This window comes from Xiphophorus hellerii, chromosome 2 (genome assembly GCF_003331165.1).
Source record: "Xiphophorus hellerii strain 12219 chromosome 2, Xiphophorus_hellerii-4.1, whole genome shotgun sequence".
In the NCBI taxonomy this organism is placed as follows: Eukaryota; Metazoa; Chordata; class Actinopteri; order Cyprinodontiformes; family Poeciliidae; genus Xiphophorus; species Xiphophorus hellerii.
In genome coordinates, this window is record NC_045673.1 from 6,190,879 (window position 1) to 6,446,764 (window position 255,886).

The 255,886-nt window shown below is 38.0% G+C and overlaps 14 protein-coding genes across 20 annotated transcripts; 3 read left to right on the forward strand and 11 right to left on the reverse strand.

The window, feature by feature from the left end:
• Window positions 1–22,408: 22,408 nt before the first annotated feature.
• lmo2 (LIM domain only 2 (rhombotin-like 1)) lies at window positions 22,409–26,512 on the reverse strand. Its single transcript, XM_032550919.1, is given in 5 exon segments — window positions 22,409–23,035; window positions 23,037–23,052; window positions 23,942–24,045; window positions 24,047–24,158; window positions 25,619–26,512. Coding segments are annotated over 5 exon segments (483 nt in total). The 5' UTR covers window positions 25,660–26,512; the 3' UTR covers window positions 22,409–22,825.
• Window positions 26,513–30,836: 4,324 nt separating this feature from the next.
• Window positions 30,837–47,347, forward strand: caprin1b (cell cycle associated protein 1b). Of its 3 annotated transcripts, none has more exons than XM_032584001.1 (18): window positions 30,837–30,994; window positions 32,784–32,939; window positions 33,456–33,518; window positions 33,613–33,699; window positions 33,780–34,018; window positions 34,105–34,187; window positions 36,821–36,997; window positions 37,080–37,132; window positions 37,222–37,305; window positions 40,007–40,180; window positions 41,184–41,292; window positions 41,375–41,436; window positions 41,510–41,602; window positions 42,792–42,938; window positions 45,196–45,349; window positions 45,440–45,619; window positions 46,579–46,685; window positions 46,783–47,347. In XM_032584001.1, the coding sequence occupies exons 2-18, from the start codon at window positions 32,784–32,786 to the stop codon at window positions 46,867–46,869; spliced, it is 2,055 nt and encodes a 684-aa protein (XP_032439892.1). In that variant the 5' UTR covers window positions 30,837–30,994; the 3' UTR covers window positions 46,870–47,347. The 3 variants fall into 3 exon arrangements, with proteins under 3 accessions (XP_032439892.1, XP_032439898.1, XP_032439907.1); XM_032584007.1 differs by having other exon boundaries at window positions 45,443–45,619; XM_032584016.1 differs by lacking the exon at window positions 42,792–42,938.
• A 798-nt stretch (window positions 47,348–48,145) lies between these two features.
• Window positions 48,146–64,786, forward strand: nat10 (N-acetyltransferase 10). The gene is given in 31 exon segments (XM_032545790.1): window positions 48,146–48,247; window positions 48,360–48,480; window positions 48,560–48,651; window positions 48,730–48,901; window positions 51,194–51,316; window positions 51,390–51,428; window positions 51,430–51,452; window positions 51,529–51,643; window positions 52,808–52,915; window positions 54,206–54,339; window positions 54,415–54,508; window positions 54,592–54,694; window positions 54,769–54,901; window positions 56,198–56,322; window positions 56,416–56,566; window positions 57,417–57,513; window positions 57,601–57,717; window positions 58,699–58,800; window positions 58,885–58,959; window positions 59,632–59,748; window positions 59,834–59,967; window positions 60,402–60,450; window positions 60,532–60,628; window positions 62,341–62,448; window positions 62,533–62,651; window positions 62,653–62,706; window positions 62,783–62,902; window positions 62,985–63,083; window positions 64,162–64,235; window positions 64,314–64,394; window positions 64,470–64,786. Coding segments are annotated over 30 exon segments (3,099 nt in total). The 5' UTR covers window positions 48,146–48,247; window positions 48,360–48,366; the 3' UTR covers window positions 64,600–64,786.
• Window positions 64,787–65,150: 364 nt separating this feature from the next.
• Window positions 65,151–71,517, reverse strand: mapda (N6-Methyl-AMP deaminase). 2 transcript variants are annotated; one of them, XM_032545772.1, is made up of 10 exons: window positions 71,382–71,517; window positions 71,117–71,247; window positions 69,973–70,033; window positions 69,787–69,883; window positions 69,623–69,704; window positions 67,918–68,044; window positions 66,644–66,724; window positions 66,431–66,569; window positions 66,246–66,346; window positions 65,151–65,723 (listed from the first exon to the last, which is right to left on the reverse strand). In XM_032545772.1, exons 1-10 carry the CDS (start codon window positions 71,421–71,423, stop codon window positions 65,514–65,516), a joined length of 1,071 nt encoding a protein of 356 aa, XP_032401663.1. In that variant the 5' UTR covers window positions 71,424–71,517; the 3' UTR covers window positions 65,151–65,513. The 2 variants fall into 2 exon arrangements, with proteins under 2 accessions (XP_032401663.1, XP_032401671.1); XM_032545780.1 differs by having other exon boundaries at window positions 65,152–65,723; window positions 69,796–69,883.
• A 2,966-nt stretch (window positions 71,518–74,483) lies between these two features.
• LOC116707657 (tyrosine-protein kinase CSK-like) lies at window positions 74,484–102,213 on the reverse strand. 2 transcript variants are annotated; one of them, XM_032545068.1, is made up of 13 exons: window positions 101,774–102,213; window positions 91,704–91,780; window positions 89,848–89,961; window positions 89,652–89,764; window positions 84,464–84,683; window positions 81,543–81,636; window positions 81,399–81,464; window positions 80,425–80,524; window positions 80,251–80,341; window positions 80,085–80,158; window positions 76,895–77,090; window positions 75,446–75,532; window positions 74,484–75,348 (listed from the first exon to the last, which is right to left on the reverse strand). In XM_032545068.1, exons 2-13 carry the CDS (start codon window positions 91,716–91,718, stop codon window positions 75,175–75,177), a joined length of 1,344 nt encoding a protein of 447 aa, XP_032400959.1. In that variant the 5' UTR covers window positions 91,719–91,780; window positions 101,774–102,213; the 3' UTR covers window positions 74,484–75,174. The 2 variants fall into 2 exon arrangements, with proteins under 2 accessions (XP_032400959.1, XP_032400967.1); XM_032545076.1 differs by having other exon boundaries at window positions 101,769–102,213.
• A 140-nt stretch (window positions 102,214–102,353) lies between these two features.
• Window positions 102,354–108,531, reverse strand: edc3 (enhancer of mRNA decapping 3 homolog (S. cerevisiae)). Its single transcript, XM_032548730.1, is given in 8 exon segments — window positions 102,354–104,521; window positions 105,351–105,568; window positions 106,411–106,564; window positions 106,647–106,926; window positions 106,928–106,986; window positions 107,072–107,298; window positions 107,980–108,146; window positions 108,383–108,531. Coding segments are annotated over 7 exon segments (1,437 nt in total). The 5' UTR covers window positions 108,144–108,146; window positions 108,383–108,531; the 3' UTR covers window positions 102,354–104,186.
• A 14,253-nt stretch (window positions 108,532–122,784) lies between these two features.
• syt18b (synaptotagmin XVIIIb) lies at window positions 122,785–125,789 on the reverse strand. The gene is made up of 2 exons (XM_032579234.1): window positions 124,832–125,789; window positions 122,785–123,790 (listed from the first exon to the last, which is right to left on the reverse strand). Exons 1-2 carry the CDS (start codon window positions 124,974–124,976, stop codon window positions 122,838–122,840), a joined length of 1,098 nt encoding a protein of 365 aa, XP_032435125.1. The 5' UTR covers window positions 124,977–125,789; the 3' UTR covers window positions 122,785–122,837.
• Window positions 125,790–128,668: 2,879 nt separating this feature from the next.
• Window positions 128,669–157,187, reverse strand: LOC116729108 (AT-rich interactive domain-containing protein 3B-like). Of its 2 annotated transcripts, none has more exons than XM_032577453.1 (9): window positions 156,864–157,187; window positions 151,872–152,417; window positions 141,219–141,293; window positions 141,030–141,102; window positions 135,503–135,686; window positions 133,792–134,048; window positions 132,832–133,107; window positions 132,011–132,100; window positions 128,669–130,235 (listed from the first exon to the last, which is right to left on the reverse strand). In XM_032577453.1, exons 1-9 carry the CDS (start codon window positions 156,885–156,887, stop codon window positions 130,096–130,098), a joined length of 1,665 nt encoding a protein of 554 aa, XP_032433344.1. In that variant the 5' UTR covers window positions 156,888–157,187; the 3' UTR covers window positions 128,669–130,095. The 2 variants fall into 2 exon arrangements, with proteins under 2 accessions (XP_032433344.1, XP_032433353.1); XM_032577462.1 differs by lacking the exon at window positions 156,864–157,187 and adding an exon at window positions 156,688–156,846.
• Window positions 157,188–159,745: 2,558 nt separating this feature from the next.
• Window positions 159,746–165,241, reverse strand: cox5aa (cytochrome c oxidase subunit 5Aa). Its single transcript, XM_032550138.1, has 5 exons — window positions 165,063–165,241; window positions 164,233–164,349; window positions 160,420–160,541; window positions 160,220–160,329; window positions 159,746–160,150 (listed from the first exon to the last, which is right to left on the reverse strand). Exons 1-5 carry the CDS (start codon window positions 165,133–165,135, stop codon window positions 160,147–160,149), a joined length of 426 nt encoding a protein of 141 aa, XP_032406029.1. The 5' UTR covers window positions 165,136–165,241; the 3' UTR covers window positions 159,746–160,146.
• Window positions 165,242–167,028: 1,787 nt separating this feature from the next.
• rpp25a (ribonuclease P/MRP subunit p25, a) lies at window positions 167,029–169,711 on the reverse strand. The gene is given in 2 exon segments (XM_032579038.1): window positions 167,029–167,577; window positions 167,579–169,711. Coding segments are annotated over 2 exon segments (633 nt in total). The 5' UTR covers window positions 167,960–169,711; the 3' UTR covers window positions 167,029–167,325.
• Window positions 169,712–169,860: 149 nt separating this feature from the next.
• On the reverse strand, window positions 169,861–180,482 carry LOC116710460 (protein mono-ADP-ribosyltransferase PARP6-like). Its single transcript, XM_032549506.1, has 22 exons — window positions 180,465–180,482; window positions 179,739–179,816; window positions 179,012–179,103; window positions 178,864–178,924; window positions 177,747–177,837; window positions 177,611–177,677; window positions 176,803–176,952; window positions 176,575–176,707; window positions 173,817–173,948; window positions 173,226–173,321; window positions 173,036–173,128; window positions 172,839–172,964; window positions 172,695–172,760; window positions 172,532–172,599; window positions 172,379–172,427; window positions 171,769–171,881; window positions 171,618–171,690; window positions 171,467–171,536; window positions 171,296–171,375; window positions 171,143–171,206; window positions 170,218–170,302; window positions 169,861–170,125 (listed from the first exon to the last, which is right to left on the reverse strand). Exons 1-22 carry the CDS (start codon window positions 180,480–180,482, stop codon window positions 170,029–170,031), a joined length of 1,902 nt encoding a protein of 633 aa, XP_032405397.1. The 3' UTR covers window positions 169,861–170,028.
• Window positions 180,483–190,725: 10,243 nt separating this feature from the next.
• Window positions 190,726–201,273, forward strand: LOC116709970 (pyruvate kinase PKM-like). Its single transcript, XM_032548737.1, is given in 12 exon segments — window positions 190,726–190,847; window positions 192,008–192,185; window positions 192,259–192,350; window positions 194,791–194,922; window positions 195,004–195,190; window positions 197,070–197,340; window positions 197,428–197,548; window positions 197,550–197,579; window positions 197,864–198,016; window positions 198,710–198,876; window positions 200,659–200,840; window positions 200,929–201,273. Coding segments are annotated over 11 exon segments (1,689 nt in total). The 5' UTR covers window positions 190,726–190,847; window positions 192,008–192,034; the 3' UTR covers window positions 201,132–201,273.
• A 3,907-nt stretch (window positions 201,274–205,180) lies between these two features.
• Window positions 205,181–232,198, reverse strand: LOC116733955 (potassium/sodium hyperpolarization-activated cyclic nucleotide-gated channel 3-like). Its single transcript, XM_032584997.1, is given in 12 exon segments — window positions 205,181–206,719; window positions 206,721–206,774; window positions 206,776–206,850; window positions 206,852–207,780; window positions 210,081–210,245; window positions 212,109–212,349; window positions 214,222–214,368; window positions 215,739–215,957; window positions 217,277–217,411; window positions 217,413–217,439; window positions 220,398–220,821; window positions 230,782–232,198. Coding segments are annotated over 12 exon segments (3,435 nt in total). The 5' UTR covers window positions 231,441–232,198; the 3' UTR covers window positions 205,181–206,359.
• Window positions 232,199–234,466: 2,268 nt separating this feature from the next.
• On the reverse strand, window positions 234,467–255,435 carry LOC116733942 (neuroplastin-like). 2 transcript variants are annotated; one of them, XM_032584979.1, is made up of 8 exons: window positions 255,074–255,435; window positions 247,689–247,857; window positions 247,510–247,604; window positions 245,425–245,558; window positions 241,584–241,857; window positions 238,542–238,563; window positions 237,000–237,076; window positions 234,467–235,470 (listed from the first exon to the last, which is right to left on the reverse strand). In XM_032584979.1, exons 1-7 carry the CDS (start codon window positions 255,162–255,164, stop codon window positions 237,016–237,018), a joined length of 846 nt encoding a protein of 281 aa, XP_032440870.1. In that variant the 5' UTR covers window positions 255,165–255,435; the 3' UTR covers window positions 234,467–235,470; window positions 237,000–237,015. The 2 variants fall into 2 exon arrangements, with proteins under 2 accessions (XP_032440870.1, XP_032440879.1); XM_032584988.1 differs by lacking the exon at window positions 255,074–255,435 and adding an exon at window positions 248,897–249,302.
• Window positions 255,436–255,886: the final 451 nt, after the last annotated feature.

The window sequence follows — 255,886 nt, forward strand, 5'->3', positions numbered from 1 at the left end:
ATTTATTTTAACTTGATATTGTGAGTAAAATAATATAGAAATGTGGCTCTTTAACTCAGTGAGGGCAGATTTTTAGTTGAAACTTACAATTCAAGATTAATGAAGTTAAAAACAATGTTTAGACAACTTGTCTCTTGTTTTTAAATCAACTTCATGAACTTTAATTTCTGAGTTAAAACAACAACAATTTTCTTGTTGACTTAAATTGTATTTTCAAGACAGCAGGTGGACTTTCATTATCAAATTAAACCACCTTCAAATGTTTTACAGTGTAGTTTCCAGATAGCAATGCAGAAACAAAGACCTTATGTTTTTAAAGATATGTTCTATGGTTTTGTCAAAAATGCCATTCTTATATTTGAAAGATAAATTTAGAAGCAATACCTAACAGAGTAAGCTATTAAATACATATTTGAGAATGTAGAAAACAAATATTTTTTGCTAAGAAAATTTAATAACAGATTTGTAGCAGGTCAGCAATAATAATCACTAGGTAGATGATAATTTTTGAGAAGTATGAAGATGTAGAGTTGTGTTGACTCTGGTGGTGACTCAACCTGGGGAGAAGAGAGAAAATGGAAACAGACCCAGGAAAAGGGGGAAGGTGGTGTCAGGAAACAAGAGGGAAAATAATAGGTTCCAAGAAGGTAAGTCAAGAATTTATCTGTTTCAGTCCAAACCAGCGTGAAGGACAAATGCCTTGTTAATGACACAGGAATCATAAAACCTGCACGTCTCAGCGGGTGACTTGCCTTTTTGTGACAAAGTAGACATGCAAAGCAAAGTCCTGTTTGGCTACTTAAAAGAGCTTCTCGAAAAAAGTAGTTTTTCCCATTGTTTTCCAGTGTAAATTACCAGTAACGTCCTGTGGTGGAAATAAACCTTATGGAAGACATTTCATTGTTCATATTCTCTGGTTTTCTTTCTGGTGTGTTTGGAAAGCTGAGCATCCTGGGAGACTTTATCCGGAATTGGCTTTTGTGGTTGTACCATGAAAGAGATTACTGAAGCGATGTTCCTTTCTGCTCAGTTGGCGCCCCTGCTGAGCCAAAGGCTTCCCGCTCCTCTCATATTTTAAGCAGAATTTCCCCAGTAAACATTTTTTCCATGGAAAAGTTTTATTTTTTTTCCATTACAAAACACTTTTATTTTTCTACTTGCTGTTTCTTAGCAACTGTAATAAAAAAAGGTAACACTTAAAATTGACATTATGGTGACCTATAGTTTTTGCATGCACTGCAAAAACACAAACTTTACAGGTAATTTTAGTTTTGTTTCTAGTGCAAATCAGGGGCAGGAGTTTTACAGGGGCCCCCTGCCCGGGACCCGGATGGGAGGCAGAATATGACTACGGGGATCCAAGTTTTTATCACGTCTGGTAAGAGCTGGAGAAAATGGACATTACCAGGCTCCGCCCACAACCGACCCACATGATCGCAAGTCTCACAAGCAAAGCCTCGCAGCGCGTTGTTTCTATGTAAACATGACTCCATTAGTGCATCATTTCTCCCGGATTATCACAATATATCAGCTACTAAATGGACAGAGGAACTAACAAGTTCATGTCATCATCTGGGAGGAGGTTACTGGTTTCTCAGTCACAAGCTGGTTGCAAACCTGAGGCCAGCAGGTGTCAGTCAGTTATGGTAGATCTGAAATTTGGTTTGGTGACGTCAATATGAGAAGCTACAGACTGATAGGAGGAACCAAAGAGCTCTGTAAAGGTAAAGGCAAATCTTCTGAAGCTTGGGATATAATTCATTTAATTTCACATAATTACCACGGTAGAGGCCATTTGTTTGTTAAAATTTTATGAAATGTATTTGTTCTATTTGATGTTTGTTGTGAATGACGTAAACTCACAAATGAACGAGCTAATCAGTCCAACCATTAGAAACTACAGCGGCTGTAATGCGCCACAGCAAAGGTAAACAAAGGTAAAATAACCCGAACAGGTGATCAACTCAAAACCACTCCTACCTTTTTACTCTCTCTCTCTCTTTGTAGTTTAAGCACATCTGTTACCGTGGCAACCGCCTGCGCCCCGAAAGACGAGCAAAGACGTTAAAAACATAACATTCAGTCCGTTACGATATCAAGTTTCCAGGCTTGATATTTATTTAACACAGCGATGGTTGATTGTACTTTTCTGCTAAAATAAAATCTTTAGTGTATGTCAGATACAGACACATTGATCTGCTTAGCTAACGTAAGACTGTGTAGCAGACAGGCTTCAAGGTGTACAAGTTGTATCAGTTCTGCCATTATGCTGTACTTAGCTAACGGGAAGCTAAGTGTGTTTGTGAGACGGCCAAGCACGTGACCACGTAGAACGGGCATCAGCCAATGAAAAGCGGCCCCTCTGGTAAGGTCCATTAGACTGTTGAGTATGATGTATCTATGATTATATGATCACCCCAGTAGATTATATAGTAGGCTGCCCCATATAGTAGGCTGCCCCAGTCATTGTTCACTTTACAAGACCGACTAATTTTAGTGACATCATAGTGGGTGTAAAATATTGAATAAACTGCTACATGACTGGCTTTATTTTCACTCTTACATTTAACTTTATGACACACAAAATTACAAGTGGAACGTCCATATTGTCTCCAAGTGTATTCTGGGTAAAGCTCGTCACCAGCCGTCTAGCAACGTCATCATCAGTCACTTGGCAACAGATGGCAAACTAGCTAGAGCATTTCTACGGTTAACATGAGTGGATCTCCATGGAGCGGCAAAGTGAAAAGGATGGAAAAAAGAGAGCAAGGAAAAGCCAAAAACTGGACGCATATTTTGTTCCTCGTCTTGGAGATGAGCCGGACTTTTTTGTTGGCAGCGATTCAGACCCGCCAAAACTGCCAGCCCAGCGAAGGAGCCGGACTAGTTACAGGTAGCAACTCTGACATTATTCACAAAGTGTGAGTTAACTGTAGACTGATTGTAAACTGTATCAGCCCCCCTTTTCTCTCTGTCGGTGGTACAGCGGTGATGTCAGGGACTGACGGCTGAGTTATAGTCGCTTTTTGAGCCAAGACAGCAGTATGGCGTTTATAGTTAAGGTTTACATTGGAGAGCATCTTCCAGATCGTCCCGTTTGTGTGATCCGCGCCGAGCTACAAACGTCCAGAGGTGCGCGAGGTGCTGCGACAGACTGCGCATGCGCCGCGTGCCTCTGCGTGTTCGGTTCAACGCGTCAACCAGGCTTCAGGTTCTGAGTTGAAATTGATAAAGTGTCAAAATGATCCGATCGCTATCTGCGGTTCTGAACTGATTTGAATTTGTGTTGTTTCATCATTAGTGACCAGAACCTGATGTTTCTGTGGTTCTCTTGGTTTGTTGTACTTCATGTCTGTCTGATGGATTTCAGAATGACAGTCGCTCTCTGTGGTGGTGAAACTTGTAAGCTCCGCTGTTGCGGGCATGTCTGTGTTGTAAAGTTAAATTATCATGAGCTTTATTATTTGGGTATAAAGGGCCCGGTCATTAGCCCCGCCCCCGGCCCCGGCCCGACTCTGACTTGTTCCTCCAGTGGTGCAAATATCGTAGTAAACTTGAAATAAAACAAAGTTTGCTTGTGTTACTTCAATGGTGCTAAGATATATAAACTATATTAAACCAATAATACTTGGTAAGATTTTGTGTTTTTTGCAGTGCATGTACTCTAAAACATTTACAGGTGGTTTAACTTGAAAATGAAAGTCCACCTGCTGCCTTGAAAATGCAATTTAAGTCAACAAGAAAATTGTTTTGGTTTTAACTCAGAAATTAAAATTTATAAAGTTGATTTAACAAGAGACAAGTTGTCTAAACATTGTTTTTTAACTTCATTAATCTTGAATTGAGTTTTAACTTAATGCTGCAATTTAAACCAAATAATTATTTCACAATATTCAAGAAAAAAAATCTGCCCTCACCGAGTTAAAGAGCCACATTAACTATTATTTTACTCTCGATATCAAGTTAAAATAAATACTTATTTTACTTTAGAATAATTTAAATTCTTGTTTCAAACTGGAGGAACAAAATTTCTGATCTGATAATGAATTTTATTAAACATCCCAATGAATTCAGCTCAGAAACATTTAGTGTGAACAGGACATTATCCTCAAGCTTTGCTAACTGAGAATTGCATTAAAATGAACATTTGCCTTAATAAAACACAAGAGTCAGATCAATGTAACGCACTTCCATCTCAGGAGACAAAAACACGCCGCTAAGCATTCTGGGAAATAGTTCCCACTCCTGTCTTTTTCCTCTTTCGGTTTTTTTAAGTGCTAACCTAAAAACTAGTTTATTAAACTCTTGGAGGTTTGACTAAATTAGTAAAATGTTAACACAACTTAATGCTGTAAGTTTATCTTTCACAAACTCACATTTAGGTTCAAAGTTTAAAACTGGATAAATTTATTTGACTTAGAGAGTAGAGGATAGTAGACACAACTAAATGCGGCTCAAATGTTTTACAGTGTGGTTGTTGTTCATCTCAAACTCCCAGGTAGTCAGACAAGGTCGCCTGCAGGAGACAAACAGAGCGCTACACATCCTCTTAATTGTGGGGAATGTTCTTATTGAGATAAGAAAGAGTCTCTTTCACATGGCAGCTAATCGGAGTCATGCTCCACGCTCTTAATTCCAGAGGACACTTGCTGAACAGCTGCCTTGTCCTCTTTTTAAACAGCTGCAGAGACTTGGAGTCCCTGTAACCCTGCAGAACCACCACAGCTCAGTGTTAGTCCACAGCCCGGCCCGTGTCACCATCTCTGTAATGATGCATCCGGTCGCTGCCACCTCAAACAACGCCTGAGTGTTGTCTGTCATGCTTCTTTGATTATTTGCTCCTGGCTTAGAGGCCTGTGAAGTTAAAGAGAAATTATAGATCTGCAGGAATAGTTAATCAGGTTTGTGTCAGAGTTGAAACTAAGGGCGCACACTGAGAAAAGACGGGGTAAAGCTACAGCAGGAAGCGAAAAAAAAGCACAGGACCAATCTTTAAAGAAGTAGACCGTCATACGTACCAGGACTTTTCCAAAAGTATTTTTTATTCAATCATCTTTGGATTGTTTATGTTGCAGCACAAAGGAAATTCTGTTTCACCAACCGTCCAACATTAAAAGATAATAGTTAGGTATCATATGTATTATCTCAGTTCAGTTTTTCTTTATTATAACAATTTAAAATCGATTTCTTACAAACAATAACCTTTTTTAAAGGGGGAAGTATTATGTAAAATATTTTTTTGTAGTTTTATGTTATGCTATAATGTTATTCCTTCATCAAAAACATAACTGGAGTGTTGCTTTGATTCTTTTCGTGAATGATTAAGAAATCATTCACGAATTAGGAGAAAAAAGCCCTGGTCTGTTTAAAACGGATCAAATGTGTCAGGTGTGAAGATGTTCGTAGACACGTGTGTGTGTATAGGCTCCTCTATACACACACACACGCACACCCACCCCTACATAATCCAAATGATGAAAGTTCATGCACACACAGATTAATATTCTCTCATTACTTTTATTCCAAATGCAGTTTTCATTTAATAAAGTCAATTTGGTTTCAGTCTTGAGATGCTTTAGCTGAGATGGGACATGTAGGGAAACAGCTTCTCTATACGGGATGCCTGAAATGTCGAGAAAAGAAATGAACAAATAGCTCTTTTCCTAAATACCAAATGAGTCAGCATTAAAAATAATACAGCAGTTCACATTTGCAAAAGTTGATTCACCTTTAAAAGTTAATTAAAGTACAGGTGTCCAACCTTTAAAATGTGTTTTTTTTTTCTTCTTCACCTTCTCAGCAAACTAAAGACGTATTTTTATTGAAATACAGCTTATTTAACGCAACAAGAAGAAAGGAGCCTCCCTCCGAAGATGCTCTATTTAACCAAATCCTATTAACTATGACATTAAAAGAAAGGCAAAAAAGAAAAATACTTTTTGTTGTGCACCTAACATTTTCTGTTTGAATTTCTTAAAGTTGATGTTTAGACGGTACCAAAGAAAGCTGCAGAAGTTGTTGGTGCTTAGTGTTTTACAAATACAATAACAAGTTTTACTGACCAGAAGGGACCAGTGTGTGCCACTTTGCAATGCAGCGGTTTCTTCTTGTAAATCTGTGGGCTTTTTTCCCCAAGAGCCAAAACTTTGCAATATGGAATCAGCATGTGATGAAGACACACGTTTCAAACTCTTTTCTCCAAACACTGTCAGTTCTTTTACTGTAAAGTGCATATAAATCTCTGATAATCTCTGTCTTTTTTATTTGAGATTAGCATTTATTACGTGTGTCAAAACAAACACTTTGCATTCTTATCTGTTTGAAAGCTTTTCTCTGGGGAATTTTGTAAGTGCCTAAATACACTTGAGTTCCTCTGAACACTTTGATTAGTTCAAAATTCTTCAATTTGTTAAAAAATGTTTTGTTTAAAACAGAAACATTTTGGAAGATGGGACTTTGTTCAGTTGTTTACAGACGTATTTTGTTGAGCTCAGTGTCAGTAACATGCAAAAGCAATGGCAATAATCTAATCTGGAAAAGGCTGAGCAGCGTTTAGATCTGACATATTGACATTATGGTACGAATATCTGAACATTCAAAGCTTCCTTTATTTGTGGAGAAACCACTGAGATTGGACGGTAACTGTACGCTGTAAAACATTTGGTTTAAGTTGAAAATGAAAGTTCACTCTGCTGCCTTGAAAATGCAATTTAAGTCAACAAAAAAATGTTTTGGTTTTAACTCAGAAATTTAAGTTCATCAAGTTGATTTAACAATAAGAGACAAGTTGTCTAAACATTGTTTTTTAACGTCATTAATCTTGAATTGTGAGTTTTAACTTAATGCTGCAATTTAAACTAAATAATTATTTCACAATATGCAATAAAAAAAATCTGCCCTCACCGAGTTAAAGAGCCACATTTCTCTGTTATTTTACTCACAATATCAAGTTAAAAATAAATACTTATTTTACTTTAGAATAATTTAAATTCTTGTTTCAAACTGCAGGAACAAAATTTCTGATCTGATAATGAATTTTATTAAACATCCCAATGAATTCAGCTCAGAAACATTTAGTGTGAACAGGACATTATCCTCAAGCTTTGCTAACTGAGAATTGCATTAAAATGAACATTTGCCTTAATAAAACACAAGAGTCAGATCAATGTAACGCACTTCCATCTCAGGAGACAAAAACATGCCGCTAAGCATTCTGGGAAATAGTTCCCACTCCTGTCTTTATTATTTCAGTTTTTTAAGTGCTAACCTAAAAACTCTAGTTTATTCAACTCTTGGAGGTTTGACTAAATTAATAAAAAGTTAACACAACTTACTGCTGTAAGTTTATCTTTCACAAACTCACATTTAGGTTCAAAATCTAAAACTGGATAAATTTATTTGACTTAAAGAGTAGAAGATAGTAGACACAACTAAATGCGGCTCTAATTCATTCAAACTTCTGCACTCAATTCTAGTTTTTAAACATGTTTAAAGAGTTTTATTACCATTCAACTCCTGGGAAAACATTATTAAAATTACAGTGATATTTGTTGTAAGTGGACGTAAAGCTCCGTCAGAACCAGAACTTCACAGCACAATTATAAATATTTCTGTCTTGACTTGATAATGTGAGCTGATTGAAGATGCTCCTTAAACTCGGTGAGTTTTAACGGGTTTGAAGTTGTTCGGCTCTCAGACGATGAACACCGGAATGTTTTGTGTGGTTGATTCCCGTCTAAAGATAGCGACTCACATGGCAAACACAAGACATGGCAAGGCCATAAACCTGTAAAGTGCGTGGTTCTGGAAATTGGTGGCCAAGAAAATTAGAGCAGAGGGGTCCAGATAGAGGGGCTGGCTGGAGGCCGATCAGGCCGTGTGATTGAGGCTGAAAGGCAGCAGCAATGATGGCGGGTCACAGACAAAAGGTCCACTCACCAGTGCTCTTTTGCTTTACGCCTCATACTCACGCGCACTGCCCTTCGATTGCTTATTGAATTACAACTAATCACTCAATTAAAGTCACATGGAGGAGGAACGCACATTGTCTGAACCGGCCCGCTGGATGCCGGATAACGGGCGCTGTGTTGGTCCTTGTGGGAAGTTTCAAAACAAGATGTCTGAAGCGTTTGCACTGTGACAGACGCCGGAGTCGTCAGCCGCAGCTTGGGAAAGCACCGTCATGAAACTGGATCAAATGCCATCTTTTCTTTTTCCTATTCAGGCAAGATAATGCTGATGAGTGATGCATTCGGGGAACTGCCACCATTTTAACAAACCAAGGGTTTTCTCAAAAAACATAGGAAAACACAGGAAAAGGGGCAAAGGTCGTGTGAAATGACCCAACTGCTGTTTGAACACTGGGTAACACTTTTTTTGAAGGTGTGTGGATCAGACTGACAGGATGCTGTCATACACATAACATTTGTTATGTTTATGACAGGTGTTATAAACATAAGCAGTCATAAAGGAGTTTGTGACTGCTGTGATGAAGTGTCATTCCGTAAATAGTGCAACGTTTGATGTAAAGTTGCACTAAAAGTTGCTTTAAAAGTCCATTAAAAGTGTAAATATTTACCAAATGCCACTTCATGAGAACAGTCACAACAATTCAAGAAGACCCCTTCATGCTTTCGACTGTTATGTCAGGTTTATGCACTTCAAAAAAGTGTTACCAAAAACATCTTGAGATTTTCCGTATAACATTTGAGCTGCATTTAGTTGTGTCTACTATCTTCTATTCTTTAAGTCAAATAAATTTATCCAGTTTTAGATTTTGGCAGTAAGTTGTGTTAACTTTTTATTAATTTAGTCAAACCTCCAAGAGTTGAATAAACTAGAGGTTTTAGGTTAGCACTTAAAAAACTGAAAGAGGAGAAAGACGGGAGTGGGAACTATTTCCCAGAATGCTTAGCGGCATGTTTTTGTCTCCTGAGATGGAAGTGCGTTACATTGATCTGACTCTTGTGTTTTATTAAGGCAAATGTTCATTTTAATGCAATTCTCAGTTAGCAAAGCTTGAGGATAATGTCCTGTTCACACTAAATGTTTCTGAGCTGAATTCATTGGGATGTTTAATAAAATTCATTATCAGATCAGAAATTTTGTTCCTGCAATTTGAAACAAGAATTTAAATTATTCTAAAGTAAAATAAGTATTTATTTTTAATTTGATATTGTGAGTAAAATAATAGAGAAATGTGGCTCTTTAACTGGGTGAGGGCAGTTTTTTAATGCATATTGTGAAATAATTATTTAGTTTAAATTGCAGCATTAAGTTAAAACTCACAATTCAAGATAAATGAAGTTAAAAAACAAAGTTTAGACAACTTGTCTCTTGTTAAATCAACTTGATGAACTTAAATTTCTGAGTTAAAACCAAAACAGTTTTCTTGTTAAATTACATTTTCAAGGCAGCAGGTGGGCTTTCATTTTAATGTTAAACGGCCTTGAAATGTATTAGTGTATATATCTTCCCATCATGTGCCTTTTTCGTTCAATAACTTGGTTTCAAACGGACATTTACTGGCGCAGTTCCCCAAGTGTAGCCAGCACATTATGCAGGGTCACTTCCAGGATTTTCTCAATCTACACAAGTTTCATCCAGTGTTTCTGCAGTTGCTATCGGGTGTTGTGCGAGGCAGCTGTGAGTGAGGAGGAAATGGGTTCTGGCATGTTGACTCAGGAGTAAATCCCGCTGGGCTTCTCAAAAAGGCAGCTATTACAGTTTAATAACCCTGTGATCCCAAACACATTCTGAGGCTGCGAAGGACGAGTGATGAGCAGACTGTCAGCTTCAGCTCATCCAGGAGCCGTGATCAACATTCGTGATGGACGAGGGCAATGCTAAAACAAAGAAAGGACCACACAAATAAAAAAACAGCAACTGTTTTAATGTTTATGTCTTCAAAATCAACAAAAGCAGCAATCCTCCTCTAAACTTGAATAACGAGTCCAAGTTATTTTGGTCGTTACTCAAACTTTTTCACTTTAAATTACCAAGGCTCTACGCATCAGCTTCACAACAAATAAAGTTCCCGGTATTTGTTTTTTCCTGTCTTGCCCAACATTTTAAACAAAGGCTCCATTGTGTTGTCTGCAAAAGCAAGAAAAGCAGAACACAAGCAAATTGTTTCAAGGAGATTTGCATAATCATTAGTGACTGAGGCTCTATTTTCAGCAGAGTATTTTCCAGACATGGCTGTTGGTGCAACCAAGGATAAATAGTCAAATGGACTATTGTGATGGAGACCAGGGATTCCATCCCTAACGAATGATTATTAATATTATTTTGTTTAGTTTATTTACAGATCAAATGCTTTTTGTTTCAGTTCTTTATTTCAGTTACATTGACATTTAGTTAAACATTATTTCAGGCAGAGGGACTGGCCATCCTTCCTGAACAAGGAGATTGTGGGTAAAATGTCATTTTGTTTCTGATTTCTATTGGTTTAATTTGAATTTTCTAATTGTTTAAGTACTTTTCAGGGTGTGTCTCCTCGGCAGGGTGGAGCAGCAGAGGGGTACCATTTTCAATTAAGAGGGAATTTAATTATGAATTAAATTGTGCTCTGAAGAGTTATATTAACTCTTCAATCTTTGATTGAGCTTAGATTAGTTTAGTTCTAATGATTTACGTGCATGTAAATATTTATTGGTGCCATTTATTTTGTGTTAGGTTTGTGTAAATAATTATTTCTTTTGTTTTGTCACCTTTACCTGGTATGAGTGTTGGACTTGCCCAAAGTATAAACGCCAGCTTCTTTGTCTCACTCTAGAAATGGATGTCGGTGTAACTGTGACCTGCAAGTGACAACTATAAAAGAAAGAAAAATCAGGCTTTCAAGTTGTAGAATTTTTTTTTTTTACCCCTCCAGGGGGTCTTTTGTGGGCTCTAGTGTCCCTTATATCAGCGGTCCCCAACCTTTTTAGTCGCGCGGACCAGTCAGCCCTTCGCAATTTTGCTGCGGACACGGGCGCGCGTCGTAAGTATAGAGTCGGGGGCGGGGGGGGTTAGGGTTAACCCCCTCGTTTTTCGTGGGGGCTACGTTCCAAAAATAACCCGCGATAGGCGAAATCCGCCAGGTAGGAACCTTTATTTTTTTACAATTATTATACAATAAAATATTCCATAATACATTGAAACCAAAGAACAAAACCTTTTTACAGGCCCAAACATTTGTTTAACAAATAAAAAGTACTGTATAAACATTTTTTTTTTTTTTTTTACAAATAACTACTGTACTGTAAAATAATAATTTTAATATGAACTGAAAGTGGATTCCCGTGCCCGAATTGCGGAGATCAGCGCCGCCCCACCGCCTCCTGAGTCATTGGATTAGAACGGGAGAAAATAAAAAATGATTATGAAAAAAAAACAAGAAAACAAAGTACAGTAGGACAAATAGTGACTCACGTGTATTTCACTGCTCTTCTGACTGAGCCGCTGCAGCCTGACTCCGCTCTGTAACGTTTTTTTTTTTTTTTCTTCTAAAGCCCGCGGTGCAGGTGTGTTTTTTCGAGAGAACATAGTTATTGGTAGCTGTTGTCGCTCTTTTTTCTTCTGGGCAAAAAGATTCTTATAAACCGACATGCCACCATCGATTATGTTAAATTTGGCAAGCTGTTTTACGTATGTGTACATATTAAACCGCAACGTTGTTGACACACAGGTAGAGAAGAAGCGGAGAGACTGTTTAGCCAATCAGAATGCAGAGATAGTAGGCTGACAGGAAACGGGGAACGACATGCGGCAAATGTCGTCGGGTCCGGGAGTCGAACCCGTGACGGCCGCGTTGAGGACTCAAGGCCTCCAAATATGGGTCGCGCTAACCGCTACGCCACCACGGCACGCCCCCAAGTTGTAGAATTTTGATTGTATTATAGTTTAGTACCAGGTGAGAAAATTCAACCAGGATGGTGATCAGATAGAGCAGCAGGTGCAGCATAATGATCAATAGTTGGTAATGATCTGTTCAGTAAAGAAACAATCAAGTACTGATGTGAGTAAATATCCTGTTTAGACCTTAAAAATTTACAGAATTGTAGAATATTTGTAAATAAAGACAAAAATACAGAACAGCTTACAAAGTCACAGAGTGCTGCTCCTTTTTACTGCTCCACCATTTTGCAGATTTGATGTTTTGGTTATGTCATACCAAAACGTCAAGTGTTTTCATACCAAAACATTTAATGTTTGTTTAAAATACTGTATTTTTTAAAATATCCATCTTTAAAAACTGGATTTTTCTAGGTCCAGTTTGAAGAACGTCCTCCTTTCGGGATCCAAATGGTGCTGTATACTGCAGGACGATTTGTACCAGCTGTGTTTTCTATTTGCAGAATATGAGCCTGTGGTATTTTTTTATTAACTTAGAATTTGGAAGTTCTTCAATCCAGTAACATTTAAAAAGGTCAGAGATGTTTTTAAAATCCAATTTGAAGTGTGTTTTTGAAAAGATTGAAACAATACATACCAGAGAAAGGAAAATGTGTTAATTTGAGCACAGAGGGGTAAGTGTAGCTTAAAAAAAATCCACTGTTTGTGATAACAAAGATTTTTCAAGATGGACCCCAAATAAATTTACTGTCATTTTTTATTACCTAATATTGCTGTTTGAAAATCAGCAGTTACTCAGAAGTTGAGATTTATTAGCAGTTTAATACTTCATTAAAAGTGATTCCATGTGTACACTTGAGAACTCTGCAGCTTTAAAGTCAACACATTGTACTTAATCCGTTTTACATCCAATTACCAAACTCACGAATGACATTTCAGGTGCTACAGCATGTTTTTCTGTTTTCTGAACACATACATCTGGGTAATCATGCGCAGACAATACCGAGAAACTTATCTTCTTGCTTCCCAAACGTTAAACTGTTCACTGTTTGAACATAATCAGTTTTAATCAGCAACATTTTGCTCTTTAAGTAATTTTCCTTAAACACACGCCATATTCTGGACACAATCTGCAGAGCAGATCACGTGACCGAGACTGACAGGAAGTGAGTGTCCGTGTAAAGGGTTAAAACGAAATAATAAGAGGAAATGGAGATTTGTTAGATCAACAACTGTGTACAGCTTAAAATCTAGCTTTACATCCTTTGCATTGACCGTTTGCACATGACGTCACGCTCGTCAGAAGTCTGCCCACTGCGCTGTGACGGACGTCAAAACAACCAACGCGCTCCTGTAAAAACAGAAATCTGTAGCCTAATATCACTTTTATTTAGTTGATTTCGCAGTAAAAATTGTCACAGGATGCTGCGCGGTCGGCTGCTCAAACACACAAGGATAGAAACCAAACGTGTCATTTTATTTTATAACTTTTAATGAGGAAAGATTCGGCGGCGATTGTTAGCAGCAGCTAATCATAATGACTGTCAGCCCTCGGTGTAATTACAGATGTGCAGCGAACACTTTTTACAAGGTAAGAAGATTAACATTCATATACTTTATAAGTAAGTATTATTAGAAATATATTATGGATAAGGTAGGCGCCTAACCATTGGTAACCGTGGAGACAATGCCTCCCGTCATGTAACCTGGCATGTATGGAAAAAACTGGTGAGCATCTCATCTTTTGTACGTTTTTAATGCTGATCCGGGGTAAAGGGGAAACGCTGTTTATAACATAGTAATATAAATGATAGGTGATATAAATATGAATTTAGGCAAAGTCGGTCATTTGATCAACACGTCAGGAGGTACGGGTCGGTTTCTAAGCTAGCTGTTTCCAACTTTTATAAATACCGCCGTCAAAGAGCCCCAACCAGGTGTGTTACGGTCAGAGACAAATTAGCTCGACGCTAACAAGTAGATGCCATGAATAAACTGGTAACAAGAACTTTGGAAAACATCCCGAATTTATTTGTCCAGGACTAATTCACATCAAAGGTCATTCTAAAGCTCTTTACAACACAAATTGGTCCAATTCATGCATCCAATTAGATAAAGCCAATTCAGGCTAAATTCAAATCAGAATTAGATCTAATTTCTTCTGGTAAAAACCAACAAAGTAATCACATTCAGACCTAATGTTTTTCAGTTCAATAGGCCTGTCACAATAAACAATAAATCAATTAATTGCATGAGCTTGGTAATTTCTATTTGCATAGTTTATCGTTTTCTCTTTCTACCAAAAACTGGATGACAGAATTATTCAGTTTGGTGTTTTGGTCTCATCTAACCCTGTTTTTAAGGAGAATTTTGTTTACAGAGACTTCATAATTAATTATTCCTGTTGTTTATTTTGTAAATTGAAAATGTCTTCCTGTTCCAGTGTTAAATGTTTGATGCTCATTAGAATTTAAGGTTTATTGATCTTTAAGAATATGTTCTTGCATTATGTCATTCCCATTATATTACTTGAAAACGGTCTCAAAACAACAATATTATCGTTTATCGCAACAGTTTCTGGGACAATTATTGTTATACCTACAGGATAACTGTAAGTCTGTTATCCTGACAGACCTACAGTTCAATGCATCATGTACCTGACAAAAATAATTAAAGCATGGCCAAATTAAGTTTTATTTTGTAACTGCCTTACTAATCATTGTACCTAAAATCATCTTGGACAATGTTAGCATAACTGTCAAATCTTGATTGGCTGCAGAATAAAAACCTGAAAAATATAAGTAATTGCACACAGATACATCTTAAATTGATGGCAATTCCTGTTTATTTGAATAAACCACAAACTACAGATTCATGCTCAGTCAATTTTTCCATTAAGACCCAGAGTTTACACACCAACTGCGCTCTGCCATTCTACCAGTGTGTCTCACTGTGCTGGCTCCTTGTCGTGATTGGAAGCAGGCACTGCGTGGGAAGTCAAATTAGAAATGGAAATTGCACTGAGGCAGTCATAGTGTAGCCAAGGTTTACCACATGGTCACTCACCTGCACATCTGCACTGATGTTTTTAAAGCAGTAGCTGCCTTTTTCCACCACCTTAATTGGAGTTTCTATTGCTCATTGCTTGAAAATATGAAAACACTGCCACGGTCTGCTTCCTGGTAATGGTCTGGCTTTTGTTTAGCTATTTCTCAGATGTGTCTGATGTGAACGGGGTATGTGTCGGATTTAGATTCGTACCAGAAGGTCTTTTTTTGTTGCACTAATCTAAAAAATGTCGATCTGAACTTAACGTATGCTGCAAGAGGAGACCAAATGTGACATGAGTAAAGTGTTTATAACGCACATGTTATGTGTGCTGCTGCTATGTTTAATCAGAAAGTAGAAGCAGTTGACTGATTGAGAAGAGATCACAGATATATCAGTCACTAAATGTTAATAACAGTGAGATTACTGAAGTAAAACTCAATAACTCTAAAGATTTCTCAGTTATGAAAATCATTTTTCTGCTTTTTTTCGACAGCTTTACGTTTTGTAACCATCAGCTCTCTAGACCTGCATCCCAGAAAAAAAAGTTGACCTTTGACCTGTAACACCATACCCTCTAAATCATGGTTGCACTGAACCCTCGAAGGTTTTCGGTGTGTCATTCGTTCATTTCCTTGACCATCCATCCATGTAAACATAAGTTCGTGGTTTTGGAGTTATAAAGGGAATAATTCCTATGATTGCAGTTTCTAATCTGAAGTATGTGGTTTCATTGTGAAGCTGCATTTATTATTCTGCAGTGCTGCTCCCATCACAGAGCCGCTTGTGCACTGTGTGGTTGGTTCAGCATAAGCCAGGGACACTGTTATACATATGGGGATCATTTTAGAAGGAAAAAAAGAGTTATAACCAAAGAAACCATAAAAACACACAATTGATTGCCTGGAAACATTTACTGTCACAGCATCTTAGATCTAAAAAATTTCCAGAACTTACGTAACATAAATTTTTGTTTGACTCTGGAGGATATCTTAATTAGTCAATAAAAATATGCTACCTTGAACCTTGAGGTTTAAAAAAAGGCAAAAGAAAAGGAAATAAAAAAAAGTTGGACAGAATTTTTGAATTGCATGCCGTACATGAGGATGAAGACACAATATGTTGTAATAAAATCAGTAAGAAGTTGTATGGTAAGAGGTCTTCAGAGGCATCTAATCAATTAAGTGGTTGCAAAATTATAAAGTGTGATACAAAAGGTTCTGAGCTTGTATAAAACTTCTGTAGAGAGGATTAAGTGGATCATTACTGTAGTTGCAACACAATCATGACTCGATGTACTGGCCTGGCGTGGTTGTTGAGAACTTTAGCCAGTAGCTCACCTATTGACATGATGACCTCATGGCATTGTTGTCGATAACCTAGTTTGGTCATCTACCTACCCCGCTAGCAGGGGGAAAATGTATTGAGCAAGTTCTAAAGTTTGGTAAATTGATTCATGCTGAAGAAAGTTTTTTAGATTTTCTGCAATCCAGACATATTTAAATTGGTTGAGGGTAACTGCATGAGATTTTAAACCATCGTGAAGGGATGAGAGATGACAGAAACTACCTATAACCTCTATGCTTAAGTGGTAAAATTATAAGGTTTGGCCCAAGAATCATGGTAACCTGTTTTCAATTGCTTGATATTTTGAATTTACCCAACAAATCTGGTCCAAACCGAAAATATTTGTTTGTTAGATGTGATGAGCAAACTGCATTTTGAAGTTTAATTATATAAAAAATTGTGTATATGTATATTTCTTACTTAACCAGTTTTGCTCACTCAAGTTAGCCAGCATCTAGTTAGCTTAAGAAGACTCCAACAAAAATACAAGATAACATTATAAAGCTAACTGAGTCATTAGGGATAGCTATTTTTTTTTAAACAAAACTGTTAAAATATTAAAGTTTAATGAAAAGTAATAAAAACAACTCAAAGTGTTGGAAGGGAACAGCCGGCTAGACACACGTACCGTCAAGCTTTTAGCTTTATTATTAATGTTTTTAATGGTCAAAATCATCTTGAATTAGGATTAACTGTTAGCGGCTAGTTTTATTATAACATCTTATTGTTGACACTTTTTGATCAACCCATTCAGTTTTACATCTAACAACTAATCCATCTGTTTATGCTAAGTGATATTTATGCTAAGCTAACCAAGTGGCAATAACTGTAGTGCTTAAAACTGAAGATAAAATCATTTTTAGACATTTACATCTCATCCACCAAAGGTAACAGAAGAAAATAAAATGCTATTTGTATCCAGATGTCACATGCTTTGACTTTTTTTAGTTTTTCTTGCCACTCAATAGAAAAGTCTGGAAACTTCCCTTTGTTACTTCATAAAAATGAAATAACTTGTTGTGACTCTTCTTTGCACACATATTGAGGACAATGAAGAAGAGAAAATAATTTTCCACACAGACTCTCTACAAAAAACAGGCAGAAATGTAAAGTGGCAAGAAGATCAAGAGGAAGGAAAGTCAGCCCTGAACTCTCTAAGCAGAATTTTTTTGCCAAATTGGTTCTTAATGCAGTAAATCCATCTGCTCAGCTGCAGTCACAGGATGCCGACTTGTTCACCAATCAAGATGTGAACATCCTGCCCGTTCCAAACACCAAGACCCCCAAACCTTACTCCCCCATCCTGTCCTCCATCCAGACTCCAGGCGCTGTGGGCTATCAGGGAATCGGAGCAGGAATGTGACTCCTGACAGACACATCTCTCAGGGCCTCAGACTGAATATGTTCCCAATTAACTCCATCTGATAAAGTGTGGGTGCAAGTGAAACCCAAGGCGGTCATGATCAATAGCATTTGACTCATTTTTTTCTCAGATGGGCTTGACATTGACAGGCTGCTGGGTGATAAATCGCCGTGGTGTTGTAGATAATTGTCCGACCACTTCTTCCTTCGGAGGTGTCACTGAAGTCCGTCGTGTCTGAAAGGCTTTGAATTTAGCTCGTCGCTTTCTGTTCACTTCTAATTAATCTTGTGAACTGGCACACGAAAACCGGTTTCCTTGCAGTTCGCCTGTCGCTTATTTCCCCACAAAGACATTCATAGAGTTCCTCATGCATCAACTTTGTCAAGAACTGCCACCTACTGCTCACTCTGCACACTGCAGAGGGAGGATGCAGATGTGTGTCGGTCGTGTCAGACAGGCGAGCTGTTTGATAAAAACAAGCTGCAAGCCACTGCGGTTACATCCTCACAGAGTCTTCTTGGTTTCCATGCTCACACAGCTGGATGTTTTTAGGTTTACCCAAACGGGGTTGCTGTGACTCGGGCACTGGAGATGAAACAGGCCTCCTTTGGCGCACAAACACAGCACTACACTCTTGGCGTTGTGTACCGCTTGTGGGGATGACACAAGAGGCGCAGGGCTTTATTGAGTCCCGCTGAGGGTGGTGTTCAAATCAGCACAGGGATCTGGCAAAGCTCAGCCTGCAAGGCAGCAGAGAGGAGACCGGGCCGATGAAAGACAGGCCGCTCAGCGACGCTCAGGGTCTGTCTAGTTCAGTGTGTTGTGTGTGACTGTTGTCAGACCGAAACTTCCCTCCTCTCAGATTTATTCTTACTAAACTCGGTGAACTCCCGGTAGAACGGAGCATAAACAGCACAACATCTTTATCTAAGGCTAATATTGACTTATCAGGTCTATAGTTTCTTTAAATCAAAAACTTAAGTAAAGTCAAGTCTAGTTTATTTGTGTAGCACATTTCAGCAACAGGGCAGTTCAAAGTACTTTACATCATAAAAACATAGTTCAGTCAACAAGTATGAAACCGGCAACAAACATTACATTTTGTCAAATGCCATCATCAAAGTCAACTTTGGTCAATATTCCAGTTACTACTAATCAAAGGCAACTCTTAGCAGGTGGGTTTGATTTAAAGAAAATGTTTCAGCTGTTTTGCAGTTTTCTGGAAGTTTACTCCAGATTTGTGGTGCATAGAAGCTGAATGCTGCTTCTCCATGTTTGGTTCTGGTTCTGGATGCAGAGCAGAACCAGAAGACCTGAGAGGTCTGGAAGGTTGCTATGACAACAGCAGATCTTTAATGTGTTGTGGTGCTGAGCCGTTCAGTAATTTATAAACTAACAACAGAATTTTAAAGTCTATCCTCTGAGCTACAGGGATCCAGTGGAAGGACTTTAGGACTGGGTGATGTGCTCTAACTTCCTGGTTTTAGTCAGAACTCCAGCAGCAGCGTTCTGGATCTGATTGATTTTTTTAGGCAGACTTGTGAAGACGCTGTTTCAGTAATCAATGTGACTAAAGAGAAACGCTTGGATGAGTCTCTCTAGATCTTATAAGCACATTAATCCTTTAATCTTAGAAATGTTCTTCGTGTGATAGAAACCCGACTTTGTAACCGTCTTTATGTGGCTCTGAATGTTCAGGCCTGAATCCATCACCACGCCCAGATTTGGGCCTGATCGCTGGTTTATAACTGTAATAACTGAAGTTATGCGCTGACTGTGGATTGTTCCTCCCTCAACCCAAGTAATTTAATGAAAACGGCCAAACCCGCACTATAACAAGAGAACCTCTAGTCCTTGCAGTCTTTGCTACTTTTCAAAATGGGAAAGACAAGTGAAGATGCCATTCAAGTAAGGCAGATTTATGTTGATCTTCACAAGTAAAGAAATGGCTACAGGAAAACAGTTCCATCCTTAAATGTTCTACAAATAGTCAGAACAATAATTAAAAGGGCAAAATACAAAATATTTGCATTGGTGGAGTATTGGCACTGGCTGATGTTGAGTTGGTGCAAATAATAATATCAACCTAATATCTTCACTGCAAAAACACCAAATCTTGCCAAGTATTTTTAGTCTCTTTTCAAGTGCAACTATGTTATTACACTTTAAATAAGACAAAATAACTTACAAGTATTTCTTCAGCAAGACATGCGAGCTGGTTTTAAGTAAATAATTATTTAATATTGATGCAAAAGTACGTGTTCCATTATAACAAGACAATTTCCCCATGTTGTGAAATTATCTGCCAAAGGAACTAGTAGTTTTTCACTAATATTAAGGAATTATTTAAAACAAGCTGCTATATTTAGCTGATAAGTTAACTTTTACATTAGTTTTGTCCTAATTAATGTTTACTAAGATATTTGCACTAGAAACTAGACAATAAATACTTGGTAAGATTGTGTGTTTTTGCAGAGGCAGATATTTATTAAATGAAACAACATAAATGTTTTACTTACTAATTTGAACATTTCATTTGAGCTGAAATACTTCAAAGCAGTTTAAATAGTCTTAAAATACATCTCTCCCTGCACAGTACATTTATTTTTGTTGCCTGCTATCAGCTAATGTCTAAATATTTCTCAAATGGTGCATTCCTAACAAGTATCTGTGTTGAAATGTATCTGCATTTCAACACTTTGCCAAATTCTAGTCGTGAAGTTTCAGCCAAATTCGATTTGTTTCTGCTGTTTGCCATAACCTTCCACACATATTCATGTCGTTTAATGTTGAGCTGTTTGTTTTTGTTTTTATGAGACCACCACATACTAGTCTGCACTACTCCAGCATTCCTCACGCATTGCTTAACACCAAGATGACAGTTGTTCAGACCTCCAAATGAGCAATGGCACATTATCCCTCTGTAAGGCTGCACAGTATATTCCCATCTCTAATGTGGGAAGACTCATTAGTTTCACCACAAGTATCTTTTTTTCTCAAAAAACATAATCTCAGGCCTGGGTGGGTTTCGTCTACTGCTGCTTCACTCCTCCTTTGTGTGTGAATAAACTCATGACTGAAGCAGTTAATGATCCGGGGCTTCTGTGCCTCTCCTCCTTTATGTGTTTCCCTTCTTGGTCACAAATTATTTCTTTTTTAGAAACACTTTTTAATGTTTCTTGTGACCGACCTGCCTTAAAGAGGCATTTATCGGAGAATGTGCAATTTGGAGGTGTGTGTGTCACTTTTTTGCATAGATAAGTGGAGGAAGGAGATTATTTAATGGCTCTGACAGATGATGATCCTGAAGAAAAGAGCTAAAACATAAAAATTATGTTTTATTTCTTTGTCTGTGATTCTTTGATGGTCTTGCTTATTGTATTTGATGCATAAACTGTATAGTACTTTTTATTATGAAGGAAAATCTGCAGAAATCATCCCACCAGCAGCTTCCCTGCTTTTTTAAAATCACTTAGTGACCTCTTGTGGTGAAAACTAGTTTTAGCTTTTTTCAGTTTTGAAGCTGGAGTTTCTGCCCTTTCAGTGAGGGAGGTGAGCAGGTAGATCATTTGATTTTACTTTTAAAATAGAGAATAAAAAGTAGGAGTAGACTTTTTAAATGCTGAAATAGTCAAACTCTGCGAGCCTAAATCTAAGCTGAGACAACTGAAAGTTTTGATTTGCAGTCACTTTTTACATGAAGATTTAGTTTTACTGTCAGTCATTTACAAAATGTGATTAGATATAAATCACGTTTTCTAAAAGTTAATCTTTCAGCCCAGTAGAGAATGAAAGTTAAAGTCTTATTTCTATGTCTGACTTGGTTCAATCATTGTACACAATAAATACAATTGATTAAAAAAAAAAACTACTGGATTTTTTCCATTTAAAATTTCTTATATTAAATTTTGTCTGTTTACTGTGAACTCAATTAACCACTCTAATAATCTCACAAATTTACTGTAAAATGATGCAAAAATATTCATGAAATGTTTTTTAAATTCCCTAAATACTCAATTTAACTTTAATTTAAGCTACTTAACTTTTTTCTCTTCCTTTTAATTAGATCCTATGATCATTTTAAACTTATTCTTTTTTTTTTGGTAAAACAATAATTGTGTTTTCACTAAATTAGCAGTTTGTTGAAGAGATACTGTAAGTTTCCTGGGTTTAGGCTGTTTTGTTACCAAATCCTGTTTGTGTTGTTATTAGCATTTTTCATGTTAAACTCAGATGTTCCTGCATAAAATACCAGTTCCTGTTAAATGTCTGGAAATCCTGCTTTTATAAAATAACACTTATCTAGACCTCCAATAAATGTTTTTGTTTTCTTACAAATGTAAGAATTTGATTATTATACTCTACTTTTGACTCTAAATAAGCAGTGATAATAATTCTTAGGAAAAATTATTATTTTTCCTAAGAATAAAAAATATTTTATTTTTCCTGGGTTTGTTTTCAGATAGGTTAAGATATAGTTTTGTTTTTAACTATAATTGCATTGTAGGGACCTCCATATTTTTCCGTTTCTTTAAAACACTCCAGACACAAATTTAAATTAAAGAAATGTTTTGTTTTGTTTTTTACTTCAAATTGTCATTTATTAAACATACTGATCAGTTAATATCGAAAGTTCAGGATTTTAGCGAAATTACAAAAGTTTCTTAAAAGACTTCATATGAACAAGCTGTAAAATAAGTGTTGCCACAAGAGGGCGCCACAGTTCAACCTTTAAACATAAACATCCTTGATTGTTTTCCAGTTAGAAAATAAGAATTTCACAGTGTCAACTTAAATAACATTTTAACTCTGATTAGTTATTGCAGTATATTTATAGGATTTTTTTTCACAGACAAAAGAATTAAGATCATATGACTAAGGCTTAAAAATATAAAATCAGTAAAAGGAAGCTTACCAATGTTCTTACTCAGCAGGATGTCTAAACATACCCAAGACATTTAACTTTTTTGTTCATTTATATCATTAGAAATTCCAGTGTATAACAAATTTAAACATGTTCAGTTTTTAAGGTTTTTTTTGTTTTGCTTTCAGGAAGGAAGCTTTGGATTATAAACCATTTGATCATAAGTGCAGGTTTGCATGCAGAAACACTGAGATGCAGCTTCTCTCCTCCTCTGATTCCAAGCTTATTGCATGAACATGCCTCTCCTTCTTCAGGTTTGAACACGTTTGTTCATCAACAGCCAGAAAAGTCCCACAGAAATTGCCCTAGACCATGCTGCTGTTGTTGAGCTTGGTCCACTCAAAGATGTCCTGCTCACACACAATGTCTGAGTTGATGAGAAGGTAGCGATCCCCGACGCAGAAGTGCTTCTGGCAGGCGGCGCACTTGAAGCACTCGAGGTGGTAAACCTTGTCCCTCACGCGCATCGTCATCTCAAACGCCCGGATCCTCTTTTCGCAGGAGGCGCAGAGACCAGTCCTGACCGAAGAGCCTGGGAGGTGGAGACAGAATCAGGACGTTAGTGAAGAAAGAAGACGACTTTCATTCAGTCGTCGTTCGGATCGGTCACATCTTTCAGTTCTTTCAGTGATTGTTTGTGGCCGTTCAAGAATTATACAAATTTGTTTATTAAACCAGTTTTCTTGCATTAGAAATCATTTATTACAACACATATTATTCATCTTTCTATAATCAAACTTTAAGCAGAACCATGTTTGTCCAGAAACCTTTACTGAAAGTGCAGTAATGGACTTTTCTGCACCCAAATAAACTTTAATTTCATTCATTAAATTTGGCTAAACATATCAAGCATTTCGAAAGTAAATGATCCAAATGCTGTTCTTATAACTGAGAATAAATGTGTTCAGTCAATCCTAAAAGAATTTTTAAAAAATGGTTCCTTTCATTTAATACAACAAAAGTGAAAAATCCTTGCTATGTTTTGTAATTATGATTCGATAGACTGTGGCCCACGTGACAAAAAGTTTGGGTCTGGTGATTCGATTTGATTCAGAAATTATTTTTGATTTGGAAACCAATTTTTCTATTCTGTTTAAATTATGACTGACAAGAGGAAAACAATTTATTTAAAACAATTCTGTATGCAATCACTTTAGTTTATGTTTAAGCATAAGTAGGTTTGTGCATAAAATCTTGTTACTAAAATTGTTAGGTTAGCTTAGCTGCTAAACTTTAAAAAAAATCAAAGATTTATTCAAAATAAATAAATCACTGTGCCAGTGTGGACAGTAAAATGTGATTTTTGAATCAATTCAGAGTTCTCAGGACAAAGAATTGTGATTCTGTATATCAATGTTTTTCTGCAACACTATTTCAACACGTTCTCCATAGAAACGAGCAACACGTCACGCCGTCGTCACCTGAGATAATCCCGCCGACATAATTTTCTTCCCAGCTTGTAGTAGAGCCTGCGGCCGACCTCTCCCAGCCGACAGCCGCACAGGTCGCAGCTCAGGCAGTCTTCAGTGCCAGTACTGCTCGATGGCCTTCAGGAAGAACCGGTCGCCGATGCTCTGCTGGCAGCCGCCACATGTCAGCAGCGACGGCGGCATCTGGAGGACCTCGTCCACCGGCTCCCTGAACCCGAAGTTAACAACCAGTTAGAAAATGATTGGGGGTTTTTTTTTCATACAGAGGTGAGCAGATCGATTCAAAATATCGATAATATCGGTACCAAGTCAGTATCGGAGCAATACTAGCATGGTAAGATTGATTGTTTAATTTCAGATTTTATTTTTGTGCTGTAGTTTCTCAACTCGACTTCAAAAAAGATTTTGTTTTGATTTTCTCTGAAGTGCTAATTTTTTTTACACAAATTAGTTTTGTTGTGTTTTTGTTTCTTTTTATCTTAACATGTTATTAAAGTATTTTATGGCTTAAATCATTTTTGCTATAAGAAAAAGATGGGCTTTTCTTTTTGCTAAAATAGCCACTTTTGGCAATAAATGACTTGCGCCATTATTGTAGGACGGTGATAATATGCAAATTAAGCAGCTGCGAAGGGCCACCCACACCACTAGAGGGCCCTCAAGAGCACCAAACCAGCATGATAAAAATACATATTTTTTCAAAGTAACATTTAACATTTACTAACTAAATGCTATCACATATGGAAAATTGATTTCTAAATCATTTTTATTAACGCCACTGCTGGGGAAATATAAAATATTGAATTTGTTAACCTGTTTACTGTAAATTCAGTGCCTGTTACATTCAAATAGCTAAAATAATATGGCACAACTCCTGCATTTCAAAATCCAAATTAATTAATGTTAGTTTGCTACTCCTGTAAGGTTAGCATCAGTAGCTATAATAAAATCAGTATGATATATGCTAATTACAAATTTCGCTAATGATAGTAGGCATGTTACACACATAAAGTAGATTAAATGAGGGAGATAAATTAAAATCTTCTTAGGGTCCCAAAAAGGCTTGCACCGGCCCTGACTGTAAATGTTTTGAGAGGAATACAAGAGTAATAGATTTGTTGATCTAAATGTGCTTATTACGATTGGTTTATTTTTGAACTCACAAAATAATATTCTTCTATATTCTTTATTTAAGATTGTAACTTTTTCTGTTATTAATGTTGCTGCTGCAGGTCATGTGGGACTACTTTAACAAAAAAATATTGTGTTAAATGCCAGGAAAAAAAAATTCCTGATTAAAAACCGACCTGTTTAGAAGTGCTTTTGGAACATAAATGAAACAATAATTAACATTATGATGTGTAACTGACGGCACTTGACCAAATGTGATGCTTCAGCTGTTGATTTTTTGTGTTGTAACTTTGAACTGGCATGTTACTGAAATGTACTATGCAGTTAAACTTTATTGATTGAAAACTGTAGTCTTTAATTAAAAATAATATTGATCCTTAAACTCCTTGACATCGACATGATTATTACTGTGTAATAGAGAGCCGTTCTCTTGCCTAAAGCCGTGTTTAGTTGTTCGGGTAGTTTTGATGTTATTTTTGAATATCTACACAATGAGTCGCAGATAGTGTGATATTAAATCATAAAGCATGTACTCACTCATTGGCCTCCAGTGTTTTCCTCTCTATAGTAGATGCCATTCTTGCAGAAGCTTCAGATCTGAGCGGATCTGAGTCCACAGCCTGCAGGCGGGCGCACTGCACCTGCTCCTGCTCTCTAATGTGTAGGTTTGTTTTTTCTCTTCTTCGTCTCAAATAAACAAAAATTTAAATCCCACACGAATCGGTCGCAGATGATATTTTCCTTCAAGCAGCTCAGCGCTGATGGAGGACGCTGTCACCGTTTCCTGAGGCGACAACCTGCGGTGACACCTCCATGCCTTTCCTGTCCTGCGGCGGCTTCACTGACGGCCAACACGCCGAGAATCTGATCCGATCAGCGGGCAACTCCTGCGGATCGACCGCAGATCTGCTCTCCGCATGTAGCCCCTGGCATGCCTCCTTGCACGGCGTGTTTAAATAACATCGGACCCGCTCCCTCCCCCGCCCCCTCTCGCCTCTTCCTGTTCACGACCGCTTTGACAATGGGGGGAAATGGGTCTTAAAGCGACAGCTGCAAAACGGCGCGCAGGGCAGGCGGCGGCCGCGCAGCTGCGTCGTGACTGAAACTAACGAGTCCATTGGAAAGTTCGCCTCCAGAAGAGCTGATGGCTCACAAGATAAAGACTGGGCTGGTATCATTAGCTCAACACCACTGTGTTACCCCCCTGATAATTAGCAGACTCAAGATGAAACGAAAAGAGTCAATAGAGGAGCTTGGACTTAACCGAATTGCGACGTTTGCAAGGTTAATTGTGTAATTATTAGCTTACAATAAATTTCCTGTCAGACTTATTTTTTAAATTTAAAGTAATATGGTTACTTACCTTCCTTGATTATAAGGAATTTCTACATTTACAGAATCCAAAGTTATAGATTACTTAATCTTAGGGATTCAATGATAATTTGGGCCAATATCGATATCTAATATTAATATTGCTGTTAGGGCCGATAGGAAATATTTACCAATATATTTCACCATTTCGACATCCAACCAGAAACAGAATAAAAATAAATATTGATTGTTTCATATCGGCCCAGTTTTAGTTATTGGACTGGTACCGATGTGAAAAATGACTAATATCGTCCGATACCGATGTTGGTGCCGATATATCGTGCATCCCTACTTAATATTTTAAATACCAAATATAGTTACATATGTTTTCTGCTGGATGACTTTTTTATCCACATTGATTACTTGATTGATATTACAATATCAATCAATCAAGCTGCAGAGAAACCTTTAAAAGTTTCTCTGCAGCTTTAAGAAAGTTCTCCAGGTTCCAGATTCTGGATCCTGGTTCTGAGTTATCTTTTAGTTTTATCACATCTACCTCTAAGGTGTGACATTAGTGCCAAATTTAAGACTATTCACATAAATGTGAGTGAGGGACTGATCTCTTCTCATTCACTGGAGTTCAGTGGCATCAGAAAACTATTTAAAATACCAGAACATTTTACATTAAAAAAACAACCAGGCTAACAGAAAATGGATTGTCATTGGGTCGTTCAACATGCCAATGATCCAAAATGCATTAAAGTGTCAATTCACTATTATAGATTCAAAATCTTTCCAAGTATTTCTGCTCTAGTTTCTGGTGCAAATATCTTAGTTCACTTGAAATGAGACAAAACTAACATACACATAACCTTTAAGCAAGGATATGAGCTTGTTTTAACTCAATAATTTCTTAACATTGATGAAAAATTACTTGGTCCATTGATAGATTATTTCACTTATAATATGGGTAAAATGTCTTGATATAAGTGAAATAATCTCCCAATGGAGCAAGTACTTTCATCAATATTAACAAGCTCCTATATCTTGTTTAAAGTTATTTGCAAGTTAGTTTTGTCTTATTTCAGGAGAACTTGAACAGAAACTAGACCAAAAATACTTGGCAAGATTTTGTGATTTGGCAGCTGCTGTCTTCCATGTTCATCAGAGACCAAAGAAATGGTGGGATAACCAGGAGGGAAGTGAAGCGTTTTAATGTGTCTTTCCTTTTCCCGGGGTTTAAACTTGTAATATAAGGCAGCATTATGTTGTAACATATTCTGAAAAATGATCTCCTAGAATTTTTCCTTAACAAATCTATATTTTTGGCTGTGTTCTTCCACACTTTCCTTTTCAAACCGGAGCTCCAGTGGGCCTTTGTCTTATCTGCTGCCAGCGCTTCAGGCCTGCCTGCAGGAGGGGCAGCAGTTGGGCTGGGGAGAGAGATAAAGCAACTCGGCTCCAGCGGCCAGTAGCAGAGCAGGGAGAAATTGAAGGTATAAACTCTAGATGTAGGCTGAAAGCTTCTCCAGGCTGCCCTGCTGCTGGATATTGTAGGGCTGACTGGACACACACCAAAACCCAGAAGCAAGGTGAGCGTGGCGGGGCTGGGTGCCAGGTCCAGGCAGCACAGCGGCTTGACGAGGATAAAACTCCAGACTACAAATCCCTCAAATGGAGAAACGGTTTTCGCAGATTCATCCGTTGTGTTTGTATAACACAGCAGCTCAGCGGATGGGTCATAGAGGAGTTTGTTGTACAAACGTTGTCCTTTTAAGGATTTTAAATATGACTGATAAATCATCTCAGCAAACTGAACAGGCTGACTAAATTAAAAATGACGACATAAGCCAATAATTAAGTGAAAGAAATATTATACATCACTTTACCAATTTTATAAATAACATTTTGAAAATTGTGACATGCCTTTCGAATCTGATACCTCTAAATAAAATCCAGTGACGACTTCTTTCCTTTTTTTAATATGTCTTGTCAGAAATTAAGGTGAAGCCCAACAGATTTACATTACAGTGATGTTCCACCATTATATATATATATATGTATATATATCAGAGACCTATATGTTTGTCAGTATTTGACAAATTCAGTTGTCATTTGGTCCGTAGGTTACAACTTTTCTTTTACTTTCATCATCTGGGTTTACATTTCTTCTGCTTTCTGTCTTGCTCAAGCTTGCTTTTTGATTTTATCTGTTGGATTTAACACATTATAGCATTTAATTTTCATCCCACTCCCTGTGTCCTTCACCTTCCTGTGTAAAGTTTGATTTTGTTTTTGTTTTTTCACTCTTGTGATGTGACACTGACACACATTTTTATGTTTTCTGTGAGACAATACACTTATATTCCAGACCAAATTATACGTTTTTTCAACTGTTTTAGTGATTCACCATTGGAGAGCTGGAAGACAAAAAAAAAAAAAAAAACAGAGTGAAAGTGAGATCAGGCAAGACACAAATCATCCAGTACTTCCTGTAGAGTTGACTGTGAAAAGGATGTGCATATGCAGAGAGGATGCTTTCCTGGGGGGTGGCGGCTCTATTGCAATCACTTCCTACCTCCCAACATGCACGATGGCACCGTGTCACCATTTCACAGTTGGACAGGCGAAGTCCAGATGTGCCTGCATGATAGAACGGCCTTAAAACTCCAACTGGATGTCTTTCAGCGATAAAACCCTTATCTTCAGCAAAAAGCTACCAAAAGGTCACCAGTAAGAAACTTTACTTTACCAGAGGCTCGACATTCACCTCGTAATTTGTTCTAATAGGAGATGTATTTTTTAAAGTGTTACTTTAAAACGAATGATCATGTTGGAAGTGACGTCATCAGGTCCAGCTTCCTGTTAACTAAACTTACATAAATTATTTTAGATTTCCACAATTTGAAATCTAAAATAAAACTTATATTTACATTTTTGGAGAATTCACAGTATATGTCCATCTTCATAAAAGTTCTCATTCACAACAGGGTTGATTAGGACGTTGTTTTTATTCCTTTCTTTGACAGCATGAACTCTGTTACAGCATTAACAAAGCCAACCGCTTCCTGTCTGGACTGAAGTGTGAAAATAACTGGCTGCTCTTTCAGTGCTCTTCTTGAACCGACTAAATTGTAAAAATGTTTTCTTGTTCATCAAAACGTGCAGACTGGAGAGCTTTGTTTTTTGTCCTGACAAAGTTGGCTTTAAAGGTCAGTGGCCTGAGGAAGGAGCCACCCTGGGGTGTTTTACTGAGCTGTTGCTCGACTGAAATGCTGCAGCCTGGCAGGAAATGAGTCACTCGCTGAAAGGGAGCTTCTCTTGGCCTTGGGTGCCTCCCCTAATCAGTATTATCCCTGAAAGAAAACACTTTCCATGGAACAATGCAATCAAATAGCTGTGCAGCCATGTTAACTGCTTCCTGCATTTGGCAAAACAACATTCTTTCAAAAAATGCCTCAGGTACATTCATTTCTCTTTAGAAATGGATATAATAAAAGTATAGATTCATAAAAATGATGAAAGAGGACCTCACAAAAACATTTAACATTAGTATTAATTCTTTTCTTAACATTGATGAGTATTCTTTATCTGCTTTGTAAACTCAGTCCAATAAAATTGTAAATAAAACTAAAACAAGCAAAAAAATATTGGTGGATATATCTACAAGCCAAGTTTCAATTTGAACTTCCCCTTCATGTCTCTTTTCTTATTGATGTGCTTCACTGCCACCTACTGTCATATCGAGGCTTTATGTGAACGTAGATGTCAAAGTTAAAAATGAAATGAAATACAATATAAAAATAATTTGTAGATATTTACATGAGAAATTATTATCGAATCTACTCGCAGAAATGAAAAATTTTACCCAATAAGCAAATAAACAAAGCAAATGTTATTAATATTCACGTGAACTTTGACTAGTTTTGTGGAACTATGCACTGTTTTTTGAAAAAATATACACAAGTTAAATAGTGCACTTAATACTGTCATCAGTATTATATAGTTTTATACCAAAATAACAATGTAATAAAACATAATTATATAACATAATATAAACCTAATCAGATAAACATCTGTAAAATATAACACATTAAAAAAATCTACATTGTAAATATGAGTAAGAAATATTTAATAGGTATATGAAATGCCTACTCCTACAGGAAACTACACAGCCTAATCAAAGCTAATGATTGTGCAGATTTTTTGACGAGTATGTTGAAAGTTGTGCCTGTCCACAAATAAAATGTACCTGTCCTTTAGATGGTAACTGGTTACTTTGTTTTAAACAATAAATAGATTGTTTTCCATCAGTGAGTATGTGAAGTATTGTGATTCATTAATATTTTTTTCGTACCTTGTTTTAATTTTGGTGTATTTATGCAGGCATATCTTGGGAGCGCTAAAGAGGAACCTCGGTCTTTATAAAGAGTTTCTCCTCCTTTCTAACCGTCTCAGTTGTCGGTGAGGCCGGCCGGGCGGATCCCACATTAGAGTGAAACAGAAAATTAAAAAGCAACACAACAACAACAATAACAACAACTTGGCCTTTTACCTAAATTAAGCTATCAAGCTTCCCCGAGGATATATAACAACAAGGTGGGTGAATCAGGAGTGGGGCTGTCGAGGAAAAGAGGTTCCCGACCAGCTGGTGGTCAACACGCGTTGGTGTTAACATCAGCCAGGCGAGCTAATGCTAAGTCTTCGGTGTGTGCTAACGGTGGTGCGGCCAGGGCCATTTTTACCGAAACGAGGCAAAAGCAGACGGCTTGACCGCGCTGCTGAGAGGAATTACGGCGCTCTTTGACGGAATTATCCGTTTATACCATGTTATTGTGTAATTTCCAGACGTCTGTACATACCAAACCGTTGAAACGAAAGTTACCGAGGTTTCTACAGATATCGTCTGATTAACAGGAACAGTTCCTGTGTTACGAAACTATATATTCCATACATCTAAGCTAATGCTTAACACATATCAGCTTGTGTATGGTCGTTTTTCCTTGATTGAATCGTCAAGTCCTATAACAGTTACTTTCGGAAGCAATGTTCCTCTTAAGGTGCTGCTTTGAAAAGCATAGTTTAGCACCATCTACTGAAACGTACAATCTGGACAAATCAATTTCCTTTAAAATGTTCGAACAGAATCGTGTTATCGGGGTACAATACAAATAGAGAAGCGACAGATGGTTAGTAAATAGTGTATTATGTTGATTTGAATTTTATTTATTTATTTTTTTACATTATTGACACTTCAAATCAAGTGGAAAACGTGCATTATGTTCTCATTGTTAAGTATCTGCTTGATCTCTTGTTTATGTCAGAAGGACTCAGGGTTCAGGCTAACGTTTGAAATGTCATCCAGTCATGAAACTATTCTGGTATTTAAACCTGAGTCACCAACCTGCCTGATCTGTACAGTACTGATGTCACAACTGAAAAATCACCTGCACCGACAATAAGCTAAAGTTTCTTTTTGTCCCCATGTTTTTATTAGAAAATGCAGATCAGTTAGTTTCTTTGTCAATTATTGGCAAACTGGAGTTTACAATAAAAGCTTAGCAGCCAAATCCCTCAGTTTATACTGTAAACTGAATTCATGCCCGTTTCTGGTATTTAAAATGTAAGATTTAAAATATTACATTAACAAAACCTACACTGTTATACAGCTTCTGTAGTTTAATGCAATTTTAATGAAATGTTCGACATGCTTTCTCTGTCCTTTAGAAAATTAGTCTGAGAAATAGTAGCAGTAATACATAGAAGGTAAAGCACGTTTTAAAATGATGCTGCTTTCATAGAAGAGGTTAACAATGAGGCATTTTCTAGCTGTCAAAGTTGACTTATAGAGCACATTAAAAACATCTCTAATTGTCCTAATTTATGCCTCAAATCTTTTTTCTCTGACATTGATCTGATCTTTCTTTTTACCCCTGAAAGTGAACAAAATTATTTGTTACCATGAGAATTGAAGACAATGGTTGGGAACTCACAAGCTCTGTGGCTGCTACCTGAGCAGATAGCTCCACTAATTGGCTAATATTAGCTTATTCTACTTAGTAGCTCTATAAAATAGTAAAAGGTTATAAAATTCTCCACAATAAGAACATTTATTTTCATTTATTCTATATTTAGTTTACAGGACCAGTAAAACTAATCAATATTCTATTGTATTTTGGTAGTGGTAGAAAACATAGTTTTACTTTTGTGCCTTTTTTATGTAAATTCAGTGAATATTTATATTGTACTTATTATTCTGTGAGAATCTCACAACAGCTCAAGTTGATTTTGTCTCCCCAGACATTTGCTGATACAGATGAGACACATTTTGTGAGTGAAATGTTTTGTTATCATTGTCACATGTTGTATTTTCTCTTCGTATTTCTAGATGCCCTCAGCAATGAATGCAAACAGGACCGTGCAATCCGCCAGTCCAGAGGTGGGATCCGCTCCAGGGTCGATGGGCGGCTGTGGCCAGTCCGAGGTCTTGAAGCAAGTGCTGGGCGTCATCGACAAGAAGGTCCGCAACATGGAGAAGAAGAAGGTAAGAAGAAGACATTTTATTTATATAGCTCTTTTTCAGCGGCAAGGCAGTTCAGAGTGCTTTATATGAATTAGAAGAAAAACAACAACAACAATAGTAAAAGAAAAACTGCAGCTTAAAATGTTCCATTTGTCATGAAGTAGAAAACTAAATGTTGGTTCTCAGTGTTTAGTTCTTGTTCTGGGTTGATGAGTAGAGTTGAAACAGGAGGCCTGAGTGGTTGGAAGGTTGATGCAACAATAACAACAAGTCTTTATTGTGTTTTGATGCTAAAATCCTCCACAATTTATAAACTAATAGGAGTTGCTCTAGATCTTGCTCTGAAGAGTGAAAACTCTTGGTCTGAAGAGTTTTCAGAGCAAGAAATTAGATTTAGAAGTATAAAACTAAATGTTTCTAAGGGCTTTAAACAGTTTAGAATCCTTTTTAAATTCTGAATGATCCAGAACAAAAAGCATCATTTGCATTAAGTTTATAACTACTTCATCTGCTTGTGTTGTTGGTTTGTCATTGCAGAGCAAACTGGATGACTATAAAGTCAGGAAGAACAAAGGAGAAGGTCTCAACCAGGACCAGCTGGTATGTACACAGAAGGGTAACATTCTCTAATTGTTTTAGTATTTGTACAATCATTTCTCATTTTTAACCTTTTGTTTCTCTTTGACGTTCTTAGGAGGCTCTCTCCAAGTACCAAGAAGTCATGCACAACTTGGAATTTGCCAGGGAGTTACACAAGACATTTATTACATTGGGACAAGATGTAAGAATGTTTTTTATCTTTTCTTCTGTGAGAGTTGTGTCCATTCCAGTTTTTTCCTAACTGATCCTCCTCATCCTCAGCTCCAGAAGGTGGTGAAGAAGTCTGCACGGCGGGAGCAGCTGCAGCGAGAGGAGGCAGAGCAACGGCGGCTCAAGAACGTCCTTGAGCTGCAGTTTGTCCTTGACCGGCTGGGAGACGAAGCGGTGCGGCAGGACCTGAAGCAGGGCGTGGGAGGCTCGCCGCTCCTCACCGACGGAGACCTTTCCACGTTTGATGAGTTCTATAAGTTGGTGGGACCAGAACGGGATCAGAGCGTGAGGTTGGTGGAAGACACCGAGATTCAAAAAGATTTTTATTTTTTATATTTAACATAGAGATTCTGACTGTTAGTTTTGATGCTCGTAGGTTGATTGACCAGTACGAAGAAGCATCTGTGCACCTTTGGGACCTGCTTGAAGGGAGGGACAAGGCTGTGGTTGGAACTACATGTAAGTTTGGATCAGATTTGCTTTTCTTGACAAAATAACAAATTGCTGTGATAAACATTAACATTGTTTTGAGATTATTTTCAAGTAATATATTGATAATGGCATAATAAAGTAAGTTTGCGCACTCAAAATCTTGTATAGGGACTGGGAAAAATTTTAAATATCCAAAATAAAACAGTAAATCAAAAAGAAATAAAAACCACACGCAAATTAAATTATCAAGCTCATTTTAATTTATCTGCCAATAATTGCTTATTCCGACAGACTTGGTTTTGTAATCTTTATATAAATTGTGCCTTTCGTTACCGTCTCCTGACTAAATATGTAAAATAATTTTTACAGTACAAATTGGGGCTGTAAATTTAAAGATGTCCCTTTGTGCGTCTGGGATTATGCTGATGGAATATTAACATGTTCTAGATTTACGTTTTAATTGTCTTTGAATAATACAAAAAGTACATTGCAGAAAAATATTTACAGATAAGCTTTGTGTTGGAAATGCAGCTGAAAAATCCCAACTGTACATTCAACTTTATGCATTTATTATTATAATGAAGTAAAGCTGACCAAATATCGTGTTTTTATTAATTAAATTTTTTGGCATTTATTTTAGAAAACATGGACAAAATTGCTTTTGTTAATGAATGTAGATGCAATTCGATGTCCAGCTGGTGTTAATAGTTGGCAGGACATTTTATTTCCTCAGATGGCTGCTGATTCAATCGTCGTCATGACAGTTTTCACTATGTTGTGGCCGACTGTAAGTGAGCAGTTTCAGACGTCTGAAAGTAGCTGGTTTAAAAGTTTCTGCATCCATGAGCGAGTTTTTGGTTAAAACACTTTGTGTGCAGTGACTGGACTGAAGTGATCAGGTTTAGCGGATGTGTGCGCGTCCTGCGCGCTCAGCGGTTTGGTCCCGGGTTTGGTGCTGCTGCATTCTGCTCCGGGGGCTGCAGGCTGATCCTGACTCAGCAGCAGGGCATGGTGCCAGGGGCCCTGTCGCCTGCGGTTCCCCTGGTCCGGTCTCTGGAGTTCTGCTGGGACGACGGTGACCCAGTTCACTGCAGGCAATCCCTTTCGCCTCATTGAGGGGTCATTTGGAGACGTAGGGGTCAAATTACAGAGGCGATTGCTTTGCATGAAGAGCCACAAAGCAAAGGAAATAACTCGTTAAAGTGTAAAAATGTCACAGGGTTAGGGTAAGTCTTTGGTCAAGGTTTTACATTTGAAATTATTCTGTTTGTTTTTAAGGCTGTGATTTGTCCCAAGACTCGCTGTTACGCTTGGTAGCCAAATGATTCTCCTTTTTATTTGCTTAGTTTTCTTTTATGGTGGTAAGTAATAAAGTTTTTTTTAAAAGGGGCAGTAGCATTTAAAATATACTTTTTGAGCTGTACGTCATGCTACAATGTTATTCGCTGTGACTCCCACACTCAACTCCTTCAGACTAGCCAGCATCAATTAGCAAACATCTGGTGGAACTGTGCATCTCTGAGCTCATTGTAGGAGCTACTTCTCAGTGCAACACTGGTAAAAATGTTGTTAAAGGGTTAATAGAGGAGCCATGTTGTGATGACGCGGTTTCGGAGAAAGCAGGAGTTTCTTAAAGAGACAGAGGCCCAAATTTCAGGGTGCTAAATTACAACTGTTAATTTTTTTTAAGTCACATTTGATATACATCACATTTTTATAACAACTGAAGGTAAAGTAGTTACTTGGTTGTTGTATAACATGACACTATATGGTTGGAAAATACATAATACTACCTCTTTAAATTAGTTTAGTAAGTAATATAAAGTTAAGACCAAATATAATCACATTCTTGGCATACTTAGGTTTAAGTTGGTCTTTGTTTTCTTTGGTCCAGAAGTAATGTTAGTGATTTTGAAGTGACTGAATCCCCCCAGAGTTGAATATTTTAGAGAATCTGTGGAGGCAGCTAAGATTAGGGTGATGGCTCGGAGTTTTTCTGACCGCAGATATTTGGAGCGTCTCACCAAAGATAAATCATCAAAGTAGGAGAGGAAATGCTCAGCTGTAAATGTGTAATTTTCTCCCTAGAAGCATTTTTATGAAGTCATGTTTATAAACATGTAACACTAATTCAGAGGGAAATGAACCAATCGATCATCAGCTCATCAGTTGTTCCTGTACTTTCTCTCTAGAAGCTAATGCATGGCGCTTGTGCTGCTGTGGTTTGCAGCAAAACCTTTCAGAGTCTAAGTTCATGCTCATCATTGACAAACTGGGCATTTTAAAAACTCCATAAAAATCAACCAACCAGTGACAGGAGTTGAACTCCAGTAATGGAAGAAAACCTCTGTAACTTTTTAAAGTTTTAGAAAACATATCGATTAGTAGCTGGTCATGCCTACTTTCTTCACAAGGTTTAAAATATATTATCGAATTGTGTACATATGCATTAAAGTTGCATTAAAATTGTCATCTTGCCAAGATGACAATTAAAAATTTAATATTTTTGATATTTACAGCAGTAAAATATAAAAAATATACACAGCTTACATTTAAAACTTCAGTCAAAATTCAGATTTATATGTAAATGAAATCATTTTTGCAACTTTGTTTGCTACTAATCTTAATTCTAATTGCTGACCCTGCTAATCCTGTCCTAGACAAGGCACTGAAAGACATATTGGACCAGGTTCTGCTGAGCGGATACTTTGACCGGATTGCATCTCACCAAAACGGAGTGTGTGAGGAAGAGGAGGAGGAAGAGCCGGCAGCTGTGGCGGCAGCAGTGGCACCAGTCGCCGAGTCATCAGAGGCAGAAGAGCAGACAGTTGATCCAGGTAGCGAGTTCTTAAAAATTATTTTTCAGAATTAAGTCATCCAGTAGTTAAATCTGCTCACCGTTCTCCGTTAACTTGACAGAAACTGAAGTCGCGGAGGAATTCACGGAGGTACTCACAGTGGAAACCACAGAAGTGAGATTAGTGAAAAAAAAAAATCTTTACTGGGTTTTTATTTTATTTATGCTTTTCAAACATTTTTATTTGTTGTTTTTTTGTTTCAGTTCATAAACAGACAGTTCATTCCAGACAGTTCGTACAGTGGCAGTGAAAAGGAGCAGGCGGATGAGTGGACCAGGGAACCCGAGGTGTGTAGCAGACCCGCTTTATTTTTTACAGCTGATGTTTAGTAAAACATAATTTGTGGAAAATTGATTAAAATGATAGATGTGAAGCAAAGTGTGTTTTGTAGATGAGCATTAACAAGTTATATTTAGGTCTGTCACAAAAACTAATTTTGCTGGACGACAAATTGTCCCAGAAGTTATTGTGATAAACGATAATATTGTTTTCAATTAATATAATAGTAATAATGGCAGTGTCAAGAATCAATTATTTTTACATTTTAATGAACATTTAAACATTGGAACTGGAATACATTTTAAATATCCAACATAAATAAAAACAACAACAGAGAACGACAAATAAAATGAATTATGAAGTGCCTGTAAAAATTTTCTTTCAAAAAAAGGTCTGGTTGAGACCAAAGCAGCAGAATGACGACTTTTATCATTCAGTTTTTGGTAAAAAGAGCAAAACGATAAATTATGCAAATGAAAATTATTGAGTTTCTTTTAATTTATCATGCAATTAATTGATCTATTGTTCACTTTAACAGACCTAGTTATATTATGCTAATACTGAATGCTAGGGATGCTCCGATCAGGTCTTTGCTGCCGATTCCAATACCGATCACCCATGAGGCCGATCTCTGCCGATTACCTGGATTGGGTGTTAATTTTTCGCTTTAGGTATAAATGCTGCTATGTGATCTGACAAAATGGGGAAAATGATCTGTCAATAAATTCACCTAATTTAGACATAAATTACTAAATATTTGCAGGCACAATACAGCTATTCAGTCAAAAGGACAACTGAAAAACCTTCAATCAGTACAATTTTTAACAGTAAGGATCGTTTTAATGCATATGTAAAATATTTTTTTGTTTAAGTCACACGCTGCAGCTTTAAGCAGACGTTCGGTGTGAGAGCTCACTGTGGGTGTAGCAGAAGCGAAGCTACGTCTGTGAAATATTACTACCAGTAGCGCGTAGCGAAGGTCCAACAGCGAGAGCAGAACCAGCGTCTTACACCACCAGCTGGAAGACTTAAATTATTTTTCAGGTTATTTGTTTAGTTTTCTGACCGTGATGCTCTTCCAGGTGAGTATTGGTAGCTGTGCTCTGCTTTACCTGCTATCTAGCTGCTCCGGATGTCCTTTTTTTTTTTTTTGCCTGCAGTGAGCCTCGATGTAGCCAAACTTCGTCAAGTGTCTGTTTTTTTTAAACGTCAGATTAGATTCGTTGCGTTGATGCATTTTGACGTGCTTCACCCCCGAGGTATTTCTTCGGCAGAACACGCAAACTTCCCCATTCGCTCTCAGAGCGTTATAGTTCCTCACCACATCGCTTAGGATTTGTTGCTGCACGCCTGCGCATTGTGAAGGAAAGAGGAGATTGACTCACACGCAGGCTGCGTAGTGACAGGCAGGTGATTGGTTTTGGTGATTGGCAACGAGAGACAGTGATCGGCGATCACCGATCATACACTTTTTCACGGAAATCGTCCGATTATGATCGGTGGCCGATGGATTGGCACACCTCTACTGAATGCAGGTGTCTTTTAAATACAACCTCATTGCGATTTATATAAAGATTTGAACCATTAAAATTTTATTGTTTGTTTTTTAAAAACTACTGAAGTATTTCCAGGTGTTTATTTTCTCCCACATCTTCTTCCCTCCCTCATGCAGTAACAAGTCGCGACAGCGAGGCTAGAAGACATTTTTTAGATGTTTTATCACCATTGATGGCGGCAGAAAGCTGCTCTGGTAGAAATATCTGCTGTTGCTTGTTTTCAGGTGAACACAGCAGGAAGAGGTGACTTTATTTATTATAATGTTGTTTTTCGTAATATCTGTAGCCCAAAGTTGAATCATTTGGACATGAAAAACACTCTTCAGTAAGTAGATGCAACTTAACAAATTAAAATAGAGATTTAGTAAGTCTATTAAAAAAGTGAATCCAATACAGAGACTTTGTTTTTTTTTATAGTTTTGCCTCTCACCTAATGAAAACAGAAAATTCAGTTAACCAGAAAATTAATTACACTGGCGCAATTAAAAGATTAGTTTTAATACAAAAGTCTGTTATAAACCGGTTATGGTCTACAAAGATTGGTGAAGAGAAATATATGAATTTGAGTCAAGGCTGGGCGAAAATAAATAAAATCTCACATTTTTTCAGACCAAATTTTTATTTCTTGCTTGCTTTTCTCAAAAAGAAATTACAAATAACATAAAATATTTTTCAAAAACTGGTTTTTATTTCAACCATCCTTTTTGTGAGCTCACCTGAATTTTAAAGCCCAGATAATTAAAAGTTTTAAAACTTAAACAAGATGGTGGGCTTTCAGCAGGTTGATGAATCGGTAAAATTGATATTGCCCGTTGAAATATATTTCTCTGTTTGAATTATTTTAATGCAATAAACTCAGTAAAGTTTATTTACTAAGAAAAAGAAGTTCAGAACTTGTGTTACAGTGTGAGAATTAAACAACCTGGATGAAAAATAACACATTTTTATACTGTTGTGTTGTGCAACACATATTTAGGGATGTTCATTTATAATCTTACAGGCTATTGAGGACAGATTATTTTTTTAATCACTGCTGTTTTCTTTTACACCAACTAAGCTGCGAGTCTGGAGTAAAATCCCTCGGCTATGAAACAATCAAAGGACTTGAATTCAGAACGGCTTTTGCTAATGAAACTTTTAATCACTCTTTCAGGCTGTCAGTGCCTTGCAGCAGCAGCAACCCGTACAGCCGACAGCTCCACCTGTTGCTCTGGAGACCCATCCCATGAACCTCGCATCTCCCGTTCCCCCGACTGACCCCATGGTCCGCAAGCAGGTGGTGCAGGACCTGATGGCACAGATGCAGGGAACGTACAACTTCATGCAGGTGAGGTCGGGTCGCTGTGCAACAGTAGCTGCGTTTCCATTAAACACACACAAAACGTCACAATTTATTCTAGAATTGCACCACTCAGGGTGGCAGGATATTGGAGTAGCTCTACTTTCATTGAGATTTTTTTCTCACTGCCTTTGTAGGGAAATAGCTTTTCCTTGAATTACTGTTCATGATTATTTTCATGACTGTTTTGGGGCAGGCTGGAGAAGCCTCTGCAGTCAGAGGCTTCTCCAGATTCCCTGTAACACTGTCCGCTACAAGAGATCTTAACAGCCAACAGCCATCACTACCTGTAATAACTCTTTGCAGAATTAGAATTAATGAGTAATTAATTCAAATTAATTACTGGTTTACATTCAAAGTCTATGTGGAGGCATGTCGAGGGCTTGTTGAGGCTTGTTTTGCATGTCTAGCGCGCCGCGATATGGAGCATTTGACGCGTCCAACAAATAGGCCAGCAATGGAAAACAACAGCTTGAGTGATTCTGATGCGCCCTCGACAATTTATTATCAAGTAAAATTTGGAGCGTTGGAAACGTTTTTGACACGCATAACGCAAGAAAACGCGCCATTACAACATTTAATTTCCCTTTGGGATCAAAGAATGTTTTAATTTGATTCCATTACATAACAAACTAAATTGAAGTCACACGTGAATACGTGTGTTCAATTATAGAAAACGTCCTGTGTCGTCATCCTCTAACTACTTCCTGTTGTTCTTCATGGTTTGTGTCAGTGGTAACATCCAGTTGTTGATCATGTGACTCGAGTTTCCATTGCAGTTTTGAGAAATAAACCAATTTCAATACGGCCAGAAAAACCCACCTCATCCTTTTGGTGAAAGCGATTTTTTTTAATTTTATTTTTTAAATTGCCGTTTCTCCATTAATAAAATTTATTTTCTAAATGTGAAATTGCTCAGTTAAGTGGTCGATGGAAACGCTGCTGCTGTGTGATCTCGTTGTCGTATGTTATTAAGTTTTTCTGCTCTCAGGACTCCATGTTGGAGTTTGACGGACAGCCCATCGATCCCGCCATCGTGTCGGCACAGCCGATGAAACCTGCTCAGCCTTTGGACGTACCGCAGATGATTTGTCCTCCGAGTACGTTTGACCCGATTAAATGCCGTGTTGTGGTTTAACGGGGGAAATCCGGTTGCGTCTGATTAAAGTGCGACTGTTGCAGGTCACCCTGAGTCCCGGCCAACGCAACCCACTTCTGTTTCTGTACAGCCTGAGCCCACACAAGTGAGTATTTACCCATGAGCACCATGCAGGTTGCCATAGTGACGGCAATATCAAACGGCTGTGTTGTCTTCAGGTCCCCATCGTCTCACCGACACCGCCGCCGTTGTACCAGACCTCTCACACACCAGATTCTCGACCCTCAACAGAACCAATCGACCCAATCCAGGTGAAGCAGCTTTTCTCTGGCGTCTATCAGTCCCACGGAAATTATCAAGTTATTTATTAATTTTTAAGATTGGTAAAGGATTCAGGACCCTTTGAACTTCTAGTAACAAATGTGGGGGTATTTTATTTGGGTGGAGTAAAAAAAAAACACAAACCAGTGCATGTGGTAGAGCAGTGAAGTGACAACAATGCTTGGCTTCAAGATTTTTCTTATCAAATTCAGTGTGCATGAACATTTAAGCCCATTTTATTCTGATACCCTTAAAAAAAATCTACTGAAATCTAACAAGATTGCATTGTTTGTTGGATGCAAACGTTAGATTGCATCTAACAGGAATGCAGTCCAACGTTTGATTAAAAGCCTATACTTTGGAAAAACATTTTTTTGGTTCTCACATTTTTTCTCGCTGTCTGAAGTTAAATCAGATAAAATTTCTGTTGTTTTAGGTCAGTTAGAAATACCAGAATTATTTTTGTTGAACGGCAGGAAACTTGATGAGATTTTTTGTACCTTTTTCAGACCAGTTGGTTGTATAGGGAGTGTGTAAGAGAAACATTTCCAAACATAAAATTTTGTCTTATTTTAGTTTACCTTGTCAGTACTGTAGAATACTATCAAAAGATGCTATTAACAATAGTCATAAATGATTTAATAAAACGGTGAATTGAAGCTCTTCTTCAGAGCTTCTTTAGTTCGTATTGTTTCATCTCCAGAGTCTGGTGCTGGAATAGTTTGAAAACTTTCCTGAATTTTTGAATTTTACTGTGGGGGAAAAGTGAACGAACCTTGTAACCATTTCTAGCAAACCATTGTCAGGAAAGTGTCTTAAGATGCAGATAATGGACTAATATATCAATAATCAATAAATGGTCATGGCGGAGCTTGTGGTTAGAATAGCTTTGTCCTTATCTGATGACCCTGACGAGCAGAAAGTGTTGAAACGAATTTTCTGCCTTCAAGAGAACATCTGACCACTCTGGTATCCATTTTCACTTGTTGCTTTTTAGCAAAAACAATTTACAGAAGGAAAATACCTGTGTCTTACTAATAATTCATGAAGTGAAAATCTAATTTGCAGCAACAACAAAAAAGTCTAATCTGCCCTAAAACTCCAGCCTCAGCCTTTCAGCAGCATACATATCCATCCCAACCCTAAATGTAATGTGTGTTGTGTCTCCCTCTGCAACAGACCTCCATGTCATTGTCGTCAGAACAGCCTCTCCCCTCCACAGCTCTCCCTCCTGCCTCTCAGACGCAGGTCTTTCAGCCTGTTTCCAAAGCTCCTCACAGCAGTGGCATCAATGTCAATGCAGCTCCATTCCAGTCAATGCAAACAGTAAGGCCGTGATGATACTTCCTGTTTCTCTGTCTTAACGTCAAACCAGTCTCATACTGCCTGTAGCCACTGAATGCAAACTCATGCTTCTCTTGTGTGTCTGTCTGCATTGTTCTGCATGACATAATGTCAGTAAGCTGCTGAGGCTCATATTAGCTTTTCACCAGAGGCCTGAGTGCAGCCAAAGATTCGACTTTAAGAAAAAACCAGAGTGCACATTTGATGAGAAAACATGGATGCCTGTTTTTTTTTTTTTTTTCTTTTTTTCTGCAGCGTTATCTTTATTTTCCCATTATGTTACAGCAGTTTTGTTTTACAAATCCAGGTGCTGCAAGGAGAGCAGTATTCCTTATCAGTCTAAAAGGTGTTCATGTCTGTAGCTCAAGATAATTTCTGGTCATTCTCTTAAAAATGTTTGAGAGAAAAATAAAAGTGAGCAAAAGGCAGCTTGGAAATGAGTGGAAAGTCTCCAAAAGTGACGACTGTATGTTTCCAACTAGTTCACCTTAGTCAAAAGTAGTGACAGTAAGATTTGATTCATAAAGAACGATTTTTAGAAGAAGACATCGGAAGAACACAGCAGTTTGGAAACCTAAAAAACCAGCACTCTACTAAGGGATTTAAAAGCTAATTGTCTCAAGTCCAGGTCGTTTGATTCACTAAAACTCGTAGCATTCAGATAGAGGTCATTGTTTCTGCTCTAGTTCTGTTCCTCCATTGTTAATCTGATATCCAAAGGCATTTTCCTCCCAACAATTGTTTGCTGTAAGGAACCATGGAGTAATTACATAAGTCCATTCTCTTTTGTAGAGAAAAGATTTGTAGGTCTTCAACCTGTGGCTCTTTGGAGCTTCCATAATGGCTCTGAAAAATTAATTTCAAAAGAGAGGAATTAAACAATTAAAAAAAGAAATTAGATATAACAAATGTAGAATTTAAGTATTTGCTAAACATCTAATTTCCATGCACAAAAATAGCTTTTTTGCATTTAATTTCTACTATAGAATGGCATAGCTATCAGCAATATTTATTAGTTTTTCCTCCTCATTTTTTTGGAAACTAAGTGCTCTTTTCATTTACATCATTTTCCACAAATATCACATAGAAGAAAATGTATCAATCCTCTTTTGTAAATGTTTGATGTTTTTTTTTTTACTTTTAAACCTAAAAACAGAAATGTAAAAAATGACCACAAATTTCCTATAGCAAATATTCACTCAAAGGTTTTCAGGGTGTAACTGCACTACAGTAATGTAAATGTCAAAGTATTAAGTCGTGTAACTTAAATGCTTTAACACCACAAACATCAAACGTATAAAACGTAAAAACCACTGAGAAATAATTTTCTTTCCTGAAGAACTTTATGCTCACAAACAGCTCTTGTTGCCTTGGCAACAGACATAAGATTACTGGTGTGTGGATTGCATTCACTTCTTTCTTTGACAGTATTTCATCCTTTTTCTGTCGCCAATAAGTTTAACACATTAGCTTAATATCAGAGCAAAATGTGGAGAAACTTCTTTTAGTCTATTACTTAGGCAACCCAGAACAAGAATCAAACATGGAGAATCAACATTTAACTTTATACAAACCAGAACTCAACCCAGAACAACTGGAACCAACATCTAGTTTTTATACTTCACCAATATTTAGTTTTATACTTTTCGCCTTTTTGTCTTTCTCCTTGTTGTGTTTTGTTTGTATTACCTTCTGATTCATGTAAAGCACTTTGAACTGCCTTGTTGCTGAAAATGTGGTATATAAATAAAATTACCTTACATAGTCAGCTTGACCTTTTTCTATTGGCAGGAAACAGCGTAATGAACTGTTTCCTGTTTCTCAAGATGTAGCCATAAAGTTCTTTTGTTGTCAGAAAATGCTTTTGAAATATTTTGCTTCCAGAAGTCGAGCCCTGGATTACGATTTATGAAGATTTTAAATTTTAAGTGTTAGTTGATTGTTGTTTGATTCTAAAATGTATCTGCCAGTTTTCTGAGTGTTTGCATTGGAGCATTAACTGTTCTCATGCCATGATTTTCTCCATCCAGGAATGTGATCAGAGATTACATATAATCTGGATTAATGTCCCTCTTATGTACATGAAGCTTCTGCTGGCTCTGTGTATCTCTCTGCTGTATTTGTGGGTTTCTTACACATCCAGTAAATGAAGAACGTGGTTTACATCACAGCTAATGAACCCGTGAGCTTTCCTCTGGTTTTGGCTTCACCTCAATGTGGCCTTTGTTTGTCCCGTTAGGTGTTCAACCTTAATGCCCCAGTCCCGCCAGCCAATGAGCCCGAGGGCCTGAACCAGGCCAACCAGTACCAGAACAGCTACAATCCGGCTTTCAGCAGCCAGTCGCAGCATTCTGTGGAGCAGACAGACATTCAGTCTGAGCAGCTACAGGCTGGTGGGTAATTACTTTAGTAGTTTTAGTTTTACATTCTTTATGTTGTCGACTGGCCGCGTGACTTTTGTTTCTGTCGATGCCCGTCTCCAGTAGTCGGTGCCTTCCACGCCCAGGACCAGAGCGGGGGCCACCAGCAGCCTCCTCAGCAGGGCCCGGGCTTCGGCAGGCAGGCTCAGTCCTTCTACAACAGCAGAGGCATGAGCCGCGGCGGGCCCAGAAACGCCCGCGGCTTGATCAACGGCTACAGAGGCGCCTCCAACGGGTTCAGAGGTCAGCGCTCACCTGCACCAGGGCTGAAACGATTAATTGTGATTAATCAGCTACTGAAATAATCGTCAACTAATTTAGTAATCAGTTGATTAACTGAAGTATACAGACTCTGGAAGAAAAAAAAACATTTGCTGAAAGAACAGCACACTCAGAGCTGTGATTAAACTGAAATTATACAAAAATATATACATTTTGCATTTAAGATATAAATAACCTTTGTCTATAAATATGTACTACCCAGAACTCCTCAGGTGGCATTTTAGTTTCACCTGCTTCAAATTTTGTTCTATTGGTAGATAATTTAACTTATAAAATGGAAAAAATGTCTTTCTATAAGTTAATCTTCCAATGGAACAAGCACATTTTCATCAATATTAAGGAGTTAATTACTTAAAACCAAGCTCCTATTTCTTGTTAAAAGAGTTGATCGTAAGTTAGTTTTGTCTTATTTCAAGTTTACTAAGATATTTGCACTAGAAACTAGACCAAAAATACTTGGTAAGATTTAGCTTTTTTTGCAAATGGACATTGTTTGAGTCTGTATACTCCAGTTAACGATTAATCAATGTCTAAATTAGTTGATTATTTCAATAATGAATCACTATTAATTCAAATCATTGCTTCAGCCCTACTAAAAATATAATTATTTCCCCCCAACAGATTCATACGAATTAATAGATAGATTAATAGGCAAGAGATTATACCTTGAGGATATTTTTAATCAAATCATTCGAGGTATTATTGCAGGCCTGCTTTCAGCTTGTTCAATGATGGGAAGGTTGAAAACTCAGATGAAAAATGCAGTCCCCCTTTAGCTGCTGAGCTCTCTCTTGAAACCTAAATATCTCGACAGATAGTGAGAAATACTTCCCTGACTGGAGAAATGTTCCAAACAGATTCACGTCTTATGTTTTTCCATCAGTGATCTGGAGCTAAATGGAAATCTTTATTTTTTTCAGGTGGTTATGACGCTTATCGCCCTCCCTTCGCCAGCGCTCCCAACTCCGGATATGGACAGCCCCAGTTCAACACACCTCGCGATTACCCAAATGGGAGTTTTCAGAGGGTATGAAAGAAGCTTTAAGTCTCCGCTGACTTTGTGAAAACAAAATGTGCTGTCAGAAAAGTTCCTAAAATGTCTCTATTCTTTGCCGCCGATCAAGGACGGTTACCAACAGAACTACAAGCGAGGAGCTGGCCAAGGACCCAGAGGAGTTTCGAGAAGCAGCACTCAAGCAATTCGATCCTGAAATGGCCTTTTAAAATGACTGTGACTGAAAAATTTGCACCACACTGAAACATTTAAAATTCATGAATGCATTTCCCCATCTCATGTTTGCTCTGATTTCTTTGTTCCTTATCAGTGGTATTTTTACTTTCTGTCTCTTCCATCAAAGTGATGCGAGCTTTGATATCTGGAAATTTAAAAAATCATTTAAAGCTCAAAACACAAGGTAAGCTGTGAACCCAATCACTGGTTCACACGAGCCGTGTGTACCAACAGTCCTGTAAACTTGAAAGATCCCATAAGTTATATATAAATATATATTTTTTATTAACAAATGCACCTGCCACTGCTGGTCCAAATTATGGGAGTTTCTTTCCCTTCTTCGGTTCTTTTCTGTCATTTTGGTTCAAAGAAAGAAGACTTTTTGTTTAACAAGCTCCCGTATTCTTGTTTGTAAATTGATGTTGCTTCAAAAGTTTCAATAAAGTTGTGTTGCATAATCATGTTTCAGCTTTGAGTTTTTACATAAAAAATATCTTGGTTGTGTATAATTGCAAAAAGTATTTTGATATCCAAAAATTGGTCAAACTGGTTGGGCTTTGTTAGCTTCTTAGAGGTGCTGAAAAATATTTACATAGTGTCAAAATTAAAACTAGAATATATTTTAAATTTATTTAAACTGTACTCAAGAAAATTGGTTAGTCATTCAACTCGAGATTAGGAATCATGAAAGTTTTTCACATTGATAAAACTGAAGGATTCTTGGGTTAAAATCTTGTTGAAGATGGTTTGTAAGAGGAAATACGTTACATTTTTATTCTGCACTGCTAAAATAACCAAATTTCTCATAAACTGCCTTACACTCAAAACATGAACGAAAATGGTTTACTATGATGTTTGGGTTCATCTGTAAGTTTACTTAGTTTTACTTTAAAAAATAATGTTTCTAGCATTTTATCCAAATTAACAGAAAATGACATTTTGCTTTAGTCTTTAGTGTGATAATTACCTTGATTAAATAAGTTAGTAGATAAGCAACTAAATACTGCTTGTTTTAAAAAGCCAACCTCTGTTTCCCTTCCCAATATGGCGGCTCGCTGACGTATCCCAGCAACAGGCTGCGGCTTGAGGTTTGTGGTAGCTTTTTATTTCTTGAAGCCTCAGGATAATATGTCCGTAATAATGACTAAAATATACTAAATGAAAACATTTTATACTGTACCCAGCGTGGTGAAAACAAAAATGAAACTTTAGAATACGTCGCACTATTTTGACGTCACACAGGGGTCCTTCATGAACTACTGTACCCACGTGAGTTTATCAACATGGTCGGCATGTAGCTCCATGCAGCTGTAAACCACAAGAAGTCAAAAAAAATATATCCAAGAGCTTTATTTAAGGTAATTTAAAATTTGCTGGTTTAATTTTATAATAGTTTATGTTCGTCTGCTGACAGAATAACTGCAGCCACTGATTTTTATCATTGTTATTTTTAACGTCTCTCCTCGGCAGAAGTACGATGGCGACTGTCCGCAAGAAAGTAGACAATCGGATTCGGGTCCAGATCGAGAATGGAGTCGCGCTCCAACACCGAACCATGTTTGTGATGGTGGGAGACCGAGGGAGAGATCAGGTATGAACCCGTCACACCTGTAGAAACCACAGAGTTTATTTCACAGGCTTTAACACAAACCAACCTGCCTCTGATCCAGGTGGTGATCCTTCATCACATGCTGTCCAAAGCCGCCGTCAGAGCCCGGCCGTCGGTCCTCTGGTGCTACAAGAAAGACCTTGGATTCAGCAGGTGTGTGTAAAACAACACACACATTCAGCTGCCATCGGTGCTGAGCAGGTGGAGATTTGATTTGTCTTTCTGAAACAGCAACCGGAAGAAACGGATGAGACAGCTGCAGAAGAAGATCAAAACTGGAACGTTGAATCTGAATCAGGACGATCCGTTTGAGCTCTTCGTCGCTGCAACCAACATCCGCTACTGTTACTACAACGAGACGCACAAGATCCTGGGAAACACGTACGGCATGTGTGTCCTACAGGTGAGTCTGCTTCTGCTCACAAGGGAACGATTTCTGGCTACTCTACACATCCACTCACTGAAAAACAATCAATCAATCAAGTTTATTTGTACTTTCAGCAACATGGCGGATCAAAGTGCTTTACATTGTAAAAACATACCAAAAAAACATAAATACATCATATAGTCAACAGCTTTGAAAACCAATAACACACCATTGTTAAAATTATCAATACACATCAGATTGTTGATTAATTGATTATCAGAAACTTTTTTTCCCAAACTTTTGGGGTCATCAGTTTTTACTGTTCTTGACTTGTGGTCAATGCGGCCAATCAAAAATCATTTCAGAGGCCACAAAAGGCCCTCGGACCACACTTTTAACACCAAAGCTTTAAATCAAGACTAAAAACTCATGAGTTGCCTTCGATTCGTACTTTCTGGAACATTGAGATGTATTTGGTATATATTTGCTTGATGAAATTTGACCAAATCTATTGTTTATTTGTTGGTTACTTTATTTGTTTTTATGTTGTAAAGCACTTAAAACTGCGTTGTTGCTGCACAAATAAACTTGACAGCAAAAGTAGATTTGCTGCTGGAATTTGTTTTTTTATATGATTTTTATTTTATTGTTTAAAATACCAACAATTTCACATTATTTAAAGTTTTTCTCTGTTGGATTTTCCTTTATTGATCTGCTTCCTCTGCACTTTGTAGTTAAGATCCAGTGTAGATTCTTTGACTTACTGATTAAATCAAATGTTTTCCCCATAAAACTTGCTAAGATGGTTGGTGTTAGGGCAGCCATTCATCTCGTGGCCCGCCAGGTTTTTGTGTTAAATATTTTTAAAGTTGACAAGATATTTGAAAATATTACCTGGTAATTATGTGTTATTTTAAGATTGAAAGATTAATACCTGAACACCAACAATAAAATCTTTAAAAGATGCAAACATTTAAAAAAGACTTAAAAGCAATGCTCATCTGGGTGAGGGCACAATTAAAGCCTGGTGGCCCGCCAGGCTTATAATACACTGGGGTAAACCCTGAAATCAATATAAAAAACTTTAATCCAAAGCAACATTCAATTAAAATTCAATTTAACCCTCTGAGCCCTAAGTTTCAAATCTCCGCCTTGATATCTTAACTTATTTTAATTGTACAAAGTTCTTTAAATGTCCTGTGAGTTAATATTTTTGCCCATTTCTTCTTAATAACTGGAAGTTTTAATATCTAGCAGTGATTTTCACTACTTACTGTCTATTGAAAGAGTGTTTCATCAGATTAAGCTAAAGTAAAACTAACCCTAACCCTGCATCAACGGGAGTGAAATTACCGTAATATCTAGCAGTGACCTAGGAGTAGTGATGGACTCTGACCTGAACCTCCAGACCACATAAAGACAGTTACAAAGTCGGCCTTCTATCACCTGAAGAACATTTCCAGGATTAAAGGACTAATGTCTCAGCCAGATCTAGAGAAACTCATCCATGCATTCATCTTCAGTCGTATTGATTATTGCAACAGCGTCTTCACAGGTCTGTCCAACAAATCAATCAAACAGCTGCAGCTGATCCAGAATGCTGCTGCTCAGGTTCTCACTAAAACCAGGAAGATAGAGCACATAACACCAGTTTTAAAGTCCCTCCACTGGCTCCCTGTAGCTCAAAGAATAGACTTTAAAATACTGTTGTTAGTTTATAAATCACTGAACGGCTTAGCACCACAATACATTAAAGATCTGCTTTTATTGTATCAACCTTCCAGACCTCTCAGGTCTTCCGGTTCTGGTCTGCTCTGCATCCCCAGAACCAGAACCAAACGAGGAGAAGCAGCTTTCAGCATCTATGCACCACAAATTTGGAACAAACTTCCAGAAAACTGTAAAACAGCTGAAACACTGACTTCCTTTAAATCTCAACTAAAAACCCACCTGTTTAGGATTGTATTTGAAACGTAATCAATTACAAATTTATTGATGGAACTTGACTTAATGTCGTGTTTTGATTATTGATTCTATGTTGCATTGTGTCTCTGTGTTTGTAATAATGTGAAGCACTTTGAAATGCCTTGCTGCTGAAATGTGCTATACAAATAAAACTTGATTTGATTTTTGATTTTAATAACTTGATATTGGGTATTACAGTAATTACGGTACCTCAAATTTGGCTTTCCAAAATGTGTCGTCGCCGACACCTAGCTGCCGATAAGAGCTAAAGTACTTTATTGATCGCAAAGAGGAAATTAATAACTTAGTTGAATATGTTTTAATTTTCCATGTTTAATTTTTGTGTTTGTATTCGTCACCCAGGATTTTGAAGCGCTCACTCCCAACCTGTTGGCACGAACCATTGAGACGGTGGAAGGAGGCGGCATAGTGGTGATCCTCCTCAGGACGATGAGCTCTCTGAAGCAGCTCTACACTATGACCATGGTAAGCCTCCAGCTTCTTCTGCTGTCACTTCATCAGTTCAGTTCAGAGAAGAACAGTTCCTTTCTCCCTGCAGGACGTTCACTCCCGATACAGAACCGAGGCTCATCAGGACTGTCGTTGGCAGATTTAATGAGAGGTCAGTGTTACTGTTTTTTGTGAAATTTATTCAGTGGAACAAAACTGGAATATAAATCCCTTTGTTTTTCTTTTAGATTCATCCTGTCGCTTTCCTCTTGTAAAAACTGTGTCGTTATCGACGACCAGCTCAACATCCTGCCGATTTCCAGCCACATGGCGAACATCAAGCCAGTCCCTCCCAAGACTCAGGTACCAAAACTGTTTGGAATCAACTTTGTTTGTTTTTCTTTTCGTTTTTGCAAAACTAAAATAAGTTGGGAAGTGAGTACTGACAATTAAAGTAAACCACATAAATATCCTGATGCAGATGTATTTAGATTTTAAATGATCTCAGAAGTTATTGTGATAAATTATATTATTGTTTTTTTGAGACCATAATGCAAGAAAACATTTTCAAAAGTCAATGAACTTTAAATTTTGCTGAACATTTTAACACTGGAACTGGAAGACATTTTAATATACAAAATAAATCAACAAAACAGCAAATAAAACAAATTATGAAGCTTCTGTAAACAAAATTATCCTTTATAAAAAGGCCTAGTGGAGACCAAAAGCGCCAAACTGAAGACCAGTAGAAAGAGAGAGAGAAAAGAAAAAACGATAAAATCGTCCAAATGGGAATTATTGCGATTGTTTTAATTTATTATGCGATTATTTGATTTATTTTTTTATTGTGGCAGGTCAAGACATATTTATTTGCTGCCCCAGTAAATGTGTAAAAAGCTTTGAAATAAATTCATTCACACTGAAAAAAAAAAGAAGTAAAAATCCAACTTAAGTTTCCTGTAGAAAAGAAAAGGCCCACAGCATCACAGATTCTCCACCGTACATAACAGTGAGTTGGGGAGATTATTTTTTGTCATATTTATCCTTTTTTTGACAGTAGACTCTCCTGGACTGTTTTCCCAACAGTCTCATTTAACTAAAGCTCACATTTCAGGTAAAGTTTGAAACCTAAAGCATTTATAAACTGGGATGTTTTTTTTTAGTGAGCCAAACGTGCAAAACCCTTAAATTTCTGCACGATAATTTAAACAAACCTTTGTGAGTAAGAAAAATCTGTATTTTCACAATTTTTCGTCTTTCATTTGTTCCATTTTTTTCCTTGTTTTTTTCCTTATTCCTTTATTTTTTCCTTTTTAGTTAATTGTGGTCCAAGTTGCAAAAAGTTTGGACACCCATTCTGTTGGATCAATCATAGTAACTCAGCCAGTGGTTGATCTTTTTTTGTTGAAATCTGACCTCTAGATTCCATTATCAAAGTATTCAGAAACACCATAAATTTCACTCACACTGAAACATAAAAAAAGGGTAAGTTTCTGGTTAAATCTGTCCTCGTTGTCTCCTGTCCAGGAGGACGGTTTGTCTCCTCGAGAGCAGGAGCTGAAGGACCTGAAGGAGTCTCTGCAGGACACGCAGCCCGTTGGCGTGTTGGTGGATTGCTGCAGGACCATGGATCAGGTCAGCATCGATCAGACGCTGCTTCCACATTTACTGCTGAATGTTGTTGACACCCGCTGGAAAATTCAGAGATGATAAATGCTGACTTGCAAATTTGACATCTTATGGAAAGAGAAGAAGCTTAGAAAGTCGGCGCTTTCAAGCTTTCACTTCACACTTCTGAACCACAACTAACCAATTATTGTTGGATCCGCTAGTGGCTTTTCCGAGGCTGGGCGACACGGCTTAAAAATAAAACTGCAGGTACACAAAATATTACCAAGTATTTTTGATTTAGTTTCTAGTGAAAATATCTGTAGCACACCTGAAATAAGAGAAACCAACTTAAAAGTAACTTTCCTGTGCAAAGTAGAGGCTTGGCTTAAGTCAATAACTCCTCAATATGGATGAAAAAGTGCCTGTTCAATTGGCAAATTATTTAACTTATAACATGACATTTTTCCCATGTTACAAGTTAATTATCTGCCAACAAAACAGAACCTTTTCATCAATATTAAGTATCAATATTGACTTAAAACAAGCCTCTATATCTTGTCAAAAAGTTACTTTTAAGTTGGTTTCTCTTATTTCAAGTGTGCTAGGATATTTTCACTAGAAACTAGACACAATTACTTTGTAAGATTTTCTATTTTTGCAGTGAAAGTATGAGATTTTTTTCATGACAGATCTGATTTCCGATTTTAATCCATTTAAAAAATATATTTTGTCCTTTTTTTGCTTTGTTTTCTAAAAAAAAAAAGATGACAGAAAATGTTAGGGCCAGCCTTGAGAACATTGTCATAATAAAAATAAAAAGATGCAGTTTTAACTAAAAAAGAAGTCTCAAAGTTACAAGAAAAAAATTTGTTTCAATAAGAAGAAAACTTAGTCATCAGAATATAATATGACCAGCCCAGTTTGTGTGGTTCTTTCTTCAAAGTAGTCAGTATTTTGCTTGATAGCTTCAAAGTCCTGCTAATGATAATTATCTGGAATATGCTAAAGTATTACTTCACAAGATGCTCAACATTCCTCATTTTCATTGTTTGCATTGGACTTCTCATGAAATATGACTTTATTCTAATATTACGACTTTATTCTGGTATTTTTATTACTTTTTTTCCCTTGTAGTTAAAAAATATATATCCCAGCCTGGAGCTAATATTCCGTCGTAGAGTTAATCTAAATTATAAGTCAAAAAATTGAGACTAAATATTTGATTAATTGATCAAATGTAGTCTATTTTATTAGTACATTAGAAAACTCTGCAGCCTTCCAGTCCTCAGGTAATAAATGTTCTGGTTTCTGTAGGCTAAGGCCGTGCTGAAGTTTATCGAAGCCGTTTCAGAGAAGACCCTGAGGAGCACCGTGGCTCTGACCGCCGCCCGAGGCCGAGGAAAGTCCGCCGCCATGGGGCTGGCGGTCGCAGGAGCCGTGGCGTTTGGGTACAGATCAAAATCACCCCAAATATCAAACATTTTGCTGTTCATCGTCGCTGACTCCTGCTTCCTTTAATTCAGCTACTCCAACATCTTCGTAACGTCGCCGAGTCCCGACAACCTTCACACCATGTTCGAATTCATCTTTAAAGGCTTCGATGCGCTGCAGTATCAGGTAGACGGCGCCCGCATCGTCCTGCCTGTAATTAGTCAAATATTAAGGCAGAGAAGGTTAAAATGCTCAGCTTTAATCTGCAGGAGCATCTGGACTACGAAATCATCCAGTCGTTAAATCCTGAATTCAACAAAGCAGTGGTGCGAGTGAACATCTTCAAAGAGCATCGACAGACCATTCAGGTAACTTTAAACCGCTTTAAACGACTTAACGACCTGATATTATGATATAAAACTAAAATATTCTCACTGTCAGTACATTCCATCCCGGAGACGCGGTGAAACTGGGCCAAGCTGAGCTGCTGGTCATCGACGAGGCTGCGGCCATCCCGCTTCCTCTGGTTAAAAACCTTCTGGGGCCTTACCTGGTTTTCATGGCCTCCACCATCAACGGGTCAGAAAGAACGCCGCCACTCGTATAGAAATGAGGCTAACGCATAAAAAGACAGAGAAACTGATGTTTATTTGCAAAAAAACAAATGTTGCAACAATTAATTCTCCTGAAACTTTAACACATTTTTTAACTTTACAGCCTCAACTTTACAGCATAGTTTTCAAAAGTGTGGCATTCACTGGAAAAACACAAAATCTTACCAAGTATTTTTGCTCTAGTTTTTAGTGCAAATATCTTAATTTATCTGAAATGAGACAAAACTAACTTATAGGGAACCTTTCAGTAAGATATGTGAGCTTGTTTTAAGTAAATAATTCCTTTATATTGTTGAAAAAGTTTTAGATTCTATTTACAGATTATTTCACTTATAATAATAGTAACTTAATATTGATGAAAAACTTCAACTTTCACTGGCGGATTATTTCACTAATAACATGTGAAAATGTCTTGTTAGAAGTTAATTTATCCACCAATGGAATTAGAACGTTTTCAACAGTACTAAGGAATTATTGAATTACTTATAAGTTAGTTGTGTCTTATTTTAAGCGTACTAAAATATTTGTTGTCTACTAGCTTATATTATATTACAATATTATACATTTACATTTTTGTTCATTGTTTTTTTGTGAAATGTCTCAAGTTTAGTCGGTTTGGGTTAAAAGGATTTTCAAGTCTCGTCACAGGTTCTCAACTGGATTTGGATCTGGACTTTGACTAGGCCGTTCTAACACATGGATTTCATTTTCATTTGAACCATTTCATGAAAGCTCCAGCTGTACGTTTAGCGTTTCCTCCCGGGTTTTCAGTCTTTTACCACAGTTTTATAGGACAGGCGCATGTTGTTATTATTAGGGTGCACCGATTGATCGGCCCCCACATCTTTGATTTTGGGTGATCGGCCGATACTTACATGTGAAACAATTCTCAGTCTGCTAATGTCTTACAGCCTAAAGGACAGAAAGTCGTGCCTTTATAAAAGACATGACGATGGACTAAATTCATAAGAATTACATATTTTATATTTATTACATAAGTTCCATAAATTTTGCCATGAAGGGATTATAAGACGGTATCAATCTTTTTTAAAGATTGGTGATCGGTAAAAAAGCTGCAATCGGTGCATCTGTAGGTTTTATTCTTCATCCCTTTTCTCATCATCTCTGAACAGCTTCCTGCATTCTACTGGTTCTCCCATTCCACAGCAGTTTGTGTTGAGCTAACAGTCTTAATGAAATGCACTGAAACTTCTGGTTGTAATCAACGTTCCACTCAGAAGTGTTTCTGCTTCCTCTGCAGCTATGAAGGCACGGGCCGCTCGCTTTCTCTCAAACTCATCCAGCAGCTGAGGCAGCAGAGCGCCGACAGTCAGCTGAATCTTTCTGCAGAGAACAGGAACACCAACACAGCAAGGCTAGCAGCAGGTTCCCATCACCTTCGTCCTCTTATTTCTCCCCTCCCTCTTCAAGCAGAGTTTAGTTCGACCGTCTCATGTTGTCGTCTCCTGCTGTGCGCAGCTCGGACTCTACACGAGGTTTCTCTGCATGAGTCCATTCGGTACGGTGCGGGCGACGCGGTGGAGAAGTGGCTGAATGAGCTGCTCTGTCTGGACTGCCTCAACATTCCCAGACTCATTTCTGGCTGCCCACTTCCACAGGCCTGCGACCTGTATCCTTCATTTCCAACCAATTCGCCTTAAATGATAAAATATTCAAATAAAAGTGCAACACCTTTTACATTTGCTAACACTCCTCGGAAATAAAACGTATTGCTAACAATTTTCCACTGCGAAATGTTGAACAGCAAATGGTAAAAAATTGCAAATATCAGAAATAATAGACAGTCCTGCCTGATTTATAAAGCACATGGGCAGAACATTACGATGGCCTAAAATACCTCATCAAAACACCCATTTATATTCAGGCAGTGATCAGAGGTGAATTATTGTTGTTTGCTGCTGCAGAAGCCACTTAAGTCGGGTTCTGGGTCATAATAACTTTGGGTTTTTCTTTACAGTTGAGTTTTTTTTCGTCCTGACTTTTTGTTTGTCTGATTCGGTTTTGGTTTTTAGAGCGTTTGTTAGTTTTTCAGGTCACGTCAAGTTCAAAAGGCTGATAAATAGTTTCAACACAAAAACTCAAAAGAGTATTATATCTATAATTTTAGTGTTTTAGTTTTAATAAAGCCCATGTAGTTTCAGTTAGTTATAGTTTTTCACCACTAATTACCCTTTTTATTCACTTTCGGCTAACGAAAATGTTTTATCAGCTTTTAATTGTTGTTATTTTGTTAGTTTTAAGTAAATAGTAACAACTTTGATCGGGTGTGTAGCAACAGCAGTGAAACGCCTAAAGCATGCAGGACGGTGGATCCAAAAGATCAGGGTAGAACAACAGTGACCAAAAAATAAAAAGTCATAATTTAAACCTTTGCATGTCTTTATGTGTTCTTTGGATTCTTTTACTTTGTGAATTTAGTGAAATGTTTCCAGCGTTTCTCCTTAGCGAACGCCGTTCAGGTATTATGTGAACAGAGACACGCTGTTCTGCTTTCACAAGGCATCCGAGGCGTTTCTGCAAAGGCTGATGGCTCTCTACGTGGCGTCGCACTATAAGGTGACATTTCGCTCTGCAGCTGAAAATCACACGTCGTCATTTGTGTCCTTTTATTTTCGCTGACCTGCTTTTTTTCTGCCGCTCCAGAATTCCCCCAACGACCTGCAGCTGCTGTCGGACGCTCCGGCCCATCACCTCTTCTGCCTCCTGCCGCCCGTTCCGCCCACCCAGAACTCTCTGCCCGAAGTCCTCGCCGTCGTTCAGGTAGTACAGAGCAGCAAAATCCTTCACATGCCGATACAAGAACCCAAATTGGCACAGATACACCCAGGAACTTGCTTGGGGTGGGGGAGAAGTGTTAGCCACAAAACAATTCAAAATGGCTGCCTGTGGTCATTAAGTAAATGTTTATTTCTGCACCAAATTTGGCTATAATTATCACAGATAATACTTTTGGTGCGAAAATCACACATGATTGGACCAATAGAAATCATATTTATTGACTTTTTTAAAGATGGCTGACATGGAAAGTTAATCTTTGCACTAAAATAAGCAATTAGGAAAATGTTTTTGGTGTCAAATCATAGCCTACATATGTTGAACCACAGAAATGAGATACAGCTTCCTTTTTCTGGTGGACATATTTCAAAATGGCTGCCATGGTTGTAATGGAGGATATATGTTTGCATTAAAAATGAGAATAGTTATTGTCAGTGGTGGGCACCAAAAAGTTAGGTTCACTGTTAACTTTGCTAACAATAAACTGCAAAATACATTTAAAAAGTTAGCAGAGGCTAAGGCGCTAAATGCATTAAAAACAGTGGAGGCTAACCATGAACTGCTGAACACATTAAAAATGCAGCACAAGGTATCGCTATGTTGCTAAACACATTTAGCTAATAATAAGCTGCCTTATGACATTAAGAAATACAGCAGAAGCTAACGCTAAACTACTAATCACCAAGAATCGGCAGAAGATTATTTTAAACTGCATTAAAAAAATAACGCTAACCATGAAGATGACTTCAGAATCAAAGTGTGACCCAAAAGTCTGTCACATCTTCATCTCCTTCCAGTTGACAGCTGGTGTGAGACTCACAAACTGCAAAGTCCTCAGTTTTAGTTTCGGCGTCTATTATTACTTTAGAGTCGTATGAATATGATGTGACTTAAAATCAGTCTAAGTCATTATGAAAATGGGTAACATTGTAGAGAAAACAGATTCTTGTTTGTCTGGTTCTTAAGGTTTGTCTTGAAGGAGAAATTTCCAGGCAATCCATCCTCAACAGTCTGTCCAGAGGGAAGAAGGCCTCAGGAGATCTCATCCCCTGGACTGTGTCAGAACAGGTACACACACACCCACACACACACACCCACACCCACACACACACGCATTGTCAGCTGATGACTTGTTCCTTCATCCCAACACAGTTTCAAGACGCAGACTTTGGCAGCCTGTCCGGAGGCAGAGTGGTGCGCATCGCGGTCAATCCAGACTACCAAGGGGTGAGAGCCGCTGCAGACCTGCTCTGACTGTGTGTTCATAATTTATGGTGTGTTGGTGGTGAAAAGCTGCAGCTATATCTGTGAGGCGCCTGAATTTTTTATAGCTTTTTTTTTGTTGTTTCTGGAAATCAAAGTGAAGAGCAACCATCTACGTTCACACAGCCGGCAAATGCCACCCAAATCAGCTTCTTTTTTCTTTTTACACTGCAAAATCCTAAGATTTTACCAATTGTTTTTGGTCTAGTTTTAGTGCAAATATCTTACCACACTTGAAACAAGACAAAACTAAGTTACAAGTAATTTTTCAGCAAGAAATTGAGCTTGTTTTTTAAGTCAATAATTCCTTAATATTGATGAAAAAGGTCTAAACACACAGATTGTTTCACTTATAACATGGGAAAGATGTCTTTGTGAAACATTTGTGTTTCCGTTATCTAAACACTGAGGCCTTCCTTTTTTAAACAAACTCTGAATGGGTTGCTAGGTAACAGGACGGGCTGGGCTGCAGGTTGCTAGGCAACGGTTTTAGGTAATTCTGACTGATAGTATATATTTTTTTCAAGCTCTAGTTTTTAGAAGTAGTAGATCCAAATGCAGGTTTAAAAAAATGTCCAAAACGTGATTTTTAAATTTCTTTTGAATAATAATTACTAAGCTGCCCCTCTCCAACAGATGGGCTACGGCTCCAGAGCTCTGCAGCAGCTGCAGATGTACTACGAGGGGAAGTTTCCCACCATGGACGAGAGCGTCCAACCGGCTCACACACAGATCGCCTCCGTCAGCAGCGAAGTAAGTAAATCGATTTCAGCCACAATCTGACGGTTTCCCTTCAGACTTGGGAAGGGAAAAAAGCAAAATGTGTTTTGTTTTTCAGGCGGTCAGTCTGCTGGAGGAGGTGGTGACTCCTCGGAAGGAGCTTCCTCCTCTGCTGCTGAAGCTCAGCGAGAGAAGAGCCGAGAGGCTGGACTATTTAGGAGTTTCCTACGGACTCACGGCACAGCTGCTCAAGTGAGGGGAAATACAGTGGAGTATCAGGGTCACAGGTTTAAAGAACTTATGAATAAATTTATGAGTAATACTCAGAGATTTAGAGATAAATCTCAGAAATATAGAAAAACAAGGAAGTTTCTTAGTTTGAAATGTTGAAAATTTTCCAGGAAAAAAATCTGAAATTTTGAGCTCAATTTCAAATTTTCTAGGAAAAAAATATTCTAGAAAATTAGAAAATATTCGACTTTCGGAAATTTTCTTAACTTCAAAAATATAAAATTTTTATACTTAGAGATTTTTTCTAGATTATTTTTGAGAGTCATCCAGGCATTTTTTGGCATAAGTTTACTCCATCTTTTTTTCTGTCTACAGTGGCTTCATCGTTGAAAAACAAACAAACCCTGAAACATATTTTCAGACTTAAATGTGTTGAACTGTTTGGTATCTTGCAGGTTCTGGAAGAAAGCAGGTTACACTCCGGTGTATTTAAGGCAAACACCTGTAAGTGCTGACATTAGGTGAATGTTTTGTAGTTTGTGTATTATTCCTGGACTGATTACTGACATGTTCTGTTTGGCTCAGAATGAGCTGACAGGAGAGCATTCCTGCGTGATGCTGAAGGAGCTGAACACGGACGAGGCTTCGCAGCAAAGCTTGTGGCTCGCCGCCTTCTGGAAAGGTGGAAATGGATTTATTTGGTTTTGATGCACAGTTTTTTGTTTTATTCATGATCGTTTATACGACTAATTAAAGCCGATCGAATCAGACTTAAATGGTTTACGTCCCACAGAGGATTGTTTACAGAAATAATAACGGACGCCACCATGTATGGATCCAATTTAAAGTTTATTCAGCAATAGAAGTTGAAGGAAGTGAATAAAAAGAAAGCATGAAAAATATAGCAACTTAGCAACTTCCTTTTGTGGAGCACTGATTGCAACTTCTTTAGGAAAGTCTGTTTGGATGCGGAGTTAGGATAAGAGAGGTGGGATTGTGATGCACTTTAGTGACACAGATTTCTTTCATAAGTTCATAATTTCCAGCCATTTACATCCTGATTCATCACATCTGGCTTCTTCTGGTGCAGAATTATGACGCGTTTCAAATAAATGACATAAAAGGCAACATGTCCGTTCAGACAGAAGACGCTTTGAAAACAATCTGATATTTATCTGCATTAGTTTCACATGTGCAAAAACACAAAATCTTACCAAGTATTTTTGGTCTAGTTTTTTGTGCAAATATCTTAGTAAGCTTGAAATAAGACAAAGTAACTTATTACCAACTCCTACAAAGTTAAAACTAACTTTGTAGGAGCTGGTTGTTTTTGTAATTAATTCCTTAATATAGATGAAAAAGTTTTAGTTCCATTGGCAGATGAATTTACTTACAACATGAGGAAATGTCTTTGTATGCGTTAAATAATTTTTCATCAATATTAAGGACTTATTAACTTAAAACAAGCTCATGTCTTGCTGAAAAGTTACTTGTAAGTTAGTTTGTCTTCAAGTTTACTAGGATATTTGCAAAAGAAACTTGGACATAAATTCTTGATAAGGTTTTGTGTTTTTGCAGTTTGGCACAAATCAGATTTTTTCTTTTGGGTGAACAGACTGTAATTGTGCCGTTCAGATTGCTGTGAAAAAAGTCGACTGAGTCGCATTTGGGTATTTTTCTGCTGAGAGAACGTTGCCCTAAGCGATGCGACCCGAACAGCTCCTGGTTGGTTTGATTCCCTCTGCGCTCCACCTGACCGTTCCCTCCACCTGATCGTTCCCTCCACCTGACCGTTCCCTCCACCTGATCGTTCCCTCCACCTGACCGTTCCCTCCACCTGATCGCTCCCTCCACCTGATCGTTCCCTCCACCTGACCGTTCCCTCCACCTGATCGCTCCCTCCACCTGATCGCTCCCTCCACCTGATCGCTCCCTCCACCTGATCGTTCCCTCCACCTGATCGTTCCCTCCACCTGACCGTTCCCTCCACCTGATCGCTCCTCCACCTATCGTTCCCTCCCCTGATAGCTGCTCCCTCATCCTGATGTTCCCTCCACCTGTCGCTCCCTTTCCTCCTGATCGTTCCCTCCACCTGATCGCTCCCTCCACCTGATCGTTCCCTCCACCTGACCGTTCCCTCCACCTGACCGTTCCCTCCACTGATCGTTTCCCTCCTCCGATAGTTCCCTCACCTGATATTCTCCCTCCTCCTGATCGTTCCCTCCACCTGATCGATCCCTCCTCCTGTCGCTCCCCTCCTCCTGATCGTCTCCCATCCCCCTATCGTTTCCCTCCACCTGATCGCTCCCTCCACCTGATCGTTCCCTCCACCTAATTGTTCCCTCCACCTGATCGTTCCCTCCATCTGATCGTTCCCTCCTCTTCCCTCCTCAGATTTCCGCCGGCGCTTCCTGTCGCTGCTCTCCTACCAGTTCAGCAGCTTCCACCCGAGCTTGGCGCTCAGCATCCTGCAGAATAAGAAGCTGAAGGAGGAGGCCGCCTGTAAGATGTTTCTAAAAATAAAAAGTAAAATCTCGGGTTTCCGCTCTTGATCGCCTCGTACTGATTTGTCTAAATCTCCACCAGCTCTCAGCAGCGCCGAGCTGGCGGCCCACTTCACGCCGTACGACCTCAAACGCCTGGAGCTGTACTCCAGGAGCATGGTGGACTACCACCTGGTCATGGACCTGATCCCCACCGTGGCAGCGCATCTTCTTCCTCAAGCAGCTGGGTGACGTCTCCCTCTCGGCAGCGCAGTGTGTAGGTTCATCCTCACTTCAACACATCCTGTTTGCGATAAAGCCAGATGCTGATTGGCTGACCTCTTCCTGTCCAGGCGTTGCTGCTGGGAATTGGTCTGCAGCACAAACCTGTGGATCAGCTGGAGAAAGAAATCGAACTGCCGAGCTCGCAGCTCATGGGGCTCTTCAACCGTCTCATCCGGAAATTCGTACAGGTGAGTTTCTCCTGATTATTTTGTCAGATTTAAATAAGGAATGTTGCACTAAACAACATGTTAACCTTTGACCCTGCTGCAGGTTTTCACCAGCATCCAGGAAAAAGCAATCGAAGCCGAAATGGTGGCAACTAAAGACGTCAGCATGGAGCCGACTGTCAGAAGCCTTAATGAGGATCTGGTATGAGGACTCAGTGATGCAAGCACGGGGCAAATGTTTGGGTTTTATAACTCACCAATTAGTTTTTATACAACAAACACTGCAGATGGGAATAACAGCAACAAAGATAAAATAACCAAACAAACAAGGTTTACATTAATCTGGATACAACAAAAACAATGAACAACATGTGGTTTAGGATATACTTTTACCTTTTTTACACTTTCTTCTTTTTATCTCTGCAGTTATTTTCCAATTTGAATTATTAAGTGAAAAAGAGCGAAAGAAAGTAAATAAATAAATGTATATGCGACAACAAAAAACGTGATCTTATCATAAGGTTCTCCCATTTCCAATATTTAGAAATGAAATTAATATTTTATTAGTTGCCTAATTTTATATTTATATTATTATATTACTTATAATATTGCCTACGCGCATACAATATGCTTATTCATGTCATGATAACAAAGTTTGCTGAGCGATTAATTGTCCTTGTAATTACTGCGATAAACAATTATTAATGTATTGCTAATTGCATAATAATACAAATTAGCTCTTACAGTCCAGTGAACTTTCTTTTTGTAAAAAACGCTTAAAACTAAAACTGGAAGACATTTTAAATATCCAAAATAAAACACAAACAAATACAATAAATGAAACAGATTATGATGTTTCTGTAAACAAAATTGTTCATCAAAAATATAATATTAAAATGATCAGGTTTATGTTAATTATGTGGATAATTGATCATTGCGACAGGCTTAAATATGCTTATTGCCTTTTTTGTAATTTTTTTATTTACTTTTGTATGTCTTTTTTAAGATTTTATAATCGGTGTTTAGATATAGTCAACATACCTCAATTTTTTCACATTTCTTGTGAATTTTTAGCTTTTTTTTTTTTTTTTACAAAGCCAGTGGGATTATCAGGTTTTCTGGAAGGAACCCTGGTATTAAGATGCTCCTTTATCATAAAACATTTTATTGGTTTTTTAAGAAAATTCCTCATTTTAAACAGGAGCTCATATTACACTTGTACCTATTAGTTTGTGTCTGGAATCAGAAACTGAATGTAGGTTTGTTTTCCTGATTCATAGACTGAAGCTGCCAAAGAGTTTGAGGAGCGACACAAGAAAGATCTGGAGAAAGTGAAGGAAATGGAGCTGGAAGAGTGAGCATTTGGGTCGACGCGTCACTGGAATGAAAACACGGTTTGCTGTGTTGGTAACGACGTCCTTTGTGTTTCCAGGTACAAGATCCGTGGAGACGATGAGGAGTGGGACCAGGTGCTGAAGAAAGCGGGGAGCACGGCTGTCGTCAGCATCAAAAGGTGCAGCGTCGGCAGGAAAACGCGCCGCTGTCTGCTTGTTTTAGCTTGTTTTAATCATGTTTCTTTTACCGACAGCGACAAGAAGAGGAAATGGGAAGGAGAAAATGTAACGAGCAACGGGGCCGAGAAGCAGAGGAAGGAAATGAAACATGGAAAATTTAAGAAAAACAAAGACAAACATGGAAAATTTGGAAAGAAGGCATAAAAAAAACCTGCAAAGTGATCGGACTGCACATGATTTGTCTTTGGACTCATAGATGCGTAAATTTTTTTTTTAATTATTTCTGCTCCTTGTTGAGTTCATTTCTACACTTTGCATAAGGAACCCGTACAACGCTGTAAAACAGCAAAAATAACACTTTGCCTCAATGTATTAAACATTTTATATTTTACAGTTTTGTTTTGTATTTTAGCACACTGCAAAAAACTCAATCTTACCAAGTATTTTTGTTCTAGTTTCTAGTGCAAACAGCTTAGTTCACTTGAAATAAGACAAAACTAACTTACAAGGAACTTTACAGCAACTATAGGAGCTTGTTTTAAGTCAATTTTTTTAAGTTGCAGTATTATGTATTTTCTAGGCCACATAGTACCATTTTGTATCAGAATTAACTTCAGTAATAAGACTGCAATATATATTTAAAATGACATTAAAAAAATGTAATTTAACGCCTTGAGGTTGAACTTCTGTCTCCTTAAAAACTCCTGCTCTTCCTGAAGCTCCGCCTTCATAAAGTCGTCACATCAAGGCTCCTCTATTAACCTTTTAGCAAAATGTTTACCAGCGTTTCACTGAGAAGTAGCTGCTATGAGCTCAGCAGTTCTACAAGGTGTTTACTAATTGCTGCTAGCTAGTCTGAAGGAGCCAAGTTGATTTTACATAATCCTGCCCCGTTAGTATCTAGTGCCACTGGCAGATTATGTCACTTATTGGAACAATGTATTGTTATAAGTGAAATAATCTACCAGTGGAACTAATACTTGATCTTGTTGAAAAGTTACTTGTAAGTTAGTTTTGTCTTATTTCAAGTTAACTAAGACATTTGCACTTTAAACTAAACTAAAAATACTTGGTAAGATTTAGTTTTTACAGTGTAAAATCAAACCCAGAGATGATCTCTAAGCCTGCAGCTCGGCTCCCTTCAGCAGCCCAGGCTTTAATTCAGTCCACTTCTGTCTGAGCTGCTGCTTCACTTCGTCTCCTGCGAAGATGCAGTCCACGGCGCGCTCCGACAGCGTCCACACCGCCTCGGGACGCAGACCGAAGGCGGACGCAGCCAGCTGATATTCCTGAGACGAGTCCGTACAGAAGACTCCCTTATCGTCCGTCTGGAACGCCACAAAGAACAATCTTTTTTTTTTTTTTTTAGCTGCGTCACAATTTAAAGCCATAACAATGAATTTACTCAGATGGTTGAAATTAGGACTATTAAAATTTCACAATTTTAATAGAATCACTTTTTTCCCCACCAACAGTTTTGTTTTTTTTTATCATTCTGATAAGTAGGATAACAGTGGACCTTTTATTTAAAAAGGTGAGACCCTTTTTGTGTTTTGGATCTACAATGGTCTATAAATTCATAATTCAACATAAACCTGACTACAATACTGCAATAAAACATGTTTGTTTTTTTTAATTCAGAATTATTTTATGCATTTTAAACATGATTTTATGGCCAAATGTGTTTTTAAGACATTTTGGCTCAACAGCAAAACATTTGGACACTACTGCTCTAAAATTTCTAAACAAGGAGGAAGTGGATATAAAAGGCATCTATCTATGAAATAGTGCCACTAAATTAAAAATATATAGTTTTATTGTTTCTAGTTACTTCAAGAGGGGAAACTTACACAAATGACACATGGGTGACCCAGCTGGTACCAGTATCTGAAGTGGTGCTGGGAGTAACTCGGCACCGTTTGTCCTTTGACGTTTGACGTCAGGCAAATTTCTACAAGCAAACGAGGAAGAATGAAATCAGAATATCATCAGCCGAGAGTCGTTCTCTTGAGTCTGGATCTCGGTTGAGTGTTACCCAGAGGAATCCTGCCTTTCACGGCTCGGTCTACGAGGGACTGAGAACCGCCCATCTCCGGATGCAGGAAGGTTCCGTGACCGATCCGGTCAGGAGGAAGGTTCAGCAGCAACTCGGACTCCTCCAGCTGGGAGGGAACCTGCAACCAGTTTGGTTCCAGTAACGGCCGTGTTGCACAGCTAAGTCCAAATAAATGATGGAGAGGAGACCTACTTCTGCCATGTGCAGCGACAGCTTCAGCCCGCAGTTCCTGGCTCGCTCCAGAGCAGGAAGGAGACAGCGGCCGTGTCCCACCTGTAGATGAAAGCTTCATTAGCATGTGGATGCTGACAGAATCCAAAACACACACATGATGAAAACAAAGTAAGTAGGAAGGTTTATTATCTGACTAGGGATTGGGGTGCACATAAGTTTCTTTTTTACAAAATATCCAACTTAGGATATTATGTTTGTCTATTAAACACTGTCGTATTTTTCTTAGCCAAGGTTAGATGTAAAAATTTTAATAACCAAAAGTTACATTTTCTTCTTAACAACAAATTGTTATTTCCAAACAGCCATGGGAAAATAATACATTTTCCCATGGCTGTTGTTTCTGAAGCTTAGCACAAAAATAATACATCGATTTTCTCATTGAACATTTGTTCTCACTCTGCAAACACACAAAATCTTACCAAGTATTTTTATCTTGTTTCTGGTGTTAAATATAAATATCTTAGAACACATGAATTAAGATAGAAGTAACTTACAAGTAATTTTTCTGTACTTTTAGCTCATTTTAAGTAAATAATTCCTTAAAACTATATATAAAATACTACTTATTCTGGTAGATTATTTAACTTATAATAATACATTTTCCCATGTTATGTGTGAAATTATTTGCCAGTACTTTTGTAAATCAATACTGAGGAATTAACTTAAAACAAGCTCATATGTTCGACTTAGTTCTAGTATATTAAGATATTTGCACCACAAACTAAACCTAAAATACTTGGTAAGATTTTGTGTTTTTGCAGTGTAGATTAGAGCTGGTCTTACTGCAGCACTGTAAAAACATAAAATCTTAAGTATTTAACTAACTTTAAATTTGCACAAGTTTCTAGTGCAAGTGTTCTAACAACACTTGCAATAAGGCAAAAGTAACTTTTAAACAAGACCATATGAGCTTGTTTTATGTGAATAATAACTTAATATTGATGAAAAACTTCTACATTCCACTGGCAGATTATTTCACTTAAAACAAGGGAAAATATTTTGCTATAAGTAAAATAATCTGCCAGTGGGACTAGTACTATTAATACATTGTTTACATAAAACAACCTCATACATTTTGCTGAAATGCTTCTTATAAGTTAGTTTTGTCTCATTCAAAGTGTGTCAAGACATTTTTACTAGAAACTTGATCAGTAATACTTGGTGAGATTTTGTGTGTTTTTTGCAAAGTTAACGTTACACTGCAAAAACACAAAACCTAGTGCGTCACTAACCGTTGGGTCTCCGCTGAGGTCAATTCCCACCACCAAACCTCCAGACGACAACATGAACTCTTCAGCCAGCTTCACTGTCTCCATAGCAACCTCCGCGCCATTTCTGCGATCGATGGCCACCAAAAACCTGACAGATAAATGACGTTTAGTGTCAAAGTTCAGCTGCTGTTAACAATTAGGGCTGTAACCAGAGGTCGCGCTAGACTTTTTTGTTCTCCTGTCATTTTGACCGACAGCATTAAAACAAAATTGGTCATGTTCTATTTTTACCCGTCAAATTACAATCATATTAACATTAGGCTATTTAGCCGCATTTTTGTGCGGTTTAGTTAATATTCACCGAGTTGAACAGTGAATCCAGATCCAGTCACACATTAAAGCAGATGAACGCATTCAACGGTAACTTTTTCTCAGTGACAAAAACCATTGACTGTGGCCCAAATAACTTAGAATAAATTAAATTAAATGACTCCACTTAAATTACCAGCAGTTCACCCGCTGGGGTCTGAACGCACAAACACCTCCTGGTCGCATCTGCAGAGAAATCTGCGCGGCTTCATCGGTCAGTTGGATCTGTCTGATCCAAACCGATCAATTGAACTATTTTTTTTTACACTGTGCACGGTCCAGGCCTGCGCTTTTACAAGGATTTCCTTCTGGGCCGGAGGAGGGTAACGTCTTCCAGCTCCACTTGTTAAAACCGCATGGATGAGTTCAGTTCAGTTCTTCGCAGTAGCGGAGCCGCGTCCGCATTGGTTGTGCGCATGTTACGGTCTAATTAATCTCTGCACCGTTATTTATTTCCTCAAGATAAACTCCAAGCTCCGCTGTTTAGACTATAAATGGATTAACACAACATTGCATTCTCGTTAGTTTTCTCTGTTTTGTATTTTATGAGACTAGAATTAAACGCGCCATTTCTACCAAAGCTTTGGGATGCGCTTCCTAACCAGACGCTCCAAAGCGTCCGGTCCAGAACTCAACCCGCTGTCAGCTCCCGGTCAGAAAGACGCCTTTAGTTCAGTGTCCATGAGATGATATTCAGAAAGGGGTTTTTATTGATTGATTTTACTCACCTTTGCGATGAAATCTTTGGTTAAAGTCTATAATGTCTGCCTATGCGCACCAATCAGCGGTGTTAATTATAACCTGTCAAATCACCAATGGGCTTCAAATTTTCCGGTCGTTTAAAAAAATAACCGGTCAAATACGGAAAATATTCCGTTAACGCGACCTTTCGCTGTAACTAACAATTATTTTAGTAATCAATTATTCTGGTGATTAACCAGATTTTAAAAATTGCCACATTTTACATCAACAACTTAAGCCTTTTTATACAATATTATTCATATGTTAAAAGACTCAAATAAATAATTTAAAATAAATTTTTTAAAAATTATTTATTGGCTAAAAAGCCACAACATAACACTCATTTAGCGAACGCTTAATTATTTGCACAATTATTTGCGGAAACTTATTTACAAAGTGTTTTGTCTTAAATGCAAAATGTTTATTTTTTGTATAGATTTGGTTTAACTACTGCTCTGACTGTTGATCTTTCCATAAATGACATTTTTTGAGTCTGTATGCTCAGATTAACGATTAACCGCTTACTAGATTAATTGACAATTACTTCAATAATCGATTTATTACAACTAATTGTTTCAGCCCTATTAATAATAACATGAAGGCGATGAACATCTACCTGACGTCTATGTCCACTCCCTCGTTTTTACACTGCTGAATGGCTTTAATCACTGTCTCAATGTAACTCTTTTTTGTTAGTCCTGGAATAAAAAAAGCATCATAAACCAAAGTTAGATTCTAAGCAGTGAAACATTATGCCAAAGTATCTGAATCCATCTTTACGATTCGTACTGGTGTGATTCTCTTCCCTCGGTGTGCTTCTGAGCTCAAGATATTTGACATTATCAGCTGCAAACTCTTTGATAACATCCGTCGCCACCTTGATTAGAAATAAAAAAAAAATCTGTGAGTGGAAATCTGGAAAATGTATTTTAAATAAAAGTTGTTTTACTAAAGATCCGCGCTCACCATCAGAATATCCTCCTCCGTGTCCACCAGTTTGTGGATTACCTTGAAGACCTCAAAACATCTGCAAACATGGAAGTAAAAGGTAGATATCTGATGTTGTAGAATGAGATAATGAATAACAATTTAACACGACTTTAAATTATCAACGTCACAAAAAACTGGTGTCATAGCAGCTGCGTCTCCATGATCAAACCACAAAACTAACCTTGTTCATCACGGTTATAATCAGCACCCTTTACATATAGATGTATTAAAAGAGCTTATGATAAGTTAATCTTTTATTGCAGGATCGTAATATAAGTCTGAAAAATCCAGTAAGTTTACCTCACTAAGCAGTGCAGCCTCTTTTATCAGAGGTAAAATAATTTTTTTAATCAATTTTTCTAAGTGTGAGATTTGTTATATTAACCTCCTGTGGTGATAAGTGTGTATTTGTACAATGCAGTATGAGGGCCATTGTAGATAAAACAAAAGGAGGAGTAAATTTCCACCAAAAAACTCTTAAAGATTTTAATTAATCTCAGAGATTTTCTAGAAAAAACATGGAAATTCATGAGCTCCAAAAGTCAAAAATGTCAAGTAAGAAGAATTAGAAATTTTGAGATTAATCTCAGAAATTTTCCAGAAAAAAACTTGAAACTATTTAATCTCAAATCTTATGAATTTTGAGATTAGAATACTTTTTTTTTAGAAAAGAACTTGGACGTTTCCTGGGCTTGTAAAATCGAATATTTTCGACTTTTGGAAATTTTCTGTGTTTCAAAAAATAAAAATGTTGGACTTTTGGATTTCAGAAATGTCCAAGATTTTTCTAGAAGCTTTCTTAGAATAATTTCGAGATTTCAGATTACTTTTTTCACGCAAATGTTTTGACTTTTCGAGTCCGATGTTTTCTAGCAAAAAAAAAAAATCTGAGATTAAACTAAAAATGTCTGAGTTTTTCTCGCAAATTTTTGACTTTCTGAGCCTAGAAAATTTCAGAAATAAATCTCAACATATCTCCCTTTTGATATGGGGAGATATGGGCGAATATATATATAATTTTTTATTTTATTTATTTATTTTTTTTCTATCTACAATGGCCCTAACACGCCGCCGTATATTTGCGCTATAATCTAGGCTAATGTATAATTTACATCCTTACTCGTCCAGTGTCCTCCGCTGGCCTTTGCCGATGGCCGTCATGCTGTGTTCAATGTTAAGCTGCGGTTTCCGCCGGATGAGCTTCTCCATAGTCTGGACGCTCACCGATCCGTTCAGGTGAGCATGAAGCTCCTGTTCACAGATCAAAACGCTGACGTTAGCGTTGTAAAGCAAACAACACACTCCTGCTGTTTTTCCTCATCAGCTTCTCCCAAAACATTTTTCTTCTTCTCGTAAAACACAACAGCATTGCAGAGTTCCCTTACCACCTTCGGTAGATCCTTATAAAACTCAGCATTATCGTCCATCTCACTGTAAAATCACAGCCGGAGTCTCGGTCTCCAACTATTCCTGTCGATATTTTCAGTGCACGTTTTCCCGATGCACCTCGTGCAACAAAGAAATCCTTCCCTCATTCCGCAGCTCAGTTCCGGGTCCCTCAGCGAATCCCCTCCTTTTTTATTCGTCCTTTCGGAAATCTTTAATTCGGTTCAAGAAAACTATGTTAAAGAAAACGTAATGTAATAATGTTCTACATAGTTGCGGTAAATAAAATCTCACGATTAAATGCTTATAGCTTAACAGAAGTAGAGAAAATGTAGTTCATGTTTCTGGTTTGTAATACTTCACTTTTTAAGACTTTATTTCATTCATCTTGTTTTACCCTTAAACTACAGATTATAACTTGTGGTTCCTACATTAGTATGTCAGCTTTAGGTGATACGGTGTCTTCTTTGCTTTCATCATATATTAGGGAAATATATTTGTACTCTGAAAAACTCAGTTGAAGTTTCTATTTTAATCATTTAACATAAACAATATTGATATTTACTGCAGTAGCACTACGTGTCTTTCTCTTTTTACTTCCCTTTTTATTTTTGATGTTTGTGTTCACCATTATTGTGTGTAAATTTAGTTTCCTCTTTAATTTTGGTAGGTGTTCACTGCCGACAGCGTCAGTGTTTGTGTCTCTTTTGTGCCCTGTCGATTCCTGGTGGGATGAGGCAGATGGCTTCTCATATTAACCCTCTTCCTGGATGTTTCTTCCTGTTAAATATGAATTGTTCCTCTTCACTGTCCCCCTGTGCTTGCTCAGAATCAGGGAGATTGCGCTGAAGTGAGAATAAAATGTAATCTGCTAGATTTCTTATGATTTATAAAACGTTTTACTTATTGTCTTTGTCTTATCTGCTGACTTTGCTGTTTATATGAATACACCTGACTTTCTCTAAGTTGGAAGCAAGTTTGTCCTTTATTTTTGTATCAAAGTTTTGCGCTCATGATCAATTATTTTACCCCAGCTGACTTTCCCATAGGAGGCTTCATTCTTGGGGCTAAATGTCTGTCGAAAGACAGAACAGCCAGAGTTGGGTAGTAATTAATTACATTTACTTGAGTAACTGCTTTTGAAAACAATGAACCTTTAGAAGTATTTTTACTACTTTTACTTGAGTAATATTATTACGAAGTATCTCTACTCTTACTTGAGTAAAATTTCTACCCACTGAATGAAAAACAAACATGTTTTAACCAAAAATACTAGTTAAGTTGGGAGATTATTTCACTTATAAAAATTTGCAAATATTTTTCCCTGGTTATAAATTAATTTATCTGCCAATGGAAGTAGAACTTTTTCATCAATATTAAGAATTTGTTTTACTTAAAACAAGTCTCTAAATTTAGCTAAAAAGTACTTTTAAGTTAGTTTGTCTTATTTCAAGTGTACTAAGATATTTGCACTAGAAACTAGTCCAAGATTACAGACACCAACAGGAACGCCTGTATCGACGTTTCCTCTCTGACTTCTGACGGGTGTGAAATTAATATTTCTCTTAAACTCAAAAGTCACATTGATACTGTAGAAAAATTTTGTTCTCTTCCAGTGAAGAGACTCGTCAAACATGAAGCCTTTTCTGTAAAAGAAACCTTGTAGCAGTAATCCATACATTTATAACCTCTTGTTTTGGTTACTGTTCTTTTTCCAACGAGTTGATCCTCGGTTTCTTTCTTACAACTGTTACAAAAATACCCCAAGCTTGATGAATGTCAGATAAACGCAAACAAAGGGACATTTCTCCACCTCTGGCATCATTTTACTGACTTTCTGTTATTCTCTGAATTCATTTGAAGAATCTTTAGTGTTTACATCTCCATTTTATTTATCCTAATTCCTCACTATTTACATCTTTTTTTAAAATAAACCTTTATATCAGTCACGTACCTTTTATACTGTGATTGTCTTTTATCTTTAGCTTTATTGTCCAGTAAGTTATTAAATCTCCTTGATTTAAAAGCGCTTCAATTAATTTCAAAGTGGCATGTTTTCTTAAAACTGTTTTTTTATTGTGGAAAATGGCAGCATGGTACATTTATTCCGATTCAAAATGCAAATAGTTTGAGTTCCCCCAAATATTCACACAATAACATGTTTTTCTGTCAGATTTAGATTTTTGAAGTGAACTTTTTACAGCGGCACAGAAACGTCTTTTTAGAGCTGCTTTTTTTTTTGACTCGCAAATAAACCGAGAAGCATTAAACATTATCAGACAAATGAAGCTGTCGTTTCATTTCAGCTAATTTAAACAAAATAATTCAACATTCAAACAATAAGCTGTACCTGGAGACATAAAAAAAAAATAATAATATTAATACATCAAGTAATGAGAAGCAAAATCCTACTCAAGAGTGTATTTCCCCTTGTGTCTGTTGACAAGTTAAAGGTTGGCACCAATATGATGAGGGATATAAAATGGAAAATAATGTGAAAACAGGTTAAGGCAACTGTTCAAAAGAAGGACTTGATGCTATTAAAGTTATTTATTTACTCCAGATAAAGTGTGGAAAGACACAAACAGCTCAGCCGCTGAGACCTGCTGCGTTTGAACCAATCTGACAAGAGGCACGGCAATAAGAAGCAAATGTTTGCACTGCAAAAAAATTAAAGTCTTACCACGGCCTAGTTTCTAGTGCAAATATCTTAGCACACTTGAAATAAGACCAACGTAAAAGTAACTTTTCAGTAAGATGTCGACGCTTGTTTTAATTCCTTAACATTGATGAAAATGTACTTGTTCCATTGGCAGATAAATTAACTTATAACATGGGAAAATGTCTTGTTATAAGTTAAATAATCTGCCAGTGGAACTGGTACTTTTCATCAATATTAAGGAATTATTTACTTAAAAGAAGCCTCTATATCACATGCGTCAAACTCAAGGCCCGGGGGCCAAATCCAGCTCGCCACAGCTTCTGATAGAGAGACACATAATAGAACCATCCAGATAACAATGCTCCTTAAATATTATTTTATCAGTCAAATAAATTTAATTTTATCTGTTTACTGTCAAATTATATCAAGCAGCCCCTCCACTTTCCTGAGGATTATTGTGAAAATTTACGCAAAATAAACAAATTGTGCACTTTTTTGAGTTTATCGCAGATTTTTGGCCAAAATGATAAAAAATATTGGATTCAAGTGACTTTTTACTCCTGCTTGCGGTGTTTCTTACTTCTACGAAACAGCTGCTTCACCCTAACATGATGTCAAGTTATAATCCATAGTAACTACTAATAAAAAGATGCATATCCCTGTCATACATAAGTGCAAATATTTCTAAATTAGTACCACAAACACTTTGATTTCTATTGCAAAAATCCCAGAAATAATCGCAGAATCCTGGAGGGACTGAAAAGATGTTCAATATTATTTAATTTTAAGAATTTATTTATATACTTTAACAGTTTGTTAATGGGTTTTAGCAATAGATTCTGCCACAACCGGCCCTTTAAAAAGCATCCATGGCCTTGATTGGGACCAAAACCAAATTGAGTTTGACACCCCTGCTCTATATGTTGCTAAATAAGTTACTTTTAAGTTAGCTTGTCTTATTTCACATCTACTAAGGTATTTAGTAGAAACTAGACCGAAAATGGTTGGTAAGATTTTACGTTTTTGCAGTGTGGACAGTTGTACTTTACAGTGAAATACAAAGAAAATGCTTTGATGTTTTATCAGAGTAGCAGTCCTTGCTTTGAGGAGACAAAACGGACAGCGGGCGATCATTTTTTCTGAATAATATGTTGTAGCCATTCCTTCAGCATCTGGAAGCTCGGCCGCGCTGCTGGATCCAGGTTCCAGCACTGCTTCATGATGTTATACACGACTTCGGGACAGCCATCAGGACAGTCCATTTTGTAGCCCTTCTCCACTCGCGGCACAACGTCTTTTAATGGCTGGAGAAAAAATAAAAAACAGCAAAGTTGATAACAGAGAAAATGTATTTAATAAAAAAATAATTATTATTTGTCCTACGTTGAGATTAATACTTACAATTCTTGGATAGGGGACTCGGCCAAAAGAGTAAATCTCCCAAAGTAAAATGCCGTAGCTCCATACGTCTGACTTAGTGGAAAATTTCTGTTAATACAAGAAAAAGCAGAAGATTTTTTTTAACCCGGCTTATTTATATTCAATGTTTTTGCGTCATTTTAAATGTTTCAGATCATCAAAGTGGTAATATCAGAAAGAGATAACTGGAGTAAATAAAAAAGACTGTTTTCAAATTACATTTTTCAATTTTTATGGAAAAAAAGTTCTCCAAACAAACCTGCCCGTTTGAAAATATAATTTCCACAAGCTACAGCTTTAACTGATTGCTGCCTGACATGAAGAACTAAAAAAAAGGGTAAGTAGAATCTGTCTGACAACATGAAGTAGACTAAAAGACCTAAAAAAGCAAAGCTGCTGACATTTATCTGCTTGACATTGTAATTCACTTGTCCTGTCTGTTTAAATTTGTGTTTTTATCTGTGGTTTTATGAATACAGTATATTGAAACTGACACGGACATATAAAGCATTAAAAACGACAAACCATCAAACCACATTAACATTCTGACCGTCAAACACAGTGATGGTCGTTAAAGCCGCACCGATCTTTAACAAACCTGACCCACCTGTTCTGATTTCTGCTGATACCGATATTTCTGATAACTGATAATCTCAGGTGGTAAACGGTCACAATACATCTTCACTGTTCTAATCTTGTTCGACTGAAATACACTAAACAAAACCCGTAAAAATAATACAAACTTGTTTTAGTTGCACATGAGATAGTTCTCTCAAATAAAATAAATCATGCAAATAGAAATTATTAAGCACGCTTTAATTTATCATGCGATTAATTGATTTATCGTTTATTGTGACAGGTCTAATTGAGACGGCGATTCATGCTCAGAATCTCTCTGAACAATGGCAACATACTGTAGAGATGCCATTGTAGGCAGAAAACAGGAAGAAGAAATGATTGACAAAAAACTCAGAAATTTTAAAGAAAAAAAAACAAGGACATTTCTGAATGTGAAAAGTTGACAATTGGCTTGAAAAAATTTTAATTTTGAGATTAATCTGAGAAATTTTCTTGGAAATAATATGAAAAGTCTAAAATTTTTGACTTTTGAAACTCATAAATTTCCATTTTCTTCCTAAACAATTTATGAAATTAATTGCATTTATTATCTGAGTTTATTTCTCGCAAAGTTTCAACTTGTGGAGCTCAGAAATTTCCTTGTATTTTTCTAGAAAATGTCCAAGTGTTTTTTTGGCAGAAATTTCTCTGTTGGCCCTAGTACACCAGCAGAGGTTTGGATAGCTTTTTTCCAGGACTTTGCTTAATATAAAAAATATTAACTTTATGAACTAAAATGTTCATCCAACAAAAAAAACCAAAGTGCGAATAAAAGTTTCTAGCAGCTGGAAGCTCTGCTGTGTCTGACTGTACCTTTTCTCTGAGGGCTTCTGGTGCCGTCCATTTAACAGGCAACTTGGCCGTATCCTGAGTAGACGACGCCTCTTTGGTCAAACCAAAGTCGCTGACTTTGGCGATGTTGTCCTCCGACACGAGAACGTTTCTGGCTGCTAGGTCTCGGTGCACGAAGTTGTTGGCCTCCAGGTAAGCCATGGCTTCACAGACGTCTCTGCAGAAGTAAAGCACAGGTGATAAAAACGAGGCTCAGGAAGCGCTAACCGAAAGTTTAACACTACGACACACAGATTTCTTCATATTCAGATACTCATCTTTAGTTTAACAAAGCTTAAAATCAGAAACATTTTATTACATGTGGAAAAAAAACCTAACCATGCACATCACTCTGAACATACCACACTGTGGTAACACATGGTGGTGGCAGCATTATACTATGGGAACGTGTTTCATCAGCAGGGACCAAAATCTAACTTTTTAATCTACATTCAAACTATTAATGGAGCTTAAAAAATCTAATACTGCGCCCTAGTGGCAGCATCATGATGTGGAGATGCTTTTCTACTTTCTCTACTTTATGATGGTCTGTCACATTAATGTGTCACAAAATATATTCAAGTTTGTTATTTTACATTAATAACATTTTAAAAGTGCCATATGTTTGAGGATGCTGTATATGTTAACACTGTAAAACTGTATTTTTACCCCTGGTTATCTTAAACTAACAATTGTGTTAATATTTTAGTAAAATTAAACCAGCACTGCAAATAATGAAAATGAGCAGCACAAACTGTTTTCTACATGTCTATTGTCTAAAATCTTTTTCTTTGATCAAACGGGAGTATTTACATGTTCAGGTGAAATTTAAGGCTCAACTTGCTTTTGTTGCAAGAATTACAACAAAAGCAATAAAATTACAATAAAAATTTACAGGAATTATGCTTCCTGTAAATAAATAAATCTCTGAACCTGATATCATTTAAGCTTTTTATTCATTTATAAAATTAATTTAATTCAGTAAAATCAGAACAATCCTAAGGAGAAGGTAAATGTCAAATATTTATTATTTCAGTGTTTCACACTTTTCCGTACTGCAAACTTCATCTTTCAGCTAAATTAACTCCTAAATATTGTTCTATTATAGTGAATTAGAAACATAATTTAGGCAAAGGATCCCACTCTGGTCTTTTATACTGGTTTCATCAACGCCTCCTGTACGTGAACTGGGGGAAGGTGGGGAGCGAACAGGCACAGGATGTCTAATCTGAAACTCCCACCACGTCGCTTTTCCTGACGGTTGACTCAAAGGTCATGAGCAATAACATTAAAGAAATCTACTGTACATAGAAGTACATACACTTTATTTAGAGACAATTCTCACTGACATTACAGCAAACTAAACTTCTTTCTGTTTTAGATCACTCAGGATAACCAAAATTATGTTTATTTGCTAAATGCCAGATATATGAGAGACTTTTAGAGGATTTCTGTTACTTTCTAACTTCGTTACTTTTTAACTTCCCAGCTGATTGAGTTGTTGCTTCATATTTCCGCACAATGTGGTTTTCTCTCGATGCCCTATTGTCAATTGCACAAGTTCCTCCTACAGCTAAACAGACCCACATGATGCTGCCACCCCTGTACTAACTTCACAGTTAGAGTTATGTTCCCTTTCTGTACTATGAATGTTATTAAAGTCAGTTTTCAGTTTCATTAGACAACGGGAAAGGCTTCAGGAAGTGAAGGTTTCTGTCACAGAGTGCATTTGCAAACTGCAAATCTGGGTTTTTATGTCGCTTTTGGTAAAATGGCTTCTTCCTCACCGAGTTGTCTTTGTATGTTTTTATTTATTTTTTAGGGCTAAAATGGGTAGAGTACCCAAAAACTGTACTCAAGTAAGAGTAGTAATATTTCATAATATAATTACTCAAGTAAAAGTAAAAATTATGGTCTAGTAAAAAATTACTGCTACATGAAAATTTTTTCCCAAAAAGTAACTTACTACCCAACTCTGCACAAGCTTGTTTGAGCTGTTACCTTAAAATAAAACCACGAGATAATGCTAATTAAATCAAATCTTATGAATTAACCTATTGACCTTTTGCAACTAATCATTTGAGGCGCCATGACACCGGAAGTATTGAACAGAGCGACTGTTCAATACCTCCAAACAAATTTGGAAATTGATTTCCAAAGTTGTTTTTACCAGTTATTCATGGCTCCTACTTGTTAGCATCGAGCTAATTTGTCTGAACGTAACACACCTGGTTGGGGCTCTTTGACGGCGGTATTTATAAAAGTTGGAAACAGCTAGCTTAGAAACCGACCCGTACCTCCTCCCTCCTGACATGTTGATCAAATTACCGACTTTGCCTGAATTCACACGACATGATTTAAGTCACTATGTCATAAATAGCGTTTCCCTTTACACCGGAGGAGCGTTAAAAACGTACAAAAGACGAGATGCTAACCAGTTTTTCCCCCCCATACATGCTAGGCTACATGACGGCGCGGCATTGTCTCCATGGTTACGGTTAGACGCCTACCTTCTCCATAATGCCATATTTGACATAATCTTTCTGATCATACTTACTTATAAAGTTTATGAACGTTAATCTTCTTACCTTGTAAAAGTGTTTCGCTGTAAACCCGTGATTTGATCACACCGAGAGCTGCCAGTCAATATATATGATTAACGGCTGATATCGATCACCGCCTGTCTTTCCTCATTAAGTCATAAAATAAAATGACGAGCTTGGTTTATATCCTTCTCTGTTTGTGCAGCCGACCTCGCAGCACCCTATGACAATTTTTTAAGTGAAATCAACCAAATAAAAGTGATATTAAGTTACAGATGTTTTGACGTCCGTCATGACGGAGTGGGCGGAGTTCTGGGTAGCGTTACGTCACGTGAAAGTTGTCAGTAAGGAGCTGGGATTTCACAAATTGTGAATCGCTTTCACAATTTCACAAATTGTGAAATCCCAGATGGCAAGTAGCCTGAGTGTATGTAAACATCTGAATTTGATTAATGCAATAAAATCTGTAAGATTTGCTCTGTTGTTATCCTGACATTTGGCTAAAAGAGCTGCTTTGTGTAATCCTAACGGACCTAAAACTGGAAAAGTATAGTCTGGTTTCATGTCAGACAGTGATAAAAATGATTTTTTAAAACAGCATATGTAGACATCTGATTTCAAATACTCACAAAGCAAAATTAAGGAGCGCTTCTCCACCAAGTACTGTTCGACCCCTGGACCGTAGGTAGTCTACTAAACAGCCCTGAAAAATCAAAACAAACATGTCATTTTTTTAATGTTTTAAGTTAAAAACTCTCCCAGCTGGGATAAATAATCCAGTATGTGTCCACCTACCTTGGCCATATATTCAGTAACTATAAAAAGACTCCCATTCTCTTCTACAATAACACCAAGCAGCTGTACCAGATTATTGTGCCGTAGTTGCCTAAGGAAAAGGAAGAGCATGAGGATGTCACAATGGGCTTTTTTGTTTCTGAGACGCAGTATTTCTGTATTTTAGGGCCTTACGTCATGACAGAGGCTTCTGCAATGAAAGCCTGAGCCGTAGCATCGTTTTTTATGCACTTCACAGCTACTTTTGTTCCTCTGTAGTCTCCCACCATGACATCTGGAGAAAAAACAAACAGTTGAGCATAAAATGGGAAAATATGCAACAGTAACAGCAACCTTTTGTAATGGATATACTACCATTCTAGTTGATAGCCCAACACAAAGTAGCAACAACTGAGAAGCAGGAAGAAAAAGATTTATGGCTCATCTATTTTAGAGCAAATAAGATATGAAAAGAGTTGCTTTTACATGTTTCCTACCCCTTTTTATTACACCCTCAAATAAAATCAGCCAATTGCCTTCACACTGCAAATACACAAAATCTGACCAGGTATTTTTGTCAAGTTTCTAGTGCAAATATCAGTATATTTGAATTAAGACAAAACTAACTTTGAAGTATTTACTTTTGGGAAAAATAAAGGAAATTTTGGCAAGCCTTGAAAACTCGACTGAATGAGGAATTTTCTAAAAATGGAAATAAATAAATATTTCTAATGATCTGAAGTGAATAATATGGAAGAAGATTAGGGCCACCGAAAAAAATTCTGATTCTGATTAAAGTCAAAATCCTGACTTTAATCTCAGAATTCTTTTTTTTTTTTGGTGGCCCTAATCCTCTTCCGTAGAATAAAATGCACAACATACTTTTTAGTTTGTTATTTGAAGAAAAAAATTAAAACAGTCCCTCATTTTCCTTCCACCTTTGAAATCTTTTGTTTTGGTTAACCAGATAAAATCTTTAAAAAATGCCTTAAATTGTGTTTGTACATATATACTTATACAGTATATATATATGTGTGTGGTGTGTGTGTGTGTAAATGAATGTGAATACTTTCTAAATGCAGTGTAGATTTTTAGACTCACTCATAATGAATTCTCCTATGAACATTAAAACAGGAAATGCTCATGCATGGAGAGGTAAAGCTACTTACCTCCAAATTCTCCTTTTCCAATAACCTGATGAAGCTTCAAGTCTTTTCTGTTCATCGACCATCCACCTGTTGGAAAAAACATATTGGTGACAACATGTTATGATAAAGAAAAGGTCCATGCATCATTAATAAACTTTGTCTTACTCCTGGAGAATTCATCCTGCGCGGCCACAGTTCCTTCCTCCAGCTTTGGTTTTATGAGCTTGGTGCACAAACCGTCTGCATCTTTGGTGTAGTGCTGGTCACAGAAAATGAACCAAAACAAGGTCAAATGAAGATGATTTAAAGTCACAATGATACACTGAAACAAAGAAAACTGTAATTATTTCAATAAGGAACTAAAACTTTCTGCAAAAACCCAAAATCTCACCAAGATATTTTGGTTTAGTTTCTGGTGCAAATATCTCCGTACACGTGAAGTAAGACAAAAGTGGCTTACACGTTTTCAGCAATATGAAGGAGCTTTTTTTCAGTAAATAATTCCTTAACATTGATGAAAAGTCCAGCTGCTCCCCTCAGGCAGGAGGCTGAGGAGCATCCGGAGCAAAACCACCAGGAGGAGAAACAGCTTCTTCACTTCAGCCGTCAAACTCCTGAACTCAAGCTGCACCTAACAGCTTCATCTCATAGACTATCTACACACACACACACACGTCTATCTATCACATGAATGACCTGAGTCCTAATTTCGTACCACAAACACGTGAAGGCGGTCTGACAATAAAAAATCCTTGAATCCAGATTATTTCACCTGTAACACAGGGAAAATGTTTTATGAGGAAAATAATTTAAAGTAAAATAATCCGCTAGTCGAACTAGAACGTTTTCATCCATTAAACTCATTGACTTGTTTTAAGTCAATAAAACTAAAAGAATGATTGACTTAAAACAAGCTCCTATATGTTGCTGAAAAATTACTTGCAAGTTAATTTAGTTTTATTTCAGTTGTAGTAGAAACGAGACAAAAACACTTGGTAAGATTTTGTGTTATGAAGCCTAGGCGCAAATTCAAACTGGAAGACTCTTTTATCCCCACCGGGACCCATTAATTGAAGCGACCTGCCCACAATCGTCGACCTATCAACGCCGGACCAAGCCACGTCACGTCCAATCACCGACCAAGTCCCAGCTGATAAGGACCTTCATCCATGGTGTCCTTCGCTCTCCAGCCGAGCTCAACCCACCACCACCCCTTCTCCTCCATTCGCCCGGTCCTGAGGCCCGCACCCTTCTTCAACCTCCACCACCAGTGCCGGGCCCCGGGGGATGACGTTCCTAACAGCATCGGGGATGCTCATCTGAAGCCTATCGCTAACGCTGCGATAACCGTTATCCCCAGCCGGGGCCCGAGCGCCAAAGACTTTAAATTCTGTTTGTCTATAAACTCTTCTAATTGTCTTCTCATCTCCGTCTTAGTCTCTCCAGATTGAATTCACAGTGTAGATCATTTTGTTTCTCTTCATATGTTCTGTACAGATTAATACAAATAAAAGGTCATATTTTTGTTCTAAATAAAAAGCTGAGAGTTCGAAGGCTGTCTGCCTCATTTGCATCAGCCCTAAAAAACTATCATCCACAGACTGCAAATGAGTCAGAAGGAGGAAGAGAGGCAGAAAGCATGCCATGCAGAAACAAAAAAATTTACTTTTTATGCTTACTACCAAACTAAAAAAGTTTTGAAAACAGATCAACTCAGAAAGTTCCTCAATCTTTACAATTTAAAGGACTTTATTTTGTCTTGCTCCAAAAATTTACATTCGTCTTAAGCCAGAAAACTACTGAAATCTTTACATTTTTACTTTGTATTTATAAAAACCTTCAGCTTGTTTTGTGGTGAAGCTATTTAATTTTTCAAAAAAGTCTTATAAGAAGGCAAAAAAATCCAATATTTTGAACAGAACATGATTTATTCGGGTTTATGTTTTTAGGGGTGTAGTTTTTAGGAAAACAGGATCAGCATCAACTGAGGGCGGCCTTGTTTGGGATCAATGTCCAGTTTCCTGTCAGGGTCTCAGCTGCCAGATAGGCTGCAATGACTGCAAAAAAGTTCAGAAAATGGAAATCTAAGATAACTGGTTTTTGCAGGTCTTTTTGGGTAAAGTTTCTGCCAGTTTTGCACATCTACTGTACCAACGAAAGTTTCAGTTTTTAAGTTCACCGGTGAGATTTATAGTGAGATTAAAATACACACAGGTGGCTCTATTTACTAAATAACAGGCAGTTGTTTGCACTGGAATTTTATTTTAGAGTATCAGAGTACAAGGGTCTACATATAAATGTAAACCACATGTTTCTTTCTCTTTTTTTGTCGTCAAAAACTATGTCAATACGATTTTATGTTGATTTATTGCAGAAAATTCCCCCCAAAACACATGTCTGTGGTTATACCAAGATAAGTTGTGGAAAAAGTTCAAGTATAAATATGGTTGTGTGTATATCTGTGAACATTTTGGACATGCATGACTGAGGCTAAAACTGTCTGCTTGTGCTTTAAGATTGTATCTGTGACATAATCAGTACAGCGTTTAGTGTTTTCAGTGTTTTTTTTATGGTGGTTCTATTGTTATCATTGCATTTCTTGGTCCCTGTGTTGTTTGGTTTTGCAGAAAATGTAAATAAAAAACTTAAGCCACACTAACAGAGCTGCTGCAACAAGAAACCGGCGCTCTGGAGTTCACAGCTCACTGTGCAGTGTGACCTACTGGCCTGCAGAGGACTCTCTAAGCAAATCTGAATGCTTCATTTATACAGAGAATATTCAGGAACTCTACTTTTACTTAGTAACAGTTTAAAAAATGCAGTTCAAAATAAGAACTTTACACAGGAAAAGCAGCCAGTTTGACAGTAAGAGCGTCTTGCCTTTTTGAGGTTATGACTCTGAGCCTCAGCATAGCGTTCACTTCCTCTTTGACACTTCCTGTTCACCACTTGTTCCAGGAACTACATGGTGTCTGTGAAGTTGTACAGTTGTGTCTGCACATTTAATCCCCACCTACCATCACTTCCAAACCGTATGTAAAAATAATGCATATAACCGTATTTGTGGCGTCTAAACCGAGTCTCACCTCAACCAGCTGCATGAGGTTCTCGAAATAGGCTTCCTCGTCAATAGTGAGCTTTCCGTTTTTGTAGATGATGCGATAGTGCTCCACCTTCCCGTCGCAGCTCACACACAGAGTGTAGTCGCCGGGGAAGTTGGTGCTCTCGCGCACCAAGAACAGGCCTGTCTCAGGCGGGTCAAGCAGCAGCTCGGCCTGGTCTCGCGTTATCTTCCCGTGGAACCACCTGGAAGAATCAGCGAGGAATTATCACACTCGAGAAAAACAAAAACGGGCCGCATCAATGCAGATCCATTTACAAGAGAAACAGTAATACAAAACATGTAATTACATCAGTGTTCATTACAGGAGACTCTAGATGTATAGGTCAGTAACTTTGAAAGTTTAGCTTAATTTTATCTTGAATTTTATTTCAACACCTTCCTTCTTTGTTTTCATCGTGTCATGGACTGTTCCTCTCATTTCCATGTTTAGCGTTAATGTTCAACTTTGCATAGTATTTTACATGGGATTCCGTCCTTCTGCATGAAATACGTACATATCATGGCTTCATTGCTCTCTTTTTGCACACAGAAACAGTTGCTCTTATATTTGGCTGCACGGCATCAGGAAAACATGCAGTTTTATAAATATAGCCAAATACTGCGATGACTGCTATTAACATATTTTGCTCAGTTTTCAGCTGACTTTTCCACTGTTATTATTTCAATACTACTTTATATAAAAGTTAAGGTTTGGGTAACTGATTTTCTGTTACTTTATATCCATAAATTCATCCAACCATCAAATATATTATTGACTTGCAGCGTGCAAATGCACGGCATTTGAAAAAAAGTCCAGGAAATATTCCATCCAAACAGTCCTGTGTGATTTTGATGTTGCACAGTGATTCTGCCTTTAACATTGATATATGCTGTGCAGCTCAACTGTTTATTAAATAGAAGAATTTATGACAGGAAAAAGAGAAGGTTGGCATTTCTTTGTCATGGAAGCAGGACGAACATTCGAATAGTTTAAATGGTTCTTAATAACTCAGAATGAAAAATCTAAACCAAACTGAAACTACAATAATGATAACTGCAGTTATTCTTTTTTATGATCTTGCTGTTTCTGTGAAAAATACTTGCGTTGATTAGCTAAAACATTCTTACTTCTCAAGGAACAGGCAAAAACTGCTGTTCATAATTAGTGCTGCAAACATGGTAAATATGCTGATCATACTAAATGCTAATAATAGATGCTCAAGCATAAACTAAATAAGTAATAACTGTAAAAATAAAAGGGAAATTGTTTAATTGCAAAGCTGTTACCAATATAAGTATTGGTTCTTCAGAAGAAGATTTGTTTATAGTTGCAATGAAACAATATAATAATGAAAAAAATCTGATATATGTGTATTTAAACAGCTGTTTTTCTGAAATTATCATGTCAAAGAAGGCAAAGTTTTTTGTAACTTTGTGTTTTTATCAGGACTCTGTGATCTGGATATATTCTTATCTCTATATCTTTAAATAGATATAAACAAAAAAAAAACAAAAACAAAAGAAAGACAAAATTTGCGACTGAAAAGGGTCATTTAAACCTTCAGTTACTTCACGTCTATAAACTAAAAATCACTGATATTTTCATGAAGTGATAAAAACAAGAACAATTCATGAAAGAAGATCAAATCAGACTAGAACAGCTAGCAGTTACCAACGGTTCCGAGCCCGACCCAGCAGGCCCGCTCCTGTCCCCGTCGCCCCTTTTGCTCTCTGTTAGGTCATTTGGAAACTCCCAACTACTTCTTAGTAAAACTTAGCATGCCAATGTCATAAAAAAATCAAATTATTGCTCAATGTTTTTAAAGAACTTCCACTCTGTCTGTGTTATGCATTTATCCCTATTAGTCTCAGAGAAAAGTTCCTCCTCTCCTGTGATCCTCCACCGATCCCTCAGTGACCCTACATGAACCTTTGATGCAAATAATTTAAATGAAGTTTGCAGCCGTCAGATGTATAGATTGTGGTACTTTGCATAGTCCCTGTGACCAGTTATATTACATAGGCAGTCAAATATTCAAATGCAGCTTTCTGAGGGTACAGTAACTGCATTTGCATGTTTCCATAGGAAATTTAAATATCATACAGAACTTGTTGGAAAGCTCAGGACAAAAGCATTTCATCACAGAAGTAGAATCCTCCTCCGTCTCAACCATTGACGAAGGCATTTTCCTGCAACTGATTTTTGTATTAGAGGATAATTATAAACTTTAATAGCTTTACCTTATCTTAGACTCTATAACAAGAACTTTTAACACCAAGGGTGGTAGCAGCTTTCATGACTTCCTATTAGAGATTTGGTATCAAATCATTTTTTCATATCATTACTATTTGCGTGTTGGTGCATGCGCAGCTTTATCTTCATGAAAATATTCAAGACAATTCTGTGATCAGGAGCCCTAAAAATAAACCAGTTATCCATGCAAAGATGCACACACATGGAAATCCGTCACGCGGGCGAAACCGGGGAAGATTTTTGAGATTACTTCCGTCTAAAATAGAAGAGGAGACAACAGGAAACTGTGTCGAGTTCATGCAAAGCTGAGGTGGAGGCAGACACACGAGCTCTGCAATTACAACACAGGCCGAACAAACGGAGGCCTCCATTCACACAAGCACAGCAGCACTGCTACGGCTAAACAGGCCACTGGCTTCTGCAACCACGCAGTCATAGGAAGAGGCTTGTTTGGGCCATTTCAGTAAACACCAGGCTATGAGATGCTGTGGTTGCAAGAGGTTTGAGCAACAGAAGCCTTAACCTAATCCTGATCATTGTAAAAGTTAAAGATTAGATTGCGGTCAGGGAGCTAGTAAAAGCTAAAATTATGCTAGCATGAACTAAAAAAGTCACATTTGGCGTTTCTATTGTTATCAAAGACTCATTAGTAACTTCCAAAATAGCTTTTTTACACTAAAAGGGCCTCCTGGGTCGCAGCCACACACAGATATGTGCTTCTGCGAGTGTATCCGCATTCATTTAGGAGTGTTAATGAAGAACTGCTGGTGCTTTGGTGAAAGGATAATTCCTCGTTGCAATATTTACATCCAAACGTCCTTCACGATGTTTTTTAAAGCGCACCAGTTTGGCTCTCTCTGTTCATCTTTTCTCTCTGCGTTGTGGACCGCAGTACAAGACCGTGAAATGTGCTGATTTGAACCAAGTAATCCTCCATGAGAGAGAGGCTTTTAGGTCTAAATAGGTCATGCAATTGATGTATAATATGTGAAATTGAGCTTTTTAGATGAATCACATCCGTTAACTTTGACAGCTCAGAGTTCCCTGCAAATAATCACTCTACTTTTCCTCACTTGGCCAAAAGAGTCTCACCATTCAAACTGTTTCTACTCCAGGACTAAAACAATTTTAATTTTGAGTTTTATTAAAGGAGCAGATCAAAACTAAGAGTAAAGAATAAATCACCGACTAGCAGGAAGCCAGCAGCCAGACCTCTGAGGTGACCGCAGCTTTTGTTTGGTTGCATGAAATTCTCTAACCAAACGCTGATGATAATAACTTTCACTTTTTTATGTGTCCACTGACAGTTTTCCAATGTCCACAGATTGCTTTAAACCTATAACGGCAATTTCAAAACATCAATCTGGTGTGTTTTCCCATGTAGTTATAAAAGTTGTAACATCGATGTGATTCTGATAGGAACCGTATCATGTTCTGAGGTCATGAAAAGATAATTTCATGATCTGGAAATATAATAAAATAATGAAAACATCTTCACAGCAATGAAACCCTTTGAATTGTTGACCAGCTTTTTGCATGTTTTGATTTATCTTTGGATCACTGCAAAACATGCTGGTAAAATTAAAACATTACTTTAACCAAAACCTTCCAGGGTTTGGACAGTAGCTTCAAATATTATCTGAATCTGACATTAATTAGAATACTTGACTGCATATCAGTATTTTAATGTCCTCTCCATCAACTCCATCTATGACATTAGCTTGAAAACAAACTGCAGAAGGATTTAGAGGATCTGCAACTCAAAGCCAACAAAAAGTAAACTATTCTAGTGACCAACTCCTGCAAATACTTTTAACAATGCTGGTCAGAACTGGAGCAGAAATGCCTACTGCTACAATTTATGTTCTTTTAATTAGTTAAGTAGGTAATCATCACTGTGGCAAGTTATAAGTGGCACTTTTAAATTTCTGAGTAGTGTTTCAGTTTGTTGTTCTCGTCGTCTGGATAAATCACAATCTGCACTTTATTTAATGGCTCATTCCTGCTTGGTTGGACATTGTGCTTTACACATTCTGTGTTTCCATTAGCAATGAATGTGTGCAAATTGAAACTGGTATGTTTTCATGCATTTTCGCTACGTGACTCGTGTGACATCAAAAAAGTGTCTCCACTGCAGTTTTGCGGAATACGTCTAATTTGATACGCAACAAATGGGCTCATTCTAGCGTAAAAAGTTTTGGTAGCGTGTTTCCTTTGAGTGAATTTATTTTCACTTAATGTAAATAAATTAACAGGAAGATGTTACTACTGTCAAAAGCAACAAAGAACACAACAGGAAGTAGCAGGAGGATGATGGTTTGTTTTTGTGCAGCTGGCTCCGCTAGAGCTCTCACAGCGTCGCACAGTTCATAGAAATGTACGAGTCATTTAGACGTGTTCTGTAAAATCGCAAACAATTTCCCCAAAACGCCGCATACGTAGCTGCTCCAGAGTATTAGGAGGCTTTTTACTCCAACGCCTGAATAAAACTCCGATTTCTCCTCTGATTGACTGATAGATGATGATTGACGGCTGAATTATGAATATATCTCATGTAACTATTTACATCTGTCGCCACCAGGATTTCATGGCACATCACCCGCTTATTTACGTGTGATTTTAATTTAATTTCTCATTTAATGAAAACACAGCAATTGCGAAACTGTGTTTTTTCGACATCAGCAGAACAGCGACAAAGATTGGAGCACATTTGACATTTAGGTGCAGATTTTGATGTCCAAGTCACTTTCGACTTCACTCTTGGCTCCTCTGATTTGTGTTAATTTTCTTTTGTGTCACACATGGATATGATGAAAATAAACCCGGTGCGCTACAAGCCCAAACACAACTAAAAAGTGAAAGTCGTAAAAACGACGACGCAAGTCCCTCCAGAAGCTTGAGTAATCTGTTCACTTACGGCATTAGACTCAGCTTGCCTCCGGATTTCACACCTTCTCTTTTCTGGACGTAGTTCGCTGGGATCGTTCCCTCTTGGCCCGCAGCATTTTTAGCATGGTACCAGTTTGGATCCTGGAAACACAAAAATGTAAGCAGTGGAAAACATCATCCGAAGGAGGAATGTTTTGCCCTGACAGTTAGGAATAAAGGCTTACTTTTGTGACCACGATGATGGACAACACGTCTCCTTTGTTGAACGGCAGGTCCTGCTCCGATGTGCCTTTGAAGTTGTACCTCGCCACGCACTCTGTGCCCTGCGGCCACGGACTCTGAAGCATCAGGGCGGATACGGCGGGTCAGAAACTCAGAATAAATTCATAACACTTTATTTGAAACCTGACATAATGGCTGTTGTGAACATGGAGGAGGTCTTAACGGATGTTTATGACTGTTGTCATTAAGTGTCGTTCTGTAAATAATCAAGTTTATTTTTACCACACATTTCAGCAATAAGACAGCTCAAAGTGCTTTACATCATAAAACACAAAATCAACAACTGAACATTACATTTTGCCATCGCTACACATCAGATTGTTGATTAATGTTTAATTTATTATGTTTCAAAAGCAACTCTAACCAGCTGGGGTTTTAGTCTACATTCAAAGGAACTCAGTGTTTCGGCTGTTTTGCAGTTTTCTGGAAGTTTGTTCCAGATTTGTGGTGCATAGATGCTGAATGCTGCTTCTCCAAGTTTGGTTCTGGTTCTGGGGATGGAGAGCAGAACCAGCAGACCTGAGAGGTCTGGAAGGTTGCTATGACAACAGCAGATCTTTAATGTGTTGTGGTGCTGAACCGTTCAGTGATTTATAAACTAACAACAAGATTTTAAAGTCTATCCTCTGAGCTACAGGGAGCCAGTGGAAGGGACTTTACATCTGGGTGATGTTCTCTAACTTCCTGGTTTATCAGCTGCACTGTAAAACAGTTAAGCTGTATTAAGTTGTGTCTGCTATCTTCTACTCTTTAAGTCAAATAAATTGATCCAGTTTTAGATTTTGAACCTAAATGTGAGTTTGTGAAAGATAAACTTACAGCAGTAAGTTGTGTTCACTTTTTATTAATTTAGTCAAACCTCCAAGAGTTGAATAAACTAGATTTTAGATTAGCACTTAAAAAACTGAAATAATAAAGACAGGAGTGGGAACTATTTCCCAGAATGCTTAGCGGCATGTGAAGTGCGTTACATTGATCTGACTCTTGTGTTTTATTAAGGCAAATGTTCATTTTAATGCAATTCTCAGTTAGCAAAGCTTGAGGATAATGTCCTGTTCACACTAAATGTTTCTGAGCTGAATTCATTGGGATGTTTAATTAAATTCATTATCAGATCAGAAATTTTGTTCCTGCAGTTTGAAACAAGAATTTAAATTATTCTAAAGTAAAGTAAGTATTTAGTTTAACTTGATATTGTGAGTAAAATAAGAGAGAAATGTGGCTCTTTAACTGGGTGAGGGCAGATTTTTAGTTAAAACTCAAAATTCAAGATTAATGAAGTTAAAAAACAATGTTTAGACAACTTGTCTCTTGTTTTTAAATCAACTTCATGAACTTTAATTTCTGAGTTAAAACCAAAACAATTTTCTTGTTGACTTAAATTGCATTTTCAAGGCAGCAGGTGGACTTTCATTTTCAACTAAAACCACCTTCAAATGTTTTACATCTTTCTGATTGATGTTTTATTCAGATCTGTGAAGATGTTGTCTGAATAAAAACAGTGTCATCAATGCGGCTAAAGATAAACGCATGGATGAGTTTCTCTAATCGTGGAAATTTTCTTCAGGTGATGGAAGGCCGACTTTGTAACTGTCTATGTGTTTTTAAATGAAAAGTCGAATTAAAACTTGCATTAAATTGCATTAAAAGTGTCATTATTTACCAAATGACACTACATAACATGAAGACTCCTTCATGTTTATGGCAGCTGTTATGTCAGTCTTATGCAAATAAAGTGTTACCAATAAGTTTTAATTTTGACAAACGCCAGTGTTTGAGGTCAAGGTTTCTAAATTACCTGGACCTCTGTCATGGTGAGGTTCTTGGATCCTCTCACAGGTGAGGTGTTCTCCCTGCTACCATCAGAGCTGGTACCTGCAGAGAAGAAGAGAAAAATGAGCAAAACAGGCTCTGCTTGAAAAACCTACAAACCACAAGCAAATTTCAGAAAGACATTGAATTTGTCCGGCATTATTTTTTCTTTTTAGTCAGCTCAGAGACAATTCAAATCGTCCACCGAGTTATCATTTGAATACACTGTAAAGACGGATCTGACAATGCTGGTAAAAATAACCTGCTCGTATGAAAAGCAGAACCAACAGGCCTTTTTTTACAATCACACTTTCACAACTAGTGCGCAAGTTTCCATGACGTAAGCCATGTAAATATAGATTCCATGATTCCAGAGAGACTACAAGCACACAGAAATTGATTTTCAGGATTTTGAAAAAATGGGAGAAATGTTGATTTTTGAACATGTTTAGAGAGATAAAAACCAAGGCTCAGGTCTCCACCAGCGCTGGACTCCAGACTTGTGATGACCAGACCTTAGGGACTCCATTCCCTTCAGACTCTGTGCTCCTATCATGCACAAACCACCAGTCAGACTAGAGGCGTCGTAGTTAAATGTCATGCAAAATACGACCCCCTCCCCTCTCACAGAGCCCCACTTCCTCTCTTCCTCTTTCAGTTCCCATGAGGAGGTGAAGTAGCTCAACCGTCCGTGCTAAAGGGAAAATTCAGCTCCTAATAATCCGTCACTTTTACACGAGGTCACATCCCTCAGCATGTCAGCTTCCTGCATGATATCACAGAGTCAGAGTCCTGGCTGCTTAGAAACCAAAAAGAAAACATCACAAGTTCCCGTCTTCATAGCCTGCACTCCCTTCCCTGAAACGTGAATAATTCTGAGAGTTTACTGGTTTTTACTGGTGCAGAACGTAATTCTCACGACGGCTGTCTCTCACCATAGTTTCTCTGTAACGGATGTTGACCTCTTGATGCAAAACTGCAGCTGTCTTCTGAGGATCTGGATGCATTTCCTGCCCTCAACTCCCCCTCCCTCCTCATTCTGACTCATCTATAAACCACTACGGCATTTCAGTAACACTAGCTGCTATAATTAAACAGCATTTAAATTTTACACCATAATAATAAGAATTTTTCTGCCAATAATAGATGGTGTTTTTGGCAACGCTTAATTTGAAGGGGTGTGCATAAGACTGACTACCTGCCATGAAGATGGAGGAGTCTTCATGAATGTTTACGACTGTTGTCATTAAGTGTCATTGGGTAAAAAAAAAAAAATGTTACTTTTAATGCAATGTTTCATTAAAACTTGCATTAAAAGTCAATTAAAAGCTTTAGCTTTGCATTTTTCGGAAAATAATGACACTTTTAATGAAAAGATGCACAAAAAATTGCATTAAAATTCCTTTAAAATCTTAAACTTTGCATTATTTAGTAAATAATAAACATAAACTCGTCCTCAGACACTGTTTGAAAAATTCAACCAAAGTGGGCGGGGCCATGAGACGCTGAGGGGCGTGGCCAATGGAGAGGGTTAAGCTGGGTTGTGGTCATGACGAGGGAAACGCCGTTACTAACTTAGCAACTTGTTGTTGTATTTAGTGACATTTCAGAGCCTTCTAGTCACAAATCTAGTGACTCTTTTGTACGTTATTGCTGACAACATGAGGGCCGGGAAAAATTAAACTGCAACAACCATGTTCAACCCAAAAAGGGCAGCACTGAGATGGATTTAGGCCAAATATTGCACTTTTAAATTTTAAAATTTGTACAGAAACATGAAGATAACACCCTTAAGAACCAATTTATAAAATTTTTCAGCAAAAAAAGAAGGTAATTTGTGGTTTTGTTACTCTTTAAGTAGCGCTACATACCACTCTTATTATGAAAGTAGAGCTGAAAGTTTGCTAAGACGCTAACTGTAAGCTCTACCCTAGCGGCTAATTAACCAGGAAGTATTAGCTTCACATATTCTTGTGATCAGAGTGCCAGTAATAACAATCACTACTATCAAAATAGCAACATACAACATATTACTAAATGTATTACTGGAATACTGCAGGAATTCTTGAAAAACTCAATAATGTACTTTTTTTTTTTTCCTTTATCGCTGCAAATCAGTTGTATTTTTATTCACAGTCATTATCTTAAATCACAAAGTCACATAAAACTTTAATGACTAATTTAAAACAAATTATAATACTTCACTTAACTGGAAATGAATCATCTTCTTTGGTGCTTAAAGCGCCCTGGAATGACTCCTGCAGTCAGTTGCACAATATAAACTAAAGTTAATTGAACGCAGATGGCTCCAGCACACCGTCATGACCAGAAAGTGTAAAACCTTCAAGGTTCACATGTTCAACAGACACAGCAAGGTTTCAAATCTTCAGGTTGTTATCACTGATGAGACGGGAATCACAAGATGATCATCTGGAGAGTTGCAGAATAATTAGTGTTTGGGCTTTTTGCTTCAGTACATTTAGTCTGAAATGGTTGGATAATGGAGGCTGCAGCCACACGCCAAGTTCAAACGCTAACGTGAGTCAGTTTACACACTTCCATGATTAAGGGCCCTCTACAGCTCAACTGCATTGTGTTTTATGACATATGAGCTTGAGTTAGTTAAATTAAATAAGAGTTTACCATCATTTTATACACACTAACAAGATATTCTGTCGAATTTCACATCATGATCATCAGCTGAAGAACTGAATCAGGGCTTGAAATCCTTGAAAAAGCTTGAATTTGTGTTTTAAAGGTTTGGAAAGTGCTTGATTTCTGTTTAAAGTCCTTGATATTGAAACTATCGTTTTATCATAAAATGCAATCTAACGCTTGATTATAAATTTGGTAAAAAAGGTATTTACAGCTGAAACCACATATTTTTTTATACACCTTTTAAAAAGACATACACACGTTTTTTTATTTTCTCTCAGTGTCTGAAGTTAAATCAGATTAAACTTTTCTTGTTGTAGGTAAGTTCTAAATATTTTTATTTGTTAAATGTCAGAAAACTTAGTAAGAATATTTTTAGATTTTTTTTTGTAACTTTCTTTGCATATTGTGTCTAAGCATTTAATTTTATCACGTAATTTACTTTATCAAGATTTAGTTGGATCTTTCAATGTAATGAATATTTACTATTCTTAACGGCTCCATGACTTATTGATCGTATTTATATTTTACCAACATTGCAGATTTGAGACACCGTGCTAAAAACATTTCCGTAAATGTCACAGAAAATACATTTACATGCATTTTTTTAAAATGGAAGAAATTTCATCCAAACTTAAAAGGACGACTTTTCCTCAGTAATGTAACTTATTCTGATGTTACTCTGTTCAGATCCTCTCTAAAGTGGTGATGATTCACTCACCTCAGAATGCTGAATGCTTCGAGTGGCTACAACAGCAGGGCAGCCCAACCTATTTGTTAATAAATTAACGCTAATACTTGTTCTTTACCAATTGGAGACAGTTCATGAACTTCCAGCTAAAGATAGTTGGGTAGTAAAAATAATTTTAAGCACGCTTTTACCCTTTTACACCAAGTATTATGCAACACACAAACAGGTTGACACCATTAGCAGCACACACACCGCAGGAGCAGGTGACAGGGATTTATAGTGCACAAAACGCACGTCGTTTATATTTAGACCCATGTGAAACCTGCTGATGCTGAAACACGTCGTAATATAAGTGTTTAAAAGTTAACAGAAATGTTGCTACCAACATTTAGGAAAGAATCAAAGTGGTCAATATTCAAGAAAACTACAAAGAACATTTTTTTTGTTTAATTTTCAGTCCTAATTTCTTAGACAATTCACTTAAAATAACACAAAACTAACGAGTAGCTTTTAAATCAATAATTCCTGAATATTGATTTAAAAAGTTCTATTTTTGACAGAAAATTTTTCACTTATAAGATGGGAAAAATGTCTTGTAATAAGTGAAATAATCTGTTGACTTTTTTGTCAATATTAAAGAATTATTGGCTTAAAACAAGCTTCTATGTCTTGCTGTAAATTTAGTCTTATTTCAAGTGTATTAAGATGTTTTCACAAGAAAATAGACAGAAATACTTTGTAAGATTTTGTATTTTTGCAGTGTGGCAAATTATTATAGATGGACAGACAAGGATAATTTTGGAAAAAAATCCAGATAAATTAAACATTTATTTAAAAATGTAATGGAAACTTTGCCCCCAAAATAATGTTGATTTCTGTCGCTCTGGATGTTTTCTCCAGAGAAAAGTTTACATTTTGGAACATGAGTGGATTTGAACTCCATGGAATCACAAGGACGAAATAAATCATCGAGGCTAAAGCTGCCACACTGTCTTAGATTTAATTTTCAGGAAACTGAATAGATTATTCCAGCAAAAGCTTTTGGCAGCTGAGTGAATCTCCCTTCAGGGAAACTCACAAGGCGATCATTGTGAGTGGGTCCAGTTTCCACAGACTTGTGTCTCGCTGGGCGTCCATCACCATCAGCCTGGACAGCGAGAAGCTTTAAGGACTGGAGTGAAAATATGACATATTCTTCTCAAGATGGAGTCCAACTGGGGTGAAATGCTGCCATATTTCATGCTTTAATGCCAGAGGTGTCAAACTCATTTTCATTTGGGCAGTACTGAAAATCTGAATATTCTTAAAGAGCCGCTTGTCGCATAATATATTGAATTAAAACCATTTAATTTGTTAAAATATCAATAAATATCAGTTCCCAAAGGATTCTGCACTTTTTAAAATCAAAATTGCAGATTTTGTGGTTCCAATTTAGACATGTTTGTAAGGAATTTTTTACAATATTTGTGCTAATGGATTATGTAAAACGTGTCAAACTCGAGGCCCAGGGGCCAAATGTGGCCCGCCGTAGCTTTTTATGTGGCCCTCTAGGCTCCAAATTAAATCAATAAGTTCCTCCAGTTTCTCACAAATCTGTAAAATTCACACAAAATCAACAGATTCCCACATTTTCTTTGGATTTTAGAAACTTAAAACATTGCAGTCACTTAAACGCTGAGTTTAACCGACACATTTAACATCACACGTTAGTGTAGATATCGTAAAAATTCCTTACAAATATTTCTAAATTAGCACCACAAAATCTGCAATTTTGCTTGCAAAAAAATCACAAAAACGATGACAAAAGGAAAAGCTATTTATTGAGATTTTAACTGTTTAATGGGTTTTTATCAACACATTCTGGCACAACCAGCCCTTTAAGAACAGTCAGATTTTTGATACGGCCCAAAATTAAAATGAGTTTCACATCCCTGATGTTAAATGTGACTTTTTATCACTCACCGTATTAATTACGGACTATAACTTGATATCAAGTAAGGCTGAGGCAGCAGTCACTTGTTTGATTTGTGAAAAACTGGAGGGACTTGTTGATGTAATTTAGAGCCTATAGGGCCACATGAAACACTACGACGGGCCACATTTGGCCCCTGGGCCTCGAGTTTGACACATGAGTTTTAATGGAACAAAATGATAAAATAAACTTCACAATAATACTATAGGATTCCGAACGTATTTATACTCCACACTATAAAGGTAATAATGCAGTTACACATTGAAACGCTGCATTATGGTTTGTGTTATGCAAGTCAGTGAATGTCTGATCTGCTCAGATCAGAGGGAAACTGACTGCATGAAGCAAGACGGGACAGGAATGCAGAACTGACTTCTCTGGACTTTTTTTGTTTTTGGGATCTGCCACTCCCTCAGGTATCCGCAGACAAAATCTGAACTGAAGAATCATGACTCTGCTTTGGGCAGGAAGGGATATTTTAATATATTTTAATACTAAATGAGAGCAAAAGCAACATTAGAAATTATAAACAAAGTGCTGAGAAGTGCATAAGATGATGAACTTACAAACCAAATTCAAAGTTCATTCAAAAATGTATTTTCTAAGATAAAATCCAGGGACGGCTGGTATAAGTGGGCCCTCCCTCACATCTCACAGAAGATTGTGTTTTTAAAAATAACTAGTGCTTTTTAAAATACCCTCTCATCAATTAATGGCAACAGTGGTATTTTTATTTAAAGTTTATTTTATTTTTCTTTTTTTAAGAAAAATTCAACCTCTAATTTGCGCACATTTATTCAGCAGCAGAAAATTAATGATTGCTTACAACCAAATGTTTTTCTCACAACCATAAAACAATCATTTTACCCTTTCTGTGCAACAAATGTCACTGAAACATTTTTATAATTTCATTTTCAAACTGAATTTAGTTTGAAAGCCCCTGCAGTATTTAATGCTTTTTCCTCTGTGGAATAAAGAAAGCGCATTTCTGTCAGCCACTGCAAATAGGAAAGACGTGAGAACATTCAAATTCAATTAAATTCAAAAATACTTGAATTTTTTAATTCAAGTATTTAAAATACTTGAATTAAATAATTCAAGTTGTTTAACATCTAATTGTTTAAATTTAACTCGTCAAATTAAAGAGTTATTGTAGACGTCGATGACAGGAAAGATCTCCTGTAGCAGTCTGTATTACAGTGAATTTGAAGAAGCCTCTGACTGAAGAAACTGTCAATGAGTGATTAAAGCAGGGAGCATTTTGCTGACGTTGCTGCTTTCCTAACATCACCCATATTTACATTGAGGGCAATAAATTAAAAGCTTAAAACTATGAAAAAACAAACTGAACGAAGGCCGATGTCTGTCTGACAGGAAGGTTAAAATGTCTTCTGAGTCACCGAGCCTTAAAACACAACCGCTTATTTTAAGGTTTTCTGAACATCTTTTGGTGCCATTTCTTGTGAAAGTCATTTAATACACCAAACAATTAAATTACTTAATTATCATTTGAAAGATGATTAAAAACGAACAGAAAATCATGAACCATAAACAGGCAACCGTTAAAAAACAAGGTAAGTAAATATAGCAAATATAGCGTAATTTATTAATCAAGACAATAATATTAAACGTCTACAGCTGTTTTCTTTTTGATTTTATCAAACCAAAAGTCAGCAAATGTTGTTGCTTTTATTTATTTACTTTTTTTTAAAGTTTTGCTTGTTTTTGTTTTTTTTACTGGATGTCAACAAACAGGGCCTGTCGAGAAAACTAATTTTGCTGGACGATAAATTGTCCCAGAAGTTATCGAGATAAACGATAATATTGTTGTTTTGAGACCATTTTTAAGTAACATAATTGCATAATAATGCATTCTCAATACATTTTACATTTTAACAAACATTTAACACTGGAACTGGAAGACATTTTAAATATCCAAAATACATAAACAAAACAACAAAACAACAAATAAAATGAATAATAAAGTCTTAAGTGGTCCTAAATGATTAACATTTAAGTCAAATTGAGACAAATGACCTATTAGCTTAATAACATACATAATTATTAAATAACTTTTAACATTAGAGAGCATTAAAAAATGTATTTTTCAGTTTTATTTACACTAAAAACCAGTTTCAGGAGCAGCAAAGGGTGAAAATGTGGGTGAAAGTTTCAGTTTGAACAACAAAAAATAAAATGAATTAAAGCCAATGTAGAAATTTACAAGTTTAATTTTTAACATGAAAATCCCTAATGTATTTAAGACTTTTTAAGGCCCATATTGAGACGTTACGCTTATATAAAGTCCAATGTGATATTTAAATGGTGGTTTCACTCCATAGCTTTCGTGCTTTTACCTGATTTTGTCATATTTACAGCTCTGGGGAAAATGGAGTAGCCACTTAAAATAATCAGTTTCTCTGATTTTACTTTTATAGGTTTGGCTAAAATGAACATTGTTATTTTATTCTATGAACTGACAACATGTCTGAAATTACAAGCAAAAATATTGTATTTATTTGCAGAAAATGAGAACTAGACAAAATAACAAAAAAGATGCAGTGCTTTCAGAGCTCAAATAATGCAAAGAAAACAAGTTCGTGTTAATTTAGAAGCAACAATACTAATGTTTTAACTGAGGAAGAGTTCAGAAACCAGTCATTGGTGGAATAACCAGGAGGTTTTCATGGGGTTCAGTGCAGTGGGCTCTTAGTTTTTTCCAGAGCTGAATGAAAAGGAGAGTGCAGCGGTTCCCAGATGTTTTCCTCAGGAAATCATCTCTGCGTTTACTGCTGGATCACACCTCACTGAACAAATTGTTCATCAGGTCACAGAGAGGAAGTATTTTTTCTAGCAACAGTCTTTCATTGTATCATCTTCATAGCCCTCGCTAATTTATTTTTCTATGATGCTCAAATTCAGATTAGAATGTAAATTATTACGGTGTGTAAACTTAAAACATTTCCCTTTTTAAACATAAATGGAGCCAAACTCAGAGTAGCAGGAAAAGAAAAATCAATGGCTGTCATTCAACTTTGCATTTTACAAGCTGTGCCACAGCTTAACCGGCACATTTGGTCATGAAGATTTACCAAGTTGCTAACGCAAAAAACGCCATATAAGTCGTGGATGCACGCCTGAGCAGCAGACGGACTCTTCCTTGCTCTGCAGAGCTGCATGTGCAGATCTTGCACTGCTGATGCTTTGCTGCGGTTTCATCTAGTTTCACCCGCTTGATCTGCCTCTGCAGCTATGAACAGTCTGAAACAAAAGGGCCTAGTTAAAGAAGCCCAGTGGCAGCATCAGCAGATCTATGACTATATTAAAAAAAGAAAAAAATCTGTTTATTTCAGAGACTCACCAGTTTCCTACTGTGTTTTTGCTTTCTATAAATGCTTTTGCTGTGGTTGTTTTTCTATTTAAAGCTACTGGCCAGATTTGTTTTTCTTTAACATCAACTTAACTCACTTTAAATGAAGCCGAACATGTCAGCTTGTCTGTTTTATTGTAAATTTGTATTTAATCCATTTAAGAACACACCTTTCCACAAACAAACTTCCACACTGGCATGCATCTGATGAGTATTTTTCTTCTTTTTAGCCCTTTTATTTGCATGTTTTTATTGAAATGTATGTGTTTTTCTTGTATATCTGTGCAGCTGCAGCAAAACATGGATCAGATTTGTTTGCACAATCTGCAGAAATCGTTTGGAAATAAATTTTGAGCCGTGACACACATGGATCTGCAAAACAGCAACCAGTAAATACCAGAAGAAATAAAAAAATAGGTAAAAACTAAAAAGAAATCCTACAGTTCATTCATCGCAAAGACAGAAGATGTTCAGTTTAGCTGAAGTAGTACAAGTTCAACTATTTAAGATGATACAAGCAGATTACAGCGTTTATCTATTTTTGAAATGACTTTATAAGCACAAAAAAAAAAACAATTAGAAGGGAAAAACTCATAAAAGAATATAAAAGGTTAAAATTCTGGAGTGATTGGAGTCAAACTGACTGTTGCAACTCAAATTCTTCTGAATCTGTGTTGAAATGTAAGTCACTCATCCCTCACATTATTCACCAAATCTAGTTAAATCAGATCGATTCTTGTGCCGCTTGTGACGTCATCGACTCAAATGAACGCAAAGCAGACCGATCAGTTTTTTTTCCCCCCCATCAGTTTCTTTAAAACAAATAAAAATAAAAACACTTCGTAGTTCGAGAAAAGCTGCACAGCTCATCATTTCCCAGCGGTTCGCATCGCCACTAAAAGAAAAAAAATAAATCCCAGGATTAGATCATCTTTAAAGCCAGCATCCCCTCCGGCCTGGAGCTGATCCATGGATGAACGCTGATAAATGCTGACCAAGCAGACGATCAGTTAGTAACAAAACCTACAGCAACATGTTGTGACACAGTAAAAAAAAAAAAAAAAAAGAAAGGAAAGAAAGGAAAAGAGTTGGGCTGCGTGAAGCGGCCTCTTAACGGCAGGAAGTCAGTGAAAGTGGCAGAAGTTTGAAGGAGGATGTTAACAAAAGCCACGTCAGATCAGAAATAAGCACAAAAACTTCTGATTTCTATTTGCTGTGGGGGCAATTTAAGCACAACTGCAGCGTGAAAACAACTTTAACGAAAGTTTAAATGATGCGTTTCCACCGCACACTGATTAATACGGTGATGTTAGAGGAACTGTTGCGCACGTATCAGTACATTTTTAGCTTTATAAGGACTTACCTCACCTGTTTGCAGGTAAAACCAAGTGTTTTGAAGTCGTGTCAGCTATTTTTCGGCGTCCTTGTTCATTGGAGAACAGCCTATAAAGTCCTTCTCACACCCGGTTGAAGCTTCCCACAAACAGCACTTCAGCTGTCTGATAAGGAAGGAGTGAAATACTGCTGAAAGTGATCGGAAAGTTCAGCAGCCCGGAGTAAAAGCGAAACAGATTGTCGATGGTGCGACTTCTGTCAACATTATTTTCCCCAAATTAAAGGTTTTCTGCAGCTCTACGCTGCTCCGGTTCTCCTGCTTTAAAATTACAAAGCAATAAATAAATAAAAAGTAAAATTGCGCAGGCAGAAGTAACTAAGCAGGCAGTGGTTAGGTACAAGAGAAGCAGACTAAATTTAGTGCACTTTCAGGCGGTCCTGCTCATTTTCCCCGTCACAAACATTCAAGTTTTTTTGCCCCACCTTGGTTTTACTGTGCACATGCGCGTTGTGGCAGTCCTGCTAAAAATAAGACCCAAACCGAGCGAAGTAGGAACTTGATCAATGAGGCAATGTTTACAAAAAAAAAAAAAAAGTACAGACATGCAAACAGTGAGTGGTTATCGGTTTTTATTGGACATGAAAAATGCAAAGTTTCTGCACAAGACGATCAGTGACAATGAAGTTTTCATTTCACAGCAGCCTCCTGTGCAGAACCAACGCAACTCAGCCACCACTGACATTTTCTAATGCGGCTTCTTCTGAACGGAGAAAATAAAACTCAGTTCCCATTTCTCTGTGGAAAAAAAAAACAAAACAAAAAAAGGCTATCAGTCGTCATAATCATCCAAAAGCTGCGGGGTTTTAAAAGAGGAAGCGTGGAAATGTTTCCTTTTATCGCCTCCTGCTGGCCAATAAACAACCGTCACATTCAGCAACGCTGGCTTCACTTTCCAAGCCAGGCTTGTCTCAACAGATGTGAAATAATTACACATCAGGCAAGAGGAATGTTGGAGAAAAAGAGAACTATTGTGCATGGCTGTAGCCGTCATCGAACACGTACATCAATCCTGTGAAAGCTGCTTCTGAGATGTTGGAAATTTTATCTTTAAATAATAAAAAAAATAATAAAGTACTAGGATTAGTAATCTCAACTTTACCCAGATCTTTAAAAACCTGATAGTGAGAGTGTTAAATAATGCTAACAACAAGGTAGTAACTTTATTTCTGGACTCATTACAAATGAAAATGATACATAAATTAAAAAAAAGAATAAGTTTTCATTGTCAAGCAGTACATGGAAAGATGTGTCGCCCTCAGAAGATGGCACAACAGCAGCTCTTGTTCACAGTTTCATGATGTTTTTTCTAAATATTTTCTGGTATATATCACTTACCAATTTTTTTTTTTGTTTTTTGGGAATTGCTGTTATTGGTTCACAAAAGCTACTCTGTACAGGACGTCACAGCTCAGAGCAGAAATAATCGAATCGTGGCCAAATAAAAATGTGCATTTTTTGCTAAATGTCAGTGTCAGATATTTTCCATGAATCAGAAATATTAACCTTGTTGTATTTTAGAGCCTGCTCTTTCTGGACCTTATTTTATGCAGAAACTTTCAAACACGCCATTATAATCTTCTTTCAAAACATTGGTTGACAAAGTATTTCTCCCCACTTGAGCAGCAGGGTTTTTTTGTGCTGCTCCACTTTACCAGAACCTAAATCTAACGACTGTTTATCAACCGGGCAGCCGGCCCAATCACAGGAATGAGTACAAAAATACAAAATCACCTCGGCTCGTATTTGAGCTACGAATATGCCAAATTAGATTTTTATAAACCGAGGACCCGATTCTAATACTGGTGCATGCAGAGTGGCGTATAAAACAGTAACTTTAATTGAATTCTGCTCTCTTAGCTAATCTGCTCAAAACGCTACTGAAGTTACATCTACAAACTCCCTGCTTTCATGGCTCAAAAGCATTCAGTGCGTTTTCTATCTGTGCCGTCAAAAGGTATGAAAAAAAAAGAATATAAATCAGCACATCGAAAGACAAAGGAGGCTTCCTGCAGAGACTCCCTGCTGCAGATTAACGTCATGTAAACCTGAAAACACAAACTGAGCACCGAAAGTCTAAGTTTGGAGCCAGTTGGGTTTCCGCAGTGAAAATTAAGTGTATTGTACAATGGATTTAGACCAAACTGTTCAAAGTTAAGTGATTGTCCTTCTTTAAGCTGCGTTACAATCCCATAGCTTAATCACCAAGATGACCAATAAAGACTTGAAAGCTTCCACATTTGTAAAAAAACAAAACGAAGTATGCATCAGTGGTCCTTGAGCGTGAGGAAACAGTTCAAACAATGACTTAGAGATGAAACTCATGGAATATAAGGCGCCAAAACCTAAATGGTCAAGGAAGGTGAATGGTTTAATCAATCAGTCTCGTTAAGCGGAGTGCAGGGGGATGACGAATTTACAACCGAACGGAGAGTGGTACTTGATTCCCACTTCCTGGAACACCTGCAGAGGAACACCGATGTCGCACAGGTAAACTCTGCCGGCGCCTTCGGCCAGAGGAAGGGGCAGGCAGAGCGACAGCGACCACTTGGCCTCGACTGCATGGCCCTGCCCGCTTACAGGGGGGTCCAGGCTGAGCACCGGCGCTCTGTTCTGGTTGGCCCAGTCCGCAGCCGCCCGGTACCAAGGCTGGTCCATCAGGAATGTGTTCTCATGGCAGTCCAGACAGTTTATGATTAGATCCACTGGGGTGTCTGGGAGATCTACAGGGAGAAAAACGAACAAGCGTGACCCACTGGTGATCATTTCATTAAAAAAAATAATAAAATTCACACAGCAGAAAAATGAGACCCACATTTTTTGACCATGTGGGCCTGCTAGGAGGATACATTTTTCTGGATGATAAATTGTCCCAGAAGTCATTGCAATAAACAATAATATTGTAATTTTGAGGTCATTTTAAAGTAAAACAACAGTAATGGCATAATAATGCAAGAACACATTCTTAGAGATCAATAAACTTTAAATTCTAATGAACATTTAACACTGGAACCAGAAGACATTTTTAAATATCCAAAATAAAACAAAACAGAAACAACAAATAAAATGAATCAAACTCTCTGTAAACAAAATATGGTCCTAAATCAGATTGTTTTCAAATCGTCTCTGCTTTGAACGGTCATGACGTAATTTTATCTGACTTTTACACTGCTAAAAACCCAAAATCTTACCAAGTATTTTTGTCTAGTTTCTACTGCAAATATCTTAAACTTGAAGTAAGACAAAACTAACTCACAAGTAACTTATCAGATGTTTTTAAGTCAGTAATTTCTGAATATTGATGAAAAAGTACTAGTTCCACTGGCAGATTATTTAACTTATACCTGAAACATTTTCCCATGTCTGGCAGATTATAACTGAAATAAACGCTTTGGGGTTGTAAATCACTTACACGGAAGTTTGATGGCTCATTTAATTATTGGTATGAACAACCATGCAAGTCGCATTTCATAATAAAAAATTAACTAAAAATTGGAATTGAGCACCACTCTCTGCTGTGTGAACGTAGCCTGCACCACCAGCCAGGCTCACCTTTGATGCTGGACACCTGTTTGCCGCCGGTCTTGTTGAAAAGCGTCAGCTCGCTTGTCACGGCGTCGAGCATCTTGACGAAGTTGGGCAGAAACAGAATGACCTCCACTTCGTGGTTGGCCAGGTGGCGGCCGCAGCTGATGCCCTGCGCTCCCTGAACATGAGGCCCACACAGCAGCGCCACCGTGGGCCGCTGATGGAGGTTTTTGGGTGTAAATCTGAAAGACGTAAACAATTTAGAAAAGGCAATTAAACAGATTTTTTGACTTCCTATAATTACTAATGTCCAAACTTTTTCCAGACATTTGAGTGAAAAACAATTTTACCATTTGAGTTTTATCTATTAATCATGAGAGCATTATTGACGTCTGATTCAACAAACGGATAAAGGCCACTAGATTACATATTTACTGACAAATAATTTCACCAACTTTACAATATTTATAGCAGATTTGTCAAATCTAAACTGAATTATTATACATTAAACATTCTGTTTATACATTTTACACATTGTAAAAGTTTAAAAGTTAAAGAGTTTTGGTTGTTTGTTTGATGCCTAAACCAGACCAAGTTTTAAAACCACAAACAGTCAAAGACTTGGAAGATTTAAATAAAAAGAAAGCACTGAAACTCCATTTTTATTTATTTTTTGATGCATTCATATTTATAATTTCTCTCAAGTAGTAAATCAAAGTTTTACGAAAGAATCAACTTGAGATGTGCGAGGTCAACCGCTTTGTTGTTTAGAAATCCATATTTTAGATGTTGTATATACGAGAATAAAGAATGAAGTTTGAAAACCTAAACCTTTTTGCGATAAACAATTTTTTTGTTTTTACCCAGAATTAAAAAGTGCTAAAAGCAAAGTCCAGATTTTTATGAACTTTGCAAAAATGAAAATGGAAAAAAAAAAAATGCGGGCTGTTCAACATGTAAAAACAAAAAAAAACGATTAACTCAAAACGTGTTTTTTCTCCACATACCTTCAGTCTAATTCCTCATAATTCAGAATTAAGGTTGAACTTTTAACTAAATGCTTCATCTAAGTCAATATTCGTACCTGTTGGGCCCTCCTAACAACGTGAGTGTCATCTGGCTGGCACACACTCCAGTCATCTCCAGTCTCCGCTCCAGCGTCAGGCCGTAGCGCTCGGCAGCAGACAACAGACGCTTGTGGAGCTCATAAGAAATACTCGGAACAACAAGTCCAGAGTCTGTATGACATAAAGTAAAGAAGCAGGTTTAAACTACTCTACTGAACACTGTACTTCAGTCGCTGCAACGTAAAACACGTACCAGTGCAGTACTCTTTGTGCCCAGGCTGTGGTACAACAATCTGTCTATAAACAATCGGTTTGACCTCCAGGATGTTCTCGTCGTGGCGGTACCGTGTGGGCGTCTGATCCTGAGGCGTGCCACGCGACCTCGCGCCGTTACGTCGCTCTGTGGTGTCAATCTCTGAGAAAACTGCAGCTTTGTCGAACAGTGCCAGGTTTCCTTCAAAATCAAAATCCGTATCCAGCCCGTCATCCATGCCGTCGCCGAAGCACTCGTCGTCTCTGTTTTTCATCTGCCCAGTTTTTCACTCCATTCTTTTTCGGCGTCGCTTGGTTTGCCCCTCGACTGGTGGACGACCCTGATAGTATCGGGGAAAAAAGCAGCTATTAGTGTCTCAATATTCATAGTACAGTTTTACCTGCAGCCAAATGAATCACACCTACAGGAGTTATGTCTTCGACGAAAGCCTTTAGGTTGACCCAGAGCATCCAGGTGACGTTCTCCATAACTTTTAGAGCACTGCTGTGGAGAGTTCAGCTTCTCCACAGATCTGGGATCCCCCTTTGGAACGGCAACTGGGACAGCGTTTCCCTTTGCAGCAGCACTGGAAGCTGCCCTGGCATGAAAGTTTCTGATGTCCAAAATTTTTAGTTCTTGTATATCAATGGCACTGGAAGAAAAAACAACAACAAAAAAACAAGAGAGAGCTTCAGTAAAATGCAAAATGGATCAGATTTGACCATTTATAGAAACCCAATAGCATACATAATTGTTTTTCACTTCTAAGATTGTCGCAATTAATTGCATGATAAATTAAAGTGAGCTCGATAATTTCTATTGTGGTGATTAATATTTTTGAAGGCTAATTTTGTTTACAGAGACTTTATAATCTTATTTTTGGTTTCAGTTGTTTGTGGTTTTTATTTCCTTGTCATTTGTTGTGTTTTATTTTGGATATTTAAAATGTCTTCCAGTTCCAATGCAGAGTTCATTATAAAATAAAACTTTAACTTGATAGGGCCATTATCAATTTATTATCTGAAAATGGTCTCAAAACAACAGTTATCGTTTATCGCAATAATTCCGGAGGTAATTTATCGTCCAGCAAAGTTTCTTATTGTGAAAGGCCTGCTCACTTCTGGAATCCAGTTTGTTGAGTTTGTATCACATTATTTGAAATGAAAATACCAGAACACGAGAGGAAGTGCTTAAATATAAAAACAGGTTAGCAGCAAAACAACAACTTTGGGTCAAAACACCATTTCTATTTAGATTGAAATGGTACTGTTTTAATAAAACAGACCCAAGTTGTGGGAAAAGTAGAATCGAGAACATTTAAGTCGAGGTTTACCTGAATGTGACCTCAGGAACGGGACATTTGACCCCATTGTGGAAAGGTTGTCGTAAGGAGATGGTCTGGCTGGACTGGTCCACAGATGACACTTCTCCTTGATAAACTCCCAGCGTTGGTCCACAGTTAAGAGACACCAAACTACCCAACCAGTCCGAGGCCATTATCTGCAATAAATATTCTATTTCAAATGAACATGAACAGCTAAAACAGCCACACCAATAATCACCGACTTATAAGTCCGAACAAGTTAACATTCAGGCAGTACTAGCGAAATATTCACAGTTTGGAGCTAACGTTTGAAAACGTACTTAGCAATAGCTTCGGCCTTGTATCAAGCTAAGTTGCTATCCAAAACTCATTTCAGTAGAAAAACGCTTTAAATAAAGACAAAGTTTTATACCTTTCCAATGTTAAATCGATGCGGACTCCTTTGTACAGCTCAAGGCAATGCAATTTTCAAACAACGGCTAAGAAGATAGCTCTTTGAGATTAGCCTCTTAGCTTTTAAACGGCTACTGACACTAGCTTCCTGTTTCCGGGAAACCTCACTTTTCAAAATAAAACACGTGAGAACTCTTTCTCCATGACAACAAAATAACTTCAAGGAGGTTATTTTGTTTATTTATTCATTTATTCTGTAATATGTATGTTGATTTACATGGATGCGTTCGAGCAATGAATAACTAAATTGATTATACATAGATTACCAAGGCCGGTTTATTTACATTTCTATCTGGTTTACAGTAAAATAGATTAAGTTCTGTTTACTAATTATATTTAACACTTTTGACCTTAAACTGAACATACAATTATCAAATAATACTGCAATAGATGTGAGTTGTTAATTGTTTGGAGATGTTTTCGAAATTTTGCCAATTTCTTTTTCAAAATAACTTAACTTAATAATAATCAGTCAGCTAGAATAAAAATATTCTGAGAATCGGGGGCGCCAGTAGTAGGGGGGAAAAGTTATAACGTTTGAAGTGACGGTGTTCAGCAGCAGTCAGTGAAAGACAAGAACGACTGTGGCTGTTACTATGATGCTAAGAAAAATAATAAAGTCAGGTTTTCAAAAAATAGAGACACACAGAGAGAGAAAATGGTAAAAGTGTACCTTTGTAACCCAGTTTGTATTGGTCAAATACAAATTGGCTCAACTGAACCATATGTTCTAATAAAAGAGCAGTACTGCTGTATTCTGGCCTGACTTACTTATCCAAGAAACAACTTTGGATTTAGTCACAAGGATGCAACATTTCACACTAAGCTGAAGAAAATCTGCATCCTTAGAGACAATTTACCACAAACCTTAACACTAAAGAATAAAGCCTTAAAAGAACAAAAGAGCAAGAAACAGTTTTCTTTTCTTGTGCCAAATTACTGTAGAAAATATTTAATAAGAAGAAAGCTGATGTTGGTGTATTAGAAATGTCAGTAAACAACTGATTGAGGTTAAATGAGATCATGTGGAGAATATCTAGGGAGTGGGGAGCATCACTCTGTCATCCAGCTGCTTTTAATGAACTGAGGTCATCATGATACTCCCAGGATGGCCTTTACAGACAATCTCAAAACTATGCAAGGAAAACAAACGAAGCAGGTTGACTCTGATAGTGAACAGGAGAGGATTTCTGAAGTAAGATCCCATTAGAGCAGGGCTGTCCAAACATTTTGTGATCACAAAAACAGACCCAGATCACAAAAAGGGCCAAAAAGGAAAAAAAAAAGTAAATAAAGTAATCCAATTTTATTTTATCCAAAATGGATGTTATTCATTGTAGATCCAAACCTTAGAAGAGATTTTGCACATTTGCTTTATTAAAAGAAAAGCATCTAGTTTTCAGTATCTTTTGCACTCAATTAAACAAATTTGGTTTCAGCAATAAGAGTAAGATTTGGGTCACTTTCTTTCAAAAAGATTGCTATGTTTAGGCCAAGTTTAATAAAAACAAACTGATTTATGTGCAGCAAAATAAAAGTCAGAATAAGCATGATTCTACTTATCGTAAAAGCTTGGTCACAAAAAGACAAATATGACTTCATGTTGTAATTAACATTTTCCATTGTAAGAAAATTATATCAGTAATAGTTTTACTCTGGTTATAAATAAAATCTCTATCTGCATCAACCACCTGTGCTTGATGGTGCAAATTTGTGTTACTTCTGAATTGTAGTTGTGGGCCGCAAAAATTTACATTAGAGAAATTGTTCTCTTAGTTAGGACTGTTATTCAGAAATCAGATTTTTGGATGACATATGTAATAATATGTATAATTAAAAACGTGTCGTGACAGAAGGGTTTGTGGATGAGTCCAAGTAGCGGTGACGATGTGTTTCCTGTCACGTAAACAGTGGAAATATCAGCAGACATGATCCAATAATAGATGCCCACCTCCAGATAACAGCTTTGTGTGAAAGTTTGTCCTCTAGCCAGACTGCTGAGCCATTTCTTCCTAACAGAAACGACGGACAACTTAAACCTTGGAGGACGCTGCAGGACGTTTCGTCCATAATTCAAACATTAGTTTATTTTTTACTCGTGGACCTGGACATGTGGAACTCCAGATCTGACTTTACAGCCAGGGTAAGATCTAAAATGTAAATGTTCCTTCATTTCCCCCCCCAAAAAAAAAGAAATCTAAAAAAATATTGCTCTTTTTTCTTTTTAGTCTTCCTCATGGTGTGGGTCAGGGTTTACGTCAAGAGCCAGTTCCAGGTAACTGGACCAGTTTTTATGGTCTTAAAGTGATAACAGCAGCCTCCTCATGCACACCTGTTGGCTTTTTTTTTTACAGTCACACAATCTAACAATGAAACCTTTACAGAAAGATTATTTCACTTGTATCATGTCATAAGAGAAATAATCCACCAATTTAACTAGTGCTTCTTCATCAATATTAAGGAATTATTGACTTAAAACAAGCTCCGACATCTTAGCTAAAAAGTCACATGTAAGTTAGTTTTGCCTCATTTCAGTTGTAGTAAGATATTTGCACAAGAGACTAGACCAAAATACTTGGTAAGATTTTATGTTTTAGCAGTACAGTGGTGATTCTTAAGTAAGTTGGGTAACTTTGGACGAGTTTTGTGTTTGCTCATGTTGCAGTGCTGGTGCCTTCAGAAGGAGCGATCCTGGGTCTAAGGAGGTGGCGGTCAATGTACCATCTAGAGCCTGAGAGTCCTACAAGGTCGTTTTCACCATTTGGAGCAGAAATATGGGCTGGTCGAGCTGAAAGGAGCTTCAGACAAGCAGAAGTTTTGCCGTGGCTCCAGGACGCTCATGAGCGGCTGAACTCTAAGCTGGACCGGCTGAGGACCAGAGAAGCTACTCTGGGCTACAACAAAACGATGGCACAGATGCTCGACATGGAACAGAAGGTGCAATACAAGATAAAATTAATGAATTTTAATTATTTATTTTTATTTGTATGATTTAGCATGTACTCCTGTGTCACACAGCTGCTATCTAAAACGATGGATGCTTTCAGTCAGGATGAAGTGTTTGAGCAGAGTCCACAGGTGTCGAGATCTCCAAGAAAAGTAAATAAAAATGAAACCTGTCGTGTGTAACTTCTACAAAAATCAGCTTTTTACATATTCTATCAATTCTATTGTGTTGTGACAATGAGACAGATAATCTGTGAAAAAATAAATTTCCTCCCTGAGCTTACTATTAATGTCTGCACTGCTTCTGGTCCAAAACAACCAATCAGAGCCAGGAGGCGGGTCTTAGCGCTGTCAATCAACCCTTTGTTGAATATAATGGTGGAAAAACAACTTATCATTCCAAGAAAACTCTATCGGTGTCCATGTTAACTAACCTGAACATTCATGACATGCTCCATTATCTGGGACGGCGATGTAGCATAGCAGAGATTGCCTGAGCAGCATCTACATGAGGATGATTTACTGCTGGCTCTGATTGGTTGTTCTTGATCCTGGAAGCTGAGTATTTGTGCAGAAATGCAGAGAACAGAAACATATCACAACATAGTGACAGTTTTAACAAATGTAAAAAACATTTTTTTAAATAAAAGTTATGTAACTGCAGTTAAAGAGAATTAATAAAAATCTTTTAAAGAGTCCAAAAGCTGGAAAATGAGCTGCTGCACATGAGGTCTTCTCTGGTGAACGATCAGCTGACGTCTCCTCTGGCAGCTTCACACAGCAAATCAAAGACTCCAGGAGACGTAAGGAAACAGGTGTCTGACCTTTGAATATGTCTGTTTCTGCAATTTTTCTATATGTAAATTCTGGTTTGAATACAGGAGAAGAAGGATCTGACAGAGGTGGACAAGATGAGGGAGGCTCTGAGAGAAGCTGAGGCGAGAGCCGCAACTCTCCAAGAAGAGCGAAACAAAGCTCTCCAGGATCTCCAGACTTCTGCTGAGGTAAATCAAACAAATAAATCCTGAAAACAATCTTATATATAGCACATGTGTCAAACTTAAGGCCTGTGGGCCAAATCTGGCCCGCCATAGCTTTTTATGTGGCCCTTTAGATTCTAGACTAAACACTAAGTAGGCTTAAATATTATGTTTTCAATCAAATCAATGCAGTTTTTACCATTTACTGCCGAATTATATCAATGAGTCCCTCCAGTTTCTTGAGAATTATTGTGGAAATTCATGCAAAAATCCCACATTTTCTTGTGCTAATAATTTGGAGTTTATTGCAGATTTACTCTCAAAAATGGTCAAAAACTTTATTTATTGTACTAAACAGCTGCCTCAGCCTTAGGTGATGTCAGATTATAGTTCATGATCTACACAGCGAGTAATAAAAAGTTGCTTTTACCGTACCACAAACACTTTGACTTTTATTGCAAAAATCACAAAAAGCATCACAAAATCCTGGAGGGACTGAAAGGATGTTCAGTAATATTATTTAATGTTAACGAATACATTGATATTTTAACAGTTTGTGAACTGGTTTTATCAATATTTTCTTGCACAACCGGCCCTGTAAGTGAATTCATTATCCTGATTTGGCCCAGAAAGTTTTTATCTGATTTCAGATTTTTTATTTGTCTTTTTTTTTTTTTTTGTCTATGCAGACGCAGAAGATGCTGATTAATCAAATGGAGGAGATGGAAAAGAGAGTCAGTGACGTCGTCACTAAACCAAAGGAGAACTCAGAGGTTCTCAGAGAGATTTTAGTTGTTTTGTTAATTTATTTATTTATTTGAGTTCTTAACTAAACTGCTTCGTGTTGTTTCTTTGGAGCAGGTAAATGAACAATTGAGACAAGAACTGGAAGTGATGAAGAAACATCTGGCTGAGTCACAACATCAGCTGCAGGAGCTAAACGAGGAGAGAAGCATAAAATTAAGACAGATCACAGATCAGATCAGAGAAAAGGAGAATCTGCTGACTGAAAGAAACCCAGGAGGACACGATGCATTAAATGAATCAACAGGAAACAACAACCAGCGCAGGTGAGATGGTAAACAGGGGAACTCAACCTGTAACTGAAGGTCAAATTTAGATATTAACTCTGCAAGTTAACACAGTTATAACTGAAAATATATATTTCACAGAACATCTACAGAGGATTTGGACCTAGAAAATCAGAAACTGCAGAATCATTGTGTCTGTTTGGAAGAAAAGCTCAAAGAGAAGGAAAATATGCTGCAAATGCACGAGAAAACGTATCAAAAAAGGGATGAAATGAGACTCCTGCGCATTAAAGAACTAGAAGATTTGGCCTCACACTGGACAGAAAAATGGCAAAATGTTGCTTTGAACCTTCGGTCCACACAAGATGAGTTAGAAGAACTGAAGAGAAACTGCACCATTGATACAGTAAGCAATACATTTAAAACTCTTTAATGTGTTTTGGTATGTTTCATTCATGGTTTCAAGACATTTAATATTTCAAGTTGCTCAGATGTGTACATAAACTTCAGGTTTCCTAATTAAATGTCATATGTTTTCACATTCTGTATTAAAAATATTTTCATGGAGAACTTGAGCTAACCTTAATTTATCAGATCACAAAACTAAAAATATGATATCACATGTAGCATCCAGTCAATATTGAGAAAACGGCTACTGAACAGATGCAGAATTATACAGCCATATATTTTTGAAAAGCATTAGTCGAGCCTCCAGCACAACCAACAAGAAGGCAGTAATTGGTTTCTGGATGGTAAAGTCAACAACAAAAGAGCACACACTGCAAAACACTAAATCTTATCAAGTATTTTTGTCTAGTGTCTAGTGCAAATATCTTAGTAAAGTTGAAATTAGACTAACTAACAAGTAACTTTTCAGCGAGACATAGAAGCTAGTTTTAAGTAAATAATTCCTTAATATTGATTAAAAAGTGCTTGTTCCATTAGCAGATTATTTCACTTATAATGAGACATTTTTCCCTTGTTATAAGTTAATTTATCTGCCAATGGAACTAGAACTTTTTCATCAATATTAAGAAATTATTTACTTAAAACAAGCTTCTATGTCTCGCTGAAAAGTTACCTGTAAGTTAATTTCTTATTTCAAGTTTTCTAAGATTTGCAATAGAAACAATCCAAAATACTCTGTAAGATTTCGTGTTTTTGCAGTGCAAACAGCAGTAAAACAAGCTGACCAAATGTGCTGGAGCGCTGCTCAGGTTGCTAGGTGACAAGCAGGACTGGGGTTGCTAGGTAACGACGCATTGATGTTTTCAGAAGCAATTGAGACCCAAATGAAAGTGTAAAAATGGGGAAAAGTGAATTTTGCATGATAAATCCCCTTTCAAAAAAATAAATAAAAAGGTGTTTAAATTGTCTAACTTATGTTACTGCAGCAGGAATAGTAACAGGATTTCTTTGAAAGTCTTACTGAATTGGGAACAAAATAGAGTTGGTTCCCCAATTTCTTTTTGAAATTTTTTAACCAGAACAAAAAGTTTAGAAGTAGGCTTACAATTGTTAAAAAATAATGAGGTCATCTCCTTTCAGGAAGGAGATGCTAGGCCAATCCTCTCCTCTCTCCTCTGCTAGTAATTTAAGATAAAAAGGAGACCAAAAAATATCAGTTTACATAACGGTCGCTTTTAATCTTCCAGAAAGAATCTGAGTCTTTACTGAGGTGTGAACAGGAAACAGGTAAAGATGCATTTTGTTGTTCTATAATAAAAGTAAATATTTTCAATGAAGCTGCAATTAACCATCTTCATTAACTTTAACAAACCCAAGACAAAAAAGGTTTGTATTCTTTGAACACAAGGGGGCAGTAAAGCGCACTGAGCTTCTGTTTGCAGGTAGTGATTTGGTGCAGACTCTTCACAAAGACACACAGACAGAGTGAGTGGATTTTAATCAGATTTCCACAGAATGCAGGGTTGGAAAAATACTCGGAATACAACCTCTGTGATTTGACCTTTCATTGTTTCTCAGCCTTTCAGAATCCTATTTAACGCCAGACTCCACATGCAGCAGAAATAAATCTCCTCAGGTAACAAGATGTTCCTCTCACAAACACACATTTAATGTTAAAGTGTTAAGAAATTTAAATGCTAACCTGAGCATACACAATCCTCAGCTTTGGTCGCAAAACGGCGAGGTTCAGAGGCTGAAGCAAAAACTTTCAGAAACAGAAAGGGAAGTGAGTGAAAGGTAAGACTAGTGTCAGAAAAACAATCAAAAAATGTTCCTAAAATTATTTTTTATTTCTGTGTTAGAGAGCATGATTTGAGGACTATGGAACGGCTAAGAGAGATGGAAAGAGCTGAGGCTCAAATCAGGATTTCTGCTCTTGAGCTCAAGGTACAAAAACCAACTCCTGGTTTAAACCACAGGGAAAAAGGCTAAAAGGTTGGACTGTCTTTTTTCTTTCTCCACTTTGTTGGGAAAGCTCATGAAAAAGGCGTCTGAAGTTTGTCAAAACGGTGGAGGAGTTCAGGCGGATGTGTCAAACCCGGCCTCAATGCACGAGCAACAAGACGGTAGGAGCTTTTGCTTTTAAAAGGACGTGCATGAAAAGAATATTAACAGTAATAGTAATAGAGGGATTTCCCCTGCAGGGATTTAAAGCTTAAACCTTGTGTGTGATTTCAGAGTGGAGGGAAAAGTTGGATGAGACGCAGCAGCTAAATCCTCCAGGCCTCCACAAACATCCAAACCAGAGCCAGAAGTTTTCCCACAGTGAGGTGAATAATTAACTGATTATTAAGTTTTTTTCTCTGACAATCAAAATAACTCTGCAGATTTTATAAAGATCCTATCACAATAAGAAGTTTTGCTGGATGATAAATTGTCCCAGAAACAAAAACATTGTCGTTTTGATACTATTTTCAACTAATATAATAATAACAGCATAATAATAAGACTAATAAATCTTTCATTTTGTACAGAACACTCTACACTGGAACTGGCAGACATTTTAAATTTCCAAAATAAAACACAACAGCCAAAAAACACTAAATAAAAAGGAAAACAAAAACCACAAACAACTGAAGCTGTAAAATAAATGGATTATGACATCTCTAAACAAAACTGGTCTTGAAAAAAATTTTAATTATCAGAATGGAAATCAAAGACCTTATTTAAATTTGTCATTACAATTAATTGCTCAAATCAAATTTGTTGCTCAAATCAATCAGTTTATCATGTACAAAAAAAGAGCAAAATATTTTATGTACTAAAATATATGTATAATGACAAGTATCCTTTCTACAGGGTAAAAATAAGACTTTGTGGATTGAAGACAAGAAGAATAAAACCATCTGCCTTGTTGACCAAGAGGTGGAGCAGCAGAGAAGAATGGTCACTGAGCAGGTAAACCAAGACGATCTTCATTTCTGTCTGTCCAATTTACATCTGGACATAATAAACATTTTCCTAGTGATGTATTTAAAATAAAGGTGACCTAATATTCTTCATTGGACAGATTAGAATAGTTCGATGTGCAATAAAAAACATGTTCATCACATCTTTTGCACAAAATCATTCTGAGATATTGAAGTTTTAGTCTGGTCAGTTCTGCCTACTTTGAGCTGTTTTAGGGCCTCCTGTCACTTTAAATCTAAATAAGCTGTTGCTGGCCACTTCCCCCTAACTCAACTTTTACACTTTGGGTTGCTAGGTAACAGGGCGGAATTCCCACTGGGTTGCTAGGTAACAGGCGGGGCAAGTAGCAACACTTTTAATTCACAATCTAGTCAAAAACTTTGTTGGATTTTTATTCTGTCAACAAAATTTGGTTCACACAGCCTAGATCTGGCCACCTAAAAGTAAATGAGCTGCCAATTTTTAATCGAATCAATCATATATTTAGATTTTTAGGGAATACCATCAGATCAAGATGCTTTAATAAGTAATACATTTATGAATAAATAATGACTTTAAACTCCTACATCTCGTTGATTGTAGTTAAAGAGCTTGTTTAAGGCAGCGAGAAGGAAAGGAGGCGAGATTTGCTGATACACAATCCAGTTGCTCAAAGTGGATCCTCCTCAACTCAGGACTGGACTCCCACATCTCTGGTTATAGGGTGAGAAGAAAACCCAGAGAAAATCCAACTTATTACGGTTAAGATATGTAAACAAATCCAGTTTTTGTTTGTTTGCTTTTTCAGGCTGCAGCAGACAGGAGAAATTGGCAGCCTGGCTCGGCTTTAATGCCGGTGTTGGAGGAGGATGAGGAGAACGGTGACTGGTCAGGAGTGGATGAAGGGGATGTAAAACAGGAAGCCCACGCTGAGGTAAAACCTTCAAACTGCAGGTTTAAAAACATATATTTAAGTCCAACTTTCCCTCAACCATAAAAATACGCAATAGTTTTCTGTCTGCATACTGAAATGTGTGAGTAATCATGGTCCACACATAATCTCATCCAATAAAGAGAGCGTCCCATTTCATTACCTATATATCCACATATGTGCAGACAGAGCTAATCCCAGCTTCTACTTTAATTAAACTGCATCCAGTACGAGGGGCGGGGATGAAGGTCTGGATGGCCAACTTCTTAAACTCCATGTTTTAGCAACAATCTAAAAAATAAAAAGACTCCTTCTCCTCTGTTCTTGCTAAATAACCACGTAGGTGGTGCAAATCTGATTCAAAACGTAAGAGGAATCAGCCTCAGCATGAATCCTGCCTGCATATTGTATTAATATTAGACTGATTGAGAAGAGTGCTGAATGATGAAGAGTTTATTTTAACTAAAAGTCCACATTTTTTACATTTTTCATGTCGACATAATCAAAACATCAATGTAGAGAATTTGTGTTCAAATTTAGCCTGTCTATATATTGTGACCTCCCACTCTGTGCCAATTTATTTTAGACCTTGAGCCAAAATACGTATCAAAAGTAGCATTTCTGTGCCATCACAATGCTGAATGTCCTTTAAGTGTAAAATTATCCAGTTCAGGTTTCACCAATCTAAGTAACAAACATTAAAATATTACAGATTCCTTTGAAAACTATTAAATAGCCTTTTAGTTTATCACTAAACTTGATGTGTGGCCATCTTTTTTTAGTGTTTATTATCCCGATTGACTGGACATTAAAATATGTGATAGAAAATCAGTTTAGGGGGCAGCTAAAATAAGTTTTGTTGCTTTTATTTAAATTCCCAAATGCTTATGAAGCCCATAGTTTACAGAGACATCTGTTTTATTCAGTTTCAGTTGTGTTCTTATTTATGTTTTTTATTTATTGTTTTTGTCTGTTTTATTTTTTATATTTCAAATATCTTGCAGCTCCAGTGTGATCTCTACAGGTTTATTGATTTTTAGTATTGCATTATTATGCCATTATAAATATATTACTTGAAAATAGTCTCAAAACAGCAATATTATTGTTTATTGCGATAATTATTGTCCAGCAAAATTTGCAAATCGTTTGCTCTTAAACTATTTATTTGATAACTGGAGCTTTTGTTTAAGATTCTCATATTAATTTCTACTGTTTGATATATTTTGTCCACTTATTGTCCTTTTTTATGACATTTATCACATTTGAATATTAACAGTTTTATTTTTTTCCTCTTTTTTCTGTTTAAAAAGTGTTAAAGGTTTCACCGCTCTGGCTGCAAACTACAGAAATTGATCGTCTCTGTGGGGGAAAGGTGACCTGCGCTGGAGGAACTCCATCAACCTGATGGAGTATTTCTGGATCAGACTGTAGATGTTTGCAATCAAGATGAAGATGAAGAAGAGGAAAAACTATAGCTTAGAAAATCCTCAGTATCTGGAGAAAACAAGCAGCATTGAACTCTCTAATCAAACTGAATGTTAGCCTATATTTTTGAAAGCATCACCCAGCTTTGTGCTCGTCACTTCACCAAATACTCTCTCGCTTACATACATTTTAATTTTACAGGCTTATCTACAGAGTGCCTTGCAAAAATATTTACACTTTGTGACGTTGAAACTCCAAACTTTCAAAGTGTCGAATAAATATGCAGTGGAAGAAAAACATTTTCACAAAATCTAAAAAGTCTGGTGTTTATTTGCATTAAACCGTCATGAATAAATTATTTGTGGAGCCAATTACAGCTGTGAGTCTTTATGGGTGTTTTACTCCCAGCATAGCACAGAAACACATTTTCTGTCTGCTCTTCTGTGCAAAAAAGCTCAAGCTGAGTCGGATTTGATGGAGCACATCTGTGAACATTTTCAAGTCCTGCCACAAATTCCCAAATTGATTTAGGTCTGAACTTTGACTGGGTCATTCTTACAACATCCTTTGATCTAAAGTATTACATTGTAGTGCTGCCTGCAAATTTTAGTCACGCTTCCAGGTGTCAGTCTTGGAGTATTTTCTTGGTTGGAAAGCTTTCAATTCATGTTAATGGTAAACTGGCTTGACCATCAAAATATATAAATTTTGTTTTGTTTCTATTTAAGTAGGTTAGATGGATACTTAATTTTATATATCCAGTAGCCCATAAAACATCAACACAAAAATACATGCATGATAGTGTAGTTTGAGCTAAGAGGCTTGTAAGAACATCAACACATGACCGACACACATTCAATGTTAAAGTAGTGAATAAAAAAAAATAATAAGAAGAAACAAGATAATTCTTGAACTTCTTAACCAATTTCCCTTCATTTGACGGTGAGAGAACGGATCAGATGGTTGAAACCTGGACAATCATCCCAAATGTACACCATAAATGGTTCTGGAAAACCATCATTGTGTCAGTACTGGGTTTTTCTCTATGTTGATTTGAGTTTTTCTGTGTGTTTATTTTGGATTTATGTGTCTTGAGTCTCCATGTTGTCCTGTCTACCCTTTGATTGTTCCCAGGTGTGTCTCGTTCTGCGATTACCCTCTGTGTATTTAATGCCACCTGTGTTTCTGTGTCGGGTCCTCATCTCGTCTAACCTGTCGAATGTGTCGTTCAAGTCTGTCTGCGTTGTCCATTCGTTTACCAGTGCTACCAGTGTTGAGCCTTAGCCTTCCGCTCAGCTGTGCTGCCTGGACTCTGGACTTTGTATGCCTGGAATCTTCATTAAAATCATCATTTTCGCACACCAACCTGGGTCCTCAGCGTCTGCCTCACCACTCACACCGCAACTCCTGACACATTGAGGTTCTGAAATGGAAATTTAAATATCATGCTAGCTCTGTGGCAGAAAACCAACCAATTTAAATTAAGTCCAACATTTCTAATAAAAAAATTGGATCAAATAGGACCCATAGCAGAATCTTATTGGTGACTTGATGATATTTTGCGTATATTTCAGTATTTGTGTAATTTTCTCCATGTACGAGTAAAAGAAAATATGACAGTAACATAAACCTGTATACTCACCTGTATACTCTTGTCTTTCTTTCATGCATATGATGGATGTATGTAAACTTCTCATTGGCACCATATTGTACAACATAAATGTCTATAAAATCCCATTTTTCTGTACACAGGCTGGATTTCTCTGCACTTATGCAGTCTCATAAAGATTATCTCGATCAGATTTTGTTCTAGACTGGAGCGTTTTCCTAAGGATTGAAAATGGTGAAGGATTAAACCACAATGGCATTACAGAAACGGATGATCTCCTGTTGTATTTAGCTTCTGCAAGACTTTACCTAATCCCTTGAACATGAAACACAAACACTGGGAATTACTTTACTTCTGCCCATAAAAATCAAAAGAAAGTTATTCCCACATGCAGTTAGAGGATTTATGTTTCTAAGTACACTTTTTTTCTGTCAAATTAAAGAAACTCCAACCTGGGGACAACGTTCCCCAGGTTGTCAGCACTGGGGAACGTGGTTCTAATAGAGCAGGTCCGAACTGATAATCAAGCACAATGAGGATCTGCAGTGGACAACTCAGTTCTTTATACTAGAACATCCAATTGACCATTTGCACGTGACGTCACGCTCTCCAGAACTCCGCCCACTCCGTCATGACGGGTGTCAAAACAACCAAGGTGCTGCTTTAGAGCTAGTCTAAAAACAGACATCTGGTAGATTAATATGGCTTTTATGTAGCTGATTTCACAGTGAGGTTTTTGCATGTTCTCCTCTTGTGTTTTTGTGGGCTGGTCAGCCAGTATTTAAGTTTCCTCTTTGTCTCATCTAGGTAGGTTTGTTTGTTTGATTTAGTGTTCTTGTCAGTTTGAGTAGAGTTTGGTTACTTGACCTCTTTTATGGGCTCAATTTTGTCGTTTTCTATATTTCCCCAAGTTTGTGTTTTGGGTTAAATAAAAAACAACTTTTTCAGACTGAAATCTGTGCCTGGCTTTCCTGTTTACTGCTCAGTCCATCATAGATACCAGCTGAATTTACTAGACACTAGTTCAAGCAGTTGAGGCGACTCCAAGCATTTTGCATGCTGATGTGAGTGAATCTTCATTGGTCTCTGGGCAGCGCGAGATTTAGATGCAAGGTACGTGTACAGTCTTTTGGAGGAGATTTACATTTATTGTTCATAGGATGGTACAATGGTGGTAATTCCTAACTGATCAATCTGTTCTTACCAATATACATGTGTAGCAATTTGTATTGTTACCACACTGTTTATCAGTGCAACATAGTTCCATGTAACACCTGCAAAAAACACAAAATCTTAAGTATTTTTGGTCTGGTTATAATACAAATATCTTGATATATTTGAATCAAAACAAAAAATAATTTACAAGTACCTTTTGAGAAACATGTAATAGCTTGTTTTAAGTCCATTTCTTTAAGCAGCAGTGTAGCTTCTATAAAAATGTTTTTTTTACACATTTGTTTAAAGTACTACTATGTTGTGACAGGATGATATGAAAAAGATAACCTTTGAAAATAATTGAGCTCTCTGCTTTCTCCTTATGTAACTGCTGAAACCTAGATATACACTGTTCCATCAGAAACAACCAATCAGAGCCAGGAGGAGGGTTTTAGCGCTGTCAATCAACCTTGTCTACTCACAATGGTAAGATTAGTTAGCATAGCCACCGATGACACCGGATAAATGGTTTTTCTGAAATGTTAAGTTGTTTCTCCGTCATTAGGACATTTAGTAGCACATTTACAGAAGATGATTGACGGCGCTAAGACACTCCTCCTGTCTCTGATTGGATATTTTTGACCGGGAGCTGTGCATTTCTTCAGATGGCAAAAGTAGCTCTGCAAGAAGGTGGATGAGCTTGATTTTTCACAGATTATCTGTTTCATACTGTTAGGACAGTAATATATATTTTATAAAACTAATAATAATAATAATAACAACCTTCTGTAGGTTTAATATTTATTAAAAAGGAACTGGCTATAAGTGAAATAATCTGCCAATGGAACAAGACATTTTAAGTGATAATGACAACCTTTTTAAAAGTTAGTTTTGTCTTATTTCAAGTAGGCTATTCTACGATATTTGCACTAGAAACTAAACCAAAGATACTTGGTAAGATGTTGTGTTTTTGCAGTGCGTTAAGTCACAGGTACATTTTCAATTTTCATGAGTTCTGTCACGAAGTGCAGCGGATTCTCTGACCTCCAGTCTCTTTCTCCACATCTCACCACCACGCCTCCTACAGCGACGGTGTCAGTGACAAACAGATTTAGTCGCAGCTCACAGTTTTTGAGCTCGTTCAGAGAGCTCACCTTCAGAATCAGCACCAGGTTGTTGGACTCGGGGCTGAAGCTGCTCCGAGTCGGACAGGTGTGCAAAGGTGGCAGACTGCCGAGGACAGCCAGGTCCTCCAGTCTCTGAGGTCTCCCAGTGAGGTTCAACACGGTGACTGTCAGTGTTTGTTGGTCTGGAGAAAAGGCCGCAGTGAAATGGAGGACAGGTTTGTTGCAGGAAGCGCTGGAGCCGTAGCTCAGCGAAGCCAGGGGAATTAAATGTGAGTTATTGCTGATCCTGGTTAGTTTGCTGCGTTCACTGGACGCTCTGTAATCTCCAGCCACCGTGCAGCGCCTCTGCATGGCCTTACATGTTCTGGTGAGCGTTCCCAGTTTGGGTAGCGACGGCAGGGAAGCTCGGCTCGGGTGAATGGGTTTGTAAAGCGGAGCTGTTTGCAGTGGTGAGCTGAAGCGACGCAGAGAAAAACGAGATGCAGTCTGCTCATCTTCATCGCTGTCCGGTTGGGTTTGATCAGAAAATACACGAGGTGAACGTTCACTCCCGGAAAGAGCCGGGCTAGAAAACGTGGACGGATAATCCGGCGTTTCTCCGCCCAACACCAGCCGGGGTCCGGAAGCTTCTCTTTGGAGATGTATTTCCAGAGCTGAGGTGGAAGTTTCAGCAGAAGTCTGAGTTGAGGTAAATGATTTAGGGATTGTTGTACAGATGTCACTTTTTTTCCAGCACAGAAAACATCCCAGCAGCAGAGACAGACAAAACACGATCAGTCCAACCAGAAGAAGAACCTGAAGATGAACTGCAGGAATAAGAAAGACGAGCTTTGTTAGAAGGTTTGGTCGTCCAGCTTTCAGGTCAAAGTGAAATCAAAGTAAATCCTCTTTTAGTTCTACACTGGAAAAACACAAAATATAAGAAGTATTTTCGGTCTAGTTTCTAGTGCAAATATCTTTGTACACTAGAAATAAGACAAAACAGACTTTTAGCAAGATATCGACAGTCGTTTTAAGTACACAATATTTATGACAAACTACTTGTTCCACTGATAGATTATTTCACTTATATACAGTACAGACCAAAAGTTTGGACACACTTTCTCATTGAATTCAATGAGAAGGTGTGTCCAAACTTTTGGTCTGTACTGTATATAAAGATAATTGTCCATGTTAGAAGTGAAATAATCTGCCAGTGGAACTAGCACCTTTTCACCAATATTAAGGAATTTTAGACTTCAAACAAGCTCCTATCTAAGTATCTTGAAAAGTTACTTAGAATTTAGTTTAGTTAGTAATTAAGTGTGCTAATATATTTGCACTACAAAAGAAAACAAAAATATTTGGTAAGATTTTGTTTTTGCAGTGTTGGCTTTCAGGGTGTCTGACCAAAAGGACGCCTCTATCACTTTGATGAACATTAGGACTATAAAGGACAATAAACTTTGAACTTGTTTTTCCAACATATACACATATTGAGGCTGAATGTTTTTCATATCCAGACAATTATTTGTTGATTCCCTGACTTTAGCCACAAGCAAACAGGTAGAGCTGCTTTGAATCTGTGACTGGTCCACATTAAAACCAGGATAACCAGACTTTGTGTATAATCCTTTGCTGAACAGGTGCCTAATGCACTCCCAGAGCGGATAATGTTTCTGTAAAAGTGTCCGACCCAGATGAAAAAAACAAACGTGAACAGCAACTGTCACTTCTGGGAGAAAATAAAGCAGAAGTAATTCTGACAAACGGTAAAAAATATACCTTAAAGCGATATTCAGGTGTTTTTTTTTTAAAGCCTTTTCATGTAATTTAGATATTTGCATCCATAAACTTTAAAACCGTACCTTCTAGTTGTTTGGTGAAGAGGACTTGCACCAGGAGCCAGAAGAAGAGGACCACCATGATCCCTTCGATCATGCCCTTGCAGCAGAAAAGCAGCACAGACTGCCACAGGGGCTGACCCGGGTATTCTTCATCATGGTACGGCATGGCACCAAAACATTTAGGTCAGAGCCTTTTTAAAAACATCCAAAGGTAAAAGTCCAAAGATCATGTTAAAAAAAACATAATTTATCAAGTATTTAAAATTACTCTTAATGCTGTCAGTTTAGAGAATGAGTTAAATCCATTGTTTGACATAACAAAGGCACAAAAGTAGAAAAATAAAATGAAGAAAAACAAATTCTGGTTATTTCATCTCCTCCTCAGCCATTTTCCTGAAATACTTCCACAAAACCCTCCACATGTTCCCCGTCTCCATCACAGGACAGCGCTGCCCTCATTTGTGGAGCGACTTGATGAGAATCACTGGTCTGTGGTGGGTGGCGATTTCCCAGCTCATAATACCTCCGCTACATCTCTCTCTGTTCTGCTCCTGATGTCAGTGAGTCGTCACTACAGGATAACTATAAACCTCCATCCCCCACCCACATCCCCGCACCCTCCTGGCTCCAACTGCCTGCAGAGCGGAGGAGGACGAAAGAATTAATGCATCACTAAAACTTCCTTTATACTCCCTGTTTCTGCTGCCATGACAACCAGACGAATGGGAATCAGGCGTCCATCAAAATTAAGTTTGTGATCAGAGTTGGATAGTAACTAGTTAGGTTTAGCTTTAGGAGTATTTTTTACTATGCTGTACTTTGTAATTGAGTAGTTTTATAATGAAGTATCTGTACTCCTGAGTAAAATTTCTAGATTTTCTGCACTACTGAATGAAAAACAAACTATGTTTTAACCAAAAATTCACCAGACACAGACACACACCTGCAGTTTTTGCTAAAGCTTCATAAGTTTTACATTGAAAAAAACAGATTAGGAAAGATTTATTTTTGCCTGATTTTGTTAATATAAATTTCATTCTTAAAATGCCAAAATTTCCATTTAGCTTTATATTTCGGTCCATCTGATTATGTATTTTTATCTGATTATGTATTTTTTAAATATTAAATGATTGATAATTTGATCAGTTACTCAGTGCCTGAGTAGACTTTTTATCAAATACTTTTTTACTCCTTGAGTAATTTCTTGGACGACTACTTTTTATTTTCACTTGAGTAAAAATATGTTGAAATAGTACTGCTTCTTGTTGAGTAAATTCTTTGGCTGAGGAGTTTTGACTAAAAGATATTCAAAAACAAAGGCGTTTTTATCTTAAATATAAAATATATTTATAGATTTTGGCTAAAATATTTTTCAGCAAATGGCCCTTTGAGCTCTGTACACTCCAATTAATCACTAACTTAATTGACTACGTCAATGATTGAAATCACCATTAATCGTTTCAACCCCAATGCAGTGTAAGAGTGCTCTGAATGATGAGGAAAGACTGAATTTAACCATATTGCATTATAACTAGCATTAACATGGACAGCATATGTAGGATTAAATTGCACTGAAATTATTTGGATTCATGTCATATTTTGGACTGAATTAGATTCTGTGTATTTGTATTGATATGAATTGTCCTGGTTTGTCTTGCAGAAGAACATGGTGATTATATTCATCACCAATCTACGTATCCACTGCAAATCTCCAGCGGCTTGTCAATCACAAGACAATACAAACAAAAATAAAATACTTAATTAAAAAAAAAAAAACGATGATGGCTCCGTTCACACTGCTCCCTGAAATGAGCCAATTCCGATTTTATGTCCAGTCGGATTTTTTTTTTTTTGGCGTGGTCGTTCATATTTTCAAATATATGCGACTTGTACGTGATCTCTCGTGTGAACAGAAACCTACCAGAAAGTGTCCCGCATGCGCAGTAGAGGGCGCAAAAACGTCATAGAGCGCATGCTCAGTGTTTGCGGAAGTAAACCCTGATGCTCACGGTGGAGCATAGAACGGCACCATAAGTTCAGTTGCGTTGCCACACTGGTACGTCTCCACGTTTCTCCATTAACGGGAGAGTAAAACAGGGCTGCGATATTTCCCTGTTTCACTTCATGTTGGTGAGTATTTTCATAAAAAACTCAAATATACCGAAATTGAACGTTTTAGATTACCAAATTATTATCAGTCAACTAGCTGATGACACCACCATTTACCAAATCTCTAAAGTACTTGAGTTAATTAATACTTTCTCCAAAGCATCAGGATTAACCTTAAACCTGCAGAGCCATGAACTGATGATGGCGGAAGCTTGTAGTATTCCCATGAAATCCTCAGTTAATTTTAATAACTAAAGATGCTAAACTCAGTGAAACTGTTAACATAGAGAATAAAATACAGAATTGCAAATCTCAGTTAAATAGATGGCTCCAAAGAGATCTGACCCTGTTTGGGAGAACCTATTTAACCTAAAATGGAGTCGCTGTCCCGGTGCATATACCCAGCTTATTCTATGGCCATACCTAACAAATACATAAAAGCTATAATAAGTCGAACTTAAATGTCATCTGGAAAAATCGAGTCCACTACTTAAAGAAAGCAAATATGGTTAAAGACTTTAAAGATGGAGGTGTACAAGCTATTGTTTAAATGCGGTCTTAAAGGTAAATTGGTTGAAATCCTTTTTAATAAATGGAAATAGTATCTGGTTATTGTCTCCCCAAAGGTTTGTTTAAAAAATTGGATGCATAGATTTTGTTCTTCGATGTGTGTAAAAACAACTTTACTCCTCACCAAACTCCCGTCTGGAACAACAGATATGTGTTACAGAGAAATAAGTCTCTGTGTTTGGATCACTGGATGGAAAAAGGTATTTGGTCCATAAGACATTTTCTTAATGACAGTGGAGATTGGTTGTCTTATGACAAATTTTGCTTATTGTATAATTTGGATTGCTCACTGTACTCAGTTTAACACAGTAATGAACTCCATCCCCACTGCAGTCAAATATCTGGTTCAAAATATAAACAATAAAGTAGCTAATCTTCAGTTACCTGCACTTCAACTGTTTGGAGTTAACCTTTTGGACAAAAGTAATTCTAACAAACGGATGCGTCAGCATCTAACTAATTTTTTATTTCCTGTCCGACCAAATAAAAATCAATTTTAAATTTGTTTTCTGATTCAGAGGTTAATAAGTGGAGAACTGCTTACCTTAAATACCCTCCAAGTCCTAAAGCTAAAGAAGTTCATTTTAAAATTCTCAACATTTTTCCATCCAGGCAACTATTATGACAAAGATTCAACTTTGATACCAACAGCTGTACCTTTTGTGACAATGACATTGAAACAACAGATCATCTCTTTTTCTATTGTGTGTAAACTGGAACATGTTGGAGAAACTTTCAGGACTGGATCTCAACAAAACTTTTCCTACATCATCCCTTAAAAAGAGAGGATGTAATATTTGGAACCGCCCACAGAGACAGAAGAACCGACTTCTTTCTTAACCATGCTGATCCTCGACAAATTCTTCATCCACTCCTGCAAATGGGGAGATGGAAAACTTGACTTTTCAGCCTTTAAAAACCTTCTAATGGACAATCACTACAGAACCTTAAAACTGATGAAAAACAAGCAGGGAATACAGCTGTTGGACGCCACAATAATCTGAATTTATTTGAGAACTAATGCCCCTTTGTCTTTTTCTGTTTGTTTTTGTTGTTCTGCTATCCCTCTGTTTGATATCTGACAAATTTTATTTATTTATGTTTACTTTTTTATTGTTGTCTTATAATTATATGTGTGCCTTGATTTCTTCATGTATGTACATGCCACGTGATCTTGTATAATTGTTCAAAGTGTTTAATAAAAAAATTTAAAAAACTGTGGAGCATGGCTTACTTATAAGTTATTGTACGACCGGAGCCAGCACATTAACAACTTAATCTCCATTATCGTCCGCCATAGTGGTTTTTCTTCCCACTTGTGTGTATCAGGGCGCAGAACAGTGACGTTTGTCAAGTATCAATGACTTCCATGTCGGATGAACGTGACCTGGACGTTCAGATTCGGATCACATAAAAATCAGATGCGTATCGGATGTCCAAGTAGTCTGGATCGCATTCAAAGAAATCCGATCCGTGTTGTTCAGACTGCCATGAAAAAATAAGACACAGGTCGCAGGACCCAAAATTGGGTCGCTTCAGGTTTCAATGTGAACGTAGCTAAGATTGAATTTAACAGAATAAAAACACCAGCACTAGCTGCTTTCCAAAGTTTTTCCAGCACCACGAATCTCTGTTTTATTTCTCATGGCTGCCCATCCAAAGAAAGAATGAAACTCAGGACCAGCACAGCGGTAAATACCAAAGTCACAGCAGCAGCAAAGATATGTCTACTTGATTGTCCACATCCAGATTATTTTTAGCTCGCAGCTAAAGGAACATGTTGCATATTTCGAGTAGAATGAGGTAGCAGTGTCAGTGTTTTCCTGTCCAAAACAGGAGGTCATCAACCATACATTCTCTGCTTTTGTACAAACACAGCAACTCATTAGCAGATAAAGAGCAAGTCTGAGAAGCTTAACATGGGAAGACAACTGAGGTAAACGTTGCACCACTTCAGCATTACAAATAGTTCCCTGCTTAAACACAAGTCTCACTTTCATAGCCAACAGGAAATAAATGTTTAAAACTAAATCTAAATGATTAAATAATAAAAAACAGTAAATAGATCCATCCACTCTGCACACTTTCTTCTTCTGACAGTTTCTGAGAAAACATTTTCTTGTATATTCCCTGAAATCCTTGATGAAAATCATAAAGTATCAGTCAAGTTAACCTGAATAATTACAAAAGGCATCAGCAAAAACAGTTGAAGACAGACGCTATGTCACCAAGCTAAGGCTTTATGGTCTCTGCTAGCTACACTTTAGCAACTACATTCAGATTATTATGCAAATAAATTCAAGTAGTAGAAATTATTGGTGTCACTGAAACCCGAGCAGAGTCCATTAAGGATGTTCATTGTGTGTTCCCTGTCAAGTTCCTAAAAAAGAAAATATTCCTAACAGGTACAGTAAACTGATATGAATCCATATTTATGTGAAGGTTTCAAATGATATAGTCCAGTTTGAAAGACTATCAGAGTAAATTAAAAGTGATTAGGTGGAAAAAAGAGACTTTTTTCGTGTGTGACATTATTTTTCCCTGAAGTGCCCACTTTTTAAGTACCAGAGGCATATTAGGTGCATCAGAGACAGATTTTAAAAGCTTTAATTTGGTCCCTTAGAGGAGGTGGGAGACGAAAAGGATGAACTGTGAGAGCAGGAGAGGGCGCTGAAGCCGCTGGTTCCTGCTGGAGTTACGGTGTGTGACGACACGGGAGCGGAGGTCTTCTGGGCTAACAGGGTCCCTGCAGCACAGAGATAAGACAACACAATCAAGTCTCATCAATCTGTGCAAATACTTCTATAAAATTAGCCCTAAACAACAGCTTACACTGCCCAGCAGAAGCATTCCCAGCCCTTAAACTATTTTTTTACATTACAACCACAAACATCAATGTATTTAATTGGGATTTTATGCAATAGACAAAAGATTTTTATAATTTTAAGAAAAATGGCACATGCAGTGTTTCCCCCAGAAAATCTGCTAAGCTCAGTGGTAGGGACACTAGGGCAGTCCACCATGTTTTTGAGTTAAAAAATATTCAATGTTTAAAAAATTTGGAGATGCACGGCTTCATAATTTGGAAATAATAGCTTGTGAGGTTATCAGGTCGGTGCAGGAATGCCCAGTTCAATGTGTCAACCATGAATGTAGTGCGGAGAATGATCCGTTCTGCATGCTGAGTTCTTGATGTACGAGGTTGAAGACGAGTCAGTGAGTTGAATTCAGGAATACCATTTATTAATACCAAAATACAGCTGGTCCATTCTGACATGCCACCTTCAGGAGCCAGCAGACAAAATGGCATCAAACAAAAATTTTCCATTCCCTTCGTTAGCCTCCATCTAAGCTACACCTCAAAGAGGGCGTCATATCCATAGTGTGTCATATCCTCTGACCTTAGCTTTGAAGGTGTTTCCTAACATGTCATTTCCTTTAGCTTTACAGCTAGTAAAAAGAGATAGAAGGAAAACACAGAATTATTTATTCTCAATAGTAGATTAATCTGTCTTTCCTGTCACTCTTACTGGTGTATTGAAAAAAACTTATTTAAAATAACGCTTGGGCGTGCCGTGGTGGCGTAGGGGTTAGCGCGACCCACATTTGGAGGCCTCAAGTCCTCGACGCGGCTGTCGCGGGTTCGACTCCCGGACCCGGCGACATTTACCGCATGTCTTCCCCCCTCTCCCTCCCCCTTTCCTGTCAGCCTACTTCATGAAAAGGGACACTAGAGCCCACAAAAAGACCCCCTGGAGGGGTTACAAAAAAAAAAAAAAAAAATAACGCTTAGCCTGGCAGGGGGCAAGTATAGCCTGGTGGCCCGCCAGGCTTATAATACACAGGGGGAAACCCTGTACATGTGTCCTAACTTGAGGCATGTGACACAATGTGTTGGTGCAACACATTAAAATTATGTGGTTATAACCAGGGATCCACTTTCTTTCACTTCTGACACCTATATCTGAGGTTTATTATCGATCGATACGGATCCGATACAGAAAAATAGATCTGGTTGACTTAAACACAGACATAAATGTACTGAATTACAAATTTATTTGATGACTCTGCACCAGTTCAGCACACTTAAATACAGCAAAAGCTTCACAAGCTTAATCAAACATGTAAAAACAAAACAACTTTAAGCTGTTCAGTGAGTGCAATTAGGAGTATAAAAGTAATCTAAAATAAACAATAAAAATCATGAAACTGACATTCGGTTAGTCAAACATGTAAAAACTGCAACAAACCTTCTCTCAAATGGTTCACAAATTCTAGAAGTAATGTGAAATAAATAATAAAGCATGATGTCACTCAGCACAAAGCATAGAATTAGACTGAATAGATCTGACTTTACAGATCGGCAACATCGTCACCGATACACAATATAGAATTTTTTTTCAATATCAGGACTGATACAGGAATGAATATTTCTAGTTATTTATCTCTAATTGTAACATGAATTAAAAAACTCACGGTGGATGAATAGTTTTGCCAGGCGCTGCGCGTTTCATAACTGACCTGAGTAAACCGTCCCGTCGACCTCCACAGATACACTGATACTAGCTGGTCCGTTGGTAGAGATGCTGAGAGACAAATCCTTTTTCTTTTCTGCAACCCAAAGAAGCCAGTTAATAGCGGTCTTTCCACATTGTTATCCAAAACAATTAATCGATGAATCTTGATTTATCGATTAATTGGAATAATCAACTAATTTGGTTCATCATTAACTGGTGTATACAGACTTAAATAAAGCTCATTTGCTGAAAGAACAACATATTGGGGTCAGTAATTAAGCCAAAACTGTACTAAATATATAAACATTTTGTATTTAACAAAAGAAAAACCTTATTTTCCTGTAAATATGCTCTTCTCTAAACTTCTCAGGTGGTATTTTAGCTTTATCTGATTCAAATTCTGTCCAGTTATTAGGTTATGCAAAGAAACTAAATATGAAAAAATAAATTCAATAGCACTAGACTGTGTTGATGTGAAGTCAAGCAGAAAGGCCTGAGCTTTTCATATGTTGATGGTAAAAGTATATTTTCTTTGCTGCAGATGCATCTTTGATACAATGACCAGGTGTTCACTAAAGGAATGCTACGTTATTGTGTTTTAGGCAACAAAATGTTTATTTTCATATTTAAAAATGAAATTAATACTTATTTGCATTCCTCTTATGTATTTCTAATAAAAAATACAAATGAAAAATCTGCAGAAAGTGCCAATTTAAAAAAAAAAAAATCTGATTAATCAACAGAACAATCAATCCATTACTAAAATAATCGCTATCTGCAGCCCTAATCGGTTGTGGCGAGGAACCAGCAGCAGAAGTGACGCACCACTCCCGTTGTTGAGCTTCAGGCTCACGGGGTTGAAGTGGGACGCCATCGCCAGCAGGTTCTGCTGCAGCGCCTGCTGCATGAGACGCTGCTGCTCCTCCGCAAGCCGCATCATTTTCTTCTCCGGACCGTCGACTGGTCGATCCAGCCTCTCCCTGAGATGCTCTAACGTGGCGGGCTGTGCGAGCTGATGATGTGGATGATTGTGCTGCTGCTGCTGCTGGTGGTGGCCCAGAGCCATCGGCAGCCTGGATATGACCGGTGTTGAGTTCTCATCTGGTTTAAGAAAAAAAGAAAGAAGAAATCTGGAATTACTCAGGCTAACTCACTCTTTTAGTTTATATACATTCAGAATTTACATACTGGTTTATAAGCCTGGTGGACCACCAGGCTTAACTTGGCCACCCACCAGGCTAAGCAACTTACTTTTTCCATTTTTAGCAACACAATTCAAAAACACAAAATCTTACCAAGTAATTCAGGTCTAGTTTTTAATACGAATATTTTTACTACGCTTGAAATATGACAAACTAACTTAAAAGTAACTTTTCAGCAAGATACAGAGGCTTGTTTTAAGTAAATAATTCCTAAATATTGATGAAAAAGTTCTGGTTCTACTGGCAGAAAAATTTACTTACATCATGGGTAAAAGTCTTGTTATAAGTGAAATAATCTACTAATGGAAAAAGCACCTTTTCATCAATATTAAGGAATTATTTACTTAAAACAAGACTTTATATCTTGCTGAAAAGTTACTTTCAAGTTGGCACACCTAAAATACGACAAACTAAGATATGTGCATTAAAAATTAGACCAAAATTACTTGGTAGGATTTTGTGTTTTTGCAGTGTTGATTGACATAAATAATGTTCCAAAAACACAAAAACATATCATATCCTCCTTGTTTCACATCAAACCTAATAATTTAACCAGTATTCTGTTCGGTACCTCCTGCCCTACCTGTGCTTCGTTTTAAATTTGAACTGGCAGACAGGCTCATGTTGATGCCGTTGTGAGCGGTCGGGGGAGTGTGCATGGTCGGTGAGGGCAGGAGGGCATGTGGGGCAGAGGTCTGGGAAGGAGAGTAGCGGTAGAGGCTGCTGGTGTAGCTGGGACGGCGTCCCTCTCTGCGGTTGCTGTCGATCGCTGCCTGCAGCTCGCCCGGAGAGCTCAGACCTTTCTTAGCGCACTCAAACGGATACAGGTATTTCATATACCTGCAGGGAGACATTTCACAAGAAAGTTAGCACAATAAAAAAATCATTTACAAAAGCATTTAATGTGTAAAACGTTAGGGATAATCTACTCTCATTTACAATTTCAGCTGCAACAGTTTTGTAACTTAATCAGGGGTGAAGTGATTAATCGGATTAACTTAATTTATTTGATTAGGACAGTACACATTAATCAACATTAACCAACATTTATAGCTGTGTAAATATGCAGGAATTAGCACAATGGCTAAATTTTATCTTGTTTTAAGACAACTAACTACAATTCACAGGACATAACACAGCACATATTGATCTATTAAAAAAGAAAAAAAAAAAACATCAATAAAAGAAAACCTCATTATCAATCATGATTAACTGATTATTGAAATAATCGTCACCTAATTTAGTGATTGAGTAATTGTTGACCACAAATTTAAAGTAGACCAATTTCTGAATGAGCAATATTTTCAGATGAGTAAAATAAGCCAAAAAAATTTACAAAATATATACAATACATAAATATATGCAATAAACATAAAAATAACACCAATTGTTTGTAAATATGTTCAATGCAAATCTCCTAAAGTGCCAGAGATTTAGTTACAACCATTTTTAAAAAGTCTTATTTTGCAATCAACCAATTAATTAGTAAATCCAAAACAGCTTTCCTAGCCATTTAAGAGAGACAAAGACTGGTGTCATTAAACAAAAAAAAATGTGATTTGGATAAAAAAAAATAATTCTTAATCTTTAACAAAAGTTTGAAGATTTAGGAGTTTCTCTGAGAGTTAATGTGCTCAGGCCTCCACTTCACAACAAAGTATTTCTGTACGTTTCAAAGAACTATATAATCTGTGGTTGTAATCAAGCCATTGCAAAAAGGATTTAATCGCATAATAAATTAAAATGAGCTCAATAAATTCTAATGATTAATATTTATTGAAAGGCATTCTGTTTACAGAGATTTCATTATCAATCTTATTTATTATTTCAAATATATGTGGGTTTTATATCAATTATTATTTCATATTTTTGTTATTGTGTTTTCTTTTGGATCTTTAAAATATCCTCCAGTTCCTGTGTTAAGTGTTCTTTACAAAATTATAGTTTATTGATCTTTAGGAGCAATTGCTATTATTGATATATTACTTGAAAATGGTCTCAAAAACAATATTATCACAATAATTACTGGGACAATTTATCATCCAACAGACTTTGTAGGGTATTTGTAGGATATTAATACTTTTGTAAGGCACTGCTGACAGCTGGTAGATTTTTATACCAAATAAACATCAATTAATTACCCAGCTTCCTTTAAGAATATTTAGAAATTAATTCAAACTGAACAAGCAGTTCCTTCATAAGTGCTTCTGTATCTCCTCACTATGAATATAATTCTCTTGTCCTGTTGTGTCTCAGCAACAGCAACAGTATTTGCGTTAGAAATGAAGACGTACTGCGTGCGCAGGGTGAAGGCTGCACTGGTGATGGAGGTGGGCAGATTGAGGCCTTTGGTGATTTCCCTCCAGATCTTCTTGTTGATGACCTCCACCAGTCCTCCCTTCTCCGTCACCAGCTTGTAAAGCCTGTACAGGTCCAGCACCTGTTTCGCCATGATGGGAATGCGGTTCACAGGAGTTCCTGCACACGGAAAGGAACAGATGTAAGGAAAAAACCACGTTAATAGAGACTAACCACGAAGGTTCTGTTAGGCTACCACTGCAGCCGGAAGTGACCCAAATCCGATTTTCTGTGAAATCCCATTTTTATTTCTGTGAGGTCGTTTTTATGTGATCTCTCGAATTAACTGCAAACTGCCCGAAAGTGTCCCGCATGCGCAGTAGAGCGCAGAATTACGTCACAGAGAGCGTGCCCAGTGTTTGCGGAAGTAAATATGGATGCTAACGGTGGAGCATAGCTTACGATTTCTAAAGTTGTTGTCCGACCGGAGCCAGAACATTAACAGCTTAATCCTCATTATCGTCCGCCATGGTTGTTGTTTTTCTTCCCGCTTGCGGGACGCAGAATAGCGACTTTCATCGAGAATTTAGGTCGAATTATCTTTTTCTTTGTGCAACTTTACTTAGCTATGCTGTCTGGGGCTCAGCCTGGTGGTCACCCAGGCAGACAGGACTTGAGGGACAGACAAGAGCAGCCAAGACCCAATGATGAAGGAAAACTTGGACTTGGTGTTCCTCGCCCGGACTCACGGGCCCATCTGGAGCCAGGCCTGGGGGGGGCACGATTAGCGTCTGGTCGGGCTTTTACCATGGAGCCCGCGGGTCAGCCCGAGAGGAAACATGGCCCCTCCCAGGGCCCACCACCGTGGGAGGGGCCAAAGGTCTGGGTGCAGGGGGGATGGTGGCGCAGAGGGAGGGACCCTGGCCGGTCCGATCCTCGGTGCAGAAACTGGCTCTTGGGACGTGGAATGTCACCTCTCTGGTGGGGAAGGAGCCGGAGCTAGTGCGTGAGGTCGAGAGGTTCCGGCTAGAAATAGTCGGTCTCACCTCGACGCACGGCTCTGGTTCTGGAACCAGTCTCCTTGAGAGGGGCTGGACATACTTCCACTCTGGAGTTGCCCAAGGTGAGAGGCGTCGGGCAGGAGTGGGCATACTTGTTGCTCCCCATCTCGGCGCCTGTACGTTGGGGTTTACCCCGGTGAACGAGAGGGTAGCATCCCTCCGCCTACGGGTGGGGGGACGGGTTCTGACTGTCGTTTGTGCTTACGGGCCGAACGACAGTTCAGATTACCCACCCTTTTTGGAGTCCTTAGAGGGGGTACTGGAGAGTGCTCCTCCTGGGGACTCCCTTGTTCTGCTGGGGGACTTCAACGCTCACGTGGGCAATGACAGTGAGACCTGGAGGGGCGTGGTTGGGAGGAACGGCCCGCCCGACCTGAACTCGAGCGGTGTTCTGTTGCTGGACTTCTGTGCTCGCCATGGATTGTCCATAACGAACACCATGTTCAAGCATAAGGGTGTCCATATGTGCACTTGGCACCAGGACACCCTAGGCCGCAGTTCGATGATCGACTTTGTCATCGTTTCATCGGATCTGCGGCCGTATGTCTTGGACACTCGGGTGAAGAGAGGTGCGGAGCTGTCCACTGACCACTACCTGGTGGTGAGTTGGCTCCGGTGGTGGGGGCGAAAGCCGGTCAGACCTGGCAGGCCCAAACGTGTTGTGAGGGTCTGCTGGGAACGTCTGGCGGAATCCCCTGTGAGACGGAGCTTTAACTCCCATCTCCGGCAAAACTTCGAACACGTCCCGGGGGAGGTGGGGGACATGGAGTCTGAGTGGACCGTGTTCCGTGCCTCCATTGTCGAGGCGGCCGATCGGAGCTGTGGCCGCAAGGTTGTCGGTGCCTGTCGCGGCGGCAACCCTCGAACCCGCTGGTGGACACCTTCGGTGAGGGATGCCGTCAGGCTGAAGAAGGAGTCCTATCGGGCCTTTTTGGCCTGTGGGACTCCGGAAGCAGCTGATGGGTACCGGCGGGCGAAGCGGCATGCGGCTCGGGCGGTTGCTGAGGCAAAAACCCGGGCGTGGGAGGAGTTTGGAGAGGCCATGGAGAAAGACTTCCGTACGGCTTCGAGGCGATTCTGGTCCACCATCCGGCGTCTCAGGGGGGGGAAGCGGTGCAGCACCAACACTGTTTATAGTGGGGATGGTGTGCTGCTGACCTCTACTCGGGACGTTGTGGGCCGGTGGGCAGAGTACTTCGAAGACCTCCTCAATCCCACCAACATGCCTTCCACTGAGGAAGCGGAGCCTGGGGACTCTGGGTTGGGCTCTCCAATCTCTGGGGACGAGGTCGCCGAGGTGGTTAAAAAGCTCCTCGGTGGCAGGGCCCCGGGGGTGGATGAGATCCGCCCGGAGTTCCTTAAGGCTCTGGATGTTGTAGGGTTGTGTTGGTTGACGCGACTCTGCAATGTCGCATGGACATCGGGGGCAGTTCCCCTGGATTGGCAGACTGGGGTGGTGGTCCCCCTGTTCAAAAAGGGGGACCGGAGGGTGTGCTCCAATTATAGAGGGGTCACACTCTTAAGCCTCCCTGGCAAGGTCTATTCAGGGGTCCTGGAGAGGAGGGTCCGTCGGATAGTCGAACCTCGGATTCAGGAAGAGCAGTGTGGTTTTCGTCCTGGTCGTGGAACGCTGGACCAGCTCTACACCCTCGGCAGGGTCCTGGAGGGTGCATGGGAGTTCGCCCAACCAGTCTACATGTGTTTTGTGGACCTGGAGAAGGCGTTCGACCGTGTCCCTCGGGGAGCCCTGTGGGGGGTTCTCCGGGAGTATGGGGTACCGGGCCCTTTGATACGGGCTGTCAGGTCCCTGTATGACCGGTGTCAGAGTCTGGTCCGCATTGCCGGCAGTAAGTCGGGCTCGTTTCCGGTGAGAGTTGGACTCCGCCAGGGCTGCCCTTTGTCACCGATTCTGTTCATCACTTTCATGGACAGAATTTCTAGGCGCAGCCAAGGTGTTGAGGGGATCCGATTTGGTGGCCTTAGGATCTCATCTCTGCTTTTTGCAGACGATGTGGTCCTTTTGGCTTCATCAGATCGTGATCTGCAGCTCTCGCTGGAGCGGTTCGCAGCCGAGTGTGACGCGGCCGGGATGAGGATCAGTGCCTCCAAATCCGAGGCCATGGTCTTGAGCCGGAAAAGGGTAGAGTGCCTTCTCCGGGTCAGGGGGGGTGTCCTGCCCCAAGTGGAGGAGTTTAAGTATCTCGGGATCTTGTTCACGAATGGGGGAAGAAGGGAGCGGGAGATCGACAGGCGGATTGGCGCAGCGTCTGCTGTCAAGCGGGCGCTGTACCGGTCCGTCGTGGTGAAGAGAGAGCTGAGCCAAAAAGCGAAGCTCTCGATTTACCGGTCGATCTACGTTCCCACCCTCATCTATGGTCATGAGCTTTGGGTCATGACCGAAAGAACGAGATCGCGGATACAAGCGGCCGAAATGGGTTTTCTCCGTAGGGTGGCTGGGCTCTCCCTTAGAGATAGGGTGAGAAGCTCAGTCATCCGGGAGGGACTCAGAGTAGAGCCGCTGCTCCTTCACATCGAGAGGAGCCAGTTGAGGTGGCTCGGGCATCTGGTCAGGATGCCTCCTAGACGCCTCCCTGGTGAGGTGTTCCGGGCACGTCCCACCGGGAGGAGGCCCCGGGGAAGACCCAGGACACGCTGGAGGGACTATGTCTCTCGGCTGGCCTGGGAACGCCTCGGGATTCCCCCGGAGGAGCTAGAAGAAGTGGCTGGGGAGAGGGAAGTCTGGGCCTCCCTTCTGAAGCTGCTACCCCCGCGACCCGACCTCGGATAAGCGGAAGAAGATGGATGGATGGATGGAACTTTACTTAATAAAAATAAGCACAAAAAATAAGGTAATTTACAATAGTGTGACTTTATAGAGGGCATAGCAGAGGCAAACTTAGAAATGAGAATACAAAAGCAAAACTGATAAAAACTATTAATAAAACTACAACAAAGGGATTAATACTTTAGGATTAACATGCATTGGTGGGCAATTCCATTCATATTTCAGTCAGGTATTCATAATTTTCAATACATTTCAGATATTTCAACTATAACTGGAATTCAGATTTTTTTTTTTTTATTTGAACTGGGGATGATCTTAGCACTCTGTTTATGAATAAAGAATGTTGCCAGGCAGAATATCAGATTACAAGAAAGTTCTATTTTTTGTTTGTTTTTCAATAACACTCCAAAAGTTACCATATCTCTAGAAATAGATTCAGGAAGCGTTCAGGTCGGATGGATGCAACATAGCTGTTCAGACTCAGGTCACATTTGAAAATATCAAACATCAGATTGCATTCGAAAAAAAGCCGATCTGTTGTTCAGACGGTCATGAAAAGATCAGGTGCAGGTCACGTTGAGGTAAAAAAAAAAAAAAAAAAGGATTTGTGTGACTTCAGCCTGCAGTGTGACTTCATAGACTATTAACAAGAGCGGCTCAAGCGGACAGGATGAGAACATTTTCTGACTTCCACACCTGAGGGCATTAGGTCGGTGTTAGGTAATGAGGTTTAGCTCGTATAATCCATGTTGATTGACTCGACAATGAAGCTCATTTCAGATTGATGGGGGTGGGGAGCAACAGCTTTTGTTCATTTGATTACAGGGGGAGGAGGGCTGGTGGAACCAACCGGGTCTGCAAGTCACACTGGTTGACAGCCAACTCCTCCACTTCTGATTTGGAGCAAAGCCAATTAAAGGCGGAGACTAAAACACAGCTGCAGAAATACGACTAGTTTGTGCTTAAACTGAACACATGCAACAAACTCACACCACAGCTCCAATTTCTACATTAGCTAATAATAATTTTTTAGAAACATTCACAGAGTTTGAACTTTTCCTCATTTTAATTATTCACAAACTTAAACGCATTTTACTTTATATTTATAGACAAACAAAGTGAAGTGGACTGAGAATGCTACATAACTTTTACACAACTTAAATCTGAAGAGTATGGCATGCATTTGTTAAATCAACATTCAAAATGTTTAAATCAAAGCATATCAAAGTGTCACAATGGCCCAGTCAAAGCCCGGACTAACCTAGAATCTGTTGTAAGACTTAAAAGTTTATATTTGCAGATGCTCTTTTGTAAAGATTGACATAAAATTTGGTTTCTAGATCTAAAAAGCAGGAAGTGAGGAACAAAAAGGAATTATTTAAGTAAATACAGTTACATTTCATACTTTTAAAATATCAGTTTGTAGAAAAAAGATGAAAACCATTCATAATTTCTTCCACATGTTGGTCTATCTCTTAAAACTCCAATACAACAGATTGAAGTTTATGGTTGCAATGTGAGGAAATGCTTGAAGGGGTTTGAGTACTTTTGCATAACAACGTATAGCAATTTTTAAAATCCGATATTAAAATAAAAGAAACAAAGATCTTCCTAGTAAAGAGACTCGACATTGTTAAGAAAAAATTGCATCAAACAGAAAAAAAGTTACAAATTTACCCCGTTTCTGCATGAAGACAAAGAGCTCATCAAGAAACTCCTTCCGTTGGGGATCGTTATCCAGTTCATAGAGCTGCAACAGAAAAAAACAAACTGTTAAACACAGTGGGGTTGTTTTTTTAAAATATATATATATATATATATATATAGATGTATTTTTATATTATTTTCTTTCCTACGCCGTCCAACCTTGGCAAAATCTCTAGACGGCTCTCCTCTCGCTTTTGCTCCGTCAGATTCCTCCGTCCAGACGCCGCTTCCTCTCTGCAGACACACAGACTTCATTTTATTAATCAAAACAAAATATTTCTTGTAGATATAAATAATATGATAAATTAAAATGAGCTTTATAATTTCCATTCTGATTATTAATACTTTTTAAAGAGCAAATTTGTTTACAGATATTTATAATCTATTTTATTTATGTTTTGGTTTTGTGTGGTTCTTATTTCATTTTTATTTATTGTGTTTCTATTTTGGATATTTGAAATGTCTCCCAGTGCCAGTGTGGAGAGTTCTTTATAAAATTATACTTTATTTTATACAGCGAGAACTTGCGTCACCTTCCTGAAAATAATGGCCCAACTAATTGTTTTGCCAAAAGTGATTATTGCAAAAAGAATAAAATATCACCCCATTTTTATTGCCAAAAGATAATTTAGGCCAAAAAAAGACAGAAAACACTTTTGAATAAATATAACTTGGGTTATTTTTTAAGAAGGTGATGATATATTACCATCAATAATTTCTGGAACTGTTTAATGTGGAATTGTTTAATAATTACACTTTGCAGAGAAAAAGCTTGTGCAATTTCTTTCGTTGCACAATCAGCTTTAGATTCTTCAGTGCAGCTCAAAGCATCTTTTAATAGATCATTCTAATATTTTCCAGTCCAGCTTACTTCATCATAAAGCAAAGCTAAAACCTGCTGCAAACTATAAATGATTAAACTTCCTCAGTTTATAACTGTATGAAAAACCCATCCTTAACAACAGAGTGCTGCCGTTTCATGCTGAACGCCACCAATTCACATCCGGCCATTTTTACTCCTAAAATTACAACATGAGCTAACTGCTAAGTCAGAGCAACGCAGCAGGTCTAGTTTCCTGTTCATCACTTTTTCAGCTGCAGTCGGAGCATTTCACCACAAAGCTGGAAGTCTGAGGTACAAATGTTGAAGAGATCTGGTTAGAAACACAATCTTTCAGTCATGCAAACATATGTTTGCTTATTAACCATCACATTCAAACTCATGTTAAATAGTAGTCAGTACTTCCCTGCCTTCATGTAAAGTAGCTCTGAATAATCCCAAATAAAGTTCTGATGTTCTGGCTGACATCTTAAAATAAAAGGTATGGTCTGTACAGAGCTTGTAAACGTAAAAAATGATCTGATTGTAAAATAATATCAAACAGGCGAAGAGTATTAAGGAATTTCCAAACCATTCACTGCAAAAAACCCACAAAATCTTCCCCTTTGTTCTAGTTTCTAGTGCAAATATCTTAGCACACTTGAAATAAGACAAAACTAACTTAAAAGTAACTTTTTAGCAAATGACATAGAGGATTGTTTTAAGTAAATAATTCTTTAAAATTTATGGAAAAGTACTTGTTCCACCAGCAGATAAATTAACCTAAAACATGGGAAAATTTTGTTGTTTTAAGTGAAATAATCTGCCAATGAAACTAGTACTTTTTCATCAATTCATATTAAGGAATTATTTGCTTAAAACAAGCCTCTATGTCTTTTGCTAAAAAGTAACTTTTAAGTTAGTTGTCATGTGTGCTGAGATATTTACAAAAATACTTGGTAGGATTTTGTATTTTTGCAGTGTTAGATAGGTAGTTAGCTAGGAGCGAGTGTCATGGACTTCCATATGTGGTAATAATTCGGATCTGATTTCTTTCAAAGCGTCTGCAGTCTGAATGGTCCTGCTGCATTTTATTCCGACATTTACGTCACTGATGGAAAAAGCCAGAAACTGCAAATACAGACGAAAACGATGTTGGTTGTGTTTTCTTTTAATTAGCTGAATAAACTATAAAACCGATCCATAAACGGCTGTGTCCATTATTATTTCCATAAACAGAGCGCCGTTGCGCTGTGTGACATCAACGTTCTTCTTCAGCGCATGCGTGTCGTTTTGGGGTCGTAAATCTACAGAAATCTGATTGCTGTTAGTAGTATGAACAGCCATGCAAATTAAAACAAAAGAGAGAGTGGCTGAGTAAATAAAAAACTGTTTTTATCTGATGTAATGTAGAGTGAAAGTAAGTCGGTATCTGAGGCTTGAGGACAAACAGGTTAGGTTTGGATTCCTAACCTGCAGCGACTCCGGGTCAAAGGTGAACCAGATGTTGTGGATTTGAGGAGAAAATGTTTATTTCAGACATTAAGAGACTCGAGACTGAACTCTGACTTGTGGCAAAAGTAAAGACGGCGACTTTACTTAGAAAAAGTGACTTGTGAACATCTTTTCAGTCAGCATACACTTATGCAAACATGTACTTTTAATTTTTTTAAATGTTCTCTCTAAAAGATTGTTCTTCTAATGAGTTGCACAGGTTATAGATCCAATTAAAAGATGGAAAACCTGAAAGGATTGATGTTAAAACCTGGGGTACTTTTAATATCTACGATGATGTTTCACAGAGATCAGACCAGATTCCACTTTGTGTTGGTAGATTAGTCAATTTCTGTTTGTCTACAAGTAATAATTACACCTCATTCAAACTGTGATCAAAGCAAATAACTGCAGTAGGTAGATGTGGGTTTTTTTGTTGACACTAATTATTCAGACTCTTACCAGATGCCACCAGTTTCTCACCAGTTTGAAAGAGTCTTTACATTTACTGAAGTGTGCCAGTGAAACATTCGGGTGAGTGGGTGTGGTTGCTATAAGACGTATCACATGACAACGCACCTCAAAACAAAAAATAAAAAACAAAGCCAGAGTGGGGAGAGCTAAAGAGAAGGCATGTTAAAACCAGTTTTAACATTCTGGTTTCACCGCCTTGGAAGTCCATTAAATCCTTTCCTGCTGCCTAAAGATGCGTCTGAACCCAGAGACCTGCAGCGGGAACATTAAATTTAAATAATGTGAAGAGAAGCCAAGGCACTGCTTACAGGATGGGACTGTTTCTGCTGTTAAGTTTATTTAATGATCACCATTAGCCTCTCCTGTAGTACAGACTTTTACTTCTTGGATCCACACAAAACACTGCAATAAAAAAATCCTTTAAGTCACAATGGTATTCCTTGGAACACAAAATTAAACACAAATTCAAATCAACTGCTTCAGCATCTTAAAAACATTATGAAAAGACAAATTACCCAAACACAAACTATTCCAGCTTCTCCATTTGTTTTCTCTACCCACTGAATGAAAAACAAACACATTTTAACCAAAAAATTCACCACACACAGACACACACCTGCAGCTTTTGTTAAAGTTTCATAGGTTTTATATTGAATGAAACTGATTTGGAAAAAAAAAAAAATCTCATTTTGTCCTTAGAATACCAAAATGTCCACTTATCTTTATATTTTGGTCCATCTGATTATGTAATTTTTAAGTATTAAGTCAGGGGTGTGAAACTCATCTTCATTTTTGGGTCATATCAAAAATTGGAATATTCTTAAAGGGCCAGCTGTGCCAGAATTTTGTGATTGTTTTTGTGTTTTTTTGCAATCAAAATTGCATATTATGTGGTGCTAATTTAGAAATATTTGTAAGGACTTTTTAATGATATTTGAGCTTTATTGGACACAGACTGACTTGACTACCAGGTAAGGCTGAGGCAGCAGTCACTTCACCCCAAAGTTTATACCAATTTTGAGAACATTTTGCAGTAAAATCAGAAAAAAATGTGGGGATTTGCTGATTTTGTGTGAATTTTGCGGATTTGTGGAAAAACTGGAGGGACTAATTGATGTAATTTGGAAACTAGAGGGCCACATAAAAAGCTACGGCGGGCTAGATTTGGCCCCTGGGCCTCCAGTTTGACACGTGTATTAAGTGATTGATAATTTGATCAGTTCTTGAGTAGACTTTTTACTCAGTACCTTTTAACTTACTTGAGTAATGTTTTGGATGTCTATGTTTTACTTTTACTTGAATAAAAATATGTTGAAGTAGTGCTAATGTTACCTGAGTAAATTATTTCTACCCACTTCTCGCTTTGACCGCAAAATAAAAATAAAAAAAAATTAAAAAAGCAAAACCTCGAAAGCATCCGAATTGGGCCTTTAGCGCCCAAAGCGGAGGGAGATTAAACGAATCAGGCTCTTTGGAAAGTTTAAAGTGACGTGTGTTATTCCTCAATCACCATCCCCCCCTTCAAGCAACCAGCAAGACATTAAAGGTTAAATATGTAAGGGCAGTGTGAGTGCAACAGCGCAGAAAAGCCTGCTGAGAGCTCATTTTCTAGCTGAAGTGCTCTGAAAGCTTTATTATGATGCAGGCATTAAAACGGAAAGCCGACAGAATGTGCGTTTTTTCCACAGCATTCATTCGATTACATTGTTCCTGTTTCGACATTACAAATCCTGGATTTCTCTGCCTTAGTGGAGATTTGTCAGTGTCATACTAAAGCATGTCAATGGCACATAGGTGATCCCCGTGTTTAGATGATCATGTTGTAGATTAAAACAAGCATGTGTTACAGGCAACAAAACATGTTTTTATATTGGACATAATTAAATCCCCTAAATATTGCCTTTGTGGTCATTCATAACATCAGACTTTTCTCAAAGGAGCTTTATTTAGCAATTATGCGTTATATACAAATATTCCTGCTCACTTAATGTTTAATGTGGCAACAAGATGTCATTTGAAGCTAATAACCAGAATTTTTTTTCAGCCTGGGAACCATTAATCAGTTAGCTCGTGTTTATAGTAAAAACAATTCAAACTGGAAACACTAGCACACAATTAGCAGCTGCATCGCTGTGATAAACCCAGACGTGTCGCTTGTTTCCCAGATTTATAGCCACATTCCTCTTAGAGTTAATTTCCTCTCACGCCAACAGGCCACTTTGTGTCTGGGCTAGTCCCCACACAGTTCGCAAACATTTGGTCAAAAACTATCGCCTGTCCAATTAGGAAGTCTTTCTACACTTTAAAATGTTTGGTTCTACTAACCTTGAAGCCTCAACCCACACTAAACTGGGGAACCTAGCAGGAGATTGTAAGTGTTTTGCTAGGCAACCAAGCTAACCACAACTAGCAAAACAAACCAATACCAATGCATTTTTAACACTTGAGAAATATTTTCCATTTGTAGAGGTTATACAGTTGTAAAAGTGATGTCCTTCAGCTGTAAAGCACCTGATTAAGCCACCGGAAGACACACAGAGAGCCTCAGTTTTATAAAAATAATAACAATAATAATGGATTTTATTTGACAGCATCTTTCAAAACACCCAAGGACACTTTACAACATAAAAAACACAAATTAAACAGTAAAGAAATGGCTACAAGACACAAAACCACAAAATAACTACACAATTAAAGTGAGAAGGCTAACTTGAACAGATGAGTTTTGAGTTGTGCTTTGAAGGTCAAAAGAGAGTCAATATTATACATTTTATAGTGTTATTTTTGGCCGGGTCATTATAAGTCACACCAACAAAGCATCTACAAAAAAATCTCCAACTTATTGCCACAGAAATGCTGATTTCTTACTGCATGGTGGCCAGATTTTGTTGTTATGGTTTGATTTTTCTGACTGAAATGCAGCAAAACTCCCCTGCAAAACTTACACTGCAAAAACACAAAGTCTTATCAAGTATTTTTGTCCAGTTTCTAGTGAAGAAATCTTTGTACACTTGAAATAAGACAAAACTAACCTACAGGTAGCTTTTCAGCAAGATACTCAAGATACTGGAGCTTGTTTTGAGTAAAAATACTGACTTAAAAAAGTACTAGTTCCACTGGTAAATTTTTTTTACTTATAAGAAGACATTTTTTCCCATTTTATAAATGAAATAATCTGCCAGCGGAGCCAGTACTTTTATACTATAAAACGAGCTCACATATCTCGCTAAAAAGTTACTTGTAAGTTACATTTGGAATAAGACTAAAACTAAGATATTTGAACTAGAAAATAGACCAAAATACTTGGTAGGATTTTATGTTTTTGAAGTGTACCTTGAAGATCCTGATTTTTGTTGTTTTTTTAAGGTTTGGTTTATCCTAATTTTTTCTAAGTTTATCCTACATCTGGATTTATCCTGCTGGATTGAGTCAGTCAGCTACTTCCTGAATATGGCAGTAAAGCTGTTTGTGTTGATTCTCAATCAAATGAAATGAGCTCCATTTAAAAAATAAAAAATAAGAGGGGCAGAATGTATCTTTCACAAAAACATATTTGTTTAAACTGTCATTATGTTGTGACAGTTTGTTATGAGACAGATAATATGTGAAAAGACTGAGCTACTATTGCCATATGAAGAAAAATAAAATATAAAATAAATAAAAAAAACTGAAACTGACAAAAACAATAGATTGACTAAATTGTTCATGTAAAAAATAAGCTGCACCAAAACAGGTGCAATAAGGAATTATAAATATAATGTAAAATAAATAATAAAGCACGACTTCGCTCAGAGTGCAAAGCATAGAATTAGACTGAATAGATCTGCGTTTATGGATCAGGCACATTGTCATCAATAACCGATAGATTTTTTTCCAATATTTCATACTTTCTCAAAACTAGATATTAATATTCCAATCACATTTTTTTTTACTATTCTCTTCAGTGAGAGGTTTCTTCAAATTCACTGTAACACAAGAGATATTTCCTGTCCACAGCAATCACTATCTACAATTACTTTCAAAATAAAATTTTAATTAATATGAGCTACAACATTAAATTTCTCTTTGGGATCAATAAAGTGGTTTTGAATTTAAAACTCAACTGATTAAAAATTGGAAACATTGGAGACCATTTAATTCCCAAGTGTGCAGGAAATGCTTGAGATAGCGTTAAAACTTTTTTTTTAACATAGTTGAATGCATTTGAAAAACTACAAGATAAAGAGGTAAAGGTCAGACATCTTCCTTATTTAATCATTACTTCCACTTGAGTGCGTCAAAGCTTTTTCCTATCACAACAGCCATTTGAACTCCATCATCCATTTAATCCAGGTAATCATTTAGCCAACCATTTTATTAATATGTTACTTTGAGCAATCAACATTAAGCATTTGGTCTTACTTTAGTACAGCCATGTTTTTATTAACAATCAACTGCTTGGTAAAATACACATCGCCTCTTGACTGTTTGTACTTTAACTGTGTTTTCTACACACATCCTGAAGAAGGGGATGTGCTTAATAGACCCTCAAAGAATTTGTTTCTGTTTTCAGGAGTTAAAACACGTCACTCACACACACGCACGTTTGTGTGGCTATCTTTGTTGGGACTTTCCATTGACCTTACCCTTACCCCAACCATTACATACCTAACCCCAACCCTATCCAAAACTCAATTCGCACCTTAGTCCTAAATCTAACCCCTGACACAAATACAGCATTTCTCCTTGTGGGGACCACGCTTCGGTCCCCACAAGGAGCAGTGGGTCCCCACAACGTAGTATGTCAGGAAAATGGTCCTCACAAGGTATTACAAACAAACGCACACACACACACACACACACACCCACGCACACACACACACACACACACACACACACACCCACCCACCCACCCACACACACACACACACACACACACACTGTTGACTCTGCCAATAGCCTCAACTTGGAATTTCTAATAAAGGACGCTGACCGTTCCAGCAAAAACCCATTGAAGGTAGATAAACATCTCGTTCCTTTCCAAAATAACCAACCCCCAACTTATTGATGAGCCAGTGAGACCAACTGCAGGTCTATTAACAAAGAGCTTGTGGTTAATTGCTCAGAGCTTTCACACATGCTGGCCTGGGAGCCCTGATAGCATTCAGCATGCAGGTCAGAAAACTGTTTAATTTGCTCTGTCAGAGACATCATTTAGCAATGTCAGGTTAAGTATTTTAATTTACGTCTTATGTTGGGTAATGAATGGTGCTGAAAGTAGGAATTGGGGCTGACAAATGTATCACAACATAAGTGTCTCATATCAGTCGATATTGATAATTATTGACTAGTTTTTTGTTTTAAATATAAGGAATACAGTCAAATGATGTAACCTTTCCTGTTTTAACCGGTTTTCACTCCATATTGTTGCTTCTTATTTTTAACTTTAAACTGCTGCTGTGGCAGTTAGTTACTCAGCAGTTTGTTGCTAGGTAACCACAGAATGTGTGAGTTGCTAGGTAACCAAAGAGTGAGTGAGTCAGTTGATCCCAGCTAGCTGTGAGAAGTTAAGTGGCTAAAGTATTTCCTCTGCCTAAATCCCCCAGAATGCAGTGCGGTTCTGCATCGCAGTTCAGTGAATTATTAAACATTTTGTCAGATATATTATCGATATTGATTATGTGTGTATTGTAATATATTATTAATGAATTTATCTTCATTTATGGATGATACAAATTAATACAAACAGTAAAAATCTAATGTCACTCTTTTAATAAGCCTGATTAAAATGATTCACCAGTCCAGATGGACATAAACGAAAAGTTTACCCTTTAATCTGCTTCAGCAAGTCAAGATCATCCAACTATTTAATGAACCATGTGGTTTCACTGCAGGTTTCTCAGAAACTATCAGCAATTATTACTACAATACGGCTCTTTTTCATACTACAGATGTGAGGCAACTCTGAGTTGATGTCAATCTCTGGTTTTCTTCGAGGTCTGAATTGCTCATTTTGATTTTGACCATTTCAGACTTTTTTCCCCAGTGTTTTTAAAACACAGAAAATGTTCCCATAAGCTTTAATACTCTCACAAAAATAAAAGGGTTTCAAGATTATCTCCTACTATACATCAAAGCATGAGTTATGACGTAAGAGGCAGCGCACAACCTGGTTAGTTCACCAGTCCATTTCTCCTCATCTTTATCTCAATATAATCAAACTAAATTAAAATGCAGCAAAGTGAATCATCCTTTATAATTTTATGAATAATATAGAAACAAATAGCACCAATCAGAGCCAATTCAGGGGAATTTAGCTGATACAAACATCTGGTGATGAACGTCTGCATCAAAATTAGTTTCTTTGTAGTTTGGGTCCTTTTATGCACACATTTGTAAATATCTAGCATATATGAATGTACATCCGGTTATGTTTACTGATAACCGATGATCTAACGTCTGAAACTGTGGTAATGCAACTCATAAATAATATTTACCAGTAGATGTTTGCTTGGGGTTATTTTGGAGGTTTAGTCAATTATATTCCATAAAAGAGCAACAAATAAATGAAAATTCTATTCAACACAAAGTTTTCAGAAAAAAATACAATGAAAAATATTTTTCTGATTTGAGGTTTGTTTTTAAACAGTTCATCTCAATAATTCATGAAGATCTCTAATAAATAAATGAAACTGTTTAAGCCAAAAGATGTTTACATGTATGAAATTGAAGAGGAAAAACTGTGGATGTAAAGGTGCAAACCGAGTAGGAAGTATGTTTATTCCACATGATGTTTTTTGAAAATCTTGACAGCCGGCACTAAAAAGTGTGTTATTAATCAGTTTTCATACCTGAAAATGATTTTTTCTGAACTTATTTTAACAAACAGAGACTAGAATTGGCCATTTTTATCCTCAGCAGCAAAAAGGCAGCTGGTTAAATACTAAATTGTTCATTAAAAGCATCAAAACTCAGACTTCCCACCATGTTTCAGACCATAAAACGCATCAACATCTATTTCAATATACAATACTTTGGGGTTTGAAGAACATTGCAGGTTATGGACTTATATCTCGTCTTATTTCTTGCAGTTAAAAACAATTGCATTGAAATTATGAGCTCAAACTTGAAAGAAAATCAGAAATCGGTATCAACTGAAAGAAACCTGATCAATGCATTTCTAGTAATTAAATGCTGAAGCATTGATAGGATTCCAGCTGTTTTAAACATATTAAAAATGTGAAAACTGAAGGAAAACAGGATCAAAACAGAACAATTTGTGAATAAATCCTTGGAAACAGAAGAAAGGAAAACAGAAGTAGCTGTTTTCATGCTGAGAGTCACCAGCCTTAGCTGTCCCTCCACCCGCTGGCCTCATTAATCATAATGTGTTATATTGACATGAGGCTTTTCAAGGGAAATCCGTAGAGAACAACCAATCAGGAACGATTCACAGCAAGGAAACCTTTTTCTTAAAAAACATCTGGGAACCATCACCATCGTCAGCACTAAGCTTTGGATTCATGATTTCCATAAACACATCAATACAGTAGCGAAAATCACCTCTGCTCTCATTTTTCACTGGCAAAAACACTAAATATAACCAAGTATTTTTGGTCTAGTTTCTAGTGCAAATATCCTAGTGTTAGAAATAAAACAAAACAAACTCATAAGTAAATTTATCCAGATGTAGGAGCTCGTTTTAATGTCAATAGTTCCTTAATATTAATGAAAAAGTCCAAGTTCCAATGGCAGGTTTTTTCACTTTTAACATGCGAAAATATATTTTCATGAAGTGAAATAATTATTGACTAGTTTTTGTTGTTAGTTTTTTTTTTGCTGAAAGATTGTTGTTCTTGGCATTTTTTTAAACCTGCTTGCATCAAACTCAGTTAATAATTTCAGCCCAAACAAAATCTGCAGATGTTTGTTTTGACTTTAAAGAGGTTAAAACATTCATGAAACCTTTTTTTAGGACAAACAGACATCTGCACCAGTAGAAAATATGAACACTGTCGTTAACTCTGGAATCGAGTGCAGCCTACCAGTTTGAAGAGCTCATCGTATCCCCAGTCAGCGAGGCTGTTGGGCGACGTGAAGCTGCTCTGACCCGCAGGAGGCAGCAGGTTCTTCTCCTCCTGCTCCTCTTTCACTGCTGAAGGCGAAGGCTCAGACTTTTGCTCCGCGCCAGACGGCAGAGACGTGGAATACGGCTGGAAGTGGGAAACATGTTGGAAACTCATTTTCCTCTCGTCTCCCTCTCCCTCCAACTCATCCCCCTCTTTAGGCTCCAGCATTTCCCGCTGTTCTCCATCTGCGCTCTCCTGCTTCGGCTCTGTCTGGTTCAGGACGGTTTGGTGGATCGGTCCGTCCGGTTCCCCACACAGCAGCGGGTCCGACCTGGAGCCGCCGGGCCCTCGGGCCGCCACGGCCTGATGGGCCAAGAGGAACTGAGCTTGAAGGAAATGTTTCTCCTGCAGGTTCATCTCCAGTTTGGCTCCTGGGTGCCTCTGCAGCTGCTCCATCACCGCCTCTAGCTTCACGCCTCCAGGAACGGACTGCTGCAGACTCCCCTCGTCAGAAAGGTTCGACTGTGGATGAAAACAAACAAACAAAAAGCACAAAATTATCAGAAGCTAAGAAACCTGATGCACCAATCGGTTGGCTAAATATCATAAGGTTTCCCCAGAAAACGCCTGATGGCGGCCCGTCGTTCATCCAGCAGCCTGTCGTGTTTTTGAGTTAAAAATTTTTTAAAGTTGGCAGGAAATTTGAAAATATCACTTGATACTTATGTGGTATTGAAATGATTGGAATATTAATACCTGAACACCAACTATAAAGTCTTAAAAAATGCAGACTTTTTAAAAAGACTTAAAGAAATAAGCAATGCTAAGCCTGGTGGGGGCACAAGTAAAGCCTGGTGGCCCACCAGGCTTACAATACACTGGGGCAAACCCAGAATCAGAATCGTAAAGTTTTTTTTCCTTATTGGCTCTGATTGGTGATTGGGACAAGGCTTATTTGTTCGTTTGTTTTTTAGGAATAATTAATACGGGTGTACCGATTGCCGATCTTTAAAGGCCTGACCTTCCAATTCAAATTTTGACTGATTTTATTATCTGAAATGTTGCTAAACATAGGAAGGAAGTTGCTGAGTTGGTAAGAGTGGGGCGACTATTGTAAAGTGAAAACGTGCAGATGACCTGGTGGGCCGGTCAGTCAACCGTCTCTAAAAGCAAAACAGGACAGCGGCTGATTTTTAGATCTTTGATGAGGTAAATAAGATCGGTGGATAAGATCAGCTTCATAAATAAGTAGAAGCCGATCTCCCAAAATACATCAATGTACCCATAATAGTCTTTCTCCATGGCCTCTCCAAACTCCTCCCACGCCCGAGTTTTTGCCTCAGCAACCGCCCGAGCCGCATGCCGCTTCGCCCGCCGGTACCCATCAGCTGCTTCCGGAGTCCCACAGGCCAAAAAGGCCCGATAGGACTCCTTCTTCAGCCTGACGGCATCCCTCACCGAAGGTGTCCACCAGCGGGTTCGAGGGTTGCCGCCGCGACAGGCACCGACAACCTTGCGGCCACAGCTCCGATCGGCCGCCTCGACAATGGAGGCACGGAACACGGTCCACTCAGACTCCATGTCCCCCACCTCCCCCGGGACGTGTTCGAAGTTTTGCCGGAGATGGGAGTTAAAGCTCCGTCTCACAGGGGATTCCGCCAGACGTTCCCAGCAGACCCTCACAACACGTTTGGGCCTGCCAGGTCTGACCGGCTTTCGCCCCCACCACCGGAGCCAACTCACCACCAGGTAGTGGTCAGTGGACAGCTCCGCACCTCTCTTCACCCGAGTGTCCAAGACATACGGCCGCAGATCCGATGAAACGATGACAAAGTCGATCATCGAACTGCGGCCTAGGGTGTCCTGGTGCCAAGTGCACATATGGACACCCTTATGCTTGAACATGGTGTTCGTTATGGACAATCCATGGCGAGCACAGAAGTCCAGCAACAGAACACCGCTCGAGTTCAGGTCGGGCGGGCCGTTCCTCCCAACCACGCCCCTCCAGGTCTCACTGTCATTGCCCACGTGAGCGTTGAAGTCCCCCAGCAGAACAAGGGAGTCCCCAGGAGGAGCACTCTCCAGTACCCCCTCTAAGGACTCCAAAAAGGGTGGGTAATCTGAACTGTCGTTCGGCCCGTAAGCACAAACGACAGTCAGAACCCGTCCCCCCACCCGTAGGCGGAGGGATGCTACCCTCTCGTTCACCGGGGTAAACCCCAACGTACAGGCGCCGAGATGGGGAGCAACAAGTATGCCCACTCCTGCCCGACGCCTCTCACCTTGGGCAACTCCAGAGTGGAAGTATGTCCAGCCCCTCTCAAGGAGACTGGTTCCAGAACCAGAGCCGTGCGTCGAGGTGAGACCGACTATTTCTAGCCGGAACCTCTCGACCTCACGCACTAGCTCCGGCTCCTTCCCCACCAGAGAGGTGACATTCCACGTCCCAAGAGCCAGTTTCTGAAACCGAGGATCGGACCGCCAGGGTCCCCTCCCTCCGCTGCCACCCATCCCACACTGCACCCGACCCCTTTGGCCCCTCCCACGGGTGGTGGGCCCATGGGAGGGCCCACCACCCGTCCTTAAGGCTCTGGATGTTGTAGGGTTGTGTTGGTTGACGCGACTCTGCAATGTCGCATGGACATCGGGGGCAGTTCCCCTGGATTGGCAGACTGGGGTGGTGGTCCCCCTGTTCAAAAAGGGGGACCGGAGGGTGTGCTCCAATTATAGAGGGGTCACACTCTTAAGCCTCCCTGGCAAGGTCTATTCAGGGGTCCTGGAGAGGAGGGTCCGTCGGATAGTCGAACCTCGGATTCAGGAAGAGCAGTGTGGTTTTCGTCCTGGTCGTGGAACACTGGACCAGCTCTACACCCTCGGCAGGGTCCTGGAGGGTGCATGGGAGTTCGCCCAACCAGTCTACATGTGTTTTGTGGACTTGGAGAAGGCGTTCGACCGTGTCCCTCGGGGAGCCCTGTGGGGGGTTCTCCGGGAGTATGGGGTACCGGGCCCTTTGATACGGGCTGTCAGGTCCCTGTATGACCGGTGTCAGAGTCTGGTCCGCATTGCCGGCAGTAAGTCGGGCTCGTTTCCGGTGAGAGTTGGACTCCGCCAGGGCTGCCCTTTGTCACCGATTCTGTTCATCACTTTCATGGACAGAATTTCTAGGCGCAGCCAAGGTGTTGAGGGGATCCGATTTGGTGGCCTTAGGATCTCATCTCTGCTTTTTGCAGACGATGTGGTCCTTCTGGCTTCATCAGATCGTGATCTGCAGCTCTCACTGGAGCAGTTCGCAGCCGAGTGTGAAGCGGCCGGGATGGGGATCAGTGCCTCCAAATCCGAGGCCATGGTCTTGAGCCGGAAAAGGGTAGAGTGCCTTTTCCGGGTCAGGGGGGGTGTCCTGCCCCAAGTGGAGGAGTTTAAGTATCTCGGGATCTTGTTCACGAATGGGGGAAGAAGGGAGCGGGAGATCGACAGGCGGATTGGCGCAGCGTCTGCTGTCAAGCGGGCGCTGTACCGGTCCGTCGTGGTGAAGAGAGAGCTGAGCCAAAAAGCGAAGCTCTCGATTTACCGGTCGATCTACGTTCCCACCCTCATCTATGGTCATGAGCTTTGGGTCATGACCGAAAGAACGAGATCGCGGATACAAGCGGCCGAAATGGGTTTTCTCCGTAGGGTGGCTGGGCTCTCCCTTAGAGATAGGGTGAGAAGCTCAGTCATCCGGGAGGGACTCAGAGTAGAGCCGCTGCTCCTTCACATCGAGAGGAGCCAGTTGAGGTGGCTCGGGCATCTGGTCAGGATGCCTCCTGGACGCCTCCCTGGTGAGGCGTTCCGGGCACGTCCCACCGGGAGGAGGCCCCGGGGAAGACCCAGGACACGCTGGAGGGACTATGTCTCTCGGCTGGCCTGGGAACGCCTCGGGATTCCCCCGGAGGAGCTAGAAGAAGTGGCCGGGGAGAGGGAAGTCTGGGCCTCCCTTCTGAAGCTGCTACCCCCGCGACCCGACCTCGGATAAGCGGAAGAAGATGGATGGATGGATGGATGGATGGATGGATGGATGGATGGATGGTACCCATAATAATTAATGAATTACATTGAGCTTATCATTTAATCAATTATATAAAATAGACAGTTTTGTAATCCAGAGGAAAATCTTATTCTTCTCATAACAGCAACACTTTTAGCTGGTTTTGATTTACTTTGCAGGTTTCCAGAAACATTTATCATCCAATATAACACCCAGAAATTAGATTTTTATTAATTAAAACAAACATTTGTGCAAATAAATGAGCTTGTGCTTGTTTTAGTTTTTGTAAAAAAACAAAAAAAAAACAACAAAAAAAAAACAAATAGAGTAAACCGGGCATATCGACGCAATCTTTAGGGTTTCCTTATGTAGAAACTTTCTTCATAAAAATTAATAGCGCATACTTAATAGTGTTTGATACCTAGAACCAAGTTGAATACATATGATTAAATTTTTATTATTTTTCTATAAAAAGCCTTGAGAAGTAAATAAAGTGAACCTTAAAATAAAATACAATCGGTATCGGTCTGGAAAATAATGATCGGGTCATTTCTAGAGGGTGAATGAACAGATAAAACTTTAAAACAACTAAAATATCAAAGTCATCGGGGGAGGTTTATTGCAAATCTAAAGTCAATTTGAAGTTTTATCAGCTTATAAATAAAAACAGACAGTCATTCATTTACATGAATTCATGCATTCATTCAGTCTTCGGCATGATAAACGTCTCGCTTTGCTAAACAGCGGCTAAATCATGAACCATCTTACCCGGCGCCGTGTTTCTGTTACAAACGGCGCGTTTAATTTTCCTCCGCGAACCGAGCAGCTGGATTATCCTGCATTTCAGAGACAACCTCTCGGTAAATCTGCTCCCTGTAATGTCTTCATCAGCCCACAGTTGCTTTGTTACTGTAACAAACACGAGTGGGAGCGTCGACACTCACCATTTGCGCCTTGGAGTAATTCATCGTCGCCAACAGGTTTGTTTTGTTTTGTTCCTCCCGGCAGAATTAAGTCACATCTCATCAGCAGCGCTGTCCTTTAGGAATGCGTTTTCTTGGTTTTTGTTTTGTTTTGCTCTTTTGGACCGGGGGTGACTTTAAAAGCCTGGGTTGGTGTGGGAGGCCGGAGCGGTCGGAGCTGGAGGAGGGGTAAATAACGCGCAGTGTTACCTCCCTGGTCACTGCGCATGGAAACTCAAACATTTTGATTGTCTCTGACTAGGTGACCCCCTCACCCACAGCCCGGGTGAATGAAAGGCCCGCCCCGTGCGTAAAAAATCCTCAAGTGTTTTTTTTTTTTTCTCTCTCTTCCTTTCCTCTCCTTGGAGGAGCGATGATAAACTTCCCAACCTCTCCACCAGAAAACTCCCACTCGATGCACAACCCTCTGATTATTATTCAGTGAGATAACGAGAGGAAAACAGCATTTTAAAAAAAAGGTGGAAACATTTTACATTTAAATCTAAACTAAACGCTCCGTTTTCTCCAGTTGTTACTAAACACCCCGCGGTTCCAGCCAATCAAGCACCCCATTGTTTACGTAACATTTGCGTGCATTTCGGTTTGATTTTGGAGGATAAACCAAATATATATTACTTTTTTAAAAATATAATAAATAAAATGTGGTTCAGCAGAAACACCTTTAGGTTTACTCATCTATAAATAGACTCTGCGACTAATAATGGGAAAAATTAGAGTTGAGTAATAAATTACATTTACTCGATTACATTTAGTGGAGTAACTTTTAAAAATATGTACTTTCAAGAGTATTTTTATTACTCGATACTCATTTTTCTCTCGTCTCCCTCTTCCTCCAACTGTACTTTTTACTTTTACTTGAATAAAATTTCTAGATTTTCTATCCACTGGATGAAAAACAAACATGTTTTAACCAAAAGTTCAGACACACACGTGCAGTTTTTGTAAAGTTTTATATTGAGAGAAAATGTTTTCTTTTGCTTGATTGTTATTTTATTGTTACTTATATGACTTATTATCATTTTCATCCTTAAAATACCAGAAATTTCACTTAACTTTACATTTTAACCCGTCTGATGACTCAGTACTTGATACTTTTTAGCAAATGCTTTTCACTTATACTTGAGTAAAAATCTGTTGTTGAAGTAGTGCTACTCTTATTGAGTTGAGTACAATTTTTGGGTTCTCTGGGTAAAATATTAAAGTAAGATTGAAAGCAGAGAATCTGTGAATTTGAAAAAAAAAAAAGAACATGCATCACCGCAGCATAATGCTGCCACCACCATACTTCACATTTTCTGCCACCAAATATGACAAACAGGATTTTTTTCTGATTTTATTCTAGCCAGATTTTATCAGATTCTTCTACCCGAGTTTTGACACCTGCAGCTCCTCCAGAGTCACCAGCGGTGCCTTGGCAGCGACTCTGCTCAGCTCAGGCCTCCTCTGGGCTACAGCTTTAGGACGGCCGTGTCTTGGTAGGTTCTGCCAAACCTTTTCCGTTTCCTGACATGGACTGGACGGTGCTCAGATCGTCAAAGCTCTGGATATTATTTTACAACCAAACCCGGCTTTAAACTTTTCCACGATTCCATCTCTGACCTGCCTGCTGTGTTCCTTGGTCTTCATGATGTTTGTTCTCTGAAGCATTCACAGAAAAACTAATCGGATTACACACAGGTGGTCCTAATTTACCAATAAACTGACTTTTAAGGGGAGCTGAATACTTGCGCACAACACACTTTACTTATTTGCATTTGGAAAGACTTTTAAAAATGATACACTTCACAATTTTGCACCACTTTAAGTTAATCTGATATTTGAGAAAAAAAACTCAGCAGTATGAATATTTTCCACAGGGCATTGAAAGAATGAACCAGAACTTTATTTGAAGAGCTTCTATTCTTACTCCAAGTGATAACCCTGTGGGTGGTAATCTGTGGTCATAGTTGCCCCGCCCCATTCTAAATAAAGCCCAAGGCAGAGGCAGTTGACATGACCTGATTGATTACAGGATATGAACATAACTCTGCAGCAGTACAGCAAACCTTTCATGCATGTGAAGGAAACTACAAGCAATAAATGCAAAAAGGGACAAAAAAGGGGAAAAAAATAAACAAAAAACACCAAATTTAATTGGTTTTCAAGACTAATTTCTACACCAATCTGCACATTTGAGTATAAAATATTTACCTACTCAGGGTTCATTTCTACAAATCTTGTTGGTTTACTATTCGACTCAGGCTGAACAACTGTAATCAGATCTAATGGAACCACTGAAAATGGCCAAATCTTTTCAATTATCATACATCCCAATACAAAAATATATATTTAAAAAAAATTTTCTTTGTAAATAAAAAAAAAAAAGGCTAGATTTCAGAAAACTAGAAAAATTGTCAATGTATGAACTTTTTAAAACAATTTTATAGGACTATTATATAGTGAAGTTTGTATGAGTTCCAATTACATTTTTGTACATGAATAAACGATATTCTTAATTATGGATTGATATGCAGCAGAATTGTCAGCAACTTAAAACCTAAAATGCTTAATGAGCTTTCACAAAACAAAATAATCTGCTATGAGGCAAGTCAGTCAAAATAAGGGTAAAGATATAAAATATGTTCATGTATTTTATGAAAATATATAAAACCATGTTTTTATTTTATATATCTGAAATATATAAATAGATTTAGTTCCAGTATGTTTATATAATATTTATAAATAAATATATTTGGCAAATATCCACCAAATATTTAGTAAAGAATAACATCTGGAAACCATATTTCACTCTTAAATAAAATTAATATTTTAACTGATAAAATAAAAAAAATCCCAAATAGTAATCACATTACACCAACGCCATCGTTGATGAATTTTATTCAACCCGCAAATACATTTTCCCTGAAATGAACAGATGTAACGCAGACTCGATACAGTCAGATGAATCCTTACATTCGTGTGACTCTGCTGCCCCCTGGCGGCAAGACCTTCACAAGCATTCAGATGGTGAGAATCATTTGGTAATGCTTTGATCTAGAGCAACTTGAACTTAAATCCTGCTAGGCAGATAGTTGAACTTTCAAGAAACACAAAAAAGATAAAATTCCAGTATGTTTACGACACACGAAGATTAGAATATTCATCCATATTTTACAAGCAAAAGAAACCAGTAAAGGCAAAATTTAATTCAGACGTGTTTTGATGAGGCCAACATTTAAATGCAAGAGCTCGATCTTCTCGTACATCATCTGTGGAAAAAAGAAGGGATATTTAGAAGAGATGAAATGCTTGATTTAAATTAAAATGAATAAACGTACATTTTATCAAGTCCAAGTTCTTCAGGTGTGGAAATGCCGAGTTCGCTTAATGTGGGCTTGAGCTCCTGGATCACGTACGGGTAGATGTCTTTATGAGGCCCGGCTTTGTCCTGAATCAAAGTTAAACTCCATTAGTTTACAACTAAAATCTTTTTTTAATTTTTGGCTAACATTATTCCCAGACGTTCTGAATTTCTGACCTTCACCGCCTCCAGGATGCGGATGGCGCTGGCCAGGTCGTTTAGTCTGCGGCAGGCTCTCAGCGCCGCCTCAAGAATCTTTGGTTCTGGTACCAGGTCGTACCCGATCAACGTGTTCATCCCTGAAACACAGTTTACACTTTACAAGCTGCAGGAAACACAGAACGACTTATCGTATACTCAGACCCAAGCCAATTTGTACCTTTGCTCAGCATTTTCCTCTACTTACCTCTTTTGACTTCCTGTAAACAAAACTTTTGATCTCATGGGTCTTAACCATGGATGTGCAACAGGCTCTGATTTGTTCTAAATAAATTTTAAATATAAATATAAAAACAACTGGAGCTTCTAGCAATTTTACAGTTTTTCTTTGAGTAATTTAATTGAATCTCCACAACCTAATGACACCAACAACATATTTATATCTAATGTTCTTGTCATTAGGTTGAAAAATATTTGCTTTGCTTTTTCCAATATCAATTATATCCATCACTTTTTGCTAATACAAAAAAGTTTTTTCTGTATTTCAAAACCTAAAAATAGAAAGAAAAATGGTAAAGCTGCAATATGTAACTTTTATAATATTTTTCGGTTTAAGTATTTGTTGAAATTGTCATTATTTTGTGACAGAATGCTACAAGACAGATAATCTGTAAAAAAAAAAAAAAAAGTTAGCTCCTCTGCCTTCTCTCAGCGCTGACTAGAAACAACCAATCAGAACCAGGAGGCGGGTCTATTGCCTCTCCGTTATGCTGCAGCTAGCTTAGCATGTTGTGAATGCTGGGCTAGTTAGCATGACCACTGACGACGGCAGATAAATGTCTTTTTTTGTAACTGCATGTTTCTCTGTCATTAGCACAATTAGCAGCAAGTACATGAGGTTGAGTGACAGCGCTAAGACAAGCCTCCTGGCTGCGATTGGTTGTTTTTGGTCGGGAGCATTTAGGATTAGGAGGAGGAAGAGGAGCTAAATCTTTTCACAGATTATCCTTCTCATATTGTGCCAGTTTAAACAAATATGTAACAAATATGTAAAAAAATATAGAGATTTTCTTTTATAAAAAGTTACATACTGCAGCTTTAAATCTCCCATGCAACTAAATTTAATTTTAAATCTTCTGCATTTAATCTGGACCTGATTCCTGCTTATGCTACTAAAGTTTTATGAAATAGCAGAATATGAACCCACGGCAAAACCAAACTAACTAAACAAGCAGCCACACAATCACATTTCTTCATCACAGAGATTATAGAAAATTATTTTATATTTGTTGGTTTAGTTTTTATTATTACTTAGAAACTGTGGAGTACTCTCCACAGTACTTTTACAAATTTAGAGCACACTTAGAAAGTCCAGAGAATACTTACTTACACTTATTTAGCAACCCAGAACAGGGCTTAGAACTTGGAATCCAGAAAAACTACCTTAGCAACTACATTTTAGACTCCTATTCTCCCAACCCAGAAAAGGAATTAGACCCGAGGCCTTATACTTATCTACCAACCCTGCATAGTTTATTTACTTTGGATCAACATTATTAGCTTTTTCTTCTTTTGCTCTTTCTTTTGGTTTGTATTTCCTTTTAAATCCTGTAAAGCACTTTGTATTGCATTGTTGCTGAAAATGTGCCATATAAATAAAATTACCTTTACCTTTTCAAAGCAGGTATGAAATGTCCTGCAATAGAAAAAACCCAGCAAAACACATTTTTACACTATATAAACAAAGATGTTATTTCCTTATTGGGCCATAATTGTACATTTTAAAATGTTGTAGCTTGCAGATACTAAAACAATAACTAATAAATACATTATTGGCAAAATCAGTGGTTTAAAAATATGATTGCATTATGTGCAAGTTATTAATTAATCATTGACTTGATTACATTTAAAATGGCCAGAATGATTTAAGTTAGCGACTATTGAGTTAATAGTTACAATATCAATATTCAGTCAGTATTTTTGTGAGTTATGAAGATAAAAGATAATTAAAGTTCATCTTTCATATGTAGCTTAATTCAGTTTTACATTGTTTAAAATAATTGTGGTTCTATTTAGGCTGGTTGAGCTGCATACACCTTAAAAATGTGTTGGATCAGCCGAAAACAAAACAAGAGGCAGGATTGTATTTCAGAGCATTCACTGTTATCTAGAGCAGTTTTTGTTGAAATAACAGCAGCCAAAAAAAAGCTAAAATGATTTAATTTTGTTTTTAAAGCCTTGAATTAAGGACTTTATCCAACAAATGAACAGAGAAAGATGCTATTTTTTCTAAAAATTTCTCAAAAACATAGCCAGTAAGCTAACAGTTAACTTATACCGTCACTTCTGCCTCCAACTTAGAGAGTAAAGACCTTAAATCAAATCTTTACGGCAAATGGATTTTAAAAAAATCTTCAGATGAGGAAAAGCTCCTTTTATGGAAACACAAACTTGTATTTTACACCCCAGCCCAGTTAATGGAGGCACCAGAGAGAACATTTTGTTGATAAGGGCGTAGTGGAGCCTAAAAGAAATAAATTTAACTTTAAGGTTTAACTAAATTGTGAAAGTAGCCTGAAACACCTGATGTCAGAAACAGAGACTAGTCAGTCTGGTTGGGTGAAAGGGAACGGTAAAAACAAACGAACAAAAAAACAAATCCAAAAGCAAAAAAAGAAAAAAAGTTTGTTTTAACGACATTGTGTAAAGCTGTACATTAAAGCGGATGGAAACAGTTAAAGAAAATTGCATCTCGCTGTGCAATAAAAATTCCTAACTCACAAGTTTCAACTTGAATTACAGCAAACTTAAAAAACTGATCTTAATGTTTCCAGGAATCAGTAAAGTTCCCTAAAAATATTTTTTCCTGTTTCTTCATATTCACCAAAGACTACATTCTTCACTGAATTACAGTTGGGAGCAACAGAACCTGACTGCCAGCAGTACACGGAGTTTTATTCAATCCAGACCAGCTAATAAGAAAGGGTTATACATTTATATGTTTTGTGCTGCTTTTATCTGCTTCACATTTACTTTGTTGGTGAATAAATCTCAAAAATTATTACATTTATTCTACTTATAGTCAGTGAGCGATAGAAAGTAAGGTAAGGTCATTCATCTTTTAAGGAAGTAAAAAATATATATATTTTAATGCAAACTAGAGAAAATCTGAAAAGCTTTATTTAACTGATAACAGAAAGATTACCACTGCATGTTTATATGCCAGTTTGACATTTATTATATTTATTTTGCGCATTTTTTCCCTGCAATTACAAATGCAGGTTAAAAGAAGGCTATATGAAAAGACCCTAAGCTATTACACATCTACAATCATAAGGAAGAAACATCTAATCTAAAAGTAGGAAGTGTTACATTTGAGTACAAAATGACTTAAAACGCAGACAGATGAGCACTCTCCTCAACAGTACCATTTCAAAAATAAAACAGTTAGGACAGCAAAGGTCCATCCAGCTAACTAAAGTAATATAATTTCCTATTCTAGCTTGTGTCTGCGCTCTACAACACTGCTGATGAAAAAACTTTTCATTGAGGTTAAGTCTAAAAACAGGTTCTGAGAGACAATCCAAACTAATCTTTACTAACCTAAATAATGCAGTCTGAAAAGTAAAGAAGATCCATATGGCATGGATGTTGTGATGAGGAATTATTCCAGACTGATTGACTCTGAGCCTAATATTAATCTGACCAAACCCCTGTTGACCTACAGTTAATATAAACCAACCTTGTGGAAGCAACTTCCTCATACCGAAGTTTAGCACCATTCTGCACAATTATTTGTCTTTTATAGATTTGGTGTGATTAAAAACCCACCTTTTCTCAACTCCCATGCGTCGATGTCAGGCTTGTTGAAATATGTAATCCAGCGGGCATCAAACTCTTCATCTGTCTCCTGTTTCCCGTGGGAGTAACACCTTGATGCCAGAGGAGCTGTGTGATAAAAAAAAACAAAACAACAATCAGTGCCTAACGTCACTTTCAGTGGTGTTCAGTGTTACACAACGTTGTCACATGGAAGGTCATAAGAGTCAAAGTTTGCAGTGAGTGAAGGAGAAAAAGGGCAAATGCTGCGCGTCAGGTGGATCACTTCCATTGTCCGGATATAGGACTGCACGTAGCTGATGATACACTTACGCATTAGACACGTACGATCAACTGTAAATCTAATGGATATCCTGTAGATCATTCTGACCTAGAAAAATGAATTAGATAAGCTGTAATATCACGTAAGCATCAGAATGATGTGCTTTTCTCAGGCGCTGAAGACGCTGCCAGTCCATTTTAGTGCAGAAATGTCCGCAGCCGGCTCACTCAGCAGATGAACTAACACAGTTAGCACGTTAGCATGTCCCAGCTGGGTCATGGCAAGGACACAACCACCCGCGAGCGAAACATTTGGATAATATCACAACAAAGCAGCCTCATATTATGTATTTTTACGTTTTTATGTTAACCGATTGACCAACATGTTAAAAGCTTTAAATAAACTGAGTGTATTATTAAGCGGCCGGCTGGTTAGCTAGCTTAGCTGGGACCGCAGTGTGCTGACAAACACTGGATATCCGCATGAACTTCGCCCCTACACTTTCACACTCTGCCGCATTTAAACAGCCAATTCTCAGAGAGAAACGATAAACAAATACCTTGGCACCTCGGTTGTGTTCGAGTTAAACTCCGAGCACCGGAGACCGACAGTCGGACGGCAGTTCTGAACATGATGCGGCGCAGCCAGCAAGACAAACCGGTACGATTTTATCCGGAGGAAGCGGCTCTAACGGCAGGCGCCAGCAGATAGGTAAGGTCCTTCTGCGCATGTGCAAAGCGGAGCTCATTCTTGACCTGTTTTGGTCTGCCACGAGTGACATGAAATGACACGCAAAAATGTTAAATATGTTTCTACAAATACCTTACAAACGAGCCACAAAAGAAAAACAAAATCATAACTGATAAATTCTTAAATATATAAATATGCATATAATCAGATGTGGATAGAGTAGTAAAAGTTGTACTCGAGTAAGAGTATTACCACTTCAGCATATTTTCATTTAAGTAAAAGTAACAAGTATTGCAAGTGCAAGAATTTACTCAAGAAAGAGTGAAAAAGTCTTCTGTAAAAGATTACTTAAGTACTGAGTAACTAAACATAACTATGAACGCACGTTTCCGCAACAACAAAACTTGTATCTGATAATTATGACTGAACTAACCGTATAATTATAAGATACTATTTTATAATTTAATCTTAGCTATCTCATAATAATGGAATTTCATACTTGTGCTACCTCATAATGACTTAGCTGCAAATCTTTATAGGTTAGTCATCATAACTAACCTATAAATGTCTTATTTAACAGATAACGTTTGTTTTTGTTTTCCCATCAAACTGGCAGAAATAAGCTTCCAATCATAACATCTCAGTTCAGTTTCTATTGTACTTTTAAACAAAAACAAAAAACGGGACAACACATATAAATGAACATAAGCCAAGTGGCTCATTTCTACCTTTATTTCCACTTGGCATGTTCATCTTAAAACACAGATTATAAAAACAAGGATGAAAACCACACATATAACTAAAAAAAGAAGAGTTAAAAATCAACCATAAAATCCACGCATATTTGATTATTGTTGACATTTCTGACTTTACAAGAGGCAGGTTTTAAGAAATTATTTAATATTTTACAATAGCATCATCAGATGGCCAAAAATTTTAGTTATCTAAGACTAAAATGAAAAAGAAAATGCATAAAAATAACAATTTCCAAGTAGCATATTGAAAGCAGAAGAAATAACTCCTTTTATAAATAAAACGTATGAAGCTAATTACAATATGGATAATGTATATACATACTGTATATTATATATTTGAGACAACACAATGTATTGTGTAGATAGAAAATAATATTTATAGTAATATTATTTCCTAGTTTTTTGTACAAACAAGGAAACTGACTAACTAATAAACTAAAAATGTTTTGCTTACTATACATAAGAAGGTATAGTAGTGCCCATGCTAACAGATTTCTTTTTGGAGCAGGTTGTATAGGTTACTTATATACATTTTTCTCCCTTGATAGATAAATAAAACAGCAACAGTTTTTTTTATTACAATAGAAAAATAGAAGCTGACGAATATGAATCTCGAAACTGAAATTATAAATCAGTTCAATTCAGTTTTATTTATTTAACGCCAATTCATGACACTTTACAGAAATATAATCTCAATTCAATTATAAATACATTCCAATTGATCTTAGCTATCAAACAGTACAGAAAGCTCAATTAATTATTCAAAGTAGTTTAAAAAGTCAAAACTGTAATGGAGTTGACTTTTGAATATACCTTGCTGCACTTTTGTACTTGATGCCTTTTATTTACTTCATTTCATTTTAGTTTGATAAGTTAAACAAAAATAATTATTATAATTTATATCAACTGATATGAAATGTTTATATTGTGATACGTTTTTCAGCCGTATTGTCCAGCCCTAAAGCAGTATCTAATAACTGGGAGTGCACCGATTGCAGTTTTCTGGCCGATCGCCGCTTGCCGATCTTTAAAAAGCCTGACCTGCCGATTCTGATTTTGTCTCTTTTTCTTTGTCTGAAATGTCGCTAAATATAGCAAGAAACTTGTGGAGTTGGTAACAGTGGAGTGACTATTGTTGACTGCAAACATGCAGACATGACCTGTTGGGTCAAACCTCTGTCACAGCAGACCAGAAAAGGACAGCAAACTTGGTTGATAAGATCGGCTTCACATGTAAGTATCGGCCAATCACCGATCTCCCAAAATTAGAACTAGGTGCACCGCTATAAATTACTTCACAAAAAACAATAGTACTTTTTTCAGCCAAACATTACTACGAAGAAGGAACATGTAATTGCACATTTTCTGACTTTTTAGCTAAACTTTGTAGGTTTTAGGAGGACATCTGGTCCAATCATCCAGACTGAGCCTCTTGGCAGTGTGCAGTGAATTCGGCCTGCCAGCTGTTCTTCGCAGATCCCCTCGTCGCTCCTCTTCCTCTGTGGGACCGCTGAAGGTTTGTGGAGGCTGGTAGCCCAGCTCCTGGGGATCCAGCGGGTCTTTGGAGAGCAGGATGCAGATGGCCGGCACCGTCCTCTCCACGGTTGTGGTCTCTGCTTCCTGCGGTGCTGCTCTCCCATACCTCATTAACTGTCATGTAGCAAAGTTTGGACACCTGATGCAGCCCTGCCACTTTGCGTTTCAGGATTTCCACGCAGGTGATGGTCTTGGTGATGCCCCTGCCCAGGCCTGTGAAGACCACCTGTCTCACTGCCGCTGCACTGCTGTCCTGTCCTTCCCCCTGCATGCGGGCGGTTGCAAACCGCAGTAAATTGCGAATTTTGCTTCCTTCTTTCACTCGCATGTGCAGGACGTCTGCAGCAAGGCCAGGAATGGGCAAAGGGGCTCTCTCCTCAGAGCGGCCGATTCTCCGCCGGGTGCTCTGCTCCGGTTGTGGAGGACAAGACGCAAGCTGGACACCAGAAGACAGTGAAGAAGACTGATCTTCCATTATGGTGGAAACTAAATAAGACGATTCTTCTGCATCTGCAGGCTTGTTAATCCATTTTCCTCGAGGTTTAAAAGCAGCAAATTTAAAGAAAATCTGCTTTGCAATCCAAACTTTTCACTTATCCTCATCTTCTCTCGGTCGCCTGTTCGTGGTGTCGAATTTGTTTTGTCTTCTTGGAGCTGAGATGACAGCCTGCAGAGTAAGAAAGCCACTTCTTCTCCTAATCCCACAGTCGTGAAAGAAAAGATGTCCTTGCTCTCTTCAGCTCTGAGGACAGCTGATGCCAACAAACACATGAGGCTTAGAGAAAGACATGAAGAGTGGGACATAGAGCTCTTAAAGGCACATGCTCATTTTTCTTCCTCTAACAAAGTCTCATACATTCATTGCAGTTTTTTAAACAATAATTTAGTGAAATGTTTAGGACTCAGAGAGTTTACCTGTGTGTAGTTGCTTGAGTTACACAGATGATTGAATATGAGTTAATGAGATTTAACAAAGCGTGCAGTTGAAACAATTCTTTTGTTTTTTACAGATTTGGACTTGATAGTTTCATCTGACGTTCTTATGCCGCAGTTTTGCTGATAATGAACTACAGGAATAAAAAGAGAGAATAACAAACACTGCGGTACAATAGGGCTGGCTGTTTTGAAGATAAATTTCCTCCTCTCTATCTTTAGAGGCCCATATGGTCCAGGAAACATATCTTCCTTTGGGCTATAACAGCAACTTCACAGCTCTCCACTCTTCAATTCATCGCCTGCTGGGGTGACCCAGAAAATACTTTCCACACCACTTCTACCTCTTTTTTCCCCCAGTGAATGACATGAGGACAATCACACCTTAAAGCTACTGCAATTTATTTTGATATCTACACAAAACAGGAAATAAAAGTAAGAATCCAAATGAAAACAAAAGGATTTCTGAGACACAAATGACCAGCTGTGGGGTTTATCTGAAATTTAATGCCAATGTGTGTTATATTTAATGGTAGTAAAAATGTTAACAGACAAATAATTTATTTTATTTTTAGTCAGCTACTGACAATGTAAGTTCCTTGACGTGAATTGAATGTCATTCTATAACAGCTTTTCAATTAACAATATTGTCAAAATGTGTTTATGTATTCTTTAAATTAACTTTTGTTTAGTCAAAAAGTTATTTTATCCTGACATTTTTTTGCTCCATAAGTTCTGTTAACGCTGGCTGCTGTTGGCTGTTGGCGGTTACCGTAGCAACCAGTAACTGACAGTTTCTGTAACTGCCGTTTGGGTTCGAATCAGCTCTGTGTTTTCTTTACCAGTATTATATTTTAACATATATTTAGATAAATTTAATTACACACAGGGTTTCGTGTGTATTTTTGCTATGTTTTGACTGTTATCATAATTAATGCTATGCACTGTAGCTCTGTTTAATTTTACAACTGTTAACTGTTCATTGGGAACCATTGCTCTGTAGTTTGTTTAGGTTTATTTACTGGATTTTAATTACTGTAAATGGGCAGAAGCTGCTGGATTGATGTTAGCCACCAGCTTGATTTTCTCTCCTCAGAATAAATTCAGTGAATCTGAGTGTTCGTCTACTGGCGCTGAGATGAACAAAGAAGGGCTACAATACTACATTTAACTACATGTTATGTTTTCTTCCATGTCGTCTTTTGTTTTTATGTAATTTCTCAAAACTGTTTTAGTGATGTGATATGTGGACCATTGTAAGAACAGCAGCAGCTAAATGTGGATCCCAAATAAACTAAACTAGACTAAACCTCATGTCATTAAATCTCAAACAAGAATGAAGAATGAGTGATGTATTTACAGATTTGATGGTTTGGTTTATACGCAATCTAGCCTTTTACAACAATGACCAAACAAGTGGACTTTTAGGGTAAAGAAAAACAGCTTTAATAAACAGCAAAAAATAGGATCTGTCAAACATAGTAATGAAATACTGTAAAAATATATTTGAAAATATAAAATATTTGCCGTTTACAGCTTAACTACTAAAGTTATTCCGGTTTCCAGTAGATGTGTGTAGGTTCACCAGAAGGCATGTGCACTAGGGCTTTCTCAGCTTGGCTTTGAACCAGTTGCTTGTAAAATTTCCCTCTGGATTTGTGCATCTTGAGTGTTGATGTGCACGTCTCCCACCTGACCGTTTTCATACCTGTTCCAGGAAAAAGCAAACCGTGGTGGAATATTAATCGGTTTTTATTGAGCTGGGAGGCAGAAATAAACACTGCTGGGTGTTTTACTCACACAAAGAGGAAGCGTGTACACACATGATCGGACACCGGACAAACCCAAATGTTTCCGTGCTTCTGAAGAGCCTTTGAGGTTATCACTAAGACACATGGACAGCTCTGTTAGATAAGACATAAAGCTACAGTGGTGGAGAAAGTACAAATACACAAAAATCTATTAAAAGTGCCACACTAACATTTTTACTTGAATAAAAGTAAGAACTTGTTTTTAAAAATATTTAAAGTATTGAAAATAAAAGTTGAATGTCTCTAATGCAATGGTCTAGATATCATTAGGTGTGCCTACAATATCTTTATTTTCTTTACTACATCAATAATGTGCTATTTTAATGAACAATGGAGCAGGTAGTGCATGTTTTTATTGTGTTTACGCTCTGTGACAGCAGTTTACATTGACATTTCATCAACTTCACAGTTATTCAACCTTGTAATTGATCAACAGTGAACAATATTTAAATTTCCAGACACTATTTTCAAAACTTTTACCCAAAAATAATTTTTTGAACTGTTTAACTTGAATAAGTTATTGACTAATAAATAAATAGTAAAAAAACTAAATGTGACCGTGAAGTGAATGTAGCATATTTTAGAAATGTAGTGAAGTAGAAAGTACAGATACTTTATGTAAAATGTGCCCAGGATTTAAATCTGCTTATAGTTAAAAGCAGATATTTAAATAAATATTTTCTCACTGCCTGAAGTTAAATCAGACCAAACTGTACTTGTTTTTCCTTAGTTAGAACGATCAGAATTATTTCTATTTGCTAAATGCCAGAAAACTTGACAAGAATATTTTCTAGATTTGTTTTGTTGTAATTTTTGAATTTGAGGAAAGTTACAAACAAATGTGTATGTATCTTTTTATTCAGTGTATGTAAATATGTGGTTTCAACTTAAAGTACAGATACATAAATATTCACCTTCACAAAGTGCTATGCAGCTCAGATTACTGCTTTGCAGAAACCTTGGTTGTCCTGGTTCCTCCTGAAACAAACAAAATATATATATATATGAAGAGAGATATAAGAAACAGGAAATGCTTTCTTAAAGTGCAAAAATGTGATTAACCTGACCTGTTTGATTTTATTTATCCGGTTGTATTTCTTTTTGAGTTCCTCTCTGGTTGGTATTTGGTGTTGACTTTTCCCCATGTCTAATCAGGGAGATAATAAAAAATGACTTAAGAAAGCTTTAAATTGATAAAGAAGTTTTCTAAAAGGTAATAAAGTACGACGTATTCTTACGCGAATATTCAAAAGATATGTTTGAAATGGGACTCAGATAGATGCCTTTACCATAAGCAGCTCCATGAAGCTTCAAAACAACAAAATAAGTTTCTCAATATCTTTTTTGTTACAGAAGCTGTAAAGGAACTAATATTGTTTTTTAGTTTACCTGTAATTTTGTGTACGACGCATTGATTAAGCCTTTTCTCAAGATGGAGTGCCAGTTTTCAATGTGAGAACCGCTGAAGCAAAGAGAAGGTTTTTATGATCAGGCTTTGATCTTGAAGCATTGTGTGACATTTAAACGGGATTTCACTCACTGGAAAGCAAAAGTGCTGCCGTATAATTTCCTGGCAGTTTGAAAGCGAACCTCCTTGGACGGAGGAGCGCTGACCAGCAGGAACTGATGGGGTGTGCGCATAAACCTCAGATGCTGCGAGAAAACAGATTCACAGGAGAGAAAAGAGAAAATAAAGATTTTAAAGGAAACCACGCTATAGTCATGGTAATAAAGACCCCAACTTATTGTTCTTTATGAGTTTATTATTATAATAATAACACATTTATTAATACATTTGAATACATGCATTGACATGTATTAAATTAATACATTTATTAATAAAAGTGTGATTTTTATAGTAATACATTTATTTGAGGTACATTCATCATGATGAATGTATTATTTAGAATAAAATTACTATTGGAATAATAATAAATAATTTTTATAAATAATAAACATATTAGAATAAATTTCTTAGTAGTAATAAATTTATTATTTAAAATAACGATTATTATTATTTTTATTATTCCAAAAATAACTTTATTCTAATAATAAAATTATTGTCCTGTTCTATTTTTGTACGCATTTTTTTCCAAAATGAGTCTTTTAATGATTTTTAGCCTGTGAGTATTTTTAACCCACCTACCTACCTTGTTGAGTGGAAGCTTGACGATGTGTGATCTGTTGCTTGCTAAAATCCTATAAGAAAAGTAGAGATGACTGGACATTAATTTAAAACACCCTCTGATTTAACACATTTTAATTTAATACAGTTTGACTGCCAGCCTAGATTAGGCCCTCACCATTGTAGTAAAGGATGAGAGAGGGGGTCTATCTTGTCCATTTGCTTCTTTATCTCAGAATATGGACCCTGAATATGAAGGACAGCAATTAGATTACATCCAATTGAGGCTGAAAGTCAGGGAGAGAGGAATATGTTCATCTTTTTATATTTAAAACAATCACCTGAGCCATCCTCCTGATTAGCAACACACCATCCAGAGCTTTCTGCAGCCTTTCATAACTCTTCCTCTGTCACAGAAAGCACAGATAATTTAATACGACATAAAAAACATGCAGCTGCTTTGAGCAGTAACTTTCAGCTGATACCTTGGGGCTAAAGGCCAGAGTTTTGGGGTTGCACGGATCAACAACGGAGGGGTACGGTTCAAATATGATGCTTTTTCGGGACGACTGAAGGGCAGCTCTGCACATGGCCACCAGCAGGTCGATCACCTGGAGTAGCAGAAATTACTGAAATACTGAAATATAAAACCACTCCTGCAGCACATGAACGTGTCGCTGACCTCTGCACCTGTCGCGACCTCTTCTGTAGCTCCAGACATAACTCCCAGCGTATGATAGGAAAATACGCAAAGCTCCCTGGTGCAAACTGCAGTCTGCAAACAAAAGCAGAATCTCCATTAAACACACACACACACACACACGCCCACACACATCTGAATCTCCAGCTAATTTAATTTCATAAAGTCGTACCTTAAGCATCGGCCCATTTTGGAAAACATGCCGCTCGTCACAAACAACGCAGTATTCATTCAGCGTTGGGATTCTCTGCTCAGCGTACCTCATTATCTGTGCACATGAATTAAGATTAGATTTATTTTAAAACATTACAAAAAAAGGAAACAAAATAAAGCACTATTTTACAAAGCAATACTTTACCAAAACCGAAACAGGCTAAAGTATATTTCACTACCATAGCATTGAAGAAACTACACTTGTTTGTTTCTGTTTAATACACTAAGGAATAAAAAATGCCAGACTCTCAGCGACTCTTATCTGGCTCTCAGTGTCTTAGAAAAAAAACAAATAAAACAAAAAAACTGAGGATTAAAACAGGGAAACAGTATTTTTGACTATAAATCCTACAGTAACTGAAAACAACCAACACTGAGCATTTAAACGTTCAATTTTTTAGATTTTGGCCAAAAATTGAAGCTAAACTTTGAATGTTAAGTATTTGTGCTGACTTGAGATTCACTTTTTTAAAAAACAAGAATGTGTGTTTTTGAACCAACACGACATCACTGTATCGAGCTATTAAGGAAGGACAGAGTCCTGCCTTGCCTGTACTAAGAAGCCGTGCTGGAGGGTCGGCGTGCTTTTACAGTGTTTGATGGCCTGGGAGGTGAACAGCAGCTCCACCAGCTGTTTGGTGCTCAGATGTGCTGAAGATTTGACAGCTGAGACCATCACTCTCTGCAGATAAAACCAGACATTGCCCACAGAGCCCATTTATAGAAAAAAAGCACCACACAAATCAATATATATAGAGATATATATATATATATATATATACTTTTCTTAAAGGTGACCTGTTATGCTTCTTGGAACAGGTTAGGACAGGTTTAAGGAGGATTTAAAACATGTTGATTACATTTTTTGCACAAAATCATTCTTAGATAATGAGATTTTTGTCAGCTCAGTTCTGAATATTTTGAGCTCCTTTGAGAATGAGCTATTTTAGGGTCTCTGTCACTTTAAATTCAAAGAAGCTGCTGCTGGCCCGCCCCCAACTCAACGTTTACACTCACGTGAAAATGGCTGAACACAGATATGATTCAAAAAATCAGAGGATTAATCTGTACATCCACTATAAAGTCAGTACCAATGCTGTGCCCAAACAAAACAAATACAGGAAAAATGACCCAATTTCAACTACTTAATTATAAAACCCTACAGGAAATTATAAGTCAACTAAGCTCCAGTTCCTGCTGTCTGGATGTCTTACCCACACATTTCTTTAAGAAAGTCCTGCCTGTTATTGCTGCTGATCTGATCCAAATAGTAAACTCATCGCTCTCATCAGGCGTTTTCCCCCAGGCTCTGAAAACAGCAGTAATCAAACCACTTATAAAAAAGAACAATCTGGACAAATCACTGCTGCAGAATTACAGGCCGATCTCCAACCTCCCATTCATCAGCAAAGTTATTGAAAAAGCTGTGTGTAAACAATTAACTAGCTTCCTAACTATAACCAACCTCTTTGACTCCTTCCAGTCTGGTTTTCGTGCTCACCACAGCACAGAGACCGCCCTGGTAAAAGTGTTCAATGACATCCATATAAATACGGACTGTGGCAGAACCACAGTGCTGGTTCTGTTGGATCTCAGTGCAGCTTTTGACACTGTTGACCATGACATATTACTGAATCGACTGGAGAGTTGGGTCGGACTCTCCGGTCCAGTGCTTAACTGGTTTGAATCCTACATAAAGAACAGGGATTTCTTTGTTTCAATTGAAAACTTTTCATCAAAGAGGTCAAAGGTCACATGTGGGGTACCCCAAGGTTCAATCCTAGGACCCCTTTTATTCAATATTTATATGCTCCCACTAGCTCAGGTTATAACAGGAAATAATATTAGCTACCATAACTATGCAGATGACACACAGCTCTACATTACGATGTCACCAGGTGACTCAGAGCCCATCCAATCACTGAACAGATGCTTAGAACAGATAAATGTGTGGATGTGCCAAAACTTTCTCCAGCTGAACAGAAACAAAACTGAAGTTATTATTTTTGGACCTAAAGAGGAACGATCTAGAGTCAATGCACAGCTTCAGTTATTACAACTGAAAACTAGCGATCAGGCCCGAAACCTGGGAGTAGTGATGGACTCTGACCTGAACCTCCAGAGCCACATAAAGACAGTTACAAAGTCGGCCTTCTATCACCTGAAGAACATTTCCAGGATTAAAGGACTAATGTCTCAGCCAGATCTAGAGAAACTCATCCATGCGTTCATCTTCAGTCGTATTGATTATTGCAACAGCGTCTTCACAGGTCTGTCCAACAAATCAATCAAACAGCTGCAGCTGATCCAGAATGCTGCTGCTCGCGTTCTCACTAAAACCAGGAAGATAGAGCACATAACACCAGTTCTAAAGTCCCTCCACTGGCTCCCTGTAGCTCAAAGAATAGACTTTAAAATACTGTTGTTAGTTTATAAATCACTGAACGGCTTAGCACCACAATACATTAAAGATATGCTTTTATTGTATCAACCTTCCAGACCTCTCAGGTCTTCCGGTTCTGGTCTGCTCTGCATCCCCAGAACCAGAACCAAACGAGGAGAAGCAGCTTTCAGCATCTATGCACCACAAATTTGGAACAAACTTCCAGAAAACTGTAAAACAGCTGAAACACGGACTTCTTTTAAATCTCAACTGAAAACCCACCTGTTTAGGATTGTATTTGAAATGTAATCAATTACAAATTTCTATATTGCATTGTGATTCTGTGTTTGTAATGATGTAAAGCACTTTGAAATGCCTTGCTGCTGAAATGTGCTATACAAATAAAATTTGATTGATTGATTGATATGTAATTATAAAAACTGTCTTTTAACAACAAAAAACTTGTCTTTTCTAGCCGCCATTGTACAGCAGTTAAACCAGCTGACCAAACACCCTGGAGTTCTGCCTGGGTTGCTAGGTAACGGGGGGAGCTCCGCTGTGGTTCTGACTTAAAAGTCTGAGGGTTTTAAAAATGTCTCATTTTCCAGATAAGAAAAATAAATGTAACTTATTGCCAAATACATTTGTTTGAGTGCATGAATTGTTTCTAGAAGCAGCTGAGACCCAAATGGAAGTACAAAAACTTGTAAAATGTTAATTTTGCTAATAGGTCCACTTTAAACACCAACATTTCTAAACACAAATTGAGTTTAGAATTTTAATTTAATTCCAAGCAAAGTAAACATATTTGGTAAATAAAAACTTATTTGGTAAATAAAATAAAATAAATTTCTTCCCAAGAAATGGTTGCAACACGACTATTTCCATCCGCATGTACATCAAATTATTAACAGGAAGTCCCAACCTTTCCTCCAGCTGTGTAAGTGAACAGTTCTCCCGTTGAGTTCTTTATGTCATAAGAAGTTGTTTGACTGGTGAAGTGATTATGTTTCATTGCATTCCTTTCTTTGCCAGTCGGTTCCTGCATCTCATTTGGCCTGTTCATGTTGGAGAAAAGATGATAAATGCATCAATGACCGGATCAATCCAAACCTAGAGGAGAGAGAAGTTGCTTTATGAAGCTTCATTGTACTTTGAAGGTGGTAACCAAACGCTGAACCGAGCGCTGAACTTCTTGATGGTGCCGCTGGGTCGGTACCAGTTGTGTCTGCTCTTTCTCTGGACAACAGGGCTGTCGTTGGTCAGATGTTTCCACTCCTGAGATATGAAGACTCTAAGAATACTGAGGAACAAACGAAAATTGGTAACCAAAAGAAGGTCCATGAATTATTTCAAGCTACAATCATGTATGGGGGATTTCTTTTTTCTTTTGCGTTACTTTGTAGTCCGAGAATTTTGTAAGGCTTTTCCATAATATCTTATTTGTGAATTTTCTAGAAGAAATATGAAAATTACTAAGATATAAAAGTCAAACATTTGCAAGATAAAAACTCAAATATTGAGATTAATCTCATAAATTTTCTTTAACAAAAAGTGCATATTTTCTGAAATTGTAAAGTCAAATATTTTCCACTTTGGATCTCAGAAAGGTCCAAGTTTTCATATTAGTAAAATTCAGAGAATAATCTCAAAGTTTCAGAGTTTTCTCTTCCAAACCTTTGACTTTTGGAGCTTAGCAATTTCCCTGTTTTATCTAGAAAACGTCTGAGATTAATCTCAAAATTTCAGAGATTTTTTTTGGGGAGAAATTTACTCCTTTCTTTTCTATCTATGATGGCCCTAATATCCTGTCAAAGTTAGTAGCTCAATTTTCATACAATTTTAAATTAAAGTACAGATTTTAATTGTATTTGCAAATGTATTGCAAGGAAATGCAATACTTTTGTGAGGAAATGCAAAAAAAAAAAAAAAATCCCCATGTCCACTAAGAGAAAACTCACTTTTGCAGTTGTCTTCCTATACTGAAATCATCAATATTGGATGGTTGGAAAACATCCACAGAGGGAGCTGTAGTGAGAAACATCGATTACTCAGATGTCAGGAGGATTGGTTGAGGTTTTAGTTCCTGGGGCTCACCGGGTCCGTCCAGATACTGAGACGGGAAGAAGTGCAGCCGGATGATGATTGGCTCTGATGGATTAATCCTCCAGGCTTTAGCCACTTCCACCTGAAGACACCAAACACTGAGATCAGACCGAACCGGAAATCTGTAATCTCTGTTTGGTTTCTTTACTGTTTGGAAGAGTCGACTGTAGGAAAGCTGCATAACTTCCAGTCAGCTTTCAACGTCTATGTGGGCTGAAGGTTCAAGCTGATAAAAATATACTACTGTTAAATTTCAAGTCTCATGTTTCTTTTAATGTACAACAAAACTGAAAAAAAAAACACCTTAAATACACCCTTTGAATACAGAATAGTAACTTTTTTTAATATTTGGCCTGCTGGGGTGTAATTTTGTTATTATGTTTTTTAAAAGTCCAATTCTCTCATAGGACGAAGTATTAGGGCCGTCGTAGATAAAAATAAAGGAGTAAATTTCTGCCAAAGCACTCTGAAATTTCTGAGATCTCAGAAATTTTCTAGAAAAACCACGGAAATGTCTGAGTTTCAAAAGTTTAACATTTTTGTCTTTTGAAAATTTCCACAGCTCAAAGGTTTTCTACTTTTGAAACTCAGAAATTCTCTTGTCTTTTCTAGAAAATTTCTTAAGATTAATCTCAAATTTTCTTAGTTCTTCCTTCCAATATTCAACCATTCCAAGTAATATTGCCACGATTTTTTTTCTAGAAAATTGCAGAGATTAATCTAAAAATTTCTGAGTTTTTTGGCAGAACTATTTTTTTTCCCCAACAGTGGCCCCAATACACAATTGCAATCTAAAAAACCAGCTGAGCATATAGCAATTTTTGAAACTATTCAACAAACTGTCCCTCTATTTTTTTTTTGTTGCATTAAATTAACAAATGAGACCAATGCCAATCTATGTACAGCATATGGCAAATTCAAATTTGAAGTAATATTTTGATTTTACTAACATGCTGAGAATCGGTTGAGGGACATAAATATTAGGGTGATGGAAAGGAGTCCTTTCAACTTGGACTTGGAACTCATCAACAAATATAATTCATCAAAATACTGATGGAAGCTGGTTTTATACTTGAATATTTTGTAATAAAACAAGAATTTAACTTACATCCACAATGTTGGGGTTAATGTTCAGCTCCACATCCATGCCACCAATTGATGGGTATTCCCTAACAAAAGAAGAAAAGGGGGGACTTTTATGGAAAATTCAGCTGAGATCTTTACATTTTCAGGAACCCAACAAAAGATTTTTCTACCTGACAGAGACGGCAGCATCTGAGTACAAAGACCGGACGGCTGCCATGTCTGCATTCAGCTGGTGGTAAAGGTCAGTGGCACAGCTCTCCTGCTGAGACAAACACTAATATGCTTACTGTACGTCCGCTCTGATGGCTCGGCACTGCAGGGGGCTGAAATACTTTAAATGCAATAGCTGGGAGGAGTCCTGTGGTGATTAGAAAATGCTTTCAACGCAGAATGCAGGGAATATTTAGTCTCAGTTTGACTTCAATTGAGAAATAACTGCAGCACAGATGTGATTATGTAATAATACACATTGATAATAATAATGAAATACTGTAGGAGACAATCCCAGATTCAAATCTGATGGTGATTAATAAAACTTAACAAAAAAGATGAAATTTCAAGTAAACTGTTTTTCTATCTGCTAAAACATATTTTTAATCTGTTATTTTTACATTAACGCTCTTATGACCTGAATTATGGATATAGACCACTTTGATTTGTTAAGAATTCAAAATTGTCCCATAAAATAGAAAAGTGTAATGAATGAGTGTTTCTGCCTCTTTTTCAACTTCAACTTTCTGTATCTGAACGTTTTGACACTGTGTGTTTTGACCGTGCAATCAGGGTTTAAAGTGCATAATTTAAAAATTTTGTCTGACTGGCAGGATGGGAATAAGAGGGTTAAATATAATCTGCCATGTTTATTTTTTTATTTTTTACAGTTTCACTGAAAATCACCTGGATTCCACACAGGAAGTCCTCTGAGTCGCTGCCTTCTTCATCGCTGCAGCTCTCAGCCCACTGCTCCCACGCATCCTGTGGTTAGTAGAGGAAAACTGTCAACTAAAAGTGCTTATTTATTCATTTATTTTTATTCATTTATGTATATATTGATTTAATAATTTATTTGTCAAGTAAATACGTAATTATTTAAGTGAGTTTCTGAGGCTCACCAGCAAATATTTATTGAGTAAGTAGTTGGTGGTGACAAATAAATAGTTAAGCAAGTATTTATTTAGTTATTATTAAGTAAATATCTAGTTATTTACTTAATAAATAAGTATATTTTATTAATATTCACAAATATTAATAAAGAAATATTGTTTTATTTATTAAGTAAATACCTTTTAAAAATATCAACCAAAAGCTAGAATGTATGAATTTATTAAATACATTAATGTTTATTTATTTCTTAAACAAATATATATTTATTCATTTAAATGTCAACCAAAAGCTAGCATTTATTTATTTATCAAATAAATAAACACTTGCTTTTGTTCAACATTTAATTATTTTTATTTTATTTATCTGTTTATTCATTGATTGATCTCTGCAATTCCCATCAAAAGTAAATCAATAGTCAAATGAACTTTGCCATAAGCAGCAGTCAATGGGGGAAAAAGTTTTTTTAAATATATATATTAGAGGGCTGATCCAGTCCAGGTGAACCATTGATGAAACTACAACAGGAGAAAACAACATGTTGATTTTATGGACTCACCATGAGGTAATTTCTTTGAATCTCTGTCAGAAGTGATCAGAGTTTTCCTCACGTTGACTGTAATCATTAAAAATAATAAATAACTTCAGAAGCGCTCAACAACAACAAAATAATAATAATAAACCCAATTAATTACATACAAAGTAGTTCTTACCTCTCCTCTGGTGAATATATTCGGCCTCCTCATATTTCAGACCAATTGATGAAAACGATAGCAGGTTTCCCACACGTGTCAGGGAGATCCCAGCTAAAAGTGGGTTTCCTGTCTGGAAGCTCCTGCTCATTAGTCCGCTCTCTGGTTGGGACGCCACATGTTCAGTCTGGCTTGCAGGTCACATGACTGGACTCAACCTGAGGGGAAGTTCAGGTTTACACCTGAACAGGATCAGAGAGCTCTGCGGCTTGTTGTCTCTATAAGTTTCAAAGTGCATTTTTTATGGAATCAATTCCACGAGTCACGTCTTACATCCTGATTTAAACAAAGAGCAGTGCTGCATGGGCTTGATGGATGACGGCCGAGGCGCTGTTTGACATCTATTAGTCACCCCGTCTCTGTGCTGCATCACCGCTGACCTTAATCAGCAGTTAGCCTTGTTAGCAGTCGCCTGCTGCTCTGCAGTCTGCTCAGATTAGATATACTTCCACGACTCCCTGCATCGGTGCACTTCTTCTCCCGACAGGTCTTCTCGGGGTAATCTACTTAAAGATGTTTGTGTTGGGGGTTGATTGAGAACAAATTCATGGATCCTTGGGCTTCATGCACAAAAACTGTCTGGCTTTCTCCCCTTCATTCTGACTCTCAGGTCGATTTTTGATCGGGCAAATCAGCCACCAGTAGAAGTCGTAAATGATTTCGTAGCTGCTTTATGCTACATTCACACCGCAATGATCCAAATCCGACTCTCTTTTTTTCTTTTTTGCCTTAATCCAACCCGTATCTGATCTTTTCCTGACAGTCTGAACAACACAGATCGGATTTTTTCGAATGCGACCCAGGCCACTTGGATATGTGGTTCTAAATCCGATACATATCTGATCTTTTCACATTTAAGTTGCATTCATCCGACCTGAACCTCGTTGATACTCGATAAACGTCACTATTCTGCGTCGAACAGACAAACAACAACAAATGATGAGGATTAAGTTGTTAATCCTCCGCTGGATAACAACTCTAAAATTGTAAAATATGCTCCACCATCAGCATCCGTGTTTACATAAACAAACACTGAGCATCTTCTTCTTCTTATATACTAAACCTGAGCAGTTTGCTCTGTGGTGGTGTTCACCAACATCAAGATGTGTTTTCATTAACCGTAGTACTGCGCAAATTGAAATTACAAAAATAAATTTGCTTAACGGAAACGCGAATTTTGATTAAAAACAAAAACAAAACTCAAGCTTTTTGATAAAAGCCGGGTCGAAATAGATGCATTTAGCAAAACTGCATTGGAAACACTTTTTTCCCCGGATCACACAAGTGACGTCATCATCAGCCGGATATTACTACTGGCGAAAACAACAAAAGAAGACTACAGGAAGTGTTAGGAGGATGATGGGGGGATGTTTTATTGGGACAATGTATAGCTGGCTCCACCAGAGCTCTCACATCATCACACAGTTCATGATAAGTTGTGTGTCATTCGAATGTGTTGAATAGCTCTCCTGTAATCATATTACAATTTCCTCAAAACGACTTATATGTATTCTCTCCAAAATATGCTGCAAAAGTATTCACACAACTTTAACCTTTTCATATGTTCCCTCATTATAACCACACACTTCAGTATATTTTATTAAAATGTAATATGATGGCTCAACACAACGGGGAAATAATAATAACAATTTTGAAGTAGGGCTGAAATGATGAATCTGATTAATGTGATGATTATTAAAATAACAGTCAGCTAATTTAGTAATCAATTAACAGCTAGCTAGAGGATACAGACTCAAAATAAGGCCAATTTCTGAAAGAATAACTTATTCAGAGCTGTAATTAAGCCGAAACTGTACAAAATGTAAATATATATTTTTATGTAAGATGTTTAAAAATCCTTTGTCTGTAAATATGTTTGACCAAAATATCTTCAACAGACAGTTTTGGTGACACCTGGTTCAAATTCTATTAAAAAAATATTTTAAAATTCCCATTTAGAACCTTTTACTTTACACTTATAAATCAGGTAATCTTAAAAGAATATTGACTGACTAGCCCTACAATATCTCAATACATATAGCAGAAAGGACTGACTTCTATTTTAGATGTTGTTGATTGTATTTCTTTTTTGCTACAAATGATCAAACATACTAGGGGGATGTTGTCTTATTTGACGATAAAATGTTTATTTTCTTATTTAAAAAGGAATTGGATTGTTTGTTTATTTGCATATTTTAATGTACCTCTAATATATATTAGACTTAAATGAAAAATCTGCAGAATGTGCCAGATTTTTTCCATCCGATTAACGGTCAGAATAATCGATGTGGGAATTCTTAATTAAAATAATCGTTGGTTGCAGCCTTATTGTGAAGTGGATGGAAAATGATGCAGTTTCCACTGACATTTTTGCGCTTTATTCTTTGGAAAATAGCTGAAGCTGAACCAGATGGACTGGAGAACGTCTGTGAATAGCTGCTCATCCCTTCTGAACTGGATATGCTCCGGGATCCCCGAGGATGATCTGGATTTCCTTCCTCAAGCACGTACTTTGCGAAGTGATCTTGTATAAGGCAACGAAAATGGACTTGGTCTTGTTTGTCTTCTAATTTATTTCAAGTGACGTCTGCATAATGTTCACACGTCTCCAATAAATGGCTTGTCAGGCGCTAATCAGGTTATAATACTTCAGCAGATTACCTAGTTTTATTGTCCAGGATAAAACTGCAAACAGGTGAAGTTAAAGGAGGTTTAAGACAGTTCAGCCAATCGACCACAAGAGGGAGCTGGAGCTGAGTTGTTGAGCGTGTCCCACATTCTGGTTTCACAGCGTTTTACTGTTGCACAGCACTTTTAGCCAATGTTTAAAATTATAGGAAATAGACACATGAAATTAAATATGACTTAAAGAGACTTTCATGACCTTAGGTTCTGTTCTATAGTTGTAATGGGTTGTGTTTCAGGACAGCTGTAATTGTTAATCTGTTTGATTTTATTATTATTCTAGACTTCAAATGAATTTCACTCTGAGTGGAGTTGTGCATTTTCTCTGAAGCAGTGGCTTCTTCTGGATTTACGGTGTGTAAATGTGTCCTTTTCTGTATTGGGTAAAGGTTTGGAATCAGTTTTCTCCTTCCTAAAAAATGAAAGTCCTTGCATGCTGCAAAATATTGGCCAATTTATAAGTTTATTTAAGTTTTGAACCTTTGTGCCATTTGAGCAAAAACTCAGCAAATTTAGACTTGTTAAATTATATGAAAACATAGTGAGGTTTTTCTTCGATCTGGGAATTAAAACCAGTATTTGTCATGTTTGTTTGTTTTCAGAATGAAAATTATCCACACTGCAAAAACACAAACGTTTTAGCAAGTAAATTTGGACTATAGTCTCTAGTGCAAATACTCTTCTATACTTGAAATAAGACAAAATTAACTTACATGTAACTCCATCCATCCATCCATCTTCTTCCGCTTATCCGAGGTCGGGTCGCGGGGGTAGCAGCTTCAGAAGGGAGGCCCAGACTTCCCTCTCCCCAGCCACTTCTTCTAGCTCCTCCGGGGGAATCCCGAGGCGTTCCCAGGCCAGCCGAGAGACATAGTCCCTCCAGCGTGTCCTGGGTCTTCCCCGGGGCCTCCTCCCGGTGGGACGTGCCCGGAACACCTCACCAGGGAGGCGTCTAGGAGGCATCCTGACCAGATGCCCGAGCCACCTCAACTGGCTCCTCTCGATGTGAAGGAGCAGCGGCTCTACTCTGAGTCCCTCCCGGATGACTGAGCTTCTCACCCTATCTCTAAGGGAGAGCCCAGCCACCCTACGGAGAAAACCCATTTCGGCCGCTTGTATCCGCGATCTCGTTCTTTCGGTCATGACCCAAAGCTCATGACCATAGATGAGGGTGGGAACGTAGATCGACCGGTAAATCGAGAGCTTCGCTTTTTGGCTCAGCTCTCTCTTCACCACGACGGACCGGTACAGCGCCCGCTTGACAGCAGACGCTGCGCCAATCCGCCTGTCGATCTCCCGCTCCCTTCTTCCCCCATTCGTGAACAAGATCCCGAGATACTTAAACTCCTCCACTTGGGGCAGGACACCCCCCCTGACCCGGAGAAGGCACTCTACCCTTTTCCGGCTCAAGACCATGGCCTCGGATTTGGAGGCACTGATCCTCATCCCGGCCGCGTCACACTCGGCTGCGAACCGCTCCAGCGAGAGCTGCAGATCACGATCTGATGAAGCCAAAAGGACCACATCGTCTGCAAAAAGCAGAGATGAGATCCTAAGGCCACCAAATCGGATCCCCTCAACACCTTGGCTGCGCCTAGAAATTCTGTCCATGAAAGTGATGAACAGAATCGGTGACAAAGGGCAGCCCTGGCGGAGTCCAACTCTCACCGGAAACGAGCCCGACTTACTGCCGGCAATGCGGACCAGACTCTGACACCGGTCATACAGGGACCTGACAGCCCGTATCAAAGGGCCCGGTACCCCATACTCCCGGAGAACCCCCCACAGGGCTCCCCGAGGGACACGGTCGAACGCCTTCTCCAGGTCCACAAAACACATGTAGACTGGTTGGGCGAACTCCCATGCACCCTCCAGGACCCTGCCGAGGGTGTAGAGCTGGTCCAGCGTTCCACGACCAGGACGAAAACCACACTGCTCTTCCTGAATCCGAGGTTCGACTATCCGACGGACCCTCCTCTCCAGGACCCCTGAATAGACCTTGCCAGGGAGGCTTAAGAGTGTGACCCCTCTATAATTGGAGCACACCCTCCGGTCCCCCTTTTTGAACAGGGGGACCACCACCCCAGTCTGCCAATCCAGGGGAACTGCCCCCGATGTCCATGCGACATTGCAGAGTCGCGTCAACCAACACAACCCTACAACATCCAGAGCCTTAAGGAACTCCGGGCGGATCTCATCCACCCCCGGGGCCCTGCCACCGAGGAGCTTTTTAACCACCTCGGCGACCTCGTCCCCAGAGATTGGAGAGCCCAACCCAGAGTCCCCAGGCTCCGCTTCCTCAGTGGAAGGCATGTTGGTGGGATTGAGGAGGTCTTCGAAGTACTCTGCCCACCGGCCCACAACGTCCCGAGTAGAGGTCAGCAGCACACCATCCCCACTATAAACAGTGTTGGTGCTGCACCGCTTCCCCCCCCTGAGACGCCGGATGGTGGACCAGAATCGCCTCGAAGCCGTACGGAAGTCTTTCTCCATGGCCTCTCCAAACTCCTCCCACGCCCGGGTTTTTGCCTCAGCAACCGCCCGAGCCGCATGCCGCTTCGCCCGCCGGTACCCATCAGCTGCTTCCGGAGTCCCACAGGCCAAAAAGGCCCGATAGGACTCCTTCTTCAGCCTGACGGCATCCCTCACCGAAGGTGTCCACCAGCAGGTTCGAGGGTTGCCGCCGCGACAGGCACCGACAACCTTGCGGCCACAGCTCCGATCGGCCGCCTCGACAATGGAGGCACGGAACACGGTCCACTCAGACTCCATGTCCCCCACCTCCCCCGGGACGTGTTCGAAGTTTTGCCGGAGATGGGAGTTAAAGCTCCGTCTCACAGGGGATTCCGCCAGACGTTCCCAGCAGACCCTCACAACACGTTTGGGCCTGCCAGGTCTGACCGGCTTTCGCCCCCACCACCGGAGCCAACTCACCACCAGGTAGTGGTCAGTGGACAGCTCCGCACCTCTCTTCACCCGAGTGTCCAAGACATACGGCCGCAGATCTGATGAAACGATGACAAAGTCGATCATCGAACTGCGGCCTAGGGTGTCCTGGTGCCAAGTGCACATATGGACACCCTTATGCTTGAACATGGTGTTCGTTATGGACAATCCATGGCGAGCACAGAAGTCCAGCAACAGAACACCGCTCGAGTTCAGGTCGGGCGGGCCGTTCCTCCCAACCACGCCCCTCCAGGTCTCACTGTCATTGCCCACGTGAGCGTTGAAGTCCCCCAGCAGAACAAGGGAGTCCCCAGGAGGAGCACTCTCCAGTACCCCCTCTAAGGACTCCAAAAAGGGTGGGTAATCTGAACTGTCGTTCGGCCCGTAAGCACAAACGACAGTCAGAACCCGTCCCCCCACCCGTAGGCGGAGGGATGCTACCCTCTCGTTCACCGGGGTAAACCCCAACGTACAGGCGCCGAGATGGGGAGCAACAAGTATGCCCACTCCTGCCCGACGCCTCTCACCCTGGGCAACTCCAGAGTGGAAGTATGTCCAGCCCCTCTCAAGGAGACTGGTTCCAGAACCAGAGCCGTGCGTCGAGGTGAGACCGACTATTTCTAGCCGGAACCTCTCGACCTCACGCACTAGCTCCGGCTCCTTCCCCACCAGAGAGGTGACATTCCACGTCCCAAGAGCCAGTTTCTGCAACCGAGGATCGGACCGCCAGGGTCCCCTCCCTCTGCTGCCACCCATCCCACACTGCACCCGACCCCTTTGGCCCCTCCCACGGGTGGTGGGCCCATGGGAGGGGGGGCCCATGTTTCCTCTTCGGGCTGAGCCCGGCCGGGCTCCATGGGTAAAAGCCCGGCCACCAGACGCTCGCCATCGTGCCCCCCCTCCAGGCCTGGCTCCAGAGTGGGGCCCCGGTGACCCGCGTCCGGGCGAGGGAACACCAAGTCCAAAGTTTTCCTTCATCATTGGGGTCTTTGGGCTGCTCTTTGTCTGGTCCCTCACCTAGGACCTGTCTGCCTTGGGTGACCCTACCAGGGGCATGAAGCCCCAGACAGCATAGCTCCTAGGATCATTGGGACACTCAAACCCCTCCACCACGATAAGGTGGCAGCCCATGGAGGAGGTTACATGTAACTTACATGTAACTTTTCAGGAAAATATAAGAGCTTGTTTTAAGTAAATAATGCCTTAATAATTATTTAAAAAGTATTAATTTCAGTTATAACAAGCCATTTTCCCATGTTATGAGTGGAACCAGTACTTTTTCATCAATATTAAGGCATATTTGACTTAAAGCAAGCTCTTATATCTTGATAAAAAGTTACTTGTTGCAAATATATTACAATATTTTCACTAGAAAATAGATCAAAAATACTAAATAAGATTTTGTGTTTTTGAAGTGCATGTTCTGGATTTGGTAAAAAAAGAAAAGACGAACTCCCTTCCCCTTGTATTGGCTGCATTTCCAGACCGTAATGAGACAGAACATCTTGACCATATTCATTACCAGACAGGAATCTGTAGGTATGTGCTGAAAACGGCCAGGGGGAGGATTTGATTTTATGTGAGCTACGGTATGTTGGATATGTGTCTTGGAACTAGTGGTCGTTCAGATCTGTGTGACATGATCTATCGTGACAACATAACAGCCAGACGGAGGTGCACATCCACCCTCTATTTTTGGTGAAGTTTCTGCCTGAGCCTAACCAGAAATCTGGGTGTTGGTGTCCTGCCCACCGAGTCGGTCAATAATAAGGTTACATGCACTTGAGTCATCGCCTGTCTCCTTCCTGACAGGGTAATAACTCCATCAGGTCTCTGAAGAACGGCATGTGTGGCAGCAAGCAGAGGAACCCTGCTGATCTAAAAAACACAAAACGAAAAAGCCTTCTGAGAGAAGACAGACATAAAAACTACTGAACTGACTGTTTATTGCTGTTTGTTTATAACTAAAGATAATAATTATGCATTTAAGTATGATGTGTTTAAAGCCCATCGTAGATTTTTTTGTATCTGTATTTGTTTATTTCAAATAGGTAAAAAAAAACAACAACAAGAAAATAAGTAGGACAAAGAAAAACATGTGCATACATAACCAAGAACCAAATTTGGTTACCACTACTTTTATTTTTAAAAAGACTAAGAAGAAGTGATCACTCTGCAAAAACACAAAGTCTTGCCAAGTATTTCTTTTGGTTTAGTTTCTGATGCAAACATCTTAGTACACTTGAAACAAACATTACTAACTTACAAGTAACCTTTCAGCAAGAAATCTGAGCTTGTTTTCAGCAAATAATTCCTTAATATTGATTAAAAAATATTAGTTCTGCTGGCAGATTTTTTCACTTATAGCAAGACATTTTTCCATAAGTTAATTTATCTGCCAATAGAACTAGTACTTTTTCTATATTAAGGAATTATTTACTTCAAAAAAAGTACTTTTTTCTTGCTGAAAAGTTACTTTTAAGTTAATTTGAGTTTAAGATATTTTTTCTAGAAACTAGACCAAAATTACTTGAAAAAACACAAGATTTTTTGTTTTTGCAGTGCTCTTATTTAATCCCCTTATCTCAATTTAATGAAATATATCACCTACTGACTCAATAATTACCAAAGATTTGTAATTAAAACCATGTTATAATATTCAATGTTCAGATAGATAAATAGGATTAGTACATTTCTGCCAAAAAACTCAGAAATCTTTGGATTAATTTCAGAAATTTTCTAGAAAAAAAACATGGAAGTTTCTGAGTTTAAAAAGGCCTCAGTCTGCAAGAAAAATCTCAGAATTTTCTGAGTATCAAAAGTTGGAAATTTAGACTTTTGAAATTCAGAAAAATTTCCAAAAGTCGAAAATGTTCAACTTTGAAAAATATACCTTTTTTCTACAAAATTTCTGAGATTAAACTCAAAATGTCTTAATTTCTTTTAGCATTTTTTTTCTTTTTACTTTTAAAGCTCAGAATTGTTCAAGTAATTCTCTCTCTGAGATTAATCTCAAAATTTCCGTGCTTACCAATGTTTTTGCCTTTTGGAGCTGAGAAATTTCTGAATCTCTTTTTAGAACATTTCTGAGATTAATCGAAAAATTTCAGAATTTTTCTGGCAAATGTTCAACTTTTGCATCTCATAAATGTCTGAGTATTTTTCTAGAAAAATTCTAAGATTAATGTCAAAATTTATTAGATTTTTGTCAGAAATGTATTTCTATTTTTTACTGCTACCTACAATGATCCTAAGACTCAGTTATATTTAAGAAAGAGAAAATCTTAACAGAAGGAAAACTTTTCCCATATTTCTGCAAAACAGCTAGCAAGACCCAATCAAATAAGGATATTTTATGGGAGCTTATGTTCCTGTGATGCTATTCTGTCAAATACGGTAAAATGGTTTGAAGTGAAAGTAAGTTACCTTAATAAGTTCATAATTGCAAGACTAAATCCATTTTTAGAATGCCAAATGTTTTGAAATGTGACCAGAGTGACATCCGTGTCAGAAACCACTTGTGTCTCATTGTATTTGCAGAAATATGACCGAGTGAGCGCTCTTCGTATCAAACAATCTTTGTCTTATTTTTTTTCTGGTAACCTTACAAGAATTTTAGCTAATTAAGTTTCTCAATGTTCTTTACTGTGCACCCTGGAAAACGTCCTGTTATGTAAGTATTTGTTTGTTTGGAAGACATTTTGACGTGTGATAAAATGTAGAGCAGTGTACATGTTCATTTTTTATTTTTTTTTTTAGCTTAGCGGCTAGTAAAGCATATTTCTGTTATATTTCAGTTACAACAACGTTTAGAGTTCAGCGTTAATCTTGTGAAATAATTTTTCCTTCTGTTGCATTTCAGTTACAAAAATAGGTTTTTTAAATACATTTAAGAAAAGGACGCATTTTATCGGGTGTCTAGCTAGTCACGTGTTACACAATTGTTTTAGTAAACAAAATAAAGATTTTTCCTTTCTTTCTATCTTTTATATTTGCATTTTCTTAGCTGTATAGCATCTGGAAGAGCTTTTTAAAGTTTGTTTGTTTTTATTTAAAATGTTTACAAGATAAGTTTAGAGGTCGGGGGGCTAATTTAGTCCACAAGGCACAAGGAAAGAAATAAAAAAAAAAACATCTTTGTTTAAAGATTGATATTACACACAATCAGGTTGAAGATTTAACGGCTTTAAGAAATGTTTCTGCACAAGTATAATGATCTGAAAGCGCCGTGATTGGCCAGGGGAAGAGAAATTGCACCTGCGCTCCATCCGACTCAATATTTGGTTAACTTTAAGGCTTTCTTTAATAAAATAACATAAAATATAGTACACCAAACGTCATGCGTTAAGGTCGTCCACCTTAGATGATCTGTGCAGCTATCTGATCCCCAAACGTCGCGCCCGGGGTGTCCGGTTGTAGAAGCTGCTTAATGCGCACAAGAAAGTAGTCCCTGCTGGAATAAAACGCAGGCGCTCCAGCAGGGAGGGCGGCGCCTTGGTCCCCTGCAAAGTTCACCCAGTAGGTAAGCGAAGTTGGGTGCCTTAAAACATTCTAAACAGCACGGTAATATACTGTTTTATGTTCATTTATTGTAGTATTTCAATCTTTTCTTTGCACCTTTTTTTTTTTTTAACTTGTTTTCATTTTACAAATGTTGACATAACATCTTAGTTTGGGTCTTTATTAATTAAATCATAAAAAGTCATTATTCTTTAAAAATAATCTAACACCTGCGAGTTTTACCTGTTGCTCTGTAAACTATGGCGTCCATCTGGCTATTTAACTGTTATAGGTTCATATATTTTTAGTAGTGACCTTTAGCAAACCTGTTGATGCCAGTTACTTTGATAAATAGATATTTAACGTGACCAGAGACAGTTCATTTCATTTGATATGTTTCATGGTAGATTAAATTTACATGATAATTTCCAAGAGAGAAAATGCTGACGACAGGAATATGTCAGCCATTTAGCATTACAGCTTAACTCAGCGGAGGATTTTCAATCATTATTGCACCTTAGCAGCATAAAAACTGTTTATGTTTCTCCCTTGGCTCTGTTATTGTGTTCAGTGTCACTGAGAGACAGGAAATCAGGGGCATCCTGTATTTTTCTGTCTTTTACAGAAGCTATTTTCTGAGCTCCTGTTGACCTGGTGCTTCAAATAAGAACTAGAAGTTATCTATAATAAGAGAAAGATATTTTTTAGAGACAGGTTTTTCATGTTTCCTCTATTGTTTCTGGTTGTTTTCATGCGTTGTTTTTAAATGCAAATGTCATGCAGGCACCTCTTCCAAAGCTGAACACCATGCTCTAACCTATAGCAACGAAAATCAAAAATAATAATTAGACATCAAGTTTTATTATATTAATCAAGTTTATTTATGTAGCACATTTCAGCAGCTTTACATAATAAAAACAAAATCTTACAATATTATAAAGAAAACACAGTCAACAAGTGGACAGACTTTACATTTGATCAAAATCACACAGATCAACTCTGTTTAAGGATCTCATATAAGAATCCTGTACAAACATTTCTAAAAAGACATAAAGGTATTTCTTAAGACACAAACAAGACTAAATTAAACACAAAATTCAAATCAACTGCTTCAACAACTTACAAATATTACAAAAATATGTTGGTCACGTGTCACATCGCGCCTTCCTTTGTGCCGCCAAGACGATCCCTGCAGACTCCAGCCCAAACATGTCCAAGCCGAAGGACGCCGTCCCTACCATCATGCAGACCCAGCAGCTGTCCGCCGCCATGGCCGACACTTTCATCGAGCACATGTGCCTGCTGGACATCAACTCCGAGCCGGCCGTGTCTCGCAACACTGGCATCATCTGCACAATCGGTCAGACGAATCACCGCGGCGCGCAGATTCTCTGTTCATCACGGCATGTTAACAAGCCTGCTTTGTTACGTAGGACCTGCCTCCAGATCCGTGGAGATGGCCAAAGAAATGATCAAAGCCGGGATGAACGTTGCAAGAATGAACTTCTCTCACGGTACACATGAAGTGAGTAGAGAAGCAACGACACGTACGCAGGCCTGTCGCCTTAAGCATTACTGGACGATAAATCATCCCAGAAGTTATCGTGATAAATGGTAATGCTGTTGTTTTGAGACCATTTTTAAGTAACATAACGGTAATAATGGCATAATAATGCAAGAACAGATTCTCAAACATCAATAAACTTTAAAGTCTAATAAACATTTAACACTGGAGCTGGGAGACATTTTAAATCTCCAAAAATAAATAAACAAAACAACAGAAACAACAAATAAAATTAATAATAAAGTCTCTGCAAACAACATTGTCCTTCAAAAGTTGAGTTAGTTGAGACCAAAACACCAGACTGAAGAATTTTGTCATCCAGTTTTTGGTAGAAAGAGAGTAAAGAGAAAAACAATAAGTCATCCAAACTTAAACTATTGAACTCAGTTTAATCCATGGTGGGATTAATTGATTTATTGCTGCTTGTGACAGCCCTAGATACATGTCAATATTGATTTACGATCAGATTTTAAAGCTAAACACTGATAAAACAGTGCAGCAGCAGATTGAAGCTCCATGCATGTGTTTCACTGAATCAGGCTGGCATTTGTCCTGCCGCCTGCTAACCGCCGGTTACATGATCTCAGAGCTCGTAGTTGACCCTTCAGCACTCCGCCTGTATCTTAGGATAAAAACGCTTTGGTCGGTCAGCCACTGACCTTAACTCCTTGACTCTTTACCTTTAAAAGTCACGACCCCGCTGACTGTCACCTGAGTGGACGTCCAGAATCGTGACGTGGAGCTTTAAAAGTTAACTGCAGCCCTTTCAGTAACACAGGTCAGACCTGACGGATTGAATTAAAAATATATATATATACCCAATCTTCTGTTTAGTGAATAATAATGCCTTTGGAAAATGACAACCAAATGATTCATTTTGAGGAGAGAGGGAAAATAGATGTGACCTCTGTCTGGTTGGTGTGGCAGTTGTCAGCTATAAATAGGAAAGCGGCTCACAGCAACAGTGGGAGCGGAGGGCATGCAGAGAAGGAGCAGCAGGCTGCGCTCGCTCTTTCTTCTCTAGGAGATTTTTGCTTGTGATACTTTAATTTGCTTGTTGCCATTTTTTCCAGTTGTACAGCAGGAGTTGAAGTGATGCAGTTCAGCAGCTCAAAGTGCGTATTTAAAGCACAGCTAGGCTGAAGGTCCTGCGCTAAAAATATGCTGCTGCTCTTTGCCTGACAATGTGACCACCTGTTGCTCCAGTTTACGCTTTGGGAACGGGATACGAGTCCAGATGAGTTTTTGCCTGCAGAAATAAAACTCCGTGTTTTGAGTTTGTTAAAGACTGTTTTTTAGCTTTACATCATGTTATAATGTTATTCCCCGGAGGGTTGTTTTGATTATTTCATGCATGTTTGAGAAATCCTTTAATCTCCATAGCAACCATTCAGCTGTTCAAAACGCCTAGGTGGACCTAGCCCCGCCTTCGAGACGCAGCTCAGAGCTGCAGTTTCCAAGCTTCCAACTCCACAAGTCAGCTCCTTCAGACTAGCCAGCAGCAATTAGCAAACACCTGGTTGAACTGCGCATCAGCTGGCCTAATTGTAGCAGCTGCTTTTCGGTGCAACGCTGGTAAAAAAAACGTTGTTAAAGAGTCAATAGAGGAGGTGGTGATTTCCTGAAGGTGGAGTTTCAGAAAGAGCTGGAGTTTCTTAAAGAGACAGAGGCCCAATGTTAAACTACAAAGTCAGGACGTCATGACTTAAATTTGTCATATTTGATATACATCATTTTTATAACAACTGAATTTAACATACTGTAGTTACTTGACTGTGTTATAAAATGACACCAAGGTGGCTGGAAAATACATAATACTGCCCATTTAAATTTAAATCCATCCATTGCTCACTGCAACAACACAACATCTTACCAAGTACTTTTGGTGTAGTTTCTATTGCAAATATCTTGGTAGACTCGAAACAAGACTAACATAACTAAGATACAATTAACTTTTCAACAAAAATATTAGCTTGTTTTAAGTCAATATTTTAATTAAAATTGATGAGAAAGTTCTAGTTCCATAGGCAGATTATTTCACTTATAACATGGACAAAATGTCTTGTCATCAATGAAATAATCTGCTAGTGGAAGTAGTACTTGGTTGCTAGGCGACGTCCTGGTCTTGGCTGGTTGCTAGGTAACCCCAGCCACCTAGCAACCCCTAATCTGTCAGTGGAACAAACATATTTTCATCAATATTAAGGAATTATTGGCTTAAAATAAGGTCATATTTCTTGCTGAGAAGTTATAAGTTAGTTTTGTTTTATTTCTATTGTTTTGTTTTTGGTTCTAGTTTCGCTAGAAACTAGAACCAAAAATACTTGGTAAGATTTTGTGTTTTTGTGGAGTAGAGCTACAAAGATCTGAAGGATTATTGTGACATCTTTTTGTTTCTCAGTACCATGCAGAAACTATCAATAATATCCGCGAGGCGACCGAGAGCTTTGGGCCCGGATCTATTGAATACAGGCCGGTGGCCATCGCTCTGGACACCAAGGGACCAGAAATCAGGACCGGTCTCATCAAGGGCGTGAGTTCCTGCCAAATTACACGAGGCAAGTGTTTGATTTATGGAGGACTAATGACTGTAATGGCTCTATGTTTTTATCAGAGCGGCACTGCTGAGGTGGAGCTCAAAAAGGGCGAAACCATCAAGGTCACCACAAACGATCAGCACAAGGACAACTGCGATGAGAAAACTCTGTGGCTCGACTACAAAAACATCATCAAGGTGGTGCAGATCGGCAGCAACGTCTACATAGACGACGGTCTGATTTCACTCAAAGTTAAAGAAGTCGGTAAGAGCGGAAACAAACAGCTACTCTTTGTTCATGCAGAATATTCTGCAAAAGTAATTTTACCCCCAAACTTCTTCACAATTTGCCACGTTGCAAACACAAACTTCACAGTATTTCTAGGGGTGTTTTGATAGACGTTCATAAATATACCCTCAGAGAAAACAGGGGATCCATCGTTAGTGTCAGCAAATAAAAATATTACTGCCTTGAATGTGTTTACTGCAGTTAAAATAACACATTGACTGCAAAAACACTAAATCTTCCCAAGTATTTTTGATCTAGATTATCTTTAAAAAATCTGTAATTTTTTTTAATCAAGAAATAGGAGCTTGTTTTAAGTCACTTATTCGTTAAAACTGATGGAAAAGTACTGGTTCCACTGGCAGATTATTTCACTTTTCCCATTTTATAAGTGCAATAATCTGCCTATGGAACTTTTCCATCAATGTTAAAGAATTATTGATTTTAAAAGCTCATATTTCTTGCTGAGAAGTTACTTATGTTAGTTTTCTCATATTTCAAGTGAACTAAAATATTTTCACTAGAAACTAAACCAAAACTTTGAAAAATACTTGGGAAGATTTTGTGTTTTTACAGTTTGTTTTACTTTTTGTTCAATAAAATCTTCCAGAGGTAAAATCATTCCTTTAAACTGTGCCACAGACTAAACACGATAAAAACATTCAGCATTGTTCATTAAAATGCTGCAACACTATTGATGTACTAAAGAAAATAAACATACAGTAGTCAGTCACACTTACAGATATTCTAGATTATTGTAATAGCAAATACATTCAACAAGTACTTTTACTCTCAATACTTTAAGTATTAAAAAAAAGAAGAAAGAAAATACTTCCTGTCACTGAATTCTGATTTTGGCCGATACCAATTTTTTTTTGTCTGAAATGTTGCTATTTCAGTAATTTTTGTGTGTTTATTTGTAGATTTTGTGGTTGAGTACTTTCTCCACCACCACGTCTGTCTCAATAAACAGTAACTCAATTAAATACATAATAAATTAAAGCGAGATCAATGTTTTCTATTTGCATAATTTATTTATTTATTTCTACCAAAAACTGGTTGAAGTTTTCAGTCTGGTGTTTGGTCTCAACTAGACCTTCTTTTGAAGGACAATTTTGTTTACAGAGACTTAATTATTCATTTTAGGGGTTTTTTCTGTTGTGTTTATTTATTTTGAATATTTAAAATGTCTTCCTGTTCCTGTGTTAAACATTCACTAGAATTGAAAGTTTATTGATCTTTGAGAATGTGTTTTGTATTATTATGCTGTTAGCATTATATTACTTGAAAATGGTCTCAAAAAGGGGTGCACCGATTGCACTTTTCTGGCCGATCGCCGATTACCGATCTTTTAAAAAGCTTAACCTGCCGATTCCGATTTTGGCCGATACCAACTTTTTTGTCTGAAATGTTGCTCAGTATGGCAACAGTGAGGGCAACTATTGTTAATTGTAAATGTGCAGACATAACTTGGTGAGCCAGTCTGTCAGTCAAACCTTTCTCACCAGAGAGCAAAATGAGGACAGTGATTCATTAGCTGACATAGATAAGATCGGTGGATAAGATCGGTTTTATATGTAAAAATCGGCCGATCACCGATCTCCCAAAATTAAGAAAATCGGCACCGATAAATCGGTGCACCTCTCCTCAAAACAATATTATTGTTCATTGCAATAACTTCTGGGACAATTTATCGTCCAGCAATATTTCTTGTTGATAGAGGCCCGTCCACATCTTTAACATTGTGTTTGCATTATGACAAAATATGGAAAGTTTCCTCTGACAGTGTTATAAAACACGTTGAGTCGCTGATTTTATTCCTTTGGATCTCTGTCTTTGTGCTGGGTGTGATGTAAAGGAAACGACTACCTGATGTGTGAGATTGAGAACGGTGGCATGCTGGGCAGCAAGAAGGGCGTCAACCTGCCGGGCGCGGCCGTCGACCTGCCGGCTCTGTCCGAGAAGGACATCCAGGACCTGCAGTTCGGCCTGGAGCAGAACATCGACATGGTCTTCGCCTCTTTCATCCGCAAGGCGGGCGACGTTCACGCCGTGAGGAAGGTTCTGGGCGAGAAGGGCAAGGACATCAAAATCATCAGCAAGCTGGAGAACCACGAGGGCGTGTGCCGGTGGGCGGCTCTTCGTCCGTCCTGCTGAAGCTGCTTCGCGGCGCCGGCTTCTGGATTTACTGAAGGTGTTTCTCATTGTTCTGTCAGGTTTGATGAGATCCTGGAGGCCAGCGACGGCATCATGGTTGCCCGCGGCGACCTGGGCATCGAGATCCCAACAGAGAAGGTGTTCGTCGCCCAGAAGATGATGACGGGCCGATGCAACCGGGATCGGCAAACCCATCATCTGCGCCACACAGGTCTGATTCTCTGCATGTCAACAATGTACTGATATTACAGTAACTATGTAGTACAATTTCTGCTCAACTGTAATAAAAATACTGTAAAACAGTAATAAATTTACAATAAAAATGTAAAAAATTCACAGTAAAAATATAATAAAATTGCACTAAGGTTACTGTAAAGTTTATAGTATCTGGCTGGCTGCCCTGCTGCCGAAATTTACTCTAAATTTTTTAAAGTGTGGCAGCTTGTGAAGTCAGACATAAAATGTTCACAAAGTTGGTTTATGGTTCCGGTTAAGATGCTGGAGAGCATGACCAAGAAGCCGCGCCCGACCCGCGCCGAGGCCACCGACGTGGCCAACGCCGTGCTGGACGGCAGCGACTGCATCATGCTGAGCGGCGAGACCGCCAAGGGAGACTACCCTCTGGAGGCGGTGCGCACCCAGCACATGGTGAGACCCGCTCACACACGCGACAGGCTAGCAGCAGAGCTGACACAGAGCACAGCGACTTCACAGGATTATTACAGCGTAGATTAACAGATTACAGGTTTCCTAAATCATTTATTCCTGCTCAAATAATTTCAGTCAGGAGCAGTAATGTGTTAGTCCAGTTGTGCATAATTTAATGTCAGTATAAATGTGGCAGGCTTGTAAAGTTTTATGCTTTAAGTTGTATCATTATTTTGTTCTTGGTTTTCTATGCACGTTTTCTCTGTCCTACTGGTTGCTTGTTTTCTTGGTTTTAAGACCCAATCTGCAATGAATAAACGAATCAAATAAAAAAATATATAGTTAATTTGTTACAAGTAATACAATTAATTCAAACAAATATATTAAGTTGTCATGTTAGACAAACTTAAATAAATGTAACATGTAATAAATTAGCTGAATTTTTTAAGTTGTAGTTCCATTCTTTATTTTCAGTGTAGATTTTTCCACTGTTGGCCTTTTGAGGACATTCATGGTTTTCATGCAGCCTGAATGAACATGAGTTTAACATCCTGCATTATATTTAGGACTTCTTCTGCCAGAAATGTTCGTTTATCTTTTTGTCCTGTGAATGCAGACCAGCTGAACCCAGCATGTGCGGCTTGCAGCCCAGTTTACTCTGTTTTTATAAAATGTCCTGCTTCCTGCGTTCAGATCGCCCGCGAAGCCGAGGCCGCCATGTTCCACAGGCAGATGTTCGAGGAGCTGCGACGCACCTCTAACCTGACCCGTGACCCCACTGAGTCCGTCGCCATCGGCGCCGTGGAGGCTTCCTTCAAGTGCTGCGCCAGCGCCATCATTGTGCTCACCAAGACGGGCAGGTGAGGCCGCGCTGCGCCGCTTGCCTCAGCAGCTCTCTGAGTCATCGCTTTGGTCCGCCGCCGCCGCCGCTGCAGGCGCTCGGACTGCTGCGTTATGATACTTCTCCATCCCGACGCCTCCGCTTCCTTCTAACGCCGGCCTCTGAAGTGTGCCAACTTTCACAATCTGCTTTCTGCTGGTGACCTTCTGAGACGTGAACCCTGACATTTTACAGGTTAATTTTAACTCCCTGTTCATTCCTCTCAGCATGTGACACAGAAGACGCGTCAGCTGGACCAACCGGATGATTATAGCGGCTTAAATACTTTAGCTTTCTGTTTTAACAATGGATCTCATGGCTGCTTCAGTGTGGGGGAGGAACTTTGTGTTGCTTCGTGGATGTTTTCCAGCTCAATGATTTTTCACTCTGCAGCAGAAAAAAGCAGAGAGACAATTTAAAACAAGCAGAGGAAGGTGGAGAGGTAAAACATCTAAAAATAACAATGTTAGAAAGATGCACCGGTCCGATAGTAACATCTGTACCGGCACCGATATTTAAAAAGTCTGGTACCAATCAGACCGATCCATAAATACTGATCTATTCAGTCTAATTCTATGCTTTATTATTTATTTTACATTATATTTAAAATTCCTTAGTTGCACTTTCTGAACCATTCGAAAGAAGATTTGTTGTTTAAGTTTACCTGTTGGACTAAAGTAGTCAACCTTTTGTCTACTCAGTTTCTGTATTATTTATTTTACATTGGCTGTTACTGTCCTAATTGCACAATTAATCGATTTGTTGTTACATATTTGGTGTATTTAAATGTGCTGCACTGGTGCAGAGTTACCAAATAAGTTAATAATTCAGCACATTTATATCTGTGTTTCAAAGAAGAAATGTTTTAAATCAATTCAGTTGTTTTTCTGTATCGGTTTGGCCGATAGGGAACCTCAGATATCGATACCGGAAGTGAAACAAGTGAATCGGTGCATCTGTAGTAGAAAGTCCTGTGGGTTCTGTCTCTAACAGCTTTCACCTCTTAGAAATATTCAGACCATTTTTCCCTGCAAAATCACTCAAGTTCAGGTCAAACTTGAGTGATTGAAAATATCTGGCCACAAATTTTCAACTGGGCTTTAGTCTGAACATCTATTATGGCTCTATATGAATGTTTGGATTTGTCCTGCTGGACAAACCCAATTTATTTATTTCACATAATTTCTTTTAAATGCATAAATTATTTTTGTATTTTTTTATGTGAATTTTATTTTGTATGCCTGCTATTTTGAATATCATTTTAAAGACGCAGCTCGAACAAAAATGTCTCATAATTTCATAATTTTGTATGCTATTTGTATAAGTAGCATACAAATTCAAATAACTTGTATGCTACTTATTACTAAATCAACATTGAAATGAAATCGAATTGTGACCGGAAGAATCAAAACTGAATTGAGGTTCTGGGAAAAACTTCATTTTCCCAGAATGAAGTTTAACAGAGGGATAAACATTAAAATCATCGATGTCAAAGGCAGAATGCATTACATGAATTCAGTGAGTACTTCTAAAAATTAAATATTTAAAGTAATGTGGCTCCATACACACAAAACCTGATCAAATATTTAATTATCTGTGGCCTGTCTAGAGGGCCACATAGTAATGCAGGCTGGATTTGGCCCTCAGCAAACCCTCAACATGATGCTGCCACCACCAGAATCACTGGTGTGTTCAGGCTGCTGGTTTCTCCCTCCACGTTTGGCTCCTGCTGAGGTAACGAGCCGCTGCCTGCTCCCTGCAGGTCAGCCTACCTGCTGTCCAGGTACCGGCCCCGCGCCCCCATCATCGCCGTGACCCGCTGCGGGATGACGGCCCGCCAGGCCCACCTGTACCGTGGCATCTACCCGGTGCTCTACACCAAGCCCGCCAGCGACGTCTGGGCCGAGGACGTCGACCTGCGCGTGAACTTCGCCCTGGAAGTTGGTGAGCAGGAAATGTGATCGTTTGTTTCAAAGTTCAGCAAAACAATTTTCTTCTGCTTAAAATAATGCACACCTTTTTTTTTTTGCAGGTAAATACCGTAAATTCTTCAAGTCGGGTGACGTGGCCATTGTTGTGACCGGCTGGCGCCCCGGCTCTGGCTACACCAACACCATGAGGGTGGTGCTGGTGCCAGTGAGCTGGATTAACCTTTCCCTCACCTTTGACCTTCCTTCCCTCCATCCTCGACCGGTTTCCACCTCAGAGTCCAAACCAGACGCAGATTCTCACTAACGCCATGATTCCTTCCTCCAATTTGTCCAGTTTATTGTCTAAATCCTGTTTTGTTCTCTCCCATGTTATATGTGGAACTTTAAGTTGATAAAATATTTAAAATTAATTGGCATGATAAATAAAAAGGAACTGTTGGATAAGATGTGTTTGTCTTACTCATATTTTGCCACCACTCACGTAAAGTTTGGGTGAAATTAGACCAAAATGATCAAAGCTAAAGAACTGAACATTTTGAGAAATAAAGATCATTTGGCCAATAAACTCATAAAAATATTTGTACAGGAACCAAAAGCCCAAAACTAGAAAATTATGAAAGTCTATAAAATCTGATAACATTGGATAAAAAATAAAAACTATCCACTGGCTGCGTTTCCATTGACCATTTAATTAAGCTAATTAGGAGTATTTAATGGAAACACAATTTAGAAAAAAAAACATGTTTTTTTTGATAAAGTGTTTGTGGTTGGATGTATTTCATAAAACTAAATGAAACACATCAGGAGTCGTGTGATCATCAGATGGACGTTACCGCTGACGAAGACAACAGGAAGTGGTAGGAAGATGATGGATTGACCGATTGAGCAAACTTATTCATGTCAACGTTTCAACGTTAGTAGGATATGAAAATAACGGAAACCCAGCTACTTAATTATTTTCTTTTTATAAAAACTCAAACACCAAAATGAGACTTAAAGGAAAGCGGATTCAGTCAGAAATATTTGCTATTTTGTTCCCAAACAATGTTTGGACTGCCCTTTAAATTTATGAGGCAGTCATTTAAATATAAATATTGGTGTTTGATTAAAAACACACCAGAAGTTTAGATAATAAAACTAATAAATTATGTTGTTCTGTTTAAAGATATGCAAATAAACCTTTATTGTGGGCTTCAAGAAAACATTGGATTTGTGTCTTATGGTCCAAACATAAAAATTTTCTCTCCAGGAAAAGTCTGGAGTTCGTAGATGATTCGTAAATGTTCCACTATGTCATCAAACAACCTACTCGGATAAGAAATAAAAGTTCTTTATAGGAAGTCTATAATAATGTTAGAGAGAAGTTTTCAAAGTGAGTTATTAGAAGACACATTCAATGTAAAAGTATCTTATCCTAATTAACCTCTGAAGCACCAAATTAAATACCTATTTACTTGCTAATCCACCACTTCTGACTCTGTGAACATGGAAAATAATTTTCTTTGTATCGAGTATCTGGCAGATTATAACCCCGGCTATTTTGAATTTTGGCAGCGAACAACCCCGCGCTGTTCTGGATTTATAATCCGGCTTAAAGTCTGAGACTCCCCCTCCCTGCCGTCGTTTCCATCAGATTTTCCTCTGGTCCTCGTCACTCTGCTCTTCAAAAAGAAACCCACAGCTCGGCGCAAGATCATTTGACCATATGTCTGTTTTTTATTGCATTAAATTCAGTAGCTAAAATAAAATGTGTTTAATATACAGGAGATGAAATGATCAGATTTGGTGATTAAAAAGGCAACAAAAATGAGAAATAGACTAATAAACAGATCAATAACTTTACTCCTCGACACTGAATGTATTTAAAATAAAGTGAAACCCCGCTGATGGGAGGTGGATGGAAAAACAAATCAGCTAAACACATTAACTACTAAAAGGATGTCACTGTTGTTTCATAAAGCAGTCTTTTGGATTCAGCATAGCGTCACAAAGCAGCAGATGTCAGATTTTACAATCGAACGTTAAACAATGAAAGAGGTAAATGTGCAGCAATATGACCCGTCAGGGTTTCGGTGTTGATCACGCGCCCCGGTGACTGCTGGTAGCCCTTTGACTGGTGCAAGAAACATTCACATCATTCTCAGTGCGTTGCTGGTTTCAAGATGTTTGATGATCCTCGATTGCTTTTAGTTTTTAATCAGTTCCCTTTTTGTAACGACTCGAAAGCCAAAATCACACAAGGTGGAGCTCAATAAATTAGAATATTATCAAAAAGTGTTTTCCACTGATTTTATATTTATGAAATATTAAATAAGGATTTTATATAGATTCATGACACAGGCAATGATGCATTTATTGCTGTTGTTTCTTATAAGTTTGATGATTATGGTTTACAGCTAAAGAGACAAAGTATGTTAGAAAATTACATTAGACCAAAAAAATACAATCAGTCTGACAAGGAGGGTAAAGGTCGTTGCCAAAGAAACTAAACTTTTTAACTATGCTGTATCTGTGCTTGCGATTCCGGATTTGAGGAATCATGGAAGAAACACATGCAGAGTGGAAAACCAAGGCTACGTTCACACTGCAGCCTGAAGTGACCCAATTCAGATTTTTTTTGTCAAATCGGACTGTTTTTGCGCAGGTCGTTCACATTTCCAAATGTACAGTATCCCACCTGTAAGTGATCTCCAGTGAGATCTGCAATGGAGCTGAAAGTGTCCCGCATGCGCAGTAGAGGGCGCAATAACGTTACACATACAGAGCGTGCTCAGTGTTTTGCCAACCGCCACAAAAAAGAAGACGAAGAAGTGCTCAGTGTTTGCTGAAGTAAACGTGGATGCTAACGTTGGAGCACATCTTACACATCTGAAGTTGTTGTCCAACCGGAACCGAACATATTTACAACTTAATATCCGTCATCGTCCGCCATGGTGGCTGTTTTTCTTCCCGCTTGCGCGCATCAGGACGCAGAACAGTGACGTTTGTCGAGTATCAATGACAGTCAGGTCACATTTGAATCGGATACGTATCGGATACCAAAGTGGCCTGGGTCGCATTCCGAAAAACAATCCGACCCTGTGTTGTTCAGACTGTCATGAAAAGGTCCGATATTAAACTGGGTCACTTCAGACTGCAGTGTGAACATAACCTACGTCTATTCAAACAGTGTTCATGGAATTAAAATAAATATAAATACGTCGTATTAACTTAATTGGACAACAACCTCAGCAGTAAGAATGGGTCATTATCTTACTATTTTTGGTTATTACGAATATTTGATTTATCATCAAAGTAAACTAAACATGATGATGTTTGTGAAAAAACTCTTCAAAAAACAAAACTAATGCTAGGATTGTTACTTACACTTTTTTTCCCCAAATGTTAGCTCTATAATAGCAGAAGATATCAATATCTTAAAAAATATTAATAAATTCAGTTATTTTGTGCTGCTTAGTGATACAATTGCTTTACTTGGTTGAGTATCAATAGGAATAATTAATGCAAAGTCTCACCAAGTATTTATGTTCTAGTTTCTAGTACAAATATCTTAGTACACTTAGCTAAAAAAAAACTACAAATAACATTTCAGCAAGATATACAAGCTTAATTTAATTCAATAATCCCTTAATATTGATTAAAAAGTTCTAGTTCCATTGGCAGATTATTTCACTTATAAGATGAGAAAAATATAAGTGAAATAATCTGCCAATGGAACTAGAACTTTTTAAATCAGTAGTAAATAATAACTGACTTAAAACAAGCTCATATATGTTGCTGAAAAGGTATTTATTTTATTTAAAATGTACTAGCATATTTACACTGGAAACTAGAACAAAATTCCTTGGTAAGATTTTGTGTTTTTGCAGTGGAGATGATCTCTCTTATGTTTTAGGAGTCCTAAAATCTACAAAAAGCTGCAAATTTATTATAAATATGCCAGTAATTACCACAAAATATCACGGTAAACCTTTTACTCCATATTGTCGGCGTATTAATAGCAGAAGCTGAACTGTATGCCATAATCAAAATTAACTCAAAGGGTTCAAATGCCTCACTCTGTGTTATGAATCTGTATAAGTTTCTCTTTTTGAACTGAGTCACTGTTTGTTACGTTTTCATTAATTGATTGATTTACCAGTAATCTTACTGATTTGACACAAGTGCTTTAATTCACAGTACCTTTATAAGCCCATAAAAATAAAAACACGGATTATTGCATACTATGCTCATGGCACACAAACCTCAACTCAGGTTTTTTTTGTCTGTTCACTTTCATCCACACATTCAAATCCCAAGTCCTCCCTTCCCCTCAGACTGACATTGTTACATTCATTGCTTTGTTTTTTTTTAAAATGCAGTCTGATCAGTGCGACCCGTTCGGGTGTGCAATATTGCTGAGGAAGCTTTCTATCTTGGAAGACACGCCGCCGCCAAACCCTTCGCGCTGCAGTGATCTCTGAAACGAGCAAAGTGCACAGACTGTCTGTGCGCAGCATTTCTCCGGAAAGGACGCTAACAAGAGGGAAGCCATTTTTGGTTTCAATCATAAACTGAATATACAGCTGTGGGTAATTCTTTTCAGCTCAAGAGGTGAAGCTAAAAAGGGAACCAAAAAAAAAAACAAAAAGGTTTCAAATAAATAACAAATCACAGAGGAAGGTTAGAATATAATATAGTATATATAAGAAGTGATATTTCTTATCAGGTCTTAAATATATACCCCATTAATACTTTTGGGTTTTATCATCATAATGAAAATGTTGAGTAGAAAAAATATGTTTCTGTCCGTCATCCACAAAAACTAAACTGATCTCTCATCTGATTAAAACAACACACACACCCCAGCACTGAAATTAACATTTAAAGGTGACCTATTATGCTTCCTTCAACGGGTTATTACATCACATTTCTCCCCAAAATAATTCTTAGAAGATGAGATTTTAGTTTTGCAGAATGAGCTGATTTAGGGCCTGTCACTTTAAATCCAAATAACCTGCTGCTGGCCACGCCCCCCAACTCAACGTTTACACTCGCACGTGAAAATGGCTGCAAACAGATGAGCAATTACACAACCGTACATCTTTGAAAAGCAGAAGAAGAGCCTCCTGCACAATCAACAAGGATGCAGCGAGTGGTTTCTGGATGGTAAGCTAACATCAAAACACTTGTTATTTCCAGTAGCCATTCTACAGCGGTGAAACCAGCTGACCAAACGTGCTGGATCTCTGCTTGGTTGCTAGGTAACGGGCTGAATTCCACTGGGGTTGCTAGGTAACAGGCTGATTTGTCATGTTACATTCAGAAGGGTTTTGAAACGGTTCCTTTTCCAAAAAACATGAACTTATTGCCAAAAAATATCTGGGTGGGATGTTTTAAAGCACTTAGGGCTGTTTTTATAAGCAGTAGAGACCCAAATGGAAGCATAAAAACGTGCCAAATGTGAACTTTGCATAATAGGTCCCCTTTAAAATGCCAACATGGAGGGGTTTCCTCTGCAGCTCAGCAGGTTGAGGAGGGTGTGTCTGACACTCACAAGTTGGAGGGAAGCTTGGATTGTTTCTGTTCACTGTCTAACACTTTAGCGGGAGACTGATTGCCAGCGGGCCGATTCCAAGGCTCAGGCCCTGATTGTGTCCGACTGACGGGACCACCCTGACCCGGGATGGCAGTGTAGGGTTTGTTGACCGCCATGGGGGAAGGGAAGCCCCCCGCCACCCCCTCTGAGGAGCCGCTCACCACCGAAGGCCTTTCCTGGTGTAAATAGCTGTGAGAGCCTGAGATTGTCTTTATTTCCTGGGTAAAGAGATCCGCCGAGGACTCTGCTGTTTCTCTCAGAGCAGAGCTCTGAAAGCTGATGGCGCCGGGCGGCTCGGCATGGTGAACCGTCCGACTCATGTGTGGCAGGGCTGCGGAGAGGCGGCGTGTAGCACGGCGAGGCCTCTGCAGGAGCCGTACTGCGCCAGGGAGGCGAGGGCCGAGTGCTCAGGGAGAACCTGTGGGAGGAAAACCGACTGCAGTCCCTGCCAGGGTGTGCTGTGCCAGAGAGGCGGCCACCCCACTTACGCCGGCCGCAGACGGCGGCGGATTGATCCCCGCCGGCGGCTGCCTGCTGGTTATGATGGGGAAATGTGGGAGGTTGACGTTGCTGGATGTGCTGGTTGCTCTGTTGAGGCTGGAGGGGTGGCATGGCTGCCGCAGCTGGCTCAGGATGGGGTTCACCGAGCTGCAGATCAGAGGGCTGATGGCCGGGGCTGGAAATCTTCCCGAAATCTTCCCCGGCGCCCCTTGCTGTAGCAAACCTAGAGGCTGAGGCGGAGCGGCCATAGCACCGAGGAACGGCTGAGGGTGGAGCTGAGCGGAGCAGGTGTAGGAGGGGAAGACTGGGGTGCAGTGAGGAGGCTGGTAAAGAGGCTGCGGCGTGGGCTGTAGGCTGCTCGTAAAGACGGGCTGTGACATCACCGTGGGCGATAAAACCGCGGTGGAGTGATGCTGTGCCAAAGAGAACCCCAACGTCGGCGTCTCAACTACAGATCTGGGTTTAGCAGAGCTAACCGGGGAGCCAGGAACTGAACCAAAGCTGCTGAAGGCAGTCCCTCCCATGTGGACCCTCCTGGAATGGTCCTTCATGGAGGAACCAGGAACCAGAGGACTATGGAAGAGGATGGGAGGAAGCTGGGAGTGATGGGCCAAGGCTAGAGCCAGTGGCGTGGTGGCAGCGGCAGCCTGCAGCGGCGCCTGGACCAGCGGCGTCCAGATGAGAGGGGTGGGGGACGGCGGAGCGATGGGGATGTTCAAACTCTGTGCAGTGCTGCTTTGGATCAGCTGCGTGCATTGGGCCATGTCCCGGTCGTGCTGGACGATTCTTTGGATGATTTCTGTTTCGTGGAGGTTTAATGTGCCGGAGCTTTGGTGATGCTGGACTTTATGCTGCAGAATCGAGTTCCTCTTTCCTGTGAGAACAGAAGAAGGAGAAACCATTCAGCTGCATTGGAGGGTGGGAATCTATGGGCCTGTCGCAATTAGCAATAAATCAATTAATAGCAAGATAAATCAAAATGAGCTCCAACCCTTCATCCTACCATCCAACCATCTCTTCATCCAACTCTCCATCCAACCATAATTCAAATCTACAAACTTCCACCATTTTTGTGTATGAACCAGCATTTCACAGTAACTAGTTACATTTACTTGAGTATTTTTGGGGAAATTAACCAGAAATATGTCTGAGGTTTTTTTATTAGACATATCAGTTTAATATCACCAAAAGATACATACATCTTCAAAATACCAGTGGAGACATACAAAAATCTGGTCAACAATTACACTGCAAAAGCACAAAATCTTAGATAAATTAACTTACAACATGGTAAAAATGTTTTGTTACAAGTGAAATAATCTGACAATAGAACTAGTACTTTTTCATCATTAATTAGGAATTATTTACTCACAACAAGCCTCTATATCTTGCTAAAAAGTTAGTTTTAAGTTAGTTTTGTCTGATTTCAAGTGTACTACGACATTTGCACTAGAAACTAGACCCAAATTACTTGGAGAAATTTTGCGTTTTGCAGTGTATAAAAAGCATTTGCAAAGATTTTTCCAGTGATTGTTGAGGACAGTATTAATACCTTTTGGCCTGCAATCCCTGCACCATTTTCTGCTATTTTGAATGAAAACTGTTTTAGATTTAAATCAAGATGATAACATTTGGGCTTACCAACAAAACTTAAGTAACATGTTTTATGCTTCATTTAATTTTCAGTAAATATGGTGGATTTTCTGCTGAGAACCCATAAATCAGGTTCCATTAATAAAATAGATGGATCTGACCATGACTGATTCCAGTTAATTATTCACACTTCTAATTAAAATCCAGAAATCTCATTCTGTCTGACATTGAATGAGCCACGAGTCGCAGAGCCTTACAAAGTATCCTTACTCTTAAACTTTTTCACATGTTGCAACATTACAACCACAAAGTTAATGAGATTTTTTTTCTGAGTTTTAGCTGTTTTTGGCAGTTTTTCTCTCTCTAGTACAAGCAAAGCTGCCTGGAGACAAAGCAGCTGTTTTTAACACCAAAAAGTGCTTCTCCTAAGTATTGGGAGCTGGACTTAAAAGCACAACCTGCTCTTCAGATTTTCTTTTGTAAAAAAGATTTAGAAAATCATTTGTCTTTGTTTTTATGTCTATCACATGAAAATCCCAATCAAATCCAGAGTTTGTACACTTTTACCAACACTTTTCAAGCATTTTCAAGGCACGTTTTCAAATTTTTCCAGCACCGCACTTTGGAGATGAAAAAACCCCACTAAATTAACAAAAGAAATCCCCCAATTTCAATAACTTTGTTTTACATATAAAATATAAACCCAACCTTTATTTTAATTACAAAGATCTATAAGTCATTGAGCCACTAGGAATAATAAATATTCATTACGCTGTAACAATCCAAACAAAGTGTAAGGTAAATAACCTCCAGAATCAAATTAGATGGTTAAAAATGCAAAGAAAGTAACAAAAACATCTAAATGGCATTTAGCAAGGAGAAATACTTTTGGTAATTCTAACTGACCTAAAAGAAGAAAAGTTTAGTCTGATTTAACTTCAGACAATGAGAAAAAAATATGTCTGTGTTTTTATTAGCTGCATGAAAATATTTAGTTTAAACTTTAAATAACACTTTCCAAATTTAGGCTCTTAATGGAGCGTTAGATTGCTCTTTATTACAAAACTGTGCAGTTTTAATGTCAAGCACTTTCAAGGACTTTATGCAGAAATAAATAACTTTCCAAACCTTGAAAACACTTAATTGGAATTCTAACACTTTCAAGGATTTCAAGCACCGATACGAACCCTGCAGTGAAGTTTGTGTTGTAACTTAAAAAATGTGGAAACCTTTGAGGTGAGTGAATACACTGCAAAAACAAAATCTTACCAAGTATTTTTGGTCTAGTTTTAGTGCAAATATCAAAGTTCACTTGAAATAAAGTCAAAACTAACTTCCTTTTTAACAAGCCTGTATATCTTGCTAAAAAATTACTTTTAAGTTAGTTTGTCTTATTCCAAGTGTACTAAGATCTTTATACTAGAAACTAGATGAAAATACTTGGTAAGATTTTGTGTTTTTGCAGTGTAGCTATGGAATACAACACAAACTGTTTCATATGTCTCAATAAGACGTAGATAAAAGACACCATTTTACTTTATTTAGTTGTTTAGACGTATCTGAGAGTTCTCCAAAGCTCACCGATTCGGTCCAGGCGGTCGAGGGCGACGGCCTCAAAGGCCCTTCTCATCATGGGATACTCCTCCAGCACCTCGTTGAAGTTGTCTACAGACAGAGAGTACAGCCGGCAGTAGTTATCTGCTCGCACGCTGGCTGTCCTTCTGCCTCGAGTCAGCAAGCAGATCTCTGCAAGGACAGAGGAAAGTAAAGGTGACCTATTGCTCTTCCTTGAACAAGTTAGGATAGGCCTATGGGTTACACAATATGTTCATTAAATATTTTACACAAAATCACTCCTAGTCAGTTCTGCCTATTTTGAGCTTCTTTCAGAATGAGCACTGCAAAAACACAAAATATTACCAAGCATTTTTGGTCTAGTTTCTTAGTAAACTTGAAATAAGACAAACCTAACTTACAAGTAAATTTTTAGCCAAGATGTAGAGGCTTGCTTCAAGTAAATAATTCCTTAATATTGACAAAAATGTACTAGTTCCATTGGTAGATTATTTCACTTACAACAAGACATTTTTCCCATGATATAAATAAATTTATCTACCAATGGCACCAGTACTTTTTCATCAATATTAAGGAATTATTCACTAAAACAAGCCTCTTTATCTTGCTGAAAAGTTACTTGTAAGTTAGTTTTGTCTTATTTCACGTGTGCTAAGATATTTTCACTAGAAACTAGACTAAACATACATGTTAAGATGTTGTGTTTTTGGCAATGAACTGTTGTCACTTTAAATCCAAATAAGCTGCTGCTAAAAATGTCTGCAAACAGATGCGTAATCACACAACTGTTCTTTGAAAAGCACAAGTGGGGCCTCCTGCACAACCAACAAGAATGCAGCAAGTGGTTTCTGGATGGTAAGTCGACATCAAAACACTTGTCTTGTCCAGCTGCCATTGTACAGTGGTAAAACCAACGAGTGCTGGAGCTCCACCTTGGTTGCTAGGTAACTGGCTGGGCTTAGCTGGGGTTGCTAAGTAACACTGTGGCGCCAGTTGTATTTGATTCAGCAAACAGGAGGTTTTTACAATGGTTAATTTTCTAGACACTAACAAACATTAACTTGTCGCAAAAAGACAACTCTGTTTTTTTAAGGACTTTTAGGCATAAAAATGTGCAAAATGTGAATTTTGCATAATATGTCCTCTTTAAGAATACTGTTAATGTATGATCAATGTTAACGGAAGAGATTAAAAAATGCAGGGATCATTAACTTCTAACGCCTTACATGATGGCAGAGTTCATGTAGTTTTAGATCCATTTCCAAAAGAACAGTGAGGAACAGTCATTAGTGTGAGACAATAAAATGTTGGCCGCCTGATGCCCGAACCCCCACAGATGGAGCACTTAATGCAATTTCTGCAGCTTACAGTTTTTGTCCTGACCTCATCTGCCATGCCAGATCAGAAAAATAAAATAATGCCCCATTAAAAAAGAGAGGGGAAAAAAATGTACCGTGACACATAAATCGCTTTTTCTGTCCATGACAGGCAAGTTCACGACACAAACACACTCGCATGGTCTCAATTTCTGTTGTCTTCATAGGAACAACATCCAATTATTAATCTAGAGTTCTAATTTAGGACATTTTCTTTAAATTTAAGTCTTTTTTGATCATGTATTGAAATCGTATCAATCCCAGAGTACAATAATTAGAAATGTTTCACTACCAGCTTGTTTGTTAGTAGTCATCGTAACATTTGGCGGTGTGCGCCTCTATAGCACACTGTTACAGGTTGAGAGGAAGCACACAAGAAGAAAACAACTGGAAAGTTTGACATTTAGGCTTTAAACAAAGGGCAAAACTCCACAGATGGACTCAAAGATTGCAGAGCTTTGCTCCTCTTAGAGGCCTTTTAAGGAGATGACGATTTTAACCAGCTGTAAAGTTCAGGAAAGTTAATCTGTTGAGTGCCTGCGCAAACTAAATCAAAACAAATCTTACAATCACCATTCCTTCGCACATGTTAAATCAGCCTCACCGCCCCATCCTCTCCTCTCTCTATCTGCCCAGTGGGGTGATGTGAAAACTTCACCTCCAAAATAAGAGCCGTCCGTCAGCTTGGTGTCTTTGCTGCTCTTCGTAATGACGCTGACGACGCCGTGCTGGATGAAGTACATCTTCTTCCCGATGGTGCCCTCCCTGATGATGTAGTCGCCCGGTTGGAAGACCTCGAAGCGCAGTTTGGTCAACATGGAGGTGACAAAGTTGGGGTCGGCGTTGGCGAACAGAGGCATGGAGGCTACCAGTTTGCGGCAGTTGAAGTTGATGATTTCCTGAGGAGGACGCAGGAAACCGGCCGTTAGTGAAGGAGACCCGTTATTCCTCCTTAAACAGGCTAGGACACGTCTACGGGCTACACAAACATGTTTAGCAGATTTTTTTTGCACAAACTCATTTGTAGATGATAAGATTTTAGTCATTTCTGCCTCTGATGAGTTCCTTTCAGAATGGGCTGCTTTAGGGCCTCTTTGTTACGTTAAATACAAATAAGTTGCAGCTAGCCACGCCCCTCAGCTCAACGTTTACATTCACACGTGAAAATGGCTGCAAACAGATGTGCAGTTATACAACTACAAATTTTTGAAAAGCAGAAGTAGAGCCTCTTGCACAAGCAACAAGAAGGCAACAAGTTGTTTCTGGATGGTAAATCAACATCAAAACACTAGTTTTTTCCAGCAGCCATTGTACAGCACATACAGCAGTAAAACCAGATGACCAAACGTGCTGGAACTCAGCCTCAGTTGCTAGGAGATGAGCTGGGCTTTGCTGATTTGTAATGTTACATTCCTGAGGTTTTTGAAATGGATCATTTTCCAGACACCAAAAAACATGAACTTATTGCCAGTTGGGTGTTTGTTTCAGTACTTGGGTTGTTTTTAGAAGCATTAGACACCCAAATAGAAGAACAAAGACATGTAAAATGTGAATTTTGCAGAATAGTTGCCCTTTAAAAAAGTTTTTCTTTCTCATTATTCCGTATGTTTTTTTTAAGTGCTTAATTACTTCAGTGCTTAATTACTTTCATCAGTTGATGAAAATTTCAACTGATTTTATTAATTCATACATCAAAATCCTCAAGTTGAACTGGACTCTTCTGCTATATCTTTTGGTAATTTCAACTTTCACATATTTTTGAAGCAGTTGTACTTTTATGCAAATTTCACCTCCATTGAAATACATTTAAATTTTTCAAAATTCCACAACATTCCATCCAAGACTTTGTTCTCTTTGACAGCTTACTGCTTCTGCTTGCTTCAACTTAGAAACTCCATTATAATTTTAAACAAATCACAAGATGTTAAACTCTCTTCAAAAGATTCAGTCTTTTGATATCTCTTATGGTTTTTCTAAAATCACAATTTAAGTTTTATGCAGACTTTAGTCCGTTTTCAGTTTTACAGTATAATCCAATGAGGAAATCCATCAACTGCCACAGTGCGCACTCCAGTAACCAACAACTTTTCAAGTTTTACTGCTTTTTCATAAACAAAATGCTGCTGTTCAAACATATTTCACTCTACAAGAATAAAACTAATCATGGGTTTCTGAGGAAATTTAAGGGTCATTGCCGTAGGTCTTACAGTTTTCTTTCAATCTTTCAAACATTTCTGGAGCGCAGGCCTGTCACCCCTCTTTGTATTTCCTCCTTGTGTTTCTTTCTTCTGCTCTGTTTAGATCAGAATGTCTTCTGGTCCTTTCTGTCTTCAGCTGTATTTTGTCCTTCCTGCCTTTAACTGTCTTTCAGTCTTTGTCTTTAGCTCTTTTTGCCTTCAGCTCCCTCTAGCATCTTCTGAGTCTATTCAGTAGGTAATTCATTATCGCAGCTGTTTCACAAGGAACGGTAATTTTTTGAGTTTTTTTATTTAGTTTTTGCTTGGCCGAGGCGTTCTCCACGCTGCATGTGTATATTTCAATCATTATAAAAGCAGCTTAGTGCTCTGTTAATAAGGTTCTCTGCCCTCATACGGCCGTTACTAATCAGATTACAACACTATTAACATTATCATGGAAAGTAAGGCAGCCATATTGGATTATATCAATAATTATCTGAGCGTCGTTGAGAATGGGATGCTCTCATTTATGCTGACGTGGTACAACTTCTATGAATCCAAATTCATTTGGGCTTCACATTTTCGTAAACTGACCTCTCGCAGCGGCTCATTCAGCTCCTCCAGGATGCTCTCCTCGTCGAACATCTTGCCCTGATAACGATGCTCGTAATAGTCATGGATTCTCTGCCTCATGTCAGCGGGGAGCTTGTGGAAGGACATGTACTGCTCCACTTGCTTATACTGTGACAAAACAACAAGATTTTAACTTTTAAAACCCGTTCAGAACCGCTCCAAGAATCCAACTCGCTACGGCAGCTTTAAAGCGACTGCTTCTCCTGCAAAGACAAAATGCAAAGTCATGTCAGAATGAATATATTAACCTGATTGATGTGCTGGCTCAGAGGTGGACTATAATGTATCTCATTATGTTAACAGTCAACTGTCAGGCCATCTGTGAAACCTGCTCGCAGTGCGGTGTTGTGGCTCTGCCCCATCTGACAATTACAGTTGTGCTCTGCAGGCTGCAGCTAATGACATTAACCAGCGTGTCCTTCAGCAGTGTACTCTACCAGCAGAGCAGCGCCGACGATCACAGCACCCAGTGTACGTATGGCGCTTCCTGCCATAAGCCTCTGCTCTGAGGTTATTAAATCTGTGCCTTATCTCTCTCGTTTTATCCCTCACAGAGGCGGACATGTAGATCTAATAGTGAGTTCCCCTGGTTATTCCTCATCTTTTTATGTTTTTGTCACCTATTCCATTTCACATCAAAAAACAGTGAAGCTTCTGCTGTCTATCTATAAATATTTAAACAGAATTTAGGTGAAAAATAAGTTTTTGTAACAAGGGTTAGGATCAGGGTAAGGGTTAACGAACTATCATCAAATAAAAAACAGAATTTTAACCAGATATAAAATTGTATTTGTTATGTTAATATAATACATACAGTGCCTTACAAAAACATTCACACCTCTTGAGGCTTTTTCTGATTTGGTCACATAACCTCAGTGCAATTTATTGGTATTTTATTGGGATGATGCATGCAAATTGCATGCAGGGTTTCTGCAATCTTCATCAACTCAAACTGTAAGACTTTTTAAGACGTTTTAAAAACCATTTTGAATAAAATTTAAGATCTGTGTGAGAACAGAAATGTACAAAAGAGAATACAATATTTCATATACATATAAAATTGCACTTACATATAAAATATGCTAAAAATACCCATAAAAGACGCAGAAAGCTGGCCTAGCTATCTATCAAAGCTATATTAGCAGCGTGTTAGCAGTAGCCTTAACTGCCTCGAGTTAAAATAAAAATTAAAAACTTATAAATACAAGTTCCAGGCATGATGAAATTTAAGACCTGTGATTAAAATATTTACGGCCTACTTACATAAAAAGAAGACATTTTAAGGCATTAATTTTAGACAGTTAAATTTAAGACTTTTTAAGAATGCATTTTATTTTTACTATGTGATTATTATTAAGGCTAGTGACATGCTTGTGCATAGATGGGAAATAATGTCATAATCTGCCTGATTGGAGCATTTCTTTTTTCTAAAGGTTTAGCTGCTTAAAGGTATCCTAACACAACAAAACAAATCTCACCTTTTCTTGGTACTGCCTCCTTGAGGAGTCCAGAGACTGGATCAGAGCTGTGGCGTGACCCACAAACATGGCAAAGCAGGTGGCGCCCACGATCATGCTGAGGATGGTGAGCCAAACGTCGGCCATGCCGATGGGCGGGTACAGGCCGTACCCGATGCACAGCATGTGACTCATGGCTTTGAACAGGGCATAGGAGTACTGCTGACCCCAGGTGTCATTCTGGAGGAGAAGTGGAGGCGGAAAGAGAAACTTCCATCAGTAAGTTTGCTGCAGCGCCTGCTGCAGCATCGTATCTGTGGGAGCTTTGCTGGGAGCTTTCAAAAAACAGATGGTGAGCATTTTAGCCTGCCTGCTGGAAACCATAACTGCTTATGTTTAAATTAGTGTTCCTAATATCATGCTTAGCAGTTACTTTAGCTTCTGTTCCACCAATCAATACACAGAGGATCAGAAAAGTAAAATGCCCAAGAAGAGACAGAAAGAGTAAAAATATTTTAGTCATTTAAACACTAATATTTAATATGTTAACGAGGAATAGAAAATCTTCAAATATGGCCTGTTAAGTCTTTAGGTGTGAAACGATTAATCGGTTTAATCATGATTAATCGACTATCAAAATAATCATCAACCAATTTAGTAACTGATTCATCGTTAACTGGACTATACAGACTGTAAAAGGGGCATTTGCTGAAAGAACAACAGAGCCTTAAATAACGTAAAACTATACAAAATATATACATTTTGCATTTAAGATATAAAACAATCCTTTATCTGTAACTACAGCTCTGGAAAAAATGAAGAGCCCACTGCATGAACCCCATTAAAAACCTCCTGGTTATTCCTACCAAATATTGATTCCTGAACTCTTCCTGAGTTAAAACATCAATATTGTTGTTTCTAAATGAATATGAACTTGTTTTCTTTGCATTATTTAAAGTCTAAAAGCACTGCATCTTTTTTGTTATTTTGACCATTTCTCATTTTCTGCAAATAAATAAAATATTTTTGCTTAGGATTTCAGAGACATGTTGTCAGTAGTTTATACAATAAAAGAACAATATCCATTTTACTCAAAATGATCAGTTTCTTTGATTTTACTTTTTATAGGTATATGTTTAAGTGGTCTTTTATTTTCCACAGCTATATGTCCTACCCAGAACTCCTTAAATCACATAGCTTAGCACACTAAAGAAATGCTGCAATTTAGTAAAAAAAAAAATATATATATATATATATACTGTATATTTTCTTATTTAAATTTTTTTTTATTGTTTTTTGGATGTTTATAATATTGTATAAAAGAGGCTTAAATTAAACAATTTTTTAATCCAATTAATCATCAGAATAGTCAATTAATCGTGAGTTTAATCGATTAATCATGAGATCAATCGATTAATCGTCAGGATAACCTATACTTCATCAATAACTAAAATAATCATTAGTTGAAGCCCTAGTTTGAATACAACATAATGACTTCACATTGTTATTTGGGGATTTTGTATTTAAAAGGAACATAATTTGCCCAATAATTCTCTTACCACCATCTTGTTCCGGGTGACCCAGCAGTCCGGAGGGAAGTCCTGCAGCATCGGCACCAGGAACTGCAGGCAGCCGTCCCAGTGGCACAGCAGCAGCATCATGCCAATCAGGTTCATGATTCGCACCATCGCACTAGGCAAGATCGTACGTCATGTGAAAGACCTACAATGAACGGGAAGCATAATGAGACAAGACATGATAAAACGCTCACACTTTGAAAATAAACTTGTGATTTTTAACTCTCTTCCCTGGCATTTGGGGATCTGAGATGAAGTGCAGCATCTATTTTAGAGCAGCAGAGGCTGTTTAAGTGGTTTTAATCAGTTAGTATACAGCGTGGGTAAGCACTGTCTCAAAGAAGCAGCTTAAAAATTAAAGCTGCACCAAGAAATTGGCATATTTTTAGCATCATTTAGCCAGGATGGAAAAATCTAATCGTTTTCTGAATATTGTGCGAACCAAGTTAAGAGCTACCAGGCTGTGCTGACAACATCCCTCTTCAGTGTGGTTGCTGTTACAGAGTGAAGAAGACTTAGTGGGTAGTAATGATGCAAAAAAAGACACAAAGGGACACAAGCTGTAATTCAAAAGAAAAACCTAGATTTTTAACAACATGTCTAGAAATCTGGACCAGGCGGTGCTAGAAGGGACCTCAGAAAGTGGGAGGGAAGATGAAGAAAAAACCTGAAAAAAAAAATTTGAAGAAATTTTTTTATCATAAATGTTTAATTATATTTTTTTATATAAAAGCTAATCTGTCTTTTAATCATTACTATAAGATATAAGATAGCGTAATGTTATTTGCCATACTTATCTTTCTGATTGCCTGCCAAATTTATCCAACTACTTTGCTCCGCAAGCTAGGATTTATTTAGCCTCTTTGATATCAATAATTATTGATTAGATTTTTCTATATATCTGCAATTGGTGATGTGATCTTTACTGTTTTATCCACCGTTTTCACTCCACTCTGTTGTTGTTTGTTGTTAAGCATTTATGAAGCACAGTGGTGAAAACCTCAAACTGCTGCTGTGGCAGTTACTCAGCAGGTTGTTGCTAGGCAACCAAAGAACGAGTGAGTTGCTAGGTGACCACAGAGAGAGTGAGCCAGTCGATTCCTGCAACCTTGTTTACCTGGATCAGAGTTCAGTGAAAAGACTGAATATTTTATAAAAGGTATTAACTATTGATATTGATCAAGTGTTTATCATAATAGATACTGTTATTGATTTATTGTCCAATCCCATTGGATAGTGAATAAAAGTGAGAAAAAACATTCTAAAAGTTTGCGTTTATTTACATATTTTGCAGCCCCTGCCAGAAGCTAATACTGTCTGGGAACCTCTGTTCTAGGATATACCGTCAACTGGTTTTGTGATGCTAACTACATTAACTGACTAATCGAACATGTAGAAACCAGTTTAAAATGTCTTTTAGGTGATCATATCTGTCTAAATTTCAAAATAATATGAATCGCAGTGGAATGGAGGAGTTTCTCTGCAGGGAAAGTTTCTCCCAGAACTATGTTCCTCGGCTGGCCTGGGATCGGCTTGAGATTCCCCCAGATGAACCGACCCAAGTTGGCTGGAGAGAGGGAAGTCTGGGCCTCTCTCTTTAGGCTGCTACCGCCGGATTAAGCTAAAGGTGATTGATTGATTGGTTGATGGATTTTAGAATAACATAAACTATATATTTACAGCAACCGCTTTCTGACGGAGTGGTCTGAGGATTCCCCTGCGTTCTAACTGATAGAGAATAGACAAAAATATAATCCTTGGTTTCTTTTAGGACAGTACCCAATCATAGTAATAGTAATTTACTGAGTTATTTATAAATAAAATTTATTTTATTAAAAATAAAGTCCTTGGCATTCCTCCAGTGCATGGCATCTACGTTTTTGGTAAGTGAGTTAGAAACAACTGTAGAATCTGATCTATGTTTAGATTGTTTGTATCAAGCTGGCCTTTCTCAGAAAAAGCTCATTCTGCTTCATTCTCCTACTACTCTCCAATAACACAGTAACTGCAATTAAGTGTATGCTCTTTTCCTATTTTTTTTTTCTCTTTATAAAAGTTACATCATGAGTGTCTGGGGTTTTCAACAGCAGCAGTATTAACAAATACCAGATTTCTTTTTCTTCAGGAAAACAGAAGGAAAGGAAGGAAAGAAAGGTTTATCCTTCCTGGTAGAGCACAGTACCAAGTGGTGGAAAGATAAATTTCTCAATGAAGCTAGAAGAAACTCCCTGAGCGATTCTATAGCATCTCAGGATTTTAAACTGTAGAGACTAGTATTATGGAAAATTGTAGTGGTTTTGAAACTGTAAAGCTTTGAAAGTATGATGCTTGACATCAGTATCCAGCCCACTGATTGATTAAAAAAGAGAGGAAAATAGGAATCTCATTAAATCAGTACTAGCTTATCAAAGCTTTACAAAAACCAGAAGTCTGAAACCAGCTGCACAAATCTGATCTCTACAAAACATTATTATCTAGAAACAGCAAGTGCTTGTTGCTTTCCTGAGCTAAAGAAAACAGTCTAAATGTTTACAGTAGGGGTGCAAGTTATTGATTAACAAGTTAATCTAAAGTTGCTCCTGCTCGATCTAATAGATTAACTAACAACAAATTGATAAGTGGCCATTTCTTAAAAACCTGAGTTTTGTCTTGTATAAAGAGGGACCACCATGTTTCCACAAGGGCAACATTTTTCATAATATTATGAACTTTTAAAACAACTTTCAAATGTTGTTTTAACATCAATTTATAAGCTTTTCTAATGCCTAAAATTAGGTGTGCACTGATTTATCTGTGCCGATTTCCTTAATTCTGGGATTTTGGTGATCGGCCGATACTTAGACGTGAAGCCGATCTTATCCGTTAATCTTTTCTACCTCAGCAATGTCTAAATATCAACCACTGTCCTGTTTTTCTCTGCTGATGAGAGAGTAAAAGACTGACAGAGCAGCCCACCAGGTCATATCTGCATGTTTGCAGTTAACAATAGTTACCCCACTGTTACCAACTCAGCAATGTTTTTGCCATTCTTAGCAACATTTCAGACAAATTAGACAATTTACGGAATCATTAAATCAGGGTGGATAGTAAAATGAAGATCTACCTCTTCCCATTGGTGGATGTAGCGAATGAGTCTGGAGAGACGCAGCAGCCGCAGCAGACTGAGGATCTTGGTGAACCGGACGATCCTCAGGGCCCGGGCCGTCTTGTAAAAGTCAGAGTCTATGCGAGTTTCCACGATGAGGAAGATGTAGTCCACAGGTATGGAGGAGACAAAGTCCACAACGAACCAGCTCTTCAGGTACTTGACTTTGATCTGGTGCGGGTCCAGGATGATCTCCGTGTTGTCCTCCTTAACGATGCCGGTGCGAAAGTTGAGAACGAGGTCCAGGAGGAAAAAGGTGTCCGACACGACGTTGAAGACGATCCACGGCGGCGTGTGCTCGTCCTTGAAGAAGGTGATTCCCACGGGGATGATGATGAGGTTTCCCACCATCAGCAGAAGCATGGTCAGGTCCCAGTAAAACCTGCAAACAGTGGTGGAAATAAGACTCACGCCTTTGACAATAAATTTTCCTTCACAATACGTTGTCCCAGAAGTCATTGCAATAAACAATAATATTGTGGCTTTGAGACCATTTTCAAGTAATATAATGGCACAATAATGCAAGAGCACCGTCTAAAAGATCAATAAACTTTCAATTGTAATGAACATTTAACACTGGAACTGAAGACATCTGAAATATCCTAAATAAATAAACAAAACTACAAGTAAAATGAATCATGAAGTCTCTGTAAACAAAATTGTTTACAGAAAAATCATAAGTAAAATCCGACAGAATGTTTTTTTTCTGGTTTTGTTTTCTTATGCGTATGAGTATTTTTTCTGCCAAAGGTTAGAACAAACAAAGGAAAGAAATGCATTGAAGGCATTTATCCCCAGATAACAGAAGCTAAATTTGATTAAACAACTTTCTACAGCAAGAATGATGGATGTGCAATAAGCAAAATAAATCAAAGCTTTTCTTAGGCATGCATCATTTCATAAGTTGTCTGTTTTTTGGAGTTTAGATGATCGAAGTAAGTGCAGAGTCAATTGCATGAGTGTCTATGAGTGGAAATTCTGGACAGTTTCAAATGACAGCAGTGATGAAAATATTAGCAATTGTTTTAGGAGAAATGCTTTTCAATGTTTTTATAAATTATTGTGGACACGAACAAATAGGGACAGAAGAATTATTTTGAATAAGTCCAGTTAACACTCCAACAGAGCCAGTGTGAGCTGTGTGGGAAATGAGATGCATTTCCGATACGATTCTTTCCATGTGTTATCGTAAAGACGATAATAATAATAATAATAATAATAATAATAATTTGTGTGAAGCCAGCAGCAGCCTCCTTCTGAAACTGAAAATCCTGTGGAATAATGTAAAAAAAAACAAACAATGAAAATAAATTGATTCAGCATAAAATTGCAAGAAATTGTTGAATTTACAGAACAACCTATCATAATTCAGCTTTAAAAAGAAAAAACCGTTTTTGTTGCAAATAACTTGAGTTGCCCACAAGCAAATACAGTTTTTATAAACAGTGTAATTTGTATTTTTAAAACAGAGAAAAATAAGTTTAGTCAGTTATAGTTAAAAAATTACTAACTTTAATATAGGACCCTGAAAATATTTCAATTTACTAAGAACACAAAATCTTACCCGATTATTTTGTTTTTAGTTTCCAGTGCAAATATTTTTGGAAACTTGAAATTAGACAAATTGACCTAAAAGTAACTTTTCAGCATGGAGAGACTTTTTAAAGTAAATAATTCCTTAGTATTGATGAAAAAATGCTGGTTACATTAGCAGATAAATTAACTTATAACATGGGAAACATGTCTTGTTATTAATGAAATAATCTGCCGACTGAACTAGTAATTTTCCATCAACATCAGGGAATTATTTACTTAAAACAAGTAAAAGTTACTTTTAAGTTAGTTTGTCTGATTTCATGTTTACCAAGATATTTGCGCTGGAAACTAAACCAAAAATACTTGATAAGATTTTGCTTTTGCAGTGCATCTTTTATTCTATATTACCATCACATTAAAGTTTGGATATTATTCTAATATTTACTTTGCATCTAAACTCAATCAAGTCTTTTATGAGAAAAGGGAGCTTGAACATGTCAAGCTTTTTTCTTAATTTTTTTTACAGGCCTGGTTTTGTATGAGATCGCAGGTCTGGTCCATTTCTGAGACCTAATTGACCTCTAATCCATCCAGCTGGAGTTCTGGCACACCTAAATGTTCGGGACAAACCTCGGCGTGAAGAGAGAGACCTGCCAGGACGCACGCATCGCATCGAGACACCCACTGACGGCAAAATACGCCGTTAGCACCCAGTAGGTTCATGGAAAAAAAGGAAATGGGATGGGAATGTGAGAAGTCTGAGTCGGACCAGCTGTTCTACATTAAACAAGTCCAACTCCAGCAAAAAGGCACTAAAAATGTTGCATTTTGTGGCAAAACAAAACAGGTAGACAAGAGATACAGATAAAAATATGCATCCAGATACGTAAAATGCCTTAATGAACTCTTGTGTTTTAGTTGTTGTTTATTCTGTATTTGTTTGCAAATGGAAATTATAAGGTTCCCTTTTGAAGAACCACCTTTGCTCTCCTGTCCGTGAGAGGATCTGCAGGAACTCACTTCCTGTTGATTTAAAGTCTGTAAACAGTTTTAGTTCAAGAAACAAAACTTTGGTTATGTGAAAAACAGAACTGTACCCATTTTTGATGTTTTATGTTTCACTGTTTGTTTGTAGATGTTGTCAACATTATGCTGTGCTATTTTAAATGATTATCACTTCAATTTTTAGAGGTACTTTTTAAAAACCCATCTAGGGACCAGTGCTGCCAATTAGCCGTTGCTATTGCACTATTAAACATGGGATTGCTGTTTTGTTCAGTTTGTCTATGTCAAAGTGTATCTGTCCCTACCAAATAAACTTAAAAAATAAATAAATTCACTCATTTATCTACAGTTCTGTGATAACACAGATATTCATAGAAAAATAACGGAGATTAAAAACTATTTGTGTTTTATTTCCTGATGTTCGGGATCTAAATTCTGATCTAAATGACAAATTTTATTAATAAATGCCTTCAGCACTTCATAGTTAATCAAAGACAAACCAAACACTTACACAACAATTCAGTTAATGTATTGTTTTATATCGAAAGAATAAGAAATTATCGTGAGAATTTAATTTTGGCCACTGTTAAAACCTAAAATGGCTCAAATTAGCTGCCTGAAGCCTTCAGAAAGACAGTTTGCGAATCTGGTACAAAATTTAACGAATTTAAAATCAGCCGTTCTACTGAAGATATTCTTTAGATGAATGGCTTTCAAAACGCGCCAACATGCTGAGGCGCTGCCGTCCAAGCCAGTTTACCCAGACAAGCAGACCATAATAACAGTCTGCAAAGAAACAAAGCTGTCAGCTCAGGAACTACAGCAAGTTTGATGTGCAAGTGCAGGACGATCAGAACGAGACTTCATAAGTTTAACATTAATGTTCGACAAAAAACAGAACTTATAGGAGAGATATGCTTGGACAGATTTATATAAAACTGAGTAGTTTGGGTAGTATCTTATAAATCAAATGCAGCATGCCAGGAAAAGAAAAACATCCATTTTAAAGCAACAGGGTGGAAGTGTAAAGATGAGCTTAAGGAAAATGTGAACTAAAGCTGAAGAAGATCTGAACCCTGCAACTTGGCAACAACCCAAAAACCAGCAAGAATTTAGAAATGGAAAGTTCTGGGTCAGAATTGGGTCACTTCAGGCTGCAGTGTGAACACATAACCACACATGAAGGTGCTTCTATAACATGGAGAAAAAAATAAAAGTTTTTATCGCTTTATGGAGTAACATTTTGGCCTTACATAGAAATTCAGCTCGGAGCTAAAGAACGGGGTCAGCCACGATACAAAGTTGATAGGGTTATGGCCTTCACTTAAGGGTCCCGCTGCGGCAGCTTAGCAACGGTTGAACGTGAATCCCTGACCTGCTGGTTGGTCACAAAGAGCCTCAGTCATTAAGCCTGTCCTACAAGCAGAGAAGAGAACAGCTTCAACTTCTTTATCTTGAATTTAATTATTTAGAACCTGTACAAAAAGTAGGAACCAACGATGGGGATGGAGACCATTTGTCCTAATCAGCTTTCTGTTGTTCTCTGCCAAACAAAGCATTTGCATTCCTCTCCACATCTGGCCCGTTGTCTCTGCGCTGACACACTGGTCCTAATTGCACGTCCCCACTCTGGCTAAATCCACCGTTATCTCCTGGGAATCCATGTCATCTCCAGAAGTCAGCTCCCATCAGCCAGATGTTAAGTAGTTAGCATTACAGCTCAGCCCCGCGTCACAGAGCTGCAGAACAGCTGGATGAAGAATAAATAAATTAATAAAAATAAAGGTCTGAAATGGACCGCGCATTACTTGTTCGCTCACCGGCTCCCAGCATGCAACACAATGGCGTGGAGAGAAACTTTCTGATGCGAGGACTTTCAGTTAAAACACCTCTTACAGCTCACGGTTGTTTGAGGAATCTGTCAAGATCTGGGTTAGCGTGCGGCTACGTTAAGACAGCACAAAGTCAGGGGAGTTACAGGCAAAGTGAACAAAACAAGGCTTAAAATGGTGAAAGGAGCTTAGATCAATCAGGACAGCTGAAAAAAGGGATCACATTTGTACTAGAGATACTTATCTCTCACTGGCAGATCGCAGCTGAAGCAGAACAGCCTGCATGCAGCTCAGTGGCTTAACACACACCTGTACTGCGGCTCAGGCCCTCCAGCAATCATATTAAACATATTTGCACAGCGTGCCAGTTCAGGTTTGTCTGCTCCTGCGACCACAAACAGCGTTTGGTTCTCTAGTGTACAAGACAAAAAGATACAAGACCACAACATACACGGCTGTGGAAAAAAGAATCTTTACATTTTATTCTGTACTTTTTGTGTTGCTAACATGTTGGAAACGTACCAGTTCCATTGGCAGATCATTTCTCTTATAACAAGACGTTTTTCCCATAACTGAAATAATCGGCCAATGAAACTAGTAGTTTTTCATCAATATAAAGGAATTATTGGCTCTTTTATTTTGAGAAAAAGTTTCTTATAGTTACTTCAAGTGTATACTAAGGGATTTGCACTAGAAACTTGACCATAAAATACTTGGTAGGAATTTGTGGTTTTGCTGTGAAGCAGTGAAACATTTTCATCCTCAGTCCAATAAAATAAAACTTGGTTAAAGGCATAAATGTAACTACAGGGATTTTGTTGTCATTTATAAAGAATTACTGTTTTATTTCTAATTTTAGGAATAAAAATAGAAAAATGTGAAAGTTTGTTTTTTTATGGTGGAATGTTGATATTTGTGGGAAATTATATTGACACCTTCCTAAAATAATGGCCCAAGTCATTATTTGCCAAAATTTGTTTTGGCAAAAAATAAATAAATAAATTAATTTTAAAAAAATCAAACTAAAACAACACAAACAAGTGTTGAACCTTCCTCACTGCAAAAACACAAAATCTCACCAAGTACTTTTACTCTAGTTTCTACTGCAAATATTTAGTACACCTGAAATAAGACAAACTAACCTACAAGCAACTTTTTAGTAAACAATTTCTTAATATTGATGAAAAAAAAACTAGCTTCATTGGCAGATTATTTCACTTATGGCAAGACATTTTTCCTATAAGTTAATTTATCTGCTAGTGTAGATAAATTAAACTAGCACCTTAACATCAAAATTAAGGAGTTATTTACTTAAAACAAGCCTCTATATCTTGTTGAAAAGTACCTTGTAAGTTAGTGTTGACTTATTTTAAGTGTACTAAGATATTTGCACTTGAAACTAAACCAAAAATACTTGGCAATAGTTCATGTTTTTGCAGGAGAAGACCAGCCTAACAAAACTACTCCAAGAGTTCATCAATACGTCATCAGGAAGGCTACAAAACATCCAAAACAACATCTAGAGTTCAGCAGGTCAGACTTAACTCAGGTAAAGTCAGTCTGATTACATAGATATAAGCAAACATTGAGCATCAGATGGCTTTCTGTAGATGCAGATTAAACATGGCTGCATGTATGAGATGTGTTGTGTATGTTTTGTTTTTGGTTGTTTTGCTAAAGATGCAATGCAGCTGCATGAAAAAGTTACAGGAGAGAGGACAGTAAGCAGCATTAGACTGCATAGTAATAAATTAATTGTACAGATATAATTTAGGAAGAGTAGAAATAAGATGTGTAGATGTGTATAAAGTGGGATATCTGTGGGAAAGATTTAACAAGCTTCGTTTTCTTCCTACACTTTTTCAAACTGGATATGAAAGTTTTGCTTTTTTATTTTTTATTGCTTTTATGATATTACTTTGGTTGTTGTTCTTCTTCTTAATCAGAACCAACAGTTACCTGCATATGTTTATTACTTTTATAAACTGTGGAGTAATTATTTCAACATTTACCTTTATACTTTAATATCGGAGCGAGACCAAGAGAAACTTCTGTTAGTTTATTACTTAGCAACACAAAACAAGAATCAAACCTGGAGGAATCAACATTTAGCTTTATAAAAACCTAGAACTCAACCCAGAACAACTGGAACCAACATCTTAAGATCCAGAGAAACACCTATTAGCTTACAATTATTATTATTATATACAATTATAAGAATTATTATTCTTATTGTTCTTAAACACGGGGAAACAATATTTAGTCTTGTGCAATTTTTTACCCAAAACCTCTTTGTCTGTCCTTTGGTTGTTTTGTTTGTATTTCTTTCTAATTGATGTAAAGCACTTAGAACTGCCTTGTTGATATATAAATAAAATTACCTTAATTATTATTTTTCCCTCTGGCATATATTTATTTATCTCAAAATAAATAAAGATTTTGTTTTATTTCCTTTTGTTTTCACGATTCAACAATAAAAAAGAGACTATTGGAGTTTTAGGGTGACTCCGTCTGCAGACCAAACTCTATGAAAGTTCACGTTGTTTCATGTTTGGCACGTAGAAAACAAGTCAAACATGGCGGTGAAAGTTTTCTGCTTTACTACCTGAATGACTTACTGTAATATGTGAAACCACGAATCTTTCTGTCACAGAAAAACCTGAAGGATAAAGTCCGGCGCTTCATTCGTGACCTTCGGCTCAGATCATGGCTCTCAGAGTTTTTTGGGGGTTTTTCATTGCAGTTAAGTTTTACTTTGTTTGTCTAATTCAGTCAGTTTTAATTAGTTATTATCAATTAAATATTGTTCAGTTTTAGTTTAGTTCTTATTAATTATTGTTGTAGCTTTAGCTTTTTCAAGTTTTTCTTAATTTCTAAAAGGTCAAAGTATTTATATTGTCATTATGTTTACATCAATTAGGTAATAATCAACAGAAGACACCGACTGACTGGTGTTTTCTCCTAAACTTTTGCGGTCGACCTTTTGCAGACTGGCTTAATGTGGCGCGCCGTAATTTGCTGTTAGCTGACGTAAACTGATTGTGTTGGGAGGGAAAAATCAAGCTCACATCAGTGTGAAAGGCTAACAAATAGACTTATAAGAACGAAAACAAAGCATATTGTATCTATAATATGTTCAGTAGGTTTTAGTTAGTTTTATAAACGGACTAAATAGTTCCAGTTATAGTTTTTCCCCATTAATTACAGTTTTCTCAGTGTCAGTTTTTGTTTTTCATTAGTTTTCGTTATCTATAATAACTTGGCTCAAACACAACAGGACAATGATGCAGGACAAACCACACCAGGATGTCCACCTCTGAATGGCTCAAACAAAACATATCGAAGCTTTCTGAGTGGCCTAGTCAAAGGCTGTGCTTAAATCTAACTGAGATACTCAAGTCCAATCAGTTTTGCAAACCAGAGTGAACCAAACTTTTTCCACTGGGTTATAAAAGACTCACTGTTGCTGCTGCCAAAGTAATTAGGTTTAGGGGTGAAACACATTTTAGCATATGGTGAGTTTCTGCATAGTTTAAACAGTATCTTTAAATAGAGCTAAACAACAAATCAATAACAATATATACATCCCGATAAACACGAGATCAATATTAGTAGATAATACATCTGACAGAATATTCACTGAACTCTGATCCAGAACCGCACAGCATTCTGGGAGATGTAGGCAGAGGAAATGCTTTAGCTGCTCAACCTCTCACAGCCAGCTAAGCAAAGTTGGTGGAATCAAGTACTTGGTTACCTAGCAACAACTTGTTGAGTAACTAGTGGCTACCTAGCAACAACCTGCTGAGTAACTTGTGCAGCAGCAGTTTCATTTTTTGCCTCATAACTGCTTAAAAATGACAAACATCATGGAGTAAAAACTGTGGACAAAACAGGAAAGGTCACATCACCAGTTTGGCAATATTTCAGATTTTTAAAGCAAAAAGCTAATCAATAATGATCAATATCGACTGATATGAAACGATTAATATAGTGGTAAGTTTTTCAGTCATATTGTTTGTCCAGTTCTGTCTTTAAATGTGGTGGTCTGAAGCATTTTTGATAAAAATAGAAAAAGTGAAAACAGAAGAAATGTGTAGAGCGGGGAGGTTTGTTTTCACAGCACTGTATTTATTCCACCGTTGAGCTGACTCAGTCTGTGTTCGCTGCTCTTTTTATATTTTCCCACAAATGAAGACGAATGTCTGCAGCAGCAGCAACAGAACTTCCCATGCTCGCACTGATAAAAGCCAAAAGAAAAAAGAAAAACAAAATCCAGCTATAATCTTCAGAGCTGCAACTTAAAAAGGCTGAAAGAATTTGATCTAAGAGCCTAAAATAAATTTAAAAAAAACCCCGTCCTGATACAAAATGTGACCCAAAGAGACCCTGAAGTAACAACACCTCACAGCACAAGTTCAGAGTTAACAGCTGGACGGCCTGATTCCTCACCAAATCATTCCCATTTCAATCTCTCTTGTTTTTATTCTGCATCATCTTCTGTCTGTCTGTCTGTCTGTCTGTCTGCGTCCTGTGGTGTGTCCCCTCCCGGTCCACGCCGACTCCGCTCCATTAGACTAATTGTGTTGTAATAATCTCCACTGATGTGTGCTTCTAATATCTTGAATGGTCATGTTACCCTATTTTGATTACCCCATTTCCAAGCCGCTGCTACGCTTTCTGTAATCCACCGCTTGAAAACACAGAAGAAAAAAAAATGCAATTCAGATGAGTGCAAAAAAAAAAAAAAAACCCTGCAGTGACACACATCAGCGTACAATATGATGACAGTGAACCTCAAGGTTAAATGTCATGAAAATCCCTTGATGGTGGTGATACACATCCGGTCGAGCAGGGAAATGGTGCAGCGCGGCTGGGAAAATTAGGGAATTATGAGGGATGAGTGTAATAAAGGCATAAAAAAGCTGATAAGAAAATTAGTGGGTTGGATGGCTACACTGCTCCTGTGCACACGCACGCCCACACATCTCCAGGCTGGACGCAAGAAGAGCTTACGCCCTGTTCATGTGCTTTAAAAGCGGCACAGTGACCGGCAGAATGTAAGAGGATTTTGTTTGCAGAGGAAGTCCTTTTTGTTACATCAAACGTTTGCTGGTGATAATTGCTCTTGCATGGTTTCGCAGCTTCAATGTAAATTTATCTTAGGTTCAAATCTTTCTGCATGTTCGGGTTCTCTCGGGGTACTCCGACTTCCTCCCACGTGTCTGCCGCAAACGATTATTTTTGTTATTGATTAATCAATCATCTGAACGATTAATCGATTAATCAGATAAAAAAAAATATTGGCCAATTCTGGAGATTTTCATTTAAACCTTCTTCAAAAAGTGTACAAATAAACAAATTATTCAATTCCTTTTTCGAAAAAGAAAATAAACGCTTGATTATTTGTAGCAAAAGATGAATCTGCAGCAAAAATAAAAATTAATAAAAATTACGTCTAACATCAACATCTTGACTTAACATCAATACAGTGTAGAGGTAATTTGTTTATTAGTTTTTGGATTAACTGATTAAATAAGTTTTTTTTCCCACAGAATTTGAACCAAGTGAAGCTAAAACTGCCACTTGAGGACTTTTGGGGAGAACATATTGAGAAAAAAAGGGTTTTTTCTCCATCAAACGAAAGGTTTTTTTTATATTTTTTGTACAATTTTGGCTTAATTGCCTCTCTGAGTAAGTTGTTCTTTCATTAATTGGCTGTTTTTTGATGTCCAGTTAACAATTCCTTATTACTAAATTAGTTGTTGATTACTTTAACAGTCGATTCATCGCCAATAATCCAATTAGTCGTTTCAGCACTAGTCCGAAGACATTTACGATTCTTCAGGAGTTTAGGCTCCTGATCATGTTCTGTTATTAAAACAGATTTAAGATGTTTTTAATGACCAGTCTAACTCTTTGACTGAATCAACACAGTCTATAAATGTCTCTTTGTGGTAATAAATTACCTAAAATCACTGTACGGGTGGATTATCCAGAAGCCTGCGGACTTCACGCGTTCCCTCTCATGCTCCACGGCCCTCTCGCTGCCGAGCATCCGCAGGGAAAACTTGTTGACTCCCGGCTGGAGCATTGCCCCGAACTGTCGGTGCATGAAGCCGGCCTGGTACAGTCGGTCATCTTCGGGTATGACCTGGTCCGCGCCTTCCAACTTGATGAAAGTTGACTGGTCGAACACGGACGGCTGTCCGGGTGCGCCGACCTGCAGCCCGCCCGCCGCCCGGTCCTGGTCCCCCGGCTCCCCGGGTGAACTCTCGCTGGCCCCGGCGTCCGTCTCCGGCAGGAGGCACCGCTGCTCCGCTGGATCCGAGCCCGCAGGATGCCTCCCGGTGATGGAAGAGATGCTGCTCCGGAAAAAGCCACAGTCCCCGTTCAAGTTGGTCTTCAGCCCTGAAACGTCCCTTTCCAAGTCTTCGCTCCTGGCCTCCTCGACGCTCCTGCAACTGCTTGCGGGAGACAGAGAGGACAAATGTTTTAGCCGAATACTTTTCCTCCTGGTGTCCTTGTCGCCGCTGTCTCCTTCACTGTCAGTCACTGTGGGTTTTTGCACAATGTTTTGCGGCAAGCTGTAGAGCCGTTTGCGCATGGAAGACTGGAACCTTTCCATTTTTATTTATTAAAAAAAGAAGAAGAAAAGGAGGAGGAGGAAGAGGAGAAAGAAGCGGGTGCTCTCTTAGGACAGCCCCAGAAAACAGAGGGATAAATCATGGATCTCACACAGTTGGGCTCCCACTGGAGGCAAAGCAGCAACAGCGCATCCGCAGGATGGGTCGTATCTTCCCTGACACTTGGGACGTGCCGCTCTCCTCCGGCTCAAACATTGACATGAGTCGACGGTACGCAGCCGCTTCGGGCTGGAAAAAACACGAGAAACGCCAGAAAATCCAGGTGGGCTGAGAGAGACAGAGGCAGAGAGAGCGCGGCCGGGAGCGCATCAGGATGCAGCATGCTGAGCGTCGGACGTGCCGGAGTGGGAGAATAATGCTGCTGCTGATGCTGCTGCTGCTGAGGTCCTCAATGACAAAGCAGCATCTCCACCTCTCCGAAATACCCGAGCTCCCTCTCAGTGCAAGGTGAACACGCACACGCACGCACGCAGCTGGCACAGACATCCACAGCGCGTCGACATCGCTGATCCTCCCCGAAAAGCCTCCTGCTGTCCAATAACGCGAATATCGATGGAGCTGATCTATCGGGTTGCCATTGGAGACGGGATGCGCCCACCCCACCCTGCCAGGACAACTGGAGGGAAATATTCAGAGTTGGGGAGTAACTCGTTACATTTACTCAGTTACCTTTACTTGAGTAACTATTTTGAAAACATGTACTTTTTTACTTTTAATTGAGTAAAACGTCTGTTTTCTCTCCCCACTGAATGAAAAACAAACATGTTTTAACCAAAAATTCACCAGACACACGCCTGACGTTTTTGTTAAAGTTTCATAAGTTTAAATTGAAATAAACTGATTTAGAAACATTTTCATTGGCCTGATTTTGTATTTTCTATTTTCATGAATTATTGCCACTTTGATCGTTAAAATTTCCACTTAGCTTTATATTATTGTCCCTTTGATGATGTAATCTTTAAACATTAAATGATTGATAATTTGATCAGTTACTCAGTACTTGAGTATAGCTACATTTTTACTTTTACTTGAATAAAAATATGAAGTAGTTCTACTTTTACAATTCTTTGGTAATTTGCCCACCTCTGTTGGAAAACCTGCCTTGGAGTTCAGGGTTCACTTGGAAATTTAATTTCTATCTCTACCAACTAAACTACTGGCGCAAACACTGAGATCTAATACAATTTCTTTATTCCTTGAATTTAATTATAAGTTCCTCCAGTTAAATTAGATTTCATTCGCCCTGTCTTGCTTCTTGGTTGTTTCTGATGTTTTTTGTTCTCCTCTGGCTCCCTGTTCTCCCATCGCTTTTTGCAAAATCTTCGTTCATTTTTTCTTTTTTCATTAAATCTTCGAATCTACTCTCTGCCTCAGCATCTCTGCATTTGGGTCCTCTTCAAACAGAACATCCTGACACGTAGGCAGAAATGATCTATAATCAGCCCATGATCCTCAACAAGGATTTCATTTTAGATATAAAGTCCATTTGTCTTATAACCTAATTCTGAGTTAGATTTCTCTAAATCTTTATTCCCGTAACCTACCTGCTGTGGTCTTTGGTGTTTATGGTGAAGTTTGCCTCTAATAAACCTCTGGATTTTGGTCACAGCTGGGAATTTTTTTCATCGCGATCGTTTCTTGTCTGTTTTGTGCCACATTTTAACACCTTTGCACTATAACTGCTAATAAAATACAACGGCGTGATAAAACTTGTGGCTTTAATTTCTGGTACGACACCCTGAAGTTCATCAGTGATCTCCATCTGGCCACCTCCGTGAAATCACTCTGAAAGAGACATCAACATTATTAAAGTTTCATTTTCTCCTCCGTAAGTTAAACCCTTTTATGGTCTTCTCTGTAAATAACTTAGTAAATGTTAAAACAAAATGAAAAAGGATTGTTTTGTGTATTTTGACCCCTCCATGCTGGAGATTGTTTTATGTTCTTACACTTTGTTGGTCCTCATCAATCTGAGCTCCTGACAGCTGTAATTCCCTCATAACATCACTAGATGGCGCTCTTCTCCACGTGTTTTCACAGGGAGAGCTGCAAAAAACCCAGTCCCTCCAATGGAGGAAATTATATAGACCAGCTTTTATTTTCATATTTCACTTTACACTTATCGGCAAGCCAATTTGCATACAAGTTAATATTTAGCATCTTAAATATCTAGATAGTAAGTTAAATATTTAGTTTTGAAAATAAATATTTGGTTTAAAAATTTAATGTTTTGCTTGAAATTAAATGTTTACTTTTAATAATAAATATTTAGCTTTAAGTTAAATATTTAGTTAGAAAAATAAATATTTAATTTGGAGCTAAAATATTTAGTTAGAAAACTGAAATATGTTTCAAATTAAATATTTAGTTAGAAAGCTAAGCATTAAGTTCAGCTGTCTAAATATTCATTTTGCAAATAAATATTTAGACTAAAAACTATTTTCTGAACTAAACTTTTAGTTAAAAAAAAATTTAGCTCCAAATTAAATATTCCTTTTGGACCTATTTAGTTTTAAAACTAAATATTTGGCTTTCTAACAAATATTTAATTTGAAGGTTAAATATTTAGCTTCCAAACTGAGCATTTAGTTCCAATTTTAATATTTATTCTGGAACTAAATATTTAGCTTTCTAACTAAATATTTTGAAAGTTAAATATTTAGCTTGGAAGCTAAATATTTAGCTCCAATTTAAATATTTATTTTTGGAACTCTGACATTTATAAACGTATGAATAACATGGTTAAAGATATTATTATTATTTTAAAATAATAATATATTAAAATATTTCTTCACGACACGCTAAATAAAATAAGTTATTGTTCATTTTTTTATGTGTAACTTCACAAATAGCCCTCATGTTTGTTGCTCTCCTCAGCTGTAATTCCCTCATGATCCCGCTAGATGGTGCTTTTCTCCACAAAATTTGCACAGGGTTATCCCAAACAACATATAAACAGTTATATATATGCTATATATAAGAACTGCTTAAAGAAAACGCCACAGAGTTTGTTTGTCTTAATGTATTTATTGTTAAAAATGAGTTGAAGTCCTGGGAAACGTGTCAGGCTCTGACATGGGTCTCTCTCTCTCGCCGCCTCCCATGCCAGCTGATGAAAACTCGTGCAGCCGTGTAAATATGACGCCGATGCTCTACGGTGATCCTACTAGTTTAAAGCTTTGTCACAGAGGAATCAGAAGCTGCAATGACTTTCAATATACTGATATGGATAATAATTGCATAGGATAATAGCCATGCTGTACAATACACATGAATACAAAATAATATGTCAGAATGATTCGTAACATATTTCCTAAAGTAGATTTGTACAGTTCGTCGTTATTCTTAACATTTAAGTGCATCATATGATATGAATAATCTATATATTAAATGGTGATCTGATACATAATTGTAGCGATTTATTACATACAGTACATACATGAAGTAAAGTAAACCTTTAACAGCTTTAGAGGGACACTGCAAAGCCCTTAAATGTGATATACATATATTTTATATATATTTATATGACATAGTAAAATGAATTAATGGTATGCAGAAGAATGATAAAACTATACACATCTGTCATACCGGATTAAGGTGATCTTTGCTTTTACATTGCAGGGTTTTTGTTTTTCACAGTACAGTTTCCACAACCTCAGGAGAAAAATAATAATAATAATAATAATAATAAATAAATTAAAAACAGGAAGAAAGCCAATTCTGTGTCAAACAGAAGGTCAACATTTCGCATGCATTATTTTGTAAGTTGTAAAAATATAAAATTAGCGATTAAGAAGGAAAAAACTCAAACAACAACCGCATGCAGCAACAATGGTTATAATGTTAACTCTGTAATGGTTTGAGTAGCTTCATGTCTCACACAATAAAATAATAAGGCATGCCTCATTTGATCCCCACAACCACTCCTCTAACGGCAGATACATTTATGAGTGACAGCTATGGAGTCCCTTCTTGTTTACCTTCATATGGTCAATACATGATTAATGAGACCTGCAAACAGAGAGAAGATTTAGATCATTAAAACCAGCATCTTTAATACAGATTATCATCTTCCAGTGTCGCCTGACGATTATGAGTGTAGCCTATTCTAGCTTCTCTTTATGAACTATAACATTACATAAGAACTGCATAAAAAAATTATTCCAACATTACTGTCATGAGTGTTCATTAATTATTTAAAAAGGAGCCAAGAAATATAACATATACTCTGAAAAAACACAAACTCTCCTAGATATTTTTGGTCTAGTTTCTAGTGAAAATACTGAAAAATAAGACAAAACTAACTTATAGGTGACTTTTCAGCAAGATATGGGAGGGTGTTTTATGCAAATAATTGATTAATATTGACAAAAGGTCGACACATCTTTACCATTTTATAAGTGAAACGATCTACAAGTGGAACTAGTAGGTTTTATTAAAAAAAAACCAAAATTAAGGAATTATTGACTTAAAACAAGATACAGATATCAGCAGCAATCTCCCTGCGTTTATTCTACAGAAAATATTTCCTCAGTTTAAATCTGAGATTTTCAAAATGCCTACATTTCTTAAATTCAACTTGTAGAAGCACAAAAGGAAAAAATAAAGGCACTATTCAGCTTCCATAAACAGATTAATGAAGGCCTACCAGATGACCAAACATGCAGGAGTTCCATTTGGGTTGCTAGGTAACGGGGCTGGGCTCGGCTGGGTTTGCTAGGTAACGGGGCTGGGCTCGGCTGGGGTTGCTAGGTAACGGGGCTGGGCTCGGCTGGGGTTGGGAGATTTTTTAAAACGGTTCGTTTTCCAGATACCAAAAAACAAACTCATTTGCCATTATTGGCCGAGTGTTTTTTATCCTTTTTGTTATTCTTATTTTTACGCTTGGGCTGATTTTAGAAGCAGCAGAAACGCAAATGGAATTACAAAAATTTGCAAAATGTGAATTTTGTGTAAAAGGTCCCGTTTAAAGCTGGGCCAGACCGTGCAATCAAGAAGACAATTCCTAGAAGTTAACTTGAACTCGTTGTCTTCGGTGACTCAATGTGACTGACGCACCAAGAACTGATTCAGCTCTGTCATAAACATCAAGCCGTGTCTCATAGCTTCTGAGAAAAATCAAGCAGCAACAAATGTCTGATTTCTTTCCTTCTTTTGCCCAGTCGTGAGCATTTCTACCCCTATCCTCCAGCATCTCTTATTTTCTTTCAGTGTCCAGCTCTAAGAAATAAGCACATCAGCCTCAATCTCTTGCTGTTCATAAAGTCTCTGACGGATCGGTCTGATGAAATTGTGCTGCAGCTGTTCTGCATCCTGGCATCTTCCAGGTTCAAAGTGACAAATTATCATGACCAGCCTTGTACAATATGATATATTCAAATCCTGTGAGACTTTTTAAACTGTTATTTTCCAATTGATAAAAAAAAAAGTGTAGTTTCCTGACTGGTTGTTGGTAAAATTAAGCTAAAAATCAGCTGATTTTCTCATTGCATCTCTTGGCTGATCATTAAAATGACTTCTTGCAGGAATAAAATACTTACTGTTCAGACAGGTTTCTCAGTTTGTGTTCCTCTGACGGAGATTCTTGTCTTTGTGGTTGTTGGTCGAATTAGTTTTCCTTAAACAGAAAATAAGCAACAGTCAGTTGTCATCTTGCATTTATTAAAAATATAAATAGTACATTTAAATCTCAGAATAAATAACTGTTTTAACATATCAGGGAATTTAAAGTTGGAACATCCGGAAAATAGAAAAAAAAAAGTTTTCTAGTTTCTTTTTGAAGAACACTGAAAAAACACAAAATTGTACCAAGTATTTTTGGTCTAGTTTCTAGTATAAATATTTTAGTAAACTTGAACTAAGACAAAATATACAAGTAACCTTTCAACAAGATATAAGAGTTTGTTTTTAGTAAATAATTATTGAATATAGACAAAAAAGTACCATTTCTTGTTCACTTATAACCAAGTTAGTTTTGTGTATCAAGATGTTTCCCCTAGAAACTAGATAAAAATAGAGACATTTAGTGTTTTTGCAGTGCAGGTCTCACATTAAACTTGTTGGGTTTTTTTCTAATGTCTTGTCCCCTTTTAAAGTAAATGAAAAATTTTGTAATGTAGCCAAAATATCCGCTCTATATCAAATCAGTGCTTTAGTTCTATATTTTTCATGCCATTTATTGCAGTTTTCCAGTAATAATCACTGTTTTAGGTGAGATTGAACTGGTTTTTGAGAATTGAGGTTATTACACTTTGGGTAAATGGAATGTTATAGATGAACATCATCTTTATTTATATTATTTTTTTTCAAATACAGTTGCAGCTGAAATTATTTACCCCTTTCATAAATTAGACGTACTGGCAAAAAATTATACTTTTACTCAAAGTTTTTACAGTTGTGGAAATCCCAAATAGTAGGGGTGATAATTTATCGTATCGTTTATCGTGATAAAATTCTTATCCTAATAAGAATTCTGATTAATCGTACATGACGATAAATTCCCATTAATCATGTTTAAACCGGCCCCAAGCTCTCTGTATTGTTGGGATTATTAATGTAACTTTTTTCTCCATTATTTGTTCAGTAAGTGTCAATAAATTTGAAAACATGATATTAATCGCACTTCTTTACACGACTGGTGTCCTAAAGTAGCGCATTACAAATGGAGATGTTTGCATCTTTGTTGTATTCATACAGTTTCCTAAAAAGGAAGCAATAAGTAGTTTTTCTCATCATTTTTATAATTTTCACAATAATACCACAAAAGATTATTATAAAACAATACGTCTATATCACCCACAACTATTTTTATAAACCTTTAGCAACATAAAAACACATTTATCTCCTTGTCGATATTGTAGATGTCAACTTTTGGTTCAGATCAGGCATGTTCCACTCTAACATCTACAATCCAGGGATTTATTCGACATCTGAAACAGTAATACTGCAACCGTATGTTCTGTGACCCAGATCCGAGGACACCATTTACAGTGAGATCCATCAGGATAATCTACAACAAAACACACACTACTTCACAAAGCTTAACACAGATAAGGTAGCACAGGCTGAATGTTGGCACTTACACTGGTCCAGCTAGGTCATCATCTGCAGCAACAGGGAGAAATACGGAGAGATGAGGAGCAGAAAATGAATAAAATAACGATAAAGACGGTGAACACGCTGATGAAATAACACGAGTTTAACTTGTAACACACCGAGCTGTTTCATTTCTATATCTATACAGACTGATGGAGCGAGGAGGCAGCATAAAAATACACACTAAAAAGAAAAAAAACGGATTAAATCACTCACAATTAATAAAAAAAAAACATTTACACACAATCAAAATGCAGATTTAAAATATTATAGACACGTTGAACGTGACTTCATGCACGCAACTCCCTGCTGGAGGGCAAAAATCTGCTACCCGATGATGACTAGCATTGGTTTTAGCTGAAAACATAACGCGGTAAATCTTAAACGTTTTGATAGTATATAAAAGAAGAGAGGATTCAGTGCTTTGCTAATAATTGTCAACACTACATCTAGAAAACCAGGTTCAAAGGTCATCGCATTTCACAAGTCAGTAAAACGTTTTAATTAAGAAAAAAGAGCAAGAGAGAGGGAAGTAGGTCAGACATGCTAGCTTGACTTTGACAACCTTAACATGTACATGTGAAATCGCTGCGTGTTTTGGTTCCGTTAAAATATATATCTATATACATTTTTGTTACTATGGCGTTTGTCTCTATTTGATGGAGCTGAATGTGGACATGGACATGTACTTTGTTTTTGTGTAAAATTCTAACAAAAAGTTGTGGAAAACAAAAACATAAATAAAAAAGGCGAAGCACGCAGCAGTTCTGACATATAGTCGGTAGAGCAGGTGTTCAAATTAGCTAATCAACCTTCAGGTGATCACTTATCAATAATCGCAAAATAAACACCAGGCTTGAAAACATGACACTGTAACGGACTGAATGTTCTGTTCTTTGGGAAATGTTTGCATGTTTTTCAGTGTTGAATCCTTGCACAGTAGTAGATATGTCGTCAGCCGGTTGCTACGGCAACGCGTCTGCGTATAATACAGCCGACACAGAGAGCCAGAAAAAAGAAGAATACGAGTCATTTTGAGTTGTTCTTCGCCGGTTTCTCTGCTTTATTTTCCCTTTTTGGTGGAGTAAATCAATGATACCTACATCTCCAGGTTTCATTTGCTTCTATGGTCGGCAAGTAAAAGGATGTTTTTGCCCTCTACCCGTGTGCACATGTGCAAAATGTCCGGATGCAAGTAGTAACGTAAACACGGGTCCATCAGACTCATTAGGAGTCCATCAGTTAGAAACAGGGTGAAACAGTGACAGCAGAAAGAACTGAGAGAAACAAAACATCTCCACTTCATTGGAAACATAACGCACGCTTCTGGAGAGATTAGTTTGGAAAATAAAACAAACAAAAAAACTCCAGCAGAAGCATAAGCTGTGCTATGAAGAGGAGAAAGATGAGATGCATTAAAATTCAGGCAGCATGCAACGTCTCACACTTACCACGAACACGGTTTAGGTTACGCAATTTAGGAGGAGGAGGGAGGAAGACGGGAGATATTACAGCAGTCTGTTAAAACATTCAGCAGCTAATAGACTGAAAAACAAACAAAAAACTTAACCAGTCTACAGCGACTTTTAACTATTTCTGTTAACACAAAGTTCTGAGAAATTTCCATTTAAATTAAAAAACAATCCTGAGCATTTGAGCAAAAAAAACATTTTCATTCACCAGATCAAGATTATTAATCTGCTTTTATTAAATGTTTCAAAATATATATTATTTGGATTTATTCAATCATTACTAAGTTATCCTACCCTTACAGATTATTTAAATAACTTAATTAATTCATTTTGTTTGCGAAAAATAAAACAAGGAATCAAGATATACCAAGGTTTAAAAGATAAGAGTTTGAAACTGTTCAAATTATCCACCACACTCTTCCTACTTTCTAAATTTGTTTAAATGAGATTTGCAGAGTGGTGACATGCTGCCCCTCCACCACCTGTTTCTGCACTTCACTATTACAAGATGGAAGCCAATAAAAAATACTAAATTTCTGTTTTAAATATGAACATTTTGTAGATTTTGTAGCCCAAATGCAACACTACATTCTTTTATCAAAGGATGCATCTGTAGCTAAAAATATGAACAACTCAGACTATTCTGCTTTACTAAACATTAATTCAGTTTCTGTTATTGACTTTTTTAATTAACTGGTTTATAAGTAGTTATCAAAAGATGTTTAATATGAGATTCTAAACAGATTTTGAAAAGGTGAAGCTAAAAATGCCACTTCAGTTCTTCTGTGTAGAACAAATTTACAGACAAAAAATTTTATGTCTTAGATGGAAACAAATGGCTCTTTTAAACTATGTACTCCAGTTAATTCCTAAATTAGTTGATGAATATTTCCATAATCGATTAATCTGATTAGTCGTATCTGATAAAAACTTAACATTCCTAAATTCAGCAACTATGTATTTCTCATTAATCTTATGTTTATGTTTTTCTGTACGCTACCTGGACACATTTCTTACCGTTCACCGATTCCCTGCATGTCGCATTTGATCAGCGTGAGACAATATCAAAATTCAGTTTGAGGGGAAAAGGTCGCTCAAATACCATTAATGCATCATTTATTCTGTCCTCAGACCCTCAAAAACAAAGTAGCTAATATTAGAGAGTCACTTGTTGGCACTGAAGCAGCTGAAAGACGAGTTACTCTGGTTAAGTTTGCAGAAGCTTTTAAAGCTTCCCTGGAAATAAATTAATAATTGAAAAAGTCCACATCTGCAAGACTGCAGGATCAAGTTGCTCATTAATATTAAATGGATGAAACTGTTGTGACAAGGTGCAGCCTTCAGTGTCTGTGTTGTTGTGTCTACCTGACCGGGATAAATTATTGACTGCAGCTGCAGCGCAGTGTTAAGTGACTCCTCTAGAAAACAAACCACAGCAAGGAAAGCTGCTCTAAATCCAAAAATGTACAAATTAATATTAAAAAAACCCTAAAACTGAGATCCCTAATACACCAAAGCCACACACCTGATGCTTGATCATCACCACTGGTGACTCACCGTCTTGTAAATCCTCCGGCTTCTTGCGCTTCTCGTAAACAACGATGATGATCACCAGGATGATGATCTCAGCCAGAACGCCCAGCAGCGGCCACAGCGGCGCCAGCAGGCTGCGGACCCTCAGCACCGACTTCTCGTTATGGCTGCCGATGATGTTGGTGGCGTTGCACATGTACTCGCCGGGGTCCAGGTTGATGTCCAGCTTGGAAATGTGCAGCTCGGTGTAGTTCTCCCTGCTGATGACGGAGAAGCGTCCGGTGGAGTTGTCGATGTCCTGCCGAGGGGTCGGACACAAAGCCGTTACAAATTCCTGAAGGTTTGGGAAAATTAAAGCTGCTGGTTTTATAGATGCAGCATGAGAAAGATGTATGAACAGCTTACAAATAGATTATTGCAAAGGAAGATTTTGCAATAATCTAAACTAAAAACTAAACTAAACTAAACAACAAAAATCAACAGAAATCCAACTCCTTAGTGGGTAAGAAAATAATTTTTACATAGGTACGTTAAGAAAATAAAATAAAATTACAATAAAGTCATAATATTCTAACTTTATTCTCACATTATTCCATCTTTATTTTGACTTTATTTTCCTACAAGTTTATTCTTGTAAGGTTATTTTTTTAATGTATTTTTCTTAGTAGCCCTACTCAGTCATAGGTTTCTAACAATATCACTAGAGCCAAACTTCTTCATCCTCTCCTGTCAACATTTATTCTTCTTCTATAACATTTCATAAGTTTACGTCTCACAGAGATTGAGAGATGAATCCTTTCTGTATATTTTCTCTACATGGTCCATAGTGTGGTTTTATATCTTCTTCTGCTTTCTCTACAGTCGTGGGAAAAAGATGATTTGGTGTCTGGTGAGAATCTCTGTGCTTTTCTGTCCAAATATTTTTGCATCATGGTTATATTAAAAAATATTGCGTTGATGGGCAAGGTCTGTCAGTATTTAATTTAAATGTCCTGGTATTTCAAAGAGGTCATGCAGTCTAACGTGGCCTGAGAAACAGAAACCTCACACATTCCCCACCACAGTAGGCAGAAAGCATGACAAGCTTTCCCACATATTCATCCTTTGCCAAACTCACCAGGACTGTTTACTGCAGAACAACTAAGTTTTATCTCATTTCTTTTCAAGTTCATTCACATGTATCACTCTGCAGACCTTACTGTTTGTATAGCAGCTGAGAAAAATAATTTTTCTGGCCTTGCAAACAACCAGTTAGCATAAATATAGCATCTACTGGTTGCTATGGAGACTTCGACACCCCAAGATGTGAAGAGATTTTCTTTCCACTTTCCAGTCAATCAGAGATTCAGCTGATCCAGAACTAGGAAAATATATACTGGACTTTAAAATACTTTTCTTTATAAATCACTGAAACACTTAGCAACAAAATACATTAAAGATATGTTGTCAGGCCGGCCACAATAACCACATTTTCTGGACGATAAATTGTCCCAGAAATTATTGTGATAAACAATAATATTATTGTTTTGAGACCATTTTCAAGTAATATTATATTAATGGATTTATAACACAGGAACAAACTCCGAAAGATCAATAAACCTTAAATTCTAATGAACATTTAACACTGAAACTGGTAGACATTTTAAATATCCAAGATAAATAAACAAAAAAATCAAAACAATGAAAAAAAAATTGTTATGAAGTCTCTGTAAACAAAATCTTCCTTCAAAAAATGGGATACATGAGACCAAAACACCAGAATGAAGACTTTTATCATCCAGTTTTGGTAGAAAAGAAAAATAATAAATCACACTATCAGAAATTATTGAGTTCATTTTAATATTTCATGCTATTAATTGATTTATTGATTATTGTGGCGGGGCTATTTGTTGTTGTTGTATCAACCTTCCGACAGATCAATCAATCAGGTTGATTTTGCAGCACATTTCAGCAACAAAGCAGTTCTGAGTGATTTACATCATAAAAACACAAAAATAAAAAGACATTAAGACAAAAAAAACTGCATTTGCAGAACCAGAACCAGAAACAGAACCAAACATGAAGAAGCAGAATTCAGTTTTTAAGCTCCATTAATCTGGAACAAACTTCTAGAAAACTGCAAAACTGCTGGAACACAGAGTTCCTTTAGTAATTTTCACATTTTTAAAAAGTAAATGTTATTTTAATTTTTATTTCTCTAGGGTATTTTTATTAATAATAACTGAAAGATTGAATCTATCCTGGATTGAACATTTTCCTTATTTCTCTTTAATATGTCGCTGCGAAATAGTGTTATTGTGTATTTTGCAAAAACAAAAAAAAATCCTCATTATCGTCTTTTGTTCTCATTTGTTTTTCAGTGTAAAATTATGTAGCAATAAGTTATTTTCAGGTTTTCTAAGCTTGAAAATGTATGTGTGCAGCAGTGCTTCATGTTTCCTGTAGTTACATTTCTTCATATTGGACCATAAATATTTTATGTTTTAAACCGCCATCTTCTTTAATATGTTAAACAAATGAAAAATCTGGGCCTAATTGATGCCTCACAATGAGAAGCCATAGTATTAGATTACAGTCGTTAAACAAATGGTGGCTTAGCTAAAGTGGATTTTGACTTCCTAATCTCCAGCGCTACCTTCTGCTCAGATCATGCAGGCCAACAGTTTTAACTTGGATTTGGAAGCTGCGGTGACAACCTGCTCATGACCCCCTGCATTCATTTTCCAGTCAGTTTTTTTCTTAGCGAGACATTTCTTACTGGTTCGTCTTGTCTTTTCAAAGTGTTTACCTCTTTATTATATAAATCTATCAACTGAACAAGCAAAGAAACAGAAAAAGGAGAGAATTGATGGATTGTCTGTGTAGGTTTTCTTACAACTTTGAGCATTTATGTGAATTTATCCATTTTGTATTCATTTATTTTTTTTATTCTAAACCTTAATTGCGGGACTGAAAGCTCATGCAGGATGTATCCTGCCTCTTCCCCTTTTGTTAGCTGGGATTTTCTCCAACACCCAACAGGATCAAGCAGGGGCAGCAGATGTATCATAACATGTATAATAGAGAATAAACTCAACCACCAATTGATAGCTAATAATATCTGTACACTTCTGAAACGCTCAGTGTCTTGATTGAGGCGTAAAATGTATTTTTTTGACAGTTTTGGCTTAATTACTGCTGTTAGTAGGTTGACTTTGCGTATTCCAATTAACAGGTATGATTATTAAAATAGATACAATAAAGAAAAATCGTCAAGCTATGTTATCTGTTCAGTTAATTTTCTTCAATAATGATAATTATGGACAGAAAAGTATGTTAAAGTAAATAATATATAGGCCTCTCAACATGATGAATTTTCCTGGACGATAAATTGTCCCTGAAGTTATCGTGATAAACAATAATATTGTTGTTTTGAAACCATTTTCAAGCATTACAACAGAAATAACGGCATAACAATTCATGACATTCTCAAAGGTCAATAAACTTTAAATTGTATTAAACATTTAGCATTTTAACTGAAGGACATTTTAAATAAACAAAACAACATGAACAACAAATAAAATGAATTATGAAGTCTCTGTAAACAAAATTGTCCTTCCAAAAAAATGGCTAATTGAGACCAAAACGCCAGACTGAAAACTTTTATCATCCAGTTTTTGATAAAAAGAGAGAAAAGACAAAAAAAACAATAAATCATGCAGATGGAATTATTGATGCGATTAATTGACTTATACCTTATCGTGACAAGCCTACATGTACATTCACATTGAAGGAAATAATGTTATATGAAACCTGAGGATAGGAGTTAAGTAATAAACAAATTTTCATTCCTAAACTGCGTCTGGTGATATTATTGATGACCTACCCTTATGCCAGTCGGGTCGATCTTGTGCCAGGTCCAGACGGGGTGAGGGTAGCCCACAGACTTACAGTAGAGCACGGCGCGGTCACCCTCGTTCTTATTCTCACTGCGCTTGTGGCCTGTTATGATGGGAGTAGCTGAAACAATAAATTATAATTCAGACATTATTTCAAGAAGCAAAAATACACCGAATATATTGCAGTTTTTAATTTAGCCAAAGTTATTAAGAGCCATTGTGAAAAGTCTAAAGAGCCACAGTTTGATGACGGCCACATAAAAAGCTACGGCGTGCCGGGTTTGGCCCGCGGACCTTGAGTTTGACACTTGTTCTCTAGAAGTAATTTTTGTTTAACAAAAGTGACTTTTTCCTTTGAAAATCAATAGAAATGCTGTTTGTTTGTTAGGGATTTTTTCTCTAAAATTTGACATTTGACACTTAAACTCAAAGAATACATAATTCATAAATGCTATATATCTATTAAGAAGGAAATGATACATTTAAATATTAATAAATATGAATTAAATTAGGAATTATGTGCTTTAGGAAACTGCTCGTTTCTGCTTTAATGAGCAGAAGAAATGCTCCATCAAATAATAAGTACACCTTCCAAAAATCCAATTGGCCTCTACAAGTCATGCATGTGTGACGGCAGAAAAGGCTGACCGGATTTTACCGTTGAGACATAATCCCTCGCCATCAGGCAAACAAGACACCATCTGCTGCCACTGAGCCGGGCATTGGCTGGATGAAGGTGTCAAGGGCGCCGGCTGCCCCTGAGCAGCCAGCAGAGCCGTTTGAAATCGCAGGTCCAAGATGGCAGGGCAGCGAGGGCTCAGCTCTGACTGGTCACAGCTCAGATGGGACCTCATGCAAAACTCACATTTTACATGCTTTTGTACTTCCACTTGAATATCTAGTGCTTTCAAAAACAGCCCAAGCTTTAAAAAAAATAACAATCCAGTCGGTTTTTTTGGCAATAAGTTAATGTAAGTTGTTGTTTCAAAAAAAAATCTTTGGAATGTAAAGTCACAAATCAGCAGGCACTGACCTCTCACTTAGTGACCCCAGAGAAGCCAGCCCGTTACCTAGCAACCCCAGCAGAACTCTGCCCGTTACCTAGCAACCCAAGCTGAGCTCCTTCACGTTTGTTCAAATGGTTTTACCGCAGTAGCTGTTTCTGTACAATCTGCTATGGAAGAACACTGTTTGACTAAAGAAATACTTCCAGATAATCCTTAAAATGAACTTCAACAAAGTGTAACGTATTTATTTATGTTAATTAAAATACTCATTGTTATAACATTGCCTATTTTCCTACGCAATGGTATAATTCTCTTAATGAATAATAATGGTCATAATTTAGTTCAAAGATTATAATTCAGTAGAAAAGTGTGTATTGGATTCATGGGAGTGTTAGCTAGCAGCTGCCGTCAACTTGGCCTACGGCAGACTCATCAAGGACAAAAAAAGATATTTATTTTTATAATAATTACATATTTTATTAGATTAACTAAAAGTTTCCATGTGTTAATGGGAAACACTAATTGATTGCAATCCTTCCTTATTATTGTGAACTTGCATACACATTTACTTGATTGTTTTTATTTTTCAGAAGCAGTCTTGCAAAATGTGGTTACGTCGTTTTTACCTTTATTTCTTCTCTGTTAATCATATTCTACCTTTACAAATACACTGACCCACAAAACAAAATAAATAAGAATACCCTCGCTCGTAGTATTTCTTTCAACACATGCACAAATTAGCTGATGGTACGAATTGTGCTACCAGAACAGATGGTGCAGTCAAAGTAGCCGTTTTTTAGTGTGAGTCTAGTTGGGGGGCGTGGCCATTAGCTTTCTTAGATTTAAAGTGACAAGACACTCAAAAACAGCTCATTCTGAAAGGAAGCTCAAAATAGGTACAACTGAGCAGACTAAAATCTTATTATCCAAGAATGATTTTGTGCAAAAGAACTGTATTGAAGATGTTTTGTATAGCGTAGAGACCTATAAAAATCTGTTCAAGAAAGTATAATAGGTCACCTCTAAAAAGGTAAATTTGCCCGCAGCTCAAAAATAAGCACCTACATTTTATTTCGATGGTGGCGTTGGCAGGTGGAGCCGTTTCAAAGTTGTAGACACACATGTACACGCCGGCGTCGTCTCCTCTTGGTCTGTTGAGCCTGCGGATCAGAAAAGAAACTCAAGTTGACCCAAAGCAGGCCGCAAGGACTTTATATTTAGGACCGAGGCGCCAACTTCTCCACCTGTGTTCAGCATTCTTGTTTAGGGTTCGCGTTCCTGAGATCTCCTCCCCGTTCTTCGTCCAGTAGCTTTCGGTGGGGTTGCCGTAGGAGCTGGTCAGGTTGCACTGCAGCAAGATGCTGTCCACGTCCGAGGTGATCGTCACCGGCTCGGAGACGGAAATCGATGGCTCTGTAACAAAAAGACGACTCAGCAAAAAATAAAATAACATAAAATAATGCCTGCACTGCAAAAAAATAAAAAATACATTTAAAATAACAAATATTGTGAAAGAAAATAGTAATTGGAAATTATTATGACAAAGATAAATCAAAATTCTTATGATAAAAAGTTTATTTCGATAAATGATAAATAATACTATAAATGCCCACTCATAATTTATGTCTATCATATTTTATATGCTGGATTATTGGTGAAACTTACCTTTTCTGCTAAATTTATGTTTAGTTTCTTTAAACTGTGATTATTTTTAAGAAACTAAAATCAAATTATAAACGTTGCAATGTAAAGAAAACAGTTTAATAAAGTAAAAAAAAATTTTTTTAAAGTGTGGAAAGGTAAAATAATGAACACAGGGAATAAAGAGGAAGGCTGCCTCTACATGTTGGATGGACATCGAAGGATTGACTGAATTAGGGGAAGAGCTGCAGACAATACACTGCAAAAACACAAAATCTTATCAAATATTTCAGTCTAGTTTCTTGTCCAAATATGTTGGAACACTTCAAATACAACAAAACTAACTTAAAGGTAACTTTTAAGTAAAGATATAAGAGCTTGTTTTTAGTAAATAGCAGCTGGGTCTTGAAGGTGGGGCTAAGTCCACCCAGGCATTTTTGCATATCTGAATGGTTGCCATGGAGATAAAGGGGTTTCTGAAACATGTGTGAAAGAATCAAAGCAACACTCCAGGTATGTTTTTGATGAGGGAATAACTTTATAACATGATGTAAAGCTCAAAAAGGTTAAACTTTTCTTTAAGTTAGTTGTGCACTATGGTATCTGCACTAGAAACTAGACCAAAAAATACTTGGTAAGATTTAGTTGTTTGTTTGTTTATTGTTTTTGTTTTGCAGTGTAATGCGACTATTTTCTGCTTTCCTTCAGTTTCAGGTCTGCAGGGGAGGATGGCAGAGGGAAGCTGCTGATCCGCTGGAGAGTCAAACAGGAAGTGGATGGGTTGGTGGGTTTCTCAACACTGACCACTCACTCTGCAGCACAGTGACAGTGGCCTGAGCTCGGATCCACGTGGTGGCCGGGTTTTGGTGGAGGTCGTTACGCCGCGGGTCGTTGCTAGCTCTGCACTCGTAGGTCCCGGCGTCATCCAGGGTGAGGTGCGAAACGCCCAGCACGCTCACCGAGTTGACGCCGTACGCCGTGCCGATCGACACCCGCCGCTTGCGGGCGCCGTCCCACAGCTGCCTGAAAGAGTCCGCCCGGTTGATCTCGGAGTACCACCACTGGATTTCTGGGGTGGGGTTACCTACCACGTCACAGTACAGCTCAAAGGTGTCGCCTGTGAGCTTGGTCTCGGACAGAGGGGATTTCACAAAGCCCGCTGCAGGGCGGCAGATCCCCAGATCGGTCAAAACAAGAAACATAAAGAGCCAAAATAAGGAATGGTTAAAGAAAAACAGGCAACAGAAAGCAGATGAAGGGGAAAATAACTGAATAAACGAGAAAGTATGTATTAAAAGAAAGAAATCAACAGGATGAAGAAATAAAACTTAAACTTCCTCTTTTTTAAATATTAGTCCCACTTATAGCTGGGCGATGTGGCTTAAAAAATCTAATAATTTTTTCATACCTACAACAGAGTATTAGGGCAAAAATAAGAAATACATAAAATGACAAGAATAAACTCGCATGAGAATAAAGTGAAAATGATACGAGATTAAATTTGTAGTATTACAAGAATAGTCACAATATTATAACTTCATTCTCATAATTTTATGACCTTATTCTTACTGTAGTTTTTTTTTTATTATATTTTTAGTAACCACACCAAATTTGACCTTAATCTATTAAATTTTCTTGCTCTTTTTTCTAAAAAATTAAATTACGATTGGCAGAAAATATGTTCAATAAGTGGCTTTTATACCAATCATCCTTTCTGTGAGTTATATGGTGCAGTATTAAGGTTAGGCTACAGAAAATTTGTGCAATTACAAGAATATAGTCACAATATGAGCAGAATAAAGACGCAATTTTACCAGAAGAACCTCTTAAAATTATGAGAAAAAAGGTTGTTTTAAAAAAAAAAAGCTTCATTTTCTCGTTATTTTTCATGTTGGAGTTTTAATCAAATTACTACTTAATTCCTCCTAATATTATAACTTTATTCTGAAAATATTAAGACTTTATTCTTGTAATATTATGACTTTATTTTCTTTTTTAAAAATCCTAAGTCTTATATTTTGTATAATTTGACTTGAATTCAAAGTTCAAATAAATATGAAGCAAAAAAAACAAAAAACACCTCTCAAACAAGATGGCAGGCTCTGGACTCGCTGACATCACTCTGAACTATGGAAACCCAAAATCCAAAAATTAAATCTTCAAAAATCAAAAATAGAATTAATCAATAAAATCAATTCATCGCCCATCTCTGGTCCTATTAAGCAAACCTGAAAGAAAGTTTTATTTAGTGCCATAAATATTAAAATCAATCTCAGTCTGTTATGATTAGGCTGCGGCGAAGCATAATTCATATAAATTCACAAATAATTCAAAACAAAAGCAAACTATAATCTCATTACATGGGACACAAAAATATGCACTGTAAAAAAAAATACTTGTCTAATTTACGGTAAAATACCAGCAGCTGTGTTTGCCAGAATTTTACCATACAAGTACGGTAAAAATCTGTATTTATACAGTAAAATTCTGGCAACCACAGCTGTCGGTATTTCATCATAAATTAGAGACATTTGTTTTTATAGTGTGCAAACCATCTGACACCAATTGCATTAAGTTTTTTGAACGGCTGAAAACATGACCCCACGTCTGCCGGCACCATTATTGCTGCTATTCCTGGGAATCTTTAATACAATTATTTTGGGACGTCCCTTCGAGGCCGCTCTCATCTAATTCGTTCAATTAATGATGCCATAAAATCTGCAGCGCAGGAATGTAAAAAAAAAAAGTCCTTTATGTGACTTTGTCGTGTCTGCTTAATAAAAACATCATTAGTGATCTCTAGATAATTATTCAGTGATGAGACATACCAGAGAACAAGCACAGCTGATATTAAAAACGATTTTTAGTTCGATTTAAATAACAGAAACGATGAAGAGGAGGCGCCGTCTGCATCCAGACAGCATGGAGCGCCTGAGACGGAGGAGATTTAAACGAGCCGTGCAGCTCCGGCTCTCTGGGGAGCGTGTAGGCGCATGGCGATGGACCCCAAGTGTTTCCATAGAACTGCACTTCAGTAACAGAGCAAGAAAACGAAACAGCCAAGGAGATCCGCTGAATCACTCAGGACAGAAAGTTACCGTCTTTAATTCCAGCAGACACGTTGAAGCGCAAATATAAAGCTATAAAATACAGATTCCTACAACAGCTTGATGAAAAAAAAATTAAATTTCAGATTTGAAGTGCTGGGAGTTGGATGCTGTCAGTTTATTTTGACCAGATGTCAGAGGGACGATGGTCAAATGGAGGTTAAAGTCAGTTTACTGTGAGCTTGAAGTTATGTCTGTTTTTAATGCTTCCAGCTAATCAGACTGATATTTTTACTGAAACTTTCACCAACTGCATCAAAAATACAAATATTAAAAAGTGCAACCAGCAAGTTTGCTGTTTATCAGTCAAATAAATGCAATAAAGGCAAGTGTCACATTAAAAAAAATCTCTGGACGATAAATTGTCCCGTAAGTTATTGCGATAAACGATAATATTGTTTAATATAAAATGCATAGACACATTCTGAGAGATCAATAAACTTTAAATTCTAATGAACATTTAATACCGGATCTGGAAGACATTTTAAATATCCAAAATAAGTAAACAAAAACAACAAATAAAGTGAATTATGATTTCTCTGTAAACAAAATTGTCCTTCAAAAAAACAACAACTGCTAGTTGAGAGAATTAATAATTCACTTTATTTATTGTTTTTGTTTACTTACTTATTTGTTGTTAAGAACATATTACTCCAACTTTGAACACATTTATATTTATAAAAATGCAGTGCAGGTAACTTAAGAGCTGAAGTTTAATTTTTCTAAATGTAATTTAAAAAGTTTAAAAAACAATATTTTGTGTTGATATTCTTATGTAGGAACATAATGGTTTTTAGTTTCTCTCTTTTCTTTTTGTGTATACAAGGTAAATATTGTAATCTAGGTAAATATTCACAGTGCAGAAAGTAAGAGTATGAGTTAGAAGTTGTTTAAATTTGAGCATTTAAACTTAAGTTATTATTAAAGTTCATATCTGCAGTTATTTTCGTACAGTTTGTACTTTTTCAGTCAAACATGAACCGACTCTTAATAACAAGTTTAGCATTTTTCTGTAACTGATGTCAGAGTCTTACTTGTTCATCAGAGGAGATCAGGGAGTTTCAAAAAGCTCTGAGCTTCAAACACGTGAGAGGCAAGAAATGGTCTTTGATGTTAAATATAACGGCGAAGCTAATTGGACCCAAGACAACTTATCCACCACACAGATAACAGGAAGAGTCGTAAAAATCACGGCCAGACTCGCTTGGTTTATTAACACAAAACTCAGTTAAGATTCTGTCTTTGCATCGTTTAATAATTAATTTTCAGTTTGTTCTCCATTTGTAAACGTTGTTTAGGGTTCCCACAAACGTATAAAATTGTACAATAAGTTTGTGGATTTTTAATGAAAAACCAAACAAAAAAACAGTTGTAGGGTGTCCACCCCCCAAAAATGACAGTTGAATAAATTAATAAAAGACCAAAATTGATGCATTCAAATCTGCAAACTGATTTCAGAAAATCTAAAATTTATTTTCTGAATTTTTGTTTTTATTTTTGCTTGAATCATTGCATGTTTGGCTATTATTCCCTCTGGTTTTAGATGCTGTGAAGCTGGAAAATTTTTTGATCTTACTATCTGACTTTCAGACAGTTGTCATGATGCGTTACCGTGGCAACAATGTCTTATTGGTAGCAGGCTGATTAGCATCTGAAAAAATATAACACCTGAGAACCAAAATGAGATTTTATGGAGGCAGAGTAAGTTCAAACCATCTCTTCCATAAAAGAGATGTGATCCTATAGGGAGGATCACACCAACGTCTCTGCCAGGATTCCTAACCGTGCAGCCAGACAGAAATTTAAAAAGGAGAGGCAAAAGCAAATGAGGTGGATTAGCAGTGCTTGCCTACAACTGATGGTGTTTTCCACGATATGCTACTGTGAAGTTTGAGTTTTGCTGCCCAGATTTTGAGCTGTTAGCATATCATGACACTCATGAGACTCGTACAGCGACAATCTTCAGTCAGAGGCCTCTTTAGAATTGTTGCAAGACTGACTGCTACAGCATCACCATCCACAGCAACTCTTATAATGTGACTGTAAGATACCTGGATGATATAATGTATAATGTACAATTTTCCTTCTCTTCCAGCAAGTTACCCAACTGATTGTTGCTAGGTGACCAAAGAGTGAGTGAGTTAGTTGATTCCACCAATCTTAACTTAGCTAGCCATGAGAGGCTAAGCGGCTGAAGCCTTTTCCTCTGCCTACATCCCCCAGAATGCTGTGGTTCTGGATCGGAGTTTAATTAATTATTATCAATTGATGCACATAATCCTCGTGTTATGTCACACTGCCAAAAACGTTGTAGCTGACAGCCATTTTGGTAGGTATCCGTAACTAACTGTCATGACTGTTGCTATGGAGTTGCTATGACAACAATAAACAAGCCATATTCTCTGTTGAACATTCTATCACACATGTTATTTAGTGATATTGATCACGTGTCTATCAGTATATGCCTTGTTATTGATTAATTGTGAAGCCTTACTCATGATTAATATTTTAGATGTGTGTTTTGTTTGTTTCCTTTTTCTTTATTTATTGTTTTTGGTTGCTGTTTTTGTATCCTACAGTTATCAACAGTCTCCCCCCTGATGCCAACTCAGCGACTTTCTTGATATATTTAGCAACATTTCAGGTAAAGAAAATTGGTATCAGCCTAAAATCCAAATCTGCAGGTCCAGCTTTTTAAAGATCGGTAATCAGAAAACCTGCAGTCAGTGCATCACTACTGCTGATGACTACATGTTGGTTGTGTGTGGTTTTTATTTATTGTCTTTTATTTTGGATATTTAAAATGTCTTCCGGTTTCAATGTTAAGTTAAGGTGCCATCACCATCTACAATAACTCTTTGAAAAACCTGCATCGATATGAGTTACGACAACATTTAGTTTCCCTTTGGGATCCAAATATTTTTGAATTTTAATTTTTGAATTTGAAAGTTTATTAATCATTGAGAGGTGGAACTTGCCATTACTTGAAAATCGTCTCAAAACAACAGTATTCCTGAAATGTATCATAAGGTATGAAGCTAGTACGCAGCAAATCAGGATTTTATCAACTATTCCTCAGACTGATGTGTAAGGACGGAGTGTAACGCAGTCCCACACATGGGCCAAAGCTTCCGGCTCAGCAGCGCTTCACCCCGGCAGCAACAGCTACTCGGGGTAATGCTGTCTTAATCTGTTTGTTGGGGATGAGACTTATGACCAATAGGGGGTCCGCGCTGCAAGATCAACGCTGCTCTGCAGCAGAGAACATCTCAGAGAGAGGAGTTAACAGATTGGTGGGACATTAAAGCCTCGGTTCCCAGCGCAGCATCTCTCTCTACTAAAAATAGAAGCATGCAGCAAAATGGACTGATGCTATTTACAGAGAGCCCTACTCCTGAAGTCCTACATCTAATTACCCATCATCGTGGCCTACATGATGGGCTCTGATGCGGATATCTGAGCATGCATGTGAAGGGATTTGTTTTTAACTTTTCAGGGTGCAGCTTCGTTCCCAAACTAATGAGCGGAACTGGTCCTTGCAGCCTGGCGGTGCCGCTCAGTATTCAGCACCACACTTCAAAGGACATTTTAGGGACGCGGTTCGGGCCTCCGTTTGGCCCAATTCAGCCTTCCGAAAACAGATTGTAGCCCATTAATGATTCATTGACCCTTCATTTTTAACCCAAGCAGCCTTTTATTTATTTAAAAAAAATTTTAGCCACATTGGCAGGGAACGTTTGAGGACTAAAAAAGAGATCTCTCATATTTAATTAAAAATGTCTCTGCAGTCTTAAAAAAACCGCATTCCAGCCATGATGAGAGAATCATGCATTTATTTGTTTTATTTTTATTTTTTAATACAAGTATAAAACATGTCATACCGTTTTGGGAAGAGACGGACTGCAGCATCAGCGTCCCGAATATCGCCACCGATAAGGACATGACTGCGGCTCTCTTCTTGCCAGGTATCATCTTCGGTCGCCGGAGAAATGCCGGTAGGGGAAGCGCTAAGGTGACCCGAGCGGGTGGCGGCGATGCGGGACGGAGCCTCCCAGACACTCCTGCGCAGTGACGCGGGGGAAGAGGAGGTGAAGTGTCGCTGGGTAGAGAGCCGGGAGCCCGCGGCGGTGCTGCTGCCGTCTACCTGAGCGGCTCCGCTGCCGGTTCTGCTGAGCTGCTGCTACTGCAGCCGAGGAAGGAACCACCTTTTTTTAATCAGCCGTTAAATTCCAAATCCCGCGAGATTTCGAAGTAGCGCAGAAACAGCGGGACCTCGTTTTATTACATGACGTCCAATCACAGAGCGGAGCACAAAGCCATGATGAGGGAACAGAGAAAAAAAATGATGAGGGAACAGAAGAAAAAACATGATGAGGGAACAGAGATGGACGCTGGACAGTTTTTGTTGGACAGTTTGTTCAGCAGGGAATGTTGAACAAACTGTCCAAGTCTTTTTTCTTCTTCCTCCTTTTTTTTTCTTTTTACATTTTAAGACATTAAGGGACTAATTAAACGAAATGAAATATTTATTTATTTTGAACAAGCAAAATATCCAAGAAAAACAAAAATATTTACAACAGATAGACATGCATTTCTTTCTTTCATATACATATTTGTTTGTTTTAAGTAGTATATATATGTTTTCTGTTTGTTTTTCTTTATATATATCTATATATTACTACAAACTCTATACA

Coding starts and splice junctions, on each gene's coding strand:
- caprin1b (XM_032584001.1), top strand. CDS start 32,784: ATGCCCTCAGCAATGAATGCAAACAGGACCGTGCAATCCGCCAGTCCA. Junction 33,700..33,779: donor TTATTACATTGGGACAAGAT/GTAAGAATGTTT, acceptor CCTCATCCTCAG/CTCCAGAAGGTGGTGAAGAA. Junction 41,437..41,509: donor TACAGCCTGAGCCCACACAA/GTGAGTATTTAC, acceptor TGTTGTCTTCAG/GTCCCCATCGTCTCACCGAC.
- mapda (XM_032545772.1), bottom strand. CDS start 71,423: ATGGACGATAATGCTGAGTTTTATAAGGATCTACCGAAGGTG. Junction 69,884..69,972: donor CGGAGGAGGATATTCTGATG/GTGAGCGCGGAT, acceptor TTTCTAATCAAG/GTGGCGACGGATGTTATCAA. Junction 66,725..67,917: donor ACCTCAGCGGAGACCCAACG/GTTAGTGACGCA, acceptor TTTCATCTACAG/GTGGGACACGGCCGCTGTCT.
- LOC116707657 (XM_032545068.1), bottom strand. Junction 80,525..81,398: donor TGGAAAAGGAGAATTTGGAG/GTAAGTAGCTTT, acceptor TTTTTTCTCCAG/ATGTCATGGTGGGAGACTAC. Junction 75,533..76,894: donor CAGAAGCCCTCAGAGAAAAG/GTACAGTCAGAC, acceptor TTGTATTAACAG/AAATTTTCCACTAAGTCAGA.
- syt18b (XM_032579234.1), bottom strand. CDS start 124,976: ATGCCGTACCATGATGAAGAATACCCGGGTCAGCCCCTGTGGCAGTCT. Junction 123,791..124,831: donor CTTCACCAAACAACTAGAAG/GTACGGTTTTAA, acceptor TTATTCCTGCAG/TTCATCTTCAGGTTCTTCTT.
- LOC116729108 (XM_032577453.1), bottom strand. CDS start 156,887: ATGAATTACTCCAAGGCGCAAATG. Junction 152,418..156,863: donor ATTACTCCAAGGCGCAAATG/GTGAGTGTCGAC, acceptor TTTCATCCACAG/TCGAACCTTTCTGACGAGGG. Junction 141,103..141,218: donor CGTCTAGAGATTTTGCCAAG/GTTGGACGGCGT, acceptor TTTCTGTTGCAG/CTCTATGAACTGGATAACGA.
- cox5aa (XM_032550138.1), bottom strand. CDS start 165,135: ATGTTCAGAACTGCCGTCCGACTGTCGGTCTCCGGTGCTCGGAGTTTA. Junction 160,542..164,232: donor CGCATGGGAGTTGAGAAAAG/GTGGGTTTTTAA, acceptor ACTGTGTTTCAG/GGATGAACACGTTGATCGGG. Junction 160,330..160,419: donor GCATCCTGGAGGCGGTGAAG/GTCAGAAATTCA, acceptor ACTTTGATTCAG/GACAAAGCCGGGCCTCATAA.
- LOC116710460 (XM_032549506.1), bottom strand. Junction 177,678..177,746: donor TCAGTATCTGGACGGACCCG/GTGAGCCCCAGG, acceptor TTCTCACTACAG/CTCCCTCTGTGGATGTTTTC. Junction 171,376..171,466: donor CATATCTTTTGAATATTCGC/GTAAGAATACGT, acceptor CTCCCTGATTAG/ACATGGGGAAAAGTCAACAC.
- LOC116733942 (XM_032584988.1), bottom strand. CDS start 249,287: ATGTTTCTTGTTTTGACCGATCTGGGGATCTGCCGCCCTGCAGCGGGC. Junction 247,605..247,688: donor AACAAGAATGCTGAACACAG/GTGGAGAAGTTG, acceptor TCTGATCCGCAG/GCTCAACAGACCAAGAGGAG. Junction 238,564..241,583: donor GCCGGAGGATTTACAAGACG/GTGAGTCACCAG, acceptor CTGTTGCTGCAG/ATGATGACCTAGCTGGACCA.